Source organism: Lontra canadensis, unplaced genomic scaffold (assembly GCF_010015895.1).
Source record: "Lontra canadensis isolate GAN:19392208 unplaced genomic scaffold, GSC_riverotter_1.0 scaffold1, whole genome shotgun sequence".
In the NCBI taxonomy this organism is placed as follows: domain Eukaryota; kingdom Metazoa; phylum Chordata; class Mammalia; order Carnivora; family Mustelidae; genus Lontra; species Lontra canadensis.
Window position 1 is genome coordinate 8,630,025 of NW_022630995.1, and position 288,358 is coordinate 8,918,382.

The window sequence follows — 288,358 nt, forward strand, 5'->3', positions numbered from 1 at the left end:
CCTTTCCTACCCCCCAAACCCCCCCACATTGCCTCTCAACTTCCTCATATCAGGGAGATCATATGATAATCGTCTTTCTCTGATTGACTTATTTTGCTAAGCATAATACCCTCTAGTTCCATCCAGGTCATCGCAAATGGTTAAGTTTTTATTTCTTTTGATGCCAGCCTAATCTCTTACCCGCCCCCTCACATCCTATCAGTACTTAAGACTTCTTCTCCCCTGACATCTCACCAGTCCACAGGCTTGTCTGGATTCCCTGGCCTGGATTACTAGAAAATCTTTTTTCTTGCCTAAGTCTTATTCCATTGAGTCCACTCTTCCTACTGCAGACAGAAATGATCTTTCTAAAGCACAAAACTAATCATGCTATTTCTAAGTTTAAAAATTCTAGGATGGCTTTTTGATTGCTTAGGATAAAAACCAAATTTAATGTGGCAGTTATAAGGTCCTCCATTAATGAGCCCCTACTATGTTCTTCGTAGTCTTCCCCACACTGCCTGCTTATACCCTAAGACTCAGACACACTGAAATTCTCTCAACTCTTAAAAGTGGCACTTTCTCTGCAGCATTTGACTTCTATATAGGCTTTTCCTTCTTCTGGGAACACCATTCCTTCACCCACAAAGGAAGACTTTATATATAAATTTTTACATATAAAAAATTTTTAGTATTACTTATGTCTCAGTTTTGCAACAGAGGTAGTTTAAGTGTTTTTTTTTTCCTTTTTTGTGATTTTATTCTTAAAATGTTACATAATGAACATGTATTAGATTTAAAACTAAAAACTGAACAATTAATGTATGCATACTTGTGACCCACTAATTCCATTCTGGATATATATGCAACAAAAATGCAAATATACATATTTTTCTTCCCCAAAGATTTGATTACTTATGATAGAATTTTTGCTTTTTCAAATTAAAGACAGATATATTAGACTTTTTTAAGTGACTGTTGTTAGTAGGAGAAAGGTAAGTGGACCCCTCTGTATTATCTTTGTGATTCTTATTAATCTATTCAAAATGAAAAGTTAAAAAATACAATGGTCATTGACATAAATATTATATAGTAATTCTAAATAACATTCCTCTGAAAACTAAAACTCAGTTGGCAACTGAATGTGTGAAACACAATGAATCATTGATAAGATCTGTTCTCAGTGTTACTTTATGGTTTAAAAACATTCCTTTAAATGAATCATTTGAATTACTTATATTTATCAAAATATAAATATCAAAGAGGTAAACGTTGAACCATTGTTCAATAAGATTATGTATTTTCTTTTCCTTATTCCTAGACCTCAGTGAATTCAAAAGTTCACAGATTAGAGAGTCTTAATGTGAAAACTAGAATGAAAAATAAATGAAGAAAAGTGTAGTAGATGGGGCACCTGGGTGGCTCAGTCATTAAATGTCCATGTTTGGCTCAGGTCATGATCCCAGGGTCCTGGGATCAAGCCTCAAATGGGGCTCCCTGTTTGATGGGAAGCCTGCTTCTCCCTCTCACATTCCCCGTTCCTGTGTTCCCTCTTTTGTTGTGTCTCTCTCTGTCAAATAAATAAATAAAATCTTGAAAAAATAAAGAAAAGGAAGGAAGGAAGGAAGGAAGGAAGGAGGGAAGGAAGGAAGGAAGGAAGGAAGGAAGGAAGGAAGGGGCACGTAATACGACTTTGGTTTTTTCTCTTGTTACTCTGTCTCGTGTAAATCTAATTCTTAGTCTAGCTAGAACTGTGGGCAGAGGGAAAATTCTTCTTCCTCTTTAAGATCAAGAAATAACAACATCAAGGGAAATAGAACAGTTCCTCCAGACTGTTCAACACAAAACGAGGAAAAAAAAAGGAAGAGACAAGTATACTGCCAAAGGAGACCTATGCAAACCGTGTACAGGCAGAGTTCAATGAAGTTGTCTCTTGATTTTGGTTAGTGTGACTACTATGCAAATACCTTTGTTTGCTTTTATTTTAGCAAACATTATTTTCCACAAGAGATTTTGGGTGGAGTAACCACTGTGCTTCAAAGATATTAGTACACTATCCTTGATTAAGAAAAAAATGAAATCAAAACATTACTTACTCTGTAAATGACTGCCACATTGCTCAATATCCCCGTTGCCATTAAGTAAGTCTCTTTCCATCCAAGGTATCAAAACTTCTTTTTTATTTTAAAAGAGAGTGAAAGAGAAGGAGAGGTGAAATTTTTATAATCATCCATTGAATTTTGCATATAAAACAGTGAATACACTTTATATATATGTATATGTGACCAAGACACACCTAAGGGCTGGGCGATTTGTCACATTTGCTAAATTATGACCCACAGGCCCAATAAGAACCTACCTGTTATGTACAGGATTCCAGGTTTTCTTGCAGCATATTTTATCTATATTCTTGCTGCTTGAGAAAAGGAAAGATGTTTCCACAATATGAACCAATAATGGGAAACTGTGAAAAGCAGAATGTTGTCATGAAAAAAAAATCCCAGTCTCAGTATTGGAAACCTCATTTCTACCCCTATATGATTTCTCAGGGCCTCATATTCCAGGATTTAAAATAAGCACAGAGATCTTTAAGGTTTGATTAAACTCTTAAAAAATGAAAATAAATTAAAAAGTCATTGTAGAAGAGCTTTTCTTAGGCGGTCAATGATTAAGATTATATCTCACTGAGCTATCAGGAGAAGAATGAAGACATTGTATTATTAAAGTAAACCTCATTAACAAAATCACCCTAAAGAAATTGTTTTTATTGGGAATACTTATTAAGAATGGCACTTGCCAAGGGTGATTTCAACACAAAGAGCAGTAAATCTATCACAAGTTTTCTAAATAAGGTTCTCCCAGTTCAGTTCAATCAATATTTACTGAGGTTCTAATTTTCTAATTTCTAAATCAAACAGAAATCTTTAGCTTGACTTTGGACAACACCACAGAGAGTTATATTTTTCATTACTGAAGATTTGTACTTTGTAGGTTCTCCCCCCCAAGTAGGTAGCAACCAGTTTCCCTCATTGTTGAAGAAGACACATTGAGTTCTTCTTTTTGGGGGGTGGCGGTGGGTAGGAGGAATGGTGAGAAAGGACACTGTCTGTCAATAACCTAAACTTTCCCAGTGGCAATCTTGGAGTCAAGAGCTTTACATTCATCAAATCGTCATTATCCTTAAATGTTTGGAGACAAGGAAGCCTTGGAGCAGCAGAGCTGTTCCGTAGAGAAAGAGACTCTTTTCACCAAGGTCGGAGGAGCGGAAAGAAAAAAAAGAAATGTGGAGAATGGGCATCTCTGAGGAGGCTGCAGCCAGTGACATGGTCAGAGCCCAGAGAACATGTTCAAGTCAGAAAGTCTGAAATCTGGGCTGGCATGGAGACCTCCCAGCAATGAGGTAAGTAGGAGATACAGCAATTTTCTCAGTGTACATGATGCTTGGATATACATACATACTTCTACAAATTCCATCCGGGTTTCCATCTAGTATCCTTTGTTGCTGCCCTCTCTACCAAATCCTGGCTAGTCCAACAATACTGCTACCAGATTCTACTGCATAGGTGGAAATGAGAGCAGTGTTAACAGGTCATTCATTCACATGAAATGGCTGAAGGGCCTTTGCACTTACTGCTTTCCCCACAGATATATGCTTAGTTCATTCCCTCATCTTCTTCAAGTGTCAGCTCAAATATGGCACTATCCAAGAGGCCTCCCTTCTCTTCATTTGAAATGCCATTCCTTTATTAATCTCTATCCACTCATATGTTACATTTTTTTCATTGTCCTGATAGCTCCCTAACATATATTTTCATGTAAATATATTCATTTGATTCTATGCTTTTCTTGTGTCCATGACTAGAGAGTTAAACTCCCTAAGAGTGGAGACTTCCACATACTCACTGCTGAATCCTAGCACCAGCAACAATGTCTGGCTTAGTGTAGGTGCCTAACAGAACTTTGTGGATTGCATTAATTAAAGCCACTCAGTACCTTTGATCACCTTTCAGAACAAGTCAAAGCACTGGGTAGGTGGAGAAAGAAATTGTCAAGGCCGTTTTCTACCACCTGGACTTCCCCATTTTAGCTCTTCTGAAGACTTGATGATGGCTTCCTCTCAGGGGAAGAATTAAGAGATCAGAGACAATGTGGAAGGTCATTTGTTGCTTATGTTCTAGATATGCTTTTAAAGCTGTAGTTTTCCTAGAGGAAATATTCACAGGGCATGTTTTACACAATCACCTGTTCTCATAACAAAGCAGTGGCTAAAGTTTAAGGAAAGAACCCTCATGGGGATGTAGGTAATATATATGGTAACCTATATCTCCCCTCCACCTTTAAAAAATAATATTCCCAGCCTTGGTTTGGTTTATTTGGCTTAAATGGTCAGACTCAGGAATTCTTTGAACTTTAAAAACACTAAAAAAAAAAAATCTACCAATGATTTGGACACTCTTCTCTTTCTCAGTCTTTGCTGGAGGCCACACACACACACACACACAAAATGTGCAGTGTAATTTCTTAGCTTGACAGATCCTCAGGAGAATAAAGAAAGAGGAAGAAGATGTTGATTTTCTCTTTCCCTCTTGGTTTTGGATGGCAAGTCATTAAGATTTTGGGAGCATTTATAATTTTATTGAGTGAATCTGGATAGAGAACATCCTTGAAGGAGGTTTTATGTGATATTTTACTGAGTTCCTGCCTTGTATCAGGAAGTACATTTGATGAGACATGTGGGTGGCTCACTCAACTAAACATTTGCTTTTGGCTCAGGTCATGCTATTGGGGTTCTGGATCAAGTCCCACATTGGGCTCCTTGTTCAGGGGGGATCCTGCTTCTCTCTCTGTCTGCTGCTCCCTCTGTTTATGTGTGCTCTCTCTCTTAAAAGTAAATAAATAAAATCTTGAAAAATATGTTTGATTCAGATGACTCAAAGCCATTCATTATTTCCATTTCCACTCCCAGTTTCTAGACAGCCTGTTAGACTTGTCTGTTTGAATATCCGTGAAGATTTTGAGAACTCCCTGTCCCTGAATTAAATGATGGTGGTACTGCATGTACTTACTGCATCCTTGTGTTAATAATGCTGGTGCCAAGCAAAACAAGTTAGCTTCTTGATCCAGGAAATACTCTTTCCTGAAAGCTAAGACTGTGTGCCCTTTGGACAGCTTATTTATCAAGACTTGTTTCAAGACTTTTGCCTTAGTGTGCCCACTGATCCTTACCTCCCTCCACCTTGCAAAACCCACTTCAAAATTCCCTAGCCAAGGCTATAACTTCCTTGCCTTAACATTTTGAGATATCATAGATCTGTAAAACATCCTAATAAACGTAGCATTGCTTGATCAACAAGTTTTTCTGTAGCCTTTTGGGGAATTGACAGCCAAAAACCTAAGTACAATTGTCTGAATCTGACTTCACTATTTCCTCCCCAAACATAATGTTTCTCTTTTGATGACATTAGAATCTACCCAACATGTCAATTAGAAATAGAATATCTTTAAACAATTTCCCTCACCTCCAATAATTAATCAATTCAAAAGTCAATAATTTTGTCCTTAAATATTTTCCAACATTCCCCTTTCAATTTCTTGCCACTGTCTTCTCACTTTTTTCCTTCCCCGCCCTGAGTATTCTTGGTAATTAATTCCACCTACGTGGTTGGGATGGTTGAAGGCTGGCATCATGTGTGCTGCTTAAATCTCACCAATGCTAAAATTCACATCTCCAAGAGAGGGGTTTGGGGGCCTTCCCACCTCTTCACCTTTCCTCTTTCCTACCTAACGAAAGATCCCCTTTTTTATACAATAGTACCACCTCCTTGCCCTCAATCCCACAGTTACTATTACTGTTGTTATTAACTTGGTTGTAACACAAGGGATGTTGCTTGAGCTATCCTGGAAAAATAAGTTTGATGCAATGAAGATGATTTGGAAGGAAGATAATTTCGAGGGGGTACTCTTTTGTCTGTCCAGAGTCCAACATTCCTTCCAATGAAGGAACAGGTTCCCATCCCACAGATTCCACAGTGGTGACCACAGGAATGAAAAAGAGGTGGTATTATCAATTTATAATTCTGGGTACACCTCATCCTCTCATGGGCCACAAATTTTAATATTTTTTACTGGGCCACAAATTTTAACATTTTTTACCAACACTTTGACATTGTTTGATTGTCTTTTGTTTCCCAAACTGGCCAAATGCCAAGGGGATGGCCCAAAACTGAACTGTCTGGGTCTCAGCTTACAGGGCTCTCAGAGCAACTGAGAAGAAGGTCTTCAGTTGTTTACCTACAGAGGAGCCCTGCCACAGAGCCTTCTCATAGAAGAAAATGTGAGCCCTAAGGACGCAACTACCAGGTCACAAGAACTCGGAATTATAGACTTATAACATGAGCTTCCTGTATGCTGGGTAGGTGCAACATGGACCTCAGTCACCATATAAGGAACTTCTTGCTGCCCTTAATGATTACATGGCTCAGTGTTAGTTATAGCTGCATCAAGAGTTCAGTAACATACTTGGGCATGGCCTACCACAAGGCAATGATCAAGTTTGGGGTTTTCATTTTTGGTTTTTGGACCCCACCCACCTCCCTTCCCCAGGTCAGCAGATGACCATTAAAGGGGAAATAAGATTAAGTTACTTGAGAGTGAGGAAACTAACCCAAAAATTCAAAACTGAATTGACCTTTTTCAAAGATAACAGTTTACACATATTGAATGTTAAGCAAAACCATAGTTATAAAACCTTGTGATGTAGGTATAATTATTAGACTAATTTTACTGATGAAGAACAGAGTAGGTACAGAGAATTTCAATAACTTGTCCACTTACATGGTGGGGCTTAGATTTGACCTGAGCCTATGCACTTCACCATTTTTACCAGGGTTTCTCAAAATGCATTCCATGGGAAAGGAGTCCTATAAGATTCTCCATAAAAATGATAATAGAGGCATTAAATACCTTAATTGATGGCAGTTTGCCACAAACATCATCAAATAAAGGCTCTGAAAACACCTGTTTTATTTAGTATTATACTAACTTTCATAATCTTACTAACTTTCATAATCTCACAGCACACTTTTCTGCATAACTACCACTAACATCCCAGTGAACACAAACAAACACAAAAGGATGGTAGAGGATAGAATCCCAAATTCTCTTCACATCCTTTATGGATCCAGGCATAATGTATCACAAAGAGGTTTGTTCCATATTTCCCAAGTGAGTTAAAAAATAGAAATTCTTTCAAATGAATGTCAACATCTATGACAGATGTGTGGTGTGTGTGTGTGTGTGTGTGGTGTTTAGCTTTGTCTGGTGGATGATCTTCAGGATAGGCCTATCAAAGTCCAGGATATAAGATCACTAATTAAAGTGCAGGACAAGAGTTGTAGCTTCTCTGTGATTTCCTAAAAATGAAAAAATAAAATTACAAGTGTACCAAGCCCAGCTGGTGCCCTATGGGGTCAGCCAGAGTTTCTATAGGTAGGTGACTCTGATAAGTTCAGCTGGTGAGTTCGTAAAAGGAAATGATCACCCAGAAATAAAGAAAAGGGAAAAGTTCAGCAGTTCAGAAGCTAATCTCTCCCCTTCAAAAAAAAATTATATATATATATATGTATATATATATATATATACATATATATATATATATATATGCAGTCTACAGGACTCATAGGGACAACAATTTTCAGACACAAAGTCTGTATATCTGACATTGTATGGTGTTCAGAACATTCCCTGGTTCTGAGCAGATGGCATACCTCTCTTTATGTCAGTTTCCTTATATGAGAATGAGGTAATGAAAGTCCCATTCTAAACAATCCTTATGAAGATTAAGCAAGATGACGCACTTGAAGAGCTTCATTCAGGGCCAGCACGTACAGATGCTCCTTTGAGTTGGATATTATGAAAACAGTAGGAGGAATTCCACAGAAACTTGTCCTCAGGCAAGTCACTTCCTCCTTCCAAGAGTCTGCTTTCCTGTGTTGACAGTTTCTCAATAGTTCGTTGGCCTACCAAAAAAAGCAGTGGGAAAAGGCAGCTCATTGGATGGAAACAGGTGCACCCAGTCTCAATCTGACTCACAAAGACTGACAGAAATAGAGTGAGTATCCAATTCCAGGACCTCTGGTCTTACCAGTATTAAAATCACTTAACAAAAAACAAATTAGAGATCCCTGAATAGAGCAGGACTTGGTACTAATCGGGAAGAACCTTCTTTCCATCATTGTGTTGTTCGATAATGCAGGGTTAAGGTGGGAATTATCTTCAAAGGATAGTAAAAAGTAACTAAAATGTATTAAGCTCTTACCATACAATTTCTGGGCTAAACATTTTGTAAACTTTCTTAAATTTGATGCTTACAGTAAACTAATGATTCAGGCTCTATTTTTATATCAATTCTCTGGACAAGTAAATAGATCCTTGCAGTGGTCAAGAAATCAGCCCGAGATCACACACAAGGTAAGTGCTTTGATCTGACCCCAAGGAGTCTGTTTCCAGTACCAGTCCATTTAATGACTCTGCTGCGGTGCCTACCTGGACCAAACCCACTGCCTACTGAGATTCTGAGTCACTTATAAGAAGCTGTAATGTAGATACAGCTTTTCATTCATCAGAGTGTTGACCAAAATATGATCTTTTAGAGGACACATCACCATGTTTAGCCAAGATTTTACTCATTGCTGCATGGTTTATAATCATCAGAAACCCTTATGTTACTTGAGGAATGCCAGCTGGATATTTCTCCGGTTAAAAATCATCCTAACTGTAAATGACCTGTTCATGAGTCTTCCTAATCTCTAAATAGGGATTGGTCTTCAATACCACAACCACCGTCTTCTGTTAAGCCATTAGCAATCCTAGCATACAATCCTCCTTAAGATGAAAGGCAATGATGAGGCCTAGGTATCCAAAAGTCTTATGGATGTTGAGTGGAGAGATTATGTGAGAAAGATTATTATGTCGTCAGATTATTGCACAAAAAATGAAATCAACCTTGGAATTTAAATCTTCCAAACCTAAAAGCCTCCTGACTGAATTGGTTGGTTATCTGTTTTGATGTTGTGAAGGGCTTGCCTTTCAATAGATGTTTTTGTTTGTTTGTTTGTTTGTTTAAATAGTCTTTTTTTTAAATTTTGGTTTGACATGTATGCAGCACTTCTGCATTGGGTACGTAAAAAGAAATTAATAAAGAAAGCCCTAGGCCTTAAAAATTTTAAGTTTTAACATGAAAATAGTTACAAGAAAGACATTTAAGAAAATTTAAAACAAAAATACTGATGTAAAATGATGATTATAATCTAGTCACTATGCAGATTATCTTGGCACCAATTTTGTGTAACCAAGAAATTTTCTAAAATTGATGCCACTGGTGTATAAGCCACAGCAAACTGCTAATGCTCCTGTACATCTGAATTGGAATGGACACAAATAATGATAATCTTACTTACTTACATTATGTCTTCTCTGTGGCAGACAATGCTCTCATATAATCCTCATTAAATCCCTATAACAAAAGTGAGGAAAGAGAGCCCAAGAGGCCAAGAGAGGTTCAGCAATTCATTTGAGGTCACATAGCTTGCACGTGGCAGAGCCAGGATTAAAACTCAGAAAATATGGTTTCAGAGTCTCAGGTCTTCACCCCCATACTCTGACTCAATGTTATTCCCAAGACGTCAGCTTAAAGGGCAAGACAACTCCTATCATAGGAGCCCTAGGTGAGGAAGGTCATGCTATAGCCTTCCACTCAGAAAAGACTGCAAGAGCAACCCAGACTGAAAATGACTAGAAAATCACAAACTAACTGGCCTTGCCAGGGCCTGCCACAAAGGCCAACCTCACAGGACTGTCTCTTACTGAGAAATGTTAGGTCAGGATGACCACCTAGAGGTGCTGATGGACACATGTGCCCCTCTGGCCTGCTGAGCTTATGTTTCAGAGGAAAGAAGGGTCTCTTAATATATGAATTACCCTGAAGATTTCTCCTACAGAATGTGAAGTGTCACATCAAGTGATGGATAGGGCCTGAGGATAGAGAAGTCATAGGTCCATGCCCTCCAGAAACTCATGTTCTAAAGGTCTTTATTGGCAGCCACTCTTGGTTCTCATTTTCCTCAGACTTTCCTCAGATATCTGTATTTAATTTTCAAGAAATTTTTAGTATCTTTTTAAGATTTTTTTTAAGTAATCTCCATACCCAATGTGGGACTCAAACTCACTACATTGAGATCAAGGATCACACGCTCTCCCAACTGAACAAGCTAGGCACTGTAAGAAAGTTTTAGTATTAAACATAGGTTCGGTCTTTATCAAACTGAGAAATGAATTGACTTCAGAGTTAATCCGTTGACTAATGAAAACAGCCAAACAAGTTAGGGTGAATTCTGCACCCTCATGCCTTGCTCTGATTCAGACATCAGCATTCTTGAGATAGAGGTTGCAATGAGCTGACTGCCAGCACTACTGATGTCCTTCAGCTATGGACTCAGGGACTGAGAGACACAAACAAGCTTGGGACAGAGGACTATATGCTACAGAAACAACTTAATCCCATATCTATTGTGTATCTGTCAAGCAAAGACATTTCATGTGTTAGCTGACAATGCTAATGCCTTTCTGGTGCATTCACAACACACTGGGAGGTCATCGCCAAGCTGCCTGAAGTACGGTAATGTGAAAATTAGAAGTATTCACTAATGCCAAGACAAGAAACTTGTATTATAGCTTTGCCAAATTACTTGTGAGATTATTTTCAACACAACATTTATTTAAAGACTACCATCAGCCAGGAAATGTGTCACCTATTTAGAACACAAAGATACATAAGATATGGTCACATCTAGTGCCAAACTTTCAATGCGTTATCAGTGGAAGCAGTAATATCTATGATATCTTAATACAAGGGAAGCAAAACTTATCTTCTTTCCTCTTTGAGGGAGACTTAATTTGATGCTATCTTAGAGTGTTAGTTATAAATAAATAGTTTATCTTCTTAGTCTTAGATTTTCAGCAGGGGAGCAAAGCAGTTCCCAACTGCTAGGCAAAACTTTTTTAAAGTTTTTGATAGTGACAGGACACCTGGGTGGCTCTGTCAGCTGGGCATCAGCTTTCAGCCCAGGCCATGATCCCAGGGTGCTGGGATCAAGCCCTGCATCAGTCTCCCTGCTCAGTGGGGAGCCTTCTTCCCCTTCTCCTTCTTCAGATCCCCCTACTTGTACTTGCTTGCTCTCTCTCTCTATCAAATAAATAAATAAAATCTTAAAAATAAAGTTTCTGATGGTGACAAAATAAGAATCACTTTTCTTACTTAAAACAGAATTTCATAATGCAAACATTATGTAAGACATTCCTTGTAAAGAAATAAATGAATTTGGCAGTAACAAGCTTGTTGACACACTCCCATGGGCCAATGTCTAAGTGTCTACTTCAGAGACAGTATGAATAGGGAAGAACATTTATCAATAGCATGATAGAGATTAATAATTGTCAATCCAATAGCCAATTCCCTTTTCTCCTGATGAGAAAATTCTGATTTGACTATACATTCTCCACAATGTAACCATGTGGATTCTGTGCCCACCACCGCCACCCCCCAGGGATGAATTATAACTGATCTAAATCCATCGGGACAATCCCATTTTTCTTTGCTAGTGATTGTTTTAGGGGTTGACCCGTGACCTATCTCTGGCCAGTTGGATGATAGAACAATATACTAGAAAGATTCCTGGAAAGAACTTTCTTCTCAACAAAGATAGAAGAATACAATAGATATGCTCTTTCTACTAAAGACATTGTCCTGTGCAAGTATGATGCTTGGAGATATACCCTCAACTTGTAACAATGATGAAAGGCTCATCAATGTGACAATATCTCAAGAGCCTTGATAGCATGGTCTATCTGCTTAGCCATTCTTAAAACCAACCTTTTCATGACTTTCTGTTATGTGAAATCATAACAAAAAATTATTTATGCAAATGAACAAAGTACATTGTCCAGGCTCAAAGATAATGAATAGGAAGGGATAGGTGAGATTTCAAATACAGATATATCTAATTCAAAAACCATTGGCTTGGTCCATTATGCCAGACTAAAGAAGTAAAAAACTAAGAGAGGAAAAAGTGAATATTAAATATCCTGGTTCTTTCCCTGGTACACAATGGCTATCCCAATGTGGATATCCCAGTAGTATATACTGGGCAAGTGGCAGATCTGATCAGGAGTTTTTGCTTCCTTTGCGCTAAGTCAAGGTCAGCTGTAGAGAAGATCATAGCATTCTGACTGGTAAAGTTTAGCTAAATAATTCAGAACAAGACAATTTGTTTTAAAACTTCCTTAGTGATTCAAATCCAAATGTCATAAGTATCAACAACTTTTATAGCTTTCAATCTAGATAATCATTGCCTGAATAAGCCTTCTTCTTGATTTTTAGTTATGCACAAATTATCTTCTTTAAAAGCTTCCCAGAACAATCAAATAAATTCCTGAAAACGTCCACATTAGGTCAAATACTTCAGCAACTTCCTTTTTTCTCATGACATGAAGAGTTATCTTGTACTGAAAACAGAGACTGTCTCTCACAAGTCAACAGTGATATTTAAGAAACCTGGAGAGATTTCAAACACTTCTGGAGAAAGAATAACATTCTGCTGTCATGATAAAGATGACAGCACCCTCAGGAGAAGAAGCAATTCCAGGGAGAAGTGTAAATCAAGGGGAGGAAGCAAATGGTGGAGGAGTAGGAGACTGACATATCATCAGGTCACAGGAGTTCAGCTAGATAGGTATCAAACCATCCTGAACACCTACAAACTCAATAGGAGATCAAAGAGAAGAAGAGCAGCAATTCTAGGAACAGAAAATCGACCACTTCCCAGAAGGTAGGACATGCAGAGAAGTGAATCTGAAGCCACCAGCAGATAGACCACGGGGGGAGTGGCTGGCTCCCAACAAATGAGAGAGCAACAGAGCACAAAATTGGAATTTTAGAAGTCTGCGCCACTGAGGGATGTTGATCCAGAGGCTAAGTGGGGGGTGGAGCCCTCTTGGGGACAGTGTGGTCTCATGACCTGCAGGATCACAGAAAGATCAGGGGTGCCTGAGTGTGGCAGAGCTGCCAGGCATTGGAGCAGGAAAGCTGGCTACAGAGATGGAGCCAAGGAGTGTGCTCTCAGCTCAGGATTACCTTAAACCATGATCCAAGGCACATTTGAGTCACTGCTCTTCAAGAAGAGAGACACCCCCTTGTTCCTCCTCCAGGAGGAACAGCATAGGAGTGAGCAGCAGCTGGGTCTGGAGACTCCAAATGGGTCTGTGCACCAGAGATAAAAATCCTTGGTCACAGGCCAGGTGAGCTCAGAGTGTGGCTGGAGACCAGGGAGATGGGAAGGATTGACTTCTTTTCTCTGAGGGTCCACTGAGTAGTGGGGCCCTGAGCTCTCAGCTCCTATGGGCCAGAGATTTGGAGGCGGCCATCCGCATTCCCATCCTCCAAAGCTGTAAGGAAAGCATTCAGGGAACAAAAGCTACTAAGAGCAAACCCAAGCAGATTACTTAGGCTGGCCCCTGGCAAGGGCAGTACAATTCCACCTTGGGCAAAACTTTTGAGAATCACTGCAACAGGTCCCTCCCCCAAGAAGATTAGCAAGAACATGCATCCAAGACCAAGTTCATTGATCAATGAGAACTGCAGAACTCCAGAGCTAGGGAAAGCAACACATAGCATTCATGGCTTTTTTCCCCATAATCCTTTAGTCTTTCAAAGTTAAATTTTTAAATTTTTACTTTTTCCTCATTCTATTTTTTAAACTTTTCCTCTTTCCTTTTTTTAACATTTTTAAACTATTCTGTCTTATTAATACCTTTTAAAAAATCTTTTTAAATTTTCATTGTTATAGTCATATTTTATCCCTTCACTGTATTTACTTATTTTTTTGTATACATATAGGTTTTTTTTTTTTTCTTTAAAATTTTGGGATACAATTTCTTCTAATAGATCAAAATATACCCTAAACCTAGTACGTGGCTTTATTCTAGTCTCCAACCTGGTTACGTTCTCTCCTTTTTTTTTTTCCTTTTCCAACCAACTTTGACCCAAAGACACCTCCAGATTTAAAGTGGGGGGGGTAGAAAACAATTTATTATGCTAATGGACGTCAAAAGAAAACCTGGGTGGAAATCCTTATATCAGATAAATTAGATTTTAAGCCAAAGACTATAATAAGAGATTAGGAAGGACACTATATCTTATTTAAAGGGTCTGTCCAACAAGATGAGCAAACAATTTTAAACATCTATGCCCCTAACATGGGAACAGCCAATTATATAAACCAAAACCAAGAAACACATCAACAATAATACAATAATAGTAAGGGACTTTAACACCCCCCTTACTGAAATGGACAGATCATCTAAGCAAAAGATCAACAAAAAAAATAAAGGCTTTAAATGACACACTGGACCATATGGACATCTGACATGTATTTTGAAAATTCCATCCCAAAACAACAGAAAACACATTCTTCTCTACTGCACATGGAACATTCTCCAGAATAGATCACATCCTGGGTCACAAATCAGGTCTCAACTGGTACCAAAAGATTGGGATCATTCCCTGCATATTTTCAGACCACAATGCTCTGAAACTAGAACTCAATCACAAGAGGAAAGTTGGAAAGAACTCAAATACACGGAGGCTAAAGAACATCCTACTAAAGAATGAATGGGTCAACCAGGAAATTAAAAAAAGAATTTAAAAAATTTGTGGAAACAAATGAAAATGAAAACACAACTGTTCAAAATCTTTGAGTCACAGCAAAGGTATAAAAACGTATATAGCAATATAATGTATTGCTATAAATGTATATAAAATGTTTATATAAATGTATATAAAAATATATATAGCAATACAATCCTTTCTCAAGAGATAAGAAAATGAAAACACAACTGTTCAAAATCTTTAGGACAGAGCAAAGGTGTATATAAAAACATATATAACAATACAAGCCTTTCTTAAGAAACAAGAAAGTTCTCAAGTACACAACCTAACCCTACACCCAAAAGAGCTGAAGAAAGAACAGCAAAGAAAGCATAAACCCAGCAGGAGAAGAGAAATAATAAAGATCAGAGCAGAAATTAATGAAATAGAAACCAAAAGAACAGTAGAACAAATCAACGAAACTAGGAGCTGGTTCTCTGAAAGAATTAATAAGATTGATAAACCCCTGGACAGACTTAATTAAAAAGAAAAGATAAAGGACCCAACTTAAAAAAACAAAAACAAAACAAACAAACAAACAAAAAACTATGCATGAAAGAGGAGAGATCACAACCAACACCAAAGAAATACAAACAACTATAAGAACATATTGTGAGCAACTATACACCAGCAAATATGACAATCTGGAATAAATGGATGCATTCCTAGAGACATATAAACTACCAAAACTGAAACAGGAAGAAATAGAAAACCTGAACAGACCCATAACCAATAAGGAGATTGAAGCAGTCATCAAAAAATCCCAACAAACAAGAGCCCAGAGCCAGATGGCTTCCCAGGGGAATTCTACCAAACATTTAAAGAAAAATTAATATGTTCTAAAACTGTTCCAAAAAATAGAAATAGAAGGAAAATTTCCAAACTCATTTTATGAGGCCAGCATTACCTTGATCCCAAAACCAGACAAAGATCCCATCAAAAAGGAGAATTACAGACCAATACCTTTGATGCACACAGATGCAAAAATTCTCACCAAAAAGCTAACCAATAGGATCCAACAGTACATTAAAAGGATTATTCACCACAATCAAGTGGGATTTATTCCTGGGCTGTAAGGTTGGTTCAACACTCACAAATCAATCACTGTCATACAATACATTAATAAAAGAAAGAACAAGAACCATGTGATACTCTCACTAGATGCTGAAAAATCATTTGACAAAGTACAGCATCCTTTCTTGATCAAAACTCTTCACAACATAGGCATAGAGGGCACATAGCTCAATATCATCAAAGCCATCTATGAAAAACCCACAGCAAATATCATTCTCAATGGAGAAATCCTGATATCTTTTCCCCTAAGGTCCGGAACACAGCAGGACTGTCCATTATCACCACTGTTATTCAACATAGTACTAGAAGCCCTGGCCTTGGCAATCAGACAACAAAAAGAAATAAAAGGCATCCAAATTGGCAAAGAAGAAGTCAAACTCTCACTCTTTGCTGATGATATGATACTTTATGGGAAAAACCCAAAAGACTCCACTGCAAAACTGCTAGAACTCATACAGGAATTCAGTAAATTGTCAGGATATAAAATCAATGCACAGAAATCAGTTGCATTTCTTTACACCAACAACCAGACAGAAGAGAGAGAAATTAAGGAGTCAATCCCATTTACAATTGCACCCAAAACCATAAGATACCTAGGAATAAACCTAACCAAAGAGGCAAAGAATCTGTATTCAGAAAACTATAAAGTACTCATGAAAGAAATTAAGGAAGACATAAAGAAATGGAAGAACATTCCATGCTTATGGATTGGAAGAACATATATTGTGAAAATGTCTATGCTACCTAAAGCAATCTACACATTTAATGCAATCCCTATCAAAATACCATCATTTTTTTTTTAAAGAACTGGAACAAATAATCCTAAAATTTATATGGAACCGGAAATGACTCCAAATAGCCAGAGGAATGTTGAAAAAGATAACCAAAGTTGGTGGCATCACAATTCCAGACTTCAATCTCTATCACAAAGCTGTAATCATCAAGACAGTATGGTACTGGTGCAAAAACAGACACATAGATCAATGGAACAGAATAGAGAGCCCAGAAATAGACCCTCAATTCTATGGTCAACTAATCTTTGACAAAGAAGGAAAGAACGTCCAATGAAAAAAAGACAGTCTCTTCAACAAATGGTGTTGAGAAAATTGGACAGCCACATGCAGAAGAATGGAACTGGACCATTTTCTTACACCACACACAAAAATAGACTCAAAATGGATGAAAGACCTCAATGTGAGACAGGAATCCATCAAAATCCTTGAGGAAAACACAGGCAGCAACCTCTTCAACTTGAGCTGCAGCAACTTCTTCCTAGAAACATCGCCAAAGGCAAGGGAAGCAAGGGCAAAAATGAACTATTGGGATTTCATCAAGATCAAAAGCTTTTGCATAGCCAAGGAAACAGTCAACAAAACCAAAAAAGACAGCTGACAGAATAGGAGAAGATATTTGCAAATGACATATCAAATAAAGGGCTAGTATCCAAAATCTATAAAGAACTTATCAAACTTAATACCCAAAGAACAAATAATCCAATCAAGAAATGGGCAGAGGACATGAACAGACATTTCTGCAAAGAAGACATCCAGATGGCCAACAGACACATGAAAAAGTGCTCCACATCACTTGGCATCAGGGAAATACAAATCAAAACCACAATGAGATACAACCTCACACCAGTCAGAATGACTAAAATTAATAAGTCAGGAAACAACAGATGTTGGCGAGGATGCAGAGAAAGGGAAACCCCACACACACACACTGGGAATGTGAGCTGGTGCAGCCACTCTGGAAAACAGTATAGAGGTTCCTCAAAAAGTTGAAAATAGAGCTACCCTATGACCCAGCAATTGCACTATGGGGTATTATCCAAAGATACGAATGTAGTGATCTGAAGGGGCACATGCACCCGAATGTTTGCAGTAGCAATGTCCACAATAGCCAAACTATGGAAAGAACCTACATGTGCATCAACAGTTGATTGAATAAAGAAGATGTGGTATATATATATATATATATATGTACAATGGAATACTACGCAGCCATCAAAAGAAATAAAATCTTGCCATTTGCAATGACATGGATGGAGCTAGAGGGTATTATGCTGAGTGAAAGAGTCAATCAGAGAAAGACAATTATCATATGATCTCTCTGATATGAGGAATTTGGGGGGCAGGGTAGGGAGTAGTGGGGGGTAGGGAAGGAAAAATGAAACAAGATGGGATCAGGAGGGAGACAAACCGTAAGAGACTCTTAATCTCATGAAATACACTGAGGGTTGGTGGGGGGAAAGATAGGGTGGCTGGGTTAAGGACATCGGGGAGGGTATGTGCTATGGTGAGTGCTGTGAAATGTATAAGCCTGATGATTCACAGACCTGTACCCCTGGGACAAATAATACATTATATGTTAATAAATAAATAAATAAATATTTTTTAAAAAGAAGTGGAAATCAAAACCACAGTGAGATATCACCTCATGACCATCAGAATGGCCATATCAGAAAGACTAGAGATGAGAATTATTGGCAAGGATGTGGAGAAAAAGGAACACACACTGCTGGTGGGAATATAAATTGGTACAACCACTGTGGAAAACACTATGGAGTTAAATTAAAATAGAACTACCACAGGATCTGTCAATTCCACTTCTTTATCTGAAGGAAACAGAAACACTAACTCAAAAAGCGATATGCACCCCCATGCTCTTTGCAACATGATTTGCAATAGCCAAGATATGGACAACCTAAGTATCTACCAATGGATGAATGAATAAAGAACATGCGGGAGGTTGTGTGTGTGTGTGTGTGTGTAATAGACAGTTATTTATGCAAATGAATAAAGTTTGTGTGTTTATATAAATAAATAAGTACATATATAACACAGAATATTATTCAGCCATAAAAAAGAATGAAATCCTGCCATTTGCAATGACATGATGGACTTTGAGGGTGTTACGCTGAGTGAAGTCAGAGAAAGACAAATACTTCATAATATCACTTATATGGGGAACCCCAAGAGCTCAACTTATAGAAAAAGAGAATAGATTTGTGGTTACCAGAGGCAGGGAGTAGAGGACAGAGGAATTGAGTAAAGGTGGTCAAAAGGTACAAACTTCCAGTTATAAGATAAATATGACCTGGGATATAAGGTACAATATGATGGCTATAGTTAAGAGTGCTGTGTGATATATTTGAAAGTGCTAAGAGTGCAAAGCCTGAAAGTTTTCCTCACAAGGAGAAAGAAATTACAATTATATGAGGTGCCATTAGCTAAACATGGTGGTAACCATTTTGCAATGTATACATATATCTCGAGTCACTATGCTGAACACCTGAAGATTACAGAGTGCTGCCTGTCAATTGCTTCTCAATAAAACTGAAAGGGGAAAAAGTGATTCTTGGGACAGAAAAGGTATCTTTTATAAACGGGCTTTTTTCAGGGCACCCGGGCAGCTCAATGGGTTAAGGTGTGCCTTTGGCTCAGGTCATGATTCCCAGGTCCAGGCTCAGTGGAAGTCTGCTTCTCCCTCTACCCCCACCCCCACTCGTATGCACAAGCTCTCTCTCTAAATAAATAAAATCTTCAAAAAATTTTTTTAAAAATAAACCAGGCATGGCAGAAAGAGAGAAGGAAAGAAGGATCTTAGAGCCTTGCTACTCCAGAAACCAGTAGATCTGCAACACCCAAGAGCATGTTGGAAATGCAGGAGCTCGGGCCCCATCCCAGACCAAGAGGATCAGGGCCTGTGAGCTAATAAGACGCCCAGGTGATTTGTGTGCACCTTACAGTTTAATAAGAAATGGCTTAGAGCAATGGTTTTCCACCTCAGCAGCACCTTGTTTTATCTGCAGAGCTTTAAAAAACTAGGGCTAGGTCCAACCCTAAAAATTCCTGACCTATTGTTCTGGGGTACAGTGGGCACATGGAGGTTTCTTGAAGTTCTCTAGTGATTGCGATGTGCAGCCAAGGCTAAGAACCACTGATTTAGTGAACTGATGGAGGAAGTTCCAGCTTGTCTGTCCTCCTCAGTAACGTGACAGAATATATAAATTTCTCCATGTTAGACCTGAAGGCCTGAGATCCTGAGACAGGAGAACGCTTTGTGATCAGATGAAGGACAGTGACAAGAAGTCGGGAACTCTGAGCACCGTCATGGTTTATGTCATGGAATGGATCTTTCCTTAGGGCTGTACATGTTCAACGAATCTTTATCAAGAAGAACGATTTTGATGCTCTTCATATGTATTGTACACTGTGCAGGGCCATGATGTCAATTCCCCCAATCATCCCATAAACTCTACAAAGAAGGTACTTTTGCCTCTCTCACACAGATTTGGAAACTGAGTCTCCAAGATATTAAGGCATTTTCCAAGGTCACACGTCTGATAAATAGTGCTGTCAAGATTTGGGGACAGATCCTTCTGTCTCCAAAACTGATGTTCTTTCCCTCGATCTAATTGCTTTCATAAGAACACTAACTGTATTTCAGATTCACCAAGTTTATCACTTTATACACAAGATAAATCATTTTGAAAAGCAGAGTCATTCGATGCAATCACTCCTAATTCACCTACTTTATATGTTACAAAGTTTACATAGATTCCCCAAAGGACTATAGTCCAAGCTCTGATTTTTTCCCTCATTCAGGTGAGTTTTAAAACAAATGACTAGAGTTACTTCACCGTCTTCTCCCTGCACTCCACTGTCTCCCACCCACCTCCTAGCTTCAATTAAAATGAAATAAGAGTTGCAGGCCAAAAGAAAATCCCTTTATTATTGCCACGTGAGTAGATTTAGCTTTCTAATTACTTGAGCTAAAGGAAGTAAGAAAGGAATAATCAGAACATTATTGCTCTGGATGGGTTTAGTTGTCTTTGATGTGGTCATTTTCCTAACAAGAAATTATAGAGGCCCAGTAAGATGACAGCCATACCCTATTCTCAACCACCGAAGAATGATATTCAGTCTGTGAAGGAAACTCCCATCAGGAACACCTGCCACATTGTACTACTGCAATGCCATAGCACGCTCTAGTCTCAGGATCAAAGAACTGAGTCTGCCTAAAATGAATTTAGTAACTGACAAAAATGACCTCAGATGGGAAAAGAAGCTTCCAGAATATATTGGACAGCACGCAGATGCCTAAGCAGTTAAACGTGATGTCTTAAAGTGTCCATCAAATAACTACTTTACATGCGAATATATTGTTCCCTGTGCTTAGAAATCAACAAGCACTACGCTAAGCGCTGTATGTCCATCGTCCCATCGAATTCTCACAGCAGCTTTACAAGAACGATTCTACTGATCTCATTTTGCGAATGAAGATGCTGACGCGTGCTGAGGTTAAGTGACTTGCATAAAACCCTGCCTGCTGCTTGTAACTGGTGGACCTAAGAACTGAAATTGCGACCGAAGACTAGAGCCAATTTTTTAGCCCAACACTGCCACCTATAGGTAAGATGAGATATCGCTTCCTACAAGGATAAGGTTTAAAATGGCAAGTCCTGGGTAGACCAGACAGACCAGCGTCTTTTCTCTTTCTCCCCTGTACCCAACAGATTTCTGATTTCTTTTAAGGAGATACCTGTTGTAACCATACAGGAATCATTCATTAACCACGATGTTTAAGTGCACTACCGACTTCAGCTCCAGGTGATGCTCTGTTGGCATATTCTCATACCTCTTGCAACAATGGTCAATGTACCTTGGTTCAGTCTGCATGAAGCACTGGAAATATCATGTAATATTGGGAGAAGTGTCACCTTCTACTCTAGGAATGGACAAGGAAGCAGTTGCTGCTGGTAGGCATCTTTGTGACCATGGGGTCACATCCTGGCTAATAATAGAGCCAGAGTGAAGAGAAGTACCAAGATCTTGACTAAAACATGTCTGATTCTGGATCTTCCTTTGATTTTCAGTTACATGAGCTACTAAATCCACATCATTAAGTCTCATTGACTCATGTGTTCTCCAACTGAAAGCTCTTAACTGATATGTAGACCAAAGCAGTGAACAAAAAATTGTTAACAGTTGGGGCACCTGGGTGGCTCAGTTGTTGGGCGTTAGCCTTTGGCTCAGGTCATGATCCCAGGATCCTGGGATCGAGCCCCGCATCGGGTTCCAACCCCGCTTCACGCACCCTGCTGTGGAAAGGCTGCTTCTCTATCTTCCACTCCCTCTGCTTGTATTCCCTCTCTCACTGTGTCTCTCTCTGTCAAATAATAAATTTTTAAAAATCTTTTAAAAAAAAAGAACATTGTTATAAGCTCATCCACATTTTGTAATTTGAAATTCATCATGATACATTCATAAAAATAAAAGCATTCACACTGAGTCAATCATATTACTATTCACCAACTGTGTAACTGTGTGAAACATAATTTATGTCAAACTCAAGGAAAACAGCCTCGTTTTCTGAGAATTTGGAGAACATTGTTACCAGTCACAGGTGGCTTTTAGTTGAAGAACAGGAAATGATGTTGAGAAATAAAACATGACCAAGCTGATTGTTTCTCATTTTATTCAAAACCATTTCCGTCATGAAGTTTTTTCCTTATGAATTCAAAGAATTATATGTATGGAGCATGACTCAGTCTCTGCACTGACTTCAGTATTGACATTTGCAAAATGTGGCTCCCCTCATTGGATCTAATACCCGACCATAGCCCTTATATGCAAAACAGACCCCTCCCCTAACTCCTAACTATTTGCCTCTCTGCATGTTTCCTGTCTGTGTCTCACTGGTTCATGTCCTTACCCACACGTAGTTGGATCTGTTCTGCTCAAGTTAGGAGGAAACCTCAAAATTTCAACAGGCCATCCAAGAAAATGACACCAGTCAAACACAACTGCATTGTCATCTCCCCATAAGCTGTTCTATGATTCAATTGTTTAAAGGGAGAAATATATATATATATATATATATATATATATATATGCATTTGTATGCACATACACATACATACTGAAATATTTGGGGAGAAGGGAGATTGCCAAACGTTCAAGAAATTGCTGTTGACATATTACTTGTCTGAAGAAAAGTGTACTGAAAGTTGAGGCCATCAAGAAAGAAAATATAACGTAAATTAGAGGAGTTAACCTGGAAGTCTGGATTAAGGTAAATCAACATTTGCTTTCAAAGTTCTACCCAATGTCTAACTTGAAATTACTAATAGGTGACGTGAAGAGGTTCTTCTGCCCCCTGCCCCCCCACCCCTGGACGGCGCTGTAGCTGAACAAGGGGTGTGTGCTACTTCTGGTGTGAGAGAGAAAGCGCACCACAGGCTAGGGTGTCTCACTAAAATGCCACCGGAAGAACTTCTGTTAGAATTTGGGCTCATGTTGGGCAATTAGGGGGAAGGGCTAGGAAGCAGAGCTTTGCTCTGGGTTGCGTGCTGTCAAGAAGTGGGTAATTCTGTGATTGGGTCTGTAAATGAAGTTAATCCAGACACCGGGAAGCCTCGAGCAACACTGAAACTGTAACCAGTAATGAATCAGCAGGCGCTCCAGTTTACCAGGATGGGAGGATAGTTGATCATTTTCGAGGCTTAAACCACATTTGAGCTTTTGTCTCTGTTCAGCCGTGCTTGTGGAGAGCTCTCATTTGTGTCCTGATCCACTGTTTCTCTTTCTCGAAACCATACAAGTTTTTCAGTCTCTAATCGCATAAAGCAAGTCTTCCCAAGAAACCACAAAACAGGTCCCAAAATACAGACAAAAGGATTTGTAATGTGAATGAGTAGGGAATTGTTTTATCAACTTAGCAACATTCATTAGAGCAAGTGGGTAAAATTTCTCATCTTCACCATTCAGATTTGGATACATTTTCTTAGACAGGGTCAACACGAAATTTAAAAATTAGCTGAACAAATTTTTTAAAAAGATTTTATTTATTTATTTGACAAAGAGAGACACAGTGAGAGAGGGAACACAAGCAGGGGGAGTAGGAGAGGGAGAAACAGGCTTCCCTACAAACAAGGAGCTCGATGTGGGGCTCAATCCCAGGACCCCAAGGAGATGCTTAAGGATTGAGCTACCCAGGGACCCCTGAACAAGTTTTTTTATGCTAAGAAAAATTGGGTAGAATTTTTAATAGTCTACAAATACCCAAGGAACATATTGTTTTTCTCCTTTTAAAGAATATTTACATAGAGGGGCACCTGCGTGCCTCAGTTGGTTAGGCGGCTGCCTTCAGCTCAGATCATGATCCCAGGGTCCTGAGTTCGAGTCCCACATTGGGCTCCCTGCTCAGCCGGGAGCCTGTTTCTCCCTCTCCTTCTGCCTGCTGCTCTGCCTACTTGTGCTCTCTATCTGTCTGTCAAATAAATAAATAAAATCTTTTTTAAAAGAATATTTACATAGAATAAAGTCCCATGATCATTATTACTAACTCAAAGTCCATGTATATGTTTCTATCTCCCAACCCCTATGGCCTAATTGCTTTTCAAAAGGATTTGGAGGGTTTGTTGTAGCATGTATCAAAATACATGTCTCCAAATAGCCAGTGCAGTATGTGGAAATGTTTACAAAGCATGGGCTATACAGAAACCTTTTTTAACAGAAACGTATCTTTAAAAAGAATTACATACTTAAGATGTTATCATCAAATAATTTGAGGTAATTAAAATTTAACAGCATCCTAACTTCAAACAATAACAGAGACTCTAAATAAATTTGCATTTAAATCTTTGAGATTGTCTAGTAAGCCATAATTTAAATGATCACCCCTGGAGTTGTCATGCCCCTCAGAGCTGTCCTGCTTTGAGTCAAATGGGTCTTTCTACTTCCAAGTTATCGTTCACTGGATACAGGCAGGGCCCCGGGAGGTGTGACCTTGGGCGAGGTGACTCTACGGAGGAGGCAAATGCTAAAGGATCTGAGATACCCTCGCAGTACTCTAGAGGCTGGGGCAACGAAGGAGAAATCCGGGGACATAGCTCATGTCTCCTGCAGTCTTCCAAGACCAACTTCACATACACACAGGAAGCGGCTCTTCCAGGATTTCTCGTCCTGGGAGAAATGTGGGAGAGGAACTTAAGTGGGAAGAACTGTATTCCCTGCCCTGCCAACGATCTTAGAATTGCAACTGATATTGTCTCCCTTCTCCATTATCCCTGGTAGATTTCCCTTCTCTTCAGCTGGCAGCTCTGCTTGACCTTGAGGCTTCCTGGTGACACGATCCAGAAACTCACTCCTGAAAAGTCTGAAGCCCTGATTCCTGCGACCTTCTCAAGCCAGGATTGCTACACTTGTCTATTTACCATCCAAACAGGGCGAAAGAGTGCCAAGAGCCACCTAAGTGCATCAGCTGAGCTTGGTCCACTGGTATGGGCTCGCACAGCATTTCACGACCAGAGGACACGCTCCCCAGACAAGAAGAATGAGTCAGCCCATGACTGTGAGCTCCGTTAGCTTAACGCAGGGCCTGGCACTGAGAAAGCTGCCATCATCTTCATCAAATGTGCAAGGGAGGAAAAGGAGTTTACTATGCAGTTGAAATGATTTAGTGTGTATGTGTGTGTGTGTGTTTCATTGGAGCCTACAGCATGGCCGTGGCTCCATAAATATGAATTGGATGGACTATAATTATGCATGTACATTTTCTGAAATAAGGAATTGAAGTGACTAACATTCTCCTTGCTATCTCCAAGCATAGGACGGTGCCTCTCCCACCATGGAGAGAAGACGGCCTTATGTCAGAGAATACTGATTCTTCTCTATTATATTCTGTGACTTATTCTATGTCTATATTTCTATTATGTTACTCCCGAGGGTCTCTTACACTGCTGTATTCGCCACTGCAGTCCGCTCCCTGCCGGCTGGAGAAACGTCTCATTACTGCGCTTCCCTTGTTCATTGGAAATCGACAGAACGTGTTAAAAACGACCTGTTGCGCAGAGAGCACGATCAGTTAGCTCAGATGGCAGCTCAGGTAGGTGTCTGAATCCGTGACTTCCGCTGTGGAATAAAGCCGTCAGCGGAACCTCGGCGCGGCTCCCTTCCAGCAGGAGGTCGGCTGACGTTCACTGGGAACGCGCCGCGGTAGCCGCCGCGAGCAGGCGGTTCCGTTCGTGCCACTAGAGGGCGCCGCAGCCCGAGCCCGAGACAGGGTGCGGCGACCTCACCGCACTGCGGCTGCGCCGACACGTCCGTGGACTCTGGGTGCCTAGTCAGACTCAGCAGGAGGAGACGGCGCGGCGCAGGCGAGAGCGCCCGGCCACTTGCTGGCCCCGAGGGAGCGTTTCCGCTGCTGGCGCGCAGGCGGCTTGAGAGCGCAGTTCCGTGGCCGTGGCTCTGCTCCACGTGTACCCTCGTCGGGGCGCGCTGGCGGAAGTCACTTCATTAAATATATCTGAAAGCGGGCCCCCTGATTACCCATAATAGAATCACCTAGGGGGTTATTTAAATGTCTTCTTCTTCTTCTAGATTTATTTGTGGAGCAGGACGTGGGGCTCCATCCCAGCAGCCTGGGCTCACGACCTGAGCCAAAGGCAGGCGCTTAACTGGCTGAGCCACCCAGGCGCCCCTAAATGTTAGCTCTTAAACTACTTTTTTTTTTTTTTTAAGATTTTATTTATTTATTCAACAGAGAAAGAGAGAGATCACAAGCAGGCAGAGAGGCAGGCAGAGAGAGGAGGAAGCGGGCTCCCCGCGGAGCAGAGAGCCTGATGTGGGGCTCGATCCCAGGACCCTGAGACCATGACCTGAGCTCAAGGCAGCGGCTTAACCCACTGAGCCACCCAGGCGCCCCTCTCTTAAACTACTTTTGACCCAAGACGGCAGCACGCCTGTGAGGTGATGGTGGTGTCAGCGGAAAACCTGCAATTTTAGTAAGTGTCCAATGTGTGTATTAAGTTTCAGAACCACCGGTTTAATCTACTCCTAGTCTGGGTTTTCTCCCTTTCTTCACCTGAGGAACTAATAAGCTCACTAAATCAGTGCTTCCGTCCTAGTGCGTCTGTGGTCATCACCGCCTGCAAGGAATGGAAGCGTCGGTCCTCATAGCTGCAGAAGCAAAGCTCAGCTGCGAAGAGTGAGACTGAGCTTACTTCCATCCATCACTTCGAGTCCCTCAGCCACCAGTGGTGGCCCGGGATAGAAGTCAAGGGAGCCCGCACCTGGGCTCAGGGTCCCGCGGCAAGGACAGAGGAGGGGTTTGCACCCAGCCAGGGAATAGAGAAGCAGCAAAGAGCCCTTGAAGCTCTATTTCAAAGTCTGATCCCTGAGCCGGCCACACAGCATCCTCCGGGAACTTGGTAGAAATGCAAGTTCTCAGATTTCACCAAGGACCTGCCGAATGGGAAGCTCTGGGTCTGGGGTGTGGTGGTCCTTGGGAGAGTCCGAGGCTCACTGAAGTCTGAGAACCATTGCCCCGGGAGCAGCAGAAACTGGACAACTTGAGTCACTGTCCTGATGCTCTACCGTCTGTGGCTTTTGGGGGTGCTGTGGCTGCAAGGTTGGGCTCTCCTTCATGACTCAAATGGGCTCTTTAGAAAAAAAAAAAGAAAGAAAGAAAGAAAGAAAGAAAGAAAGAAAGAAAGAAAGAAAGAAAGAAAGGTTTTCCCTCCTGGAAAATATCACAGACCCTTAAATCATTATTAAAAACACCTGTATACACATCAGTGCATGTTTACTCTGATGCCACCTTAAAGCAGCAAAAAAGAAAGATATTATCATCATTTTGCCCATGGCTTCCTTGCAACTAAACAATGAAAAAAGCGCTCAGCTTTGTCAAGATTCAGGGGAAATAGTCCTTTGAAAATTCTCTCCCAGAGAATATTGTCTATTAGGCTAAAAAGCCCCCACCCCTCCACGAATATGGTATTGGCCTGAGATGTTCAAATTCACCGACAGGGACATTTCAGCATAAGGTCACGACTGGCCGCGCTACCTCATCTGGGGAAATGCAGGCCAGGTAGAGGGAACAGCAATTGCAAACACACTGAGTGACCACCAGAGGCCAGTGTCACTAGGAAAAAAAAACTGCGCGGTGTAGAAAGAGGACGGGAAAGTGGCCAGGTGTGTAATGGAGAACCACATGGCACAGAGCCTTGGGCGCCATTGTCAGGACTTTGCTTCTGAGTGAACTAAGGAGCCATATGAGGTTTTTCAAGCAGCATGAATGGAAGGATCTAAAAAACATCCTCTGAAAGGACCACTTTGGCTATGGTGCTCAGAATAGGCTGTGTGGGAGGATCAGAATGGAAGCAAGAGACCACTTACTAGATTTTCCAAAATTCATGAGTGAAACCATGATGCCTCCGACCAGATGGTGAGGAGAGGTGCTAATAACTGAAGCATTCTAGATATACGCTGAAGATAGAACAAATAGGATTGCCCATGGATTGGGCAAGGGAGAGGAGTTGGGGCTGTCTCTGTTTTATGGTCTGAATAACTGGAAGAATCACCATTTAATGGGATGGGAAATTGCAGTTGGGGTGGGTGTTGAGCAAGAGTTTGCTTTCAGACATTAGTTTTGAGATGCCTTTTGGAGATCCAAGAGGAGAGGTTGAGTTGGCAGTTGGATTTAAGAGTCTGGAGTGGAGGGACCGGTTTAGGCTGGAGATACAGCTGTAGAAGTCAGCCACTTATATAAACAATAGAATTCCTGAGGATGAAAAGAACAGTTTTATAAAGCCAGCTGATAACTTACACAAGGCTGTTCAGGGCCACTTTATTCGTAATTGGTAAAGACTGGAGGACGCTCAGGGGTCTCGCACTAGGAGACGAGGTAAACAAGCTGTGGTATGTACAGTGGAATATCACTCAGTCATAAAAAGGAATATACTTCTGAAAATGGCAACCACCTCAATGAAGCTCACAGAAGTGATAATAGGTAAAAGAAGCTGGACACAAAAAATACACACTGTATGACTCCATCTACATGGAATAGGCAAAACTAATGTGAATGGAGAAAAATCAGAAGAGTAGTTGCCTCTGAAGGGTGACCCTTGCAGGAATGAACTGAGAAGGCACATGAGAGAATTTTCTGGTGTGATGCTAACTTCTGTGTCTTGATAAAGGCTGGGGTTGCATTGGTATTTGCATTCATCCAAACTTATCCAATGGAACATGGAAGGTTTATGCATTTCACTGTATGTAAATTATATGTCAAATAGAAAATAAAAGAAGCAAAGTTTTCTCATATATAAATAATGAATTCTAGCTAATAGCCTTAATGATATGCATACAAAGGTGTTTAGGGGTAAAACAAACTGATTTCTGTAATTTACTTTGAAATATATCCAAAAAAGAATAGATGGATGGATGGATGGATAGATGGATGGATACATTGATAAGCAGTTTTATAAAACAAGTATTATAAAGTGTTAATGGCAGAATTCGTGTGGTGACTATATGGGTATTCATTGCAAATTCTTTCTACTCCACACTGAAAATTTTGATATTGAAATAGAAAATCGTGAAACTGCTGGAAAAAAAATCAGTCTACTACAGGTTCGAAGCGTTAGTTACTTTTATACCCTTAAACTTCCACTTATTAGAATTCAAGTCCCATGGGAGCACAGCACCTGTTTTCCTACAGATTGGTGTATGTGGGACACCTGTCACAGCGCATGGGGACCCACCAAATACATGAATTTGACTGTGACTGACTCAGCGGCTCAGTCAGGAGTCTCAATGTATCTACTGAACCGGGAGACAGAGCCTCAGATACCTCAATGTGGGTTTGTACTGGGGCAGAAGAGTTTGTCAATAAACTGGAGGAAGTTCAGGAAAGAGAAAAGGACTTCACTCCTTGGGACATTTTAAATACTTCTCCCCACTCTCTGATGTGTTTGGGCTCTGAGGACAAGTAGGATGTAATTCTCATCTTTGATCCTCTATCGGGAAGGTTTTTTTCCTTTGGCTTCATTTAATAGTTGTAAATATTTTGAATTTTCTGCAGTTTAAATATGAATTTTGGCATTTATCCTGCTTGGTGTGTTCTGGACTTCCTGGCTCTGTGGTTTGGTGTCTGACATGAATTTGGGGGAAATTTTCAATCATTCTTGCCTCAAATATTTCTCCCGATTCTCTCTCTTTCCGCTTCTTCTGGTATTCCCATTAAAAGTACTTGTCCCACAGTTCTTAGATCTCTTATTCTGTATTTTTCAGTCCTTTTTTCCTCTTTTCATTTTTTAAAAGATTTTATTTATTTATTTGACAGAGAGAGAAAGTGTGCACAAGCAGGGGGCCGTGGCAGGCAGAGGAAGAGGGAGAAGCAGGCCCCTCACAGAGCAGGGAACCTAATGCGAGGCTCTGTCCTGGGACCCCAGGATCACAATCCAAGCTGAAGGCAGATGCTTAGCTGACTGAGCCCCCAGGAGCCCCTCTCCTTGCTTTTTAGTTTTGGATGTTTCTGCTGACATACACGAGCTCAGAGGTTCTTTCCTGAGTCACGTACAGTTTATCTATAAGCCAATCAGAGGCTTTGTTCATTTTTTTTATAGTGTGTTTGATCTCTAACATTTCTTTTTTACTCTTTCTCAGATTTCCCACCTCATTGCTTACATGGCCCACCTGTGCCTGCACGTTGTCTACGTGGCATCCTGGGTATGTGAGTTGTACCTCTGGGGACTCTACCAGGTCCTCACAGTAAGTATCCGGTAATGTACTAATCACAGGTCCGATAAAAATTCCTGGTCTGATAATTCCAATATTCCCGCCGTATTTCCAACTCTGGTTCTGATGCTTGTGCCATCTCTTCAAATTCTTTGTTTTGCCTTTTAGTATCTCTTATAACTGCACACCGTGTGCTGACTCAAAGGAAGTGAGGTAAGTAGGCCTTCGGTAAATGTCTTGGTGAGGTAGGAGGAGAGGGAAGCTTTCTCTCTCAGTCTTTTGGTGAGCTTGTGTCCCTGGAGTGTGAACTTTATACAAGCTTCTCAGGTTTTTTTCCCACTTGGGAGGGCCAGGATGACTGGAGGGGTTGGCAGTTGAGTATTTTCCTTCCCCGCGTGGAAAGCTACCAGAGGCTGAAGTGGGGTATTTCCCTTCCTTTAGGTCAATTAGTTAGACTCTAGTTGATGAGTTTCCCCTGAGGGCAGGCCTGGTTAAGAAGAACAGAGTGCTCCAGTGTATTCCAAAGTGGAACCACTCACCACCTCCCACCCCTACTCCCCACCCCTACAACAGAAGTATGAGGGACTTTTTCCTTGCTATTTACCCTGGTAGAGTTCCTGGACAGAAAAACTCAACAAAGTGCCCCCCACACACACCTCCCGCCAGGGACTGGGTCCCCTGGAGTTTCTAACTCTCAGGCTTGTCCACATGAGCCTCCAGCAACTCAGCAACTTCGTTCAGGTTTTTGCTACCCCTGCACTGGTTCCCCCAGAGGTTTTTGCTTTTCGGTTTCGCTTATGGTAAGTTGTGATTCTCTGTAGTGATGTGTAGGTTTCTCCAGTTTTCCGGGAAGCCTTTGGCCCAGCGACCTCCCCTCCCTTATGGATTTGGGGATTTTTGGTTCATTCAGATTTTTACTCATTGTTTAGCAGAGTGGTGACTTCCAAGCTCCTTACATACCAGACAGAAACCAGAAGTCTCTGTCTTGTTCATCAGATTTGCAACTGAGGCCGTGAAGAGGCTGCTTGTGGCTGCTGAGGGCCTGTCTTCGCAGGAAGGATCCTCTGAGGCCTGGACCTCAACAGAACAATTTGGGCCAGTGGCAGGGTGACTGAGGGGAGCAGGAAACCTCTCCTCACAGATGCACATGCCATCCTGGCCCCTGTAGAGGTGACAGTTTTGGAACCCTCAAGACCAAATACTCAGGCTTAGACATCAGCCTTGGCTCCAGCAGAAAACCAGCAGCAGGGAAATCAGTGTGGCTTTGAGTGGTTGCAGGTGGGTGTCAAGGACAAGAACATAGGACAATGGGGCTAAAATCCCTGGGGGAGATCGAGAAGCCTTTATTTGGAAAGGATTTTGCTGGGGCTGATTTTTCTGGTGCCATTTAATTAGACAAATGGCAGCGCAATACAGGGCTTACCATTTACCCCATGTTAAGCCACGTTTCATCCCCTTGTGAGTGTCCACATCTCCTTTTACAGTGTTTCTGGGTTAAGTCAAATGATTGGAACAAAGACAGTCAGGAATATGGCAACTTTTTAGTGGCAGCAAAGAAAACGTGTCCAAATTTGCCATGTAGCGAGCCATAAATAGGTTAGATACAGTTGACCCTTGAACAATGTGGGAGTTACAGGCACCTACCCTCCGTTGTTTGAGAAACTTCGTATCACTTTGACTCCCCCAAAACTTAACTTATAGCCTACTGTTGACCAGAAGCCTTACCAATAATGCAAACAGTTAGCTAACACATTGCATGAGCTATATGTATTATATACTGTATTCTTACAATAAAGTAAGAGAGAAAAGAAAACATTATCCAGAAAATCTTAAGGAAGAAAAAATACATTTCTTTTTTTTAATCTATGCTTTTTTTTAATTATGTTCATTTAGTCAACGTATAGTACCTCATCAGTTTTTGATGGAGTGCTCAGTGACTCATTGGTTGTGTATAACAGCCAGTGCTCATCACGCCATGTGCCTCATACCCATCACCCAGTTACCCCATTCCCCTACCCTTACTCCCCCTCCTTTCTGTAAGCTTCAGTTTGGTTACCAGAGTCCAGAGTTGGGAAAATACATTTCTAGTACTATGCTCTATTTATTGGAAACAACCCACTTGTAAGTGGACCCACATAGTTCAAACTCATGCTGTTTAAGGGTCAACAGTTGTCACATATGGGAAAAGGGGAAACGTGATCTGTGTCTGGGAACCATAGTTTCAACATCAGGAGCTTCACATTGTGAGTTCTTGTGGCCTCAAGTTCCCCGACATTATAAAATAATGGCAACAAAGCCTTACTCAAAGTGAAAGATAGACAGGAACCAGGGAACCCTCTGGCCAGAAAACCGCAATGGAAATGTGAGCCTCTAAGTTTCAGGTTCCAGGAAACTACACCAATGGGAGCCCAAAGCTAAAAAGAGCTGACCCACTGCTTCTGATGACAGCTGATGTGGAGTTCTGTAAGGAGGTGCTGATGTGTTAGTCTCTTCCTATGCACTTGAAGCCCAGACACCCATCTCGAGTTCCCACCTAGTGGAGCTCCACTTTCCATAAGCAAAGCTGGTCACAGGACTTGGTCTGGACGCAGGATGCTCAACTGCCCACAAATGCTATGAGTTTCTTTGCTCCAACCCCCGCCCTCTATCTTCTTTCACTGTTTCCCGGGCCTTAATCTGCCGGGACAGGTGCCAGGGGATGTGCATCTGCTAAGATTGATGGGCTCGGTGCTCACACATGAAATTAGGAAGAGGAAGAAGAGCGGCTCAGACAGTAGCTCCTTTCTACCGCATGCACTGGCTATTGTGAAGCAACACTAGTCCCCAGAAAAATGCTGCAGAGATTAAAACATTCCTCCTTCTGTGTACTGCTTTCGACAGCTACAGTATTTGAACTCTCATTAAACCCAAAGCTCTTTTAATTGTATATGGGACCCTAAGACGATTGTACACATCCTGACATCAAGAGTGTAAGAACCTTGCGTGTGTGTATGCGTGCGTGTGTGTGTGCTTGTATATTTATACGTGTCTTTATGTTGGAAGAGGGAGGGGCAATAACTGACAACTACTTCAGGCATTAAGTTAATAATGAACATTATTTACAATAGCCAAGACATGGAAACAAGTTCATGAATGATTGCATGAACAAGTTGTGGTATATCTACAAATAAGGAAATTCTACTGTTTGTGATAACTTGAATGGAACCTGAGGGTATTAGGCAAGGTCAAATAAGTCAGGGGGAGCAAGGCAAATACTGTATGATCTCACTTGCAGGTGAAATCTAAAAACAAACAAACAAACAAACCAAATTCACAGCAAAAGGGATCAGATTCGTAGTTAACAGAGGTGAGAGATAGGGGGAGGAACAGGAGGAAGGTGGTCACAAGGTACAAACCTCCAGCTATAAGATAAATAACACGACAACCATACCTCACATTGCTGCAGGATAAATAAATAAATAAATAAACATACATATATATATATATATGTACATATGTGTGTGTATATATACATGTAAATAGATATATATATAAAGGAAAAATATATTCTTTTTTTAAGAAAAATACATCCTTGTTTTGCTTTCTCTTTTACTGATTTCTGTAAGAGGTGATGGATATTAACTAATATATGTATACGGCAGTCATCTCACAATATGTGTGAGCGATACATGTCACATATGTAAGCATTAGGCAGTACACCTTAAACATATACAATGACCTATGTCAACTGTATCTCAATAAAACTGGAGGGAAAAGTGTAGCTAACATTTATACATGCTTACTCTGGGCTGGGAGCTCTTCTAAAGGCTTTGCGCATTCTCCCTGTTTACTCATTTTATCCTCAAAACAACTTTAGGAGACGCGTATTACTATTTTCATCATTAGTTCTTTTCTAGGGATGGGGAGGCTAAGTCACAGGCGTGGAGAGGGGTTTGGATCCAGGCTGTTAGTGCTACAGTCCTGGGACTTCAGGGGCTTACTTGCTGGGGTCCATTTCCATTTAAAAGGCACTGTACCTCTAGAAATTTTAGGGTGGTATCTTTCTGGTTTTCTATGTAAAGTATCATGTGGTCTGCAAATAGTGAAAATTTGACTTCTTCTTTGTTGATTTAGATGACTTTATTTCATTTTGTTGTCTGGTTGCTGAGGCTAAGACTTCGAGTATCATGTTGAATAAAAGTGGAAAAAGTGGACATCCCTGTCTCATTCCTGACTTAGGGCAAAAGTTCTCAGGTTTTCCCCATTGAGAATGATATTCACTGTGGGTTTTTCATATACAACCTTTATTATGTTGAGGTATGTCCTCTCTAAACCCTGCCTGTTGAGGGCTTTTATCATGACTGGATGTTGTATTTTGTCAAATGCTTTTTCTGCATCTACTAAAATGATCATATGGGTCTTATCCTTTCTTTTATTAATGTGATATATCATGTTGATTGATTCACAGGTACTGAACCATCCTTGAAACCCAGGAATAAATCCCACTTGATTGTGGTGACTGATTTTTTTTTCTAATGTATTATTGGATTTCGTCTGCTAGTATTTTATGGAGAATTTTTGCACTCATGTTCATCAGAGATATTGGCCTACAGTTCTCTTTTTTAGTGGTGTCTTCATCTGTTGTTGGTACCAGGGTAATGTTGGCCTCATAGAATGAAATTTCAAGTTTGCTTTTCTTTTTGGAATAGTTTGAGGAGAATAAGTATTCAGTCTTTAAATGTTTGGTAAAATTTGCCTGTGAAGCCATTTGGCCCTGGAATTTGCTTGTTAGGAGTGTTTTGGTTTGGTTTTTAAGATTTTATTTATTTATTTATTTATTTATTTATTTATTTGAGAGAGAGAGGGAGTGACTGCTAGCCACGTTGGGGGAGGAGCACAGGGAGAAGCAGAGAATCTCAAGTCAACTCTGTGCTGAGCATGGAGCCCCACTCAGCACCCTCTCTCATGACCCTGAGATCATGACCCGAGCCAAAACCAACCAAGACTTAGATGCTCAATCAACTGAGCCACCCAGGTGCCTCTGTTGGGAGTGTTTTGATTACCAGTTTAATTTCTTTGCTTGTTATCAGTCTGTTCAAGTTTTCTATTTCTTCCTGTTTCAGTTCTAGTAGTTTCTATGTTTCTAGGAAGTTATCTATTTCTACTCTCTGATCCAGTAATCACACTACTGGGTATTTATCCAAAGAATACAAAAATACTAATTCAAAGGGATACATGCACCCCAATGTTTATAGCTGCTTTATCTACAATACCCAAATTATGGAAACAGCCCAAGTGTCCAACGGCTGATGAATGGACAAGGAAGAGGAAGTATATATATACACAGTGGAATATTAGCCATAATAAGGAATAAAATCTTACCATTTTCAATGACATGAATGGAGCTAGAGAGTAGTATGCTAAGTGAGATAAGTCAGCCAGAGGAAGGCAGATACCATATGATTTCACTCATATGTAGAATTTAAGAAATAGATGATCATAGGGGAAAATAGAGAAAGAGAGGTAAACCAAGAAACAGACTCTAGAGAAAAAAACTGATGGTCACCAGAGGGGAGGTGGGTGTGGGATGGGTAAAATAGGTGATGGGGATTAAGGAGTGCACTTGAGGTGAGCACTGGGTGACGTATGGAAGTGTTGAATCACTATATTGTACACCTGAAACTAACATTATACTGTATGTTAACTAACTGTAATTTGAATAAAAACTTAAAAAACAGCAAAAAATTAAAAATGGCACTGTATTCTTGAGACTACCTAATTCTGCAATTCGATTTAATTCCCCTGATACAGCTGGAAGAGCCTTTTCTGCAGTAGCTTCCCCATTCAGATCTTTGCTTGCAGGAACATGTTGGGAAGTTGGAACCTTTGCCTGTAGGGTAGGAAAACAGCAGATTAGGGGAATGGAATGTCACATTTCAAGACATGTCTAGGGAAAAAAATTATTTAGAACATAGAGTTTCTTTGACTCCTTTCTCCTTCCTTTCAACAATGGCTTTCTGACATTCCTTCTCTCATTGACAGGCATCTACATAGTCCAAGACCAAAAGAAAACACCTCACTTCTTCCCTAAACTCTAAGTCTTCTGGGCACTGCAAGGACTGGGATGCATTTGTCTGCCAGTGGTCAGTTGTCGAGGGTGAACACAACTAAAATGTTAGAGAAGGTTTGATCTCACATTATGTAATGAGGAAATGTCTTCACCTCTGCAGCAACTATGTAATCATAACTGTAGCCACCATTTAATAGAATTGTCACCATTGTTTAAGCAGTATCATATTCTCTCAGTAATCCACAAGATAACCTTATTAACCCCAGTTTACAGACGAGAAAACTAGAGCTTCTGATTCCTCCTCTGGCTGTCTTCACTCCAGCCACACCAAATTTTTCTTTTAATTTTCCTTGCTCCTTTCTGTCAAAAGTCTTTAGCCTACACTGTTGCTTTTGATTATATACTATTGACCTCACCCTCTAACTTGTAATTCAGTTTAAAATTGATCTCAGTGAGTAGTCATATATTCATTAGTGTCATTTTTTAATAATGCCTCTCTCTCACCCGATCCTCTGAAGTCCCTAAGAATGGGGATGCAGGTTCTTTGCTTATTATCATATCATAAGAAATTGGTGCAATACCAGGGACATGGCAGGCACTCGATAATATAGGTTGCATTCATTAATTTGCCCAAATCAGCAGGGCTAAGAGCCAAACCAAATTCTGCCTGGCTCCAAACCCTGAACTCTATTGTGCTATGCCACCTCCAACCTATTCATGGCACTTTAGGAAAATAAATAAGTCTTAAATTAATAACCTACATAGAGATGCCAAGAAAATGGAGCCGCAAGACAAGAAAATGGCAGACAACAGGACAATCACAATTGCAAAAGGTAAGCCTTGGTCTGAAAGTCATTGCAAAGTCTTTCAACCTTTGAAGTTGTGGAGACTGATCTACCTGTCTTCTGTCATAGTTATCTGTCCTTGTGTATATCTAGAAATCTGTGACTTCTACCACTCTTCCTACTCTTTGCCCATCCCACACTGAATTTCAGTGTTTGTCATCCACATTTGTCACTTAGACAGGTGGATAGATAAATGTGATAGCTATATGAAGGATAGAGACAATACAGATAAATATACGTATGCATGTCCATCCTTTGGGAAAAGATTAAAATGGATGCTGAGTCACCATGGAAAAATAAAACTTCAAACTATGAATTCTTTTTCTAAATTTTTTTTTCGCTGTTTATAGTCTACTTTCATTTTCCCCTTCGTTCCACCAGTTATAACTCATAACTTCAGTTGGAAATGTCAGTTTCTTGCCTTAGAGATCCTTGCACTCTCCAGCTCACACCTCAGCAAACAACAATACGTTTGCCATTTATTGAGCAACTATCATGCACCTGGCACACAGCACTTCACTTACATGCCCTTGTGCAATAGTCTGCTCATCTAAGGTCTCTATCAAGGTTCTCATTGCACAGGTTAGGAGAGTAGGGCTCCAAAAGGTAGAGTAGTTTCCCAAGGTTACACTTCCAGTGTGGAGCAGAACCAGAATTCCAATCACCCCGATCCCAATGTCTTTGTGTTCTTCCTGCCACACTGAAAAATGGCAAGAACATTTGAACCCAATTTAAAAGAAGTAATAAAGCCAATCATCTCAATGGCAGATGCTGCTTGACCCATACGAATACTGTAAGGGCAGATGACAAGCTACACTTACCTTTTCCTTCATTGTCTCAAACTTTCTCTCCCTACTCACTTCCTCTCTCCACTTGCTCCTGCATGAAGGAAAAGAAGCGTGCTTGACTAGTCGTCTGGATTATGCCAAAAAATTAATTCTGCATTCGAATGAAGAAAGATAAAAGATTCAAGAAGAAAAATAAAAAGTAAGTATCATTTATTGACTGCCTTCTTTATGCCAAGTGCTTTACAAATGATGACCCACTGACAATAATGCGTACAGTGGCGTTTTGTGGATAAGGTACACTTGGACAGGCTAAGAAACTAAGTCTCAGCATTTCATTATGAGTCATATCTTTTCACTTCGGAAACTTCTTCTGGCCAGTGTCACCCGCATGCACGTATAAATCACCAGCCAAATGCTGATTACTCCCAAATTTAATACTCTAGGTCCCATCTGTCTCTTCGTTCCCAATCATCAATTCTCAACTTTTTCAGCTCCTGGAATCTCTACATTTTTCAGAAGTTTTGACAACCTCAAAGAATTTTGCTCATGTAGATTACATCAATCAATGTTTATTGTGTTAGAAATTGAAACTGAGAAAAAACTTAAATTTACCTATTAATTTAAAAATACGGATTCATGGCATGTTAATTACATTTTATGAAAAATAGCTCTGTTTTCCAAAACAAAAAACCATGTGCTGAAGAGAATGTCATTGTTTTGCAGTTTGCAAATCTCTTTAATGTCTGTATTAATAGAAAGCACTTGGGTTCTCATATCTGTCTCTGCCTTTGGTCTGTTATAATATTGACAACAACTGGCATCGTACACATATATAGTTAGAAAGAGGAGTGCCTTAATAGCTCCCCCATTTTTCTCTAACTAATAAATGGACACTACCCAGAAGATACATAATTACATTACTCAAATGTTTAACCTTTCTCCGCAAATATGTTGTGATCTACTTGATGTCACAAGAGTTTACCCCAGGAGGGATCCCTTAGCGCAAACAGGATATACACCAGGAACTTCATGTTGTGGGTGCGACCTACACAAGCCCAACTCTCACCTTTTTCTGAAACTATACAAGCGCCTGTGCCTAGAATAGATCACCTGTATGTAGCTGGAGTTCTTAAGGGTGGGATAGAAAACAGCTGTGATCCTTCTAAGAAAAGCAGTAATTAATAGCTTATAACATTTTAAGTCTGCCATTAGTATAAGAACTTGTGAATGACAAACTAGAAACATACATGCATGCTTAGTTACGTCCACATATGACTACTGAGCCAAGTGTGTGCTGTAAGCAACAGGGTGGTTTGAATAAATGTGAAATGATGGGAGCTGTCAAAACTGTGGTCCTTAAGCAATAACACAGGCAAGGGTCAAGAACACATCACTTACAGTCTGCATTAATGAGAACTGTGTTATATAATTCTCATATGTCCATGATTTCCTAGCAGATTCCTAAGTTCATGTTATATCTGGAAATCGGACCAAATATTGTAGTTTTTATTGAGAAATATAGTCACTATTACAATACTCCATTAAAGAATGTCCAGGCTATGACTTGACTTTCTTTCTTTTTTATTTTTTAAAGAGTTACTTATTTGTTTTAGAGAGAGTGAGTGGCAGGGGGAGGCAGGAAGAGAGGGAGATAGAGAATCTGAAACAGACTCTCTGCCAAGCACGGAGCCTGATGTGGGGCTTGATCTCAAGACCCTGAGATCATGACTTGAGTTAAAATCAAGAGTCTGGCGCTCCACCAACAGACTCCCCCAGGCACCCCATGACTTGACTGTCAGCATTAGTCAACTGCTGACTTTGAGATTTAAGAACATTGACCTTAATTATTTATAAGCTATTGTCACTTGGAATAAAATTTTTTATATGTTATTGTTATTATTATTATTACTAGTGCTATTATTTTATCCACCTTTTTACCAAACTTGAAGAGTGTGAAGTGGACGTATGTGTGAGTTGGAGGAGAAGGAATGAAGGATGGTATAAAAATCAAATTGGATAACTGCTGTATTAGAAAAAAGACATCATTGTCACATTCTGTTGGATTTCTTTATGTTTTGTACACAATTACAATAGTAAAAGGTGGCAGCACTTGGGGTGGGAGAACGATTATTGCTTATTTCATTTGGAAAGGATTCTCCATTCACTTAAAGAGTGTGTTTAACACTCTTTTTTAACTCTAACTTTTTAAACTCTAATTTTAAAATTTTAAACAAAATTTGGAGGCCCCCACCTCCTAAAATCTACCAGAACCCTGGGTTTCCTTCTATCGCTGAAGTTTGAAAGCATGTGTGCTTTTAAGTCTCCTCTCTCCTGTGACAGAGAAGACTGAATGGAGTCCATGTCCATGTTGAAGATTGTAGTTCCTCGAGGGCAGAGACCGTCTGATGCACTTTTACGTCGCTATGCCTACTACCTCTGCCTCGCACACAGCAATTTTTCAATGACTGAGTAAATTGAATTCTCTCCACTGGCCATTGCAGTGTTGAAAAACAGTCTATATTTAAGATCAGAAACTATCTCTTAGAGAGGAAACATGCTTAGAAATAGAAATTATGTTTATCACTTCTCAGTATTATTTTTCATTGTTCAAGTTGTAAAAGCAGTTGTGTGGCTTTGATCCCCATCATTAGGACAAATCGTAGTCTGATTCAAAAGTTACCCTTCAGGGGCACCTGGGTGGCTCAGCGGATTAAGCCTCTGCCTTAAGATCTACCCAGGTCATGATCCCAGGGTCCTGGGATCGCTTGAGCCCCGCATCGGGCTCTCTGCTTCCCCCTCTCTCTCTGCCTGCCTCTCTGCCTGCTTGTGATCTCTGTCTGTCAAATAAATAAAATCTTAAAAAAAAAAAGTTACCCTTCAGCCCTACAATATAACAACAGAAGGTGAACATCTCTCAAAACTCATCAACGAAGAGATGTTTTTAAATGACCTATACATCCATAACAGCATTGCTTTAATGAAAGTTTTGGAGGAATTTTAAGAAGGAATTTCTCCACCCTTATCTTGTTTTTCTCAGCAAGGCAAAATTTTATTTTTTTTTAATCGAAGTTCTAAAGTCTTTGTTTTCATAGGAAACATATTATATATTACATGTTCCTAAATCTAAACAAGAAATGATCGTTTACTCCTCAAATTCAAGATCAAAATCAGGATTTTTCTTAAAGAATTAATGTTACAATCATTGTAATTTACTAAGATCTTGAAAATAAAAATTCCCAATTATAAAATATATTTATTTTAACCTTCATATGTTGGAAAAGTGACTTATCATGTTACATTATGAACGGCTGCCTTCCTTAGTAAGGTGACCCAGTTGGGTTTTTATTGGGCGTTCCCTCAATGTTTAGAGTTCCTCTACTTCCTTTTTTCCTTCACTTAGCACCTCGCACAGGCCCCAAGTACAGCTTCAGATACAAAGTGAGGTGTATGGCCATGCAACAAACTGATAGCATTTTGGGTCACACAGTGTTAGAATCAGGCAATTTCTTGTTCTCCGTGTATTTTCTTCATGTTACATCTCTAAATGTTTTTCAGGGGTGATTTAGTTGTCTGTGCAAATGACCTAACCTAATGATAACCCACAACTTTTTGTCTCCTTCTTTTTTTTTTTTTTTAAGATTTTATTTATTTATTTGAGAGAGAGAGAGAGCGCACAAGCAGGGGGAAGGGCAGCAGGAGAGAGAACCAAAACCCCTCTCAGCAGGAAACCTGATGTGGCGTTTGATCCCATGTGGGCCTTGATCCCCAGACTCCCGGGTCATGACCTGATCTAAGGGCAGATGCCTAACTAACTGAACCACGCAGGCATCCCTTTTTGTCTCCTTCTTTTCTGTTCTATTGCTATGGGTCACGGCATCCCTGCAGCAGAATTGTGGTAGAAATGCATTCCAAGTATTTCTCTCGATTTCCAATGAATGAGATATTGGTGTGCATGCATGTTTGTGTGTGTCTTATGAAAACACACAAGAGGCATTCTTCAGCTTGTGCTCTGAAACATACTACCTCAAAATTTAGTGGCTTAACACAACCACCTCTGGTATAACTCATAGTTCTGTGGGTTGGCAATGTGGGCTGGGCTCCACCAGACAGAGTTCCTGCTGTTTCCAGCTGGACTCATTGGTGAGACTGTAGTCAGCTGCGGATGAGTTTAGCGGCTCTGCCTTTAGGCTGTCAGCTAGAGTATTGGAGCAATTGGGCCAAGGCTCTCTCATCACCCCACCGGCCAGCCCAGCCTTGTTCATATGGTGGCTTCGGGCTTGAAGAGCAATGACGGTGAAGCCTCAGAGCCCACCCTTGGGGCTTGGTTTTCAAGCCTCCATTTTTGTCACTTGGAACTGACCCATTGACCAAAGCAAGGCACATGTCCAAACCCAGAACAGCGTACAGAAAGTCCTTCCAAACAGTATGGGGAGGCATGAACAAACAAACAGCCCTTCTTGCAGTCAGTCTAGAACTCTCTAGAAAACCCTAAGAAAAGGCATTAACCAAGAAAGATATCTCTTTTTAGGAGCCTTTCTCCCCTAAACCTGAAGCCAGTTGCTAACATGGATGAGACTTGCTGGCCTAGGAGGAGTTGCCCATGACAATGGTTGATGGTGAAATTCCTAGATATCATTCTACAGTGAGAAGCTAATTATACTATTATAAGGCTAGAATAATGAAGAAAATTCTGGGAAAAAAGCCTGCTGATCAGATGGCACTGCCAGACATCCAGCTGTACTAGAAACCTATTAATAATGGGAAACTAATGTCTGTTCAGCCACATAGGTCACAGTGGAACACAATATAAATTCTAGAATCATGTTAAAAAATATATATGCCCTTAGTACTTGATGAAAGCATCTCTTCAAGTCAGGACAAAAGTAGATTCATATTTATTTACTCACCACACATTTATGAAGCCACCTTCATGTGTTTCTGAACCAGTGTGTCTTCAACCTCTGACATGGGTCTAGCATTGTTCTAGGCACAGAAGACAAAGCAGTGAACCTAGAAGTCGAGCTCCCTGTTTCCTTAGAGCTAATGGTTTAATGAGAAGAGAGGTAAAATAAAGTCGCCCAAAACAAGAAATACACATTCAATAATAGATAAAACAGTAAAGTGCATTCAGATAGCGATAATTTCCATTAGGACAATAGAATAGGAGATTGTGTTAGAAAAAGATTGGTGGCCTCATTTGGAGGGGATGGCCGTGGAAAGTCTCTCTGAAGTGATTACATTTAAGAAAAACCAGAAAAATTAAAAGAAACCAGCTGTGACAAGAGCAGAGCTTTCTTGGCAAGATAATAACAAGAACAAAGGAAATGAGGCAGGAAACAGCTTGGTCTGTTCCAGGAACAAAAAATTAAGCCACAGGGGCACCTGGGTGGTTTAGTCATTTGAGCAACTGACTCTTGATTTCTGCTCAGGTCATGATCCCGGGGTCCAGGATTGAGCCCTGCACTGGGCTCTGGGCTCTGTGCTCTGTGTGGAGTCTGCTTGAGATTTTTTCTCTCCCTTTGCCCCTCCCCCTCCCTCTTCTCTTGCTCTTAAAGAAAAAAATCAAGCCAGAGCAACAAATGTAGAGTCAGTACCATGGAAGCAGAGAATCGATCAAGTCCAAGAGTTAGGGAAGAAGTGGGCTCTGGAGGCCTCTGGGGCCATGGGAATGAGGTCAGGTTTAGACTTTATCCAGATTTGGGGGCAACTGGCAGAAAGGTTTTCAACAAGGGAAATCAGAGGTGGTATTGTGACTTGATTTTTGTCTGGAGAAGATTATGCAGGTTGCAGGTGGAGAATGGACATAGTGAGACAAGATAATCAATAATATACATATTTAAAATAGGATATGATTTTTTATTTTACCTTTCAAACTGGTAAATTAAAAAAGAAGAAGAATCCAGGAGTTATCCCAGGAGTATAAAACTGACACCTATTTGAGAGAAATTCTTTAAAAATGCACATTGCAATTTCATTTTTTGAACTGTATCTAAAAGGCATTCTTGTAGTTCTATGCAGCTATATATAAACATTTTCTGAAGTCTTATTTACAGTAACACAAATTTCTCACAATAAGAAACTGATTAAACAATACTTTATATGGTATGATACAGTACAACTAATTAAAATCATTGCAGGAAAAAACCTGACTGATATATAGTCAAGTGTTCATAATATGTTTTATGTGATTAAAGCAAGTTATCAAACATCAAGGCAAAGGTAAGAGTATTTTGGTAAATAGTTGTAAAGAAACTATGCCAATGAAGGCATTCACCAAATTGTTCATAGTAATTTTACTTAAGGGCTGGGACTGTAGGTGAATTTTTCTTCTGCATGTCTGTGTTTTTCAAACCTAACGCGTTGCACATATGTAATTAGGTTTTTTTCATATTATGAAATAAAAATCATATATTTATAAAAGGGTAAGTACTCAAAAATAAAAGGAGTCCCTGGGCCTCTGACTAAAGGTAACTAACTGGAAAGCAGAAGTCAGAATAAAGGCTTCAAGGATGCTTGTGATAAAAAGTGCGAAACAAAGTTGTCCTGGTGCTGATAACAAGCACATGATCTGCAGAGAGAGGAGACCGTGGAGACCGAGCGTAAACTTAAAGTTCTGGAACCTGGGGGCCACAGACACTGCAGGTCCTGTTAGTCATCATTCAAAGGTCAGTCCCCGCAGCAGGGGGTCCTGGGGCCAGGTAATCATGTGAACACCCACAAGTAATCCCAAGTTACACTGTCCTCATATATGAGGTTGTAGCAGCTTTGATGGTGATCTAAGAAGCCCATTGGTTCGATTCTGCTCTGTTTATTAAAATAACCTTCAAACATGATAAAGCCAGTCAGTCCTCATCTTTGTGCACAAGTTAAATAGATAAACTCTCTGACCTCCTGAACATACAGAATCTTTAAAACACCGTAGTGATCAAACAAGTAACCTGCAAATCTAAACTAATGCTCAGTCTATGACTTTGACATTTGAACTCAAAAGACACCAGAAAACAATTCTGCCTACCGTACTCATTGTTGAAATTATACTGAATTTCTTTCGAGGGCTTAAGGGTTTTTTGGTTGTTGGTATTTTTTTTTTAAGATTTTTTTATTTCTTTATTTAACAGAGGGAGAAATCACAAGTAGGCAGAGAGGCAGGCAGAGAGAGAGGGGGAAGCAGGCTCCCTGCTGAGCAGAGAGCCTGATGTGGGGCTCCATCCCAGGACCCTGGGATCATGACCGGAGTCGAATGCAGAGGCTTAACCTGAGCCACCCAGGCGTGGGGGCCTAAGGTTTATACTTGTAAAACAACTTACTTTTTTGGAATTGTCAATAGTTGCTTTATATGGGAAACAAATGAACAATGATACTAAAAAGTGTGTTTAAGTGTGTGTGTGTGTGTGTGTGCGCACGCACTTATGCGTGCACTTATGCAAACAAAAGCACTTTGTATGCCCAGAACATCTCTAAGTCTGCGGAGCCCTTTTTGAAACTGGAGGTATTGAGCAAAAGCGAAGTCCCCAAATTCAATTCAGTCAGCTAACGACTTAATTGTTATGTAATTCCTCTTTTGTACTTCAGTGCAATAGTTTTCAAACTTGATGTCTACCACATTCTGGAGCTTACAAAAAATACAGGTGCCCGCAGCCCACCCCACGCCTCCTAGATCAGGGTCTCTTGTGTGCTTAGGCCCCGGGTATGCAGGTTCAGCAAGTCACATAGAGGTTCTGGGGTGCCCTGAGGAGCAAGAAACACTGCTCTGGGTGAAAAGGTGTTGGCTGGGAGAGGAGGCGGCAGTAGGACAAAGGAAAGAAAGCAAGACATTTCTAATTCAAAGAGCAGTTTTAAAGGAAAGACATGTGAATAGTGCCTATTCATTCATTCCTGGGTAGTGTCCCTTCTTACAGACTACTCCTCCGTAATCTGCACAGAGAGTAGAGGTCAGTTTTAGAGTCAGTCCCATTCAGTGGTTAATGTCAATTCAGGTCTCCAGATGTGTGTCAGAGAGCAAAGGAGCGTTCCTATCACGGTTCCTAAGGAGGAAAGTAAACACTCCCAACATGCACTGAGGCACAGGGAGTGGCTCAGGTTTCCAACCCTTCCCTGCTCCGGTGAGTAGGGGTAATGATTAACAGCTCCGGGGGCTTGTTGATCCTGCGGAGGGGCACTGCCAGGCTCAGAGCCAGAGCCGCCCGCGCGCAGAGCCAGAGCCGCCCCTCCTCCGCACTTGGCTCCGACCTCCGCAACAGGTGAGCGAGCCCTGCCTTCCCTGACAGTAGAGCTGGTGAATCTGTGCCTGAGCCGGGAACAGACTCTCCCGCGAGCAAACTCAGCTCAACAACTCAGGTACAAAGGCTTCTCCTGGCCACAGTGTGAATCCCAGGGGGGAAAAAAGGGGGTAGGGAAAAGAACCCCTTGCATCCACCCCCTGAGGTCAGGTTGAGGACAAGGTATTAGAAAACAGAATTCACAGGCAGTCAAGTTAAGTGTGTGCAGCCTGAAATGCGGACACTGTTTTCAGGATACCCATTCCTGACCAAGGTAAGCATATGGGGAGGAGGGAAGAGCTTGGAGGTAGGTGTGGCCACGGAAGCCCTTTTCCCTTTCCTCAAGGGAAATAGCTCAATGACTGCTTTACCTGGAGCTGCACTTACCCTCTGGAAGATACTAGCTCCTGCGTGACATCCCCCTTTTCTTGAATCAGCAGACTTGAAAGTACTTTTAAGTGAGAGTTCCCCTAAACTTTTATTTCCACGGAGCTACAGAGACATAGGCCCCTGAAAATTGAAAAGGATTTCTGATATAATTTAGTAAGACTTCACCAAACAATGAATGACTATAAATAATTAAATGGAAGCCCATGAGTTAAGGATACCAGTTTTGAAGCAGGAGAGTCGTAAGTTCAAATCCTGCCTTTGCCACTTACTAGTGTGTCCCTTACCAAGTTCCTTCACCTAAGCAAGCCTCACTTGGCATCACAAGATATGCCAATGGGGCTTTGGTGGGAATTAAACACTTAGCAAGCATTCTAAAAGTGGTACCTCCAGTTCGCATTAAGAAATAAGCAGGTCTGCCAAAAGGGCCAGATCAGCGAGGGTGAGCTAGCTGTGGAGGTCAGACCGTGTGAAGGTGGTAAGGGTAGAGTGGTTTTCAGAAAGTGGGTCTAGGGTGTGAGCAGATGGCAAATGGGCAAAACATTACCTCTATGAATGGCAGTGAAATAGCTGACTTCTTGCTACTTTTCGAACCGAGTACATGGTGTGACAAATGCAGAATTATGTGTTACTCATTCACCTTTACTTTGGAAAATTCACATTCACATTAACCTGTTATTCCTAATCAGGAAATATAGTTTTGTAGCAAGAGAGTTACACACAACCCCATATTGTGAAACACATGACAGTTAGTTTTATAAGACAGCTTGCCCTTGAACCACTTTGATAAAATAGACCATGTAGTCCATGACTTTATATTGCATTGTTTATGTTCAAGTGTTACAGACTTTCATTTGTGTTTACGGACAAGAAACATACAAGAACGATACCGGTGTTTTGTTGGTCTTTACCTCTGAACTTAAATCATAGGGAAGTGACCTTACTTTATGAAACTTTATTTTAAGGACACTTCCGTTAATGTTGCTGTTAGTTTTATTAAAGTGGGTAACTTTGATGAGGGGACAAATTTGGAAGTTGCGACTAGCAAAGTATTTTCACTAACAACATTTTATCTTTTCATTTCATTAATGTATATTTAAACAGCTTGCAGTTGATCCTAGCTTAATAACATCATTGTTTTAATGAATTCTTGTTTTGAACTACAGATTTGAAATTCTCCAATGTACTGATAACTGGAAATTGACTAGAGAATTAGGGATAGAGTTCTAAAGCCAACGAGACTGAACTTTATTATGTTATTGTCCTATGGGTTTTGATTTTGTCTAGTGTTTACATCTAAAAATTTATAAAATAATCTAATCTACTTAGAATAAATTATACTATCAGTAATCACTAATTTTCAAAGAGGAAATATTCCTTTATACTGAATAGATATGGTTGGAACTTCTTTTTGTTTTTTAAGATTTTATTTATTTATTTGACAGAGAGAGAGAGAGAGAGATCACAAGTAGGCAGAGAGGCAGTCAGAGAGAGGGGGGGAAGCAGGGTCCCTGCTGAGCAGAGAGCCCGATGCAGGGCTCGATCCCAGGACCCTGAGATCAAGACCTGAGACGAAGGCAGAGGCTTAACCCACTGAGCCACCCAGGCGCCCCGGTTGGGACTTCTTAAACCAAGTTATGTAATACTTCTTAATGGTGTACCTCTACACAATAAACAGTAGCCCCAACTGAGATTATACTTAACCATATTTGAGATTAACTTGAGATTAATTTACCTAACCACGTAAATGCATTGTTTTCATATTTAAACTCTCTTTTAGCATACATATATTTCTCTACTATTTCTAATACATATAATAATTTTACGATAAACTATTAAATGCTTTGGTCCATCGAGAAAGAGAGATACCAGCAATGATTAAAAAAATAACTTTCTCAATTATATTAGAAATAGTGTAACACAAATGTAACATGTTTTTAACATGTAATTCAAAGTTTCATATTTGATACTTGTTTTAACTTTTAACTTCCTAAAATAAGAAGCATCCTATACTTTTCATTGAAATAGAAGTCTAATGCGAACCATCAATTTACTTGTACAAAGTCATTGAACATCGGGAATTTAGGATTATTAGAGATACATGGGCTTCCTATAAAAGTTTGATTTTTATCTTTTCATTTGCAATGACCTGAATGGATCTAGAGAGTATTACGCTAAGTAAAATAAGTCAGTGAAAAAAAGACAAATACCATGATTTCACTCCTATGTGGCATTTACGAAACAAACCAAAGTGGGGGTGTGGGGAGGAGAGAGAAAGAAGCAAACCAAGAAAGAGACTCCTAACTGTAGAGAACAAACCAATGGTTACTAGAGGGGAGGTGGGGGGAGATAGGTTAACTAGGTGTTGGGGATTGAGGAGTGCCCTTGCTGTGATGAGCACTGGTAGTTGTATGGAAATGTTCAATCACTACATTGTACACCCAAAACTAATATAATACCATATATTAACCATCCTGGAATTAAATATTTTTTAAAGTTTAGATTTTTTTTTTAAATTTCAAATGTAGGTCAATCAGAAATACAACCTCTGAGAAAGAACTTCTGAGTAGTAGAAAGAACTCTCTGCCCTGAAGTCTAATGTTAGAGAGAGTTTGGTTTTGTTGCAGAAATCCATCCATGTCTTTCAAAGCTGTCAGATATATAGTGATTTTATCACTTCATAACCTCATTTCAGGTAGCAGACTAATGCTACTGCTTTCTGTAGTTGAATGTGAAGGTGTCTCCTTTTAATGTGATGACAGTGGAATCCTAGTCACTGAGATGACTGAAGGACCCATTCTCCATCATCATCCCAGAGTCTAGTAGTCCGTGAGGTTCAAGAGCAGAAAGTGCTCCCTCTTCAGCCACACACGAATGAGAAGGATTCACAGTGCCTGGGAAGTCAAGCTGAGAATCTCCTCTTGGAAACTAGATGAAGCAGAGACTCCTTGAGCTAGACCATAGCAGCAGTTCCAGAAGATGCCTTTGGTGGACTGCGCAGCTCCCTCCCAGACTGAGTGGCGGCAAGATACCTTGAGTCCTGAGGTGGCTGAAGACTTGTGTGCTTCTGCTACAGCTCCTGTCCTCTGAGGATGCTCTGGGGAAAGTCCAGCCATGGCATTAATGCCCTGACAGCACACACCAGAAGAATCAAGGGTGACCTTTCACATGGGATTCCACAGGGACTGGCAGGAATGATATGTTCACACAGAAGTCTGGTGCTTTAGCCATATCCTGTTTAGTCCTGTCTTAAAGTCAAGCACTGTAAGACATTTTTATTTGCATCTCAAAACAAACATTTCCTCATTGCAACACATATCACTTAATAAAGTGATGGTTTTTATATGCCGGCCTCCCACTTTTACCATCTTTGCAAATGAGGTAAATTCTTTAGAAAAACGTGGAGCCAGATGTTTCCCAGAAACCACACTTCTCTGGGTTCTTTTCCTGTTTTACTAAGAATTGGATAATGGTTGGAATTATGGTAGTTTTTTTTTTCCATTTCCTTGAAGTCTTATAATTATATATAGATCTGCTCTTCTCAGCTTCAAGGTTCCTGGTCAGAGCTTAGAAGAAACATCTTTATTTTGGAGCTGAATGCATATAACTTTCCATTAATTCTTCAGGCCAAAACAATATTAAAAAAAAAAACACTCCATGTGTGCAGACCTGAATATAATCTTGCTTCATAATTTAAATACGCATTTGCTCTTCCAATGTGTTACTTTCCATTCTTTCTTTTTTTAAGCAACCTTTATGGTGTGTGTTATGTAAGATATGTTCATCGTGTATGATTTAGAAGGAACGTATGAAATCAAAAAGAAAATAATTGTCACCCGTAATTTCATGGGTCACAATTTGATGGTTATTATTTTAATATACCTCCCTATATGTTAAATACATTCTTTCCTTTCTATATGTTTTTGCCTATATAGTTGCATACATACACTCACCCTAGGAGGTATAAAAATGAAATAAGCAGTAATCCTGTTCTAAAGGAGCAATTAAATTCAGTAAAATAAAATACAGTCAAAAAGAGAAAGCAGCGAGTCATGAGAAAGCTGCATTTCATTCGCTGTGAAAGTTAGCACCTGTATTCTTTCAGTTTGTTGTAGAATTATGACTGGTTTGACGCCTCATGCACCCACAGCAGCCCCAGGAATAAGGGGCTGCAGATACAAAGAGAGGCCGCACTTGGGGGGTTAGCACAGGAGCAGGCCCAGAGAGGGAGCTCATGAAATCTTTGCTGAGGACGCAAAGGAGAGAACCATGTTTCCTCTCTTATACAAGTAGCCATTTAATCCATGATAGGGCACAGGAAGATACTTTAAGTGACTGGCCCATTTAAGTTCATCGGGGCTGGGATTCCCCTCGCATCCTCTGGTCTCCTGACAACTGACCAATCCTGGCAAGCCCCCGTCTAGACAGGATACAAAGCGGGGGGAGGCCAAGCACGGTGCTCTCTGCCACACTCATGTCTCAGTGTGGCTTCGAGCTGGTGCTGTCTGATCCTGCCTTCTCAGGCTCCTGCCTCAGACCAAGTCTACCTTCCTAGTCTCTGCCCTTCCCTGTTGCACCACTGAGGCCCATCTGAGCTTAGACCTACCCAGTACTTCCAGGACTGTTTATTTCTCCGGGACTAGATGGCAGACCTGTCTCATTTCCTATCTTATAAGCTCCATTCTATCTGGACAAAATGAAGACATAAATAACGGAACTTACTGAATAATAATCTTATTTCATACACAGTCTAAGTCAACCAACTCTGGCCTCAGGACCAGAGAGCTTCTATGACTCACCCTTCCAGTTAAGTACATAGATTTGTAATAACTACCTTCCTCCTCAAGGCATAGTTCATAATGTTCTACCAGACTAATTGTGAATGCCCAACATAAGACCTCTAGGCTTCCAGAATTACCGTTTTTCCTTTTTTCATAAATCCTCATCTCTGCTTATCATGACCTCTGTTGTCCTTCTCTTAAGCCTTTTGAGGAAACTAGCTCCAACCCTTAAATCTACCAAATTTCTATAATTTAGAGGATATTCACAAAGAGCCTACCAGGGTTTAAATTGCTAGGAATCAAGGTTAATGGAAGAGGGGAAACTGTATGAATTCACAGACCTATTTCTCACCTTGGCAATTAATAATAAAATGAGACTTTGACCGAATTACATTTTTACCTTGCAGATATTGGGATTGTTTGTACAGTCAATATTATTTCCTATTCAGTTAGCACATATTGCCCATGAACAAGAATTTTATCCAGTTTTTATTTTCTTCCATAAATTCCATTTAACCGTCTTCCTTCTTAAGTTCAGAGAATAAGGTAAGGGCTTCTGAAGTCCTTTATCACATCTGAAATCCTCTGACTTGCTTCATCATAGCTCACAGGTTTGCCACTGTGATTCCACAGCAATGGTTTGGGATCCTTAATGATACTTGAACTATTTTCTTATAAATATAAACAGAGAGCTAACCTGGAAGCTCCAGCAATGGCTCTTTAGCCCATCATGGTCAACCGCACCTTGTGATTGTAAGAACCTTCCACTGGTGATTCTTCAGTTCAGTATACACCTGACTTCTAGTCTCAGCAAAACTGTCATGCTAACTATGAAGTCAAGAAAACTTCATAACTAACAATGAATTCTTCAGACACATCTGCAACTTGACATTTAGTCAGCCAACCAGAAAATATTCATCGAATTCCTTCCAGGTTCCAGGCAAAATTCTAAGAGCTGGATGAACACAGGTAAATAAAAAAGCCCGGGTCCAAAGCAGTTCATTTTGTGCTTGGGGAGGACACACACGTGAATGGATAAGACCCTTTCATACGCTGTTACGTACCAAAACGGAAATCATGTGGTAGTGGCTGGCTGAGACTTGCTAAGGGAAAGTCTCAGAGAGAGAGATACTTGGCCTGATATCAGCATGTGGGGAAACAGATGTGAAAGGCTCAGGGCAGGGTGCTCCAGGGAGGACCAACAAGTATAAATCCCTAAAATGAGAATGAGCTTAGGGAGTGACTGAAAACCAGCAAAAAGTCCAACATAGATGAAATGTAATCAGTGGGGAAAATAAGGGAATGAATACAAAAGAGATGGACAGGATTCTGTGGGCCATCATAAGGAGGCTCTATTTTATTCTAGTTCATTCTTGGAACTCATTGTAAGTTTTTAATCATGGGATGATGACATCTGTTTCAGTCCTTAAAATCATTATGCTAGATGCTGTGTGGACAATAGAATACTTGTCACAGTGCGGATGCTGGGGAACTAGTCATGAGGCAGATGCAGAAATCCAGGAGGAAGATGTGGCAGCATGGGAAATAGAAGCTTTTGAGGTTCTGATATATATTGGAGGTACAATCCATAGGATTTACTTTAGGATGGGAATCTGGTTATAATGAAAGAGTAAAAAATAAAACTGAGTCTTAGTTATGGTGCCTAATTGAGTAGATGGGAAAGAACTGTGGAGGAGGGAATTCTGGAGAAAGAAGGAAGTCTGTGGTCCTGTCTTGGCCATGTTGATTGATATAGAGATGCTTGCTAGACATCCAAGTAGACTAAGTAGATAGTGACACAAGGCTGTGGCTCCCCAAAGTAGCTGGGTTAGAGAGGGATCCAGTTACCTGGGAGAAAGTACAAACACAGAAGAGGACGTGGCTGAGGATGGACTAGAAGAACAAGGCAGCATCCCATGATTGTACAGAGGATTCCAGAGAGGAAACTAAAATGTTGAGACCTGAGAAAGAGCAAAACAACAAAACAAAACAAAAGCAAAGCAAAGTTGTTGTGGTTGCTGCTTTGTCTCAAAAGCTTCAAGAAAAGAAAGGGTTTCAAAAGCAGGAAGCAATCAACCTTGTCAAATGCTGCTAAGAGGCGAGAAAATGAGGAGAGAAAATGATTTTGACAAGTTTTTGACAAGTTCATTTTGACAAATGAAATTTGACAAGACATAGGCCACTGGAATGTGGGAGGGGAGATGCAAGGAGGGGCAAATTTAGAGGATAGATGGTAAATAATTGGGATCCAGGAGAAGGTAATGTTTGGACAATGAGGTTACCACTGGGGGATTCTCAGTAGAGGGCAACAAGGACCCCTTTCATGGGTGATTAGAATGACAACGTCTAAAGGCAAAATTCAGGTCTTAGAAGCAAGAGCCAAGGCTGTAGAACCAAATACCCCAGACCAGATCCTATGAAGGAGTAACTAGGATTGGCTGGACTCATGGGACATGCTAAGTTTTTGTCCTAAGGCAGCCTAAAAGACCCATGTAACTTATGACCTACACAGACTTAATCTACCTGGTTGGCTAAGCTTCTGTCCCTTTCATCATGAATCTTCATGAGATTCCCCCTTCCAATGATGAGCTATCAAAGGGGATATATGCCCAACTAGAGGACCACAAGTCTTTGAGCAAGAAGCTATGAGTAGAAATAGAAGTAAGGTATACATCTAGAATGACAGTACAAGGTAGAAAGGACATCACAGAAAATACAAAGTAGAAAAGGGCATCACAGCAATGAAGATAATAGGCTATGGGGAGACTTACTCAGGTCCCACTTGAGCAGAGATGAGTAAGAAGCAGGAGTCTGGACCTCAGCCTCTGGTGACGAGGGCCCTGTCATGTGAGGAGACTAACCAGTAAGGAGAGAGTCAGTGGTTTGAGATCCATTAAACTATTAGGCCTGGTATTTGAGAAAAGTTTCAGTTTTCAGGTTGGAAAAGTAGGTGTTGGTGGAATTGCAGAAAACCTGAATGTCAGGTTGGGAGACTTGGACATTATTTGCTAAGAATGAGATCCCAGGAAGGTTTATGAACAAGATGATGTGATGGTCAGAATGGTAATAGCATAAAGAGAAATTAGTGAAGCACTGAGCTTAGACACTATTACAATCTGCCTGGTGAGATGTGCTCATAGCTTTCAAATAGATTATATAATTTCAAATAATATGCTATGAGAAGAATATGCACCAAGGATCTTGTGAAAATAGCTTTCCTTTCTTCTTCTTTTTTCCTTCCTTTGGGCAATTGGTGGGGGGATTGCTAGTCTCCTAGAGAAAGAGGACACGAAATGCCTTCTAAACATCTTACTCCAACCAAACCAAGCTGATTTAGAAGTAAGAAGAGGAAGTCCCTTCCCCTCTTATTTTAAATAAAAAATTGAACTTTTCTCTCTAGCCTAACTTTTTATCCTGGCTATATTCACTCTGATTCTCTAAGCTTGAAGTCGTAGTAATTAAATATTTAATTTCAGCAAAATGGGATGACTAGAAAATGTTATACTTAAAATCTCTAGTCACACCCTGATGCCATTTAGATGAAGACATAGAGGAGGATGTTATTCATGTCTGACCACGGTTTCCAGAGCCTGAAGGAGACTTGAAGGATGTTACGTCATACTTAATCAACACTTGCGAGTCAGAGCTTGATTTTAGCTGCCTGGAAACTTAAAATCGTGTCTGCAGGACTGGGGCAGAGTTCAGTTAATTGGGGTTGAATGGCTGGGGTAGAAGAAATGTCTTTCCTTACACAGAATCATATAAGAGAGAACCCGTTCTAGGAATACTGCAAAAACAGACTTACACAGTGGCCAACCCTTCCTTGCCTTGGGCCAGTGATTCTGGAGTTTTTCTATTTACATAGTACATTTTCTTCTTTTCTGAACATCTCCAAACATTGCCCTAGGATTTCTTCTCTACTTTAACTATCCTGTATTCCCATGTTGCCAAAAACATTTCAATTATTATAAAATGTCTTTTTGGGGGGTTATAGAAGCCTTTGGGAATTTAATATCTTCTTAAAGAAAACAACACTGAGCTGCTAAGGAAGCAGAAGTTTAAAACTGAATTTTTTTCACAAGTCTCTGGAATTTTTCTTTAAAAATATGGTAACAGCAAGACATCCATTTTTCCCATAAATTTCTGGAAATTTTACTATAAAATATAAAACCAGCAAGGCTTCAGAAACATTATTCCAGCCAGGCAAAGTTCCTCATGCAGTTTCTTTTTTATTTTTTTTAATACTTCTCAATAAAAAATAAGCCTCGCACCAAGAAACAGCGCTTTCAAACATCCCGAGCACATCTGTGCATTTATAGAAAGATAGAACAGGAAGATAACTTCTGTATCACTAAAACCTGATAGTATCAGAACTGTGGATAAATTGAAAAATGAAAAAAAATTCCTTAGAGTGTATTCCAAATCAAATACTAAAAATTCAGAAATAGGATTTCTAACAGGAGTTATGCCAAATTTAGCCATACTGGGTATATTCATTACCAAAAGCATAGTTAATATGGCCACCAACTGGAAAGTGATTTTCAGCACAATTTTGATCCAGGGTTTCACTTACAAATTTGCAAATCATTTGCATTTATCATGGGACCGCATTGTGGTTTATATTATACTTTCTTAGAAATATCACTCTATTATGTCTGCCTTTCTCTCTCACTATCTTCCTATTGTATAGCTCTCAGTCTCTCAAATTCATTACCAAGGGGAAGACTGTATATCAAGTTATATATTTCTAGTTCATCTAGTATTTTTTCATATGCCCTCTTTATGCCCGTTTTTCTTTAGGGATTGTTTTAATTAAGTTATATGTTCCTCTTCTTTTACTACTTATTTCCCCTAAATTATATGAAGAATGTAATTTTTAATTTTAAATGGGAAGTATATCACAGGAGGTAAAATGGATTTTTCTGTTTGGAAACTCACTCAAAGTGAGTTGTAGTTACAAATCTGAGCTCTGAGCTTAGTTCCTTACCAATGAACATTTTGGAGGGCATCTCACTTATCCTCGATATTAATTCCCATAGGTATAGAAAAAGTCTTTGAAAAGAATCTTAGAACAGACAAACTGGTAGGAAGTCAAAGATTTTAATCTGTATAACCTTTCTGAAATGCAAAAATAATGTTGGCGAAAAGAAGAAAGGAAGGTCTTAAAGACATTCAGACTTTGCTTCGAATGATCTGTCCCACCACTTATAAGTGTCAGAACACAGGTGAGAATGCCCACACCTCGCTGGGACAGTCTGAGGATTAAATACGGTGACATCTATAGACTGGCTCAGATATAGAGTATAGGACCCATGACACATGGTTAAAAAAAAATAATAATAAATCCTTCTCTTTCCTTCCCTCCCCAACCCAACCCTCATGCCCATGTATGAAACACTACTTAAAAATTTCCCAGAATACTTTTACACACAAGGGACATGACAAAGCATTTCAATTTAAGTCAGAAACTCTTTTCTGAGTACATCACAGGAATAGACCATTAATATTATTCCAATGTCTTAGGGTATCCTCAGATGACCACAAAAAGAGGGAAACGAGGATGATGATGGCTCACCAGTATTCTTCATGGATCTTCGTTAATGAGAGGACATTTATCACCGGGTAATTATATGTCTGTATTATGTGTTATGCTGTTCCATGGTCATTCATGAATTCTGCCCTGGCACCGTGTCATTCTAAGCATGACGTATGACCTAAAGATCAATAATATGAATCAACAGTGGGGACATTGAATAGGAATTTGAAAAAATATGGTCCTGAAGACCGCTAACCCAAAACCTCTCACGGAAGAATCCTTCATGCTTCCTAAGTAGTGGTCTAATTCACTTAAATGCTGAATTTCTATTTTCATAGTTGGCAGAATTCTCAGAAACAGCCTCAAGGAAAAGATCCAAGGCTCCTCATAAATGATATAACCAAAGAATTAGTCCAGGGCCTCAAACAGGTTCCCCTGTCCTCTCCTCTCCCTCCCTTGCCCCTCAGGACGCACCTCATTTTCACCATGCCCCCTTGATGTTAAGTTCCGCAACATCTGGGACATCCACAGTTGTTTCCTTGCACACAGCAGATAGCGTCTTCCATGGGTTGGGGAACAACAGAGCAGGGGCTTGAAACCTCTAGAAGTAATGCTGAGGACTGAATTAGCTGAGCTGGAGCAGAAGCAGACGAGGAGAAAGAGGACCCAGTACGAACAAAGAAACCAAGGGGTCCAGAAGCGGACCCACATCTCACAGGGAAGAGGAACAAAGCCAAACAAACAATAGAGGCAAATGGATGTAAATGATGCCGGATCGGGCCATAGAAAGAGAGCGAACAACTATGGTCCAAAACGGAATTAGAGTCATACCTGGAGGACACACGTGACAGATAAGAGGGGGAAAAATATGGGACGTAGAAGACAGTGCATTCTTCTTTTCATTCCTCAGGAACTTACCAACTGCTCCCTGTGGACGGGGATTCTTCTGGGCCCTGAGTGTTCCGCAGTGAGCCCAACAAAGCTCCCAGGCTCATGGGGTGCCTCCTAAAAGGGGGATACAGTGACTGTGTAAGACAAATGAGTAACAATGTATATCATTAGAGACCAAAGGTATGGAGAATAAAAATAAAGCAGAAAGGGAATAATGAGTGCCAGGGGAGGACAGCAGGGATTCATGGTGTCCTACTGGATGGCCCGGGAAGGTCTTAGTGGGGAGGTAGCATTAGAAGAAAAGCCTGGGGGAGGTGAGAAAGCAGTCTGCGCAGATAGCTGGCTGGGAGCAAAGGGGACAGCGGGTCACAGCCCTGAGGCAGGCGCACCCCTCTAAGGGTGGAGGAAGCCAGTGTGGGGAAACCAGCAGAAGCTGAAGTTCCTGACATCATGGGCCAGAGCGTGCGGGATCTCACAGGCCATTGTGAGACCCCAGCTTGCCCACTTATGACAGGAGACGCCTTTGATGGATACTGAGCACATGAGTGAATGAGTCAGTCTGCTGTGATGTTAGGAGGAGGCTGAAAAGGGGCACAAGGATGGAAGCAGAGAAATTATCAAGGAGCTGATAGTTCAGGGTCGAGATGATGGTGCCTTGAGCCAAGGCGGCAGTAGTGGAGATTAAAAAGAAAGGCCAGATTCTGCATATATTTTGACGGAAGAGACAAACCACATTTGGTTGGGGTGGGGGAGGGTTTGAGATTCTAGTGATCCTTATTTTGTGTCATATTTTGAATTGACCAAATAGAGGACTGATTGTTTACCTTCTGTAGCCCAGAGCCCCTTTCAGACACTGGTACCCACGTATTAATTGGAGCTCCGGGTGGTAAAATAAAATACTGCAACATTTGCACAAACACTAGACTGGAAGATAGCGTTTCTCAAAATGCAGTCCATGGGCTGCCCCCCACCCATCAGAAAATTTGGTAACAATGCAGATCCCGGGCTCCACTCCACAGTTAATCAGGTTATTTCTGATGCATACTCAAATCTAGGAACCACTGCTCAGAGGAGGAAGGGATTAAGTTTGAGAACTTCTAATCACCTGAAATGAACAAAAGCTCGTGGAAATCTTTAAAAACAGTTGCCACAAATTATAAGAATACCGCTGACCACCTGTGATATCCAACTTGTCACAAATCTACCAAACACGTCCATTCTTTGATTCACTGGACAGAGAGTCATTCAGCTCCTACTCCGTACTACGTGAACAAGACAGAAATTATAAACTTATGAAGGGATTTTTATTTTCCTGCACAGAAACACATGAAAATAATGGAAAATAGTAGGAAAATAGAACCTGCTTAATGGAAATTTTGGCTTCAGCAAATTTCATGAGAGCTACATATGATCAAGAAAATAAGAGGCCATGATATTAATAGCGTAGCAACAATATAACATTTATGTCTTACTGCTGAATGCGAATTCTCCAAGTTTAGACATTCCCCTGGGTAAAAGGTGTTGGCAGAAGCCAGCTTCATGCTCAAATGAAGTTTCCAGTTGCCATTTCATTGCCTGGGGTCATCACTGCTCTGGTGCAACACATGGTAAATATTCTAAGTGAGCTGAGTTTAAAAAAAAAAAAAAAGGTTCCATCTGGTTGCTTGCAAAGCACGCTCATTTCAGGTCCTAGGCTGAAATCAGGACACTTTAGAGGCGAGTAAATGCCAACCATGTACTTGAAAAATGTTCAAATCCGGTTTGAGAATGCAGATCAGATTTCATTCTCAGAATGGTAACTTTTTCTCCTACTTGAGAACCTAATACAGACCCTTGCAGGCTGCAGCTCTCCCAGGAGCAGCCCACGAGGCCTGTGTGCATTCCCATCCTCAGTAAATAACTTTAATTAGCATGATGTAATAAAGTGTGGCTTGAAGTGCATTATTCCAAACAGTGTCTTTTTCCAAGCATGCTGGCCAGGCCCCTTTGCTGAAACAAAGGAATCAGCCACCTGCACCTCTTAGCACAAATTCAGCACAAAGAGCCAGTGTTCCAGAGGCTGCTCCTACCTGGCCAGTAGAGCCAGAGGGCAACGTTGGCCCAGTTTCCATGGCCAGGGTCTTCTCTCGATCAGAGGCACTGGAGCAAACACTGCGTGACCCAGCGTGATCTGCAGGTAGGCTGAGGAAGAGGACACCATTCTCCTGAAGGCCACTGGACTGTCTTTAACAAAGGATAAGGGAGCCGTCCCTGACGTATTTTTAATAAGGAGTCAGGATATTAAAATAAATCAGGAAAACATGTTCAAGACATGTTTGGGACCATCTCCTTTATTTATTTTTAAAAAGATTTTATTTATTTATTTGACAGAGGGATAGAGAACACAAGTAGGCAGAGCAGGAGGGAGAGGGAGAGAGAGAAGCAGGCTCCCTGCTGAGCAGGGAACCCAATGCAGGGCTCCATCCCAGGACTCTGGGATCGTGACCTGAGCCAAAGGCAGACGCTTAACCAACTGAGCCACCCAGGTGCCCAGAGACCATCTCCTTTAAATGTGAGAATTTTTTTTCTGCGTAAGGATTGTTTTTAAAGATTTATTTTAACATTTCCATTATTAGGTTTGAAATTTTCATAATGAAAACTGGGTATCATGTTAGTTACTAGGTCAAAAAATGGTCAATTATGCCCCCCCAGATATGTGAAAAAGTTCATTTATTTAGCTTTCTTTATGTCAGATATTTTTCAATCAGCATTGACAGAAGTGAGGAATACCAATATGACTGTTATTCCCAATGAAATTTACTTATTATCACTTTGGTCAGCTACAAAATAAGATTATCCATCCCTCCAATACACACTGAAAATATTTCAATAGAAAATCTGATAAAATAAAAATCTGGAGAGGAGAAATACATTAACTTATGGAATTTACTTGAATTTCAGGATATGTAACACTGGTGAAAGATTTTTCCCCCCTCTAAAACTGGGTCAGGGGGCACCTGGGTGGCTCAGTCCATTAAGCGCCTAACTCTTGATTTCAGCTCAGGTTGTGATCTCAGGGTCCTAAGATTGAGCCTCAGGTCAGGCTCTGCACTCAGCACAGAGTCTGCTCCAGATTCTCTCCCTCTCCCTCTGCCCCTTCTCCTGCTTGCTCTCTCTCTCTCTCTCTCAAATAAATAAATAAATAAAATCTTAAAAAGATAGGCCAGGATTTAATTTTCTATATTTTCTTCCCTAAACAATTACTGAGAACATACCATGAACTAGAAGATGTACTAGAATATTCCATAATATAATATTCCATACTAGAGTATAGAATTTTGAGCAAAAATAAAACAAGAGCCACCTGAAGCTTCAGATCTCTTCACCAGCATCATCTGAAGGGCTTGCTACACAAAAGATTGCAGGGCTCCATTCCCAAATTGTGACGCAGTAGGTCTGGACTGGAGTGAGCATTCCCATGTCTGAGTTCCCACGTGCTGCAGGTGCTACTGGTCTGGGAGTCACACTTTGAGAACCACAGGTCTGAAGTCCTGATAATAAAGTGAGCTAAGTGTTCAGAAGGAGAGGGACCCTTTAGAGAAGAGGGACCTCGCTTAAGTAGGGCGCGATCCCTGAGATCTGAACAAGGAGGAGCGAACAAGTTTAAGAGAGTGAGCGGGAGAGCATTCCTGACATGGGGAGATTGCCTGAAATCCTTATGGCCAGAGGGAGCTCAGAGTTCCAGCAAGTGAAAAGTACCCAGGGTGGGGGGTGGGGTACAGGACACAGGGAAAAGCATCTCTTGAAAGTACGTTGGGCAAAGCAGATGCTATGGTATGTTTTCTATGCTCTGTATAGAGACTGAAGTGTAAGGCGGATGCCCGGAAGAGAAACAAGGAGGCTTCTTTTTCTTTCTTTCTTTTTTTTTTTTTAAGATTTTATTTATTTATTTGACACAAAGAGAGAGCACAAGTAGGGGGTGGGTGCGGTAGGCAGAGGGAGAGGTAGAAGCAGGCTCCTCGCTGAGCGGGGAGCCCGATGCGGGCCTTGATCCCTGGACCCTGGGATCATGACCTGAGCTGAAGGCAGACACTTAACTGCCTGAGTCACCCAAGCACCCCGATATATATAGTTTCAAATGTAAGGAGAATCAGTGATCAGAGTCCTGGCAGCATTGCAGAAGTGTGGGGAAAGAGCCTGGTACCCTGGTACCAAGAAAGCTCCTGTCCTTAGCTCCCACTTGGGGGCGTGGTCCCGAGGACCACAGACCATCTGCTGTGCTCCAGACACTCTGGTAACAATCTCCGTGGTCCAAGAGGCTATTGATGAATTAACAGAAGAGACAGTTGGTTTCCCCCTCCCTGGGGAATGGGGGCCTCGGGCTGAGGAGACAGGGTAGCCCTTCTCAGCAAATGCAAATGCCTCTAACTGTTCATACACAAAGGGTGTTATGAACAGGCAACCCACGTCTGCTCCAGTCATGACCAGAGCTGCATGGCATGCTTGTGTTTACTTGTCAACTGGTTTTAAAAATGTGTAAGGCTTGGAGCCACCTGGGTGGATCGGTCGTTGGGCAGCTGCCTTTGGCTGGGGTCGTGGTCCCGGGATCCTGGGATCGAGCCCCACTGAGCGGGGAGAAGTCTGCGTCTCTCCCTCCCTCTCCCTTTGCTCAAACTCCTCTCTCTCTCTTTCTCCCTCAAATAAGTAAATAAAAACTTAAAAAAAAAATGTATAAGGCTTGGATTAGAAAAACCCAAAATGAAAGTTCAACACATGGGAGAATGCAAAGCCAGCCCAGTTGCCCCATCCCCTCATCTCTATACCCAGCCCTGCCCCAAGTCCAGCTGGCTCCACCTCCAAAAGCCAAGCACTTCTCCCCATCCAGTCCGAGCCCCCATTATCTCTTGCCTGGGCAACTGCGGCATCGTCCTCACTGGGCCGCCTGCTTCCATTCCCCGTCCCGGTAGCCACTGCCCCCCACAGCCAGGATGGCCCTTTACAGTATAAGGCGCAACATCCTGCTTGAAGCCAGCAGGTTCCTATTATAGACTCTTTACCATAAGGGGGCTCTAAGGCCCAATGTGACCTGGCCCGAGGACGTTTAGAACCTCATCTTAACCACTCTTCCCTTCTTTCTCTCCTCCAAACACGCTAAGCTTAGTCTTGCACGCAGGCAATGCATCTCTGGTTAAGGATGCTCTGCTTGACTCTTTGCATGGCTGGCTCCTTCCCATGACTGTGGTCTCAGTTGGATATGTCAGTCCTCCCGATGTCCCCCTCTGGCATATCTTCCATGTGATGCATGGCATCACGTGATCCTGTTTTATTGTGCTTCGAGCATTTATCCTGGGTCAAATCAGCAGATTTCTGATTCTACTCTTTTGTTTTCTTCTGTCCTCCTCCTAGAGAAAGGAAGTCCCGTCACTGCAGGGGTGTCATTGGATGTATGCACTGCAGTACCCCCAGCATCTGTTGCATTGTCTGTTCCATAGTGACCCATCAGACTTTCTCCGATCATGCCTGAGTGTGCAAGTACCCGACCTCGGAGACCTAAATCGCAACCTTAGTGTGTTGGCATGCGCTACCCTTCAATACTGTTTCACGTCTAGGGGTAAAGTGACAAAACCAGGGCTTCTCTTTAATGTACATGCATATTTCCGGGGTGTCTTGGTTAAAATACAGATTTTAATTTCTAACGAGATGCCTCCCAGGTGTTCAGACAATCCCGGGAAAGGTGTCATTCTGAAATCTTGCAATGGACAAAATAACAGCCTCCCAGAGATGTTTACAACCTAAGCCCCTGAACCTGTGACTATTTCACGTTGTGTGGCAAAAGAGAATTAAGATTACTAATCAACTGACCTTAGAGAGATTTTTTTATATGGGCCCGATGTAATCCCAAGGATCTTTGAATATGGGAAGGGAGGAGAGCTTTGTGAGGAGAGTCTGTCAGAGTGAGTCTGCTGAGAATGGTCATTGCTGGCTTTGAGATGGAAAGGGGGTTGGAGCCAAAGGATCTCTAAATGAGAAAGCGGGAAAACGGATAAATAGGTCTCCATTCTCGGCCCTAACACCATTCACACATCGGTACTTGTTCTCTCCAAAACACTCAGCCGCAACAAGAAAAGCGACTACTTCATCAAAGTGGAGGTAGTTCCGAGTCCTTACTTTGGATTGGAATAAAAATATAAAACCAGTGCTGATTAGTGAATAATATTAGGGCTGTGAACTAGAGACCATAGCTCCCTGTGTTTCAGGCCAGAGAAGACGATTACGGAGCAGAGACTTCCTTCATTCTCTCTTCCCTGTCCACAAACTGCTCCGGCTGCCTCTAGGAATTGAGCTTTGTGTGATGACAGAAAAGGGGGTCCGATATGGGAGCAACTCATTGCACCTGACAACTGCAATAATAGATTGTGAATTTTTTTAAGCTTTTTCATAAAAGTCTTTAAAAGCCCAATCCTAGAGGAAAAGGGGATGGATAAGTATCTTCCTTCATCTGAAATTGTTAGAAGGTGCACTAGTGTGTTAAAATATCAAATACTGAGATTCACCCTTAGAAAGGAATTCTCTTAAAAATCAGATGTCAGGGGCACCTGGGTGACTCAGTTGGTTAAGCGTCTGCCTTTGGCTTAGGTCATGATCCCAGAGTCCTGAGATCGAACCCTGAATGGGGCTCTCTGCTCAGTGGGGAGCCTCCTTCTCCCTCAGCCTCTCCTCCTGCTTGTACTCTCTCTCAAATGAATAAATAAAATCCTTAAAAAAAATCAGATGTCAGATCTAGAGCACTCATCCATATTCTTCAGAAGCACTGGCATTTTAACGAATGATACTCCTTTGCCTCTCCCTTTTAAACTGTCTTTTAGGTCTTATCCACATCTAGTGACATCGTTCTGTGTAGCTAAGGCCCCTCTCTTCAACTGTACGGTTAGTTCATCATCAAGAAAACACTTTGGGCATTTTTCTTTGTTTCTTATCCACCAGCTAGCCATCATTTCAAGTTTCCCCAAGTCTTTAATCCTTTTGTTCTTATCTGGGTTCTTGGGGTTGAGGACCTGAGAGAAGCTGGCACTTCTATCTACTCACGACTCTGGGCCAGTTTTTACAGGACTCACCAGGAAAAGACGAATCCCCCCCAAAATACAGAAGTCCAAAGTGGCCTAAGCCAGCCCAGGGGTGATCGTGGGGAGGAGAGGCACATCTGGATATAGTACGGTATTGATCAGATTTGTAGTGGAGTTCACACAACCCGCAGGTCCTTTTTATTATGGGTTGTCAGCACTGAAGAGGGAGGGAGTTGGGTCTCGGGATAAAACTGCTTGGATGAGCAAAGGGAACAGACCACAGGCACCCTCATCCTGCTCATCGGCTGTAATTACTGATACTTTAGCAGAATTACTAGAAATATTAGAAACCCTTCCTTTTTGAAAAGGGCAGCCCTTTCGAAGGAAGTCAGGAGAGGTCGACAAATTCGGGGCTCCCCAGTCATTCAGGATTTGCATTTTTACTGCCACCCAGATAGCCCTCCTCTTCCTCTTCCCAATGTCGTTGTTTTCAAACTGTGGAGCCCAATCCCTTCATTTGCAATGGAAATGTGAAGGACCTACTGCCGCTGAGGAAGGTCTCTATGCAAAGACTGAAAGGCAGCCTTCTTTGTTCAGGTGAGCGGGGAGAGGTGGCCAGAGGCAGAAAGATCCGGAGCTGAGGCGGCTGATAGGAGAATGGCTGCAGAAGTTCGCTATTTTCGTTCCAGGCTTCAAGTTGACAGTCACAAGGATCAAGTACGTTAAGAGAATTCTGCTGGTGTTTGCAGGCATCACACAGACGTCAATAATATGAAATGACACGTTGTCTTGGCAAATGGCTTCATGATAAGGTCTTCCTAATTTTTCTGTTGTCCCAGTTTCTGGTTCCACCTCCAAAAACATACAGGAGTTTATGTTATGTTTTTATGAAAGTAAACCTATGACAAGATTATATATGCTTTATGCACTTATTATATAAAGTTTGAGAAGTAGACAGAACTACAACCCATAAAATAGATCCCTGTCCTGATTGCCATCACATGGCCCCAGCCGGGTCACCTTTACATACTTCACTCATAGTTATTTTACTAAAAACAGTAAGTTTTAAATTCAGTTTTTAACCTACCACAAAATTGTTGATCCCATAGCTCAAATTTAACCTTAGGAACAAAATCCATGTGTTTTGGGTGGAGAACCAAATGTATAAGACAGAGAGGTAACATTTTTATTCTCCCTCAATTTTTCATCTCTTTAAAAATACTCTTTCAGATGGGTTAGGTTCTTTCTCCTAAACACGGCAATATCCACAGTAGAACGTTGTTTCTAAGGCTGCGGTCACAACACAGTTTGGGGATGCCTGATTGGGAACCCCGACATTTTCCAGTAAGTCTCCCCGGGGCAGAAGTCTCATAAAGTCAGGAAGCACAGCGGAGGTCAAAGACACCTTCCCTGGCTAAGCTGGGCTGTACTTTTTTCGGGTTTATTTCCTGGGAGCCTCTGAAGTTTGTGTTAGGTTACATCGTGCAACAGTGTTTCTGGTTTGTCTTTACTGGGTCCAAATAGTAAGACTCACTTAGCAAAGAGTGAGACAGGGTTTTTGGTTTCCAGGAAAGGGATTGGATATCCACTTAATTACACTGTATATCATTACTAAAACAAGAGCAAGAACTCTCATTACAACTAACATTTGACATCCATTCTCTCTATGGATGCAAGGCATAACTCCGTTCCATCCATCATGCTGTCCTGTGTCCATGAATATTACAGGTTTATAAGATCAAATAAATATTATTTCTTCCGGCCAGCTAAATAGCATGATAAGATTGAGGAACTCATTTCTTGCAAAGTCCATTACTCACGGCAGACGTCAGTGTGCGGGTAATTCCCATCTGCTGAGCAGCTGCAATTCAGGCCACAAAGTACAAAGTACACCTAAGCATTTTACAGTTAATTCTGGATGCACTATTGCTCGTAAAACCAGGCTGGGAGCCTTAAAGGAACAGGAGCCCTGAGCCCTCTTCTGCATCCTGGTGCTGTACCTGTCTTCCCCGTGTCCAGTCTTGCGGTTAGCACACTTCTCGAACTGCTGTGAATAATTCTGGGTGTCCATCAGCCTCTATCTCAGCACTGCCAGTGCACAGTGCCAGCTTCTCTCTTGAGAAGGTTATCCTTCTATACCTTCCTTTAGTTAGAAGTCCAGTTTATATGGAAGTTTGCCATTCCTCAGTTTTCTTAAAACACTTTCCTTATCAGGGCGCCTGGGTGGCTCAGTCCATTAAGTGACTGCCTTTGGCTCAGTCATGATCTCAAGGTCCTGGGATCAAGCCCTGAGTGGGCTCTCTGCTCGGTGGAGAGCCTGCTTCTCTCTCTGCCCCTTTGCCCTCAGAAACAGAAGCTGAGGGAATAAGATTATATAAAAATTCATTTACCTTAATAACAACCCTCACAGCTCAGCATATCAGGAGTTGCATCCCAAGTGAACCAGAAATTTCTATATGCTTCCCTAGCACTCAATAATGAGAGCCATAAACGTGTTCATACTCCTTACCAGTACAATAATTTTTAGGAAATATCTCACAGTAGTGACTCCAAGGGAACAAGTCCCTTGTGTGTGCAATGATATTTAGAACAAATATTAATTAACACTGAAATTCTAAAGTAACTCGGTTGGAAATGGAACCATAGCGTGGAGGAATTCTGTAGAATCTTTTTACGTGGTGATTGTGTGAAGTGTATAGAACCTTGCAAATGTGCTCATTTAAATTACAGTGTCAGATGGAAAGAGTACATTTACATGGTCTCAAGCATAAAAGTCAATATACGTGAATTCCGTCATTCAATATTTGGTAAGCATGCATTAAGAGCCTACTATGAAAAAGTCTCTGCTCTAGCACTGGGAAGACAATTATGAATAAAATAGACCAAAATCCCCACCCTCATAGAGCCATGTATTCTTAGGGGAGGGAGAAGATATTGAGGATCATAAGAATTTTAACAAATGATATATTTCGAAATTTAATATAAGATTTTCCCCCCATTAAACTGCTTGTATAAAAAAGCTTTCCCTCCTTTATTTGGTATGTTTCATATTTTAGGAATAAGAATTTCTCTGATCATTTCATTCAACTGGTGTTCATAGAGTTCTTACTATGTACCAAACACTTTTCCGGGCACATGGAATATAGTACAAACAAAACATACAAGCACACCGATTCTTGTGGAGCTATGGTGAGAGAGACCGAATATCAGACAAATAAATTAAATGTGTACAAGGTTAGAGGTGATGAAGGGGCAGAGGTAAGAAGGCAGGGTATGAATGTTGGGAGAAGGCAAACCTTTAGATTGAGTGGTTGGAAGCATTCCTTGAGATGGTGCCTTCTGAGTAAAAAGTTAAAGAAAATGTGTAAACAGTGTGACATTGGGTGGGGGTAAGAGGAGAGGTCATTCTGGATAGGGCGATCAGCAAGTGCAAAGGCCCTGAGGTTAGAGTGTGCCTGACATATTCAAGGAACATTAAGGAGGCCAGTGGCTAGAGTGCAGTGAGTAAAGAAATGAATAGTAGGAAACGAGATCAAAGGGAAAGAGAAGTCCAGATCACATCTGGCCTTTTAAGTCATTGGAAGGATGTTGACTTTTATCCCAAATAATGAAAAGATACTGGAGAGTTCTGAGCTGAAGACAGAGATGATCAGGTTTGCATTAAAATAATAGCTGCTGTTACAACAGACTACACGTACAGGAGGCTTTGAGGAGACTATCGCAGTAACCCAGGTGAGAGAAGATGGCTCGGACCAATAGGTTAGTTAAGGAGGGTGAGGATCTTAGGCTGTGGAGACACAGGGGGAAGGTAGAGGAGGGGCAGGAACCAGTATTCCCACTGCCAGAGCCCACCTGCCACGAAGGATTAATAACTTGGGAGCAGTGACCATTTCTGAACTGTTACTATACCCTGTGTAGGAAACATGACATCAGGCACATACTAGGCACTTAATTTAAGCTGATTAAACATTACAAAAGCAAAAAGAAATGTGAAACCATATCTCTATTTTGTGGCTGTCTCCTGTCACAGAACAGTCTCCCCATCACTTTGCCCTGAGTCATTTTCCCTTCTTTGTTTATTTATTTATGAATTAGCCCCTCCAGTGTTTGTTGATGTCCCAAGAAGACTTCATTTTCAATGACCAGCAGTAAGTGAAAATGACAGAGCAGCGAAGATTCCATTGAGTCATTTCTTTCTCATACCTGTATGAACTAAAGGCACTATTATCGCCTTTTACTGTTAAAAAGCCTGATTGTAACCAAATGTAACTTTTTTTTTTTTTTAGAGAACAACTCAATTCTTTATTGAAGACCTATAACATTTTTTATGGGAACCAGAAAAATCTGCATATTGTATATGGACAGGTAAGCCCACAAAGAAATATAATACGGTTTGATCCCCAGAAATTCCATGAAGGTATAAAGGAATCAGGATAAGTTGGAGTCCATAATCTAGCAGCCAAGTGGTCTGGAAAAGCAGGTGAATCTTTGACTTGATCATTATTTTTATTTTTAGACTTTATCACAAGATCCCTGTCCTGGTACCTGTGACTTTTTAAGCAGTTTTAGGGATAGGAAAGCATTTAAAATTATTATAATGAACTATTTACTTTCTATTTTTAAAACAATGTATAAAAATTATTTTGCACAGCAATTCCACTGGAAATCTATCATAATACTTTCTGATAAATGTACCAGAACATATAGAGAAGGTGGTGTCATCCCACGGTGACATAATTTGTAATAGAATTTGGAGATATCTTAAGTCTACACCAGTGGGGGATTGCTCAAATAAATATGATACGGACGGTAACGTAGTTTGATTTGGTCGTTAAGATGCATCAGTTAGATTCCAATGGATGTGTACTATGTTAAAACAAATGTTAAGATGTGAAAAAAACAATTCAGAAAAGTCCTGAAACTAGAAAGCATTTTTAGGAGTGCAAGTGGCAGGCTGTTTTACAAACTGGCCTTAGATTTTTCTTTTTTCCTCTTCTCCTTCTTTGAAGGCTTCATTCTCCATGTCTCTCTGCTCAGTCTTGTAACCTAATGGAGCTCACTTCACATCTTTATGATATCTTCCTGGTCCCAGGGAACCTTAGACTTTTCTACCTCTGATTCAAATCTTCAAATTTGATGGTAAAGCATTAGCTTTAGGCTACTGTGACTTGGCTTAAAATTGCCATTGGGACAGAAGGAAACTTATAAACTACTCTGGCCTTTACTAGAGAAGTTAAGCGATTTAGGTCAATTGAACATTTTAGTTATCTTCCCAAATGTAATAGATAGAAGAAGGAAATAACTAATCCCTTTACAAAGAAATGGGTATAACTTTTATTTCAATACTGTCCTATATCTTAGATCTCTAATATATATAATTGTAAAGATAATTTAGGAAAATTTAATAATAAAAGGTCAAAACTTTAAAAAATGATTGTTTATATTTTACTTGAAGCTTCTACAAAATTCATGATGTTAAGATATTTGTTTCCTTTAGGAAAATGTTTGAATTCTGATGTTACAAACGTGATTTGAGGCATGCTCTTTCCAATTCTATGAACAGTGTTCAACTTACAATACAAAAGTCATTTAATTTTTTAAAATTACATGAAGTGACGTACACAGTGAGACAATCAAGATTGCTTAATCTTTCTATCTTTACTTACTGGTCAATAAAGTTAGAATTCAGAATTTTCTAAATATCCTTGGTTACAAAAACAGACATTGTTCAAAGGGAAAATATGGAGGATAATAGGTAGCTTTCTTCATCTCTGGTTAATTAAGCAAATAATGATTGTCTGCAATGTAACTGACACTGTTCTAGAAGGTGCAGATATAGCAACGAAGAAACAGGACAGAATGTCCTGCCTTTACGCTTCTCACATTATAGAAGACAGACAAGAAACAAAATATGCAATATATCCAATGGTAATAAAGGCTGTGGACGGTAGCAAAGCGGGGATCTAAGTGGGGTGGGGGAAGAGGACCCTTCAACCGAAGACTCTGAAGGTTCTGAATAAGCCAACTTTGCAGAAGTCTGTGGGGCCCACATTCCAAATGGAGACAGCAGCCTGAGTAAGGGGCCAAGCCTGGCTCGTATAATTGAAGTAGAACAGGGAAGTCAGTGGAACAGGAACCTGATGAGAATTGAGCATTAGTGGACAGCACGGCTAGAGACATAATTGTGGAAGGGAAAGCACCAGGGTGTGAGGGTCTTGGAGATCAGTGTGAAGACCTTAGTATGTGCTTGGAATGAGGTGGAAAGCCACAGGGGAGTTTTGCGTAGAACAGTGGCATTATCTAAAAAGACTCATTTTAAAAGGATCTCTCTAGCGAGGGGGAGTGTAGGAAAGGGCAAAGAGAAGAATGAGAAAGAAAACTCTTGCAGTAATCCGAGCAAACAATGACAATGGCGTGGGCCAGTATCACAGTAGTGGATACAGTGAGTGTGGTCACATTAGGGATGTATTGTTAAGGCGGAGCTAATAGGATTTGCTAATGCACTGGATGTTGAGTACAAAAGAAAGATGAAAGGCGACTCCAAAATTCCTGGCCTGAGCAACTGGAAGGTTAAGGGTGCTATTTGCCAAGATGGGGAGGACTTGGAGAGGAAAATATTCGTGGGAGAGAGATCAAGAGTTAATTAGGAAGATATTAACTTTGATGTCAGGTAGGCAATTGGACACCTGGAGTTCAGGGGACAGTTTGGGCTGGGAATACAAAGTTGTAAGCCATTAGTTTAGGCTAATTTAACGTATAGGGATCCTTGAGATCACCAAGGATACTGGTGTACATCTAGAAGAGAAGAGGCCTACAGATTTAGACGAGATTAAATAAGTGTCTGCAAGCCTTCTGTGATAATTTATTTAGTTAATCTCTAAAGAGATGCTCTGTGAAATTAAAAAATATTCTGATACTCCTTGCATGAGAAAACGCAGCATTGTCTGATAGCAGCCTGGGGTATTGCTTTTCGAAAGCAAGAATTAGATCATCTTAGAAGAGCAGTTATTCTGTGAATTTTTGCTGTAAGGGACTCGTTGAAGTATAATTAAACAAAGAAGGGTTGCTCTGCATCAATAGCTAAAATGTAGGACCTGCATCACGCGCTGCCATCTCAGAGACCAAATTATGTTTGGTTGGTTGTTAAAAACAGCTGAGTGCTAACCGAATCTCTCAGTAGTCTGAGCCGTGGACTCAGAAGTGGGAGAGGGAGCCCATTTTTGTTTCAGGAGTGACTCGGAAATAAGTTTATCAGCCAAAGAAATAATAAGTCATAATGTTTATCGAGCACTTATAAAAAAATCGGGTCCTGTGAATCAGGGATTATTATACGTCCCTTCTTCAGAAGCAGCACGTTTAAAGGTACTCAGCATCTCATCCAAGGTCACGCAGATGGGAAGTGGAAGAGCCAGGGTTCGAACACAGGTCTGTCCGATTCCAGAGTCTGGAGTTTTCATTACCCTCTCAAATAAAAAGTCATTTTTATTGAGTCATTTACATTTTCTAATAATTGATTTTTCATGGTAATAGTAGTTATTGGATGTCGTAGTTGTTACTGGATGGTTGGAATAGGACTCCTCTTCATTTCTATATTTTTTGCAATTTCTATAATGACAATATGTTACTTTAATTACAGAAAGGCTTTTACATAGACAAGAGAAAAATTGATTACAAAATAAGTTCTATGGAACTATGCTTTGGTATTAGTATTTACATCTACAGAGTAAGTAAATGCTCACAATCGATTTTTTTTAAGATTTTATTTATTTATTTGACAGAGATGGAGAGAGAGAGCAAAAGCTGGCAGAGCAGCAGGGAGAGGGAGAAGCAAGGCTCTCTTCTGAGCAGGGAGCTTGACCAGAGGCTCGATCCCAGAACCCTGGGATCATGGCGTGAGCTAAAGGCTGATGCTTAACTGACTGAGCCACCCAGGCATCCCTCACAATCCATGTTTGCATAGAATTTCCTTCTTTTGTTATATTTCCAACTTAAAAACTAGGCAAATGATTCTCACTTTTTTTTTCAAATAAATACTTTCTGTTACACATTTAACAATGTTTTCATACATTTTCGCTCATTCTGCATAATTTGTGAGTTAAAATTTCCTATTCAGAAATGAAGAAACAGCCACTAAGTCTTTGAAGAGCAGTTCTTCTGATTCCTAGTTTAGTACAGCATTTAGTTCTGCTATAATTTGAAGATAACAGAATTAATCTTCCAGCATTGAAGAATCATTGAGTTCAGAAAAGCATTTTCCATGTACTGCGCGCTCTGGTGGGTATGTCGTTACCCATCAAGTACACCATGACTTGGGTGGTTATAGCTATTACCAAAAATGAATTATTTTGAGGATGAATTGAAAAACCAAAGAACCCCACTGGAGGATTTATTTTTATTTACTAAGATGTCTTACAGACTTGACTTCTACATTTTCAATTAAAAGATTTATCTTCTATAAATAATACAAAAACCATGTTTGAGCCGATTGGTTTCTTCCCCAGACAGAAGATGGAGAACCAATCGTTGAAGGAATGCTGGACATTTCCTGGGGAGTAAAACGGCCTATACAACTGAAAATCCAAGATGAGAAGCAAATCCCTTCTTTTACTAAAGTGAAGTCGCCCGATGTCTTTTCCAGAAGGTAAGCTGTCTTTCATGTTTTAACGTCTCAGAAGATGACCTTCATATTTACCTGCCCTTATTGTGTGGACTCTTAAAGATGGGAGCCCGAATGCTTATAACACGATCTCATCTGATCCCCAGCAACTCTGTGAAGTAGGTGTTCAGAACCCGGGCTCTGAGAGTTTGGGTAATTTGTGCAAAATCTCCAAACACCGTGTAGCAGACCTCAGGTGTACCACTCCGCTGTGTTGCTTCTCTCCCAGAAGACTGAATTCCTTTATTAGAAAAGACAAAATATAAAGGCAAGATTCCATTAGGCCTGGTCACCAAAAGGGGAGATAAAATGTAAATTTCTCCTCTCCTTGGAACAGAAGGCTCTTCCCGCTTTCTGGAAAGAAGCTTTAATTATGCCCCACCTGATTGTCCTGATCCTGTTCAACAGAGCACAGCAAAGCATCCCTGAAGTTCAGCAACAGCACAAGACCGTCCTCTGTGTGGGCTTATGCAACTGTGCCCTGAATACAGACGTTGGGCTGATTTTTTTTTTTCATTATCCTCTGCAAATTTTAGAAAAATAAATATTCCCAGAAGGAATCATACATACATTTTTTTCTTTTTTCTTCCTAATTCCCTACTTTCCTTCCTTTTTAATCCTCAACTTTCCAACGTATCTCCCTGCGGTATATACATGGAGGTACCGAGCCTTCTCCTTACCCATCCTTCTCCTTACCCATCCTGCCTATTTCCAGATAGGCTGGGGTTCTAGGAAGAGAGGATGAAAAGAGAGCCAGGACTTTTTCCTTACTCTGATCTTCCACCGTAAGCAGGGGGAGCCCAAGTATCATCGTGAGGGGAGACCCACTTCTGTTTGGAAAAACCACTGACACCCACTCTGATTTGCACCTGGCCGATTTGTTCAGATATGATGCTCCAGCAACTCTGAATATTTTGTAATTCCCTATACATACCATGCAGCGTCTTCCTTGCCTGCCTCCTGGAAAGTCTCCCTGCTTTTCAGCATCCATTTGCCTGACTCCCTTCTCTCAGTCTTTTCAAACTCTGGTCTGGGAATAAGGTAGCACATTCCACAGAAAGCCTTTTCTGACCCTTTCATGGGTATGAGGTGCCCTGACAATTTTTCTAGTCACTTTCAAAATACGCCATTAATTGCATTTCATGCACATACCCCGCCCCCCCGGCCTGCAAGCTTTTTCAGGGTATGGAACGTACCTTATTCATCTGTTATCTCGGTACTCCCTAGTGTGCCTGGCACGAAGAAGAAACTCAAAATAGAGTCTTGAATCAAGCCCACAAGCCCGGTAGTGAAGTTAACCTCTGCTCTCTTGTGAAAACTGTCTCCATCTACCACTTCTGACTAGTCTCCCATCCAGGCTAAGGGTTGCCGATGGGCGAAGGGGACAGTGTTCTTGGAAGAGCAGAAGGGAGACCACAGACTTGGGCAGCCTGTTGAAGCCATGCATCCCTCACCCTCAGAGACCAGACGACTGATGGCGCTGATGATTCTAAATGACTAGGAGCATCCTGTAAAAGGAGAAATTAACCCTGGGCTCTGCGTTAAGATTACTGTGCAAGATATGAATTTGGCAAAATTAGCTATCATCGTTCATATGCCTAAAAACTCATTGCAAAGTTCTCTGAGCAGCCGGTTGCTTTTGATGCATTTTCATTATTCAAGTCATGAAAACTTAGTAAGTATGGAACATTAAGGGAAGACGTCAAGGAGATGCAGTGAGGTACTTGAATTATCACGTGAAGTCTTTTTTGAAATGGCTACCCCAAGGTATTTTTAAATTTTCGAATTAAAATTCAAAACACTTGTTCCTAAAAATCCTCAATTTGGGCACAAGTTTCAAGAGACCAGGTGGGCAGAGTAATATTGATGCGTCTCCATACACGGTGGCGGGTTAGAAACGAATATTCTCACGTTGTGCCTTCCATTGACACCAACAGCATTTTTCAGTGTTTATCAGCAAGAACATTGCTGTGAACGAAACAGGAATGATCTTTCATTTCAAGTTGAGAAAGAATTTCCTAAAGAACTTGGCTTGCCCTTTACCACAGCAATGAAACTTCCTGGAACATTCGAAGTGAAGGGCACCCTCGCGGTGTATCAGATCCTTCTGGAGGTCGAGAATGATCAGAAAGAGATGCTGTCCCTCTCACACTCAAGACCAAGATTGGATTCCATTGTGGTCAGGTAGCCAAGAATCTTCCGTGGGAACCAGCTCAACACCCCACAGGAAGGAGCAGCTTGATTTAGAATGGCTGTTCCTTAGCCTCTGGTTCCCTAGCAGAGCACAGGGCTGCCTGAGAACCTATTTTGTGTCAGTCTGGTCCTAGTCACAGTCACTCTGGCTGCCACCCATAAGGTGGCATTCACTTAAATTCTGAGCCTTGAAGGAAATCCTGTGAATAAAGGGGTGATTCCTTCATTCTTACTTCTTTTTATTTTTTAAGATTTTATTTATTTATTTGACAGAGAGAGATCACAAGTAGGCAGAGAGGCAGATGGAGAGAGAGGGGGAAACAGGCTCCTCGCTGAGCAGAGAGCCTGATGCAGGGCTCAATCCCAGGACCCTGAGATCATGATCTGAGTGGAAGGCAGAGGCTTAACCCATTGAGCCACCCAGGCGCCCCTCCCTCATTCTCACTTCTCAGGGCCCTTTCTCATCCTGAGCTCTTGTCTGTGGGCAGAGCTTCTCCCTCTGCTCCCACCGGGTCCCAGATGGGGGGTCTGCAGTGGGTGGACATGGAGGAGAAGCCGTGGAAGTTGTGTACTCAGCAGTGGGAAGGGCCATGGTCTGGTCTTTCCATTGACCCATTGAGAGCATCATCAGTTTGTCAGGCTAACTTGTTTTAATTATCTTTGGAATGAGTCACCCTGAGTCAGCCTAGCGGGAGTGGTAGAAGCTTAAATACAAATCAGTTTGTTTGAACCGTGACCACCTGTGATCCTTTATGGAAAGAATCCTGTGGGCGGTACTTTGATCTTTCCTATCTGGCACAAGTATTTTGTTTAGAAAATCTTCCAAAATTTTTCTCAAAAACAATAACAACAACCCAGCCTTACTGAGTTTATGTTTGCTTGCACCAGTTTTCAGTTCTGATTTTTAATAAAATCAGCTTTGGCTCATTTTGTACAGATTGTGACAGAATGACATAGAGAACAGAAGCCAGACAGGTGTACATTTGAATAACCTTAATAATGTAGTTTTTTTTTTTTTTTTACAGCGCAGGTAGACAAATAACCACATTCCATTTGTTTATCAAATTCTACCTCCTTTTTATTTTGCATCTCATCAGAAAACCTCCCCACAGTTTAAATTTGCCAGCAGTACACCCCCTGAAGCAGTCAGAGCCGCACTAACAGTCGTGTGCTTGGGCAAGTTACACTATGAGATCTGCATCAAGTTCCATCCAATTTTCTTTGAACAGCTCTGGGTAACTGCCCTCAACTATAGTAATGTGCAACCGTTATATGTGGGTGACTTCGAATTACCCAGAGCTCAAAACTGATGCTTTCAGAAGTGGGGCACCTGAGTAGCTCAGTGGGTTAAGTGTCTGCCTTCAGCTCAGGCCTGGGATCAAGTCCCACATTGGGTTCCCTGCTCAGCTGGGAGACTCCTCCCTCTCTCTCTCTGCTTGTGGTCTCTCTCACTTTCTCAAATACATAAAACCTTAAGAACAAAACAAAAGACCCTGGTACTTTCTACTAAGATGAGTTAGGGAGCAAAAAGGGCCAAACACTCATATGCTGAGCCATGTTTGTCCCCCTGAATTTGGAACCTTAAAGATAGGCACCACAACTTACTGAGAACACTCCACCTAAGAATGTTCCGAATACAATAGTAACTCAAAGCATGTTGGCAGAAAGAACAGCTTTACATCTAAACTCTCCTAAGAGCATGGCAAGATATCTGTGGAACAGTGGATTATGATGATCTCTACTAATTCTATTTGCACACACATTTTATAGAATCTCTATAACCTTGCTTTCAGGGTATAACTGAATTATTATATCAGATTTGCTTAAAATCAGTACAGAAAGTATTTAAAACACATACTGACCTTTCTAATAAATACAATTTTAATAATATCATAAAATTGTTATAATTTAGGGTATGCTTACCTATGGAGGGCCTCAATACTATATTGATACTATAAATCTGAAAAACACCATGAGCCTCATATGAATAGAATTGAAGTCATTACAAGATTTTATTACTTGGGGCACCTGGGTGGCTCAGTGGGTTAAAGCCTCTGCCTTCGGCTCAGGTCATGATCCCAGGGTCCTGGGATCAAGCCCCGCATCGGGCTCTCTGCTCAGCAGGGAGCCTGCTTCCTCCTCTCTCTCTGCCTGCCTCTCCGCCTCCTTGTGATCTCTGTCTGTCAAATAAATAAATAAATATTTTTAAAAAAAGATTTTATTACTTTTCAGGGGAATGACACGCTGGGGGGAATTTGATGATCTTTACCACATTAGTGATCTGGACAGGACCCAGATTCCAGCATCTGAAGCAACAAATTACCAAGAAGGTAAGTACCAAATTTTTAACTAATGGAGAGACCTCTTTTTTAATGTAAGGGGTGAATCCTAAATGTTTCTCTGAAATTTTAACATTTTACACACCACTAATTAATAAATCTCTCATATTAAAAACATCTCTTAGGATCATACTAAAGTTCCTGCAGTGCTCATATGATGTTTAAGAACCTTACTTTACTATATAAAAATACAGTGATTTTTTAAAATTACATCATGTCGCTTAGATTTACTAGATTAGCTAATGGTTTGAATAAACTTGTGTACATAAAATTCTTCAATATTTTTCTGAAGGATTAGGATCATTTATTATACTCAATAGCCTTTTATGTTAGACCAATCCCCTCAGGTTGGATTCAACATCTTTTTTAGAAGTTGAATGTTTTAGTTAGTTAATAGATATTTACATAACACTCCTTCCCAGAAAGAGGAGCATTTACTGGGATCACTGTATTTGATAGAATTGTTTCAAGTGCTTATTTTAAAAAGAGAAATCAACTTGAACATCAAGTAAGTTCATATCGAACTTGACAAACAGATGGTAAATCGCAGCTTCTATGACATGGGACCTCGGGAGCCATAATGACGACATAATAGTAGTAATATTAGCAGCTGTCATTTACCGAGACCCTGCTAAGTGTCAGGCCTGATATTGTGTATCTTCCATAGCTTTGGTTTTCACATAATATATGGAGATCCAAGGAGGGAGGAGCTGATGACTGAGGCTGGGAGCAGGCTTCCTCTTTCTGGGTTGGTCCTATTACCGAGCTGATTTTTTTAAAAGATTTTATTTATTTATTTGACACAGAGAGAGAGATTACAAGTAGGCAGAGAGGCAGGCAGAGAGAGAGGAGGAAGCAGGCTTCCCACTGAGCAGAGAGCCGCATGGGGGCTCAATCCCAGGACTCTGAGATCATGACCTGAGCTGAAGGCAGAGGCTTAACCCACTGAGCCACCCAGGCGCCCCTATCAAGCTGATTTTAGACCGAAAAGGGTATCCTGCTGACATTATCCTCATGAATCTATCAACAGCTTCCAGTGTTTATTTATTTTTTCCAAGCTTTTTTCATCACAGTCCTTCCTGCCGTCTCCATAACAACCCATATTTAATAACAAACATGATGCTCCTTCCAAGATTCCCTTATCTTTGTCTAATGGCTCTTGGCATCTTTTATGTAAGGGTCCTTCCTGTCTTCCCTTTAAAAACACTCTTCTAAACCCAGGGGAAATCCAATGTCCTGGCATCAAAGATACCATAGAAACCTATCGATATCTAAGCACCAGTGCTAGAAGAAGATGAAATATCTCATGCCTATTGGATGACATGCTAATTACAACAGGAATTTTTTAAAAAATCCCAAGGTAAAATGGAATACTGTTTCCTACTGTTTGAAAACATTATAGCTCACTGCTTAGCTACATATTTTCTTATCAAATACATATTAAAATCCACCCAAGGAGGTAGGCGGCTAAATGATGTGGCCTTATAACCTTTATCCTTCCCAGATTATTTATCTTATCACAGTAGCACTCTGAAGCCTTACGCAAGAGAAGAGCCAGAATCCCCGTTGCTCTATCGAACCATGAGTGAAGCTACGCTGGTGAGAAAAAGGATGAAGCCTCCAGCGATGGACGGAAAAGAGAGACAGAAGCACAGGGTCTCCATTAACGGGCACTTCTACAACCATGAAGTGAGTGGTAGTTCCATTCATGTCATTTAAAATAATGTCTGTTTTTCTAACAATGCCACTCAATTTGACTTACACTTAAAAATAGTCACAATAAACTAGTAGTCGTCTAATATTTATCAGGCACTCTCTATGTGTTAGGTATTCAACTGTTTTAAATTGGATTTTGATTAATTATCTCAATCTCTAAAACAATCCTATGAAATAGGTACCGTTACTTTCCCTCCCTTACAGGCATCCAGTAAGTAAAGTTCACAGAGGTGAAGTCATTTGTTAGGGCACATTACTTTTAAGTAGCAGCTCTGAGCTTGAATTCAGCTTTGTCTGAGCCCAGAACTCCAGTATTAACCAATGCGATGGGTGAACCCTGTCTCAGGGGCTGGCTGTGTGCCAAGCACCGGCAATAGCAAGATGGCTCAGTCCAGGTCCCTGCCAGCATGGGGCTTGGGTCTCAGGTAGGGAAACCAAGGCATCAACAAATGGCTTTCGAATAATGTAAGTGCTACAATAGAGATGAGTTCAAAGTACACTTAAACACCATGATTTAAATAAAGAAATAAAAGCCAGCCGCAGACCTATTATTCCAATCAATCAAATTTCTCCTTTCTCCACGTTCCCTTCCAAGCCTTGTACATATATACATATTTTTTTATGCAAGCGTAGTTGTACTTTAGACATAATTTGTATTCTGATTTTTCACTTAACATGTTAAATTTATGAGCGCCTTTCCACAGTTTTTGTAAGGCATTTCACTTTGCTGAAGGTAGGAAATATATCATTTTTTTCCTAGAACTCAAATTTTTCATGTCATGTACTTCAGCAATTATTCATCCATTCATTTAATAAATACTTAAAAAGCACTTACTCTGCGCCAGGTACCATTCTAAACCCTTTAATACAAAATGTTAACTCGTTCCTCTGAAGCTTTTCTCCTGGAGGGCTTTTCTGCCTGATTCCTTCTTCTACCCTTGGGAACACAGCTGTAGCATGCCTTTGGAGGCCCTTGTGAATTCTTTGTTCGAATTAGACATTTTTCTGGCTCCAGAATTTCCTCTTAGCCATAAAGTAATATTGATAGTCCCCTATAGTTGCACAACTACCCATTGCCCTGGTTTCTGTGCCTCATAATTACACTGTGTCTTCATCTTCTGGGGCTAGTTTGTGTTAAAGAAGGCTGTGAAAACCACCCTGTTCCAGATGAGCAGCTTCCAGACGGGCCCTCCTCCCCGTGTCAAGAATGACATTGGCCCTAAGTTGGCAACACCGTGTAGTGGCTACATGCTTGGATGCTGCAGCCCAATCACCTGATTTCCAGTTCTTGCTGAGCAAAGTTAAAACATACCTCCATCGCTTAGCTGTCATTCCTTTATCCTTCCTACTTTGCAAGGTGGATGGGACTAAAAGGAATGAGGTAAGCACAATGTCTGGCCCAAAAGAAGAATGTGATTTACATTAGCTTTATTGTTGTTGGTTAAAAGAGATCCAGGTCGAATGACACCGAGGTCCTGCAGATGCCTTTCGCTGCAATTTAATAACTCAAGAAAACAGAACAAACCCCCAAGCCCAAAAAGAACTCTATCAGTAAATGTGCCATGAGCGGCATCTAGGAATTTAAATTGGTAGAGTTGTAAGATGTGTTTTTATGTCACGAAACCCCATGAGAGAGAGAGAGAACACCGGTATCGTTGGGACATGAACAACACCCTTATTAGAGGCTCAGATGATGACATCTGTACATAAGTTAAGACTACTGACTTGACCCGTGGTATATTTCTATGTGTACAATAATAATAAATGCTTTTCTTCTATTGTGTGTTTTGGCCAACAAAACTGATCTAAACCTCTGAAAAACATGATTCCGAATTCATTGTATGTTGGCAGTTTGGAAGGGCTCTTGGAGACCATCTAGTCCTACTCTCTTATTTTATAAATGAAATCCTAAAGAAGACTCTTCAGGTCTTAACGTCTAGTGGGTTGACAAAGTTGAAGTTGTAAGACATTATGATCTAGGTCTCCGAGTCCTGATCTTCTGCTGTTGCCAAACTCCATGAAGATTATTCGTATAAACAAAATCAAATCACATATGTTACCTACCCTCCCCTTGGTGCCAGATGATCATATGGGTCTCCAGGTGCCATAGAGCTCATCAGCACAGGTCATATGTGTCACACACAGTGACTCATCAATGCCTCACAATGTGCACAAACATTGAATTTTCTCATCTTCAGCAAGGATTTATTCCAGACACCCTCCATACATCTACTTTGAAAAATTATTTCCGTCTCCATATTTCTATTCATGGAGATGCCGTGAATATACGCACTTTGACATTTACTTACCGACTTCCCAGTATAAGGCTCATCTGACGTTCCATCGAGCCACCCCAAAACCCACCCATCCCTGTGTCTGCTGAACCCACCTCATTTTTAGAGTCTGGGAACACTATTCATGTTACTTTTCATTTGTGTTTAGGTATAGTTGATTTATTTTAAAATCTTGAACCACAGGGGAGAAAGGTATGATTATCTAGTGAAAATGTTTTGAACATCCTCAAATGATGTTTTACCTAACTCACTCTAGAAACAATGTAAACCTGCTTAAAAAGATACATGATATCCCAACAATAACAAAGAAAGCAAGCACAAGAGAACAAAATTTTTTAACCTGGTGATTTGGGATTTTTTTTCCGTTGCACATAATAAGGCCAGGTTCAACATATTGATTCTTGTTCGTTTGATGTAATTTTAAGAACTTTGTTTTCTTCCCAGACATCGATTTTCACTCCAGCCTTTGGATCAGAAACTAAGGTCAGAATAAACAGTAATATGAGGACTGAAGATGTAATAGAGCAACTTCTCCAAAAATTTAAGGTGAACTTTATTATGAAACTGAGCTATAACTCTCTTGTATGTAATTTAACTGTAGATACATAAATTCACTCTTCTGATAAAGACCTATGAACATGTAAATCTAAGTTGTTCAGTTCTGAAGAATTCTTCTTATGTATCTCACACCTTTTTCTAATTGAGCTTGAGAAATTACACTATTCCCTGGGAGCAGAGAAGTTTTCGTGTCTAAAAGTGCAAAATGAAAGTGAGGAAACAGGTACATAATTGGGTCTGGTTATCTGATAATGACCAGTCTATCAAATATGAAAGAATTCATGTTCATTTATTTTTCTCCATTGACAGATTGAAAATAGTGCCCAAGATTTTGCACTTTACATTGTTTTTGCAACAGGAGGTAAGCTTGATCACTCTTTTTTATAGGATTCCAGGATGTTGTAGTTTTCTGCCTCTGACTGAGATTCAGTGGAAGAAAGAAAAAAGGAAGACAGAAGGAAAAGAGGGAGGGAGTTTTAGGTTATTCATATCTCACAATTTCAGAGGAAGATGACTCAATAATAACGTATCCTAGAAGAGCTTATAATACAAAACAGTTTGCTTGTTGACCAGACGTTAAATTACCTGGGTGGCAGTCAGGGCACAGGAGTGCGAGGTGGGGGTGGGGGATGTCTCTGGAAAGTTCCCAAGAATTGTTCTGAATTGATATTGTTGATTTCTATACCTCTTTCTTTTTGGCTTTCCCTTCTCCTTCTCTTACTGGAGGCATCAATGCATACCACTTCTCTCTGATCTTGTTATTACCGCTTTCTTTGCACAGTTTCTGCCACACTGTAGGAGTGTTCTCTCTCCCTCAGTAGAAGAAAATATGCACAACTCAGTGGTAGGGAACAAAGGTTGGCAGGAAGACATTGAAGACATTGGGAAGAGGCTACATGTGGGGTGCTGAGAGCAGGGATGAAAGAGAGACCAGAGAAAAAGCGAAGGCAATACTGAAATGAGTTTTTTGAAAACTCTAAAACTGAAAAAAATGTATGTTAAATTCTAGAAATATCTCTAGTCATAGGTTGAGTATCAGAATGAGCTGGAAATTGAACGGTATAAAAATAATACGTTTTGATGCCAGGACAACTGAAGAAAATGAAAATTGGGTCTTTGAAAATATACAAAATTAAAGCCCTTACAAATTGAAAGCTTAAAATATAAGAAGTACAACTTTTAAAAAATCTAAGGGTGTGCATGTACAAATATATTCATATTCTACTTGTTTAGGAAAAACTAAAAGGTATAAAATAAAAAGCAGAAATAGACTGTATAAAAATATAAAAGATACAAATAGTAGATTATGAAAACTATCAGGTAAAAGGTTAATGCCTATAATATCAGTGTTCTTGCAAAATGATCACAAAAGACAATTCAATGAAAATAGAACCCACAGTGCAACATTATCTCACATTTAGCTGATTGGCAAAATGTTTCAGAAGGATTCTACCTATGTCTGGTGTGGTAGAGGGTAAAAGGATATTTTCATGCAATTCTGGTGAAATATGACTGTCTTTACTTTCTTGGGACTCATTCTAACATTATTAACATTCACAGGATACATATCCTTTAACCTGGCAATCCCACTGGTGAGAATCTACTCGACAAAAATAAAAGGACTAGTACCTATAAATTTACGTGCAAGGCTATTTTTAATGACCAAAAATTAAAGACAAGGCTATTTTTTATTTACGTGCAAGGCTATTTTTAATGACCAAAAATTAAAGACAAAGTCACCTATCGTAGGAGAATGATTAAACAAGTGGTTATTCAGCAGCCATTAAATGGAGTGTGTTAGATGTATACCAGTTAAATGGAGGGAATTCTGTAATATTGATTACATGAAAAAATGCAACATGCCTATAAATGTATATACTTTGATCCGATTTTTGTAAAAGAAGGACAAATCCCATCTCAATATGTAGTATATAAGATCATATGATCAGGGAAAAAGGTATGAAATAATAAATATCAAATCACAAACATTGATTACCCAGGTAGGGGGTTAGGGTGATGTGGAGAAGAGGGTGGAAAAAAGAGGAACATAAAAGTTAAAAAAAAAAAAAGTAAAACATTTTTAAAAACATGACTACAATAAAAATAGCAAGTTTCACATGACCCCCTTTATGTATTGTGTGTTTATGTGTGTGCATAAAGACGTATTCTAAGGGATGGCCACATGAAGGGTAAGGCTGATTGTCTCAGAGTTCTGGGATTCCAGGTGATTTTTACTTTCTGCCTTGCACTTGTCTCTATAGTTTCAATTTACAATAGCATGTAAAACTGTTTTTTTTTTAAACTTTATTGAGCAATAATGGGGAATAATTGACAGATACAATTTTATATATAATATGATTTGATATACATCAAATGATTGATGTCTATTTACATACATTTTACATTACATTTACAAACATTTACATTATGAGATATTACTAAGATTGAGATAATTAACACATCTGTCACATCACACAGTCAGAGCTTTTCACGTGTGTGTGAGAATGCTTCAGATCTACTCTCAGCAACTTTCGAACATACAATACCATATTATTAACTCTAGTCACCAAGCTGGACTTTGGATCCTCAGAACTTACTCTTCTAATCATTGAGAATTTGTGCCTCTGTCACCCTCTTTTCGCTCCCTGGCAGTAGGAGTTATTTTTATAATTGGGAAAGAAAATGTCTATTTTCACTGCAAAAATGTAGTTCTTTAAAATTTTATCTGTAAAAATCATGTTTTATTTTATTTTTGGTGTCAAAAACTCTTGTACATAAAATCTAGAACAGAATATTATCATAACTAGCACCTTTTAGGGATCAGGAACAGAGACAAGAATGGAACCTCCAGCACCTGTTTGGTATTAATCTGGAAAATAAAGAGGAGGGCATTTTAACACCTTGTATTGACTAAGCCCATGATCTACAACAGTGTTTTTCAAATTCTAGTGCATTTCAGAATTACCTGAGAAGTTCATTAAAAATACAGATTCCTAAGCCATCCAGATCTAGGAATCCCAGTCCGGGAATATATATTTCTAATACTTATCCCAGAAGCAAATTCATGAAGCAAGAAACCTTTCTCTGTGATACTAAGAATGCAACAAACAGGATGCAAAGCCAAGTTAATATAAGATGTAGAGATCAGAAGAGGATTCTAGTGGGTTAATAAGATGAGCTGAATTATCAGGCTTCTCCCTTGCTTCAGAAATGCAGAGGAATTAAAGCGATGAACTCTGTGGAAACAAGAATGGATAATATTACTTTAATTGTGCTCTAGATTTTCTCCAATTCCCACCCAGGGGATGAGAACAGTTCTGATTCTTAGACCTGTTAAGAGCCCAAGGTAACTGATTGCATGAACGACAATGTAGAAAGGTCTACCCTTTTCCCTTACAGTCTATTTCAACATATCAGACAGACTGTAAGTCAGACCATGTCACATCACTTCTCATATCCTCCAGGGGTCTCTCTTCCCACAGGAAGGCCAGAGTTTTATGCTGGTCCCACTACATGTTCTCTTCAACTTCGAATAACCCTTCCCTCATCTTCATGTTACCCACCATGTTCCCTGGCTCTTCTTTGATAGCATTAGGCATGCAGTGACCTATAGGGTGCCTGACTTATTTACTTACTCTCACTGGGACACACTTCCCCCAAATAGCTCCATGGTTCCATACCTCATCTCTTTCAGTCTTTATTCAAATATTACGTCTTCAGTGAGGCCTTTCTCAGCCTCCCTATCCATAATAGTATACTTGTCCCCTGTACACACCTATTTATACATACACATTCTTTCTACCCCTCTCCTTGCTTTATTTTTCTTCTGAATACTTATCACTAATACATGACATGTTTTACTGGTTTATTTTCCTCAGCATCTGTGTCTTCAGAATGTAAGGTCCATGAGGGGAGTGATTTTTATTTTGCTTTGTATTATAAAGTGCCCAGCACAGAAAACAATGCCTGAAACATAGTAGGAACTCAAAAAATATTTGAGAGAAGAGGAAAGGAGATGAATGTAAGGGCACTGTGTTCTGCTCATGTTTTATTCTGATAAAAATGAAGTCGCGGATGTGAAACTATTTTGACAGAAAGTTGGAAGTGCTTAGATGGTTGGAAATTTGAAGTTCTGGGAATATACCAGATTGGAATTTATTTTCTTTCTCATCTCGTTATTATGGCAGAATGAATGAAGCCCTCAGGTGAATGAAACAATAAAAATACCCATGATGTGAAAAACACTATGAATATATTTTTTCTTAGATTTTATTTATTTATTTATTAAAGAGAGAGTGTGTGTATGAGTAGGAGGAGGGGCAGAGAGAGAGGGAGAAGCAGACTCCCTACTGAGGAGAGAGCCCAACGGAGGCTCAACCCCAGGACCTGGGACCATGACCTGAGCTGAAAGCAGATGCTTAACTGACTGAGCCACCCAGGTACCCCTATGAATATATTTTTAAGGAAGATCCAAGGATTGGATTGGGATGAGCAACAAGGGAATCATTGAAGATAATTACAAAGTTTTGGACCTGAACAACTGGGAAGATGAAAATACAGTAACTGAACTAGGAAAGAATCAATAAAAATTTGTTGAATGAATGAATGAAAAATCATAATTTCTGGGGTGTGTTGCTTGATAAAAGCATAAGTGGAACTGGAGATTTGTCTGATTATCTGAACCAAAGGCAAGGCTGAATTATCTGAGATACAAATCAAATTTAAGAGATAGCAAGAAAAAGGAGTCCATTTGTAGGGTTTTTTTTTTTTTAAGGTTTTGATTTTAATTCACTCATTTGAATGAGTGCCTCCTGTTGTATGTTCTTTTTAGGTCTTCTTCCAATGTGAGCTAAAAAAGGAAAATGAATGGATGACCTATCTTTCTTCTCTTTCTCTAGGATGGATTCCTGCCTATCGTTGATTCTTTTTTTTCACTTGCAGAACAGAGACGGCTAAAGAAGACAGATGTCCCGCTACTGCACAGGCTCCTGCAGGGACCTTCCAAAGAGAATGCTCGCATTTTCCTCATGGATAAAGATGCAGAAGAAATTAGCAGTGATGTATGGATACTGTCACCCTGAATCTGTCTTTGCTTCCTCCTGACTCAGCACCTCTCGCAGAATCTGCTTTCTTTTTTGTTTCATTTTGCTGTTGTTGTTGTGTTTTCTTCCCTCCCTTTCCAGGTGGCTCAGTACATTAACTTTCATTTTTCTCTCCTGGAATCCATCCTTCAAAGATTAAATGAAGAAGAGAAGAGAGAGATCCAAAGAACAATAACCAAGTAAGTCAGGAGCATGCATGCCGGGTGCTTACTCCTTTAACAGGTCCAGTTCACAAAATGTGTCCAATTTTTAATAACTCTCTTTCTCCTTCTCGTTTTCAGATTCAGTACAGAAAAGGCGGCTATACTGAAATGTCTTCAAAGTCAACGCGTGGTAAAAACGGAGACAACAGTTTAGCAGTACAAGCGGCAGTTGCCGAAACACGTCAGCTGAATCAGAGGGATATTACTATATGATGAATGCATACATTCGACCCTTGCATTCATACCAATACATATGAACTTGAATCTGTAGGAAACTGAATGTCGAAAAAGCTTGTCTCCCTTTGAAGCGATGAGGTTAACGAGGGTTCACAGTTGCACTGAAAGGGTCTTGAATTTACTTTCAGTAACTGAAACAGGCTTGGATACTGTGTATTCCAAATACTTTAATAGTAAAACACACCAATGAACTCGAATCTAAATGGTGTTTTCAGATGTCATGTCACTTGAACGTCTTTTAGCTCAAAGTATTGAGAGAACTTGAGCCTCATCAACTGATTCTCAGAAATGATTCAGAAGTATAAGTTACCAGCTCTCGAAATACAAAAGGAGCACATTTTCACCCAATCAAGGAATTGGAGGGGGACAGTGTTTCGCAGCTCCCTGAAAACTCGAGCATCTTTACAAGATCCAGGACTGTCTTTATATGGTCAGTGGCTTTGGCTATTTGTAACATCAGAGCTATCTGTCCTTTGGGATGGAAAAAATTATGGGCCCTGTTAAGAAATCCAAATTGCAATTTTCTCAACCTGAGCCCTTTTAGTACCCCCTCTGTTCTATTCATGACTTTCCAAAGTATTCTTAAGCATTTTTAAAGTCAGTTGAACTAGTTTTCTTTATTTTTTCCAAACAAGTTTACCACAGAGACTTAATATATCTAATCTGCTAGAACAAAATTGGGCCCACAGTAACCATTTGTTGCCGAATGAAAAGATCAGAGAATGCAGAATTTGTAGCTGAAGGTAGGCAAGGAATCTGGAGCTCTGTTCTTTTCCTTCAAGACAATTCATTCCAGGAGGTAACTCTCAAGGTACCTCAAAGTCTGCTAAAACCAATTTGAAAACAAACACAGAGAATGCCACAAGCATCCTCTCTGATTTTATTTATGAACTCTATATTAGAATGGAGTTTCAGGCAACACTGCTCTGTTCTCTAAACTATGTCCATTTGCATTCCTCTTAAGCATTATATTAAATTGTTTGGGTACATTACATGTACTAAGGGAGGAGGGTTGTCTGTAGTAAGCCCAAGTTGGAAGATTAATTATCAAAATTAAAATGCGACACCTTTTTAAGACAAAGTGTCACCAAAACCGAAACCTAAACCGGATGAAAGTAAAAGTGTGCTATGACTTTTAAATTCTAGGAAGTCTTTTCTTGAAGAAAACAGAGGCTAGCATCATTATCCTTCCAGCTATCAGTTCGTAAGAAAATGGTCTCATCATGCCAAAATGGGGCAAATGAAGACGTTAAAATTCGGTATACTTATAAAAAAATTTTCAGTCATGTAAAGTGCCTGCCATAAAGGACAGAAGATTAATCATTAATATATTGAAGGTCTACAAGATGTGTAAGAAAAATACCAAGATGTGGGAAGAAAGAAAGAAAGAAAGAAAGAAAGAAAGAAAGAAAGAAAGAAAGAAAAGGAAAGGAAAGGAAAGGAAAGGAAAGGAAAGGAAAGGAAAGGAAAGGAAAGGAGAAAGGAAAGGAAAGGAAAGGGGAAAGGGGAAAGGGGAAAGGAAGGGAAGGGAAGGAAAGGAGGAAGGAAGGAAGGAAGGAAGGAAGGAAGGAAGGAAGGAAGGAAGGAAGGAAGGAAGGGAAAAGCCAAAAAAAAAAGTAAAATCACAGGAGAGGAAACACAAATACCTACTCAGTGTGTGTGAGGGGTGAGGGATCTTAATGGTGATCCACTGTGTCCAATAAGGAGACAGAAACAGTTATTGAAGCAGGAGAAGTTTAATATAAAGAATCAAGCTGTGATGATAGAATAGAAAGACAGAGACCTCCAAAGTTTACCCTAAGGCTGAGGAAGAGGACCCCAAAAAGGGAAAGTTTGGAATCAGGGCTCAGGAATTCGCCCGAGAGAGAGGCTGTGGTTGTCGCCCGTGGTAGAGGGAAGTTTGCTGCCTGCCAGTGCCAAGGTCGTCGTAGGACAAACAGCCCTTTGGGGTGCGGAGCAGCTGGGTAAGTGGGCAGGTGTGCAGAGGGCCTTAGGGATTCTCTTTAGGCCCACGGCCCAGATCGCATAGTGTCTGCGTCTGGAGGTCTGCGGGCAGTTTGGGGGCACAGAGAATCGGGGGCCCTGTTGCAGGTGTGCCTGGACCAGGAGCTAAAGGGGCTTCCTCTGTAGGAACCAGGGCAACGCTGCGCGCGATGTGGGCAGCGGTGCCTTCGAAGCCGTGGGACAGAGGCTGGGCAAGTGGCTTCCTAGATGGCCACCTGGGGCGGAGAGTGCGAGGGGGTGCGTCCCCGTGCGCAGGCGCTGACTGAGGAGGTGGGCAGAGAGCAGTGACCGCTGGAGGCCCGGACCAGCGCTCTGCTCCAGGCCGTGCCACCGCAAGCCAAATCAAAAGCGGGAGAAGGGGCTGGGGACACAAATGGGAAAGAAAGCTGCACCCTCCAGGCAATGAGCCCTGGAGAAGGCCCTCTGGGCAAAGCAGTGGACAAAAAAGCCCACCTCCCAGAAGCCTGGCCAGTAAACGCCCTCCTGCAGCGTTTCTCCAGCGCCCTCTACTGACAAAGCACGACATCGTGCAAAATGCAAAAGGAACCCATCCAAAGGTCCATGGCTATGTCTACATGTGAAAGGAAAGGCGTGCGATTAGGACAAAACCCTCAGCAGCATCCATGTGTCTTCTAAATAAGAAGAGCTAACACCTATTAGATAGAGCTATTTGAAATTGTCAAGATTTAACCTACAAAAGCAGCAATTTCAGATTACTCTAATCACACTAATGGCACCTGCCATTTACCAAGTAGTGTTTTAAGCTTTACATATATTAGCTGATTTAGTGTTTATTATAGTCCCACAAAGAAACGGCCCTTTCAGCCCAATGTCATAGATGAAGTAGAAAGCCAGCCATGGAGAAGTTAGGAAATGTGCTAAGGTCTTTGGGAGAAGAGTTAGGTAGGATTTGACTCACGCTCCAGAATCCACCTTCTTAACGACTGTAATCTATGACCTCACTCTCAACTACACTCCATCCATCTGACAGTGACAGTTGACAGTCTGACAGTTATCAGACAGATCTGATAGTGACAATCTGGTAGTGACAGTCTACTTCCGAAGACAGTTGTGGGAGATATAGGAATCACACATGCAAAGGCCGGCACTTGACGCGTAAACAGGTATGATAAATCTTAGCTGCTGTTGTAATTAAACTACAATGTGCTCCCCTCCCCCCACCACTGTATCCCTATTCTCCACTAGGTCTTACCGCCCACAGCTACTTAATTTTTTTTAAGGATTTTATTTATTTATTTGACAGAGATCACAAGTAGGCAGAGAGGCAGGTGGGGTTGGGGGGAAGCAGACTCCCCGCTGAGCAGGGAGCCTGATGTGGGTCTTGATCCCAGGACCCTGAGATCATGACTTGAGCTGAAGGCAGAGGCTTTAACCCACTGAGCCACCCAGGCGCCCCTATTTAATTTTTGTCTTAAAACCAGCCGAACTGAATCACGCACCATTCCCTGAAACACCTCACCCCCCATCCCACCGGGCCACATCTCTGTATGTTCCAATCCTGCCCAGTTTCTAGTCTTTGGCCAGGGTAATTCCTTCCATGACTTTTCCCAGTCTCTGGAACAATGTGTGATCTTAGACTCTGACGCATCACGTTATCAGTTAGCTCTGCTCTCGTGACACTGGAAGTTTGAAATCTGCCCTTTGTTATATAATTCCTTATGTGTCCGTGTCTTATATAATGCATTAGTTATCTGCTTTTAGTGTATTCATATTGTGCTCTACAACACCAAGCCATGTATGGGATACAATAGAAACTTAACAAACATTTCTTTGAGTCTAATTTGTTAATGTTTATGAATGTGTCAAAATCACTGGAGTGAGGAAAAACTATTTAAAATCAAGTAAATTGGGGGTGCCTGGGTGGCTCAGTCGGTCAAGTGTCTGACTTTGGTTCAGGTCATGATCTCAGCGTCCTGAGATCCAGCCCTGCATTGGGATTCACCCTCAGCAGGGAGTCTGCTTGTCCCTCTCCCTTTCCCCCTCTCTCCTCCCATTTGTATTCCTGTGCACATGCTCTCTCTCTCTCAAATAAAATAAATAACTAATTAAATAAAGTGAACTGTAATGAGGATTAAATTTTTTCTATAATCAAAATAAACTCACTTATGTAGTAAACCCTAAAACATCACTGCTTAGTTTTTATTATACATTTAAAAAATCTGGAAAAATAAAAGTAAGTCCAAATGATAAGTTCATTATGTCATTTATGCCAGGATTTCTGGGGAGAAAACTGTTATTACAAGTCATCACTGAAATCTCGAGTTAATAAATATCAGGACCCCTGGGTTCCAATGTCAGCATCACATATATGGGGTAAAGATAAAAGATGGAAGGATAGAGAAAATGGGTTAAAGAGCTCGGAGGTCAATTTAAAAATTTAAAGAAGGGAGCACACATACAGAAAGTATATATTTCATATATACATAAAATATTAACTGTAGTATTATGTATTAATAAATTATTAATAATTTAATAAAAAATTAATATGTGAATAAATAATATATTGCAATAAATGATATACAAATAAATAAATTAATAATTAATATATTGATATATTTATAATATAGTGCATTACATATGTAGTATATTTTATATATCATATAATATACTGTATATTCAAGAAAAAAAGAGATGAAAGAGAGAATGAAATGGACAGGAAAGAATGAGAAACCGAATGAACAGGGGAGGCATCCTTCCAAGGCCGAGGCTTTAGTTGCAGAGTCCGTGGTTAAAGGACACAGTGCTGGATGTTTGTTTAACTGTTCATGGAAGGAAATAGCCATTATCTCCTCCATACTATGAAGTTGAGTTTTCAGATCATGTTCCTTGACATGCCAGGGGAGCACTAATGCACTAGGGAAGAGCCCAGTTTCTGGAGCTGAATGGTCTAGATTCGCCTCCTGGTTCCAAAGCACCTGTGAATGCCCGGGCAAGTTACGTCTGTAGAATGGGAAGGTTAATGATAGCACCTGCCTCATTAGATTGTGATGAAGATCAAATGAATTTTTCCTGGTAAAAACTTAACAGTAGTACCTGGCACACAGTCCCATGCTGGTTGTTAGTACACAGCCAGTGACAACAAGCCGGAAGTTACGTCTAACTATGTGTCTTTAGGACACCGGTTGTTGCAAAAGCAAACTTAGTTAGCACGTAGGTGACAAGGTACCACCCACAGGACCTATTCCTCACCTCAGTTCTGACCTTTTGGAGCTTTGCTAATAACTCAAAGACTCTTGGCAAACAGAATGTTAAATATTTTCTTGATTTCATAATGTGTTCAATGCCACAGGCATGAGGCAAAGTCCTGATAGTTGTAGTCTAACTGATGGTGAAAGAAAGAGGCAAAAAGAAGGAAACGCATGTTTTCACCACGTTCCACCGGAAGGTAAACCTTCTGAAGACAGGAATTTTTTTCTGTTCTGTTTGGTCACAAGCTCCTAGAACTATGCCTTGTACCCAGCAGATACCCACTAAAAATCTACTGAATGAATGAATGTTGTAAGTGCTTCCAAGTACCTTCCAGTGCTACACCTTCAAAAAAGCAAAACAAACAAACAAACAAACAAAAAAACCAAACCAAGACAATTATAAAGGTAACTTATTATAAAGCACATTCCACTTAGTTCGGCAGGGGAATGGACAGAAACTTCAAAGCTTCACTTGGGTCTTTGACACTCTGGAAACCCAGCAGCCAGTTCCCAGAGAGATGTGGCTGCCCATTACCTCTATCTGAGGTTTTGAAAGGCCCCCAAGATTTCATATTTCTGGTGCAGCTCCTGAGAGGCTGGAAGCTTCTGGGAGAAAGGAAGAATGTCAGCTGGTTGCATGAGGGTTACGGTAAGTAGATTTCTCTGCTAAGCAGGAAAGGAGAGATTTAGTGTAGCCTGGCAAGGATTCTTGAGTAACATTGTGAGTGGCTTAAAAATGATTAACAACATTTGTATTTTGGATATGAGATATGTGTTTTATTACTCATGAAAGTAAAAGGCAGAGCTCAGCAAAGATTTCACTTTGACATTTTCTGGAATCATTTGCTTCCCAAGAGAGACTGGCACTTTTCAATCAGTTTGGACCCCTAGGGGAAAAAAAAAAAAGCAAATAAGTACCTCTGTAACAAAACAAAACATCTGAACATCTATGATCCCCAAAGAGAAAATCTTTAAGACTTGTCTATTATATGCCTGAGAGAGGCTCTAATGTGCCCACAGCTCAAGGTCTTGGAATTTCTTAGAGCCTAGTCTCTGAGCTTAACGGCTTTACTAACTGCAATGCCTCTCCCCCCTCAGGACCCCAGATTTGGAATAAATAAAAATTTGTTTTTTCCTCACAAAAATATGGGACTCTTGCTGCAGGGTTAAAAAAAAAACAGACAATCAACATCAGATTCTCCTTGCATTTTAAAGCTTCCCAAGGCTAATCCCATGCTAAATCATTATACAATCAGGTATAAGAACTTGAGAAGAATAAAATCACCAACATTATCAGAGTGTCTCTACTGCCTTCACACATACTGAAATCAACCTCTATGTTAAGTCCAGAAGTTCTCTTAAATTTTTACCCGGGTAGTCTTTATTCAAATAAAAGTTATTTGTGGAAACCCAGAGAAATCAATAAAAGTTAACTCTTAGTTAACTGTGGGAATGGGACCCCTGGAACTCCACTGCTGAGAGGAACACACACACACACACACACACACACACACACAGCCCCCCAGGTGATAGATGGCTTGCACTCCTAAGAGCTCCTAGCACCCTGTAGGACATGGTTAGAAGTCAATTAATTCAGTCCTTCTTCCTGCCCTCAAACAGACCACACTTAAATCCTCTGGAGACTGGAATCTAAGTTTGTTTTTGAAAATTGCTCCCAGTTTAACGTATCCTCGTTTCTTTGGCAACTCGTGACTTTGGATTTAAGAAGTGCCTTGAAAATGCCTTTTAAACTTAAAAGATTTAAATCCATCTTCATGGGAAATTTTCCCATAAGCTTAACCTCAAGACCCTCATATTTAATCTTGTTCATTGGCTCTGAACCTAACAATAGTGGAGTAAGTCATATTTCTCTATATCTGTCCCTCCCGACTGTATTTATTTCATAGTTCCTCAATAAATTTCTAATTTGTAATGATAACAAATGTTGGGGTAAGGGGGACGTTTCTGATAAAGGTAAGGTAGAAGAAAGGCTTCTGAGAAACTATCGTAATAATGAGAAATGTTCTGCATGAAATAAGGGATGATAGCACTATATCTTGAGGCAAAGTCCAAGGAAGATATTGAAATATAAAACATGGACTCATATGATGGAGGGCAGAGAACAGAGAAAAGAAAGAGGAGACATTTTCCTTACACTGACACCAAATTAGTCACTCTGGTCTCCTATAATCCTAGACAGGTTGGTAGACTGCTATCATATCACCCATCTTAAGACTTTGGAATAAACATTACCAGTCAATTTCTCCATATCCCTGTGACATGCTTTTCAACACTTTTTTTTTTTAATTTTAGATACTCTCTTGACATAACAATTTGCCAATATTCTCTTAAAATGTATTGTCTCTCATCTCTTCCAAAATCCCAGTGCAATAATGGTGAAAATATTATTTTAAATAAAGAAGAAATTGGGGCCCTGCATGGCTCAGTGGGTTAAAGCCTCTGCCTTCAGCTCGGTTCATGATCCCGGAGTCCAGGGATTGAGCCCAGCATTGGGCTCTCTGCTCAGCAGAGAGCCTGCTTCCTCCTCTCTCTCTCTCTGCCTACCTCTCTGCCTACTTGTGATCTCTATCTGTCAAATAAATAAATAAAATCTTTAAAAAATAAAAAAGAAGAAGAAATCTTTATCAATGCTAAAAAGAAAAAAAAAGCAACAAGATATAATGATGAACAGTTGAGGGAAAAAAAAAAAGTCATCAGTATGATATTGACCAGTATTTCAAAGTACAAAAATAGGAGCTCAGGATAATAAAAGGATGATATGTCACAGCAGTAAAAGAACAGAAAGTCATTGACTTCTGAATTGGTTTTAGTTCTTGTCTGCTGTCCAGCCTGTTTTTTAAACTTCTTAAAGATTCCTGTAGCCACCACTACCCTTTCAATAAGCTAATGTCTACTTAGCCAGAATTCAATTCTTTTATTATACCCAAAGAACCCCCATTGACATATCAGCAAAAATACTGTGCAAAAATATAGACAAAATAATGTTTTAAAATGCAAGGACCCAGAAAGTTTATCTCCCAGGTGTTCATTCTGAAATAATCCATACATATGCACATATGTGTTAGGAATGTAGTCCAGCAAAACAAAATAGTTCAAGAAAAAACATAAAATAGTATTTTAGAAATAGTCCAGTTTACCCAGGATTACACTAAAATGAGACCCCATGTGGACAGCCATGAATCAGTCCTAGAAATAATTAGATCCAATTGAAAAATTCAGTCAGAGGACTTTTTGAAATATACTTTTAAGAAGACAGAATAGTCTGTTACAAAAACTCTATTCTTAAGAACCTGAAACATTTTAGTGGTGTCATGAAAGTAGGGGCTTTATTTGCCAACATAGAAAAAGAAAGACAATTCACAACTCTCAAAAACAGAAGGATATACTAGGGAATTGTAGTCCAAATGTGCAAAACTAATAAAAGTGGCATGATTTTCTGCAGCTTATGTAAGAAAAGAGATTTGTTTAATCTCTACACCTTTTAACAGGGTAAGTCATTCCATTGGTCCATCCGTTCATGGTCCTAATGTAAATAGTGTTCCAACTAAACACACAATTAAATATAGAATTTAATGGTTTCCAGTTTTTAGCATCTACTTATGAACAAAGCATATGAACCTTATATTGAATATGCAGATAAATAAACCCAGATAATGTAGACATAATAGTATATATAGCTTTCGGAGGGGGAGACAAACCATGTGGACTCTGAGAAACAAACTGAGGGTTTTGGAGGGGAGGTGGGTGGGGGGTTGGGTGAGCCTGGTGGTGGGTATTATGGAGGGCATGTATTGCATGGAGCACTGGGTGTGGTGCATAAACAATGAATTTGGAACACTGGAAAGAAAGAAAAAACAAAATAAAATGAAATTTAAAAAAGCTGGAAGGAAGTCAAAGGAAGTTTAGACATGGTAACTAGTTTTGGAGAATTACTAGATGCTGACTGGTATTAAAGGGCCAAGAAATAAAATATAACTAATAAAAGAATTAAAAATACTTTTAAATAAATTAAGAAAACATCTAGAGATAGGCTTCTGGAAGTTAGCCTAAGTACACTTAATTCATTATGTGATGTTAATATTTTAAGAAACTACTACAGCATTGATGGTAATCTCTGGAACTAAAAGTGAAAACTTAAACTGGTTACCTTTTGGGAATGGGAAATGCACCCTGGTCTTCTGCTTGAACTTTTACTGTGTTCATGCATTACCTACACAATTTTCAAAGCTTGCGTAACTGTAAGAAACTGTGGTAAGAAACTGAACATAGTAACGGGGAATGACCTGATCCACATAAATTTGGGTTATCACGCCAGTTCATCTGATCCTTGTTTTCTCTTCAGAAACACATCCAAGATTGTGGTAGCTCTAATACTAGACCCATCAAGCTGGTAGGTACAGACGACTTAACCAGCAGATCTTTCCACATGAACCTGGGTTAAGTCACATCTAACAGTAGAACCTTGCCTTTTTTCCATTGTTAAATTTCATATATTATTTTCAAAAACATTGTTTCAACTTGCCCACATTTCTGCTTATTCATGTTTACTTTCTTCTATATTATATTCTGTTGGTTGATAGAGAAATATCTTGGGCTATAATTATTGTTCCCCACTGACCTGGCAGAGAGAATTTCTCTGAGTTGAATTTTCTCTTTGAACCTGCTGATGTCTATAATTTGTTTCATGAAATGTGAGATGCCTTTTCTCTGGATGATCCAAATTCACCCTGTATAGCTAAGTTTCTTTTCTTTTTTTTTTTTTTTCCTTTTATATATTTCAGTTGTACTCTTGCCAACATTCCAACATTGACTTCGGTCCACCCTTTTTCTCCTCAGAATTTGGCTTGCTTCTTAAAATGTCTTCTATCTGTCTAAAAAGGTTTTATCCTCCCAATGGCTATAGCTAGAAAGACAGTCTTCAATCCTGCCTACTTTCTCTTTTAACAGGCAGAACAGGTTCCCATAATCGACTCTTAAAATCTCAAAAGAAAACAAAGAACATGCCTGCAGGTCCTTGGAGCGCTTAGTCTTTTCTAGCTAACTTGGAACAAGCACGGACTGCCCGTTGGCTGAGTCTCTTCACTTCTGGGGTCTTGGTTCCATGGGGCTTCCTAGAGTAGCTAGGTTTTATTCCTTTGCACTAGAGTCAACTTAGACTCCTTTCATAAAAGTAGAAGTACAAAGAAACCAATTCTTGGCAATAAAATTCTTAAGTAGTTTGATCATCTATCCCCACATTTTTTTGCTAAGCCTGTTCATAAACTATAAGGCTATTTTTTAAAAATATTCCAGTCGTAGCTTTATATTTAATATCCCCCAATTCTTTCCCTTTCGTTCATAAATGTTATTTCCAATTGTTTCATTACTTCCCCTCCTGTCCTTGGTTCCAGCTTCTCACTGACAGTTGGGCATATGAAAATATGGGGAGGGGATGGGGAACAGTGTATGATTAACTGCTTGCACCTTAGCGAAGTAATTCTTTTTTTTTTTTTAAAGATTTTATTTATTTATTTGACAGAGAGAGATCACAAGTAGGCAGAGAGGAAGGCAGAGAGAGGAGGAAGCAGGCTCCCCGCTGAGCAGAGAGCCCAATGCAGAGCTGGATCCCAGGACTCTGGGATCATGACGGAAGGCAGAGGCTTTAACCCACTGAGCCACCCAGGTGCCCCAGCAAAATAATTCTTAAAGGGGTTCCCAAATCAGCAGCGTCAGCAGCCCCTGGGAACTTGCTGGAAATGTAAATTATCAGACCCCACCCCAGAACTACTGAATCAGACACCCTGTGGGAGGAAAACGCTGATTTTGTGCTAGCAAGCTCTGGAATTGATTTGATGCACACTAACATTTCAGAATCACTGCCTTGGAATAATCAGACAAGGATAAACTTGACAAAACGTTAGAGATAAGGCATAATTACAGATAATAAGCATTTTTATCTGAAGAAGTAATTCTGGCCAACTTTAATTAACATGATCTATTCTTCAGATAGCTTCTATTTTCTCCTTTAATTTGGGGGAGAGATCCTAAAAGAAAGTAGAGAGGGGAGGGGAGGGAAAAGGAAAATAGTTGGGCTTTTAAACCATTAAGTTAGATCACTATTAGGCGGAAGGCCTGGGAAAAGCCCACAAAACTCTCCCTATCATGCTATTCTCCAATAATGTTTGAGCAAGTCGTATTCTTACGCAGAAGCGAGAATACGTCAAGAAAACTCCCTTGGGCATTTGCAGACACAGGCCCTTCTTCAGAGTGTTGATCTGTGTGGCTGTGGGGTTGTTACCCGGGGGGAAACATGTTCTCTGAATGCTCTACAAAAAGCAAAAAGACTTTAAAATAAATAAATAGACTCTAGCGTAGGTGATTTCTCGGATTTTGTTATTAGCGAGTCTGGGTCAGTACAGTTTCTCTGTGGACAGCCTGATAGTCAGTATTTGGGGCTTCGCAGTGCATACAGTCTCTGTCACAACTAATCAGTCTGCAATTGCTTAATTCAGCCATTGTGGACAGAAACCACCACAGAGAACATGTAAAGAGATGGGCAGGACCAGGTGTCGGACAACCTCATTTATATAAACGGGAAGTGGAGTCCATTAGCCTGAGGGCTGTAGTCTGCCTGCCCTTGACTAGACCGTAGACATTTGATTTTTAACATAAATACTTGTACAGTTTAGCTGAATAGGTAGAAAAGAGCCACTGAAGGTCATTAAGGATTCATAAAAATTGTTACCTGTGAAAACATTTCCCTGGGCCGCTGCTAAACTTAACCCTAGTCTGAACGATCCCAGCCCATTTGCACTATAAAGGCTGCTTTATTTTTTACACCTACACTCTGCATTCCTCTGCTCAGATACTATAATCTACTCCACCTGAGTTTCTGCTCCTCACGTCGCGTCCCTGGGACAGCAGTTTGTCCTGGGTCCCCTCCATGAATTTTCATGAATTTTCTGTGCCGCATCCTACCATGATATTCTTAGAACTTTAAGTCCTACGACTTAGAATGAAAGTCATTTACTTGTTAACTATATGCAATTAGATGAATTCCAGAAAACAGTCTGCTCGTAGTCCGTTTGGTGGGTGTGCACACAGACTCTTTTCTGTCGTCGTTTCTTCCTCTCTATTCTTCAACCTCTCCGATAATGATCTTCTGGCCACTGAGGAAATGAAACCCTTTCCACTGGCTCCTTAGTGAAGCCCCAAACTACATTTGGTGACTATTCTTGACTGTGCCCCCAGAAATTTCTAGAACAAAACTACAGTTTGCCCAGACAGGTTTTTAAACTGTTATTTCTTTAAAATTTCATGACATTCCAAGGACACCCTTTCTCTGCAATTATCCAAATCTTCAGTCCGTCCTCCCTCCTCGCACCCTCAATCCTAAATATCTCCACTCCATCTGGTGTCATGACTGGTACTCGACTCTGTCCCTGTCTAAACCGCTAGTTTTCTCAATCACATATCTTAAAGCCGAATATAATGGATTCCACCAATCCATCTGGACTGCGATTTTCTCTGCATTCACCCACAGTTAGGACGGAGAAAGGTTTTTTGTTTCGTTTAGTCCTGTTTTTTAACTTCAGTACATCCTAGCGCACTGAGAGAACAGACAAACAGATACCTCTTCTCGGAAACACATTTCACTTGTCTCTGCTGGGCAGCACTTCTCCACCACGTGGGCAAAACTGTCCATCACGGATCGGAACTGCATCTCTGCTGCGGATGGCTTCTGCTTCACGAGGTTGCTGAGGAGCCTGAGTCAGAAAGGAGTGGCAAAAACACAAGTACACGCTGAGTTCTAGAAGGCTAGCTTGCACACCCGCCTTACTGATTTAAATCTGGGACCACCCATGCATCTTCGTCACCCGCACTCAGACGCTTAGAAGCCCTGAAAATGCAGTGATGTGTTCACAGAGGTCACACCGCCCATCCCCATCTTCGTGTTTTACCCAACATGCTTTTCTTCCAGGACATCTCTTTTACATAATTCATACATTAAACTTAATTATTTTTATATAATTATTACTAAGGTAGAGATTTTTGTTTTCTATTTTCATGGCATTGGTTGGTAAATAGATGATATAGTAAGTTAAATCATTTTTTCCTGTATTTTGTTAGGAACATTTATGCTGAACAACCAGCTTCCAAATAAATATTGTAAGTATGACACACCTGAAAGCTGAGGGTCTTTCATGCATGATTAATGATAAACCAATAAACTAATTTCGAACTATCATGGCTTGACAATATCTCTGACATCCTTCATCGAAGAGTTCCCCCCACAACGGTAGTTTCAACCACTTTGAATATTCAAAAGTGTAACCTGGTTTTTGTCTCTCTACTTAATAAAATAGTATTCCAAATCTTCCAGTGTTATCTTTTCCCTTTCTCTCTCTTTTTCATTGTTTTAGACCAAGACAGATTTAACCAAAGAGAAAATAAGTCATGAGGGGTCGGGGAAATGTACATTAATTGGTATTTTACTGTTCAACCAAAAACCCTTGCTTATTCTTCATTTTCAAATTCATTGATAATACCCAGTGGCCTTATTTGTGCCTTGAATGGGTATAAAAGAAAATATCTCAAAACTCAAAGCAGCTATTTCTATGACAGTTTAAACCAGGGGTCTAGTAAACAATTGCAGATAGTAATTATTTTAGGCTTAGAAGTATAATGTTATAAATATATCACAAGACAGAAAACTCCAAACTCCCGTTTGCCTGGGGTGGGCTGCCCACGTGACAGGTGGCAGACACAGTTTGTGTCCAACTGCCGTCAGCTGGAGACGATGGAGAGGCGGGACCAGCCAGGGAGAGAGGAGGTACGCACTGTGGTCGGTTTCCCTCTCTGCCCCCGACATACCCTCCTCTTCTCCCAGCTGTCTCAATGTGGCCAGCTAGCCCCAGCTACTCACTGAGTCATTTGACTCCTGGACTAAGAGGCCACCACCTTTTGCTGCCCAATAGTGACCAACAGCAACATCGCCAGCATATAGGGGGCACCAGCTCAGGCACTGTGCAACTGCGAGCATGGTCACCTGAAGGAAGGCAGGCACTGGGAGCAAAGTGGGAGACATGGATCGAGCAAACTTGAACCTTTGCAGGTCTCAAGCTTAGCCCAGTCAAATAGTGCCCTCCGGACCTACAAAATCAGCCGCGCCCACAGGCCCATAGCCTGCTCTCATTAAACAAGAGAACAAGACCTCCAGTTTAATGGTAGCCCACGGGACACTCCTCTTCGAAGTTGCCATTTCAATTCCACCCTCTCCCGCTGCCCCCAACCCTCACACCCCCAGCCTGCCTTGCAGATACACAAAGCTAAAACAACAGCAGAACTAAAAATACTAGAAAAGCACATGCTAATGATTTATTTTATTTTATTTTTTAAGATTTTATTTATTTGTCAGAGAGAGAGGGCACAAGAGCAGTGGGAGCAGCAGGCTGAGGGAGAAGCAAGGAGCCCGATGTGGGACTCAGTCCCAGGACCCTGGGATCATGATCTGATTTGAAGGCAGATGCTTAACCATCTGAGCCACCCAGGCGCCCCACTAATGATTTCTTTTCAGAAACTACCTCAAAAGGAGGCTAGTTTGAAGAACACATCATCGTTGCCCCTAGGATGCCAGACAGAGCTGAAAGAAGCTAAGAGATTTTAACTACCTCCATGTTTGCCTCCTAAGTCCTAGGAATCTAGCAGGGAAAATCAGATACGGGAACAAAGATTTATGTACAAAAATGCTCATTGTCACAATGTATGCTGGTTAGAAATTGAAAACAATTTTCATGTCCAGCAATAAGAAATGGTTAAATTCATTACGGAACCCAGATGGTGGAATATTATAGAGCCATTAAAATGTGGTTTTAAAGAATAATTAGTGACCAAAATGCATACATTATAATTTTTAAAAGCTATACAAAAGAATAGTGGCAACAGCCAACATCTTTTGAGTGTACAGATATCTACTATGATCGAGACCGTGTGCTGAGAATTTATATTATCCCATGTAATACTGTCACTTACCTTTTTAATAAGGCTGTATGTCATCTCCACTTTGCATTAGTATCCGTGATTTCAGACCTCCTGGGAATATTACAGTTTGGGGCATATACAGCAAACCAGTGAGGTCAGCATCCCACCCAGAAAGCAAGAGGATTGGGAACCACTTGGGAGAACTCCTCCTGAGACCAGAAGTCACCCTCGCAGACCTCCATCCAGTAAGAAAGCTTGATCAGTGGAAGATGGGAATGATTTCATGGTTCCCCAACTGGGCCTTCGTTGGTCTCATTTCTGAGTTACACAGGATCCGCACTTTGAAAAAGTGCCGTAAGGGAACTTTCCTTGAAGTCCTGCCGACCATGGGGACACACCCAGCATTGCCCTGGGACCTGCCACAAGTGGATAATCCTGCGGGTCAGGGGGAAGAGGTGATCTTTTTTTCACGACAAAACAGAAAGCAGCTTTGTCATTTCAAGGGATGCATCCTGTAGCTGAGCAGGAGACAGCAGCAGCTGGAGGGCAGGACTGTTCCCAGGGGCCCAGGAGTGGTGCCAGGGAGAGCATGTTTGGAGAATTCCTGGGGGTGAAGGGAGTTTTCCTAAGCTCTCCCCTCAGGATTCTAGGGATAATTGCTGGAGCCAAAATTTTGTATAAGCAGCCAGTCGCAAGATTGTGCAAAACTTGTATTATTAAATATTAGACCACAGACTGATGGGCAAAGGGCAATTGTGGGAGCGTGTGCTTGTATGTGTATGTGACATATATTCTTATACTACATGTATGTTTATACTGGGCAGCTCTGCAGTGTTGGAATAAAAGTATTGTGATTTTCTTCTCTCTTCTGTATTTTCTAAATTTTTTTGCAATGATTATGCATTACTTTAATAGTAACAGAAATCAATATTTTAAAAAGAAAGAATAGTATAAACATTATTTTTTCTCTCCTACTGTTCTGTAGTTAGTCTTCTAATTAGACCTAAACTTGATCCCACTTGAAAGGAAATGCTGTACTTGTTTTTAAGTGTGTCTACGTAATTTAAGTCTGTATGGTTAGATATATCCTCAAACCAGTTTCCACTACCTTTGAATAATCATTATCAGTTTTTAGGAAATTACTTAGTAAAAGTGAGAAATACAGGCTATTTCCCACTGGAATTTGATGGAATTTGTCTTAGAATGCATTTTCCTGCAAAAACAATATTAATCATGATGCTGAAATTCACTGACTCGTCATGAGAGCATAGGCTTGCAGAAGTCCCAGGTAATAGAAACTACCAGTCATGGGTACCTACACTGTGGAAATACCCCATCTCCAAACATGCAGTTAGGGCTTCTATGGTCTGGCTTAGGGCATTCAGCATGAAAAGGGCAGGAGCTGGTGTAGGAAGGAGACAGAGTTTACTACTGGTTCATGCAAAATCTGGACTCCTCTTTCCTTCTGATGTCATAAAAAGGGCACAAACCTTGAAGTCTAACTTTGGTTCAACTAGGTAGTGTATGGTGAGCAAGATACTTAACCTCTCTGACTTTAATCTATAAAAAGAAAATTTGAACACTTACATTGCAAGGCATTTGTAAGGGCCCAAAAATAATGCATTAAAGGGCTGAGTATAGTAAGTGGCTTACTTCAGGCAGTAAATAATGGCAAAGATAATAGTAATGATCAATAACTGTAATAATAATAGCACATCTTGCTTCCATTTCAAATTACCAGTTTCTTCCAACCATGGTCTCCTCTTCCCTGATTCTCACAATAAATAGTACATTGTCATGGCTCCTCTCCTGTTCATTCATTTATTCCATTCAGAAAAAGACTGATGAGCATCTTTACAATTTCCCTGAGGATCCGAGCTATAGATCCAATAGTAATAGAGAAACTTAATGAAAGAGCCAGGAAAGTTCCCTTGTCTATGCCCTCCTCTTCTCTCACTTATAAGCTGTGGGGTCCAAGTGCTGTCATGGTTCCGCCCCTCCCAAACCCTCTAGTCTCACCCCAAAAGTTTATTTTCCTTCTCTCACTTATGCTTTGGTCACACTGGACCACTCTGCTTTCTGCTTTCCCCCGCTGGGTGGGCTGGTTTCCAAATGCACTTCCTCAGAGGGACCAGTAGGGGGAAGACCAGCAAGGCTGCTGGGTTTCCAGAACACCAGCCAGCAGCTGCTGATTTGAAACCAGGAGAAACATCCAAATTGTACTGGAATAAGGATGGGTGAAGAATTTCCCTTTATGAGAAGACAGAAGTTCTGGAAATGAGATTCAGAGCAGGGGTATCAGGAGGTCATGTTATCCCTCCTTGGAACTCCAGACGTAAAGGCAGTCATTTCTACACCTGAGGATTCTCTCTGTGCCTCTTAGAAGCTTGACTCCCTCCCCCTAAAAACTGTGGAACACTTGTGATCTGCTTGCAGTTGATTTCCCTCCCCTGCCCATTTCCTCCTTCTCCCACCCTGATCTCTCTACTTACCAACCTGATAGCTGTTATTCAAAAATAGTTCCCTTAATTCGTTCCCTTAATAGTTCCCTTAATTTTTCAGCTTGGAATTTTTAATTTACCTTTTTAAATCTTAAATCCTATTTTTAATTCAGTACCACCAATTTTTTTTCAGTTTTTCGCTTCTATGATATTAATATTTTATTGTCATTAAATATGCCCACCATTTCATTTAAAGTACATTCTGGTCTTTATATACTCTCTCAAATCTTCACATTTCAATTCAATATTTTTAATTGGATTTTAAGTTTTTTTACTTTGAGCTTCTGTTTCCTTTCGATTGTTTCTATCTTATTACATAATATCAACTTCTACCTTCTCTTCTACCTTGCTCAATTTTTACTTTCCCCTCCAGAAGCCCCTTCACTGTTTTTTTTGTTTGTTTGCTTGTTTTTACATTTATGCTGTGATAGTCAGCCCGAATTATAAAGGGATGAAAGCCATAGAGAGCCCTTGCCACTATCCCAGGAAGTAAGAGGGCTTTTTTCCAATTTGACTCTTGATTCCCAATATACATTCTCCCAGAATAGTCCAGAAATCTCTACATTAAGTGTTTCTATGCTACTGTTTTCTCCATACAGAGAACACAGTGAATTCACTAGAACAGGGATGATTCCTAATATTTCATACTTTTTATTATCTAGCCCTTATCTAAGAGCTCAGTGTTTTGTTTTATTTTATTTTATTTGCTTATTTCACTTTATTTTATTTTTTGAGAGGGAGAGAGAAAGTGCAAGTGTGCATAGGAGGGGAGGAGCAGAGGAAGAGGGAGAGAGCAGGAGACAGGGAATCTTAAGCAGGCTCCACACCCAGCACAGAGCCCGACTGGGGACTTGAACTCATAATCCTGAAATCATGACATGAGCTGAAACACTTAACCAACTGAGCCATCCAGGCACCCCAAGAACTCAGTGTTTTAAAAACCAGTATTATAACCCCTTGATTAGGGTGCACTAAAAGCTATATGTTGGTAAAGGTATGTTCTTTGAGCCAGATAGTTTGGGTGAATTTTTCAGCTCAACAACCTATTTACCTGTTGCTTGATCTCATACCAATCTTCTTGTCCCTTACAGTTAAAATGGCATATAATGTTATCTGCCTCATATATTTGTGGTAAGGATTTGGTGAGATGCCATACAAAATGCAGTGCCTATCTATGCCCGGAGAGCTTCCTCAAGAGAAGACAAGCATGCACGCTAGGAGTGACAGAGACCTCGTTCTCCTACGTTCTCAAGTCCAGCCTGAGCAAACAAAAGAATGGCTAACTGAACATTACAGTGGTCTTCAGGTGTTGACTGGAAGTGTTCAAGTCTTGTTTGAGATTGGCTCACCTTGGCAACTGCAGAAAGGATTCCAAGGGTCAGCTGGCTTAAGAATTGCAAGTGGTGTGATTAAACAGAACAAGCACCAGCTTGTGCTTGCTGCCTGTGAGTATGTGTGCAATCCAGAGACAACAAAAATTTTGCCTCACTTGACAAGATGATATTGCTGGACTCTTACATTTAGACCTTGCAAGTGCCTGTGTTAGAGTAAATCAATGAATTGGAAATACAGTAAGCTACCACTTCTAATGATCTTGGGGGAGAAGGAGCAATGAGGACGAGGGCTCCCTTGTTTGCTCCTGAGGACAGGAACAGGGGCACTAGAAGGAAACTTCCGCCCCACCTCAGGGGGCCCTAGTGCTGCTAATTCAGGGAAACCAGAATTTCACCCTTTGGCTTTTCCTAGAATGGTCACCTTTGGTCATTGCCAAATGGGGCCTTTGACAGCACACTTACCAGAAGCAGAATTTTATTCTAGGGGGAAATGTCTGGGCCATGGGGGTATCTTGGCTCCCGGCTCAGGAATAGAAGGTGGGCAAAGAGATGGATGATTAATACCGCTAAGAAGGCAATTCTTTGTCTACAGCAGCAAACAAGGAGTCTCTTTTCTAAGAGCTGACAGTAAGTGTTCCATTCGATCCGCCTAAGCAAGAGTGGGGAGAATTGGGGAAAATGCCAACCACCTATGAGATCTTAATCAGCTTATGCTCTCAGAGGCAAAGGGAGGGTCGGCTGCTCTGAAGTCATGTGCACTGAAGCGTACTTCCAAAACCAAAGCCATGACCCTCAGTCACCTTAGCAGCGGTCCAGTCAGAAATCTGATCTCCCAGGTCACCCCTCGTCATGCTGAGGTTTCTACACCCCTGATCAGATACATCTCCTGCTTTCCTGGTCCTCTGTCTCCTTTGTCACTTGAGGCTTTCTCAAGAAAACGTCCCTCTCTCCACAGCTTCTCTTTGGAACTTCTCGGTCTTGCTCTATACAAAAACATGAGGCTCTCCAGAGGACACTGCTTCCCCCAAGACCTTTCAAGAGAAGGCTATTTTTGCTTGAACTCCATCTACCTTAGTATCTAGGTCTCTTTTACTTTCAACATATCTCTTCTTCATGCTCTTTGAAAAGCCGTTGCTCCTCTGAAGTACACATTATCAAGCTCTAACATCCCTCATCCCTACTTATTCCTGCCCCATATAGAAAATCTGGTCATTCTCCCTCATTTTTGATGACTTGAGACCCAGCATATCACCTCACTTTCCACCATTATCTTGACATTTATCATTTTCCATAGTTTCAACAACACTAATGATCCACAGGTAGCAGATCGATTACCAAAATAGACCAGTTATCCATCTTTCTCTGTATTCATGTCCTTTGCAATGTGATGTTCCAACTCTTCCCATCAAGAAATGAAGTCTATTTCCATACCCTATTTTCATTTGGGCTGACCCTATGACCTACCTTACAGAAGCAGTGATATTGTGTGGTTCCAAACCTGGGCCTCACGAGGCCTCCATACATCTACCTTCTCCCAGCTACCACAAGCAGAAGCCTGGGTTAACCTGCCAGAGGATGGAAGGCCACATGCAGCAGAGACAAGCCATCCTAGCCAAGGCCAGCCTCAAGCCAGCCAGCTCCCAGCTAACTTAGCAGCTGACCATACGCTTTTGAGCAAGCTCAGCAGAGAATGGCTGGGGCTGGCCCAGGTCAACACTCATCCAGTCAACCCACAGGCTCCATTGCTGACTTCATCCAGAAGCCCTTTTTACATAGAACACATGTTGCATATGTATATACATATACATCTAAATATACGTTTATAGACATTGTATTCTACTGGCAATATTTCTGACCAATAGTCTAAAGTATTAGAAACAGCAACCAAATCAGAATAACACTTTGCAAAGTAATAACTTCTAATCATAAAATTTTCTAAGTTATAAATGTTTTCATAGTTTTCATATGCACTACATATGTATATCTCACACACACAGCCACACACATGCTCCAAATTTCCCTTGTTAGGAAAAATACATTAATGTACTTCTCTGTCAATATTTTCTGATCAGTAGGCTTCAGTCTCACTAACTGAGTTCATTGGGGTAACAACCACGATAGCCATACTGCAAAACTGCAGAATATTTTCAGTTCTAACCGACCTCTAGTGTAACACTGAGCAGATCCATTTATTCTGCAGTATTTTACCTGAGCCCACTTTACTGTTCTCTATACCTGCTCCCTTGCGGGCAGAACAAAGTAAAGAGCAAATTAAACAAGGATTCTTACTTCTGTTTTTCAGTTTGGAACTCCTCCTGAGTTTTGCACAAGTTCTCTTTAAGGCTGATGACTTGGTCACAGGATAAAGGTGGAGAAATGTAAGTCCCATCGACTCGCAGATCATCAAAGCACGGCTTCCTGAAGGCATAGGAGTCATCACAGCAGTGGCCCACACCAGCATTGATAGGCTCTGCCTCATGTCTTCTGCATAAAGCTCCAAGAATTAGTTTTGTCTTTCCCAGAAGAGAATTAAAATAAGAGCCATAAGGTTTTGGTTATATATATATATAAAAAACCATATATATATAAATACATACATATATATATATATGTGTGTATATATACATATATATATATACACACATATATATAATTTTTTTTTTACTCCATAGAAAATAAGACTCATAAATATTCTCAAATTCTGGTTTCTGCTAGTTTGGTCTGGATTTCACTGTTTGGGAAAAAGCAGGAGTGTCAGATGCAGCCTGGTTCCCAGACTTGTCCTCCCTTTCCCCCCATTCTCAAGTTGAGTTCACTTGTACTGCACCTCCAGGTTCCTTCCCATTCTAGTTTGTAGACTAGTGTTGACTTAAGGTAGGAGTTTCTTATGCAGTTTTAAATTAAAATCAAGCCTCAAGTCAACAGCACTGCAACTTTGACTCAGATGTATAACTGATGAGTGGAGCTCTTACTTAAGAAATTCAAGTCCAATTTGTTTCTATTTTTATAACTGGGCAACTGTAACGACCACAGAACTTGGCATATGGTAGATGCTCTATGAATATTTATTGAATGAATAACTGATGATGAGAGAAATTCTTGGATCCTATTTCAGTTACCTCCTTCATTTCCTTGTCCTCTTCTAGAACTGTCACTTTGCCTTGCTCCTTGTGTGTCTGATTCTTATCCTGATGTTGTCTGCATGCCTGCCTTTCCAAGTATGACTCCCCAAACTCCCAATCATTTATGTATTTGGGAATGAAGTAATTGAAGCCAGTAAGCATCAACATTTCATGTATGAGTTTTTCTATTTTAAATGTAACCAAAGAGATCACCTAAAAATAAGGCTTTAGAAACAATGTAAGTCTAATTGAAAGAGTTTCCCAAGGAAGACATCACTAGATAATAAAAACTTATAATAAAATAAAAGTTAGGGTTAGATAATACATTTTTTTTAAATCTGCAATCAAAAAAATTGTATTTTATCAGAAGAAGGACCAATTTAGCATAAACAAGATGTTCTGTCAAGAACAGAGGTTAGAAAAGCTGTCACCAAATAAGAATTCCATAGTGTTAAACTAATATCACTTGAGAGAGACCTAAAGAGTACATCTTGGAGACTTGAGCATATAGGTCCCTAGAGGGATGTTCTTCCTTGTGAGGAAGACATAATTTCTCATCCCACAGGATAGCCTGGAAGAAATATCCCTTAAGACCATCCCTTCCCTTCTTCTGATTCTACTAATACAACTACCCATATTTTCATTCAACTTCCTAAGTATTTTGATTCAAGAAAAAGTGTAGTCCATTTATTAGGACCAATTATTGGGAAGACATTTCTCATTGTAAATGAACATTGGAAAGACATTTCTCATTGTAAATGAACACACAGGTGGTATTCTGTCTAATAAATTTAGAACTTGTGAGTTTGACATGAGATAATAAAAAATATAAATATTTGATCTTTGACCCCAGTTCCTGGCAAAGTTCTTCTGAAACCCTTGTAAATTCTTAAGTGATAAGAGAACTAGGAGCATCTTTTGTTCTAATAAGGAGACTCTAGGTGGACTTCTGGATGGGGGCTGGTTCTCGGAAAGACCAAGCCATGATTAGGAGGTCAAAATTTCAGCCCCACCCCACCACCCATTCTCCAGAGAGGGGAGATGGGCTGGGAATGAGTTAATAATTGATCATGTATACATAAGGAAACTTTTCAAAATCCCAATAGTATGGGGTTTGGAGAGCTCCCAGGTGAGTAAACCCATCCACATACAAAGAGGGTAACACATCCCAGTTCCACAGGAACAGAAGCCTCTGAACTCAGGACACTCCCAGACTTTACCTTATGTATCTCCTCATTTGGAAGTTCACCTATTTCCTTTATCAAATGTTTTACCTATCTGGTAAACTTAGGTAAATGTTCTTCTGTGTTCTGTGAGCTGTTCTAACAAATTAATCAAACCTGAGGAGGAGATCCTGGGAACCTTAGATTTATAGCTGGTCAGTCAGAATCATAGGGGACAACCTGGACTTGCAATTGTTATCTGAAGTGGGATGGGAGCAGTCTTGTAGGACTGGTCCCTTAACCTGTGGGATCTGATGCTATCTCCAGATAGACACTGTCAGAATGAGTTAAGTTATAGGACATCTAGCTGGCATCAAAAGAAATTGCTTCTTCTATGGAAAAACATTTAGTGTTAGAGGTATGGTGACTGTTGTCTTTTTTTCCTACACATTTGATTAGGATGACTTAGTCTAAAATCAGCATTATCTTTGAAGTTGTTGACAAAGTCATTTTTGTTGGCTTGAAAATCCAAGAGTTAGACCCTGGAGTATGATCCAGGTAAAGACTTGTTGAATCTGACATCACCACCCTTAGGGAAGTAACAGTCTTACTTCTGCTGCTAATCAAGACAATTGGCATGAGCTGGCCTAAAAGAAGTTTTCCTGGGGACAGAAATATTAAGCTCCATTGACAGTTCATAGTTGTGTACATGAACCTGAGATTGATTGCTGGAGGCTGGAGATTAGGACCATGAAGGGGCAAACATGAAGTCAAGATGGACTTACCGAGTCCTCCATGCAGGCAAATCGTTGCTCATCTCTTAGTGGGCAACATTTGGTGGCAGCGGCTGCCATGTTCTTTGTGAACATAACCAACTCTTGAGCAGATAGTTGTGGGGCTTTCTTAGTATAAAGGATTATGAGCCTGAAAGAATAATTTCCTCTTACTCCTGGCAATGACCATGTTCCTCAAATGAAGAATTCTAGAGTTTCCTCAATATTTGACAATCTCTAGCTTAGGCTGAACAAAACATTAAACAGGGTTTAATTCCTGTTAGTCCTTGTTCCAATGGCCCAATAACTTTCTCAATAAACCTAGAATTCTTTTCACACCTTCCTCACAAATTACTCCATACTGATCCTTTGTGGGGTGTGGTGGTGGGTGCTTAGCAAGGAAACTATAAGAGCTACACTATAAGAGCTAACAAAATCAGACTTAGTAAACAGCTTCTGAAATAAATGTATACACAGGCCATTACAGCTTATGTTGATTGTCTACAGGTGTAGGAATAGGGGGACAGCAATAATCAGCAAACACACCCCAATATCATAGGGCTCACACCCTAATGAGTGAGATAGTGGGAATACTTAATGTAGTGACAGGAATTCGTAGTGCAGTAGGTGCACAGAAAATGGCATCTAATCCTATCCCAGAGAGGTCAGGCACACCTCCTAAAGGAAATGGTATGTGGGCTGTGAGCTAACAATAACAAAAAAAAAAGCCAGGTGAAGGGGAGTGAAAGTGGGAGGGGAGCCATTGCATGTGATTGTAGTTTTGTTTCGTGGAGTTTTTTTTGGCGTGGGGAGGGTATTGGGGATTGGAGACAGAAAGAGGAAGAAAGCTTAGTTAGAGAATCAGATTTGCTTTGTTTTTAGGATAATTATGGTTGCCATATAAAGAATGAATGAAGGTGGGCAAGAAGCAACATGACGTAAGAAGAAGTTGAGGGCTATTCCAGAAGTCCAGGCAAGAGACAGTGATAGCCTCAACTAGGAGAATAGTGGTGGCAATAGAGGGATATGAGGGAGATTTTAAGGAGAAAGACTACTGGATTTGAAGACAACAAAAAATTAGAATCAATCATTGCTTTTATATTATAATGGAGTTGGGGAAAGAACTTAGCTGTAACATCCAATGAGCAGGCAACCTAATCCAGCGGGTCTAGTATGTGACTCATGGACCAGCAATTATCAGCAGCCTTGGGTACTTGTTAGAAATGCAAATTTTCAGGCCTCATCTCAGACTTAGGGAATGAGAAACTCTGGGGATGACGCTGTGTTTTAATGAGTCCTCCAAGTAATTTTGATATACTATACCCTAAATTTTGAGAACCATGATCTAATCCTTAAACTAGACATTAGCAAATGAACACAATATAGAAATAATAAGCCAAGTATTCTTTTTGAAAAAATATTTTTTTCTGGATCCATTATTTTGGACAGTAATTTAATTTAATTTAATTTAATTAATTAATTTATTTATTGCTTTAAAATATCACTTTAATTCCTGCACAATTTTTGCGTTAGTTTGGATAGATGATATTTTGTAACAATAACAAAAAAAGCAACTTTGTTGCATGGCTTCAAAACACAATGGCTTATTTCTTGTTCAATCCATATGCCCAGTGCAATTTGGCATGGTGGTTCTGTTTATCTGGAACCAAGACAGATAGATCAGCTACCATCTCAAATGTATCTGACTGTTGTGTCTGAAGGAAAAGAGAAAATAGGAAAGCATGCATTGGTTGTTAAAGCTTCTGCCCCCAAAGTTTTCACATTTTATTAGCCAAGTCAAGTCACATGGTGTGACATCCATATAAAATATTTTGCAGATCCTCCAATGAAGAAAGAGATTGAGTCTATTTCTCTACCTCTTGACTCAGCTTGGCCATATGACTTACTTTGCCTAATGGGACAGTAGCAAATGTGATGTAAGTAGAGGCTTAAAACTGGCCATCCATTTCAAGCTGAATTTATGGGACACTATATCAAACTGATTTTTTCCTCAATGCTCTACTTCTAAATAGACAGAAAGACACCAAAGAGCCTAAAAATTGACTTTTGGTTTTTCATATAGTGATCTTTGAAATACCAGTCTCCTTGCACACAAGAGGTTTGCATGTTCTCTCTGGCAGACAGCTATATGCATCTCTACCTTCCCTGGTTAAAAAAAAAAAAAAAAAAAAACTAACTATATGACCTAACTTGACGCTGACAAAGGGACCCGACAATTGCAGGCAAAGCTCCAAACTAAATATCCAGGTGGAGGTGAGAAGATCCCGAAGAGACTGCAGGAAGGCAGCCAGGGTCTGCTTGGTTCACCAGCTTCTGAACATTGGCCAGAATTGGGAAACTGGCCTGGAAAGTCATGTAGAAACACCTAAGGCCATGGGGACATCTGTATTATCAAGACAAAGATAGCTAGGTTAATTCTGTTTCTTCTCTTGCCCTCTGAGGTTTCAAGGTTGGATGTACACTCTTAGTAGCTCTCAGCATCAGGAGTTAACACAAACTCACTAACAAGTATGAATCTGGACAATTGGAAGCCTACCTGTCATGGAAGTCAGCCTCTCCCAATTTCTCATGCAAATCACAGTGATGTTTTACACGCTCATGGCTTTCACGAACCACTCTTTGGAACATCTCTTGCTGGAAAATAAAGATAATCAATGTTAATCACTGTAACAATATATCTTGAGGTAAGATTGCAAAACCCTGATAATTTAATGTAACCGTTTTCCTAAACCCAGGGCTTTATTTACTTAGTGAGCTTGCAAATCTTGAAAAACATGTTCTGGTAAAACAGGAATGGCCATGCACTTTGTGGAGAAAAGAAGTGGTACAACAAGACTGATACTTAGTTTCTGGTGATATAAACTCATTTGTGGGTTGATATGGTGTATTTTATAAGCATAAGGCAAATCATTCATCAAGCCAAAGAGATCTTTAAAGGTAGTTTACAGATCTAAGTTTGATTGGTCAGAGTGTGTTGGCTATATTTAATAATACAGCCTTTTTACATAAGCAGCACAGATACATAGATAAGATATTGGCATAGAAATATAGATATGTATTAAGAAGTCACGGTTTAATAAAAACATGTGGCAGCCTTTAATATAGTAAAGTACTCCACAAATACACATTGAAGCGAAACAAATGGAATTCTCAGAGCTAACTGCTAGTTCAAAGAGTTCTTCAACTGTGTACATAAAATTCCAGTGGGAAAATACAAGTGACCTTTCAGGCTTAGTTTTTCAGTAGGAAGACAGGTTATCATCTTAACTAATCTGACCCAGTGTACTTGATCTTACTGAGCAGTGTTTGTTACAGTGAAAATTTTACCAGATTTGCAAACTGTTTGCCTAGATTTAGCCCTTAGCCTTGTCCTCACTGTCTGTGTGAAGTTGGGCAAGTCTTTTAAACCTTAACTGAATACTCTCACCTATAAGATGCAGTTAATAATTCTGGCATGGCCTATGTTACTGTGCTGGTGTGACAATCAAATAGGACACTAGTTGTAAAGCTGCTTTGTGAACTCGAAACATCCATGCTCCTGTAAGGTGCTATTATCATGATGATTATTGTGGGGGTCTAGTGGGGATGCTGCAAAGGGGTGCTCAGCCACAGGGGAACAAATTACCTTCACTGCTCCTTCTTTCTGGGAACAAAAAGGTGATAGATGTATGTGCTTGAGCCCAGACAGGACTGGGCTCTACCTGTACCACTACCTCACCCTCTGTAAATGTGTAAGCCTTCTAAGAAGCCAGAACCACCTGGTTCCTGGTAATCCATGGATAAGTGATCATCGGGTCAGGGACATAAGGTCACCTGCTTTTTCCATGTCACATGCACCAACAGCTGCTGCCTGTGAACAGTATGACTTCTGGCCTGAGACCCAGACAGTTTCCAGGACTGCTGAGTGGAAATAGTCAACCTTCTCATACCGTAATATGCTGTGTTTGCCTGCCATTTGCTTCGGTGCCCAGTGGACACTCATTAAAAGAGAAGATTGCACAGAGAAGGTTTCATGAAGCATTGAATCTGTAAGACAGTGACTCACATAGAAAGCTGCTGCGGTGTGATGACGTGGCCTTCAGTTTAGATGAAAATCATATTTGTTGTGCCGCATGGTGATTAGCAAGAAGATGCACAATCATTTTATATAAAATATGGCACTACCAACATCTCTGGAATTTTTCCTATGTTGGTAATCACTTACGGATAACAAGTTAAAAAATAAAAAGGCATTTACCCCACGGCGATAGCATTCCAGAGGATTTTCTAGTTTACAGCAATTTGCCAATAAATTTTGATAGACCATATCCACTCTTAAAATCACAGGAACTGCCAATTCTGAGTGTCTTCTTGAATATTCATAAAGAAACCTGTATCCATCCATATGAAACATATTAGAAAGTTAACAGTAAAATTCAGAAGTCATGAATTTTCTTTCAGAACCCACTTATGACTATGAAATTTATTCAATATTTTCACTGATTTTTAGACATTTGGAAACTTGGGGAGGATGGCAGGGAGGTTTAATTGACTACATTTAGAGGTAAGGAAATAGAATCAATAAAATTACTTGATTTTTCCAAAGTCTCACAGGAGTGGGGTCAGATTCAGAACTTGAAACTAAGACAATCTGATTAGCTGATAGTTTCTGGTTCAGGGTCACTAACTTACTTTTATGAGAAATTAATTTCCAGTGTTTAGATGAGAGCACATTTTTCTCAATCACCTTGGAGGCTAGATTTTATAAGTATTGGAATTTTTTTTGATAGAAAGTGCTAGCTAGGTCTTAAATCATCATCTTCCCCTCTTTTCCAGCTAAACGTTGAAGCTTGAGTGGTTCAAGCATAATGTACACATTCTTCTGGGTCACAAGAAAGAGAATTTGGACCCTCGAATGTTTACAAAGGAATCACAGAGTAGCAGGAGGCACCTTCCAAGTGATCTTATCCAACCCCTCAGTTAGTAGCTGGAACACAAGAGCCTAAGGAAATTAAGTGGCTTGACCTACATTCCAAAGTTTATGCATGACAAAGCTAGTCTTTCGAACTCTGGTCTCCCAACTAATAGCTTAATGTGATTTCCACCCGGAAGTTGTGCCTATCAACTTTTCCAGTACCAAATGCAAGTTGAGGAATGAGTGGGTTCAGGCAGTCACATTTACTTTCATAAGCCATATCAAATGTACTTTCAGAATATAGCTCAAGTTATTCTACAAAGAGCTTTGGAGAAAACTCAAATTCTTTTGCTTCGCTGGAGTTTAATTGCTCCAAATAAGGCTTCACAAAGTGACTTTGGAAATACTTCAATCACACAGAAATATTGTTTTAATATTGCATATTGAAATCAGTTTGTCTTGCACAAGTTAATATGCATTTTGGAATGGACACCTGAGGTGTTAATATTCCATCAATCTAATCTTTAAGTGCTACACCACGGTTTGGTAATAGGTATTAAATTAATTAGAATAGAAGCGCTCACCAGGTCTACCAATCTGAAGCCCTCCTTAGGGATGAATACCTTGGAGCAAAGTTTGCAAACACTTGATCCTCACTGTGTTTTTAAAAATTCTGTATTAGTTGTCAACACTTAAAAATCAAGCAGCTTCCAGCTTCTTTCAAAATGCAGTAGAGCCGCGCACGTGGGTGGCTCAGTTGGTTAAGCAACTGCCTTAAGCTCAGGTCATGATCCCGGAGTCCTGGGATCGAGTCCCACATTGGGCTCCCAGCTCTAAGGTGAGTCTGCTTCACCCTCTGACCTCCCCTTTCATGCTCTCTCTTACTGTCTCTCTCTCAAATAAATAAATAAAATCTTAAAAAAAAATGCAGTAGACCCTACGACCCAGTAATTGCACTACTAAGTATTTACTCCAAGCATACAAACATAGTTACCCGAAGGGGAACCTGTACCCCAATGTTTACAGCATCAATGTCCACAATAGCCAAACTGTGGAAAGAGCCCAGCTGTCCATCAACAGATGAATGGATATATATGTGATACACACACACACACACACACACACACACACACAGTCAAATACTACTTGCCATTTGCAACAACATGGATGGAACTAGCGGGTATTATTCTAAGCGAAATAAGTCAATCAGAGAAAGACAATTATCATATGATCTCATTCCTATGTGGAATTTAAGAAAAAAAAACAGAGGATCATAGGAGAAGGGAAAGAAAAATAATCTCTAAGATGAAATCAGAAAGGGAGACAAACCTTAAGAGACTCCTGATCATACGAAACACACTGAGGGTTGCTGGAGGGGAGGGGAGTGGGGGGATGGGTTAGGTGGGTGAGGGACATTAAGGAGGACACATGATGTGATGAGCACTGGGTGTTATAGAAGACTGATGAATCATTGACCTCTACCTCTGAAACTAATAGTACATTTATATGTTAATTAATTGAATTTAAATTTAAAAATAAAATAAAATAAAAACGCAGTAGACCCAACCAGCCCAAGCCTGCATTCCCATATGCTAACCAGCGGCTGGGGCAGTGTAAGTAGGTTCGACTCCACCAAGCATCTCCTCTTGAACAATTTGAGTCACCATTTACATTATGGGCTAGCCTCTGTCATCATTCAAGTCTACAACCCTTCCCCCAAATCCATAAATATAGTATTCCATTGTGAAGACTTTACAAAAATCTGTATTACTCTTGCAGGAAATCATCTGGCTCGTGGGAGAATTGTTCACACACAGATCGGTCTTCTGTAAATCTGCCGAGTGGCAAGGATGCAAGATGAGGCTTCTGCTCGTTTTCTGAGCTGATCACGCACTCCCCTCGGAATGGCGCCGGCTGTGCACAGCACGGACTGATTTTGCTGGAGAGGCTCAGCTGTTTGGAGCAGGTATAGTTCATAAGCTGGCTCTACAAAACATCAAAAAGAGTTTGGTGTTTGATGACTTCATTCTGAACTTGTTTATTTTTCTTGTTACTACCAGAAAACCAGAGAAAAACTTGACATCTTCTATCGCTTTATCTTTGGGAAACTGAGTGAGAGACCAAAAACGTCATGTATCTAGTGACTCGCTCTAATAAAGAAGGCTTCTCTATTTGACCTCACTCAAGGGTCACAAGCTCCTTTCTCATCTCTTAAGGAACTGAAGGGGAGACAGACTATAGTATTGTTTCCATGGTTAGCCCCACAAGATATAATGCAGTTTTATTGCCTGCTATTATTGTTACTGTTTTAGGATTCCAGTGTGGAAAACATTTTTTCTCTGCCATTTACCACATAGATTGCTATGATATTACTATTATGCTTACATATTTAACATATTTACTTATACACACATACACAAATAATTACATGTATGTGAAAAACTTAATCTCTACACTTAAGAAACTCACAATCTAATTGGAGAATAAAATAATTAACGATTGCAATGCAGTATAACAGAAGCTGTAAGAAAAGTTGTAGGAGAAGTGCATATGTAATACTTTGAAAGAAAAAAGATTGGCAATCCAGGGTGGCTGGAGGTCGGAGTGAAGATGTTAAACAGTTTAGTCCTGAAGGACAAATAAAAGTTACTTGGAAACTAATGAAGAAGAACATTCCAAAATTATTCATCTTTATATATAAGAAAATCCTGGAAGTGAGATTATATGATGTATTTGAGGAAATGGTATATAGGATATTTGGGGGTTACTGAGAAACTGTAGTTGAGAAATGATGGATGGGGCTTACTCTGGAAAACAGTGTGGAGCTTCTTCAGAAAGTTAAAAATAGCACCACCCTACCATCTGGCAAGTGCACTTCTATGTATTTACCCAAAGAATACAAATATACTAACTCGAAGGGGCTCATGCACCCCAACATTCACAGTAGCATTATTTACTACAGCCGAACTGTGGAAGCAGCCCAGTGTCCACTGACTGATGAATGGCTAAAAAGGAGGTGGTATATATGCAACAGAATATTACTCAGTCATCAAAAGAATGAAATCTTGTCATTTGTAACGACATGGATGGAGCTAGAGGGTATTATGCTAAAAGAAATTAGTCAGTCAGAGAAAGACAAGGACCACATGATTTCACTCATGTGTGGAATTTAAGAAATGAAACAGATAAACAGAGGCGGGGGAAAGAGAGGCAAACCATAAAACAAACTTCATTTTGAGGGTTGATGGAAGGGAGATGGGTGGAGAATGGGCTAGGAGGGTGATGGGTTATTAAAGAAGGCACTTGTGATGAGCGTAAGTCATGAACCACTGAATTCTACTCCTGAAACCGAAGGCCATTCATCTCAGAGTATATGTGTAAAATAAAAAAGGAAAAGGCCAAGAACAGATCAATTGGGAATATCAATTTTTAAAGGGTAGTAGAAGACGGGAAGAAAGTTGATGAAAGAAATTGTGAGAATACAGATATCCTGGTAAATGAAAAACTTCTCCCACCACTATCGTCTTCTAGACACACCTTTGCCATCATCACTGGAAAAATAAATGAGTGCAGTGGTTGACAGCTTTGGCTCTGAAGTCAGACTTCCTGAGTTCTAATCTTGACTTTGCTACTTCCCACCTTTGTGACCTAGGCAAGATGCTTTGTCTCTTGATGCCTCGATTTTCCTCATCAATAACATGGGGTTAAAGTAATACTTCCTAAGGTTGTGGGAACAAAGCATATTAATAATTATTAGGAACAAAGAAAAGAGCCTGGCCCAGCTTAAGTACTATAAAAGTATTTCTTGAATAAAAGTGAAATGCTTAGAATTAGTGGCTGACATATAGAAATCATTTTCAAGTTTTGTACTATAACAATTATTATACAACCCCAGAATGTTGGTCTAATAGTGTCTTGAAGTAAAAAAAAAGAGAACCCTACAACATAAAATTGAATGATGTTGACTGAGTGATATAACAGACTGATAAGCCCTATTAATTTGCACATTTGGTATTAAAAATTGACATGTATTATAAAGATTGTGTGCTTCTTGAATTGGGTGTGATATTGTGAAGCCTCACATGGAATGATATAAGCACTGATAAGCGTTTAGGAAACTTTCCAGGACACACCATTCAAAGGCATATCATCCATACACCATTCCTAAAAGCATTAGGAGGAATACTCTAATAATAAGAGAATTAAACCAATATGAAAAATAAGCAGTAGAAAGGATGCGCTTCTCATGATGAGCACTGAGCAATGCACAGAACTGCTGCATCAGTACATTGAACAGCTGAAACTGACATAACACTATGTTAACGATACAGGAATTAAAACTTTTTTAATGAATAAATAAATAAATAGTAGGATACAGTGTATTAAAGAAATGATAGTTCAACTGAAACCATTCTGGTTAACAATGTTATTTAAAAAGAGATAGTACGAAAAACTAAGAAGTCAACCCAAACAACTAAAAGAAAACAGCTGAACAGAAAGCATGAACAATAATGGAAATTTACAATTATAATATAAATGACTGGGAATGTTTTAGTCCTTGTGTTGGGTATCAAATTCATGGATGCCCACTAAACAATGATGTTTATAACAACACAAAAAAAAACAGTTAAACAAACCCGAGAGAACTAATAAAATTAAAAGTAGAAACCTAGTATTAATAAATTAATAAATCAATATTAATATTTATTTATTAATAAATTAATAAATAAATCCAAGAACTTTGCCTTGGAGAAGACCAAGACATTAAATAGCATCTTTCCAAGGCTAATTAAATAAAGGAGAATATGCAAATACAAGGAGAAAAAGAAGCATAATTACATACTTTATGTTTTTAATTATCAAATAATAATATTATTATTTAGAACTCAATACCTAAATGAGAAAATGCTGAAAAAGGAGACTTTATTTAAAAAATGTGTATTATAAAATCTGACCAAAAAATGGTGCAGCTGATGCTCATTAGTCACAATAGTTATAAATTCACTGAATTTGTGAATACTGACTCTTCAGCCCTAGGGGAATCCAGGATTAGTTCCTTGCAAGTTTCTGGTCACATTTGTGTCATCAACAGATCAAGACCTAACCTTGTGCTATATGTGTTTCTTTTTAAAGACCCCTTATTTAATATATATTATTGATTTATTAATGTTGAACTAATACGTCTAACACATTATTTTCTCCATAAAGCATATCATGGCTTTTCTGTGTTTAGGAACCCCAGAAAGCACCCTAGGACTATGCTTGGGGGCCATTTCAAACAGCTAACTCAACAACAAAAAAACACAAAAATGTGGAAAACGTGGCACTAGACTGCAGAAAGGATACTTATTTACAGTACGAGAGCTAAAACAAGAAGGCAGAGCCTTGTCATGTTCCCTCCCAGCTGGGAATATGGGTGTCAAGCAACCCAAATTCTCCACTGTTCTGAGCGTGCCCAAGTCGGCGGGCAACCCACAAAGTGCCATGAGGATTGACTTGGGGGTTACGGATAAATGTTGGAAACAGGTGAATTCACACGCACTGAATTAATAAGTAGTGAGGATGGACTGAAAAATGTCAAAATAAATCTATAGCAAAAGAAATGGAAAACTGTCCCACTGGTTTCTATCTCAATCCCTGCTCCAGTTTCATGGACAAGTTCTTTCGAACCTTCACAAAACAGGCCATTCTCAATACTGTTACATTATTTCAGAGATTTTGAAAGGAAAAACAGTGCAATTTTTGGAAGGTAGCATAACTGAAGAGCAAAATCTGAAAGTTCATGTAAACACAAATGCAAAAATTTGAAAATTATGTATATATAAAATCCAGAAATATAGCAAAATGAGATGGGTATAAGCAGTCTAAAGATGGTTAAAAATTAAGAAATCTTTTAATATGATTCACCAATGAATAAGTTATATGGAAGTCAAATGGTGATCCTAAGAAAACAGAAGAACATTTACTAATGTTAAGAATCCATCCTAATAAAAAACAAACCCACCTCAGGATACCTGGGTGGCTCAGTTGGTTAAGTGTGGGACTTGATTTCGGCGCAGCTCATGATCTCAGGGTCATGAGATCCAACCTCTTATTGGGCTCTGTGCTCACCGCAGAGTCTGCTTGAGATTCTCCCTCTATACCCCACTTCATGTGCATGCTCTCTCTCAAATAAATAAATAAATAAATAAATAAATAAATAAATAAAATCTTTCTTTAAAAAACTCTAAAATAAGAATGAAAAATCTCTTAATACATACACAGTATCTTTCTCAAGTCAGCAACTTTAAACCTGTTTCCATGAAAGTCTGGACCAAGACAGGAATGCTAGAATCATTTATAGTTATTTTATATTGTTTGTGAATACTAGTCAACACAATGAAATCATTAATGATTGTTCTGGGGTTCCTGACATGGTTTAGGATTTTAAATGGAGTTGCTGGCATAGGTATTGTTTATGTGCTAAAGGATATTAGAGATTTTGCTTTGTTTTGTTTCAATTATGTTTGAGTCAGTCAGGCCCCCATTTTCTCTTTACTTTTCCCCAAGTTTACCTAATCTTCACACAAATAACATTCTAATAGCCTGTCCTGAAAAGCCAGGACTTCTTCTAAGTATGCAGGGGACTGCTCCTTCCAGCACTAGTTGGGATTCCTGCCATACAGAGAAAAGCTCAAGGACATTATACTGTCCATCTCCAGGTAGGAAGGGGCACTGGCTGTGCCCACCCTACTCAACGGTGGGGCTGAGTGTGTCACTGACTTGACAACCACAAGAGGGACCAAAGAAGAGCTGTGGTCCGACCCCAACTCTGTTCCAGCAAAGTAAATAGTTGGGGACGTAGAATCCGTCTAGACTGAGTATCTGTGTGATGACTTTCCGTTTTCATTCCCATAGTTAGTCATATCCCTTAATCTTTCATGGAATGGGACTAAAATAGCTGAAGGTGGGGGCTTCTGTCCATAAGTCATGGGCATCCCCATGAAATTATGATACTAGTCCTTCTTTGTCCCTGGGTTTTATTTATCATGATGACAATTATTCAATTTTCTAACTTGCAGAATGGGTAGGAACATGACTTGTAACCTGTGATTTACTAAAGCCTCATCAGGTTTTTGACAGTTACTATTTTTCCTTCTCTGGAATTTAGAGAACTTACACTTGGATGAGGGGAAGGTGAATTCTGTGGTGTTCATTACCCCAAACCCCAGGCCCACATCTTTGTCTTCATGCTTCTTTTTTTCTTCCAGGCTGAAGTGGCCTGGGGGTCTGGGTTGCAGTTTTGGGACTTGCTTGGGATTCAAAGGTGAGTGAAATATAAACTTGGAAGGAAATTAGAGGTCAACTCTAAAAATTAAAAAATAACAGAATAAAATGAAGAAAGACAGGATAAGTAAGGAAGAAAGGAAAGAAAGGAGGGATGGAGGGAGAAAAATGGGGAGGGAGGGGAGAAGGAGGAGGAAGAAAATCATTGCCTGAGCTGGGACAAGACAAGAGGGGAGACATTACTGATTATTCTACTGGTAAGTTAAGAAATGCTCATGACTTTATTTTAGATTCATTCCGTACCATGGTCACCTTTCCTTAACAATTGCAAGTTTGGGGACACCTGGGTGGCTCAGCCGGTTAAGCATCTGTCTTTAGCTGAGGTCACGATCCCAGGTTCCTGGAATTGAGCCCCATGTTGGGAACCCCTGCTCAGCGGGGAGCCTGCTTCTCCCTCTTCCCCTCCCCCTGCTTGTGCTGCCCCCCTTTGTCAAATACATAAAATCTTAAAAAAAAAAAAAAAAAAGAATTGCAAGTGTTTTCAAGGCTGAAGTGAGTTTTAAGAAAGGAGAGGCTCTCACCCTGCCGAGTACACATGTGACGACGTCTCCTTCGCAACAGGCCTGATGCAGATTTTGTGTATCCACGGCCAGCCTGGCAATTTCAGAGAAGTTACCTTCTGGTAGTTTTTTAGTCAGCAGAACCAATTCCCTGAAAGGAAAAGTAAGTACTTCTTTAACCATATTTTGAATTCAATCCTTTCTAAAATCAGTTCTAGTTCATTGGGTAACCAAAATAATAGAAACGCATTTGCAGATGTAGGAGAAAGAGAGTATATTTTAAATGCCTCCTATTTCTTCGAGGATAACACTCAGAGCCACACAAAGATCTAAATCACAAAACAAATGCCATTCAATTCATAATTATGCAAAATATTCAAACTTTTCACCATTGAAATGATCACTTAATGAAGCTGAGTTGTTTTAATGGGTAATTTGAAAATTTATCTGACCTGACTCTCCAAGTAAAATTCTTCATCATAAAGACAATAATTCTAAGAGTCTTGGGTCTCCCTCGCTTCTCCCATTGACAACCGAACAACATCCTCCAAATTTCTCCAACAATAGGGAAAATGGGCCTGCCTTATAAACAGTACGAAGCTTCCATCCAGCCCAGTGCTGTCTCAGACTGGGCAAGAAGGTGACAGAAGGAAGGACACATCCCTTCACAGGCAAACTTGGACAGATATACAATCTGGGCCAGGAAAGAGGCACACTGAATAATATCAAATTCTCCTCATTCCACATTCTTCCATCCCTACCCAAAAAACACCACTAGGTTTTTCTGTTCTGCATAACATGGGGAGCCAAAACCTTTCCTACCCTCCCAGAGAAAAGAATACACTTGGTCTGCCAGCCTTTGTCATGTGGAACAATTAAAGTGCTTAAATATTCATGTACAGAATCTTTTGTGCACTAACACAGAGATTAGGGATCTGAGCACATGGAAGAAATGGAGGCAGGAGACATTGGGTAGAGATGAGGATTGTGCGGTTTCAAGCCCAGCGATGTGTGCCCTGTTGAGCAGGCAAGTAGCATTCGTGTGCAGAAAGGAACCAGGTTTGCATTGAGAGATATTATTAAATGAAAGAAAAATGATTTTTCAAATGAATTTGATCAAATGGGGTGACCCAACAGCCACAGGGTTCACGTATCTCAATCAGTAACTTACACTGCTTTTGCTACTTGGTGCTTGAACTTAATCCCAATTTCGCACAAATGGTGATGCCTCAAAGATATTTCTTTAACGTATTTTTTGATGGGTTCTAGCTGTAATTAGAAAAACAACTCATCAAAGAAATGTGGTTGTAACAGAAAAATCACTCTTGTCATTAGTAAACAAGAAAGAAAAATAAAAATTGTTTATCCCCTCAATATTAGAAAATCTTTATTTCTTATTTAAAAGAGACCAAATGCAAAAGCACAATGTGGTTTGTTTTGTTTGTTTCTTTGTTTTATAAAATAGCATCTTACTTCCCAGAGACCACTTCCTCTAAAACCTCAAACTTTTGGAATAAAAATAATACATGAAATCGAGGAAACAAAAGTCCAGAGAGCCACAAGAATAAATTTCAATGATGTCTTACAGTTGTATTTGTTTTTATTCAAGTTACTAACTCTGTCATCTTGGACATGTTTCCTATTGCTTATCTACAATATATGCTCCAGTTTTGCGAAATACATTAATGAAGTCACCCTCCCCCGATATACTCATAGTTTTTAATCCAGGATGTTTACTTTGGAAACTATTGTGAGTAAATTCTTCTACATAAATAAAAACATAATTATGCAAAAAGAAGAACATGCATGTTTTGTTACGAAGGCAAAATTTTGGAGACAAATAAAATGTCTCAACAGAGTGATGGTAAAATAAATAATAGCACATTAATTTTGACAAGTAGTATACTTCCAATAAAAAGTAGGCATGTTTAAATCTCGAATCAAAACTGTATATTCAGTGTGATCACGACAATGTACAAAATAAAATCTGTGAATGGAAAAATGAATAAAAGGAAATACACTAAAATTGGTATCTCTGTGTACTGGGAATATTAGTAATATTTTAAAATCTCGGAACAGCTCTATATTTTGACTTAAAACTCTATAATGACCATAGGTTATTTTTACTTTGGCTAATTGTAACTTACAGTGCTATTTTTAAGAATAAGTCAAAAAATATAAACAAAAGCATTATTCAAACCACAAAACTAGCACAATAATTAAATTTTAATTTAGTAATTATTATTAAATATAACTAATTTATATTTTATAATTAATTAAAATATAATTATTACTTTAATCCTGATTTTGTTATAGTATACTTATTTAAAATCTAGTACAAACAAGTTGTCTACTTCTTCAAGAGCCTCTGAAGACTTAACTCATAAACCATGTTCTATGATCATAGGCACAATTTTTACACACTTGGTTATATTATTTTCTCTGAGAAAGAAGCAAGAACTATTAGGAATAGGCATCCTGGAAGCAGCAATACTGTAGAGATCATAAAGTTGGGTAGGAGAAGGAAGAACTCTTCACTAACTTTATAAGGGCATATTATACATTAAGGGAAATTCTCCACTGAGAATGGTTGAGAATAAGAAAACTTCGTAACTTAAAAGAGTAAGCACAAGTTACTTTAAAAAAAGTTAACTTTCACAAAAAGTTTCATTCTTCAGAAGTGTGAAGTAATGAGATATAAGTCAGCGTGATCATTTGTTTTACTGTTTTTAATTAACACAAACCTAAAAGAAAAAAAAAAAAAAAGACCCTCCTGCTTAGGAATTCAGAATTGACTTCGGAAGCAGTCACCAGGGGACAAAAGGAGAGGGAGGTTATATATCTATATATATACACACACATATATGATAATGATACCTTTAATGATAATAGCTATAATTATTGAGTACTGAGCATATGCCAGAAGCTCTTTAGATACATTAATTTCTTACTCAAAGTAGATGCTGAGGAGCTCAATAGGAAAAATAGGTTTGGAGGAATAGAGAAATAGGGGTTTTGGAGAATATGAGATAAATCTGCACTGAGAAGATCAAAGAAAACAGTAAGAATAAAATGGCTCTGCATTTAGTCTTGAGGGATTCATCAAAATGATCCTCAAACTACTACTCATTTCAGGACAACTTTGGAAAATTCACCTGGTGCCCTCTCTAAAAATGGTCGTTTTATGTTGGTATTTAAAACCTTTAATGAACATGCATGAAAAGTACTTTAATCATAGAACTAATCACTGATTTATGTCTCTTCAGTGAAAGAGAAAAGGCTACATGGTTAAAGTTAAATGTGATAGATTGTATTTTCCAAAGACTGCTGTAGCGATAGCTTCTACCCCGGGCTCTTCTTACAATGAGACTTCGACAATCTTCCCATCAAGAAGCATAGTATATATACTAACCCTTTCCAACCAGTGAGGTTTTATAGTGGTTTTTTTTTTTAAGATTTTATTTATTTATTTGACAGACAGAGATCACAAGGAGGCAGAGAGGCAGGCAGAGAGAGAGAGGAGGAAGCAGGCTCCCTGCTGAGGAGAGAGCCTGATGCGGGGCTCCATCCCAGGACACTGAGATCATGACCTGAGCCGAAGGCAGAGGCTTTAACCCACTGAGCCACCCAGGTGCCCCGTGGTTTTATAGTGTTTCAACCAACAGCCTGTGACAGAAGTAACTTCTGAGGCTAGCTCATAAAAAGGCCATACAACTAGAATATGCATTCTTGAAGACTTTGGCCATATGTAAGCAATCCAGCTGCCCTGAAGCTACCATGCTGTGAGGAAGCCCAAGCTATAGGCAGAGAGACCACATGGAGAGGCCCTGAGATTCTATGAGAAGAAAGCGATGTTGAACTAGCCCCCAGGAGCTTCTGCCCCCCAGAGTCCTAGAGCCAGCCATTATCTGACTGCACCACAAGAAAGAGCATGAGCCAGAACTGCCCAGATGAGCCCTTCCTGAACTCCTGACCCACAGAAATCATGAGAGCTAGTGAAATGATCGTTGTTGGCTTGAATTAATAAATTTTGGGGTGTTTTGATATGCAACAATAATAACTTGAATATTAGATATATATGACGAAGTAATGTCTATGCTAAATCACACTTTTCAAATTATAATAACAATATGAATTGCCTCAGAATCTCATTACAATAACGTCTTATTTAGTGGGTCTGGAGAAAAACTTCAGATTCTGCATTTCCAATGCTCTCCCCATGGCCTGTGCTGTTGGTCCACAGTCCACACTCTGCAGAGCAAGATTCTAAACAACAGTTGACATATGAATATTTTACCTTTATCTGGAAGCATTCAGTTTTATTTCTTTCTCGACAGCATGACTGGATAGCTGTTTCATAGCAAGCAGACATGGTCAGAATTGTGGGTCCGTACAAGAACGGATGCTTTCGAGACGTTTCATAAATGTACCTGTAATTTGGCAAATACATAGTTGTGTAATTTAGAATTCAAGAACATGTGCCAACACTGTTTCTTCATCCAGTTTTGTGGACCTGAACTTCTAGAATCTCACGGTAAAAGAGATGGGGTAGCGTGATACGTAAACACATCACACGTTCACGTCACTCTGAACAGATCACTGTGTAGTCAGACGTTCGCTGAATGCCCATGAAGTGAACAACCCTAACTTCCAGGCTGGTGGGGAAAGAAAAACTAACTAAAACTTGTCCTTTCTACATAAGAAAGGAAGTTCAGTAGTCCAATCTGAATTATAAACACGGGATTGTGCAGCGGGTGCAGGAGGATAAAATTTAGAAGCTATTAGGGGAGAGGATGATTTCCTCTCAAGAACATCCAGAAGTTCTTTCTAGAACTTCTGTCATTGTTCTCCAAGATGTGCCCCTCAATATTTTGGTCTGAGACTAAGTCCTCTGTCTTTTCGTTTCCTCTCTAATTCATTCATTCCTCACACTCGTAGAGCCTAGACATCAGGTCTGCCTTTCACTTATAATACATATCTCCTCCTACTTTTGCAAAGCTTGCTCAAGAGACCCCACAGACCCACATGCAAAAATACTGAACAAGATGACATTACAGGCAAAAACTGGCTCAAGGCTCACAAAAAACCATTTTCTTTTCCTGTGGGCACAGGGACACTCCTTTTCCAGACTCCCTTGCAGTTAGGTTGAGAACATGTTACTGAGTTCTGGATGATAAAATGTCCTGAATGAATGAATGTCCTCCACACCACTTTGAGGTGTGGCTATTAATGTCTCGGCACATTTCCTGCTCTTTTTCTGTTTCTCAGTGACCTGGGAAACACAGGCGTCAGATAATACAGAGATGGGAACATCTTGCAATCTCGAGTTACCCCTTGGAGGAGAATTGTCAGGAGCTGAGGCCAGTTAGAGAGCTATGAGAGGCCAAGTGTCAGAGTAGCCAACGAAAACAAAATGAAAGAAACACTCAAGACTTTAGTCACTTACTAGGATAATATGAGCAAGAGGTTAAACCGGAGAGAGTGTCAACTGCCCACCCTCTCCCCCTGTCCACTTGGCCCCCAGGGTCCTGACCAGTTGAGGACCCAGTAGAGCACTACAGACTTGGGGATGGCTTCCTCCTGAAAGTTCCCAAACAAAAGGCTCCTGTGGTTTCAAGGACCCTGGGGCAGCGGGAAGGAGAGGGGAAAAGGCCAGGAGTGGGAAAGCCCTGAGTGCTGAGCCAAAGTGCATAGAAGTATGTCTAAGTTTCTCCCTCCATTCCCCCAATTAGGAAGTCTCAGCAGAGACCCCTGGGCTAGGAATGAAGCTATGCATGAAAACATGGTGGGTATCGGGGGAGGACTGAGCCCTTGACTGAAACTCCTTAAGAGACTGACATGTGTTTTGCCCCATTCTGCTGTGGGAAGGGCAGCTTGCCCCACGGAGGCCTGTCATCCATAATTGCCTATTGTCAGGTCTGGAAAAAAAAAATCATGCCCAGGATTCAACCAGGAGCCAGACTCTTCAAGAGTCACCAAAGGGAACGACCCGATTTAGACTATGATATGAAAAAGAAATAAATCTTTACTGAATTCAACCAAAATTTAGGATTTTAGGATTTATTCATAAATTTAGGATTTCCTTGCGACCGCAGCATAGCTTAGTCCATCCTAATGATCATAGTACTATCCCTAATGCAAGTTTAATATGTAGTATTTGTAAAGTAGGCCAGTATTACCAGAAAAATGGTGGCCTCAGAAAATCAGGTTTTCAACACTGAAAGGATAATGGAGGAATTGATAGAATAGGGACTTGGTTCATGTTTTAACTTTCCCCCACCCCCCTGTTCCTTGGACAATACATACAATACATATCTGTATGCCTGCTCCTTTGGGACCTAACTCCAAGTCCTTTTGGGATCCCAGAGAAGGATACAGGTGCAGAAACCACTGAATTCAAAAGAAAAATTGTTACCATCACCTTCCCTGGAACTATTAAATTATATCTCATGACGAATAGCCAAGGAAATGTTAAAAATATTTTAATAGAAATCCCTGAGTGCTGCAGAGTCTAAAAGAGAAAATCCCATCCACGAAGGTGACTAGAGTTTCTGCGGTCAATACCCATATGTGACTTCATCAGAAGAGTATTTCTTGCTACTCTCTGACCAGATAGGGAATGGTGGTGCCATAACAAAAAACAAGAGATTTGCAGGAGACCTGAAGCACTAACCAAACATTAACAGAGACTTTATCTAACAACTGGTGTGTAGCAATCCTGTGGTAACATTTCCTTTCGGTTAAAAGTACAAAATATTTTTCTTGTGGGTGGATGACCACTGAGGTGGTGGCCATTAGAGTTGTTTATCAGAGATTTCCAACTCCCCTCCCTTCAGGCAAATGGTAGGATTGCGCATTCACACCCCTCCTCGTGAGGTGAGGTCTGACAGTGTGACTTGCTGGTTAATGATGTATGAGAAGATATGATGAATGTTGTTTCTAAACAAGCTTAAGAAGCAGTGCGTGATTTACTAGTGCCCCCTTCCCTTGCCATAGTAATCAAAGAAGCAAGGGTTGAGATGGTGTCTTTGTCAACCTAAGTCCCTAAGTGATGATGATAAGGAGACCTCCTATACTACAGTCTATGCTGGACAGATAGCATGAGCGGGAGAAGAAAAAAAAAAAAACTTTTGTTATATTGAGCTGCTTAAATTAGAGGTTATTTGCTATCACACTAAAGTTCGCTTATCCTGGGATTATTACTTTTGCTTTTTTAAAAACCTATAAAGGAATAAGATAGAATGGGAAAAAGAAATTTTTAAATTAAAACCTATAAAGGAAAAAATCATCCACAATTGATGGAGGGAAAAGAACAGACCAAATAATGGAACTGAACATCATTCATTCTCACCAAGGGGCCCCAAACCCCTGGAAGTTTAGTCAGTAGGCTTTTATCCGCATAGTTTCTCAAGCCCAACTTGTAGAAACAGAACAGCAGAACTGATACTATCAACATACACCTGCCTCCCAACATAAGGCAAAATTCTTGGTCAATATGAAATTTCACCAAAGCCATTCAATACCTCTGTTCTTTATTGTGTATGCTGAATTAAGAGTTCATTTTTGTGCTACAGTAACAGTTTCCTTAGAAGATATTCAATATGATCTAATCTAATTTCAAATCTCGAAAGTTTACCTTTGTATAAGGAAAAGCTTTCTGATAATTAAAGCCATTTAAAAAATGGACTGTCCCCATTGTAAGGTAACATAGGGTTTTGCTTGATTGAAAGTTGGGTTCTATAGTCAGACATACAATAGAAGCTTACAATAATTAAAACTGCTATTGAAGATTCCTTAGATAATCCAAAGGTACAGTAACTATGTTTTTTTTTTTAAAGATTTCATTTATTTATTTGACAGACAGAGATCACAAGTAGGCAGAGAGGCAGGTAGAGATAAAGGGGGAGGCAGTCTCCCTGCCAAGCAGAGACCCCAATGCAGGGCTTGATCCCAGGACCCCGGGATCATGACCTGAGCCGAAGGCAGAGACCCCAACCCACTGAGCCACCCAGGCACCCCAGTAACTATGGTTTTATGTATTTGTAGACTATGCTTTCTTTTGAAACATCTGAAAGAACTGACCTCTCCTCCCAGCTCTGATATATGTTACTGTTTCCTTGGTGGGGAATTAAATGAAGTTGTTACCTTATAATTATGAGACAAGTAATGAGAAAATATTTATAGTTGACTGCATGTAAATTAAGATTAGCATTTAAAATAACTCCCTAATATTGACTTCATTGTAAATATTCCAGAAGAGATTAGATTCACTGCCTGAGTATTGGTTAGATTTTATAATCTCTGAATGTTCAATCCAAACCTGATTTTACAATTCTCCTTTAGAGCAGCAATGTAGCAAATAGGTAGCTGGGTCCTATTTCCGTTCCCATTTGGTTGCCCCTGATGTCAGGCAAGTTGGAACCTGCCCAATTCCCATCCCTTAGTCCTCTCTTTTCTTTTTCTTTTCTTTTTTTTTTTTTTAAGAATTATTTACTTATTTGAAAGAGAGAGAGAGAGAAAGGGAGAGGGCACGCACATGTGCACACACACACACACACACGTGCATGCATGCACAAGCAGGGGGGAGTGGCAGAGAGTCTTAAGCAGACTCCACTCTGACCACAGAACCCAACACTGGGCTTGATCTCCAGACCCTGAGATCATGACCTGAACTGAAACCAAGAGTTGGACACTTAACCGACTGTGCTAGCAGGTACCCCAGTCCTTTCTACCTGAGTGGCAAGGGCCAATTAATTTCCTCTTGAAGGCTCAGCAATGTCTGGGGCAATTCCGCCCCCACACGGGTGAATGAAAGGAGTTTACGTATTCAGCATGAAGTCACCCTCTCTGTTCACTCACCTCTGGTTTAAAGTTTCATGTCTAAAACCTGAAATCAAATCACTACCATGCTCCTTGCCCTCTAGAACCAGCAATCAGATCTTTGCCTTATTCCCATTGTCTGAGCCTGTCTTGATAAGATGGCTAGAATTGCCTTTCTTGAGAACTGAAGCTTTTTGTTTCTCTTAGCATTTCTACCTCTCTAGCATTGGTTTCCTGCCTCTAAACCTATGCCACTTGCTCGCACCTCTTTACAAGTAAACCTCTGTGCTCCCCAGGAAAACAAAACAGAAGCTTGCCTACCTATTTGCTATAATGCTATCCACTCCGATGGGAATTATAGAATCAGAATTTATGAGCAGAAAACTCATCTCTGTCGAATCTGCAGTTGTTACCTCTTCCTATGTTCTCAATGACAGACTCTCTCTATGCCCTATCAGATACCTTCTCTGCTATCCCTTGATGAGTCTCCCAAATGCCAGCCCTTGTCAGAGCTATTACCTGCTCTCTGTCCCCGATACTCTGTTTATTATGCTCTGCTTACTTGCTGAACCTTTCAGCATCACTTGCTGCTGGTCTGACTAATCTAACCATTAAGGAGATGGGTCCTTAACACTGTCCTGGTCATTTTTTAAGTTTATTTTTTAATTTCTTTTTGTCCTAGTCACTTTTAATGTTTCCTACACATGGACATTTCCATGTCCTGTCAGGTTCACTGAGATTGTAACTGTCATTCTGAGGGAGCAAAATATATATTGTAGCTCAAATTTTTACCTTAATTCATGTAAGAAAGCATTGTGTTCTCAGAGACCCATATATAAAGAAAAGATCTGTCTTCAAAATTGGAAAACACTCTTCTGCAGAGCCTATGGCAAGGAGAAATGACTCACCTCTCCTTCACTGACACTTGATTCTCTTCATTCATCTCACAGATCTGCTCAGGATTTGGAATTTGGAATATATCACTGTAACCTCCATCATCTTTTTTGTATAATAGGAAGCACTTGAGTCTTGCTTTGTTATTTATATTGCAACAGTCAGAAAACTCCTGTTTGTCAGCCTTTCCTTGGTTATTACAAATGTGCTCTAGGAAGGTAGACATCTGCAGGAGGAAATAATACTTTAAAGGGGAAGCATGTGTGATCTACTTTTCTAGGAAAGTTAAAGAATTATTATCAAGATAAGGCCACTGAGGACATGCTCTTACAGTCTGTATTTAATAATCCCTGGACATAGTTCTTTTGAGCACAAGTTTTTTAGGTTTTTAAGTCTAAATTCCCACATGCTAGACATGGACCAAATGGAATTTATCGTTCTCTCCTTTCCAAAATAATTGTGATTTCAAATTCATTTTCATACAGCTGTTGAGAGGCAGTAAACATAAGCCAAAATTCCAGAGCCTAACGAAATCGTGGTCTTTTTGGTAACTATCCTCCAAGAAATAAATGAAGTTGAATTTCCTTGCTTCCTATTTGTTTTTAGTTTGGTTTCCATAGGAAGTTATTTTAAGACCTGAACTCTAAGGCAGTGTATATTCAGTGTCAAATGTTCAAATGAAAATGTAATAACTCAGTTAGTTTTCAAATACCTTGGAGTGGCAGTAAGTGTGTGGGATGTGGTAAACCTCAAATAAAATACATGTCCAGATTTAGGGAATAAGGGCAGGAAAAAGCCCATCATTTGAAGTAGAAATAAAAAGGGGTCACTATAAAACAACTAAGATTAGTGACAGGCAGAAACACTTCATTTCCAATGTGTTTCTAGGAACATCTGGGTGGTGCAGTCAGTTAAAACATCTGACTCTGGATTTTGGCTCAGGTCATGACCTCAGGGTCCTGGGATGGAGCCCCACATAAGACTCCACACTCAGCCAGGGAATCTGCTAGAGGAGTCTGTCTCCCTCTACCTCTGCCCCTACCCCCACTCTCTCTCTCTCAAATAAATATATCTTTAAAAATTAAATAAAATGTGTTTCTAATTAGACTGATGGTTTTTCTATGTCTACTAAGAGTCTAGTAAAAGATAGGTAGGTTTTAGCCTCAAGAAGAGGGAATAGTAAAAATAATAATAAACTTACCAATAAAGAAGAAAACTATTGATTTATAGTTTAAAATATTTGGTATGAGACAAGTGATCCAAAAAATATGTAGATTGCACAAATATGTTAGTGTTCATGAATAATTTGTTCATCGTAAGATACGCATACTTTATGAGACAGAAGTAATCCCCAAGATTTTCTACTAACTAGGGAAAGAGCCCATAATCATATTCACTTCTTTCTTCTGTTTCATATACTCTTAGAAACATTTTTAAATTAGTGTTTTGGTTTCCAGGAACATTTATATGAGGATGTCAGACAGTGGTATTCCAGTGGGAGAGGCGGAGCAACCAACTAAAATGAACAAATTGGCCTCTAGGTTGTAATCCGTTCTCTTGAGCATTTGGTTCTCTGAGTCTGATCTCCCAGAGATGAAATGAAGAATTTGGGCTTATAAACTTACAAAGATTATATTTTGAGTGTGATTGATGTCTGTATTGTTGCCTTAAAGTCCTCTACTTAATTCTTCAACATCTCACTTCATAACAACACCTTTTGGTTGGAATTTTAGTTTAAAAAAAGAGAGAGAAAGACAAAACATGATTCACCTACCAACTGGTGAGAGCATTCTGATGGTGACTCATGTGCCTTGAGGATCTTGCACTTGTCTGCAAGATCTACCACCTCTTCGACTATGGTTTGTACTTCTTCAAAAGTTAATTTCTGGAGAAACTGAGCCACCATGATGCTGGTGCTGAAACATAACACTTGTGAGAGTGTTAAAGGTGAAATCAAACTCTTCCTCCACCATCATTAGATCACTGCCCCCCTACCTTCCAAAATGATTGTGATTTCAAATTTCAGAGAAGAGAATATTGATAACAAAACTCACATGTCTTTTAAGTTCTCCTGCAGGTAATTCTGGCTATTAATGTGGAGCAAGGCTGGAAAAAAAAATGAGATTTTATTTGCATAAGAGGATATTTTCAAATTTGAAATCGCCCTTTATAATTCTGTTATCCATATTTATTCACTTATAAATTTCCAGATTTATTTTATTTACCATCAAGAATTAAAATGAATTGCCAGACTATATCTTCACTTGTGTTTCAACTGCATTCTGTGAATGACTTTCTTCTGTTCAAATATATTGTGTCCTTGAAATCTGGCATTAGCCCACAAATAGTTGCACGTACTTGTGTTGACACACCGGAATTAATTAACATGATTTGGTTATTTGACTCTTTATATTAGAAGTTACTAGCATATCCAAGGAATACTAAAAAAATTAGGGGTAATTCATGTAATAAAGCATTGGAAGCAAACATATAAACATTACACTTTGCCAGGCCTCATTTGACAAAGACAATATCTCACCCATTTTGGATTTACTCATCAACTTTATCTTTCTTATCACCTCCACTCACCACACACACACACACACACACACACACACACACACCAGACACACACACAGAAACACATGTAAGTTCTCTACTGAAAACAGTATCTTCTTATACTAACCTTTTCTGAAGAACTGAGCAGCTTTCTGTTAAATAAAAAAACCATCATCATATCTGTTACAGGGAAAGGCTTTGGAGCCAGTTACTCTGAGTTCAACTTCTAGCTCTGATTCTGAGTGTGGCCTTAGGAAAACAGCTTAAGCTCTCAAAGTTTTAGTTTCTCTACCTAGAAAACATAAATAAACTCTACCACGATGGATAGTTGTTCGGATTAAATGGAAACATACGAGTGTAGCACTGAACACAGCACCTAGCACCGAAGGGTACTGAAGAATGTAGCTCGTAGTATTATTCCTGCTACTATGAACACAGTTGCTTTATCCAAAATCATTTACCCAGTTTCAAACACAAGTTTGAAATGTATCGTTCCCTCACTGGAGTGGAAATAAGGCTAAAGTGAGATCTTCCTGTGTGTGTTGCCCCAATATATTAGCTCTCTTTCTGCATCCCTTCCACAAACCAGTTTCTAGCAATTTCCAATGACTCTGCTGACAGTGATGAGCATTGAGGAAGACAAGCCATTCCCCATATTTTAGTCTACATTTTAGTAGTCATTATGCCTTAGGTCCTGGCACAGGGGATGTGTAGATTATAAACAGGACCCCTACCTGCAGCTAGTAAACTTCCCTGAAGAGTCTGACACTGAACATAGCTGAAGAAGAAAACAAGAAAACAAAAAAAAAAAAAAAAAGAAAACAAGAAAACATATGGGTCTAAGAGTCTTCATCGTTCCAGATGAAACTTTAAAGAAGGTGCTCTATCATCTCAAAGAATTGAAGAATCCTTTTTATACTCTTTTCAAGTAACAACTATTAATAATTAACCTTTTCCTGGTGAATATTTTTTCTGGGCCAGTACGACCCTGATGAAATTGAAAAAATTCATGACAATGGAGAAACATTGTTACTGGATGGCATTCATTAATGAATACTGGGTTTTAAAATGAGTCATGTCAATCTACTTGTTGTTTTTCCAAAATTATACCATGTAGGCCTCGTAGTAATCAATAAGCACCTTTGGTACATATCTCATTTGCTGGGAAGGCCTGTTGACACGGACAAAGTTCTAAAGTGGCAGGAGGGAAGGTAAACAGGTACTACCACAGATTCAAATAAATGGTTAAAGCCCTGGTTCCAGTGCGGGCACATTTTCAAGTCCCTGGAAGGGGTGGGGGAGCATGGGCCTGGGGAGCATGGGCCTGGGGAGCAGACCCAAGGAAATGGAACCTAATTTGCTGAGTGTTTATTGTGGGTCTGGTGCTTTATACGATATATTTAGACAACAGTATTCTTATTTTTTGAATAAGAAATTAAGACTCGGGATCATACTAGGTATGACACTGCCCACCGCACTAGGTAGCCACCTAAAAGGGTCACCTGGAAGACTCGAGTTCTGGAAAAGGCCAGGAGCACCTCGTGCAGTCTGCCTAAAGGCCATAAAGCTACTGACAGCACTGGCAAGGGTGAACCGAGACCAGAGCCCGGGCAGCCTCTTGGCCCAGTAGCTGTTTGAGATTGAGAGCGTCATGGAACTCAAGGGCAGACACAAGGACGACATGGAGCTGCTGGACCAGCGAAGACATCAGGATGCAAGTGTGCAGATGAAGCGTGTCCAGTGAGAAATGGGAATTGGCAATGAATTTGGGCCTTTTCTTCTATTGAGTCAAGGAATGAACTTTTTCAGTGACCCAGGCCAGGCAACCAGAAATCACTTTCGAGTGCATGCAGCTCTTGAGGCTTATTTCTGAGGCAGACCCAGAGGACTTGGATTTGCCCTGCCAGGCCAGGGCCCGTCCATAGAGAACTGAGAAGGCAGCCAAAAGCAACACCTGGGAGCCTCAAGTTCTGGGGAAGCCTGGGAACACACCACGTCGCCTGGTCTGTAGGGTACAGGTGGAGGAGTCTGGACTGCTTTGCAAGGACGCGGCGGCAGGAATATCCTTCACTAAGAGACACCTGGGAGACTTGACCAATCAGCCTTTCAAGGGCTGATTCCAGCATTCTGACTGTGGTATCCTCAGTAAGAGACACTCGGGAGTCATGTTTGTTACAGAAGCCTGGGACTTCAGGAAATAGGCAGACCTGAAGCGCTTGGATTGCCCTGCCATGTTGGAAACAGGAAGAAACCGAAAATTTGAACAGACCAATTACCCCAATGAAATTGAATCAGTAACCACAAACTCCTGAGAAACAGAAGTCCAGGGCCAGATGACGTCACAGGCAACTTCTACCAAATGTTTAAAGAAGAGTTAATATCTATTTGTTTTTGTTTTTCATTTTTTGAGATAATACCTATTTGAAGCAGGAGAGCTAGGTTCTTGTCTCACAGAGTCGAAAAATTAATCGCATGGACAAAGGAGAGTGAGCAAAGCAATCTTATTAAATAAGGATACAGACAAAGCTCTCAAGAGTAGGAGGGTCCCGCCAGGTTTGTCAACGTAGGCCTCCACCGACAGGCTTTTATCTCAAATTGACCAGGGAGCTTGAGGCCTTAACATCCTTGTAAGGTCTTGGCTTGAGTAAGGACTGGCGATAATGTCTTTAATGGCTTACTTCTACTTTCAGGTCTGGTTATTCTTTGTTGTGCACAATATGACTGCCATAAAAAGACCCCACCTCCGACGCCCAGGCCAAGGTGGTCTGATTTGTACCCTTATCTCTGATTTCACTGTGCCTCAGCATTTCTGGGATTTTTGGTGAGCCTGATCATATGGCCCGCTACCTAGCCCTGACTGCCCCTTACTCATATTCTCCTCAAACTATTCCAAAAAATATAAGAAGAAGGGAAACTCTCAAATTCATTCTATGAGGCCAGTATTACACTGATACCAATACCAGATAAAAACACCACAACCATGACAGATTGTGGACTCCAAGAAACAAATAGAGGGTTTCAAAGGGGGAAGGGTGTGGGGAGATGGGTTGGCCCAAGTGATGGGTATTAAGGAGGGCACATATTGCATGGAGCACTGGGTGTTATACGTAAACAATGAATCTTGGAACACTACATCAAAAACTAACAATGTGTTGTATGGTGACTAACACAACATGATAAAATTAAAAAAAAAAAAACATGATAAAAGAGAAGTATAGGCCAATATCTCTGATGAACATGGATGCCAAAATCATCAACAAAATACTAGCAAACTGAATCCAACAACACATTTAAAAAAAAAAAACATACAATCAAGTGGGATTTATTCCTAGGATTCAAGGGCTGTTTAATGTTTACAAATCAATCAACATGATACATCACATTAACAAGAGAAAGGATAAAATCCATGCAATCATTACAACAAATGCAGAAAAATCATTTGGTGAACTACAACATTCAGGATACAATCCCTCAACAAAGTAGGTTTACAGGGAACATACCTCGTTATAGTAAAGGCCTATATCAGGAAAAAGACAAGGATGTCGACTCTCACCACTTTTATTCAACATGGTACTAGAAGTCCCAGCCATGGCAATCAGACAACAACAACAATAAATAAATAAATAAATAAATAAATAAATAAATGCATCCAAATTGGTAAAGAAGCAGTTAAATTTTCACTATTTGCAGATGATATGCTACTATATCTAGAAAACCCTAAAGACTCCACCAAAAAACTATAGAACTGACAAATGAATTCAGTAAAATCACGTGTTACAAAATCAATGTATAGATATCTCCTACATTTCTATACACTAATAATGAAGCAGGAGAAAGAGAAATTTAGAAAACAATCCCATTTACAACTGCACCAAAAATAATAAAATACTTAGAGGAAACCTAACCAAAGAGGTAAAAGACCTGTACTCTGAAAACTATAAAACAGTGATGAAACAAATTGAAGATGACACAAAGAAATGGAAAGACATTCTGTGCTCATGGATTAGAAGAGCAAATATTGCTAAAATGTCTACACTATGCAAAACAATCTATACACTTAATGTAATCCCTATTAAACAGCATTTTTCACAGAATTAGAACAAACCATCCCAGAATTTGGATGGAACCACAAAGGATCCCAAATTGTCAAAGCAATCTTGAAAAAGAAAAACAAAACTGGAGGTATCACAATTCCAGAATTCAAGTTATATTACACAGCTGTAGTAATCAAGACACGATGGGACTGGCACACAAATAAACACATAGATCAATGGAACATAATAGAAAACTCAGAAATGAAAACCACAATTATATGGTCAATTAATCTTCTACAAAGGAGGACAGAATATGCAATGGGAAAAGAGTATCCTTGACAAATGGTGTTGGGAAAATTGGACAGCTGCATGCAAAAGAATGAAACTGGACCACTCTCTTACATCATACACAAAAATGGACTCAAAATGGATTAAAGACCTAAATAGGAGACCTGAAGCCATAAAAATCCTAGAAGGGAGAACAAGCAGTAATTTCTCTAATATCGGCCATCGCAACATTTTTCTAGATATGTCTCCTGGGGCAAGGGAAATAAAAGCAAAAATGAACCATAGGGACTATGTCAAAATAAAAATTTCCTGCATAGTGAAGGAAACAATGAACAAAACTAAAAGGAAACCTACTGAATGGGAGAAGACATTTGCAAATGACATACCTGATGAAGAGTTAGCACCCAAAATATATAAAGAACTGATAAAACTCAACAACCCAAAAAACAAATAGTCCAATTAAAAAATGGGCAGAAGACATAAACAGACATTTCTCTAAAGAATATATCTGAATAACCAACAGACACATGAAAATATGCTGAATATCACTCATTATTAGGGAAACGCAAATCAAAACTACAATGAGATATCACCTCACACCTGTTAGAACAGCTAAAATGAAAAACACAAGAACAACAGGTATTGGCAAAAACGTGGAGGAAAATGAACTCCTGTACACTGCTAGTGGAATACAAACTGGTACAGCCACTGTGGACAACAGTAGGACAACAGAATAGTACTAAACTCTGATCCAGTAATCACACAACTGGGTATTTATCCAAAAAATTCAAAAACACTAATTTGAAGAGATAAATGCATCCCTCTGTTTATTGCAACATTATTTACAATAGCCAAATTATGGAAGCAACCTGAGTGTCCATCAACTAACAAATGGATAAAGAAATATGGTGTACACATATGTGATAGAATATTTTTCAGCCATAAAAGAGAATGAAATCTTGCTGCATGAATGAAGCTGGAGTATAATGTTAAGCAAAATAAGTCAGAGAAATATAAATACTGTATGATTTCACTCATGTGGAATTTAAGAAAGAAAACAAAACAAACAAAAGAAAAGAGAGAGAAACCAAGAAACAGACTCTAGGGAACCAGCAGACAGTTACCAGAGGGTGGTGGGAGGCGGGTGTGAAACAGGTGAAGGGGTTGAAGCTTAAGTTGTCGTGATGAGCACGGAGTACTGTACTGAATTGTTGGATCGCTCTATTGTCTACCGAAACTAGCATAATACTAATATAATAATAAAAACTGATAGAGTACCGTATGTTACCTATACTGGAATTAAAATAAAAAACTTATTTAAAAAATGATCAATAACGACAAGAGACTCGGGGTCACATAATTTGCTCATGGACTTACGGGGAGAAATCCAGGTTTGACTTTGGAGCCCACAGCGCTCAAGAGCTAGTACAGGAAACTGAGGTGTCAGCATTCCTGAGCTAGTGTCACCTTCACCTAACACCCAGTTTGGGGGGTTAGGGGAAGAAACGGGTACTTACTGATTAAATAAAAAGTCTAAGAAAAATGTGAAAGCCAAAGTTTTGGAAATGTTTTGGAGGTCACTGGTTACTACTTGAACAATTCCCATCCTGAGTTTCCTTATTTATATATGGAGGGTATGGACCAGATAATATCTAAGACTGACAGTCCATCGTGTGATTGTGCTAACCATATATTCTTATTTCTGGTTTCTTAGGCAAAAAAAAATAATAATATATATATATTTATATACTTTATATTTATTTTTATTTAATATTAATCAATCAATTAATTAATTACTACATATGTATATCAAGTGGGAAAGATTTATCTGCCTGAAAAATAATGATAAATCTGTTCTTATTTAGCTTTGGGATATGTTGGCTAATGATAAAGAATATAGATCATGTGTGATGGAAAACTAGGGTCAGCAAATGAAAAATTATCTTTGGCAGGTTTTCATTACTTTTTTAGGTCCTCTAAACAGTGCTAATGCTCAGCAGCTCTTCCGTTGCATATTCTTAGAGCTGTGCCCTTGAGCACTTACTCTGAGCCTCCCAGGACAATTAGAACTGGACCTATTACTCTAGGGATGGCCAACATTTTGGATGAGAGATGCCAGACTGTCACCCACTGCAGATATTACTAAGTGATCATTGCTCTCTTTTCATTACTCAGTGCCACAAGAAGGCCACTATTAATTGATTGGAGATGATACTTAAAAAAAAAAAAAAAGAACCATTGCATGTGTGCTGAAATAATTCCTCTTTTTATTAAAATAATGGACAAAATTTACATCCTATTTGAATTCTCATCTCAGAGTAAAAGATTCTTGGAAACATAAAATAATGTTAAGTCCTTTATCAGGGACTGAAGGCAGAATTTCAGACCAGAGGAAAAACAAGTAGTGAGGCAAAGGCAAGGGGAAGGTTTCCTGATAAGCAAAGGCAAGGGGATGGGTTTCCTGATAAGACTAGAAAGACAGCGCAGAACTTGTTCCCTACAAGAGTGAAATCTTTACCCTGACCTTTAAGATGAAAAATGGAAGGTATACAAGACACAGTGATGATGTTTAATGAATATTATTTCACCACAAACCAAATTCTTATCTGAGTCATAGAAACAGAGTTGGAAGGAACCTTAGAAAGATCAGGACTGGATTCCTGGATCCCACAGAAAACCTGGATGGGGATTGCTCATGCCTGTGCAATTTCGACACTCATTACTGTACCATGAGGCCCACCCCACTTAGAATTATCACTAATACTAGAAAATTCTTCTTGCACTGAATTCTGGTATGGTCTAGTCACTGGTTTGAGTTCTAAGCAATACAGTGTGATGTGCCCTCATTCCAAATCCTCTCTTTTGAGGCAAAATACATCTTTTTAATAAACCATTCCTCCCCTTCCTTTTCCCACATCAAGTTGGTTACATGCTTTTTAATAGTATGTTCTCTGGAATATCAGTAGAGAGTTGTAGGGTAAGTTCCTCTGTGATTATAGAGTCTTATAATTAGAGGCTATTAATAAGTATCTAGCATTTACCTGAGTGAGTGTGCAAATTGAGGCCATGGAAAGGGAGGGATGAAGTCACTGGCAGTTCATAAAAGACACTTGAAGAAAGGGTGTTGGGCACCTGGGTGGCACAGTCAGTTAAGCATCTGACTACAGCTCAGGTCATGATCTCAGGGTCCTGAGGTCCTCACATCGGGCTCCCTGCTCAAGCAGGGACTCTGCTTCTCTCTCTCCCTCTGTGCTCTCTCTCTCTCTCGCTCTCTCTTGCTCTCTCTCAAGTAAATAAATAAAATCATTTTTTTAAAAGGTTCTTATTGTCTTCCTGTACAATATGGGACTGATTTCATTTTAACCCAGCAGGCTCCTGGGCCTCTGGTTTCATATCTGTTGTGTCTAGCCCAGTATTGGACACGTAGCTGAATCCACTATTAGGTACCAAACTGAATTACCTAACTGGGAGCTGATTCACTTCTGTTTGTTAAACTTACTATCCAATATCTAAGTGAAACTTTCTTCCTGTTCTCCTCATTAGTAAATGGAAATGTTTGGCAAAATGGCAAAAGGACAAAATAACTTCCCAAAATAAACATCTATTACCTGCTGGCCATGGCACTGGGTACTGTGTGTAGTCATTCAATGCATTTCTCTAAAGCCTTTGTGAAGTGGACATTATTCTCCCACGTTATACAAAGAAATGAAGGTCTTGGATTATAGGGAACTTGTCAGAGGCCGTACAGGAAGTTACCGGCAGCAGGAATTTGATGCCCCACCCCTGCCGGTACTTCCCCTACAACTTCGGCTTAGATTGTAGTGCCTGTGTGCCCCCACAGCAGGGGAATTCTTCTATCCTTATGACATCATATGTGATTGCTTGTTTACTATCCTTCCCCCTGCCATGGGGAGCCATCTCTGATCGCCTCATATTCGTATGTGCAGTGTCTGACACACAGTAGGAGTCTAATAATAAATATTTGTTGATGAAATACATGAAAATCCCAAAGACTACACCATAAATGCTGTGCTAAAAGAACTCTGTAATTATTCCCATGCATTATCCCTTAAATGGTCATCATCTTCCATTCCAGACATTGAAGCACTAAAAACTTTGAAAGTTTAGAAAATATTCAGCATAATCGGGCCACAAGTCCATGACCAACCTTCATTTCCTGGCTTCCCAGTTCCCCCAGCTCCCTCTCTCTAGACATCACCGACAAGCACTTACATCTCGGATATTAACAGCAATCCCGGCTTGGAAGAGTAAGACAAAAGAGCCATTGTCACTGATGCCTTCAGTGCTTCTCCCTCTCTATGAATGACATCCAATATCTACCGTAGGACATAGGGTATACAGAGGTCAAGAATACTGTTCTGGGATTAGAGGAGTCAAATGCAAACCTTGGTTCTGCCACTTACCAGTTGTATGACATGGAACAGATGGCTCTACAAACAGTGCCCTGCTTGTAAAATGGGAATTAAAATGAGATCTACTTCAAGGGCACCTGGGTGGCACAGTCAGTTAAGTATCCAACTCATGGTTTTGGTTCAGGCCGCCATCTCGGGGTCATGGGATCAAGCCCCTCGTTGGGCTCTGTGCTCAGCGGAGTGTCTGCTTGAGGATTCTCTTTCTCCCTCTCCCTCTACCCCTCCCACCTGTGCTCACTCTCTCTCTCTCAAATAAATAAATAAATATTTTTAAGGTAAGATATCTACTTCATACAGTTGTTAGGGTTCCATGCATTAAAAAGTACTTCGAATGATGTTTTGTACATTGAAAACATTCGGTGGCAGTGGGGGATGCTGGGAGCAGCCGCAGCAGGAGGGCTGCCCTGCCTCAGCTTCCAGTGCCCTTTCCAGCAGCAGCACGAACAAGCATCTGTGAGGGGTCTGCCCACACCACTGCTGCTCCCCAGCCCTGCCTTCCCTGGAGCAGTGTACATCTGCCAAGGAACTCATGGTGCTGATGGGACAAATACATGCTGATTGACTGATTTTGTTATCAAGCTGACGCATGACATCAGTCTTTGAGACATAACTTTATGATGTTGTTTATTGCTCGCTACAATAACATGATTTCAGGTAAAGGTTACAGAAGAATCTTTTCACTGCATTCTTCTCAGAAAACAAGATCCACCGCAGGAAAGATAGGAAGCGGGGAAGTCGGCGTTCCTCTCTTTTCCCCACAACCTGGGAAGCAAAAATAGTATTTAATGCAACACACGAATGTGAAATCGTATAACTTGGGTGATGGGAAGTCATGTATATAGAAAAGTGTGAGTGGTCAAGATGTTGTGCTTCTTGTAGACCCAAACCTACTCCCTATGGTGGTCCAGGCCTCTCTTCCCAGACGCTGAACATCATTTGTTCCTAAAGTTTGTGTACATGTCCTACCTAAACTGCAGAGGAGAGAGCATCTTTCACATAGCTTTGTGAAATCACAAACATACCGCTTTTCACTTAGGAACACACTGTTGTGGCAAGACTCTTAGGCCAGCTTACTGATGCCTGTCTGCCCATCATCAGCCCACTTCTCCCTGTCAATATTCGCAGATTTCCATTGCCTCTCTGCTCTGGTCCAGACCGCTGAGTGCGGTAGCTGTGAGTGGAGGTAGAGTGAGAGGACGAGACAGGCGTGTGAGGTACAAGGCACGTGGAATGAGCTAGAAACAGACACTGAAGCACCAGAAGGGAAAAGCCCCAGTGACCACACAAGCCACATGTACTTTTGGCATTTGACTCAGCAGGGATTACCTTTGGTGGGTTTTATTTTGTGTTTCTCAAGCAGCCTGGCTTTTGGCCGCCACCTTGGGCCCCTGAGAGGGGAAAAAAAGAAACAAAAACACATAGAAGAATTTAAGACATGACTATTTAAATTTGGAGACACATGTTGCCTTGAATTTTGGGAAGAAAAATTAAAGCAGTCCCATCTTGTAGAAGGGGAGGATTCAATGAACCCCCTTTCTTCAAGTGCAGTTTATGAACTGCCAGTGACCTCATCCCTCCCTTTTCATGACCTCAATGTACACACACACTCTGGTAAATGCTAGATACTGATTAATAACCTCGAATTACATTAAACATATTTGTAAAAGCTAATAATTTGAACCACATACACACACACACACAATTCCCACAGACCAAGCACTCCCTTGGAAAAAGTAGAGGGCTATCCACCAGAATGAAGACCGGGTGTGAGTGTGCGTGTCTGTGGCCAGGCGGGCAGGATATGAGGGGTCCGAGTGTGCGTGTATGCACGCGCATTGTGAGTCTGGGGTAGAGTGGGAGTTGCTGGGTATGAAAAGGTGAGAAAGGAAGTTGGAAATCAGTGAAGAGCTACTTCCAAGCAGCCTCCCTCTGGGGCTGGCATTCACGCGTACCTGAGAATCCACCGCAAGCTGGCAAGAGACACCAGTCCCTGGAGGGAGAACACTCAGGGAGCGCGTCTCCTCTCTTCCCCCTCACGGCACGCAGCCCCCACCAACGCCTCACTTCACACGTGTTCTCCTGAGGGACACTGCGGCAGGGCCCATGAAGGTGAGCCAGCCACCCCCTGAGAGATTTCGCGAACACCCTTCGTCCTCCCCTCTCTTTGGAGCTGATTACGACTTCCTTTGCACACCAGTCTGGCTATTTGTTTTATTAAACCAATGAGTGATTCAAAGAGAGTAAGGACCAAAGGTCTAATTCAAGGATAATGATCCCCATCCTCATTTACAGGTCGAGTAGTACAGCTCGGTGTAAGCTATGTGACTAAGATGACTGGAATCAGGACCTGGGTTCTCCTGGCATCTTTTTCTTACACCGTGTGGTTACCAAGGAGACAGTGCCGAGGCCCTTCCACAGGGACATCTGCCTGGGACATCAGGCTCACGGTGCTCCCAGAGGCCTCAGACACATTGCAGGGAGGAAGCAGGGTCCTACTGAGAGTTTGGTTGTATTTTGTGTGACCAGGAATACCGGATGAGTTTCAGCGGAAAGGAAACGGAACTACCTCTTCACGAAAGCAGGTTTCAGAGTCCTCGGCTTTGCAACATTTCGCCACCACGTCCGTGAAGTCCGAGAGCAACGACCGCAGTGCCGCCTCTGTAAGTTCAGGCCCCCGTTTCACTACATTAACAAGAAACCTGTGGCCCAGAGATGCCAAACGGAATTAATTCAAGACTCCTTTCTTAAGCTCCTCTTCCCCAAAACTCTTGTCACAATTTCACATGTCTTAGGGGGAACTTGACTTAGGGGGGAGTATAAAAAGTTAAAATAGTCCACTTCGAAGGAGTCTCCTTAAGCTTTCCTGTTCAACTTGTGGGATGGATTTCATGCTAACATTCTTCAGAGGGTGAGGTCATTATAAACAAAAATGATATAAAAAATGTGAGCATAAATTACATTTTCTTATGTGCAGTCCTGTGGGTTATGTGATTACTTTTGGTCTTTCTAGAAAATTCATTTTCAAAACAACCTCTATTCCCTTTTCCTCAGTAGCTGAATGCTGTTTCTACTGCACCTGATACAGATACTACCTAAATCCCCCTTTGAAGTCTTACTCTTTCGCATTTATAACATTGCCTGAGAAGACAAAAGTAAAATTCTTGTCCCTTTTAGGCCTCTCCTTTTTTTTCAAACAGTAAGCAAGATTCTCAGGGAAAATATCTATGACATTCCCTCATGAACTTATGAACTTGCCTATGACCTTTTTGCTGGCTTCCCTCAGTCACCTTTCCAAATCACACTGTACTCGACACTCCATGCCTAGGAAAAGAAAAGACTAGCGAGGTATTGACTTTCAAGCAACAGCCATTAAAAGGCCCTGGTGTTTTTCTGGATTGGAGAGAGTGGGCAATTTGATGGAAGTAACAGGATTAGAACACAAAAATCAGATGTATTACAGTATGCCTTCTCATTAACACATGATGTGCCTTCAGGCTGAAGAAAAAGGTGAATGGAAGAGAATGTTTATACCTGTCCTTCTTCCTTTGGAGCTCCTCATTATGAGACTGACATAAGTCTGTATGAAAGACAAATAAATCTTGAGGTGTAGATGGAGGTCTATACGTTTTATCAGCTTCCAAGCCCTCAAAGCAGGGTCTTCTGAAGGCAAAGTTCGTTTTACAACAGTGGTCCACATCTGGGTTGATGTTCCGATTTTCATTTAGTCCGCATAACTCTCCAAGAACTAAATCCATCTGTCCCAGTGAAAGTTGGAATTTAGACATGAGTTTAAAACTTGAATAGAGTTTTGAAATATGGTTAGAAAAACCATTAGATTGTTGTAAGATGACTATTAACTGTACTCAGAAAAACCCACGCACTTGTAAGCATGATACTACGTACAAAGTAGAAGCTTACGTTACAACACAATTTCAAGCCATTGTAATGTAAGTGCTATAGGTTAATTTCTTGTTAGCACATATACAAATCTGTAATTATGAGCCCTAGAGAGCTTCAAAACAGCCAACTGAAAGTGGCAGCCAAACAGAGTGGCCCTTTGATTTACTCCTTTCCTAGGGTGTTCTAGGTTATCCTCCAAGATAATCTCCACCCCAGCCCTAAAGACATACATCCAAGTTGTGATTGGGCAGAAGTATCCATTCTCTTACTGAGCAGGTGGGACAAGACTGAATTTGTAACATTAAAATTACAAAATTTCTTATATCATTCTGAAACATTTGCCCTAACAATTTACAAATAACAAATTAGTAATAAGAAGTAAGAGGGGTGCCTGGGTGGTTCAGTCGGTTGAGCTTCTGACTCTTGATTTTGACTCAGGTCGTGACCTCTGGGTTTTGAGATCAAGCCATGCATCAGGCTCTATGCTCAGCCTGCTTCTCCCTCTCCTTCTGCTCCTTCCCTTGCTCTCTCTCTCTCCCCCCATCTCTCTCTGTCTCTCAAAAATTAAAAAAAAAAAAAAAAAAAAAAAAACGTAAGAAAGATGATTTGGAGAACCCCCAAGAAAATGTTTAATACATTATCCTTTGCTTTTTAGGATTGTGATGCAGCGAGGCCCTTAAAAATCTTTGACATTCCTTGCTCAACAATGTTGAAAACTGTGAAGAAAAGCATGTAACTCCTAATTGCTATAGATCAATGCGTACTGTACAGCAGATGTCTCTTTTTTTTTTTTTTTTTTTTTTTTTTAAGGAATAGTTAGGTGCATGGGCCATGCTCACCAAATTGTCAACACAGGCAAACTCCTCACTCAGTGTGCAGCAGGTGGCCAGAGCTGTCACCATTTCCTTGCCGAGAAAGGTCAGTTCTTCAGTGGAGAGCTGGGGAGCTATCTTCGTGAGTTTGATAAGGTAGCTGAAAGAACATTTGTCTGTTTGGTTCTAAACAAACACAGATACCCATTCTCCCCTGCCTAACTCCTTGAAACCCTAACTCTTCAAGGCTAGGGACAACCAAGGTAAGGACAACGGGAACCTCGGTTTTCTCATAAAATGGCGGAGAACTGTCTCTTCACTCCCTATTTCCCCACACCCTGTCTCCTAGATTCTGCATTTTTGGTTTTCTCCTAATTTCATGGTAATCTCAGAAATTTTCAAATTTTCTCATCCTGTCTTACCTGGGAGTATAGGAACTCCTGGACTAGGATGTAAAATATCTTGGTTAGTATGTAAAATTCTGCTTGAAATCCCTTGCATAGTAAATAATATTTTAAAGGGAGAATTTAATTAATAGATCCATGTTGGAAAATGATAATCTAAGGTGAAGGGAACATATCTTTAATGGGCTGAGTTTGAGTTCTCAGCCAACAGCCAGATTGCAGAAACAGTTATTTTTTAAGCTCTGTTTTGTTTCAAAGACGTTTGGTTTAAACACACACTGTATTACCCTGTAATTAATTAAGAAAATCCAGAATAAACTGTGTATCACTCATGAATGCTCACAAGAGCACTAAAACAAATATTAAAATGTTAAACAAATCCAAAATTATTTCTATAAGCTCAATAAGGTGGGTCCAAAATCTGGGCAAACCGTCTTTTCCTTGGGAAATTGCAACCACCTGAAGTTTGCGCTTTCCCTGGACTTCCTAAATGGGGCAGAATCCAGGGAGTCTGGCAAGGTATTGACAAAAGCAAGTCCAAGTGAAAACTAAAACATTAGAGAATCAATTTTCTGGAATCTTGTATTTTTTTCATTTCTAGCCTCATTCCTATGACAGCTTGATGCACATTCTTGACTTTTGTGTTTTTATTCTTTTTTTTTTCCCAGTTGATGGATTTGCCCTAACTAAAAGGCTGAACTGAATTTTTGACACTTTGTGGCACTCTTTATCTTACTTATCCTCGTCACAAGTGTTAACCAACTTGAACAAGCAACTTACTAGTATTTCAAGTCATCTTTCCCCAAATTCTGGAAATGTTCACATTCTCGCTGTACTATCTTGAGGCTTTTCTCAGTTGTTTCATTGAATTTGTATTCCTAAAAACAAGAACAATCATATTTATAAACATTTTCTCTAAAATTTAATCATAAGCTTCATGGCAACTTATCAAATAGCTTTTATTTGTATAGTATTTTGAAACTATCATTACCATATATTGCTCACTAAATGGAGAGTGGTTTTCTTTATGAGTTAAGAATTTAAATCTTCTCAACTATAAATGTAGAGATGGTTTTTACTAAAATTTGAAACTCCAAATTTTTCATTATGATCCTGTACATTTTTTAGAGCTTTCCAGCTTGCAAAGTATAACTCAAATCTTATGCTGACAACGATCACATCTGATAATCACTTTCAGGAGGCCAGAGTAGTCTCTCATCTTTACATACAGGAAATCAGCCTTATGAAGTCAAATGTCTTGCCTAGACTGACCCAGCTAGTCGATATTGCTACAGAACCTTTTTAATCATATTTATCTTTATTTCATGTCTTCTTTTCCATCATTTAGAATTGGAACTTAAAACCCCCAATAATTGTCTTCAAATACTTGACAAACTCTATCTCCTCAGCATAAAATTGGGTATCTACTGAGCGGCAACCAGAGAGAAAACTACACACCAGTGAATGGGTGTGTGGGACATACTGCGCCTCCGTATAAAAAGAATTTTCTAGCACTATGATTCATTTAAGGGTCAGGAACAGACAGTGGCAGAGCTAGTCTGAAAGTCAAGTTCTCTTGCTTCATTGCTCAAATATGAATGGGTGTAAACTGGCTTTTATGGTAAGTGGAAGCAATTTTTTAAATAAAGCAAAAGCAATACATATCGAATGAATGGGAAACAAATCAGAAATGTCAAACAATTAATTTATCTAATACATTAGGAATGCTTATGAGTTGACACTAAAACACACTAAATTCAACAGGAAAATGGATAATGGGCATGAACAACTTATTCACAAGAAATTTATAACTACAATAGCTAAAATCACATGGGAAAACCCTATGTTAATTATGGCTATTTCTCAGTGACAGTATCAAAGCTTTCATTTTTATCTTTATAACTTCTGATACTTTCCTAATCATCTTTGACAATCATTCATTACTTTTACAATCATTAAAAAAATCCTATATGGCTTAATAAAATGCAAAGTACATAAATAAAGATCTAAATGTAAAATATTGAATCGGAAGATTTCTTCTTTTTGCATCAACACACAGAATTAGTAGTTCAAGACATTGTGCAGAAACCTAACACATTATCAGTCTTCCCAATGATCAGCCTGCACTGAATTTGAGTATATTCAGATGGGTCAATTACATTTCCTACTCCCTAGACTAGAGTAAAACTTTGATGTCAGTTATGAAGTGTTTGTTGTTAGGCTTTGTTTTGTCCTGTTCTGTGAGCCCGGAACGGTGGAACCTACTGCATGGCGGTAACAGTCGGGAGGGTTTTCTGTGTGGCAACACTCCTTCAGAAGGTTTTCATACACCCCAGCAATTCTTAAAAGCTCCGGTACAGACAGTTCCAGATGTCTCCTTGAGTGTTCATAAAGAAACCTGTGATGTGTACAATGTTTCTAGCATTAGACCTTAGAGAAAGAACAAAATATCAAATCTTGCTATCTCTTAAGCTAGTCTGATCTTATAACACTGAGTCTGCTTTCAAATGCTAATTTCCTCCTCAGATTTGCTCAGGGAGTGATTTCAGAGGATATTTTGACTACAGGACATCATTTTACAAAGGTTCTCTTCTGTAGTATATTTTAAACCAACAGTGCCTATGAGTTATTCTGAATTAATTATTAAGAAGATTTATGTGTAAAACATCAGAAATAGTATATCATGCCACCAATACTTGAGAAAATACATAGCGAGTCTAATTCTGTTGGAAACTGCATTCAAACCTCCAACTTGAGATGGTGGAAATATGGCTTGCTCCCCACTCAGGGCCATCTTGGGGAGAGACTGGGAAACAGTTCTGCCTGTAACTTCATCCCATCACTTCTCAAGTATGGGAGTCACCACCCCTAGAGCTCTAAGTCATTGGCAGTGGTTTCCATGGCCTCAGTGAGATGCTCCAAGGATACAGGCTGTGTGATTTGGGGAGAAATGAGAAATCAAGTGGAAAGAGGCTAACACTTATTAAGCCCTTAGTAGGTGCTAGCACTGGATCGAGCTCTGGGGCATAAGAGATAAAGAAATGCTACCTACACTCTGAAAATACTTTTCTCTTTAACTTCACTTAGTCCTCAAGATCAGTACTAATTTTTAGCTCAAGAAAGGAAGTCTCAGAGCAGGGAAGCACCTTGCTATTAATGGGAAGTGTAATATGTGAACCCAGGTCTAGTAGGATGCTTACTTAATTTTTCTCTAAACCAAGCTGACTCTCTTTGCAGGAGAGGGGTGTCTTCTCTAAGCACCAAGCTGTGCTCTTTACAATAGTCTTCATAATAAAATCTTATGGGGGCTCCTGGGTGGCTCAGTTGGCTAAGCATCAGCCTTTGGTTCCGTGATCCCAGGGTCCTGGGATTGAGCCCCGCATGGGGATCCCTGTTCAGCAGAGAGTCTGCTTCTCCCTCTCCCTCTGCCCCAAGCCCTGCTCACTCTCTTTCTCTCTCTCTCTTTCTCTCAAATAAATAAATAAAATCTTTAAAAAAAATCTTATCTATCCATCCATTCAAAATAAGTTGTAATACCTCACAAAATTTTTCAATTCCAGGGAACTCTGCATCCCTTTTTGGTTCACAAGCTTTGATTCTCTGATTAATCTTGGTGTTTCTGACATTGTCTCTTCTGCTTCCCCACCTGCCATCTCAATCCTATTTGTGTGATATATTCCCAGACCCTAACACAACTGCATTTACCCTTCAGAGAATCAAGGGCTATTCTTAAAATCTGATATAAGCCATGGACCTTTCTACAGGAATAAAAAAAAAAAAAAAACCTGCCAACAAAAATTCCTAGAAGCATACCCTAGCCTGGAAGCACATTGTGACCTTGCATCAAATGCTGCACCTTAAAACTCTATCTCTGGCTCAGCATGCTCAGGGTTGCTCTGTGATTTCTCCTCAAACACTATGTTGTAACATGATGGTGATGATGATGATGACGATGGTGATGATGATTAAAAAAAAAAATTGCTTCCATTCAGTGAGCACACGTGCCAGATAGAAGTGAGACACACTACCTCTAACATTTTGTTCAGTTTGAGTTAATAACCCCAACTCATGAAAAACAATAGGACACAGTGGCTGGGTTCTAAGAGCAAGAGTCTGGAGCCAGGCAGCTCGCGTGGCCCCACCACATATTATCAGTGTCACTTGGGAACAAGTTACTTAACTTCTGTGTTTCCATCTCCTTACCTGTAAAATGAGGACAATAAAAGCATACCAACAACAGAGGGTTGTTTCAAAAATTAAATCGGTTAGTAGATGAAAAGCATTTAACATTTGGTAAATTTTCCCTAATCTCCATCCTCCAGAGCTCCGGGTTCACATACAAAATTGTCTCATGATACTTGGGACCACATGGATGGACCCGGAGGGTATTGTGTCAAATGAAATAAGTCAGACTGAGAAAGACAAATACCATATGATTCCACTCATAAGTGGAATCTAAAAAAAGAAAGAAAAGACTACAAACAAATGAATAAACAAAAAGTGGAATTAGACCTATAAATACACAGGACAAACTGATGGCTGTTGGAGTCAGGAGGGATGGGCAAAATCAGTGAAGGGGAGTGGGAGCTACAGGCTTCCAGTTATAGAATGAATCCGTCATGAGAATAAAAGGCACAGCACAAGGAATCTAGTGAATGGTATTGTAATAACCATTGTGTCATTGTGTGTGGGATCCGAAGATAGCTACACTTGGTGATTACACTTGGTGATGAGCCTAGTATAATGTGTAAACTTGTCAAATCACTATGGTGTACACCTGAAACTAATGTAACATTGTGTGTCAACTATACTCAAGTAAACAGAAATTGTTTCATGGCCTTCCCAGTTAGTTACTTCATGTGTACCTCAAAGTCAGTGTCATCAGATCCAAACATACTCTCTTTCCCACAAAACCTTCAACCCATACTTCCCATCTCATTGAATCTGAAAACTACTTACCCAATCACCTAAGCCCCAAACTGGGATTCATTCCAGATGGTTTCTAAAAGAAAAAAGTGATTTTGCCCTTCCTTATTCTTCAGGGAAAGCCCTTCAATGACATCTCGTTACTTAGCACGCCTGCATGATCTGACCGCATGTACTTCTCACTACCCTCCTCTCTCACTGCAAATACCCTACACAAAGTCACAAACTCACCAAGTGGTTTTATACTTCTATCCGTCATCTCCCCCTTCTGTCTAGATTACCAAAATGTCTTTAAGCACCTCTTCCCTATCAAGCCTTTCCAAGTTTCCCAGGTAGAATTGACCACTTCCTCCTCTGTCTTCACGTTATGGATTACACAGTGCTATCAGAAATAAAAGGACATGTCCTGCACTCATTTATTTATAAGTCTGTCTCTTCCGCCATGGCATTCCCTGTTGATGAAAGCTTACTGTGGATAAAAGCCCTGTCTAACCTCGTATAGTGCCTGGATTAGGTTTCATTACCAATAAGCTTGGAATGAATGAATATTCTTATATGAATTTTATATATGATGATTAACTTGTTCTAGCGACCCAACCAGGTCTCAAATCCTGTCCCTTTGGCTCCAAGTCCACTAGATTTCCTTGAACAGCTGTGGAGTGGCCTATCATGGCAGTTCAGCCCACAAGTTCCTAGACCAGACCTCCTCTGGTCAAATCCTTACTCAGCCAGCTTTTAACTGTGACCCTTCAACAAGTGACTTAGCTGCTCTGTACCTCCATTTACTTATCTGAAACAATGGAGGAACTCATACTGGTGTCACGTGACTGTTGTGAGAATTCAAACAGATCATCTACATCGAGTATTGAGCCCATGGTCTGGCACATATCAAGTACTCAATAAATGTTAGCCGTCCCAGGAATCACACAGTTGCATCTCCTTAAAATCAGGTGAAAATACCATAGTCTGTAACCATCAATTTTTAAAATTATGTGGTACCCAATGATTTGAATGGTTCCCATTCCTTCTACCCAAATTAGCCAAAATAGGTCAAATCATAAGTTTCTGTTTGCCTTAGAAATTTCAGTATAGATTTATGTTACTCAGCCATGAAGATCGTTTGATTAGCATCTCGCTCTTCACACACATTTTCGCTTTCAGTAAATTTCGCTTCTCTTAGAGCTAAGTCCTCTGGTCTATCGTCTTTATTCGAGACAATGATGCACTCGCCACGCTCTGGTATTTTCTTTTCACAGCACTCTTTGATTTTGCTGGAGATGGAATCTTGTTTGGAGCAAATATGGCTCATAACCTTGCTCTGTATGATGGAAGAATGAAAAATTACTTTATTCTCATCATTCCTTCAGGGCTGGATTTTCCTTCATAATGAAATGATTGCATACACAACCAACCATGAGCCTCACATCTGGATTTTCATCAACACACAAAATTATTCATCAGATAATTTGAAAATGATATTTAAATTTTGTCTTAATGTAATACACATGAAGTTTTCACATGAAGGCAAGTTTTATTGCTAAAGATTTTAAATGATATAATTATGAAAATAGACTCTCCTATAAATTCCCATTTTATTGTTAAGTATTAATCTTTTAAATACTTCACTCCTAATACCCTGATATATTGGCATTTTAAATTCTGTGTTATTTCTTTCCTTTTAAATGAATGCTGCCAAAGACATGTGACTAGAACATCTATAATCCTAAATGTCTTTTCTCATGCCCTGGAACTATATGGCCAAGCACATAGCAGAAACTCAATAAGTATTTCCTAAGTGAATAACTACTCATAAGTGAATGACAAAATGATTAACAAATGGACTATCAGAGCAACTACCAGATGGCAACTCTCAAACATAAGAAGCTATCCTACTCACTGTTACCATTTCCCCATGGTTATTATTAATTTGAAGCTGTTCAAATTGCGAAATGATATACAAAACAAAAATCCTTACTGTATCCTCTCTCCATTCTTCAGCCTAATTCTGACCTCCATGGCAAATAGTGGGAATTAGGAAGAAGGTGAAGTTTTCTTATTTACACATTAGTTGGATAATTTTTTAAAAGCTGATCTGCCCCCTCATCTCTTCTCCAGACTCCCCAGTATGGGTCTGCACATTTTCCTCCTTCCTGTTCCACTTTCACATGTACTATGTTGAGTTTCAGAAAACACTAAGCTATTCCAGGCCTCTCTGACTTTGCCTAAGCTGGTCTGCCTCTTCTTCTGGTGAACACTGAGGATGAAGGATGGGATAAAGCTCTGGGTTGAAGCAAAAAACGGGATGTGGTTTGTCGGCACCACGTTTCCAACAGACCAGATAGAACCAGGAAGACAATCCTAGCAAATAGATATTACATTTTACTGAAAGCCATCACTCTTCTGGGAAGCACATCTCTTTAATGTCTGGAATTCACTTCTGTTTTGAATAAACTACAATTTAATAACTCTTATTTCTCCATGAGAGCATTATAAAGAGATATCAAGGTCATCATACGATCTCTTAGTTTCAGCTCCACAGAAAAATCCTCCATTATATTCTAATTCAGTATATAACATTTAATATAATAAAATACACATTTCCAAAACCAAACAATACAAAAATACTGAGTGAGATTGTTTTTAGTTGAAGTCCGATTAAGGACAAAATAATCCTTGGGGACATCTGTTGTCCACTGCTTGAAATAAAATATATATCTCTTCATATTCTAAAAATCAAATTAACATACAGTTTTGCTGTAAATTTTAAAAAGTAAAACTAATTAAAAGTCACCAAGAAAAAGTCTCATTTCAACTAAGAAGGCAAGATTTTTCTCATTTCTGTTTAAAGATTTACTTATTTATTAATTTATTTAACAGCCGCAGGGAGAGAGAGAGAGGGAGAGAGAGAGAGCAGGAGGAGGGAAGAGAGAGAGGGAGATAAGCAGACTCCTTGCTGAGTGGGGAGCCTGGCGCAGGGCTTGATCCCAGGACTCCAAGGTTGTGACCTGAGCTGAAATTAAGAGTTGAAAGCTTAACAGACTGAGCCACCCAGGCACCCCAGAAGGTGAGATATTTTTAATGAAATTGTGTTACTTTTGTGTGCATGAACAACTTAAACTAAGTCGATGATATATTTACCAGTATATGCCCTTAGAAAATCACTTTAAGGAATAATGTAAGAGTTATTTTAAATTAACTTCACTTATTTGACAGGACTGCTCTGAAATCCCTTGGGGAAACTCAAGAGAAAGCAGTTCTTAAAAATATGATGGTAAAAACTGTTCTCTGAGTTTTACAACTTAATGTTGAATATCTCTAAAAGATGTGCAATAGTAAAGAAAACTTCAATCTGCCTTAAGTGATTCTAAATTCCTAAAGTTTTATGGCAAGTACATTTAACCATGTAAAATAGAATCTGTTGAGCAATCTCACAATAATCCCATGTAGAAAAAACCCTCAAAGTTTTATTTGAGCTTATTTGTTAATATTTTATTTTTTATTTTATTTATTTTATGTTATCATTTAACAATGTATTAACATTCTTTCTTAAGATGTATTTATTTATTTGAGAGAGAGAGAAGGGGGAAGGGGCAGTGGGAGAGGGAAAGAGAGACTCCTCAAGCAGAATCTTGCTGATCAGGAAGCCCAAAGCTGGACGGGGGCTGGGTGGGGGTAAATCCCTGGACCCTGAGACTATGACCTGAGCCTCTGAACTAACTGAGCCACCCAAGCATCCCTTATGAGCATTCTTATTTTGTGTGGTAAATGAAGTAACCACATATCAGGGCAACTTCAGAATTAAAAAAAAAAAATGGCTCCCCCAAATCACCATTTGCATTTGGCTCCAGAGAATATTTACCCTGTCACGGATACACTGTACGGCATCCCCTTCACAGCATCCATCGTACTTGGAAGAAACATCTTCTAGGAGGGAGATAAGTTCCTTAAATTCAATCTTGGGAAACTTTTGACTAAGTATAGCAACATTTCTGGAAAAAGAATTGACAAACCACTAAAACAACTTGAACAGCAAGTAAGGCAAGGGGGACTTCTTTGCTGGTAAAATATGAAGAGCTGCAGTGAGAATTGGAACCCTTGTTTTATTCCCAGGTATCTGTACCAAAGAGCTGTTTATGTGTGGCACAGCCTGCAGGATCCCTCAGCAACTCTGAAGCTGATATTTTGAGTCTTGGACCAAGAGCAGGATAAAAAGCCCTGAGATATATATTTGCCTCTGTAATTTTTTATAGCAAAACACACTTTTGTCAGGATCATAGCTTCCTGCTGTGAGCTCATGGCAGAGATAGATAATCCACTCCAGAACTCTTTCCTGTTTATCTATTTGAGATCTCGGAGATTTTCTCAAAGCTTTGCAATAATAGCACCATTGCTAATTGGTCAAGATGAGCACTGGAGATAAAATTTATCCTTTTAAAGTTGTCTCCTGGTCATTAAGGTCAAAGACTGGGGGTACATCCCGTCGAAAGCACTTGGAGGTTTTAAACCCTCGTTGGGAACTTCCAGAGCAACTCAGACTCCCAACTAACCAAAGAATGTCTCAGAAGTAACCCTCCTTCTCTCTAGGGTCTCTCCACCTCCCAGGTCTTCTCTCGTCCTGCTCTAATGTCCTTGTTCTAGCTTATCCGTGAGGACTGAGAACTCCCTCAACACCCGTGGAGAAGAATAAAAATGAAAATCATCAACAATTTTACAAAAATGGAACACAGAGGAGAAAATAGAAGCAAAGACAAGATTCATATTAAAACTCACATCAATCCTAAGACTTGCGGTCCAAACTTCATAAATGCCCCACAAACATTTTTTTGAAAAGAAGATGATGCTTTTAAATATTGTATGACAGGTTCTGCCTGAAGGAGAAAAAGAAAATTCTATTAAAGCAAAAACAAAATCCCACTATTCTCTTATTTCTTAACTATATCTCAACCAAATTTTCAAAATTAGCTCAGAAACAGAAAAATCTATGGGATTTTTATCCTAATACATTTATATATCAAAACACACATGCATTTGTGGCACATTATAAAGTTAGGCCTGCCTTCCTGATGACTGAATTATGCTTGGTAGGAAGGTAAGCGGTACAGTGTGCTGTGAACTTGTCCATCTGTAATGGGATGATTAAATTTTATGGATAGCCAAAAGAGTTTGTCCAGAATAAAAGATAAATGCCATTTTTAGCCTAGATATTCACTCACTAGGGCTCTCTTCCAGTTTACAAGGAAGACAATGCTAGAAGACAGACCCTGGAAATAGGCAGTTGTCTTTCAAGGGTCTCAAGTATTAAGAAATTTAGATCAGCAGTAGGTGGACAAAGGGTTGAAAACACCAGTGAATGTGGCAAGAAAATGGCTGATAAATGGTAAACATCCTTTTGCTATAATTTGAGTTTAACTAAGGATCTACAGTGTGGGGTGACTCCTTATCATTTTAATGAAATAAATATAATACTCACCTTTGTCCGAAAGCAATTAGCTTTGTCTTGTTCTTCACAACAAGTTTTAGTCATCTCCTCAAAACGAGCAGCAACAGTTAGAAGCGTAGGGGCAAAAACAAAGGGGTTCCTTCTGGAAACTTCATAGATGTAACTATAAAAGGAAAAAGAGGGAAGGAGGGAAAGGACTTTAAAGCAGGAAAGAAATTTTTTTAAAAAATGGTAGACAAAGAGTGGGAAGAAAAGGGAAGGGAATGGAAAGAGAGGAAAAGACGAGAAGATCAAGTTAAAAAACGGAAAGAGGAAGGACTTCTCATTATGGAAGCTTTCAATATAAGGCAGCATTATCCACTCTCTAGTAAAAGTTTTGTCAGTTAAGTTGCCAACCCCCAAATCAGAGTGATGATTACAGTTTTCATCCAGAACACTGAACTACGGCTGCTGCTATACAATCAGTAGCTTTCCCTACCACATTCAAAGAATAGCTACCTGTGCACATGCCATCTGAGATTTGGAGATTTTATTGACTTGTGTTCAAATCCACTTGTAATTTAAGTTTCAGTGAGCACATTAGCTTTCCAGAAAAAGTCTCTGCTTCTGTAATTACTGCACCATTGCAAACAGATTTTTTATAAACTCCCATTGATTTAATGTTTACCGTCAGTAAAAGCTGTACCTTCCCTTTGGGAAAAGTAGATCATTCCCTCCAGGAGCAATCTGGCACCATGCACACACTCTGTTCTAGGGCTTACCACATTAGAAAAATATGCATCTTTATTGAAAGGAACTGGAAAGTAGATTTCATATCTTATTCATATTTATATCCTCAACACTGAACACAGAAGGTGACCCACAATGCACACTGAATGAATTAATCCATCAATGAAACTAGCTATGTTCCTTTGGAAAAGATACTGGACTCGGCCTAAGAATAATTCTTCAGTTAGGTAATTCTACTGCTAAAAGAAAACTTACTTGTTTAGAAAAGATTCTCTGTTATTTTTATAAGTCTGGCATTTCTCTTCAGGATCCAGGGTAGGAAGAGGAGGCAGAAATCCTACATCAGCTTTCTTATTATGGAAGAAACAAAGTTTTCTTTCCAAGTCGACCTTACTGCAGCAGTGTGAAAAATTATGTTTTTGTGGCAGACCCTCCAGAGCACATATATTTTCCAATAAAACATCATTCTGGACAATGGAAAAGTAAAAGACATCTTTTATTCATTGTAAAGTTTTTCAGTCTTCTGGGATGACACATGGACTACAATGAGTGATGAGTGTCACCCTTCAGGAAAGAGATTCCAATTTCCCCAGTATTACCAACGAAGCATTGTTACCCACACCTGTGACAACCATCCCAACCTTTGGGGAACTTTTTCTACCCCATCCTGGATCCCTTTAATCTCTTACCCCTTCTTTGCTACTTACATTTCCCTTATATGACAGCTTTTTTCCTTTTCTCTCAAGGTGATAAGGTCAGAGTGTGACTGTGTTGGTAAAGTATTAGCAGTAGTGTTTCATAATAGTCTTCTAGAAATGCAGATAGTGGGGTGCCTGGGTGGCTCAGTCCATGAAGCATCTGCTTTTGGTTCAGGTCATGATCCCAGAGTTCCAGGATCTAGCCCCATGTTGGGCTCCCTGCTCAGCAAAGAGTCCACTTCTCCCTCTACCTACTCCTGCTCTCCCTATCTCTCTCAAATAAATAAATAAAATCTTTAAAAAAAAATAAAAAAGCAGATGGTGACTCTATTTGGTAGTGGCCCAGAAAGGGGGATGTGAAAACTGAGCATATATTGAGACAGGCAGCTAAGGAGGGCACCTCTGTACTTCTGTGCACGTTGTCAGACTATTGGCTCCCTCCCTGCCTGTATACCCATGGCGTGGACTGCAATCTCATAGTCAGTTCCTCCTGTGCACCGTGGTACAGAATTGCATCTTTGCAAGGAAAAGTGTCTTATCTTAAATCCCAAAGTCAGGCAAAAAAAAAAAAAAAAAAAAAAGTGGGGGCATAGAGCATCTCTTTCTTTTAATATTTCAAGCCAAAAATTCTCTGTGTAACAAATAAGCTTATTTGTTTAAGAAATGCAAACAATTTACTTACAGCTGATTTAGAACACATTAGGAGAGTCCTGTCACCCAAGCATTTATCTCGATATTCCGTCATGGCATTTACCAACACTTCTACTTCTTCAAAGGAGGCCTCCTGAATATGTTGAGCGCATACGATGATAGTGCTACAAGAGTCCACACAGAGTACACGATGACCACCTGTAGAATTTCCACTTCAGTCCAACAAAAACTCATAGAAACATTCACTTGCTGACCAGACTCAGGAAATTATCAAAGTGTGAGGGCTACAAATTTTATAATTTCTTGACAATTTAGATGCCTCATCTGAATTTTATGAGTGATACTGTATTTACTTTTTTTTTTTAAGATTTTATTTATTTATTTGACAGAGAGAGATCACAGTAGACAGAGGCAGGCAGAGAGAGAGGGGGAAGCAGGCTCCCTGCTGAGCAGAGAGCCCGATGCGGGACTCGATCCCAGGACCCTGAGATCATGACCTGAGCCGAAGGCAGTGGCTTAACCCACTGAGCCACCCAGTCGCCCCTGTATTTACTTTTTAAATACAGCTTCTATTTAATGGAATTACTTTTGAGAAGCATTAATATTTCTGGAATATATCAGAGAAGATCATGTAAACACCATCATCATCAGAAATAGTTTAAGGAAACTCACATATATCCAACATTCTCCTCTATAAATTTCTGGGTGATACTGACATCATCTGAAAAGCAAAGATATATAGGTTATTATGTATCCTGGTATTTGAGAATTTTCCCACCAAATAACCATACGTGATGTCTACATTTACAAAGTATAAAATAAAAAACTAATTGTAGAAAGTAATTTGGCATACTTAACAAGGAGAGAAGTCCTACGAACCAAATTTGAGATCTTAATCATAGCTTACTTTGTACTCAAGAGATATCATTAAGTTGAATTGGCTTGAATTAGTTTCAAACGGGCCAGACTCCAAATTTGCCATTGATGGCTCCCCAGTACAAATGTCAAGTCCAAGCACCATTTTCATACTAGGTACTTATCATGTATGACTAGGAAAACCGTATGAAGATTAACCGAGACATGATGCACTGTTACTACAGGGCCCAACAAGAGATGCCATCATGTGCTAGTAGTCAGTATAGTTTATAGTGTTAGCTAGACACAGATATTTAGATAATCTCTGGCCTAGGCTAAAATCACTGATTCCCTCCCAAGGAGCATATATTAATCAGAGCACACTTATATTTGTCCACATAGACTACTTTTATGGAGTCCCTACTTTTGCAAGGTATTGTACTGGACAATATGAGGCAATCAGTGATAATTAAGACATCTTCTAAGTACTCTCATAGTGCAAGAGACTTATGAGCAGGACTATAATCCAATTTAGAATGTACATGACATTCTGAAGGAATATGGGTAAGTTTATGGCAGGAATGCTTTATGATGCTTGGATGAGAAAACAGAAAAGGATTATAGCAAGAGCGGCATAGGAGTTGAGTCTGAAAAAATGTACAAGATTTCAGCCAGTAGAGAAATAAGGAGGTTCATCTCTCTGTGTGGAGAGAATAATGTGAGGGAAATTACAAAGGTAAGAAATCTTGGGATGTATTTAGAGAAAGTCAATTAATCCACTTTCATGAGAGAGTGGGTCATAAAAAGAGTGGAAACTAGGATAGAAGGAACTTGGATCCATATTTTGGGGGTCTTTCACATAAAGCCCAGGAGTTTGGGCTTCAATTAGAAGCTATGAAGAGCCACTGAAAATGTTTATATAGAATATTAATATGATTATTTATTTTTTAATTGAAATATCATTAACATACAGTGTTATATTAGTTTCAGGCATATAACATATTGATTTGACAATTCTATATATTACTCAGTGCTCACCACAATAAATAGAGTCACCATCAGTCACCCATACAACATTATTACCATATTATTGACTATATTCTTATGTTGTGCTTTTCATCTCCATGACTTATTTATTTTATGACTGAAGTTTGTACCTCTTAATCCCTTTTATTTATTTCACCCATTCCTTCACCCACGTCTCTTTAGCAACCACCAGTTTGTTCTCTGTATTTATGAGTCTGGGTTTTTTGTTTGTTTATTTTTGTATTTTATATTCTAGATTAAAGTGAAATCATATGGAGTTTGTCTTTCTCAGTCTGACTAATTTCACAAAGCAAAATACCCTCAAGGTCCATCCATGTTGTCACAAATGGCAAGATCTCATTCTTTTTCATGGCTGAGTAATACTCCATGTATAACACCACATCTTTATGCATTCCTCTATTGATGGACACGTGGGTTGCTTTTATATTTTGTCCATTGCAAATAATGTTGCAATAAACATAGAGATACATATATCTCTTCAAATTAGTATTTCATTTTCCTTGGGTAAATACCCAGTAGTAGCATTACTGGATCATATGGTATTTTTAATTTTTCAAGGAACCTCCATACACTGTTTTCCACAGTGGCTGCGCCAATTTACATTCCCACTGGTAGCGTATCAGTGTTTATTTTTCTCCATGTCCTTGCCAACACTTACTACTTCTTATCTAATTCATACGCAACCATGAAAGACCCTGAATAGCCAAAGCAATCTTGAGAAAGAACGACAACTGGACTTATCACAATCCAGATTTCAAGATATACTACAAAGTTGTGGTAATCAAAATAGTGTGGTACTGGCACCAAACAGACATACAGATCAATGGAATAGAATTGAAAGCCCAAAAATAAACCCACATTTATATGGTCACATATAATACGTGACAAAGAAGGCAAGAATATACAATAGGGAAAAGAAAGTCTCTTCAATAAATGGTGTTGGGAAAACTGAACACTACATGCAAAAGAATGAAACTGGACCTCTTTCTAACATCACACACAAAAGTAAACTCAAATGGAATGAAGACCTAAATGTAATACCTGAAGCTATAAAATCCCTAGAAGAAAACATAGGCAGTAATCTCTCTGACATCAGGCTTAGTAACATTTTTCTAGCTATGTCTCTGAAGGCAAGGGAAGCAAAAGCAAAAATAAACTATTGAGACTATATCAAAATAGTAACTTTTATACAGAGAAGTAAACCATGAACAAGATTAAAAGGCAGCCTACTAAACGGGAGAAGCTCCTCGCAAATGACATATTCAGTAAGGAGTTAATATCCAAAATACATAAAGAGCTTATACAACTCAATATCATAAAACTCCCTTGCAGTCCAAGTAAAAAAATGGGCAGTGAATCTGCATACACATTTTTCCAAAGAAGACATACAGATGGCAACAGATGCATGAAAAGATTCCCAACATCATTAGTCATTAGGGAAACACAAATCAAAACCACAATGAGGTATCACCTAATATGATTATTTCTATATGCTAAGAAATACTGGCCAGGTAATGGTATATCTAATATGCAGGGAATTAGACACAGTGCCTGACAAAGAGAAAGTGACAAGAACTATTTGTCAAATAGAGGGGTGGGAGAATGAATGGTTGGATAGGAAAAAAAAAAAAAAAGCTCATTAGGGGACTTTTGCAATTGTTTTCTTAAGAAATCAGCAAGACATGAATTTTGTTAGGAGCAATGGAAATGTAAAGGAAAGCATAGATAAAAAATATATTGAAGAGACAAAAATCTACAGGGTTTTTGAAGAAGTCATTACAAGGGGCAAAGAAGAAGAATTAAAAAATGACCATTCTTTCAGCCCTGTGACTGGTCTCACTAGCAGGCACTGTGGGGGTATGAAATTAAGTCAGACACAGATCACATCTTCAGAGCACTGAGATGCTTAGGGAACTTTTGTGCAAGTTACCAAAAAGTCCTTCATTCATGCCAGAGCGATTACAAAAGGACACCTCCTCTACACAACCGGAGTTCAAAATCTTCTCCCTTTGGGAAGAAAACATATATAAGTTTTCTTCCCCAGGCTGACACTGCCTTGGCCAGATTTATCAGTATGTACAAACTTTAGGATATCTATAAAATATATAAATATTTTGATATTTATATGTAATATAAAAGGGTCTTGCATAGGTTCTTACCACCTAGTTGGGAGATACGTTGGACAACCGAAGAATATAGAAAAATCCCAACTCATATCTTGTGTCCCACTGTTAACGTACACTAAATACATTTGTAAAAAATACTAGTATTTTCAAAGCCAAATTATATATCCCAGCAACACTTTATATACTGCCATAAAGCTGGTAACCATGTGCTGGGTGGGATAACCACTATCTCTGTCCATAGATTGGGTAACATGACCATGAAAATACAAAATTTGGGAAGGTTAGTTCAGGATATGTGACCAGTATATATAAGCTCATGAGAGTGGGGGGAAAGTGAAAAATTAAATGGAAATAAAGCAAGGTTAAAAAATAAGAAATTATCCCAACCTAGACATTCCTTAACTAATACACAAGTAAATTTCTTACCTACATCTTGAGGCTGTGTGGGTAGGGTTAGGGATTCAGGCACAAAGAACAGGAAAATAACAAAACCTGTAAGTTTTAACTGTTTCATTTTTTTTAGAAATCACATTCACAAAAGAAAGTAATGTAACTGAGGAAGATCAAGTTTTTATATTATTCTTTGACACTATTAGTAAAAAAGTAACCTGTTTAACCTATTTCTCATATACCTCAGGTTGGATTTTTATTTGATCACCTGCAGATTATTTTGCTAATAATTAACTAAGAAAAAAATTATCTCTGTGTCTTACTGGAAAAATCTATTGAGTTAGAAAAAAAGTCCACAGGTTAAGTATGCACAATACCTAATCAAATAGACAACCCCCCCAAAAAAATCTTAAAACTTTGCAAATGCTAAAGTAAAAGGGACTAGAACAAATAATTCACCAAAGAGAAAACACAACTAGAAAGATGCTAAGTTTCATTAGAAATCAAATCAAAGGAAGTTAAATTTTAAAAAGTATACTTTTTATATATCTGATAGAATTAGAAAAAAGAAAATAATTAAGAAGTCTAATTCTAGAATATGTATAGTAAAACAAGTCTCATATAATCAAAGCTTTTGGAAAAGCAGATTATGATAAGGACCAATAGTCTTGAAAATATTCATATTATTTGAGCCAATCACTCAAACTAAGAATATAATCCTAAATATGGAAATGTTTGTAAGTACATGATAAACAGGAAGTGGATTGTTTTAGTTATGTCTAGTAAAAGGACCCAAAAACAGTAGCAACCAAGTAGTAAGGAGCATATTTTGTGTCCACATTTTGGGTTCTAAACACTGTTCTCTAAGGATTCTGGGCTTCTCAGAAAAATAAATAATTCCAGAGCTGGGACATGAAAAATAGAAGATGAGCTGAGACATGGTGCCAGAAACTAAGGAAGTACTCAAAAATTGATGGGGTCATATGCCAAAAAGTTAAAAGCCAATGGGACAATTTGACATCATAAATAATGACAGGAGTACATTATAACCCATTATGTTTTTGAAAAAGTTTTTAAGAGTTTTTGGATCTATATCCATCCAAAATTAAAACAAAAGTAGGGAAAGGAAAAAGCTCTTCTCTACAGAAGAATGCCAACTAATAAATGTAGCTAGAAACAAAGCATCATATGTTATGAACTATGTTCATAACTAGTTCATAACACCATCGTGTACAGTCAGCAGTGATATAGGTATGCTGGGGGTTACTATTAGTCTTTGAAACTAACGAATATAAAGAATATTAATAACAAGGGAAATATTTGCTACATAATATTTGGAGAAAGAGTAGAAACTAAAATTGTTTATGTTATGTGTAGACAGTGGTAATGTGAATGGGCCTATAACACCAAAAGAAAGGGAGAGAGAGAGAGGAGACTAGAGAGAGAGAGAGAGAAGACAGAGTATGTTATGGGCAATCAAGAGAGAAAGATACAACCATTTCAAATAGCTATCTATACACTAGGATAATTCCAAATAGATCAGACGTCCAAATGTAAAAAGGAAGAGCAAGCAAACATAAAAGTACTGGAAGAAACACAAGTGAAGTGGGAACATTTTTTCTATGATGCGAAATCCAGAAACAGTAATGAGTTCAACTACATAAAAAGAAATTTCAAGATTTTACATGGAAAAATGCTGTAGACAAAGTCAAGTCAGAGGGAAAACCAACAAATGATGGCTGCGATCTATATCATACCAGGAGCTCTGGAAACTTGAGGAGGCAAAAAAAAAAAAAAGACCAACAATCTGATAGAAAAGTAGTAAAATGATCTGAGCAAATAATACACAAGAAGAAAAAAACTAAAAGGTTTTAAACATAAAAAAAGATTCTCCTAATAAGAGAAATCACATCTGGGGCGCCTGGGAAGCTCAGTGGGTTAAAGCCTCTGCCTTCCGCTCAGGTCATGATCTCAGGGTCCTGGGATCGAGCCCCACATCAGGCTCTCTGCTTAGCCGGGAGCCTGCTTCCCTTCCTCTCTCTCTGCCTGCTTGTGATCTCTGTCTGACAAATCAATCAATCAATCAATCAATATTAAAAAAAAAAGAGAGAGAGAGAAGTCACATCTAAACAACACCATAGCAGTTTTTCTCATTTATACGATTGGCAAGAATCTAAAAGTTAAGTAACATTCTGTGAGGCTAAAACTGGGGATATAGTTCCTGTCATCCATTGCCCATGGGAATGCAAAATGGTGGCAAAGATCTACAGAGAAGAATTTGGCGGTATCTAGAAATACATGCATTTGTCCCCTAACAAATTTTCTAGTAGGTACTTATCCTAAAAATACACTGCTAATATTTCTAAATGACCGAAGCACTAGGTTAGTCATCGTGGTACTCTATGTAATAGCAAAACACTGGAAATAATTCAAATCCCCATCAATAGAAGTTCAGTTAAAAGACTATAACATATCCATACAAAGAAATTCTATGAAACTGTTTAAAAGCACTGAAGAAAAAAGCCTTATGCATCATATGGGGTGATTGCCAAGATTATGTTTTTAAGTGAAAAAAGCAAGGTATAGAACAATATAAGGAGGGGCTCCTGGGTGGCTCCGTGGGTTAATCCTCTGCTTTCAGCTCAGGTCATGGTCTCAAGATCCTGGGATCGAGCCCCGCATCAGCCTCTCTGTGCAGCTGGGAGCCTGCTTCCCTCTCTCTCTCTCTGCCTGTCTCTGTCTACTTGTGATCTCTCTCTCTCTCTCTCTCTGTCAAATAAATAAATAGAATCTTAAAAAAAAAAGAACAATATAAGGAATGTGTTATGTCTCATGTCACAAAGATAGAATGGTGTCATAAGAACATATTTAAATACATACTTGCTTAGATATTAAAAATAAAGAACAGAATGATTAAACTAAGAATTAAGAAAAGCTGTTATCTGTATGAGGAAGGGAAAAAGTGAGACTAGGGTAGAAGGCATGTCTAAGTCAGTTCAGACAACTATAATGAAATGCCATAAACTGGCTTGCTTATACACAACAGAATTATATTTCTCATGCATCTGGAGGCTGTGGCACCGGTGTGGTGCAGTTCTGGTGAGAGCTCTCACAGGCTGCAGACTGCTGACTTCCGCTGGTCTCCTCATGTGACAGAAAGAGGGTTATCAGGGTAACACTGGCCCCATAGACTGAATTGGAAAATATTCTCTTAATTTTCTGGAAGCATTTGTGTAGAATTAGTATTATTTCTTCCTGAAATGTTTAGTAGAATTCACCAGTGAAGCCTGAAGTTTTCCTTGTGGGAATGACCTTATTTTAATTATATTTTCATTGCTTTAATAGCCATGGCAGTAATTAGATTCTCTGGTTTTTCTTGACTAAGCTTTGTTAGTTTGGTAGTTCATGGCATTTTCCCATTTCCTCTAAGTTGTCAAAGTTATTGGCAAAATATTTTTCAAAGTACCCCTTATCATTTTAATTTCTAAGGTGATGTCTCCTCTCTCATTCCTGGTATTGGTAATTTGTCTGTGGTCTTTTTTTCCCCCTGATAAATCTGGTGAGAAGTCTATCAATATTATTAATCTTCTCAAAGAACCAGCATGAGATTTCATTTATTTTTATGTATATTATGTGTTTTCTATTTTGTTGATTTCTGTTTGGATCTTTATCATTTCCTTCCTTCAACTTACTCTTACTTTGTTTTAATTTGGTTCCCTTTTTTTAGTTTCTGAAGGTGGAAGCTGGGTTCACTGTTTGAATCTTCCTTTTTTTGTAGTTAATGTGTTATAAATTTCCTTTAAGCACTGTTCTACTGGCATCCCACAAATTCTGCTATGTTGCTTATTTTCATTCAAAGTATTTTTATTTTTTATTCATTTATTTATTTATTATTTTTATCTATTTGACAGAGAGAGAGAGATCCCAAGTAGGCAGAGAGGCAGGCAGGGGTTGCGGGGGAGCAGGCTCCCCGATGAGCAGATATCCCAATGCTGGGCTCAGTTCCAGGACCCTGAGATCATGACCTGAGCCAAAGGCAGAGGCTTTCACCCACTGGCCACCCAGGCACCCAGTTCAAAGTATTTTTAAATGCCCTTTTTATTTTCCCTTTGATTCGTGAGTTCTTTAGAAATATATTATTTAGTTCATGTACATTTTGGGATTTCCAGAGATCTTACTATTATTCATTACCAATTTAATTCCATACTATCACGCAATTCTCTGGAATCTCTCAACTCTTTGAAAGCAGCATCACAGGGAGAAGACAAATTCATTTTATGGAAATCCACCAGTGCTGGGGGATTGAGGGGTGGAGGAAAGAAGCTGGAAGAGCTAATTCAGGCTGGTCTATATCCACCTCTTTTCAATAGTTTGTCATCCGAACATTTTGGTCCTATCTTGATATTATGCTGTGGACACCAGGCAATCTGGGCTACTACTTCTGATTTATGGCAATGGGGCAAATGACAGTCTTCTTTGCAATTTAGCATACAGACAAGAGCACAAGTTAAAATCTACCCCTTCCCCAAACCCTCTTACAGTGTTGGTGGGAATGCAAACTGGTGAAGCCATTCGGGAAAACAAAATGGAGTTTCCTCAAAAAGTTAAAAATAGAACTACCCTACAACCCAGCAATTTTACTACTGGGCATTTACCTAAAGGATACAAAATAATGATTCAAAGGGGTACATGCACCCCAATGTTTATAGCAGCATTATCAACAATAGCCAAACCATGGAAAGACCCCAAAAGTCACTGACTGACAAATGGAAAAAGAAGCTGTTACATATATATATATATATATATATAAATTCAGTCAGAGAAAGACAAATACCATATGATTTCCCACATATGTGGAATTTAAGAAACAAAACAAATGAACATGGACAGTGCGGGGGATGGTAGGGAGAGAGAAACTGAGTCTTAACTCTAGAGAACAAACTGATGGTCACCAGAGGGGAGGTGGATGGGGAATGAGTGAAATAGATGTTGGGGATGAAGGAGGACACTTGTGATGAGCACTGGGTGTTGTATGGACATGTTCAATCACTAAATTCTACCCCTGAAATTAATATTACACTGTATGTTAACTAACTGGAATGTAAATAAAAACATGAAGAATAAAGAAGGAAAATCTATCCCCCCACCCCGCCATCACCTACACACCCTCTTTAAAGCCAGCTGCCCTCGACTACTACACACACCAGATCTTAAAAGTCTCTAACTTCCTCAGTGGTTTCTCATGTTTTTATATTAATTTCTCAGACCTATGTTTCTCCTTCCCAGTGTGAACTTTAGAAGATGGAGCTAGCAGCCCCTCTAGTTCACCATGTTATTAAAAAAAAAAAAAAGTACAGCCCAAGGCATGTGAGATTCATGCACATACCCAACAAATATTTATACAATGTTTACTATGTTTCCAGCCCTGTTCTGTGTGCTGAGGATAACAGAAGTGAACAAAACAGACTAAAGTCCCTCTCCTCAAGGGATTACACTAGTGGGGACAGACAGAAAATAAACAAGTAAAATCTGGTGCATGTCAGTTGGTGATAAGTGATGTGGAAGTTAGGTAAAGGGGTACAGCTTAACATAGGTCAGTCAAGGCAGACATCATCCAGCAGATGATAACGAGTTGAAGCCCAAGTTGGTGATGGAATGAGCCCCACATATCCGAGGGCAGTTTTCTAAGCAAGAATAATCACAAGGGCAAAGTTCTGACCAGGAAGTGAATTGGTAACTTGAAGAACAGTGAAGAAACAGGTCATAGTGCCTGAGCAAAAAAGACCCAATGGAAAAGGGGAACGAGAAGAGGTCAGAAAGGTATCACCATGTAGGGTCAGTGCACAGACTTTGCATTTTACTCTGAGTGAAATGGGAGAACACTAGAGGTTTTAAGCGGAAAAGTGGTATAATATACTTAGGTGTAAAGGATCATTTCAATTACTATGTTGAGACCAGAGCTGGGAGTGGGTCAAGGGTACTTGAGAGAAGAGCAATTAGGAAGATATTGCAAGAATCCGTGTGTGGTATTATTGTGGCTTATACTAAGGCTCTGGAGGAGTCTAATTCTGGATATACTCTGAAGGTAGAACCAACAGGCTTTGCTACAGGTTTTGCTGTAGGGGTGATATGGAAAAAGAAATCATAGATGACTCTAAGGTTTCTAGCTTGAGCAAAAAGAAGAATGGACAAGATAGAAGGAGACACAAATTTGGGACCAGATAGAGTTCAGTCTAGAATGTGTTATGTTTGAATTGTCTCTTCATTATCATCATGAAGATGCCAGAGAGAAAGTGACACATGAGCCTGGAAAGAAAGGAAGAAATTGGGTGCCTGGGTGGCTCAGTGGGTTAAGCTTCTGCCTTTGGCTCAGGTCATGATCCCAGGGTCCTGGGATCAAGCCCTGTATTGGGCTCTCTGCTCAGCAGGGAGCCTGCTTCCCACCCCCCGCCCCGCCACTCTCTGCCTGCCTCTCTGTCTAGTTATGATTTCTCTCTGTCAAACAAATAAATAAAATCTTTTTTAAAAAAAGAAAGGAAGAAATCCAGGGTGGGGATATAAATATGTGTTGTCAACATCTAGATGGTATTAATGCACTAAGTCCAGATGAGATTGCCCAGAGAGGGAATTTAATCAGGAGAGTTGCTCTGGGGCACTCCAACATTTAGAGGTTGAAGGGTTGCAGAAAATGTAGTGAAAACCAAGGAGACGCAGCCAATAAGACCAGAAGAAAATGCAGATGCCAAGTAGGTAAATGTTTCAAGGATAAAGGAGTGATTAAATGAGTCAAATTGTGCTGGAAGAAACCAGGTGAGCTAAGGGCTGAGAACTGACCTGCTGCATTTTGCAGCATGGAATTCTTTGTAACCTTGACTATGCATGTTTCTACTTTATGGTTTGCCCACCTTGTTTTTCCAATGAAATAGAAATGCTCTAAAATTTCTGTTTGCTATTGTATTTGTGATACTTTGTCCTTGTGTTTCCAATCATTTTTTTCTTTATATATGTCAGTGGAATGTCATTTGGCTCCTAAATTTTCCTAAGAATTTTATCTTCATTGAACTTTCCTCTTAATAATAAAAAAAAAAAATTCCTGTTTAAAGCTTTTCTTTGAATTCTACTTTTCTTTGAATTCTATCTTATTGTGAACTCTGAGTTAATACCTTTTAGAACTACACTAAAATCAGACAAGGTCCACAGATGTTACAACAGAATTGAAAGAAGAGTGTAAAGTACAAAGCAATTGAGTTAGAACTGAAAGCTCATTTTATTGTTCTGGAGTGATTGTTTTTTCTTGGAGAAGAGGTCAAAGCATGAATGTAATTTTTAGATTTCTATTCCGAGCTGCTATGATAAACAGCCTCCCTGCTGATGGGCTAATCTTCTTGCACCACTTACTGATCTTGACCCTCTGCTTCCCACCGCACCGCCCCCACCCCCCGCCAGTACTCCTCATCCTCTGTATCTCATGAGTTATCTTGCTATAAGCTAACATGGTGACTCTTCTCTTCTTAGACATCACTTCAGTTGGACTAAAACTCATGAGAATCTTCTCAGCCCTACAGTTCATGTATCTTGCTTCATCTTCTGTATCTATACCCTTCTTACCCACCCAGTACTGTCCTAAAACCATTCATTGTGTTTCGTCATAGGCTATGTTTTCCTCTCTAAAATATTGGACTTCCTCTTTACATTAACTGATGAATGCTCACTCATCTTCCAAGATGCTTCTTAAAAGTCTGCCTGTCTCAGTGTGAACCTTTCCTCAGGCAGAATTGGCCTCATCTACCCATTGATTTGTCCCACAATTTGTTGCCATCTCTATGGTGACCATAATCTTCTTGCATTGCTATTAGTTGCTTCCTTCTCTGCTGGAGCACCTGGAGGACAGTGATTGCACCTAGAACAGGACCTGGTACCCCATGAGTGCTTAGTATATACTTGTGAACTAAGAAAAATCAACTGCTAAATATATTAATAATATTTAATCAAGACAACTACAATAAACACTTGTATTTTAGTCTGTGAATAGACAACTGAAAGAGATTGAAAAAAAAGTAGAGGTTAAATTTTAAGTAGTATCATTCCTGATGGAACCCATAAAATCATAGTACTTTCTTTTTTCATCTCCAGTGTATCTGTTTAAATACATAAGTGGTCATTTAATGAACAAAGTGCCCTGGCATCACAATGCTTAACTTGAACATTTTTTTTTTTTTAGTGCACCAGGAAATCTAACCTTGAGGGTTGTAAGTCTACCCTTGAGTGGCTTTAATCTCCCACAACAACCAAGACCCAATGCTTATTTATCAGAATCTGCTTCAGATAATGGTATACATAACTATTTTTAAAAGCCATCTACAAATTTCTATAAATAAGCACACTAGGAAAAAGCAAACATTTGGAGATACTTTATTTATATGATAGAGAAATCTCACATTAAAGTTTTGATCATATCGTTAATTCACAAAAAGGACTATCTCAGTTAAAATTAAAGGAAAAGATTCACACCAAACCATAAGGACTTATTTTGTCTCCTTTTCTTCCCCCTGTAATATGAACAAAAATATATTAAATTCTAACTCAATAAATGGGTGCAGAAGGTAACTGGTTCTATTATTTTACATCAGAGAAATACTAAATAGAAGGGAAGGTCTTCTGATGGCATTCTCTGAAAACTTAGAAACAACCCAAGAGAACTTTGAGGTTGTTGAGTCACTGATTTACCATTATGGATGCAACTTTGCTCTGGTGTTTTAATATAAACTTTTTGTTGAATCGCATTTATTTTTAAGAAAAGAATTTAACGGTAGGTCTTAGGACATATTTCACTATGGACCAATATTTTGGGAGAATGCTCACTCTATTTATCCTTGTTTGAACTTTTTGTTACCTGAAGTAATTTAAACTCCCAAAGCAGCACGAGTCTTTGAAATCAGTTTTGGACCCTGAAAATTAAAAACGAATAAAAGTCATCAGACAAAGAAATGAAGGACTGTGTCAGGTATACAGGTAACTCTCCATTATCCAGGGGTGAATTCAAGTACATCTCTGATGCCAACAAGCTGGGACAATGGAAGTCAGAGAAAAAAAATCCACTCATGCTACAGCAGAGAGAGTTTGTTCTAACAATGCCACTCTCCAAATTGTGACCAGTAGTCACCACAGCCCTCACCTTCCTCCACCAGTCAGTCATAGAAATTGGAAGGTTTTCAGACAAAGTACAGTCACCACGGGTTAACGGTCTCTATACCTACACGAATGTCTTCTCTTGTCAAGGGACATTTATCTGAAATGGTTTACATCAAACCTCTTTTGCCAGTTTTGTCTTATCTGATTTAGTTACCTGTGTTCCATCCTCTTCTACTAAAAACACAGTCACACTGGTAAATATACACTTAGCAAAAACGCAGAATCACAGGATAGCTTTTAAAATTATAAAGATGCTGGGCCCCTAGGTGGCTTAGTGGTTTAAGAGTCTGCCTTCAGCTCAGGTCATGACATCAGGGTCCTGGGATCAAGCCCTGATTGGTGGGGGGGAAGGGTGTCCTTGCTCAGCAGAGAGCCTGCTTCTCCCTCTCCCTCTGCAGCTCCCCCCTGCTTGTGGGCTCTTTCTCTAATAAATAAATAAAATCTTTTTTAAAATATAAATAAAATTATAATGATGCTATATTCAAATATATTTAGTAATATAAACTAAATGTAGCCAATTACAAATCCAGTTAAAATTGCTAAATGATAAGCTTAAGATAATTCCTAATCACTAGTCTGTTGGAATACCAAGGCATGCTCCTAAATGAGTTCAAAATGTTTTTTATAAAATATCCCCAATATCTTGTTTGCACAATTATTTTGCTATTAAATCCTTTTAATCCATTTAGCTGACTTGATCAGTTTTAGGCCAGAGACTGTCTAAATTATCATCCGTTAATTATATGTTCACTTTATAGTTTCCTCTACCAGGAAACAAATCAAACTTACTAATTCTCTTAACATATTTGAAAATTACGCTTCTTCCTAATATTTAGTGAGAAAATTGGGATTATTTCTTACATAGCATAAAATCCTTCAATCTATTTCTCAATAAATTAAAATCTCTCCATCATTATTTTCAAGGTCTAGATTAGTGAACTATTCTTTTCATTATGCATTACAGAAAACAACTCCCAAGGATTTCAAGTGTGAAAATGAACTGCACACACCTCGTCCTCAAAGCAGGCGTCCTGCTCTTGGCCTGGGCAGCACTTTTCCAGTAGACCAGAGAAATCTGCAATGACAGCCTCAAGTTGTTCTTCTGTTATTTGTGGCTTTTGCTTCACAAGGTTAATGAGAAATCTATAATTTAAACAAAAGAGAAATCTGTTATGCAAAGGTACTTTTCTAAAACCTTCCCAGTGGAAAATTTTTAGAGCCCTTGTGACCCTCCACCACAAACCCTCATTCCATCAACCCTACCAGACTTACAAGTTATACTATGTCCAATGCCTTCATCAGAAAGACTGAGGCTAGAAATAAGCAGGTGCTCCACTGCTCTGGATTTGTGCAGATTATAGGTGGAACATGATTTTATAGTTGTACCATACTTAAGTGTAGTAAGACATGGTCTTTTTCTTACTTGTCTCCTTTCCAGTTCTCCACTCTAAAGTACATTCTGTCCATACTCAAAAGCCCAGATCTCCAAACTCCTGCCGTCCATAATTATCACACCCTTAACTGAGCATTGGCTCCACCAAACACCTACACTACTCGATTAGCAACACCTTCACGTGGGAATTAATGTTGACCAGGGAATAGGGAAGAGTTGTCAGAGGAGGCAGCGTTCTTACTGTACCTTGGAACATGACATAGGTTGTGACAGTGGAAAAGGGAAGAACGAGATCTCCGAAATGAAGGGAGAGCAAGTGAGTGTTAAAATGCATGGGAATTTGGGGACCATAAGTTGCATCGACTTGGATTACCATCACCATTACAGAATGCCTCCCACAATGAACTGAAATGTGCATTCCATCTCACAACACCCATACTTCATGGTTGAATCAAATATTATGCTTATTCTCTTCAAAAAGTAAACAGAGTGAAAAAAAGAGCCAATGGTGTTTTTCCAGTGTTTTGGAATGGAAGTACCCAAACTTACTGCCAAGACATATCCTAATCTCCAAAATAGATTGCCTGCTTTCCCTCAGTCCCAACACATAGCACAACAGGAGTTACAATGGAGACTATTTTTACAAACAAAAAATTGTCTGCCCCTGTGAATTTTTCCAGATCTATGTTCCAAGGAGGCTGTGAAGACACTGAAACAGAACTATTTTAAAAGCCACCTTCAGTGTTTTGAGGCAGTAATGTTCTCCTAATAAGCCCAAGATTGTCGGGTGTGTAAGATAGAAATCTCAACTACTATTTTGTGTCATTGGTCTTCTCCATGCTAGCAAATGATGATTTCTTACTGTTGCTTCATTGTTTGTAGTGCTACACCCTGAGCTTGGCACAGATCCTTATGGAAGATGAACTTATCAGCAGAGAAGGGTGAAGGGGTGTATGTTTCGTCCACCACTAAGCTGCTGAAACACGGCCTCCTGTTGGCGTATGAAGAAGTGCAGCACTGGCTGACACCAGGGTTTACAGGAGTCTCCTCATGCCTGATGCACAATTGTCCAATAATAAGATCGGCCTGGTTGGGAGAATGAGAAAGAAGACAGCAAGGCGATTCAACATTAGCCACTAAGTGACTCAGGTTTCCAGAGAAGCATTGAGTTTTTAATGCCCAGTAATATATAATTAATATTACAGAAAAATTTGTTATCTATGGAGGGTCATGTGTTGCCACATTGCGGATTCGTTTTTACCTGTCTGTTTGGTATAAACCTCACCATTTAGAGGCAGGTATTCCAAAGGTAATGTTGGAGATAGTCCTTTCAGATGGTTGTCAGCTGTTTGAAATGCATTTCCAATTACGTACCTACTTCCAAAGGGGAAACAATTATCTGCCCTGACCTAAGAAATCAATACATGGCTTAAATTTTTCATGTATATTTAGCTGAGCTTTCCATCTTATTTTTGGGATCCAGAGACTCGCTTTCTGAAGGAAAGAACTGAGCAAGCCTAGCCTGCCCACATACACACATGCACACATGCATGCATATGGCTAATATATAATCTTAACTGAAAAAACGTAAGTCTGGGGTGCTGGATGGCTTAGTCATTTAAGTGTCTGACTCTTGATTTTGGCTCGGGTCATGATCTCAGGGTCATGGGATCATCCTGCCTGGGACTCTCTGATCAGTTGGGAGTCTCTTTTGAAGATTCTGTCTCTCCCTCTCCATCTGCCCCTTTCCTGCCTTCGCAAGCACACTCACTGTCTCTCTCAAATAAATAAATCTTAAAAAAAAAAAAAGAAGAAGAAAAAGAAAAGAAAGAAGGCTAAGGTGTGTTTGTGTGTGTGTGTCTTTTAGGGCTTTCCTAATGTTGACTCCTCCTACCTTCCACACTTCAGAGATATTTCTTAAACACCTAGCAATAACTCGTAATAACGCAAGATGTTTTGTGTGCACACTGTGTATCGGGCCAGTGCTGAATGAGTTACAAGGATTACCTCATTTAAGACAGTCATCCTATGTGGGTGGTACAATTCTTATTCCTAAATGTCAGCTGAAAAAGCTCAAGCCTAGAGATAAAACTCGCTTTCCAGAGTGACACTACTAACAAGTGGTGGAAGTGGGATGCGGGTGTGGGCAGGAGGCTTCCAGAACCGACACTTCTGATCTGTTACAACATCCTGTGTCCCTGCAGCCTCTCAACGTGTGGAATTCAATAAATGATAAAGAAGATGCTGAATCACAGGGATCTTTTTACTCCTAACTTTTGGTGGAAAATTCCGAGACATGATGACTAGCTAGCAAGTAATTCCTCAGCATCAGAAAGAGGAAAAGGGCAACAATAAATGTACAATTGTATTCACAATTGTGATTTTAAGGGAAAAAATAATGAAAGAGAATTCAGCCTATAATCTTATGTATGACACCAGTGACATTAGAAAGTCATGCTACTATTCAGAAGGACTTACCCTGTTCTATACTCTTTACCTTGTTAAAGGGGGAAAAATACCCTAATGTAATAAGATTATATTACAAAAGGCAAACATATAAGTATGGCTGAAAATAAAGTGACTAATTTTCAGCTCTCAGAAGTGAAGCTTTCATTTTTTTAACCCAATTCACATTTTTTTTTCACGGTGTCCATTAGACTGAACTCAGTGCTCATGGGTGCAAAGCGGCGTAACTGAGGTATATGTGTGAACTAGATGTAAGGGGACAATAGCACAGCAGCAGAGGTGTATGAGACCGGCAAGGAAACTCTGAAGAAGGTATGGCCTTGGGTGCTGGAGCTTGAGCTATGGAAAGACGTGCATATGCATCCAAATATCAGACCCACCATTTCCTACCTGGGAGAGCTTGTCCTAACATAACTTCTTTGAGCCTCATTGTCTTTATCTATAAAGTGAAGATGGTAATGGGGCATACCAAAAGGGAGTATTATAATCATTAAATGAGATAATACTTTTTTTTTTAAAAAAGTACAGTATGGGTCTTTAGTGTAATCCTGAAAAATTCCTATGTTGTTATTAGGGTGAAGTGACGGTCTCCAGGTTGGTTTAGGAAAGGTGACAGTGAGATGCAGGGCCTCAAGGTGTAGGGGAGTTTGAAATCTAATAGACTCACTCCTCGGTTTTCCTTTTCTTCTTCTTAGTCGTCTTCTTTTTCTTAACAATATTTAGTGAACCAAAAGAAGAAATCACAAACTGAGTGACGTGTTGGTTATTCTATCTTTCTTGTCCATAAAGCTTGCTTGAACAGTGTTGGATACACTGGCTGCACGCCCACCAGCCATTCTAGAAGGACAGGAAGGCTGGCCACATGCCCGCTGTTCAGAGCTGAGTGCACAGCCTCTCAGCTGAACGAGTTGAACTAGTCTGGTAAAGCCATCTCCACAGCAGTTTTTACCATTTCCTCTAAGTGGGAATCACGAGACTGCTTCAAGCCAAATGGGGCAGAAACACAGCGGGACTAAAGAAAACACTCACCGCTCCTTCACCACAAGCCAACTGTTTGTCCTCACTGAGTTGGCAACAAGTAGCTGCTGCCGTTGCCATTTTCCTGGTAAAGGCCATCAGCTCAGGTGGGGTCAGCTGAGGGGCCTTCTTTGTGTACGCAACGAGAAACCTGGAAGAAGCATTTTTCACCAAATCCTGAGTCATTCGTGAGTTTTGGGGCTCCTCACTCCTCCAACACCTTTTTGGATATCAGAAGCCCTGAAATCAGCTCATTTGTTTTAGGCACATGGTACTAAGACAACCTTTCAAGATGCATTCACTCTAACAACCACCACGGCACTTCTCTTCTATCAACATATCACAATGTGAAAACAGACTCGGGATGGTAGGCTGACTTCTACTGCCAACATCAAAGCTTCAGTGATTTTAATTTTGATCTATTCCTTGTTTCAACGATGACAGACTCCAAAAATCTGCACAACTGGGGGAAGCCAAATCCAGTACCAAAGATCATTCACAAGTCATTCTTCTTCCTCCCTAAAAGAGGGAAATGGGGATGCCCACCTCATAAGGGAAACTGGATGATCAGAGTAGATTGATTTTCAATCTGAAAAGGGGCCTGAAATTAGAGTAGTGTTGGGTGACTAATTTAGGTTGGTATTTCCCTCACTAGATTATCATTTTAAATCATGAAAAATACTGTTTAAAAAAACTTACGCATTTTGTAAGTAGTATTCTCCTAGTTTCTGGAAGAGGCCACAGCTTCGTTTTGCCAATGCTTGGCTTTCTTGGATGTATTTCTCTAATTCTTCTTCCTGAAAATACCAGCATTATTACATACTTTTTTTCTCTTCCTGGACACAAAACTTCGTATGTAAAAATTAATCAATAACATATTATTTTATTATGACACCAATCTTAGAAAAAAGTAATTTTAGACATTTTTTTAAATACTAAAGATAATGAAGTATGAATTGTGAGAATTAAAGCATATAGACTTTGGGCAGATTAAAACTTTGTGAATCACACAGAATTCAATCTTTGGATAAAGGACTACAGCTCTTTCTGTACAAATTCCTGCTTTTCTGGAACTGTTCAACAATGAATATTAGTTTTATTCTGTGTGTCAAGGAAATTTTGATTACCATTTTTACTTCTAAAGTAGACCACTAGTTGTTTACTACTATTTAATAACTACTTAATATCTAGATGACTACTAAATAGATTAGCTAGCTACTAGTTAATACCTAGATGCTTTCAAACAAAAAGCATTTTTGATGGGTAACCTCCATGAAGTTTTTCAGACTCTCCTTAAAGCTACAGCAATTTACCCCTTTATCCTGGCAATCAAGAGGGTTTTCAGACTGGGAGCACTTCTCCAATAATTCCTGGTATCCTTTAGCGACTCTTAGAATAACTGGGACAGCAAGTTTCGTATGTCTTCTCGAATATTCATAAGTAAACCTGAAATATGTGTGAAAAATATCCTGTTACTGGAACTATGAGACAATTTATCCCCATGTTATATGGAATGCAAAAGTGAAAATTCAAATACATAAACCTGGAAATCAAATTATGACTTGTACTATATGCATGGTAAAACCATTAATACAAACAACAATCCCTCCAATTGTTCTAAAATGGTATTTTGTTTTCTTCTGCACTCTTCACCTGTGCAATTATGAACTTCACAGTCATTCATTCAACAAATGTTTTTTCCAGCACCTACTCTATGTAAGCGTTTCTCCAGGCAGTAAGGATTCAATAATGTATAAGATAAAATGTCTGACCTCTCAAAAGCATACCTTATAGGGAGACAAAAGTAGTCTTTTCTTAAACAAGAAATTTCTTAAACAAGAAATAGGTCATCAAATTCAGGTGGTGATAAATCAGTGAAGAGAAATGAAGGAAGATACGATAGAAGGGGAAAAGTGACTCCTGCTTGACAGCATTGTTTAAGAAATGTCACCTTGGGCCTCTGTTTTGGAACAGAACCTAGGTGAGGGAAACCACATAAGGATCTGGGGGAAGATCATTCTCAGCTGAGAAAATTTCTACTGCAAAGAACCTTTCTAAGTGAAGAACAATTTCTGTTAAACAATTAGCATTGGATGTGCAGGTGGGTCAATTTAAAGATAATTCTTGGATTTACTAATTGTATTTCCAAGTTATAGAAGTAAGTCATATTAATTCTGCCACCAATAAATTGTCAATGCAGCTTTCTTCAATCTGGACTTTGCTCTTATGTGCGAAATTTTACTGAGCAGTGCAAACTGTGTGAATGTCCAGTCTGAAAGCAACTATAGTGATATCCTTAGGGAATATTAAAAAAAAATGGGCCTTTTTTCATTATTACATTAGAAGCAGACTCTTAAATTTATAAAGGCCTTTGGTGATCATTAGGCATAATATATTTAGAGCTGCACAAATCCCTCCTCTCATGGTGTCCATAGACGCACACTGTACACTAAAGGACAATGTATTAACTTGACGCTTTGCTTCCCTTAAAGGCAAATAGAATGGGAATATGTCCTATCAGTTACAGTGATACAATTAACTACTATGCTGCAAGTGTCTCAACATATGGTTTGATTTTCTTACAAAAATAAAACATACATTAAATAAATAGCAAATAAATTGTTCTAATGAAAGCCCTTCTTCCTATCACTGGAGTTACGCTTTGAGGGAAAGTTCTTAAAATATGCCCAATGAAAAAGCACATTCACCATGAGCCCTTCTTATCACAAAATATTTATATCATATTTGGAAGCTCAGTGGTGGTCTTCATACGAGTAATCCATACGAAGATGGCACGACAATGCTTCTGATGCCAGAGTATAACTTCAGCTAATAACAGCAACAGTGAAAGTTTCGTCAGTATAGTATAGATCCCATTTCCTTGTTCCCTACTTACCTGATTAAATATATTTTGGCTCAGAACATTCTAGCATCAACCTCACATACTAAGCTCAAAAACCATAGCCATCATTCCCCATTTCAGCCACACAAAGCTGTCAGCTACATCCTAATCTTTACTTATGTGAACATACATTTACAGAGTGTGTTACCTTGCCATGAAAAGATCTTTTTCCCTTGAAGAAAATTGGTTGAAATCTCTCTCTCCTAAAAACCTATTTAGATTTGGAGATAAGCCTTCAGGTTTGTCATCATTTTCTGCATGAATTATGCATTGACCAAGTTCAAGTATGGGCAATTTGCAGCATTCTGCTATTTTGCTTGACAGAATATCTTGTTGAGAACATATGTAGGACATAATTTTTTCCTGTAATAGGAAAAATAAAGTATAAGTTTTAAAGGTTTATTCTTTAATGCAGGACCTCAGGGCCAGTTTTAAGAAAGGAAGGAAAGGAGGGAGGGTGGGAGGGAGGATACAAAGGCTGGAGGGAGAATAGAAAGGAGAGGTGGGAGGGAAAGGAAAGAAAAAAGGAAGGAATAGAAAAAAAAGGCATTCTACCTTGTCTCCCATTTTAGTGCTTTTTCACCCTAGTTTGCCTTTCCTCACTCCTTTTCATCTAACCCTTTTTTTTTTTCCAATTCTTCTTTTCATAGTGGTCAGCTAAAACCTATTTTATTGTATTAGGAAGATTTTTAAAACAAGAGAGAAGTATCCTCTTCAAACTGAATGACATGCACATTGGTGTATATCTTCTACTCCTATTGAAATTTGCTACTGGACAAAGTTTGCGGTCAATGTCCCAATACGGAGAGCAAACTTTCTGCTCCACTGCAACAGAATGATCTGCAGTGACCCGCTGTGACCTCCAGAGGGCAGGCTATAATGAAATGGCAGCTCATCAAGGGGGCCAGAATGAAGCAGAGCGGTCACGTAACTGTCAGGGGACTAAAAATGCTATGTATTCTCAATAAGGACAATTAGAAAGCATTATTCAGTCATCAAAATCAATTTACATGCTGTACTGAAATTAATTTTTCCATCTTAAAGGAAAAGGGTGGTTATGAGCTCCAAAAATGGAAAAATAATTTTTAAGTGCCTATAGAGGTAATAGTAAAACTGTCAACTAAAACCAAGAAAACTCACTTCAAAGAAAAACAAAAGAGTTCTTTTTATGGTGCCTACTATGCAGGTAGAAACTTCTAAAAAGAAAAATAAATGAAATTGGAAATCTGTCTTTGGGACTCTTCCCCCGTTCCTCATACCAGGATCTCTGCCCAGGCTCGGACACTGTCCCCTTGGGGCCTCTCACAGCCTCAGCTTCTGGATGCCTTCCAGGACTCTTTCAGCCAAACTGTGGAAGGACCAGCTGAAATAAGTATTTTATCCTCACATTTGACCTTTTGGAAACCATGTCCAAGCCCAGAATTTCAAGCCATTTGAATATCTAAGAGCAATGATTTTAAACTTTCTTGGAGAAGAAGGTGTCCCACCAGGGACTGGAGGGGGAGTAATCTGGGGATAGACAGGCCTCTGGCACAGTAGGTAAGAAGTCTAAGGTTGGCCCAAAATAGATGAATGACACACTGCTTAATTGGTGACCAACTATGGCATGCTCAAGGGTTCTGTGTTGGAGGGGTTGGGGCTTTGGTTTTTAATTCTCCTAGAGCCCTCTATCCATACTTCTCTTTGGCATGTTTAGCTTTGTACCTTGTAGAACAGTTTCTTGTGTTCTTTTTGTTTCTTGTGCTACTTTGCTGTATTCACAGAATAGATCTATCTATCTGATCGATATAAGAGAGCCCCTTCCATGTGCTTCCATGCTGTCAGCCTGTGGAGATAACAGTAAACAGAAGACAGTCCCTATGTGTCTCATCTCTACCAGACAAGAAATTCCCTGAGCGCGGGAACACTTCCTAACAAGTGTTCTTCACTGTGTCTAGCACACAGAAAGTATTCAGTATATATTTTTCAAGTGAAATAACAAATGGATGGAAAAACAAATTTGTTATGAGGAAAGAGTCTGCCCCTCCCCTACCCCAAGATCCTATGTGGAGTTTACAGTCTACCTCAGAAGGAGGAATGAAGGAGCACTGAGCAGCTCACGGGAGGAAAACATCGCTTAAGTGAAGGTAGAAGATGGTTTCGGTTTCACTACCAAGAAGTCTATAACTTTCCTCAGCCACCTAGTTACCCTACCCTGTGACCAGCTCGGACAGCTTTCTCCCATTTAGAATGACAGTCAAAGAAAGAAAAGGAAGTGCAATTATCTCAGGAGGCAAGACTCTTTACCCCATCCTGCAGACACTCCAGCACGTTTCCTCTGCAACATTCCTCATGTATGTGGGCCACATCCAGAACCAGTTTCTGAATTTCAGTAAAATTAGCTTTGGAAAACTTTTGACTCAGTTTTGTAACCGTTCTAAAGGAGGGAAGGAAATGGAAGTCACTGCTGGTTATCGACCGACATTAAATGATAGAGCATTAGTGTAGTTCCTGCTCCCAAGAACTGAAGTGCTCTTGCTATCTCAAGAGAAGAGGTAAAGTGTTCTAAGTCCTGTCAGCTCCAGCCCAATCTTTCATGGCAATTGCTTTCTAAATTGACCTGTCCGCACAAGTAGTTTGGACATGATTTATTTGTCTTTAACACCTTTTCTGTGAATCTAGAGGAAATCTATCTTTCCACTGTTCATCCACAACGCTGGGTGTTTGGAGTTACCATCGTGAGTTGGCAGGAAAAAATTAAAAGGACAGACAATTAAGAAATAGAAAATTCCATGAGAATAACAATCATTTTTTACTTAGGAGAAAAAAATTTTGTGGGAATACAGGAAAGGGTGTATATGGGCAAATCAATGAAGTGAGACAAGAAAGTACAGCAGACTAAACATCCAGACATGTCAACATGCCAAGCCACGTAGTGTGGCCCAAAAGGGACGTTAGAAGTAAAAAGTCTTGTAACTTCTACATGTTTCCTTAAATTTTAAGAGATCTCTAGACGAAGGAAGCAACTGTAGTGTTGCTGCTTCTGATAAGGGTAGATTTTCTTTATGAATGAATAACATTTAAAGGTAATCACTTATGGATAGTGATTGATAAAAGTCATTATAATAATATTTTAATTTATGTTTTATTAGTAAGATAAACTGAAAGCAATTTATGAATCAATTCATGAATCAATCTAATAGCATTGGAAGGTATTTAAAGCAACATCTGACCTATTCCAAGAAAAAAATTTCAATCTTGGAACTAACTCCATGACTATAAACTTTAACCTAGATCTCCACTGTGTACAGTATGCTTAAATGCGTAATTTACCAAGCAAAGAAATAAATAAACTTTGAATGCATGGACTTAATACTCTTCTGTTGACATCTCAGATATTTTCCCCAACTAGAAATGTCTCATCATAAAAGTTGAAGCACTTGAAGCCAGTTACGTAGTATCAAATTTTCTAGTGGCCACATTAAAAGGTAAAAAAGGAAACAGTTAAATCCATCTTAATAATATTTTTGACCTCACTATGTCAGAAATAATACCAATTCAACCTACGATTTCATTCCTCTGTGGAAGCTAAAAAATAAAACAAATGAATAACAGAATCAGACCTACAAACAAACTGACGGCTGCCAGAGAAACGGGGCATGAGCAGGACAACATGAGTGCGGGGAGTAGGAGACATGGGCTTCCACTTATGGGATGAAAAAGTCGTGGGAATACAAGGTACAGCAGAAGGAGTACAGTCAATGATATTGTGATAGCGTTGTGTGGCAACAGATGGTAGCAACACCTGTTGTGAGCAGACCATAATTTATGGAGAAATTGAATCACTATGCTGTATACCTGAACTAATGTAACATTGTGTGTCAACTACATAGGAATCAAAAAATTCTTTAAAAAAAATTTCAATATGCAATTAACATAAAAACCTATTAAGAAGTTATTATACATTCTCTTTCTCATACTAAGTCTGTAAAATCTGGTATGTCTTTTCCACCTGGAGCACACAGAGTTCCTTTTTCACTGCGTGGGAGCTGCATACAGAGAGCGGCAGCCATGCCGTGTAGCGCAGCCTAGACCATTGGTGATTCTGATTCTGAAACATCTGATGTCAAAGTCTCAACTGTCAGCATACAAACAATCCAAGATCACTGACCTAGCAGACAAATAGGTGTAAGGAAAATAAATCCTGATCAGGATCTAGAAAACTGGGTTCTACTGACAGGCAGTGTGGTCTTGAGTAAAGGGCTCTAATCTCCCTGGGTCCCAGTTTATTCATATGTAAAAATGAAGCAGCTGCACTAGATGATTAACTGTTTGGGATTTTTTTGTATTCCTCTTTATCCTAACAACAGAGATTGAATATGAGATAGAGGTCAATTAAGTAGGCTTTAAAAAGTGTTAAGCAGTAAAGCAGGATTAGGAGATTTATGGAGAAGGACACCTGCTGTGCCCGGAGAGGTGGGTGGGGTTTGGAAGGTAGGTGGGACAGCATGGTAGTGGGGGCTAGAGTAGATGAGTGTCATGTGAAGACATAGGGAAGGGATGCTTGGGCTGGGTTATCATAAGATCTCCTTTTTTTTCTGAGAAAGGGTAATTTTTCAGGTGCCTGGGTGGCTCAGCTCAAGTCATGATCCCAGGGTCTTGAGATCGAGCCCGCATTGGGCTCTCTGCTCAGCAGGGAGCTGCTTCCTCCTCTCTCTGCCTGCCTCTCTGCCTACTTGTGATCTCTCTCTCTGTCAAATAAATAAATAAAATCTTAAAAAAAAAAAAGTGTTAAGCACCAAGTCCGTGGGTTAGCATCCTTCCAATCCTGGAGTTTCATGATCCTAAGCCATGAGCTCTTATCAAAGGAACCTTCATTCTCTATCACGGTGACAATGAGAAAAATGAGCTCAAACAGCAAAATGGTAGTTTTGCAGATCTCACCTTCTTCCCTAGATACTGCTTAAACTTACATGGCTCGGAAGGTTCGGGGTCCAAAATTTTTCATTACTGCACATATATGTTGATTTAACAAACTGCTGTCTCTTAATTCTTTTGTAATCAATGCTGTCTAGATATAGAAGAAACAAGATGTTAGGAAAGGATGTATTTTCCTTTACAGGTGCTGATAATTAGAAAAACAACCCATGTAGGTAAACCATCAAACCATAAAAAATTTTTACTAAAATTTAAATGTGATACATTTTTATGGACCTTTCTTCATTCTTTCTTGTAGACTGGTTTATATACATCGAAGCCAGACAGATGAATTTAGAAGACCTTAAAACAAGAACATTATAACTTTCTTACTTGGGATAATGAGTAAACAACTGTACTTTTAAATGAATTGAAACCTGATAATTGTGGGTGTTCTTCTAACTCTCAAACTTAAGAAAGCTATTCACTTCTCTAAACCTAAGTTTCCTTTGGTTAGATAATGATATTTATACCTTAGATTTGTACTGAGGATCAAAATAATGAGTGATAAAGTATTTGTCATAGTTTTCTTTTTTCCTCTGTCCTTTTGTGTCTCCTTTTCTCTTCCTGCTGATTCTACCCAATCTTTTACCTCCTATTCCTCTCTCTTTCATTTATGTTACCAGCCATACATATCCCTGTCTTCTTTTATCTCCAGCCCCCCAAACCCATGTCTTTTGTCTTGTAATAATTATTGGTCAAAAGAATGAATACAAAACAGCAAGTCCAGCTGTTTTAGCCCAAAGAATATCAGACTGCTGAAATATGCTTGATTCTGAACATGGTATTGTGCATGCAAAGCATATTCCACTTTTAACTTTGTTTGGTTTTAATGAGTCATAGCCAGATTAAAGTATTGGTTCGGATATCTGTACAAATAGAATACCTTTGTTTGGAAGCACTCGACTGCATTTTCAGCTTTGCAGCAAGCTGGAATTATTTTGCCATAGTGGTCAGCCAAAGAAAGAATCGTGGGTGCATACAGAAAGGGGTGCCTTCTTGCTATCTCGTAGATGTACCTATGAAATAAAAAGATGCCGTAAGATTTGCAAACGTATATAAAAAAAACTACTAGAACTGGACTCTGTTTTTTTACTCTTTAAAGAGTCAAAAAACAGTCAAAATTTTTTTCCATGTGCTGACAAAAATTTTACTTACTACAGATCCCCAGGGGGAGAAACACTCTGACCACCAATACTATATTTTATCATGAGAATCAAATAGGCAGAAATGCTGACTATGATTCTTATCAAGGTGTCTACTTCAATAAGCACACTCAGACACGTTTGGGGGTCAGGAAATCCAGACCACCACTAAGTAAAATAGAAAAGTAGAGTCTTTTTTTCCTCATCAGTACAGAATGGAATCATCCACGGTGACAGTCTCCACAGCAGAGATGGTCTAAGGGCAGGCTCTCTAGTTCTCTGGCTCAGATGTACAAGACAGATGTGATGGAGAGTTCGATATAGGATTCCCCAACAGAGAACCTGAGATCAAGTCCCTGCTTGGGAATGTACTAGCACTGTGCCCTCGGCCCTCAGTTCGAATTATCTTAACTTTTTAAACTTCAGTATTCTCATCTGCAAAATGGGAGGAAAAAGAATGACAGGAAAGAGGACAGGAGACTTCAAAGGTCGGTGTGAGCATTAATCTGATCAGACATGCCAAGAACCCATGGTCCTATAACATCTTAACTGCTTGGTAATTGCTAGCCATGCTTCTGTACCTTAAACCTTCCTGGAGCTCTAATTTTTTTTTTTTTATTTCCAGGCAATTTGGTAAACATGAAACACCAAATATTTGACTCCAGAAGGAGTCACTTTGTGTGGTACTAAAATATTCTTGGGTGAGCTAAAATGGAGAGATTAAATGGGTTAAAAAAAAATGTTCATCTCAAGATACTAAGGGAACAACTGGTGGGTCTGGTGTGTGGTCTCTACCACATCTACCAGGGGTGCTGTGGAAACAAAGTTGCACTGAAAATGGCTCACCTAATTTCCCAGGGCCTCAGCAAATGCAACATTATTACCACTTCTCCATGGTTTAGAGTACATCCGTAAATTGCAGAAATATAGATTCTGCTTGATACAGCTCTCCTACAGAAGTTTTAATCTACCTTTAAGTGGGATCCTTACCTGTTCATGAACATATCCCTGCTTTCTTCATATGCTTTACAACTGGTGACAGGTTCTGGAACTTGGAAGGGTGGGATGGATGCTGGAGCAGCCTTTTTGTGTGCTAGTAAACAGTTATGTCTTTCCTCTTCACTTTGGCTGCAGCAATCTGAAAGTCCATATTTTTCAGAAATTTCCTTCTCATGGCAAATTTCTTCCAGAAAGACAGACAGCTAGAAGAAAGATTTGAATTTTTTGTTTGTTTCTTAAATGTATCTATTTTAAAAAGAGAGTGACAGAAAGAGCTCATGAGTGGGGGGTAGGAGCCGAAGGAGGGGGAGAAGCACACTTCCTGGGATATGGGGCTGGATGTGGGGCTGGACATGGGGTTTGACATGGGGTTTAACGTGGAGTTTGAGCCCAGGACTCTGGGATCATGATCTGAGCCAAAGGCAGATGCTTAACTGACTGAGCCACCCAGGCACCCCAAGAAAGTTTTGCTTTTAATGAAGGCAACTGAGTTTACCTTGAAATTCTGTAAAACACATATCTCTAATATCCCAGATCAGAACTACAGACTAAAAAAACAATTGCCTCTACAAATCCCAATATGTTTAATTTCAACCTATGAGAACTTCCTTTCATGCCTTTTGGGAAATGGAATTTTAGTTTCCAGCCTTGAGAAATACATATGACCGTTAGACAAAATTACTTTCTCTTAAAAGGAAAAAGGCCATACAATATTTTATTTTCCAAAAAAAAAATTTGAAATAGTTTTTCCCTTTTATATTACAAGCAGTTTGGTGCCATGATGTCTATAAGCTTTTTAAAAGATACATAAACCACTTTTTTTGTTGCTTTAATTTTACCAAAATCAGATGATGACATCAAGAGTCTAAAGAACGCCTCTGATAGGAAGCCTGGGTGGCTTAGTCTGTTAGGCAACTGCCTTTGACTAAGGTCTTGATTTTGGAGTCCTGGGATCAAGTCCCACATTGGGCTCCCTGCTTGCTGGGGAGTCTGCTTCTCCCTCTGACCCTCTTTTCTCTCTCTCTCAAATAAATAAATACAATCTTTTTAAAAAAAAAAAAAAAAAAGAATGCCTCTGAGAAATACATGTTTCATTCTTCTCAGGAAATTTTTATTTGGCTTTTATTAACTGCTGAAACTGAAGGAACCTTAGAAATTTTAAGTAAGATTTTCAATTCCCAATCCACATAAAAATTATGCCTTTAGGTTTGCAATGATAAATCACCAAGCGGTAACATCACCGTGAACCTCTCATTGGATGTAAAGTTGCAATATGGAATGTATTTTGCTTAATTCATATATATTTTTAGATTAGCAAGACAAGACAAAAAATAGAGATGCAAAACAAGGAGTTTTATTAAGTTATCAATTTCAGAGTTGGAAAGTATTTTGTATCTTTTAAAGGGCATCTCCTCTGCACTATTCCAGATATATTGACTTTTGGCCGTTCATCAACCCCACCATGATAGAAAATTCTTTGGCCTTTTGTTCCATAAGTGGCTAACTCTAATCATTATAAAGTTCCTAGTTTTTTCCACTGAGATAAAATAAACAATCATAACTATGATTTATTGATCTTCTACATTAAGATATACTAAAAAAAAAATCTATTCATTGTTTAACTTAAATTCAAAGTTAAGTGAGTTCCATATTTTGTTATTCTCGTTTGCTAATTCTGGCAACCTTCAGTATGTGCCATGCTGCTCACAGAGCGTAACGAACCCATGAAGCGTGGCTGTTTGGAGCTCGATGACCTAGTTTAAATCCTGGCTCTGGTCTCCCTTAAAAACGTTGCCTGACCTCTCTGTACCTCAGCTTCCTCAACTAGAAGAATAGCATTTACCTGCTGGGATTATTGTAAAGATTTAATGAATTCCTATTTGTAGGTGAAGTGGATACTCGACCAGTGACCCCAGCAAGGGTCTCTCGGCTCACTGGCCTTCCACTGATTCATCCGGGCTATGCTCTCGGTCATAAACTATTTTTATTCTCAACAGGCATGTCACACTCTCTAGAATAATGCCTGTCACGTTGTATGAGTAATAAAAACTAACTTCTGTTACTATTATTACACCTATTTTTATGACAACCCTGAAATGGAAGCTATTATTATTCTTTATTTTGTAGATAAGGCAACTAAATCTCAGAGAAGTCAAGTAACATGTTCATGGTCACCGAGATACTGAAATTTCAGAACCTTAGCTCTTAGTCCCTGTACTTCTATTGTCTCTTTACAACAGGTACCCACTCTTTTCTGTCCCCTTTAGCAATTCACAGTTAATTTGACTCCTCCTTCATGTAACAGCTCCTCAAATATTTAAATGTGTTTCTCATGCCACCCCTGTGTCTGCTCCTCTGCCTGCTAAACTTTGGTCAAATATCACAGTGGGATTTTATTAGTAGTAGTATTAGCAGTAGTATTGGTATTAGTATTAGTATTAGTATTATTAGTATTCACTCACCTGGCCTTCTAAACAACCTACAGGCTGCTCACTGCCAGTGGATTTCTCAATTACAGTCAGTGTATCTTTCACCATTTTGCTTACATCTTTGTAAGTGGCTTCTTGAACAAACTGAGCAAAAAATATGGTAGCTCTGAAACAAAATACATAAGAATACTTAAGAAACGGAAATGTCAAGCTGCTTTTTCTCAAGAGTAGTTTTTGTTTCGGTTTTCTGTTAAGTGACCTGTGTAGGGGGTAACTTTTGGTAAAAATTTATGTGAAATTAGGTTCTAGTCATCCAGAAAGAAAAGTCCATCTTCTGGCTTCCTTGACCCCAAAATATACACATATCTATTAAAAAATCAAAGTGGAATTGCAGGAGCACTGAGTGTTAGATGCAAACAATGAATCATGGGAACACTACATCAAAAACGAGTGATGTACTGTACGATAATTAACGTAATGCAATTTTAAAAAAATCAATGTGGAATTCCCATAATAGTGGTTCCTGCTTTTGTGGTCACCCACTGCAATGTACCTATAACTCAGGGCAACTATATTCTATAGTTCCTTTTAAGTTTAAGCAAAGAATTTGTTATTAGATCTCTGCCTATAACTACTCCCAGTCTGATCAAGATCTGATCCAAGGTGGTGTTCATAAATTGATTCAAAGAATGGCTTTAACAGGTTTCTGGGCGCAAGTAGTAGCAGTAACATACTACTTCAAATTCCTTATTAGAAACTTCAGGAGTGTGGAATAGATAGCAATCAAAAGAAAAACACACTCTCTACAAATAATAGAAAGTAGAATATTTTACCTCCTATTATCTGCTACTAAGATTTACATAGTATTCAGAATAGAGACTATTTTAATATCATCTCATTTGTATGCATTTATATATATATGGTGGTTACCACTGGTATGATACTCATCTTGAGTTGCTAGGATCTGATTTGGTTTTTCCCAGGGAATTTCAAGGAATCAAGGTTACTATCTAAGGTGTGGGCCAATAGCTCAACCTCTTCAAAATAAATTTAATATTCAGTATAAGAAATGTCTTCAATTTGTTTTTATACTTTTTAGAACTCATAGGGCTCTACAGCTTCATTTAATTACCTCACTAAAATTATCATCGGTTCATATTTGAAGTGCATTTATATGAGCAAAACTTACAGGTCGACTAAATTCACCTCTGCCGAACATTGGGAAGAATCCAAGATGGAAGCTGAAAGGCAAGACAAACTCCATGAGAAATGGCGTTTTCAACCGCAACCAGGAAAATGATCGTTATATCGCAGAAATGTGTGTGTTTAAGTTAGAACTATACAATTTTGTATTTCAGTTAAAACTATACAATTTCAGAACAATGCGACTGAGATTACATCAAGGAGCATCTGTCCAAACACCCTCATTTTTAACTTGAGAAAACTAGGAGACTAAGGAATGGCTAAGTTAACAAGAATAATTGATGATAGAGTTACCACTAAAATCCAGTTGTTTGGTTTCCCCCTATACTGTGGTGTTCTAATTGGCTTGGAAATCAAAGGATTAACAATACATTTCAGTCCTCCTTTTGAACATGGTTACACCATAGCTCACTTGCCTATTTATATCGCAGTCACAACATTTCTTCTTTAGTCTAATAATGGTTCATTTTTCTGAAGTGAAGAGTAAAGATATTACTTACTTTACTGGTCTGAGGAGGTTTTATATGTGAAGGAACCAGAATTATAGCCTCATATATAAAGTTAGAGATATAATATAGATACATATATTTCAAAGTTAATGTGTATACCAATTAAATAAATAATATACAAAATATTAATTCCATGTGGACTATAGAAGCCATTCAGAGGTAATGTTAAACACCACTGTGATTTTGTAAACCTCTTGTAAAGTCACAAGTTTATCATTCATTTAAAGATGTTCATCATTAAATATTTTTCCTCCATGTGGAACAATTAATATAAATAAATCATGACAAATGAATAAATGCAAATTTAAGAACTTTGATATAGGGAAAAGACAAAAAAGAAAACACAAAATATCTTACCTATTCCATATGCATTTCTATGCACTGTTCTGGATTCAGAAAAATTTAGTAGGAAAATTAAAGGAATTGATACCACCCACTTCATGGTTGCTATTTTGTTTTGGCAATGATGGGGGGAGTATATTGAAAACCATGCTGTAATTCTTTTATACCCTTCTCAAGCAATGCCTGTTAATTAGTAATCTTTTGTTAGTGTATGGGGATATCTGTTACTTTATTTCCTTAGGTTGCAAATGGGACAACTTGTCGATAATTAACAGCCCAGGGATTATTTGCATTTTATGTTCAAGGACACAGACTTCTTTGGGGAGGGAAAAAAGAGAGGAAAAACTTGCAAATTCATCCTATTTTGCAAATATAACAAGTACTCTTCTCAATCTACAGCATATTTAAAGAAATATTTTTCCTAAATTGCACAATTATTAATTTCTTTCAAATTAAAAAGTTAGCGAAGCCATAAAGACTCCAGACTTCCTATGAAATTCAACTAAATGCATTCCTTCATTTAAAGAATATTCAGTGAATGCCTGTCATATGCCAGGCACAGGACACTGTATTTGACCAATTCAAATTTCATTGAAGAATACATTGCTTGATTATTACGTTTAGCTCAAAAACCCTTTTCACCTGAATTTATGTCAGCAAGGTCCCATTTTTAGTATACTGTGTATGGCTTAACAGAAAACTTTGAGCACACACTCTGATGAACCAAGCCCTGTAATAATTTTGTTACAAAATAGTCTTGAATGTATTCCAAACAGAAGTGGATCAGTTGCCCTGTTCATTCAGCAGCTCAAAATGACGATGTTAAGACTAAGGAGCACTTACAAAAGCCTCCTGATTCTAGGAGTCTTTCCCTCCTGTCTGCTCTCAGGGCTCTTCATCTTAGCGGTACGTTTAGAGAAACTTTTAAAATCTCTGTTGCCTAGACTACACCCCACACCAATTAAATCAGAACGTTTGGAGGTGAGACCTACACATCAGTATTTTCTAAAACTTCACAGATTATTCACTCTTCCAAAATTAAGATGACAAAAAAATAATAATGAACTTCAGGCAAAAATTAATAATAAGGTGCCTTCGTTGAGTGCAGTAATGTGCAGCCATCAAACTTTTGTGGAAGAATATTTAATGATATGGACCTAGGCTCATCGTATATCGCTAAATGAAAAAAACAGGAAAAAGATATCAAATAATCCCATTTTTTGTAATTCTCCTGTCCTTTCCCCTGCTTCAAAAAAAGTGTAGAAGACAGAAATAGTAGATCACAAATTTCAACACTGGGTTTCTCTAAGTGGTAGAATTAAAAGTGAATTTCTCTTTCTCACTCTTTCTTTCGAAACTTGTCCAATAAAAAGTTGATTATATAATTTAAAAATAAAGTTTCAAAAATTGAGTGTATTTCTTAAAAATAAATTATATCGCATAAGTCAAAGAAAGACAAATACCACATGATTTCACTCATACGTGGAATTTAAGAAGCAAAACACACAAGCAAAAGGAAAAAGAAGAAAGAGGCAAACCAAGAAACTGGTTCTTAATTATAGACAACAAACTGATGGCCACCAGTGGGGAATGGAGTGGGAGGATGGATAAAACAGGTGATGGTTGAGAATTAAGGAGGGTACTTGTTCCACTGAGCAGTGGGTGATGTGTGGAAGTGATGCATCACTAATGCACACTGAAACTAGTATTATACTGTGTCTTAACTATCTGACATTTAAATTAAAAACTTTACAAAATAAATTTTACTGCAATTCATTAGGGCAAACATTTAGGCAGAGGTTTATCAATGCCTTTTTATATAAACTTCAGTTCTTCATTGCTGGTTAAGAAAAATTCCCATTTGTTTGATAGTTTTTGTTTATTTTCTGCTATACCTTGCCACCTTAGGTTTTGTCTCCTAAGGAACACGCCGTCGGGAACAAACCATTTTCCTTCCTCCCTAGTGAGAGGCGTGGCTGACCTTGTCTGCCCACTTGAGTATGAATGGGTCACCACTCTCCCATTATCCCATGAAGAGGGCTCTTTACTCAAATATATGAAAGAAACAGCATTAATTATGAGGAACTGAACCCATTTTACGGATCAAACTGTAAAGAGTGTTGCTGGGCTGGGGCAAAACATCCCAAAGCTTTTCACAGTGCCTGGTTCATAATCAACCTTTAGTAACATTTACTGAGTGGATGCTGAACGTGTTTGTTCTAAGACAGGAATTGAAGGTAGAGGAAGAGGTTGCATTTGGCAGATCTCAGATTCTATAAGCTCTGTTATCTTTGTGACCTGATGAACCATATTTCAAGTTTTATGCTAATGTATATATATAATCTGCAAGGCTGGACAATCTAATCTCCTCCTTTCATCAAAAGATTAGAGGGGTCATATGCAAAATGCCTGGCAAGTAGTAGGCATTTACTAAAGCGTGATTACTTCAATATAATAAATCGACACATAGCTACAAATAATATGTACACATCAAGCCAAGACATATTCTGTCAGCCACCCACTCATCAGGACTGACAAGACTAAAGCACGGCTGATAACCTTGCTGTCAGTCCATGACCTATTTGAATCTTTCCTCTGATAATGAGCTGTTTTTGTGCCATCCTTCGATCTCCTTCCACATTTCCTTACGTTGCAGATTGCTGCCATTCCCTGCCCTGGGATCAGAAAGGCAGTAAAGTATCACTGTTAGACAAGCAAGCTCAGGCACCTGGTTTGAATTTTTTCCCTACCCCTTAGCCCAGCATGACTTCAATGAGCTATCAAATTCTTCTGAGCTTTACTTTCATCATCCATAAAATGAGGGTAATGATCATACCTCCTTCATGACTGATGAGAATTAAATAAATTAATGAGTGTACATGGCTCAGAATAGGGTCTTGTACCAAGTAGCACTCAATAAATGGAAATTTTCTGTATTCATTCAAAAAGTTGAAGTCTGTATACCAGACACTGCTCTTTGATGGGAATAATCAGCAGAATTTCTCACTGGGCGTAAAGAGCAAGGACTGTTTCTGTTAGCCTGTTCCTTAGGAGATGAACCTAGGGTGGCCACATGTAGCAGAAAATGAATGGAAACCATCAAATGAATGGGAATTTCACTTGACAAGTAACAGGCAAGTAACACCTAGTAGGAGAGACGGACCATTATGTCAGCAATCACAACGAGGTGATGATACAGTGATGGATGGGGTGAAAAGAGGAACAGCTGACATTTTTCAGGGAGGTTAATGAAGGTTTTGCAGAATAAGTAACCTCTCAGTGGAGACCAGTAGAAAAAAATGGAGGTGGGCCAAATAAAGGGAGGGAAGAATGTCCCGGACAAATGTAGAAAGCAGTGCAAAGGCCCAGAGGTAGGAGCATGGCATATTTAAGGAACTGGAAGAAATGTAATTTCAGTGACACACAAAGGTTTAAAGATAGGGAAACTTAGCCTGTAAAGGGAATTTCTGGCACAATTCGCAAGGTCCCATCTCATCCCAAGAGAATGGCAGACAAAAGAGGGAACTGATAAAAATCACATTTGTGTTTTGCAACCATCTCTCTTGTTATAAAAGGACAAGTTCGTGAAGGAGACCACTTACGAAGCTTTTGCAATAAAGTGGTCCAGGAAGTATCCTGGGCAAGAGTAGTGCTAACAGAGAATGACAGTTGTGGATAGAGTCCAGTGATATGAGTGAGACAAATCCACAGGGACTTACTTATTGAACAAACATTCAGTTTGGGATACACTGAGCTTAAGACAGAGTGGCCAGTTTACTCAAAAAAGTCAGGGTTTTGCCCTGTTGACTTAGTGTAATTATTAAGCAGAACACCTTGGTTTTGCATGTGGAAGTGTCTTTAAGACCTCCAGGTGGAGAAGTTGATGCGCAGGTGAATAGGAGCACTATTGTCCTTGTCCTTTGGGATAAGATCAAGGCTGGAGATGGAGATTCAGGAATCATCAACTTGCAGACGGTCATTACAGCCATGTGACTGGAGGAGAAAGAGAGATCACAGTGAAAAGAGGTACCCTGAGGAACACCAGATTTTAAGAGACAAGAAAGAAGAGCTTTGAATCACAGTTTGCCTACTAACTGCAAACAACCCTTGATCTATATGTGTCATGGCTCAAAGGGTAGCCCTAACTACACATTTCAGGTCAAATGCTTTTCCGTCGCTGACCCTGTTTAGTTTTTCATAAATCTACCAAAATGAAAATGCCCTAAAGTAACATAACATGGTAAAGTCGATTTTGGTATCAGACAGATTCTAATCTCGGCTGTGCCAGTTAATTATTTGTCATATAACAGTAGACAAATAATTTCTGATTCTTAGTTTTCTTATCTATATAATGAAATGATAACGTTTCCCCTGAATTTTTATATATAGATGGAATAATGTATTTAAAGTATCTGATACCTAAAGACATTTTTTCAATAACAATAATTATTATCATGATTACACAATTGTCATCAGTATTAAGTATTAGATGGGCTCTTCATCCAAGCAGTTAAGCTGTACATGTGGTTACTAGAAAAATGCCTTCCCCTCAGACAATACCAGACGTCTTATTCTTCTAGGATCTGTTTTGATCTTTGTTGGTTTGAATGGGTAATTGCTTGAAAGTTTGTTTTTCTTCTTTTTTATCTTTTATGTCACTTCCCCTCCTCACCGATGCCATAAAACCTTTATCCATCCTTTAAGGTCTGTATCAAATAATTTTCCATGAATGTATACCTGATTACTCCCTAACTAGAAAAGAATCCTCTTGGGGCACCTGGGTGGCTCCATCAGTTAAGCTCTGCCTTTGGCTCAGGTCATGATTCCAGGGCCCTGGGATGGAGCCCCTGCGCAGCAGGATGTCTGCTCTTCTCTCTGCCCTTCCCTCCACCCCCACTGGCGCTCTCTCTCACTCTGTCTCTGTCTGAAATAAATAAATAAAATCTTTAGGGGTGCCTGGGTGGCTCAGTCAAGCATCTGCCTTCAGCTCAGGTCATGATCCCGGGGTCCTGGGTTCGAGTCCCGTATCTGGCTCCCTACTCTGTGAGGAGCCTGCTTATCCCTCTCCCACTCCCTCTGCTTGTGTTCCTTTTCTTTCTGTGTGTCTCTCGCTGTCAAATAAATAAAATCTTAAATAAATAAATAAATAAATGATAAAATCTTAAAAAAAAAAAAACCTCTCACCTTTGACAACTTATAACCCCCTTTAGATTGTTTTCACATGGGATATCTTTGACCTACTATCATGTTTGTAAGCTTATGCGATTCTTCCCAGATAGTTGACTTCTTGGATTCAAGGACTCCTCTCTGTCACTCCTACAATGCTTAGCACACTGGCACAAAGCAGAAGCTTTGTAAGTAGGAAATGCATGGCACTGAATTAGATGCTGCAGCCAAGATTTATACACTAAATCAGGGATTTATGCCCTCAGTCATTCATTTGACTCAAATACACTTCTCATGTTGGCATTTGTATTTTCTCTGATACTTAGCGTCCAGAGGTCCTGGGACAGATCTGCGAGGAGGACACTACCTAGGGTCTTGTATGGAAGCTGATGAGTCTTGTTGCAAGTCCTGTAGCTTAAAGCAAACTCCACAAAGCAGAGGTGACCCACATTCCAGTAGGATGAATGTTTTCAAAGACCTCCAGCCCAATTGGGCCCTCCTGTCCCTTCATATTTAATTGCATTTAGCCTCATGCTGATTCCACCTACAGCAGGCCACCAGAATTGCTACCATTACCCGCGCCCCCCCCCGCAGTTTTCTAAGAATCCAAGAGTAGGGGAGGACTGCTTGCATTTATCCTCGGCACCTCTGGTTCTTATTCCCTGGTGCTGTTAAATTTTCTGTACCTGTGCCTTATCTTCTCTCCTATACATGCTGCCCCTTCCCTGTCCTGAACCCCATGTTGCATAACACCCAATTGCTTTTTCACAGAGCCCCCAACACAAGTTCGTATCAAAGAACTTGAAATCAAACATGAAAAGGACTTTTCAGCTGTACCAATACCACCTGACTCCTCACAGATCCCTGGCCAACCTCCTCCTTTTCTTGTGCTCTCCCCCCTCTGCCCTTCTTATCTTTTCTCATCTGGCTCTGCTTCCGATTCCCCTTCTTATTACTGTTTTCGGGCAGAGCATATCATCTCTCCCTCTGTTTAATTTGAGCCTGTCTAAGTCACTCTTTGGAAGGAGGAGGCCACCTTTCACATTTGCTGACTGCCCCGCCCCCGGCCCCCGCATGCCCCAAGAAGCTATCAAAGTATTTTCCTTCATTCCTTCATCAAAGGGATTTTGCCTCTGGTTTTCAGGGAGAAAACATGTTTTTCTTCCCTTCTAGTCCAAGAACAAAGTGCGAGGGATCAGAGTCAGAAAAGGCTGGCAATCTGCCTGCCCAACTTGAAAGGATCACAGTGTCACAAGGGCAGTAAGGTGAAGTAAGACATCAGTATGAGACAAGCAGAGATAGAGCAAAGTCAGTTAAGGGTGAATCGGAAATACATTTCACAAAAACCTATGTTCCATTAACAACATTTCTTCTTATATGGGTCTGCTGCTCCTGCTAAGCTAGTCACGGGTCCTTGAAATAGCTGAACTGACCCACATACTCAAACAGATGAAAAGCAGTTTGAGGGAAACAATTGTGCTTTGAGCCCATCTCCAACAAGTCCTAGAACAATAACTTTTACAGGAAAAGCACTTCCTACATACTTTTTGGCAACGGCATACACTTTCTCTGATGAGGAATTACCTATGACCCCTCTCTCCCAGCTGCTATAGTCATGGCACGTTATGAGAAACAACAAAGGGAGTCTTTGGCCTTCTGCCATCATCGGCATAATTGCTGGATACTCCCTTTCCTTAGCAAGGTTGGGAAATGGCTCATTGTCATAGGAAATGTAGTAGAATCCCCTCTGTGAGCCAGAGATTTCATATAACTGTTATGGACTGAATGTACCCTCTCAAAATTCATGTATTGAAGCCCTCTACCCCAGTGTGGTGGTATTTGGAGATGGGGCCTTTGGGAGGTAATTAGGTTTAGACAAGGCCATGAAGGTAGGACATTCAACATGGGATGAGTGTGTGTATAAGAATACACACAAGAAAGCTTGCTCTCTTTCTCTCTCTCTCTCTCTTTCTCTCTTTATATCTCCTGCCATGTGAGGACATTGCAAGAAGGTGGCCATCTGCAAGCCAGGGAGATAACACTTGCTGGAAACTGAATCTTGGACTTTCCAGAACCACAGGAAAATAAATTTTGGTTTAAGCCACCTGGGCTATGGTATTTTGTGTTACATCCCTGTAAATATACATTCTTTTCATAGGAAATACATGGAATAAAAAAACCTAGAATTCTTTATTATCTACTGTTCTTAAGCAAATTGCGCTGCTTCCCAGAACATAGACTTTGTATTTCTAAACAAGTCCTCTTTATTTAGGGCAATGCTGCTTGCCTTTGATGTTCCTAAAAAAGAAAAAGAACATATGTGTTTCCAGTATTGTGTGGGAGATAAGAAGCCTGTGAGTGGATTGCATTGTGGCCCCACAATTTCTGTCACGAGAAAGGTAATAAAATGGGCTAGAGCATATCTCCATTTCCTTCCTCAATACCTCAAAGTCATCCTTGCATTGAGTCAATTTTATCTCAAGCAATTACTCTGTGGTCCACCCCATCACGAAGTTAGAGAGGCCAGTTCTCTTACCCGAGACTATTCGGAATATAGAAGAGCCAATCCTTCAGCATTGAAAAAAAAGCAGTAGATCTAATATCTGAATATTTTTGGTGGTGATCTACCTTTTTTTTTTTTCTTATTGCAATTTTAAAAAACAGAAATCAAGGGATCGTCTTTCCGGTGATGCAGAGTCATCTTAATTATGGCACATGTTCTGCTTGATAGCCCCTGGAGCTAACTCTGCACACTGCTGCCTCATGGCTTCTGCTCTTGTGCCCAAGTGCCAAGCCCAAAGGCATGGGCTGGCTGTATCTGAAACTTCAGAGTGTTCTTCTGCCTTGTCGATGTTTCCTTCCATTGCTGGAAGCGCTTGTGATACTCACTGTGCGGTTCCTCACATCACTAGGCCAATTACTTTACCCGGGGTGGGTGAGAGCTTTGACCCACCCACACAGGATGGACTTCCTCTCTCCGCCACTTACTACAACCCCGTGATACTGCTCCTTAGTTTCCAGTGACACTGTCTTTAATTCAGTTCCCCCCTTGAAATTCTTGAGACCAGTTCTTTAAGGAAACAGCCCTTAGTGTGCAGGTATCAGGTGACTGAGTCAATAAAGGAAGAAATATGCAACAGACAGAATTGAGTAAGACCTGAGTGGAGACAAAAAGTAAATATGGAAAAAGGATCTGTTCATTTGCGTGTGGTATTTTTCATACGTTGCCCTGGTAACTGTAAATAGTCTAGTGCTAAAGAAATTACATGAGGTTCACATGAATTAAGTGGACAGAATACATCAATCTATATGCCAACCACATATGTAAACATTTTATAAACAAAAATAATTTATTAGTCAGAAAAAATATTCTACTTTTTCTAAAAGACATATCACAAAATGCTAAAACACTTTCTTTGGTGTCATACGACTCTTCATGTACTTATTTGTCAGTTATTCACCTGAGAGATAATTTGAATAATTTTAGATCAATTGAGCTGATGCAAAAGTGACACCGTCATATGGAACATCACTAGGTTGATCAGCTATAAATATTCAGTTCTGGAGTTATTGTAATTTGGGGTAATCTTCATTAATTCACATTTTTAAATAAAAGGTTTCATTGTTATTATCCTAAATCACAAATGCATGATTCGAATTTGCATAAAATTCATTTTACTACATTTACTGTTTTGGAAGTTCAGGAAATTATTGTAAGCCAAGATTCCACGATTTGTAGTTTAGAATTATTATAACACTTAGCATAAATCAATTTATTCTTCTAATTTTTATTGAATATGCATTATGTACCAGGTTATGTTAAGTGCCAGGAGAGATACAGGGACTTCCAATTTGTGTCCCTTCTTGTGAGAAAAACTATCTAGTTGAAGAGAGAGACACAAATAAACTGATAGCATTAAATGAGCTTGCACCTAAGAGTCCGCACCATGTGTGTTCAAATTCCAGGTCTAGGACTCAGAATTTACATGTTTAAAGTAGATATAAAATCTACCATAACTATAATAAAGTATGAATGTTATAATAATTCAAGTTCAAAAAGTGAAGGGGCATCAGGGAAGGAAGTGACTAACTTAATGCAGGGAAGTTTCCTCAAAGAAGGTGGCCTTTGAGTTAGATTAAGCAAATAAAGAAGAGAAAGACAGCTGAGGTAGAAGGAAAAAGCACCCATAAAAAAGCATGGTGTGGGGCGCCTGGGTGGCTCAGTGGGTTAAAGCCTCTGCCTCCAGCTCAGGTCATGATCCCAGGGTCCTGGGATCGAGGACCGCATCAGGCCCTCTGCTCGGCAGGGACCCTGCTCCCCCCTCCCCCACTGCCTACCTCTCTGCCTACTTGTGCTCTCTCTCTCTTTCTGTCAAATAATTAAATAAGATCTTTAAGAAATATATATGGTGTGTTAAGGAATAGTATGAAGTTCAAACTTCTTGGAATCTTGAAGGGAAGGTACAAGAAGAGATGGGAAAAATAATTACTTTAGAAGGTGGCTGAAAAGGAACAAAGAGAGTCTTCAGGTGAGAAGCAAGGGTGGAAAATGTGTGATTCCCTGTGCAATGTCCACATAGCCCACACATCGGTATAAAACAGCGCTCATCACACTGTCAACCACCCCTTCGGAATCCAAATCCCTAAAATGTTAACAACAGTAATGAAAATAACTGGGCCTGTGCTTTTCAACTCCAGGAGGTACTCTTCACATCTTAGTCCATATTAATGATGTCCTCTGGGTTTATGCAACACCAGCATGAGCCCATGTGACATATACTAATTTATTACTTAAGATATAAAATAATGAATAGAGAGAGAAGTGATACATACATCTTGTTTACGGTGCAGTCAGTGTACATGAACGTTCTTCCTCATGTCCAGACAGTGTATTTTCCTGTTCAGGTCCAGATGCCATCTCTTTGTTGGTACTATCTTCTTTATTCAAATGCATCTCATTCCTGGCTAATTTTCTATCTGCCTTCTAGAAAGAAACATAGCAATGCTGTTATTATTCATGAGGTGATGGCTCCTTGGAGTCTATTTGTATTGAAACAAATAAATCTCCCTTCTTGCCTCTGTAGTTCTCAATTATCGCCTATTTAATATAGTACTGATTGAATCATTATTTACAATGATGCACCATTCATCATGTCACCATGAATTCTGGCTTCCAGTGATTCTCCTGAATGCTATCATTGTGCTTCTTTGATGATAACCACGAATGCAAGTCTCTGGTCATCCTAAATTTATCATTATGACTTTCTTGGCATAAACATAGATGAGCATATCTTCCACCCATATTTTCTACTGAATTCTTTAATCATAATTACTGCACTTCTAGAGTGCAATCTCTTTCAATGTTAACTACACTCCTGGTTTCCATACGCAACCACCAACAGGGATGATAGGTGAAACAAGAAGAGTGATTCCATTTCTGCAAGTGGTATGTGGTAGGGTTTAAGAGAGTTGGCAGGGGAACATGACAGGACCAAACTGACAGGTGAGAGAAGACACCAACTAGGGGCCTAGTGGCATTGCAGAGCAATTGTCTCCAAAGTCCTTGAAACAGATAGACATGTCCACCCCTGAAGACTATATGACACTTGATGTGGAGTTTGTGGAGAGATTGGAGTGACAACCTAGGTGCCAGTGGAAGGGAGTACATAAAGGACGCCTGTCACCACCTACCACCTTTGTGTATGGTAGACAGAAGCTATCCTATTGGAACACTTACAGAAAAAAAGCTGATGGATGGGCCCATGCATGCAGGTCAAGCCAAAAGTCAGTCAATCTCCCAGACCCTAAATTCATCTTGCGTCCAATGTAAGTAAGTGATTCAACCAGAACTCAGAAGTCACAACCTCACTGGAGAAGACAGGAGAGAAATGGAACTAAGAACCTTTGAAAAATAGGGTTTTGACTGAAAATTAAAAGGTATAGAGACAGTGTACTCTAGCTGGTAAATTTGCTTCATATGGAGGTATGGGTCAATAATTCTGAAACTTCTTAATATGTATCCCAAGGTTGAACAACTAAGTACATGCATGGTAGGTAATGGGAGCCAAATTTGTCACTTTCAAAAAGGGAAGTAACAAGTATGCAAGAAAGGAAGGCTTGAATGAACCTTGTGTTTCTGGGAGTAGTCAGAGACATCAGTATGAACTCATCTGTAGATAGATAATAAGATAGATAGATAGATAGATAGATAGATAGATGATAGATAATACAGAATAACTACAGGTATACGTGTGTACAGGGGTTAGTACACAAACCCATATTTCTTAGCTCTCTTCCATGAAAAAGTCTAGAAGCAGTGAGACCACGTTAACATGTGCAACCAGTGCTCAGATTATTGTTTAAATACCATTATCTATTCAATAGAACTAATGCTCCTTGAAGAAATGGCTGTTTCCGGGTCTGGGAAAGGGAAAATAACAAGATGAGCCTGAAGCATCTCAAAATGCCAGAAAGTAAAGAAGTGCTCAAAAAACCAAGTTTGGGGGGCAGGTCAGAGGGACACAGAAGCTAAACTGAAAGGACTCACAAAGGCCAAAGCTGAAATAATTTGAGCAACAAAACACATAATGTAGCACTGAATTATAACCTACAGTACAAAGTAAACATACACAAATTCATACTCATATAAAGTGAATTAATAAATAAATGGAGTAAAGAAGAATTCTAGTTAATACATGTCAACAGTCCCCCTTCTAGGAGCTTCATCCTCTCCCTCCCTCAGTTTGAGTGTAGGCCAGATTTAGAGAAGGACTTTCAAAAATAGCGTATGGAAAGGGAAAAATAGTAACTTTAGACTGGAAAAACTTGGCAAACACTACCTTAACAAAGTGCTCAATCCTAACATCCCTGGCAATAAATCATATGAATAGCATGTGCTCCCTCATATGAAAGGAAGAGAATACCATTTCTCTCTCTCTCTCTCATACACACACACACACACACACACATAAACACACACATCAGTGTGTCTGCACCATTCTGGTGGCCCAAATGTTTGCACTGTGCAGCAAAGGCACACTGCAACAGCCACCCAGCCAGAATAATGTGCTTGCCAGGCTGCCTTGTCAGATGTAAGCAGGCCTTGGGCTCCTGGACCACTCAGACTCAAACGTCTGAGCTCCCCAGGGGAATCTGAACCCCCAGGAAGCAGGGAAACTGAATTCCGGGAGTTCCATGTTTTGGAGCAACTTTGTCCAAAAGTTTTAAGTCCTCCTTCGCTTGCTGAGTGACAATAACCCCCAGAGAGGTCATGCAGACTTGGTCCTTGTGGGTCCAGTTCTGGGAAAGCATCTTTTTCAAAATTTTCTAGATCTGTCTCCAGAGTCTTAGACAAGCTAGTGCCTACCATCTCCACTTCTCCCCTTCTGGCCTCTCTCCCCACTTTGTGATGATTGCATCCAATGTGGAAAAGTATTTGATATTGTCAGTGGTGAGGTCAAAGTAGGTAGTGGGTAGAATGGGTAGGGTTAGGAGCTGGAGGGCTGTGGGATACAATATTCCAGAAATGGAAGGAGACTTTTTTTTTCATACTTAAGATGAAACTATAAACATCATTATTAGGGAAAAATAAGGAGGTTGTGGATGGCAAGTACATATGAAACCAGTGCTATAAAAATTTCTGAAGTACATGAATTAATGAGGCTATAAATAACTTTAGGTATGTAAATTCATAGATAATTGTCTGATATCAGTGTTTACCTCTAGGGTCAGGGACAAAAGGCTCAGTTTTGGGTGTAACATCTCATCTCTTACAAGAACATTTTATCTTCCAACTCTTGCACTCCCTCAATCCTAGATATCTTGCTCACTCTTTATTGTACTTTTGTCTAGATCTCCTGATCCCCCCCCAACAATGCTTCTCCAAACTGCTTAAACTTCTTAAACTGTTCAAGTATTGTCATCCTAGACTGATTCACTTTTTTTTGAGGCTCAGTTTTTCTCCCTAGTTCAATTAACCATCCTTATAATCATCTCTATCCTCTTTGTCCCTCACATTTCTTAGTCTTAGTAGTAAAAAAAAAAAAAAGCCTATACGAGTTTACATCCTTTTATTCAGAATGATCATAATGTTAAAATATTCCTTTGAATGCTTATGATCCATAACTCAGAAGATTATTAATGTTTTTTAATCAGCCCCTAAAGAACTAGACAGAAGTGGGAAAAGAAAGAACAGTGGGATATTCACAGAACCTACAAAATTTTCAGGATGGCAATACATCTGTGAAAAATAACAGTCCTAGACAACAACATCAGATTCTTTTCATTTTTTTATTAATTACGGCACAGAGAAGAGGGGCAAAAATGTTTAAAGAAATTTGTGTTCTTTAGTCAAAGGGTTGGTTTTACACCAACAGAAAAGAAAAACAGATGAGTAAGCTCTAGGTCTTCAATTCTCTTTCTTCCTCTTATTCTCAGGGCAGACTGAAAGACAAAAAGACAAATATAAGTACTGTTTGCAAAACAGTATGAGTTTTTGAAATCTATTCAAATGAATGTTGAATTGCTTGGATTGTCTTCCTGCAATTTCCACTAAAGAAAATCATTCAGCCTGTCCTGGACTCTGAATTCTTCTCTTGGGTTAGGGGAGAGGACACACTAATAATATTGTAAAGTCCTCCCTTCATCACTGGTGTCATCATCTCCTCAGGCTTCAAAGTCCCAAGCTTTTCATCATCACTTCTCAGAGTCACTTGATTAACACCTACTTCTTACCTAAATTAATTACCATCAAAACAAGTGTTTTCTCAAAGTTAGACTTTTCAGAAGAAACTCTTGCCATTTAGGATGAAAACAAATTCACGTCTTGAAAAGATCAACTCACAGGACATAGAAAGTTGCTTCCTCACTTGAATGCATGATCTGTAGGTATTACCAGGTGGGCAAAGAGCAAGTGAAAACCTCACAGTGGGGACAGACCTCATGTCAGTTTAGAAAATATGAAAATAATTCATGCTAGAAAATAATTGGACAATCTGCTTTAAAAAAGAGAATTGATACTCTCTTTTTTAATTTCCCCCAAAATATGACAACCAAAATGGGTGAAATATGTTTATATTCAAACATTTAAATTTTAAAGTGGGCCTTAGTAGCAAGTTATTCACTATAAAGTGCAAGTTCACATAAGGTAGGTCTGTTATACTCTTCAATGAATTTAGTCTTCTACTGGACTGTTAGATTGAACCATTCAACTGTTTTTTACCTTAAAAAATGCACTTTCATATGGTCCAGCCTGATACCTAAAATGCCCACTGCAAACCACTGCTCAGTTGAATGGTTCTGTCTACTGTGTCCCATTAGGTCAGAACGGGACACTGGCTAACTCTCAAGCTTTGGTTTGAATTTTGAACTGTGGCTCCACCTCTCAAGAGCTGGGTTGTCCTTGTAAATTATGGAACCCAGGTCTATCTGTGCCTTCATTTTCTCATCTGAAAAATGGGAAAAATAATGACACTTAATTTAGGCAACTATTCTGAGAATTAAATAAGTTAGTATATATAAAGGTCTTAGACATGACTGGTACTGGTCTATGGGGCTCTTGACAAATGGTTGTCAATATTTGCCATTTTAATAGCAACTATTATAATTACTTTTTTTATATAATTACTTTTTTAAAATAAAAATTCAAAGTATAGTTACCTGAGATGTTTGTGATGATGTTCTTTTAGGCTAAGGCAGCTTGAGCGGCAGCAACAAGTTTTGGACCCTGAATACAGAGAAATGACAGATTTGGGGAAAGTGTAAGCATCACTATTATGATAAAAAGTTAACATTTATACAGCCACTTGTGATTACAAACTAATTTTACATAAATCCCATTCTTTAATTCTAGTTTAGTACCAGAATTTCTACAAGGAAGGTTACTGACATCCATTGTTCCCAAAGGAATAAAAACATCACCCTCAAGTCAGAGGGGAAATATTAAATGATTCAGACATTGAAATAAATTTCCTCCATTAAGCTATAACATCAAACTCAGATTAAACCCAATCACAAACCAGCACTTTTCAAGAACCTGTTTCAATACATTAATATTTTGTTTCAAAGACTGGAGCCTTACAAATATTTCTATCTATATTCATGAACATCACAACCTTGGAAAAAGAACAAGTACTGGAACATTTACTGATATGTACCAGTGCAATAGGAGATAAAAAATGAGAGACCTTTAAGTAATTTTGTCAGATAATTGTGTAATTCTCTGCATAACTGGAATAAGATTCTGGTCCTGAATGTACTGTGTCGTTCGGATATATAAACCCCTAAGCTGTGGCCAGATCAAATGCAACAAGAAAGGAAATTAGCCATATTGCCCCCAAGAGAGTCCAGTACCTCCTCAGCAAAGCAGCCTTCTTTGTTTTCAGCTGCACAGCACTTGTCCACAAAGGCTCCAAAATCCCCCATAACAGTTTTCAGTTGTTCATCAGTTGCCTTGGGTTTGTGTTTCAACAGCTCAACAAGTGCACTGTATTTGAATGAAAACAAAACAACAGCAATAAAAATCAGGGAAAAAGTTGACTTACATAAAGAAAGACATGGAATGAGTAAATCGCAGGATTAAAAGGCACAGTGTAGGGAATAGTGTCAATGGTACTGTAGTAACACTGTATGGTGGCAGACAGTATCTACACTTATGGAGGGCACAACATAATGTACAGGCTTGTCAAGTCGCTATGTTGTACACCTGAAAATAATGTAACATTGTGTGTCAAATATGCATCGATTTTTTTAAAAAGGGAAAGAGAAAAATGGAGATGGGAAAGACAGTTGTATTATTAAGTTTATAAGTCTTAGAGCCAGGCAACTCTGAGTTTGAGGTCCAGGCTTACCACTATAAGATTTAATATTCTCATTTGCTTAATGAGGAGAATAAAAGCCATCTTCATAGGGTTGGTGGAAGGATCAAATGAGATAATCAATGTAAACTGTTTGACATATGTAATATCAATAAATCTCAATAAGTCAATAGATCTCTTGTAAGTAAGTCCCTAGGAAGGATTTGTCATTGCATTTATACATTATTCAGATTTTAGAAGTTATACTATATTAAAAAGAAAAAAAATTTATACCATAGTGAATTGAATTTTCTAGTGATTTAAGAGCTAAAGCTGATTCTTAAAAGAAATCGGAGGGGCAGACAAACCATTAGAGACTGTGGACTCTGAGAAACAAACTGAGGGTTTTGGAAGGGAGAAGGTTGAGAGGATGGGTGAGCCTGCTGGTGGGTATTAAGGAGGGCATGTACTGTGTGGAGCACTGGGTGTGGTGCATAAACAATGAATCTTGGAACACTGAAAAAATATAATTAAATTAAGATGTTAAAAAAAAGCGTAATTATCTTGTTAGACTCCATTTAAAAGTTTCTAATCTGAAAGTCTTTATATGTGGTCCATGAAATTTACCCCATTTAGTTAATACTGGGAAGGCCATAGGTAATAAAATCATCTAAACTTATGTGAGCTGGTGGTTCTAGTTCCTTGACATCCACAGAGATAGAATAGTGCTAGAGAGAAAAGGGTTTTGCAATATTACTCATAAGTCTATGGCTATGATTAGAACACCCAAGATGATAACATATGGTGCTAAATTTCATGCACTTCTAACCCCTATTGACAGCAATAGGGTGTACAGCCTCCAAACTCATTTTTCTAGATGTTTTTCATTCAACTTGCATTCTCAAAAGTTATATGTTGAGGATTTGCCTTGTCTGTGGGTTGCCATAGAGCAAACTTAAAATAACTATTCATGCCTAGAAATATATTCTCCTATGACTTCTACTAACTAATTTGACATTTGCACAAATCCATCAGTTAATTGTTCCTCTTTTTCTGTTGGACTTTTCTTAAGACCTTATTCCACTCTAGCTTTTATTCACAAGTCTATTCTGAATGATTTGTAGGGAAGATTCCAATATAGAGGTTTATTGCTAAGAAAACAAAAAGCTATCCATTTTATTCTTGACATTTTTATCAGCTTACTAAGATCAATACTTAAATACTATTTTCCAAAAAATATAATCACTACTTCAGAAAAAGTTACACATTTCAATGTACAATTCTCACTCTCAAGACTCTACATGCTTACAGTAATGAAATACTACTCACGATTGTTTCTTCACTTGTTTCTCAGCCTCGGGAAGTGTGCATAAATCTGCATGGAAGGTGAATGTTTCAGCATTAAAGTCTTTGGGAACATATGTCTCATCGACTGCCAGAGCAGAAAAGCATGGTCGTCTGTTCACCAAGGACTCCGTGCAGCATTTGGTGACTCTCTCGCTCACTGGGGTCTTCTCGTGCAACACGCACAACCGGTTCAGGACCACGGACAGCTAAAGGACAGTGCGGGAGAGCAGACATTCAAAAGAAAAATAGTAATAGTTTTCCTTTTACTTTCCAACGGACCAAAGACGTATTATATTTACCTAGCAACATTGAATCCAAGGTTGATTGGAGGAAGTGATTTTGTTTCACTTTAGAACTACAGATAATGAGGGACTTTTTAAAGAATGTTCTCTTTATGTCTACATTTTAATAATTCACTTGAGAAAATAATTGATTTAAATAATTTGATGTGAGTCCTCAGATATGTACAGGAGTGGGAAGGAAACAGTCTTATACAGACACACATTTTTAAGAGACCCCAAAGAATATGAAAGTTTTTTAAGTTCCAGGATGAAACATTGAAAACTCATGGAATTTTGGTCAATTTATCATTTTGGGGATCCTGTACAAATCTTCATTCAGGACAATAGGGGTGACCAAGTCCTGGGTGCCATTACCAAATACACACACATGCATGTGTACACGCCCACATGTTAGTTCACCCCTGTTTCTGAAAGTTAGCTTTGTCCATATCTAAAGGCAAAAATTCATCATTACTAACTTATTATACTTGAAAGACTTACATAATCTTCAGCACAGGACATTCTTTCCGTTTCGGGTTTGGTACAACACCTGGTGCCCACTTTTCCTAGTTTTCTTGAGACCTCCACAAGAGTTGGAGTTGACACCTGGGGGAGTTTCTTGGTGTAACGAACTAAGAGCCTGGAACAAAATCGCTCACATGTTTTCATGTTTTCTCTAACATAGCAGGTCAAGCAGAGAACACTTAGCCAAAATTAACTAAAATAATTATCCATCCATAAAATCACCTTTGTCTCCAGGTTGGTTGAATAGTATAGGGGAAGACCTTGTCCTGAGTAAGTAGTTAAGCTTATCTTTGTTTCCACCTGTGCTGTATCATTCTAAGAAAGTAACTTATTATAATAATATATTTATTTATTGCTTCTTTCTTTCCATAAAACCTACTGGGGTCTTAATATATATCAGCACCCTGCTAAATTTGAAAGGTAGGTATAAGTTTTCTCATCTATAAAATGGGAAAAGTTATATCTGACTCATAAGGATGGTGCAAGTATTAAATTAAAATAAAGTATGCAATCAACCTGGCATGGGACCCAGCACATAATAATCACTTACTAAGAATTCCAATCACCACCGAAAGTCACGTATGGCTACAATCTCCTCAAGGGAAGAGATGCTATCTGGTTCACTGTTGTTATGCCTAGCACCCATAGTCGGAAGGGTGCTAACATATGTAAACCAAACAGTAAATATCGACTGAATTGATGTGTCTCTTATCTTTACCTCCACAGATAAGGCTCTATGTGGATCAGGACATTAGTCCATCAGCTTATATATTACTTCTTGAGCTACTATTATTTAAAGCCTACCACTTCCTCCTTTGTAAAGCATTGCTACATTTTGTTTGCCCATAAGCTATTCCTTAACCTTCAAGGGGCATCCTCGTTTCCTACATTCCATGATTTGCTATTTTCCTTTTCAATCTCAAGAGGCCAGTGTTTTAAACTGCAGTCAAATATAGGCCTCTCCTTCCCATTAATCATTTTATCTCTCCTTCTCTAATCTTTCTTGATGGAGAGAGATTAGAAGTATATAATGTATTTTTGTGATTAAAATTTCCATGATAGGTGGTATATATATTAAGTCTTAAATAATTACAACTTGATCAAGAAAAAAAAATCAACTGGCAAACAAAAATACTTACGCATTTTGGAAGCCATACTCTCCAACTTTTTCAAAAAGTTCACAGTTTACTTTGACTAAATTCTGAGGCTCTTCCACAAGAGGTTTAAATTCATCAAGCTGAAAGAGAAAAGAATTGTGTCAACAGAATTCCACCTGAGCACCACACAGGTTCTTTTTCACGACTCCAGGCAGAATGAGATCCTTCCTCCTTCTGCCCAAAGCCATGTAATTAGATCTTTGATGTCAAATCTATCACAATATGTCCAAACTGTTTATTTGGCAAGGGTGTATAGTATAAGAGATTAAGACTACTCAGGCTCTGGATTGTGACTGCTGGTGTTCGAGCCGGGCCATCCGACTCACTTTCTAATTGTGTAATTACACCTCCCATATTTCTAAGCTTCAGAACCCTCACTGTTAAAATGAGAATTAACAAAAAAGAAAGGAGAAAAGGGAAAATAAAGAAAGAAAATGGGGATAAATATGGTATTCACCTTTAGAATTGTTCTACAAACCATTTGAGTTAATGAAACTAAAACAGTGCCTGGTAGGTAATAAAAGCTTAGTAAATGATAACTATGGCTATATCATTATAATTAAGCCAGCTCTCCAGTTGGATTCTGAGTTCCCTGAGATAAGAGATTTTACCTTGGTCATAGGCTCCAGTATGGTGCCCGGTGTATAGTAAGTTCTGGATAGAGGAAAGAATAACTTTCCTGTGATTCTAAAGTTTGGAAACCACTATATATGCCGGGAGTGTTAAATAGCTTAAACATGTTAAAATCCTCTTAAAGCATAGCTAAATATGGCAAAATCCTCAAGGTTTCCCTTCCTTGCTTCATATCTTGTAAAGCAATTTCTACACTTTCCCCCCCAGATCTGAAAATATTCTAAATGAATAGATTTCATAATCGTCCTTAAGATGCTAATTCTTGATATTTGATAAATCTTGGGATCTGGTTAACTTTATATTTAAGCTAAGTCTCTTAATTTACAATTCAATTTATCTTATTTTGTCCTCAGGAGCATAAATAAAAGAAAAAGAATGGTCAAGATTCGTGAAATTAGAGATTGCTCCCTTCAGATCTTTCCTTTCTTGGCTCTTCTAGGTCTTACTAACCATTCTATTTAGAGCTATTTTTCCTGTAAGGTTTAAAATCACAGGATTGAAATCATGTCAAGAAAAGATCTAAATTGCACTATGTAGCAATTCACATGCTTGGATTACTTCTCTTTCTCATTATTAAGGATCATGAGCGGGAGCGCTACACTGTTTCCCACTAAGGAACCTACCACTTTGCCATAGCAGCTAGGAGGATCATCGGTGGCACAACACTTCTCCAGAGTGGCTTCATATTCCTTGGCAAGTCTCAACAGCAAAGAGACAGAGTACTCAGGATGCCTTCTTGAATATTCATACAGAAACCTAGTTCAGATGAAAATAAAATAGATTTCATTGGGCAAATGAGCAAGAAAGATCACATAACTCACCTCAAGAGTGACTCCTATCCCAAAGGTCTGAATTTGACTAGACCCCATGCAGGGAAGCTTAGTGGCTAAGGGGTTGAAGTTCAGAATTAAAGCTACCTGCGTTCAAATCCTGCCTGTGCCATTTAGTTTGCCATATCACCTTAAGCAACTTATTAAAACCATCACAGCCTTAGTTGCCTTCTCCGTAGCACGTGGATAATAATAGTACCTATCTCATAAGATGGTTTGCAGGAAATACATGGCATGATCTTTGTAAAGTACACGCTGTGTGGCACAAACTAAATGTTTGATGAGTGACACCTGATATTATTATGTATATTTTTTATAACTTGGACTATACCTCAAAAGGGTTCTGATAAATAGAGATGTATTCTGGAATTTTTTTTCCTCTTTATAGGAGTGAAATCTTGAAGGGTACACGATTTTGTGAAATATATAGCAACATTACACTATTATAATCCAACAATAAGAATGCAAAGTTTACCACCACACTTACTGATTACATATAATCATTTATTTTGTCACTTAATTTCATGCTGCCCTGCCATGCTACTGTACTCATGGTCTGTTCAACCAAATATAAAACACGTGGTAGCAGACCACACAATTCCTCTTATATACTTCCTTATATAGATAGATAAATGGCAGGTAGATAGATAGATACAGAAATACAGTGATGTAAAGATGTACCACATATATTCACACATATCTATTATAGTAAGTTCAAGAAATACTCTTTGAATGATTAAATAAATAAATAATATGTTCATAATTAATGTATATAAAAATGTTTCTAGAGTATTCCCAGAAATATCCCAGAAAATGAATGGGGTCAGAATAAAGATAGAAACTGCTCTATTCTCTTCTCTACTGACTTTTTTCCATAAGCATGTATTAATCTATAATAATTTTTTAAACTAATCAATTTTCCCTCGAAATTTAAAAGCTAGGAGAGGGAAAGATAAAGAAGCATTGTAGACAACATGGAAATTGTAGCAATGTCAAAGAAAAGCCTAGTTTATCTTTCCAAATCCCGAGACCATCTAAAAAGTACGGAAGGATTATTCCTTATCCACTTACGTGCCCAGGAACACATCTTTTGCCTCCTGATAGTTTTTGCAAACCTCCTTATCTTCAACAAAATCAGCAGCTAATGGGGCCAGGTCACCAGGCAACTCATCTCTTTCCACCTCTGCAAGGCACTGGGATTTTTCCAACACAGGCTTATCGCAGCATTCCTTCAGTTTAGTGGAGATTGAATCCTGATTTTCACACATGTACTTGGCCAGATCCGCCTATAAGCAAGTCGATAAAAATTTTTCAATGTAAATGGACAATACTGCACTTTCTCCCCAGATATTTATTATGTTGGCAAAACATGTTTACTGTGTTCTAAGACCATACATATACCAACATGACTTCTATAAATACTTTCAGTTCATGTTCCTAAGACTAGGGACTCAGAACTACTAAAATATTGTCAATTAATTACAAAAGACTGGTCAGTAACAGGGAGCCATCTCAGTTATTATTAGTTTTATATTTTGACTGTCAAGTCATTTAAGGTTCTAAATTAAAACTCAGTACTATTTTTCCAAATAGTCCCCTCACACATTTTGAAACCAAATAACTAAATAAAATGTGAGAGATCTTTGAAAAATTAGTCAAAGGCCCATAGTCACGGGCCCTACTTACGCATGTAACATTTTTGTCTTAAATTTTCCAGAAAGTATTCTGAGAGATTAAGATGCTGGTATTTGGTCATATTTTTAAGTTTGGAAAAAAGTGATATCATGCTAAATATGTGTATAGTTAACACAGATGGTTAACTGAGAGAGAATAAAAAGGAGGGAAACTACATAATTTCCAAAGATCTCTTTAGGTAGTAGCTCTTCTCCAACTCCACCCACCTCCCAAAAATGTCTGCTTAGAAATCTCCCTTAGTAGGTGCTGTCAGTGTAAGCCTGTGTCCTCACAATATGACTGAAAGGGTTACAAATTAGTGAATGTGTTTGTCAGATCATTTAGTGAGTGGGATAGCCAGGTTAAAAAAAAAAAAAAAGTACCACAAGGCAAGGAAAGAATTGAGTAGATTAGACATAGAAAACAATCTCAACCCACTGTCGGCTTCAAGGATAATACTAAGCAAATTCATCCTACCAGCTGAAGTGTGTAAGTTACTAACAGAGCATACTGTGGATTCTTTACCCTGTCATCTGCACATTCAAGAAGGTCACCATGGCAGCATTCCTTGTGGACTTTGGTAAGATCTGTCACCAATTTGGAAACCTCTGCAAACTCAGCTTTGGGGAATTTCTGGCTCAGGCGAGCTACTGACCTAAAAAGAAAATTCCCCTTGTGAAAACATGATTCACATGCAATAGTTTATGTCAAAGCATTAGGAAAATACTACTCAAAACAAGAAAATTCAGGATAAAATAACATATAGGTATAATTTGTAAAATCCATTTGTTCTTATTTTAATGCTAGTTCTGAACCACATGGTTATCTGAGAGCAAAATATCTCCTTAGGTCATAATTAGCTATTGTAAGGGTGTGTGCGGTGGATAAAAGTCCTGCAATTCATGAAAGCGGAAATCAAAGAGAGATTCTAGAAGGAGCAACATGTGGAGAGCCATCCGGTTTGAAGCCCAGACTTGACTTCTAGATGTGATTGTGTCACTCATTAGCAGTGGGACACTAGGCAAGTTACGTAGCCTCTCTGAACCTCAGCCTCTCCACGGTCATGACAGCATGCTACACTGAAGGACTGAGGTGAGGACTAAATCAGTCAATCCATATGAAACCATTTTATAAACTGGAACCAAGACATTGATCCAGTGAGGAATCTAAGCTTCCCGCCAACAGGGAAAAAGCTAATATCCACATGATTTCCCAAGTCATGTCAACATTTCCTCCATCGGATCGAAGTTTCTTCTTCCCCCAAACCAATCACAGCCTGTTCAACTGCATTTCATTTCATGTTGGGGGTGTTTTGTTTACTGATTTAGTTAGTTGATCTTGGTGGCATGGGGGTAGGGATGGCCGGCAAAGATAGGTCAAACAATGGTTTCTAGAGAGCTTGTAGAATGTCTGCTATTTTCATTTTATCTCTTGTTGCTGTTGATTCCTTGTTGACTAGCAAGTGAGGGATGGGGAAGGGGATTTCTCTTGGCTTAGAAATTGAAGGACACTCCTAGAACCAGTGAAGGAATATAAAAACAGAGACCCAGACAAAACCAAGGGATTAACAACAGAGCTAGAGCTATGAGAAAATGAGAACCCTGATGGCTAAATTAATTACCAGAACATAAAAGGAAAAACATTTCCAGATAATTGGTGCTGTTTGGGGGAATAAAATTAAGTAGAAGACCCTGACAACTGCTCTATAGAAAGAGTGGATCATTAGAATAAGGTCCCTAGTCTTTCTAAATAAGTGGAATTTAAATATTGTCTTAGAAGGACAAAAAAAGATACTTCCTAAATTCTGTGACTACCTAGAAAAATGTGATAAAAAATAATGAGGAATTGTCACTGATGCTCTGATTTTCACCACTGTCAAATTTTTACATTTTAAACAACCAGGAAGATGTATGTGAAAGTACCTCCATAAAATGCCATATAAGTGTACATTTTTGTCAACTGAACCATAACCACTTACATCATTATAAAGATTCAAACTAAGTTTAAAATACCATGCTTTGAAGGCTCTATCTCCGAATTTCTGGAGGCTGGCACACTTGAATCTTTCTCTGGCAGATGAAACCAGTACTTTTTCCCTCAAGGCCTCAATCTGCAAAAAGAAATGATTTGGGAAAAATTAGAAAAGGAAAGTTCTATGCAAAGCACTCCTTCATAAGTTCAGATAAGACTGTGCCGAATTAAAATTTAAAGAGATAATTTACACCTAAATTCCCAAGCACCCACTATTAGCAAATAATTATTTTGCTATGCAGGGAGAGCAAAATCAGTCTGGTCCTAGTGGAAAACTCTAGGTGGTTAAGAACCAGAATAGAGACATCACCAAGGAAAAGGGCGCTGACAGGAAATGTGGAAGACAGAGTCCACTAATATCCCAAAAAATATAGCTTTGCTGAGTTCTCAGTTTTGCATATAATTTATCTCAATCCCTCCTCCACCAAATCTCACAACATCACTAAACTCCCTAGAATAGGGAGGAATGCTTTTTTGACCATGTAAAGGAGTTTGTCTCAGAGACACAAATTCCCTAAATCTAGCCACGAGATGCTCAAAGTCTGAGGTTTGATGTGAATTGGTCCTCCCATTCCTCTAGACAATACCTTGGGTGCCAGGCAGGCGGCCTTATCAGCAGCTTGGCAACATTCTGCAAAAACTCCTTTATATTGTTGAGCATAGTAAAGGAGTTCTGGGGCATAAAAGTAAGGATGTCTTCTGGCAACTTCATACAGGTATCTACATTTTCAAAAAAGAAAAATGGGCAGTCATGTTTCTATAGCAAACAGTGGTATGGGGACAACTGTAATCAACATTCTCATCTAATTTACCAGTTAATCTCAATATGTACATGACGACCTTGCCTTTGTCATTCTGAAAGTCAGTGAAAGGTTGAACTTCTATATATAAATTATGTACAGACATATATATGTTTTATATATATGTACACATATATACACACACATCGGTGTAAAATAGTTAAACTTTGGTGATGGAATGTTTTTGACCAAAATGAAATCAATTCTGAGAATAACTAAATATGTATCTTCATAATATTTTATCACAGGCCAATCTGTCCATTTTTTGTTTTGTTTTGTTTTTTACATATCACGTCCTATTTCAATGAACTCTAAAATCTCTTTGATCCCATTTTTTTCATCCTGGATAATTTTGTAGTATCAGATCTTACTGCTTTGAAAATTGTCATTAGAATAAAAGCTTCGAAGCGTTAACGTCAAGAATATTTTTTACGGGGCGCCTGGGTGGTTCAGTGGGTTAAAGCCTCTGCCTTCAGCTCGGGCCATGATCCCAGGATCCTGGGATCGAGCCCCGCATCGGGCTCTCTGCTCAGCAGGGAGCCTGCTTCCTCCTCTCTCTGCCTGCCTCTCTGCCTATTGTGATCTCTGTCTGTCAAATAAATAAATGAAATATTTTTTTAAAAAAGAATATTTTTTACTCTACTAACAGCTATAAGTCATACACTTGTTTCATAATTTTTCATTTTGAAACATAAAAATCAGATGACTTACTTTCCCAGAAACTTCTGTTCATTTTCCTGAAAGGCAGTGCACATGACCTCAGGGTCTGGGGTCACCAGCAGAGGGAAGCCCGGGTTATCATCTTTGTGGGTCAGGAAGCACTCATTTCTCTCAGGCTCCTGTTTCTCACAGCAGTCAGCCAGCTCGCCATACTTTTCCCGAAGAGAAGCAACTGTACACAGTTTGTCTCCAAAGAGAGTGTGCTAGGTGGAAGAGAGCAGGCTTCAGGTCACTGGGAGATATTTTATTTTCTTTGTACCCAAAGAACAGTATAAAAAAATTGAAAGTATGGGTAAACCTTGGTTAGGAAATCATGTACACATATACTTTTTTCTCAGGGTTAGAGAGTTTCCCTTGATTTGACCAGGTATGGGACTTTTGTAAGAATTGACCATCACGGGACTACTTAGTGTGGGTAGGGCAGAAGGGCAACACAAAAGAATGAACATGGCGCTTATTTCTACATAATGCTACAGGTTAGGAGAGCTGATTAAAAAAAAAAAAAAATCAAGGGAAAATAATCCTCTAAGTAACAAGTGAATTCACAGCAGGGAAGAAAGTATTCAGATAGTTTCTCATTTGATCTGCTCCTTTCTGAAAGGTCCAACTTTTAAGTAGATACTATTCAAAAACTGAGGAGTAACACAATTTACTGTATATTATTATGTAAAATGTAGATCTTTTTTATTCTAGAAACATTTGCCTCAAAACACATTCCATTAAATGTATTCTTTCTGTCCCTATTAATTTTTTATTATGAAAGTAATTGGCTCTTCAGGGAAAATATATTGCTGAAGACAGAATTTATTAATTTTCTGAAAAATACATTTTTAAAAATTCATATTTATAGCCATAAATTTGTGTTAAACGTATTGAGTTAAAGTACTGATTCTAACTGGAGAGAAAGATAAATAGAGAGAAAGAAATAAGAGAGGGAGAGATGGGGCACCTGGGTGGCTCAGTGGGTTAAAGCCTCTGCCTTCAGCTCAGGTCATGATCCCAGGGTCCTGGGATTGAGCCCCACATTGGGCCCTCTGTGCAACAGGGAGCCTGCTTCCTCCTCTCTCCCTGCCGCCTCTCTGACTACTTGTGGTCTCTGTCTATCAAATAAATAAATAAAATCTTAAAAAAAAAAAAAAAGAGGGGGAGAGATTTCAGTGATAAACACTGGCCTTGTCCTGGACATGTATACACACGTTGAGTAGTGAGAGAAACGTAAACCTCTCCCTGAATTCAACACCTACATGGAAATACCAAAAGTTCAAAGTCCTTCAAAATGAATAAATGCCTATTTTTTATTCTATGTAAAAATATAACTATCCCTAAAATGAGGACTATATCACTGTATTATTATTTTACCTAAGAAACAAAATCAACACAAAAATCAGATGAGTGTCTCCGGAAGGTAAAAGCCATGCTCTCACTGTTAGCCTCAATGAAAAGAAATCAAACCTGGGATTTTAAAAAGAGACTTTTACAAATCACAAATGTCCATTTAAATACACTGTAACTTGTTGTGCGTGGTCTTCATAAAGAAATGTTTTTAAAACTGTGAGTATAACTGGAACATCTCTGCCATAGAAGAAACAAAGGCTATCCCCACGTCTGAGAGTTGCTTACAAATTAATAATTGAGGAAACAAAAGTGGCATTGTTTTTCCTTTGAAATGATCAGGATTACTTATAAGAAGAAGAAATAATACTCAAAATCAAAATGTACTTACAAGGGATTTGCCGCAATCGGCCCCTGACTGGTCAGCAGCACAACCTTTTGCAAACTCAGTCACTTCTGTTGCTAATTTCACATGGTCTTCAAATGGGCACTGCTGGAGATACTGAGAAAAGGCAACCAGCACCCTGAAACAAAGGACAAATATAAAAATGTAGCATGGGGCACATGGGTGGCTCAGTCAGTTAAGCGTCAGCCTTCAGCTCAGGTCGTGATCCCAAGGTCCTAAGATGGAGCCCAGTGTGGGGCTCTCTACTCAGCGGGAAGCCTGCTTCTCCTTCTCCCTTCACCCCTCCCCCTGCTTGTTCTGGTGTGCGCTTGCTTGCTCTTGCTTGCTCTCTCAAAAAAATAAACAAATAAAATCTTTCAAAAAAAAAAAAGAAAAATCTAACATGGTGAAGTGTTAATATAAAGTATCTTGCTTTATATTATATATATCTATATATTATATATATAACATATATATATATTTTATATATCTTGCTGGACAACAAACTGTGTCTGTATATGTTCTATATTTTATACATCTCACTATTAGCCAGAAAGTCTATTCACATCAACTGTTATCTGAAGCCTAACCAGGCATATGTGGCTTTCTGAGCAAAGCAGATATGTATTTATACCATGTTTTAATACATGTGTGTGCCTGTCAGGGGATGTACAAACATAGAGCAGGCAAGTGAAATGTATTTTAAATAAATCTAATTATTAAGACTAGGGACATTACATAGGTCCTTTGACTATTTAAAACCAAAAAACCAAAGCCACACACACCTCTCACTTAACCAGGCTGTACCATGAGATTGGCCTTTAAAAACTAAACTGTTCTCTCATTTTGTACCAGATCTAAAAATATTAAAATGTTCTCAAGAAACCACATACCTATTTGCTAGGTAAAGGAATTTAGTAAGTGAGCCGCAAAAGGAAACATATATTAAATTATTTCTCACCACACAGGTTATGGAAGAGTTCCGGAGCCACACTGTCCAGTACAGTGGCCAGTAGCCACATGTGGCTGCATAGATTTAAATAAATCAAAATTAAATGCAACTTTAATTTCTGACCCTCAGCTGCACTTGCCACATTTAAAGTGCTCAATAGCCACGTGTGGCCAGTGGCTGCCATATTGAACAGCACTGATGTAGAATATTTCCATCAATGCAGAAAATTCTATTGGATAGGATGGTTCTGGAAGATGGACTCTGATGACAGGGGAATATAAGAACTTCAGAATAATAACCAACACTATTAGGGACATTAAATTTGACTATTGAGTATTTTTTTTAACTTACAGGCCTCTGAAATGTTCTTCTCCCAAATCATTGTACCGATGAGCAATCTCACTCTGTTCTGGAGAGGAAAAAAGAAAAAACAAAACAGACTTACTTACATTCTGAAGAAAACAACTTAGTTATGATATTACTTTTTGTGTTTCTCTCCATGTGACTTAGGTATTCATTTGCTCCAAAGTACCGGCCTCGGATCCCTACAGAAAATCTTGGATTGGTGGTGAACTACTTCTTCTGCATTAAAACAGACGAGTTATTCAATCACCGATGATACTATTTGAAAAATCATTAAAACTGTTAAATACTTATAGCTTTATATTCAAACTTGGATAAGATCTAATGTTCTTGCGTTGTCTATTAACAGCTTCTGAAAGGACAGTCTAAAATGAAAAACGTAAATACAAGTTCTATTTATAAGATTAGCAACACAGGTTTTTGTTTTTTTATAAACCAGGTGCAGCCTTAGGGAATTGGAGCTATGAATTCTAACATCAACTATATTCTGCGAAGTTTGTCACTCTAAGTTCCTTCATGTGCAGAAGGAAGTTACAGCTACTAAACAATTCTCACCATTTTTTTTTTTTTACCTAGGATGTTAAAAATATATAAATAAGATAACTTCCTGGGCACCTGGATGACTCAGTCAGTTAAGTCTCTGCCACCTGCTCAGGTCATGATGGTCCCAGGCTGCTCAGTGGGGAGTCTGTTTCTCCCTCTCCCTCTGTCCCCTCGCTGGTGCTCTCTCTCTCTCTCTCAATCCCTCTGTCCCTCTTAAATAAATCAATAAAATCTTAAAAAAAAAAAAACCTTCCTGAGGGATCACAGATACAAAATATCATCATCTAGAAATGTATGCTAAAGGAAAATGCTTCTTTAAAGACGCAGAGTTTTCTAAAATTTTCTCTTACTAGGAAAATACAGTAAAAGTTGAACAATAGGAAAATAGAATTCTTACGTGCTTCTCGGCGAGTCACGCCCCTGGAATAAGCAGAGCTAAAGAGAAAGAGGAGGGAAATAAAAGTTACCCACTTCATTGTGCCAAAGGCTTGTGGGGTTGATAGAAAAGGTAGGAGGAACAGAGGGAAATTCACACTAATATACTTCTTTAACCAATAATTGTAGATTATTAACCAGACTCATCTTTGTATTTCATTGGTCCCCGACTGATTACAAAATTCATATTATTCTTGCCAAAAAATTTGTTTGACTAAATCCGTTGCGTATGTTTGCCATTTGGAACTGTTTTCTCCACAAGACGACCTTGTCAATTCATTAGTTATGTAAAACATCTTATCAAATTTTACATAAGAGTTTAAACGATTTGTCCCTATTATTCATTACCATGTGTTCTTTAGCTGTGATTTACCATTTGACATTTTAGTTTTTAATATTTGCAAAATTCTAACCAAACCAATGACTTAGCTTGGAAATAAGACTTAATAAAAGAGCTAAGCTCTGAACTGAATCTATTATTACCTCCAGGTATGCTTTTGTCAATAAATAATGAAAAATTCACATACACACATGAGGGCTTCCATGTCTTTTTCACTCTCCTAAAATTGTTCTGTCTAAAAAAAGCTGATGTTTCCTCAAATGCAAACTAAGAGAAAGCCACAAGAACAGTAACAATGAAAATGGATGTTCAGAAGTTCTACACTCCCATCCCGGCTGTGTCCCACATGTGATTCAGGTCCTCTGGTAAGATACTTAGATGTAATGGAGGTATATCTCATGGAATTTTCAGTTAAGGAGATATGGGGGAAAAAATGGATGCAATAACAGTAATGACAATCTTTACCATAAAAATGTATATAGGATAGGAACATCCGGGTGACTCAATTGGTTAAGTGTCCAACCCTTGATCTCAGGTCAGATTTTGATCTCAGGATTGTGAGTTCAAGCACCGTATTGGGCTCCACACGGGACATGGAGCCTACTGGAAAACAAAATATATATATATATACACACACACATATGTATGACAGGTTGAGACTTGATTACACCTCCAGAGGTTATAAGACTCCTAAACCTTTACTGGGTATCATATTCTTTCTAATCCTGATTCCCCTTCCTTTCTCCCTTTCAATAAAAAAACAGTCACATGTTTTTCTTTAATGTTACTTTTTATTTCAAAATAAATTTAACATCATGTCTGAAAACAAAGCAAAGACGATTTTCAAAAAAAATTTTTTTTCAAACTGCTTCCCTTATTCTCCCCACCGAAGATTATGATCTCTACCTATGAAGAGCTACTCTATCTGCTTTAAAGATAAGGAGCCACAAATTTCAACCAGTAGGAAAATTGACTTTCTCTGATACCACAAAACAACAATTACTTTCAAACAGTCGATTCACTTAATTAAGTAACTGAGTCAGTCAGTACTGTCAGTCAAATGTCATATGGCAAATATAGGCAGAGAGACTAACAAATACTGAAGAGAAGCATCACTTTTTTTATTCAGTCACATGATGAAAGGTATGTACTTTCCATGATCATATTTTATTTTATGTCATTTTCAGGTATGGGTGCTAATTAAATAATTCAAACACAGAAGAGACTATAGATACAAAAAAGATAGGAGATAATAGGTGATAGATGATAGATTAGATAGATAGATAGATAGATATAGATGAAGTTTTCTTAAGTAGCACAAGGGAGACCTGCATAATGGAGTCTGACTTATCTTTCATGCCACAGTTGAACAGAAATAAAAGAATGTCTGCCTGTGGAATTGTTCCTGTTGGAAAAAAACTATTTTAACTCTGAAAGCCTATATTAGAAAAGACAAAAAGGATACTATTCTAACTTTTTAGCCTTGTACATAGAAAAAATAATTCCTTTTTTTGTAAATTATATTTAATATATATATATATATATATATATTTTTTTTGCTTCCAAGAATGAGTAAGCATCTTTATTTGAAGTCAATGTCCAACCCTGGGTTTTCTTTATATAAATCCTTGAGGAAGTCTTGATCAAACATGCTATTCATATCATTGAATGTAATTGTATTGCTAATTCACAAAACCAGGCCTTTGTCATGCACATTTATACTTTGTGAATGTTCTTTCATTTAACAAATGAAAATAATATTAGTGTCACCATCTACTTTGCACAGCAATACTATATGGTAATACAATGGTAAATATGGAACACCAAAAAAAAAAAAAATCAAATTCATCATTGTTCTAGAAACCTGAAATTGATTTTCCTATATTTAATGGAGATTCCAAAGTTTTCAGGCCCATAATTTCAAATATAAAATTAAAAACACCTGAATTTTTCCTTATGGTACCAACAAAGTGTTTCCACAGATGTATCCTTATTAGGGATTAGTAGATGGTTGAGAAATAACATACTTAATTCTTAACACTATCTGCATGCTTAAAATCTATCTTAATTAATAAGAAACACCAAAAACTGCATTTTGTGGATTCCCAAAATAAGAGTGCCTATATTTATCTTCTATTAGTTCTGCATGTACATTCTATACTGAAAGAAATAAAACCACATAATTGTTAGTTATTTCTAAGTATTCTGTTCTTCAAGCTTTTAAAATCTTATGTTTAGTTAGTCATCAAGTAAATGTAAATGTTTAAACCAGGAGTTATAAATATGGCCTACAGAATCTAGTTTCTAAGTAAATATGAAACTATCTCCAATGACTTTTAAACATTTTCCCATTTTTGTGGAAGAAGTTTAAAAAGAGAGCGTCGTTAAGAAAATTGCTTCGTATGGAAAGAAGAATAATATTCTGATCATTTAAAAGAGAAAAATAACTCAATTGAAATATAAATATAACTAGAAATTATTAAATCTGAGTTTTAATCCCTTTTGTCCTGTGGTTTGTTTTTTTTGTTTTTGTTTTTGTTTTTTGTTTTTTTTTCTTTTTTTGACAGGATAGAAAAGGCACATATCACAGGCACATATCACAAAAGCACATTGTTTTTTTTTTTTAAGATTTTATTTATTTATTTGATAGAGATCACAGGTGGGCAGAGAGGCAGGCAGAGAGAAGAGGAAGTAGGCTCCCTGCTGAGCAGAGAGTCTGATGTGGGTCTCAATCCCATGACCCTGGGATCATGGCCTGAGCCAAAGGCAGAAGCTTTAACCCACTGAGCCACCCAGATGCCCTGAAAAGACACAGTTTTGAAGCATATGAAGCATCTCCTTGGACTAGTCCCTCATTTCCTTGTCACCTTAATCATATCTTAAACCTATGCCTTTCTACTATTCTGTGGATTCCGGAAGCTTCTCAGCAAGTCATTCCATCCAGGTTTCTCTCTGGCTGGCCAACTTCTTACTCCAGTCCTTAATGCTGTTTCCCTCTGGAATAGAGCACTACCTCAGAATTACCTTCTCTTAGAAATAAAGTGGACCATGCATAAAATGTGAAAAAAAAATGTCTAATAACAGCCTCAGTATTTTAACAGACACTTTACAGAGACAACCACTGAACCCAAATTAGCTCCAAAATACTAGAAATTTGGATCCATTTGGAAAGAAAAGTGGAGACAAGACAATCTTTTCTTAGCCTTCTTCCTACTATCCTATGGACACGTGCAGATCCTCGCTATCATGAAGGGCCTGGACTGCTGTGTAAGGCATACAGAGAAGTATGACAAGTAGAAGTAGACAAGTAGACAAGTAGAAGTAGACAAGTAGAAGACCCCAAAGCATGAACTAACTAGCTGAAACACTTAAGTGGTTTAATTTCTTAATTTCTTATTCACTTGTGAAGGTACATTTCCCATTAAAAACAAGAAAATAAACTGTCCAAAATGTGTAGACTTTCATGGGTGTTTCTAATGCAAATTTAGAAAGTTGTAATGTGATCCCAGTATCAGCTGTCCTCTTATCTCCCTCCATAAGACAATATTCCCCAAAATACCACTGAGATTTCACAGAAGACAACAGGAAGAACATTTACATTATAAAAACCACACCAGATGACCATCTTTGGCTTGTTCCACCTCTAAAGTCCCTCCCTCCAAAACTCTCATGACAGAAGGATTCCTTTTTCTCATGGTACAATGCCTTTCCTCATGGTACAATGGGCCTGTGAAATTTACTTCAAATTTTTACTATGCAGTTTAATTCAGCTCAATGCCAACTTCTAGTTCCAAGCTCAAACACACAGATCCATATAGATCTCCATGCCATATGGGTCAAGTTGGATGAAATTATCTTTAAGAACTCTTCACCTTGAACATTCTCTGATTCCATATTCCCACTGTCTCATTCTTATAGAATGAAAAAATGGCCTGACTGGTAGAAGGTAGAATGAATATATCAAGTTAAGGAATTGGGATCCAAATTTGAGAATTTGTTCATTGCTGCCCATGACCTGCCCAATGGCTCCTCAGGCATAACCCTCTATCTAGTTCAGGTTGACATTTTTAAGAAATAAAAAGATCTTTTAAACTTGCCTTATTACAAGTAAAATGACACTTTCCAACATCTTTTTATCATTTTTCCATTCTGAGAAAAATATAGCTAATCTCTGAAAGCCATGCTTATTCATTCTTCATATACATTAACACCCAACAGAATCTATAACATATAAATTGAAATTGATGCTAGTAATTCTTCTCTCATAACACCACCTATGGATGGAAATCAAATAAATGAATATGCTACTGAGAGTTTAAAAGTGCTTAGTCTATTCATATTCTGTATTTTTTCCAAACATAATTGAAGAGACTTACTACCTAAAAAGAGGTTAATTGAAAGTTACAAAACTGGACTTTTTAAAATCTCTTGCAAAACAACAAAGGTTGAGTAGCTAAAATATTCCTATGCTAAAATTTCAGTGGATTATACACCTAAAACTAATGTAACATTGCATGTCAGCTATACTCAAATTTTAAAAACTAACATGATAGATGAATGGATAAATAATACATGATACATACTTGTGTGTGTGCACATATATGTATATAAGTGGTGGAATATTATTCAGCCATAAAAAAGAGTGAGCTCTTGCCATTTTAAATGACATGGATGGAGCTAGAGGGTATTATACTAAGTGAAATAAGCCAATCAGAGAATCATAAATACAATATGATCTCACTCATATGTAGAATTTAAGAAACAAAGCAAGAAGCAAAGGGAAAAAAGAGAAAGAAACCAAGAAACAAACTCTAAAGAACAAATTCATGGTTACCAGAGGGGAGGTGGGTAGGGGATGGATGAAATAGGTGTTGGGGTTTAAGCAGACACTTGTCTTGATAAGCACTATGTATTGTGTAGAATTGTTGAATCACTGTATCACACACCTGAAACTAATATAACACTGTATGTGAAATATACTGGAATTAAAATAAGAAACTTAATTTATTCTTTATTATGTTATGTTAGTCATATACAGTACATTATTAGTTTTTGATGCAGTGTTCCAAGATTCACTATTTACATACAACACCCAGTGCTTCATGCAATACGCACCCTCCTTAAAAAACTAAAAAAACTAACAACAACAAAAAAAACTTCAGTGGACCAAGTTTAGAAAGTTTTCATTAAAGTGTGATATTTTTTTTTCTTGATGTCTTCTAAAGCTTAGAATTTGTTAGATGTTTTGTAATCTCCCACTGCCAGATTCTAACCAAAACTTCTCTGGCCCACCACCCAGCTAAGCCTTGAAAATTAAGTCTTGAAATTCCCATCAACTTTTCAAGTATCTGTGTATGGGCTAACATTAAAAAGTGAATTATTTGATAAAAAAAAAAACTTGTAACTCTCAAAAAATGTATCTAATAAATAATTGGCCTACTTTTTTTTAAAGAGAAATTCATTTGTAGCATGATTGTAATAAAACAGATAATGTAAATGTCTTCAAAATGATTTTTAAATGTAATTATTGCATATTTTGAATTTTTCAAAATTTGTTTTTCATTATATAGACACTGAAAAGAACAAAACTCTTTTACTAGAATAATATTTACAGGACTAAAGTTTTTGTGTATAAATATAGTTCATTTAATAATAATTTATTGCAACAAAAATATGCATTCAAGTAGCATAAAGAAATAATTTCAGTAACATATGATGTCAATAATGGCACTCTATTCAAAACACTTCTGATTTAGTTATGATACATCCAGTATATTTAACATCAATAGCTTAAATTATAAGATAAAATACATGTAATTGCAATTTTAATTAAACTTTAATTGTATATTCTCACTAAATATTCAATCACTAGAATTATATGAATTAATCTCATGGCATTTAATGTCTTAAAGGCAAATGGCTCTTATTGATGAGTCCAAATTTCTCTTTGTGGTTACATGGAAAACTGGCAAAAAAATGCACATCAAGAAAGATGGTATCTAAAGCAAACATTGTCCTGGCATCAACAAACCCACTATTTATTTAAGAAAACCAGTGTTCCTGCTGACAGGGCACAATCCAGAAAATAATGTTTTATGTCTATTTTAAGTAGCACAATCTATTCTTTCATTCATGCAAAAAAGTTATTGACCACTGATGGTCAGGTATTTGCTAGGTTATGTGGACACAAGAGATTAATAAGATACAGTGGCTGACTTCAAGGAGCCCACAGTCTAATAAGGGAGACACACATAGAAAGGTAATTATAACACAACATTGTAAATCAGTTTATGTGGGGTAAAAGATACTTTATCCTGGGGTGATAAAGTAGTAGCAGAGACGTTCTAAACACAAAGGTCATCTCATGAATAAATAAGATTTGTGGGCCCTTAACCTCTTAACTAGCTGTAACTCAACAGACTGCATTTGCATTCTGTGGGTTCATTTTTGCTTGTGAAGTAAATCTTCCCAAAGGAATGGAGTGAGTAGGTATAGAACTAAAGGAAATAAGGAGGGTAGGAACATATGTAATTTCGTAAATGTTTGATAAAAGACCAAAGAGCAGAAAGCAAAGAGGCCCCAATTTAGAATATGATGAAATTTTTGCAGGAGTAAGAAAGAAAAGAAAGGCAGTCCAGTAGGCAGAAAAGAAAAGCAGAATTTGTAATTATTTGGATTTCCAAGTAAAGCTAAGGATGAGATTGGCCGTTTTAATATTACAAGCATGCACAAAAAAATTGTTCTTATGGAAAATTACAAAATATACATAGGAAAACAGTTTATCTAAGATGATTGACAAAGTTGTAGAACACCTAAATATTTAGTGATGAAAAATTGTTCTTGATTCAAGACCTATTTATTTAACAATACTACGTGCTTAGAAGTCTGAGAGGAATGTTCTAACGATCTAACTGTTAAGCTGAGAATATTTTAAACGGACATGAAGAATGAGGGTAGAAAATAGCCTTCCAGGCACAGAGGACATCATGTGCAAATGCTTGAGGCAAGAAAAAACATGAAAGAAACTGAGAAACTAGGCAGAGTTGGAGGGAAGAACTGTGTGAGATGAGATATGAGATTAGATGTCTAGCTACAGAATTTTTGTTTTACTCTGAAAGTAATGAGAAGAAGTTGAATGATTTTATTAGCTCAATTATAAAATCTAATTTATGCTTCAGAAAGATTACCTTGGCTCCAGCATAGGGAAGAGACAAACATTTATTTGGGAAGACTAGTCAGGGAACTAAATCAATAATCTTAGCAACAGATGGTAAGATCTTGAGTTACATCAATGATGTAGAAAAAAAGACACGTGGACAGACTGAAGAGATGTTTAGGGGCGGTACTGGCCTTGGACCCAAGCAAGTCATCCTCTTCTCTAATCCATGCTTTAGGAGGCCTCCTCTGGCTGTGTTCTGCCTCGGGGGGCATAGAGTCTATAAAACCAAGGGTATGTGCCACCAAAACCTGTCTTCCTCCTTTCCTGAACAGGCACCCAGACCCTAGAACTCCCTGTCTAAAAAGGCTGAAATTTTTTGAGAGTCTAGAGGGTCTCTAACATGAGTACATCTTTTCAAGGGCAAACCAAGTCCCTGATGTATTTACTTCTAGGCCTGAAGTGGCCAAGAGACAATTGTTTGGAGGAGGTATGGATAGAACTGGGACATCTGAGGAGGCATTTCCACATGAACATACGTGAGATCTCTTCATACTATAGAATGAAGCCATGGGTAGGCAGAAAGGAGAGATGGGCCAGATGTTGGGGCTCATTCCTCCCAGTACAAAACTCCAAGAAGATAAAATTAGCAGGATTTGATGGATTGAAAATAAGCTGTGAGAAAAATCAAGGTGTCATAATGATTTCTAGCTTTCTGCCTTGTATAATTCTTTTTTTTTTAAGATTTTATTTATTTATTTGACAGGCAGAGATCACAAGTAGGCAGAGAGGCAGGCAGAGAGAGAGAGAGGAGGAAGCAGACTCCCTGCTGAGCAGAGAGCCCAATGCAGGGCTCAATCCCAGGACCCTGGGATCATGACCTGAGCCGAAGGCAGAGGCTTAACCCACTGAGCCACCCAGGTGCCCCTGCCTTGTATAATTCAATGATTATGGTATGACTACTGGTCTATGGCACATTGGACAAAGATCATTAATACGATTTAGACATGTTTGATTTCAGGCATCCTTGAGACATCTGAGAAGAGATGTCAAGTAGATGGCTACAGAGTTTAGAGGTCAGTGGTGAGGCCTAAGCTTAGAATATAATTTGAGTCATCAAGCCCTGCAGGACTGAGATAGCCTGGGGAGAGAATAACATGAAACAAGGAGACACCCATTATGGAGTCCTGAGAAATACCAAAGATCAAAGAACAGGTAGCCAAAGAAGAGGGGTGAAAAAATCAAAGCAATGTTATACCAAGGAACATAAGGGAAGAAGATATTTAAAGTGGAAAGGAAGAGAGTTACAAATATTACTGACAGGGACAGTAGACAAGAATTGAAAAAAAAAAATCTGTTGCATGGGGGTTTCTAATGTCCTAAATAGAGCTGTGTTTGATCATGAGAATCATGAGACCAAAAACCAGATTGGAGTGGCTAGAGAAGTAAATGGGAGGTGAAGATAAAAACTAAAGTATAGATAAGTCTTCTAAGAAATTTGCATGTGAAGGGGCAAGGGAAGAAGTGGAGAGTCAATGACAAAGATTACTTGTGATCATTTAGAGGCCAGTGAGAAGAGTTCCACTGATTACAACTATTTTCTCTGTAAAAGAGTGATTTTTAAGAATGAAATGTTTGGGTGTCAACTATACTCAAAAAGAAAAAAAAAAGAATAAAGAGCTTGGAATTGAATATTTGGGGGAAATGGAGAAGTCTGTAGTCAGAAGAAATGAGGGTGTGCACTGAGTAGAGACTTGTTGCCTTGGAATAAATTGAAAAGTAAGAAAAGTTCATTATGGAGCTCATCTTCCTTCCTGACCCCTCACTAAGGCCCATGATATTCCCTTTCTCCCATTCCACTGCCCTCTGCAAACCTCAAATACATGGCTTAGACTCACCCAGCACTACTCTTCTTCTAGGTACCCCAAGTCCCCACCGTACCCTGCCTCCAAGTTGCACGTGCCCCTGCTCTAATGGACACCCCATACAGAAACTGTCATTTATGAACTTAACAGACAAATTCATGTAGGTGTTACAGAGCTACAGTCACTTGAAAATAAATCCACAAAATCTAAGAGCCTGTCCATGTCTCAGACTCATGCTCTCAATCTCGTCAACCCTGTGTTCCTTCCACAAAACCACACACAATCTTCCTAGAAATAGAGCCATTGTAGAAGGAACTGCTGTTCTGTCAGTAAATTCTTAGTGGATGGAACCTCAGAGAGCTAACAAGTGAAGGAAAAAACCTGAGGCAGCAGTCCCATGGTTCTTCAAATCTCACCAGGTAGGTTCTAACTTACAGAATATTCACTGACCCTTATAAATTACCATTTGGGCCTGAACTTGGTGCTTGGACTATGGAATCTCTATTTGGTCATTCAGAAACTTCTCTCTTTCTTTTTCTCCCTCTCTCATTTGACCATTAAGACTGTTAGATTAATGTTTCCTTACAGATGAAATGTTGCAATTTGTGTCCTACGTCCCCAACATAATAAGGTCCTTGAAGGCATCAACCATGTCTTATGTTCACCATATCTAACAACAGATCTGAGCATTCCTTGGTTATAGGAACCATTAAAAATTTTCACTCAATGTCAGTTTAATTTGACTAATCAAGAGGCAACTGCACCCATATGGTAAGAGGCCTTGAGTAATCTGATATTCCTACTCAACATCCTCCCACACTCTTCATGCTCATTGAACTTCCCCCTTGGAATTTATTTGGTTAGAGAGAGAAACTCAAGGTAAACAAGCTAGCAGATGTTGACTTACTTTGATCTTGACCAATTTAAGAAACAAAAACATTCTGTCCCATAGGCATACCAGGTCTATTTAAATAGCCCAGTGATATACCCTGTTGGCCTAGGAGCTACATTCATTGTCCAGAATGTTGCTCAATTCTCAGCATGTGCCATACAGCTGGCATTTCTTTGCCCTCTCCATCCATATCCAACCATGTCCAAAGCCAATACTAATTCACATTTATATTCTTCTATTCAGCTTAGCTCAAGCAAACTTCAAATATGGAGTTCAAATACCAAAATCTTTCCAATAATTCAACCATCCTGTGAAGCAAGGCCATCTGTAGAGAAACTGTCAGGGCCATTGACCGCATGGGTGCTGTTGCTTCTTCACTAGCCAAATGAAACTGACAGCTACGTTAATCTAAATTAGTCCACGTATAAATTATTCTTTGGTTCATTCTAACTATAACTTAAAATTGTAAGTACTCTCCCGGGAAATATAACAGATGAAATGTGTCTACCAGGATGAGGAGGGGAGGATAAGAGGATCATTCCTTTACTTGGTAGGAAAAATCTGGCTCAATCAGACATTAATACAGACATCTTTCTTTTTTAAACTCAAACATGTTTTATAGAGAAAGAGTATCATATTGCATACTATTTCTATTATTATTTGTTATCCACACTCTGTGGTATGTCTAACTAACTTATTCATATGTTGGAGTCTATTTGTAGCCATGATCATCTAGGAAGAATTTCTATATCCTGCGAACTTTAACTTATTTCCTGATGCCTAATAGCACAATCCTAAATCTGTATTAGCTTGTTCCTTTTCACCAGTAATCCATCAACTACTATAAGGTACTGGTTTTCAACTATCTTTAGAACAGTTTTTCAAACAAGGTCATGAAATTAATCTACAGTATCATGGCCAATATTTTTTAGTAAAGTAAAACGAATTGAGTGGGTCAGAGTGCATTATATATAGTAGGATAAATATTATTCTGTGAAATTTTTGCTATATACATCCGTATTAGGTCACTGTGTAAAATGTACTTCTTACTGTGGTCACTGTCAAAACACTTAAAGATCCTTTCCTCACCTTAAAATCTACTTCAAATAAGCTCAGTATGTCAGTATGTTCAAAATCAATTTGGCATTTTTCCACCATGACTCCCAATCTAATTCTTTTCCAATTTTTTCCATGTGGCTTATTATACCATAATTCTCCATGTCATGCATTTTATACTCCGATAGTAATTTTAACACCTCTTTCTCGATAATCTCAAGTATCCAGTCTGTCCCTAGATAGCTCTGATCCATCCTCCAAAATCTCACATTTATCCTTATCCCAGGACACTTACACACTTTTGGTTCAAGCTCTCACCAAATCATGCTTGAGTTATTACAATAAACTCTTAACTAATATTCATTCCTCAAGTCCCTATCGACGCTGGTTAATCCTAAAATTTTCCTTTCCCTAAAATCTTGTAAAGTTTATTTTAATAAATTCCAGGCTTCTTTCCCTAGTATTCAAAATATTCAGAAATCTTATTAGTTTATAGTATCCATAAAAGCAGAGTCTCTATCTTTTCCCATCACTGCAATGTTCCCAGTAGATAACACATGATCTGCATATAATATGTGTTCAATAATATTTGTTGAATGGATGAGGAAATAAATGAACAAATAAGTGAAGAAACAGTCTCCAGTAGCATATTTTCTCTTTCTCTGTCACATTTCAGTTCCTCCATTAAGTCAATGATATTCACTGTAACATTTTTGCAAGCCTACAAAGTATCAAAGTATGCAACACTGTATAGGTGAGAAGGCTGTGCAAGGTGCGGAGAAGTCATCCCCTTGATTTCCTGGAATGCAAGCTCATTTTCAGACCAAAGCGTCTGCATGCTAGGTTGTCTCCCACCATGATGGTTGCCCCCTGCTTTCTATTTATAGAAATCCTCCTCCTCTTCAGAACATAACTCAGAACATTCTCTCCCTAGTCTCATTCTTTTCACTCTCTTCTGATAATCTCTATTACTTTTTTAGTTCTTAGTCATATCTTTTATATTTTTATGGTTTTATTAAATGTTAATTATTTTATAAGAATAAGGATTTTCTCAATTCATTGTATTCTCGACAAAATCTCAGTTTAGTATTAGACACTTAATAGATAGTTGTTAAACCCATGAATTAAATCAAATGAGTCAAAATTGTCAAGTTAATATATTGTGGAAAACACTAAGGAAGGTTATTGAATATCCATCTCTAGCAGACTGAAGATTCATGTAAGTAATCACATGCACTCTTGGCATGCCGTAGGTGCTCCACAATTATTTGTTGCATGAATGAATGAACAGTTTCCAGTCTAATGTCCACCAACTCCTTGATATCCATGAAAGCATAATAAAAGTTCATGAGCTTATTGTCAATATTGCAAGTAATAGCAATAGAAAGTTTATGTTTATTCGTGGTAAGGAGACAAATGCAAAAATCTCATGTTACAAAGAGTACGGCGTAAACATGGGGAAGCAAAAGAAAGCAAGGAAGTATGACACTATTGAAGCGATTGCTTAGTCTCCGAGATCAGAGGCTTAAAGAAAAGGATAGATTAAAACCTTAAAAAAAAAAAAAGAAAGAAAGAAAAGAAAGATCCCAGTGCCCTCAAGGAAATAGAAGTCCCCCAACATCCTTATTGGTTATTATTCCAATATAACATACAGCTGGGCCCACCTTACCACATCCTGGTTGATACCAACTTTATCAACTTTTCCATTTCCACTGTCAATTCCATTGACAGTCAATGATGGACTGTCTTTATGCCAAGTGTAAATCCCTTGTATAACTGACTGTGTAATGGCTGAAGTTGAGAAACTGGGGCAGAAGTATTGAGTGGCTCTAAGGATTGCCAAGGATCCAAGATTTGAATGAGTACTGTGCACACACAAGGGGATTTATACAGATGACTGCTTAGTACAGAGAATAACTCAGCAAGTGTTATACTGTGTTATATGGTGGCCACAGTTGACCAGGACCTTGAACGAAGGATCCTGTCGATCCCTGGAGTTCCCATCATGTACATTTCTAACCATAGGTACAACATTGAGCGGATGCCAGATGATTATGGAGCCTCTCTGTTCTAATTCTTTTTTTTTTTAAATTTCTTTTCAGTGTATCAGAATTCATTGTTTATGCACCACACCCAGTGTTCCATGCAATACATGCCCTCCACAATACCCACCACAAGGCTCACCCAACTTCCCACCCCCCGACCCTTCAAAACCCTCAGTTTGTTTCTCAGAGTCCACAGTCTCTCATGGTCCATCTCCCCCTCCAATTTCCCCCAAATCCCTTCTTCTCTCCATCTCCCCATGTCCTCCGTGTTATTCCTTATGCTCCACAAATAAGTGAAACCATACGATAATTGTCTCCTTTCTAATTCTTAAAAGACAGAGTTCCTCTGCCTTCCATTACCAAGTTTTTCTGTTGCCAGTTCACGTTAGCAACATGCTATATATCATGAATTATTCTTCTTCCCTTTTTCCTGTGTTATGAACTGAATAGAACTGAGTAGGATTAAATACACTCACTTTTTATGTTGTTTTAAAATTGATATTTTGTATCATTTTAAATGTTGCTGCACCTTTTTATAAATAAGATGATTGCTCATAAAAAAAATCACAAGTTAATTTACATTAGGTTAAAACTGTATGAACACTGTGGTGCTTGGGTGGTTCAGTTGGTTATAAGCTCTTGATCTCAGCATTGTGAATTCAAGCCCCATGTTGGGCTCCATGCCCAGAGTCTACTTAAACAAGCAAACAAACAAACTGTATGGACTCTGCTAAAGCACTGCTAAATACGTCAGAAGGAAAGTGACAGCCATTTATTCCACATTTACAAAGTGCCTAAGATGTGCCAGTCTCTATCCTCAGCAAAGAACGACCTTAGGAGGGCAGCACCATTGTTACCTCTATTTTGCAAATCAGGAAACTGAAGTTAAAGTAAAGAAACTGAGATTAAGGAGCTTGCCCAAGGTCAAAAGTTAGTGAGCAACAAAGCAAGGATTATGAACTCATGCATTCTTCCTTCAGGAGAGTATAGATCTAATCTATGTATAGATTTAATCTAGATATAGATCTAATCCATGATGTCTTTCAAAAACTAGAGCAGTTATTCTCTACTGATAGTCCCTAAAAACTGTCATTCTTTCCACAAAGCTACATTCCTTGGATTCCTTGGCACTGGCAGCCAAAATGTGTTTTCCTTTGGTCTGAGCAGTAAAAATCTGGTATGAGGATCTATCCTTTTTGTTTTATGCTTTATTCCTCACTCCCCTAAAATAAGGTCTCCAAGTGTCACACAGGCCTTGCTTTTTATAATCCCAGTGACTAGAGCAGCAAGATAGATAATTGGTAGAGGTAACCATGTAAGCCAGAGAGGAAGAGAGACACCAGCTACCATGCTGGTCACCCAGCACTAAAATATCCATGAGTATTTCAAATTTCAGGTAATCTGACAAAACGTTAAAGCTGGATTCCACTATTTCATATTATTTTACTCTACTCTTTTCAAAACAGTCATACAAAGCTTAATTTCAAAAATATCTTAACCAATATTCTCTTCAGTTATTGCTTTCCCACTTCTAGAAGACACGTAGAAAGAACACTCTTTCATAACTCCAAAAGCAAAGTCCTCTAACCCACACAAAGACCTGGTCCTCTAGGAGATTAGGTTTGAGTTTGTTTTCAGTTTAACTGTACTGATGATTGCCTTTCAAGCTGAGTAGGTTAGATGAGACATCTGTGGAATTTGTTTGAAGACAGATGGGTGCTCAGATACGAAAATGCTGGATTAAGCAGAGGCAGAGTGGACTGGAATGATAAATACAAAGTTAAGCCATAGCAAAGGCAGCCACCACAAAAAAAACAAGGTACTCATGGTAATGAGTATCCTTTTCATAATTATCTTGAAGTGTTCTGGATGCGATGTACTCGCACTTCATAGAACTGCTACTGCATATTCTTTGCTCTCTTTCTCATTTTTATTCAGATCATTTGAATGAATATCTGGTGTCTATTAGATTTCTCATAGATTTCTAGTCTCTATGATAGATAGTGTATGAGGCATTATCATACCTTCATAAAGAGCAGTTATTTCACTCTCTGTACCTTGATTTTTCTCTTCCATATTGGGGATAATGTTAATTCATGGATTTCCTATGAGGATTCAGTTAGGTAAAGCATGTCAAGTGTACACAGTGCCTAGCACATATCGGCACTCAATGAATTTTAGCTAGCATTCTTATTATTGCCATGAGAAAAAATAAGCTAAGTCTCTTACTAAAGAGTGTTCAAATGAAATTGTACATACAAGCATACCAGACGAGAGTATGTTAACTAAGAAGACAAAACATCATGCTTCTGACAACAGTCTGGCTGTTAGAGACACTGCAATTGTCCACATAGCAAGGGCTGGAGAGATACTGGTAAGCTGAAGGTCATAAAATCAGGTACTGAGAAAGAATTTGACCAGGGAAGAGCTACAGCTTTACAAAAGGGTATCACACAAGGCCTGCCTGAGGAGGTGACATTTCAGTTGAGTCTAAATGATGAAAAAGATACAGGCATGGTAAGATTGGGGCAGGAGGCAAGGGATGTTCAAAGGAAAAAAATACAGTAAAAGAGAAGGTTCTAGAGGGGCTGGAAAGGAGGCCGGCATGGCTGTAGTGCAGTGAACAAGAGAAGAGTAGGATATGAGGTCCAGAAGGAAGCAGAATGTGGGCTTTCTAGACCACAGTAGAGGCTGAACTTAATTTTGGCTGTTGCACGAAGTCATAGGTCAATCTCTAAGCAACAGAATGGTGAGATCTGATTTAAGCTTTAGAGAGACCTCTGTCTAGATGTCCTAGAACACAGTGGGCAAGCGTGGTTGTGGGGAAACCAGCATGCCATGGCACTAACCCAGGTGAGAGATGGTGGTGGTTTAGACAAGGATTCTAGCAGAGGAAATGGTGATCAGTGGGCAGATTCGGAATATATTTTAGGACTAGAACTGTCAGCTCCTACTGACAAATTGGATGTGAGGTGGGAGGCAAAAGTAGCACTTGGTAATGAATCTTAGATTTTGACCTAAACAAATGAAAGAATGCTGGAGACACTTACGGAGATGGAAAAGGCTTAGGGGAGGGATGAAGACAGGAAGGCAGTAGAAGATACACCAGGTTTAAGGAAGGTAATTGATAGTGCCATTTGGCCCTGTTAAGTTTGAAATACCTGTCAGATATCCTGGTAGAAATATCATTGTTCAATACGTGAATCTGGAACTCAAGGTAGAAGTCCCGGCTATAGGTGAAAATTTGAAAAAATAATACAGAGATGTGTCCAAAGGCATGGATTTAAGTGAGATTATCTGATCACCCAGGAGGAGAGTGTGGACAAAGAAGAGATGGGTGCTAAGGACAGAAACCTCAGTACTATAAGATGTAGAAAGAAGTCTGAGGGTGGAGGAGGAAGCCTCATTAATGGCTATAGAGTAAGGGGAGAACTCAAGAGTGTCTATGATGTAGCAGTCTGGGAAAGAAGACCCAAACATTTATGCAGCTGCTGGTAACTGTCAGTTAGGACAACTATTGTTACTTTATTAGTACTTGAAGGCAGCAGAGGTCTTGAGTCTCTACTTCTCTTATTTCTGCATCAACAGCACTACAGAGCTAAATATATGGTGAAAATACGGTGAGAACTCACTAAGTAATTGTTGATTGATTATACATATATGTGACATGATCAAAACCAAGTTTACCTTGTTAGGAAAGATAATAAATTTCTATTTTTACTTATCTGTAGCTCCACTGAATTGCAAATGGATATCTCTGTATAATCTCATCTGGTTATTTTCATGAACAACTATTAATTATTGATTAGTCACATCACACTCTCTGATAGAGGAAGCAATTGGTATCTTGACCCCAAGATTTAAATAGTCTTATGCAAAAATGAGATTGATTTATAGTTACGCTTGATTTGGACAAATAGTTGATTCAAAAATTTTTCTTGAGAATATACACTATTAAAATCAATTTGGGGCCTTTTTGAAAGGCACAAAAATATAAATATGCACAATTTCTCACAACAATTTTACAAATTAAAAAACTAATATGGGCCAAACAAAATCTATGATACAAAACATTAGTCTATGAATGCTAAATAGAGATGCAAGTAATAGCACTTTCACTCATTCATGGTGCCTTAAAATTTTATTATATAGAAGTATTCAACCCCTTAAGCTTTAGAATCACATCTGAATCTTTTCCTAAATCCTTTTGCATACAATAAAGTATCCTGAAGAAATCCTTCAATGTATTAAACAATAAATTCATTTAAAGAGTTTTAAACTATACTGTCAGACCATCCATTGCATTGAAGGTCAATGACCTGATGTTTACACTTTAATCCTTTACCACAGATAATTTGCAAAACTCAGGCGGACAGCAAATACTTTACAACTCTAATCAACAGAGAGTGAACTATGTTCATTGAAAAGTATACTCTGGGCAAATGAATTACAGAAAGTCCACACGAAAGAATGACCTTCAGGGAGTAGCCTAGCTTTTGGGAGAAAGAGAAATGCTGAGTTCAGTATTTGTATTATCAGTCGGGGAGATCTTATGGGCAGAGATTCAACAATTGAGTCCCAACATTCTATAATGTGGGTGACAGCTAACAGCTCTGAAAAGCACAAGTGGTAAACACAATAAAACAATCACTAACTTAAATATGACAGCGACCTAATTTTCAGAAACACTAAGAAAGATTTGTTATGTCTCAAACGTTTTGCTAAGCCCATTTAAAACATCAGTGGAAAGACATTTTGCAAGAGACAATGTGGTAAGTAAAACTATGGATTCTAACACTAGATTTCTCTGCCTGGGAAGACCACTCTACCTCTTCCAATGTGAAAAAAATTTTTTTTTTTAAATATTGCAAAGGGTGGCCATAGTACACCCAAATTAGAGAAGCAATTCCAGACACATTAAACTTAGCTTATAGAAAATCTTTCTCCCTCTAATCTGCTGTCAAAAACCCAGGGTGTGTTATAAGTAGACCACGTATATCTTACTTTTCCACTTCTATACTCAGCTAGGAAAGTTACTAAGCACAGTGACTGTCTGGATATGATCCTGCCTCTGCCACTCAGTAGCTTTTGACATTGCACAAGTTACTTAACTTCTGTGTGCCTCAGTCTCCTCAATTATAAGTTGGGGATATGCATTAATTTGAAAGGATTCAGTGATTTAATACATGTGAAGTGCCTAGAAAGTATCAGGCACATACCATGTAACCTAAACAAACTCCTTTATTATTTTATCTATTATTATTGTTACACATTGTTACACAAGTACATGTGGATGTGGATATGTTTGTGTCTAAAAAATCCAAGCAAACTGAGAACGAAGAGTCCAAGATGTTTAGCAAGCAGAATAAACTTTAGGTGGCAAGAGGCAGAAAGAGGAGAAAAGACACAGGTCCACTCACATATATCCTGTTCTTCATTACTGGTATGGGCAGAGTAACTCTAGAATATACTTGCAAGGCTAACCTACAAACTTCTTTTTTTTTTTTACAACATTAATTTTTTTTAGTCATTTTTTGATTTATTTTCAACATAACAGTATTCATTGAGTGCTCCATGCAATCTGTGCCCTCTCTAATACCCACCACCTGGTTCCCCCAACCTCCCACCCCCCCCCACCTCTTCAAACCCTTCAGAATGTTTTTCAGAGTCCATAACCTACACACTTCTTGTAAAGAACCTTTACATCTTCCATTTAAAAAATCTTAGAATGATATAATTAAAAGCAGCCAGATAAACAAACAAAAAGCCAGATTCTTAAATATAGAGAATTGGTGGTTATAGAGGGGAGCTGGGTGGTGGGATGAGCAAAATAGATAAAGGGGATTAAGAGGTACAAACTTCCAAATATAAATAAATAAGTCACAGAGATGAAAAAGGACAGCATAGGGAATATAGTAAAAAATCTAATAATGTTGCATGATGAGTACACTTATCATGGTGAACATTGAGTAAGGTATAGAATTGTTGAGTTAATATGTTGTACACCTGAAACTTATATAACACTCTATGTCAACCATACTTCAGTGTAAAGAAGCAGCCAAAATTAATCTGGAATTCCTAAGGGGGGGCGGTAATTGAAAAGAAAAAAAAAAAACACCAAAAAATCTTTTTTTTCATTTTATTTCATTTTATTTCATTTTGTTTTGTTTTGGTTTTCTACATACATGCTAAGTGCCTAGAATAGTGCCAGACACCCAGCAGAATCCTGATATAAGATGAGTGTTAAAACAGTTCTGACTGCCACTAACAGGCTGTGACCTTGGAGTGAATTACTTCTCTGACTCAACCTTACAGCAACAAATGCGAGGGATAATAGTTACTGTGTGTTATTCATAAGTTTCCTCTGGTGTTCAGCATTATTTAATTTTTTTTAAATAAATTGAGGCTCATTGTTAGTCCTACTTTATCATTCTCCCACTCATCACAGGAGAGATCATTTCTCTAACCTTCTATCCTCATGTGACAGTAAAGACAGACTCAGGATCCCCTTATTTTGTATGGAGATTCCCAAAATCTTTGCAGTTGACACTACAATCACCGGGTATTTACCAAACAGAAATAGAAATTGAAAGTGAAGATGACCTCTTTCCCCACAAAATAAAATACCGGTACCTATGCAGTGGAATAACATTTGATCTGGTAAATTTTCTTCCTTTCTCCAAAAAATGTTGATTTTTTTTTTTTCTTTTGTGTGGTCATACATAGGCTAATCTGTTCTGAATGCTTTGGAAGAAGGATATTAAAGGATGAAAAGCATGGACAGAATTCCTTTTGATTCTGGCTTTTAAAAGTTAAGCTTTAAAAAAAATAACTTAAGCTTTTAGAGTTGCTGAGCATGTTCTTGAAGTAGACAAAATGCTGGGGAGAAATACTTGAGGAGAAGCAAAAGCCATGACTAAAAATAAACTCTTGGGGAGAGAAGACGTGGAGGGAAGTGCAAGAATATGGTCCCTGGAGGTTGGAATGAAAGACTTACCTGAGAGATGCTCTTCTTCTTGAAGAGCAGAGGAAAGTTAAAGAAAAAATCAGTGCTTGAGAAAGAGAGGGGGGCCCTGTGTTCTACCCTGGGCAGGGCTTTAGGAGGCTGCAAGAACCTAGAAGAAATAACTTTGTGGTGTGCCTTCATTAACTTTAAATTGATGAAGATGAAACTTTCTCCACTTTAGCAGGTTTGAAATTGAAATGAATTTGACCTACAAAAAATTAAGGAAAGTTACATTCTAACACAGCTAGTTTATTTACAAAACACACACATACACACACAGACATCTACATGTATTTAAGTAAGTTAAAACTAATTGTACTTTGGAAATTGATCTTTGTCACCCCCAATTTTTAGCAAATCCCAAGGCTCTCACAAATGCATACTTGTAAGAACCAAGATGCCACCTACAATGAAAAAAATCACTTAAATAGATTTGTTTTTTCTACTATTTATAAATGATATAATTTTGTGAAAATAAATAATATTCAAACATTTTCAGAAGAAACCAGGTGTAAGTCCCATTTTCAAAAGCCCCTTCATTTTGATTACATTAGTATCTGCAAATCAACCTTTTGAATATGTAGTTACAAAAATTACATATATTTGCACATATTCAATGACTACACAAAAAATTTTTCAAGTTTCTACTAGTTGTTATCTTTAAACAATGAGAGTCAGATTTCTGATTCAATCTGACAACCCGAATTTTGCTACATCTTTGTCTCTATTTTACTAAGTATATTTACAGAATTTAACCATATACTCTTAGTTAAGATTTTAGAGAAATCTTTAGCTCATTTGAAATATAGGAAGCTTTAGTTAATCATCTCCTAAATATTTACTGAGTACCTGCACAGCACCAGGAATTATGCTAAAGATGTAAGTAAAGGGGCACCTGGGTGGCTCAGTGGGTTAGGCCGCTGCCTTCGGCTCAGGTCATGATCTCAGGGTCCTGGGATCGAGTCCCGCATCAGGCTCTCTGCTCAGCAGGGAGCCTGCTTCCCTCTATCTCTCTCTCTCTGCCTGCCTCTCCATCTACTTGTGATCTTTCTCTGTCAAATAAATAAATAAAATCTTTAAAAAAAATAAAAATAAAAAAAATAAAGATGTAAGTAAAATGCTTTATTCCCAACACATACTTGTTGAATTAATAAAGTTAAGAGCAAATATTTTCAACGTGAAGTTTTTAACATGTTTTCATAAAATCTAGTGTGTAAGTAAATTTTATAGCTACGTGAGATTAACTACCAGAGTTCTGTAATTTGCTAAACCTGTGGGAAATTGGAAATGTTAATAAAATATCATTTATTTGAAAAATTCAGAGAAATAACTGCTCAACTTGTCTTTTGAACTACATATATTTCATGAAGTTAAAATGAAATGAAAACTGATCATCTCATATCCCACTTGATTTATGTTATTCTTCCATTTTAATATGATATCAGTTATAGATTTAATTTAATAATTAAATAATAATTTACTTTAATAGTAGCTTTTGAGAGGAGGGAAAGAAGAGAAAAGGAAAGCACTAAAAAACACAAATTCAAAAAAATAAAATTAAAAACACAAATCAATTGATACCTCCAAATTTTAGAAACGTTACAACAATAAAACAAATGCACGTCTTAGATTAGGGAACTATGGTATTTTAAAGGCCATCTTTTGAAGTTAGTATTTTACTTGCATCCAGAAGGATTATTTGTACTGTTCAGTTGAGTGCAGAGAATATAAATCTAAATGATCCTGTTCCTTAAAAATCAATAGACTTAACTTTCCTCAGGGAAAAATCTAGCAAAACAGGAAGCTTCAGTGCTTCAAGTAACAAATCCTTTTGAACCTATCCATTGCCATCAGAGTTGTTCAACTGATTCTAATACCTAAGAGATCACACGTACCCTCTCATAAACTCTAACAACTTTGAGTATATATCAAATTCATAGATCTTTGTAGTGTCTGATATTCTGGTCTCAAGTTCAAAAATATTTGAAAGATTTTATTTATTCACTTGAGGGAGAGTGAGAGGGAGAATGCTAGCAGGAAGGAGAAGAGGAGGAGGAAGAGGAGGAGAGAGAGGGGATCTGAAGCAGAGTCTGCACCCAGTGTCCCTGGGGGGACTCCAAACCAAGAGCCAGAGGCTTAACCAATTGAATCACCCAGGAGCCCCATAATTTTTTTAAAATTTTAGAAAGAATAAATTGCAGCAAACCTTGTGTTTATAAGCACACCCCATAAAAAACTTGCTATGCCAACAGAGAAACTATAGAGCTAATGAATTCAGGACATTTTGACAATTTAATTCAGTTTGATTCACATTAAAACAAAAGATTCTGGGTGCTATGAAAAAGTAAACCAAGAGATGTGTGATGCCACTCACATAATTAAGAGAATCAGGCAACAGAAAGAGTGTATCAGATCCCATTCATCAGATCTAGTCACAAGGACCATTCCATATTAAATATCTTTTTAAAGACTGAAATATATTAGGGAATGCACAATAGATCTTAATTCCTTCCCCATCTCTGAATTTACTAATACCACACTAATGAGTCACTGCACGGACCCATGAAAACTGGAAACCTACAAAGCAATACTGAAGTGTATGTGGGGCTGGCTAGACCTTCTCCGTGATTGATTGGCATATAGTAAATGCACAACAAGTTCTTGCTCAATAACAAGAAAGTGAGTGATTCATTCCGCATACCAACATCATTAATTAAAATGTATGCCTTGCGGCGATGATAAACTTGTATGGACAAAGGTCCTTTGGAGTTGTCTGAAAATAGTTAAAACTGTGAATCTTAAATCTACAATTTCTAGAGATCTACCATCTCAGATACGTATGGAACTCCAGAGAATGGCATAAAAGTAAGATTGAGGGTCAAGAGACTCAACTGACTCCAACAAAGAACTAATAGCTATCAAAATTTTAGGGATAAAATACTTTTTGAGAAACACTCCTTATAAATAATAGCTATCCTTTACTACCACCCACTGTCACTGCCTCTATCTCACTCCATGGCTGCTTCAGCCAGGACGGCATGCAATATCTCACATGGTCAGTTGAATCAAATTGAATTTAGTTCATTCACACTTGAGAGAGTTTTCATGCTGACATGAGCATTGCAATACAGTTACTTTTCCTATTTTACCTAATACAATGAGGGTATTTTTTACTATAGATTTTTCTTGATCTTGCTATAAATTAACACATTGATAAAGTGAATTCCTTATATGAGACGTCTTAGATTACTATTGCTCTATCCTCAATGGTCTGTGATTTCCATAATCCACCAATCCCTCTTGGTTTTTTTGTTTGTTTTTTGTTTTGTTTAGTTTTTTTTTTATCAAAGAGAGTAGAAGTATTTCATTTAGCTGATCTGTCTTCAGCATTTGTAGCTCTACATTGCTCCCTCTAAACAAAGGTTCTGGTCTCAGGGCTCACATAACCCACCAGAAATACCAGAAGGCCAAAGTCAGAGTTAACCTAGGGAAGCACTACAAAGTAGGAGGTTTTAAAATCTGAAATTTTGAAATAGCATATAGAGAAGGTTCTCCTCATACTTAAAATCGAAATGCACAAAAAGAGTTTCTTGAATCAGAGAAGGATGATAAATGGATATCGGGAATCCTGAACTTGGCTTAGGTTTTCTTAGCTCCTTTGTCGCCTTGGGTAAATTGAAGCTCTTAGATTTCAGTTCAACTTTGTAGGTTTTTGTAATCCAGTGGACTGCAAGTCATTTGGATATTTTGTAAGCCCAGCTACATGACTATCAGTAACAAAGCTATATTGGGTTTACCTGCTTAACAGGAGTTTATTTAGTGGTGTTGACAAGTAATTCACTTTTTTGAGTCACTATTTCCTCATCTATGAAACAATGAGGTGGAGCTGGATGATTCAGAAGGTTCTTTCCACAATTTTAATTCCCCTGAAACTACTAAAAAGTGAAGATTTTTCCTCTCTGTGTCTAAAACCTAGTAAGTCCCTTAGAGTCAAAACTGGGTAGCGGTGGACAAGGGAAATGAGGTTTTACTCCTAAGAAGAAATAATTAAAAAGCACTTACAACAGACCAGACTCTGTACTAAGCACTTTCCACATATGCATGAATTTAGTCTTGACAATGGAGATGGGTACTATTTTTATGCCCATTTAACAGATGAAGAACTTGAAGTATCAGATTAAGTAGTTTAGCTTATTCAAGGGTGTACACTGGTAACTAAAGGGGCCAGGATGCAAATCCAGGCAGTTTGGCTTCAGGAATCAGTTCTCTCAATCACTCCACTTTGCTGGATGCCTAAGATTTACAGAAACGACAGGTTAATTGGTTAATTAAGATGCACAGAATTCTTCCAGATTCCCTACATTTTAACCAACATCAAGGGGCAAGGCTGATTTTGTATGGGTTGTCAGAACTCTAGAAGGAAATATCTCAAAACTCCTGATGTTACAAATTTGATGTAACTATTGTTAAAAGTATCATATCCTTGTAAAAATATCATAACCCTGAAATTCCATTCAACATTATAATGATATTTGCTATTATATTTTGAAAATGAAAGTCCCATGAGGAATTCAGCTCTTGGCTGTTCTTCTTATTACAGCCTGAATTTCATCTGAATTTCCACCCTGCCTTTTAAAGGCACTCTTTTTTTTTTTAATTTTATTTTTTATAAACATATAATATATGTTTTTCCCCAGGGGTACAGGTCTGTGAATCGCCAGGTTTACACACTTCACAGCACTCACCATAGCACATACCCTCCCCAATGTCCATAATAACCCCACCCCCCTCTCCCAACCCCCCTCCCCCCAGCAACGCTCAGTTTGTTTTGTGAGATTAAGAGTCACTTATGGTTTATCTCCCTCCCAATCCCATCTTGCTTCATTTACTCTTCTCCTACCCCCTTAACCCCCCATGTTGCATCTCCTCTCCCTCATATCAGGGAGATCATATGATAGTTGTCTTTCTCCAATTGACTTATTTCGCTAAGCATGATACCCTCTAGTTCCATCCACGTCGTCGCAAATGGCAAGATTTCATTTCTTTTGATGGCTGCATAGTATTCCATTGTGTATATATACCACATCAACAGACGAATGGATAAAGAAGATGTGGTATAAAGGCACTCTTAATTATAAAACAACTCTCACTCTTGACTGTAGGATCTTTGAGAATTAAAACTTTATCTGTCTTGATTCTTACTCTATCCCTAGTGTGTATGGTACCAGGGACATTTAATAAATACTTGTTAAATAAATGAGCAGATATTCAATAAGTGTTTGTTGAATTAATAATATAAAACATGTAAAATTATTTTTAGACAAGTAAGCAGTTTATTCTGCTCCCTCTTCTTATGACAAAATAACTACATTTAATGGAGATCAATATTACCTTCAGTATTTTATTTATCAGTTCACTCCTTTTGGAACAAATGATTTGATCCCTATGTATGGCAAATAACTACTTGAATTTTCTGAGACAAATTCTGTTCAATATTGTCTTCACTTAAAAGAATAATTGAATATGACTTAATACATTTTATTTTATTTATTTTTTCAGTGTTCCAAGGTTCATTGTTTATGTACCACACACCCAGTGCTCCATGCGATATGTTTCCTCCTTAATACCCACCACCAGGCTCACCCATCCCTCCACCTTTCTCCCCTCCAAAACCCTCAATTTGTTTCTCAGGATCCACAGTCTCTCATGGTTCATCTCCCCTTCCAATTTACCCCAATTCACTTTTCCTTTCCTTCTCCTAATGTCCTCCATGTTATTCCTTATGCTCCACAAGTAAGTGAAACCATATGATAATTAACTTTCTCTGCTCACCTTAAAGCTTGCTATTTATACTCACAAATAAAAATGAAATTGTTATACCATGAGTATTTATTTTTGGTTCAAAATATGATCCATATAACTTAATTAAATATGTACTAGTCCTATATTCCAGCACCTTTTAATGATTCTTATAATGCTATATATCAATGCAACATAATTTCTTATATAATTTTAAATATAATTCTTTCAACAACACTGGAGACAATGAGAATAGCCCAGAGAGTAAAAGAAACTTGTTTAAAATGAAAACTCTAATAGGTGGTAGAGCCCAGACAAAACACTAGGTTCTTCTAGTTGGGGTCTAGTAGTTTTCCATTATCCCAGTTTTCATTTAAAATACCTAAAATAGATAATCTATGAAAGAAGAGATTGGGGATAGCCATTTGTATGTCTTCATTGGAGAAGTGTCTGTTCCTATCTTCTGCCCATTTTTTGATATGATTATCTGCTTTGTGTGTGTTGAGTTTGAGGAGTTCTTTATAGACCCTGGATATCAATCTTTTGTCTGTACTGTCATTTGCAAATATCTTCTCCCATTCGGTGGGTTGCCTCTTTGTTTTCTTGACTGTTTCCTTTGCTGTGCAGAAGCTTTTGATTTTGATGAAGTCCCAAAAGTTTATTTTTGCTTTTGTTTCCTTTGCCTTTGGAGACATATCTTGAAATAAGTTGCTGTGGCTGATATCGAAGAGATTACTGCCTATGTTCTCCTCTAGGATTCTGATGGATTCCTGTCTCACATTGAGGTCTTTTATCCATTCTGAGTTTATCTTTGTGTACGGTGTAAGAGAATGGTCGAGTCTCATTCTACATATAGATGTCCAGTTTTCCCAGCACCATTTATTGAAGAGACTGTCTTTTTTCCACTGTATATTTTTTCCTGTTTTGTCGAAGATTATTTGATCATAGAGTTGAGGGTCAGACACATGAAAAAATGTTCATCATCACTAGCCATCAGGGAGATTCAAATTAAAACCACATTGAGATATCACCTTACACCAGTTAGAATGGCCAAAATTAGCAAGACAGGAAACAACATGTGTTGGAGGGGATGTGGAGAAAGGGGAACCCTCTTACACTGTTCGTGGGAATGAAAGTTGGTGCAGACACTTTGGAGAATAGTCTGGAGATTCCTCAAAAAATTAAAAATAAAGCTTCCCTATGAGCCTGCAATTGCACTACTGGGTATTTACCCCAAAGATACAGATGTAGTGAAAAGAAGGGCCATCTGTACCCCAATGTTTATAGCAGCAATGGCCACGGTCGTCAAACTGTGGAAAGAACCAAGATGCCCTTCAACGAACAAATGGATAAGGAAGATGTGGTCCATATACCCTATGGAGTATTATGCCTCCATCAGAAAGGATGAATACCCAACTTTTGTAGCAACATGGACGGGACTGGAAGAGATTATGCTGAGTGAAATAAGTCAAGCAGAGAGAGTCAATTATCACATGGTTTCACTTATTTGTGGAGCATAACAAATAGAATGGAGGACAGGGGGAGTTAGAGAGGAGAAGGGAGTTGGGGGAAATTGGAAGGGGAGGTGAACCATGAGAGACTATGGACTCTGAAAAACAATTTGAGGGGTTTGAAGGGGCGGGGGTATGGGACGTTGGGGGAACCAGGTCGTGGGTATTAGAGAGGGCACCCATTACATGGAGCACTGGGTGTGGTGCAAAAACAATGAATACTGTTATGCTGAAAATAAATTTTAAAAAAAAGATTGGGGAGGAAAATTTTTTCTCTACCTTTTAAAGATTATTCTGGCTCATCTCAGAATTAAACTAACATGAAACAGACTAACAAGAGAAAATAAAGTTTAACTTCTATTGTATGGAACCTCACATACATGAAAAAGATAAGAGAGGTAAAATGAGGTATATATGCATCCTGAACTAAGGAATGGAGTAGTGGCCTGGGCCTTCAAACGGGAAGAGGGCAATTCATAGGGTAATAAGTAGAGATGTTTGGTTGTTAGATGTTTGTCTTGCCAAACCCTGAGATGGGCCTCTCAGATAAAATTTCTCTGGTAATAACTCTTATTCTCTGAAAGATCCCCAGTTTAGATCCTTCTAGGTAGTTAGCTAGATAAGCAAAATTTTCTCTTGGCCCCACAATGTCTCTCAATGCCTTCAGCTCAAAATGGTTCACATGCCAGAGTCATACATTTGGGGATTCTTGCTATGAATCCCTTCAATAGGAAGATTAACCAACTTCTATTCAAATATCCAAGAAAAATACATTTTAAATATATATGTCAAATGAAATATTTTAAGAGCAACACTTTAAAAAAAAAAGATTTACTTTTGTGTCATGTGAAAGGATGAAATCAGAAGATAACTGTGGTTTGGTTATACACTGTAGAGTAGAAAGGCAAATTTGTTCTTTTGGGAACTTTAAAGAAAACACAGAACCTATCACATTAAAACTGGGAAAAGGGAAAACTGAATGAGCTTTAGGAGGTACTCACAGAGTAACTAAGTGTGCTTGCATACTAAGCATCTATTAAATGATTTTTGTTGGCAAATTCAACCCAAACCAATTACTGTGGGTATGTTTTCATTGAAAGATTAGTCTTTTTTAACCAATGCCCAAAAAATCTCTTCATTTAAAACTGAGATTTCTGATTTACAGAATAAAATCAAGTTCAATTTCTCTTTCAGCAACTTAGAAACTTAACACCAGAAAGCCTAAACTTGAGTTCAGCAATTCAGTTGCAAGCCTAATCCTATGGTTTGTACAGAGACTATCTAAGACCCCTAAAAGCTGTTTAAGGCCACCTGACATTGAGTTGAATAAATCGCATTAAAATTAAACTCTAAAAAGATTCATCTAACATGGTAGGCATGAAACAATGCAAACGCAAAATAAAGGCACCCAGCTCTAAGAAACCAAATAATCCTTAGCAGAGTAGGATTACCAGACTCTTGAGGTGAACATTAATGATTAAATTGTGGATGATGGGTCTCAGAGGAATAAATTTGTACTTTCACTGAAAGAGAGTCAAGGTTATCGCTGCTTCTCTGAACAAATTCTAAAGCCCACGCATGGTAACCTTTGAAATTTTAACAGAACATCACCAGTCTTTCCCTGATTGCTTCAGCTTACATGCCACTGGTCATAGAACTTTGAACTGGCCATTTTTGTTTGGAAAACTTGTAGATACTGTATCTCTTTAAGTTAAACAAACCCTTGGACGTACACACATGCTGTTTAATGAGGTTGTCCCCTACAAATGGAAAATTTCACTGGTAAAGAATTGAATGAAATAGTACAAACCAAACCAAAGAGTCCTAAACTGAAAAAAAAAAAAAGGAAAAGAAAATACATTTCCTGTCTTTTCTCTCACCTACACTTTATTTGAAAAGACTGACACCTCTATATTTTTGCTGTCCTTCAAGAGAATTATCTTGTATGATCTGGACTCACACCTGTTTAAAATTAATCTTAAAATGCCTTTCTACAATATCATAAATATCATAAAACTCCATCATTTTTGCTTTGCAATATCTTTTATTCAAATACAGAGATGTTTCCTAAGCAAACTTCTGGCAGTGTAATTCCATTTTTCAGTTGGATTTCATGAAAAAACATAGGCACATTTTTTTTAAAGATTTTATTTATTTATTTGACAGACAGATGGCAAGTAGGCAGAGAGGCAGGCAGAGAGAAAGGGGGAAGCAGGCCCCCCACTGAGCAGAGAACCCAATGCGGGGCTCGATCCTAGGACTCTGAGATCATGACCAGAGCCGAAGGCAGAGGCTTTAACCCACTGAGCCACCCAGGCGCCCCTCACAGGCAAAATTTTATAGAGAAAAATATAACCCCTTGACAAACTAAAGCCACATTTAATTCTATAACAAATAAAACCTGAATTATTTAATTAAATAAAAGAAATTGGTTTCCCATAAACATTGACAATAATGTTCAGAATATTAATAACATTATTGGCCTATAATTACAACTGCTTTGAATAAAAATACTAAAGAGAAAATAAACAGCCATGTTAAACTGTAATGGTATTCATTTATATTTTTGTCTTTCATTGAGGTTTTAAATACATTTGCTTTTACTTTTTGTGTAGGTTTTTCTACTGCTTCAGACTAGGCTAGAAGAAGATGGAGGTTAGAATAAATTCCAGTATTAAGAATGTAAAAATTAACATATTCCAAGCCCTAGCATAACAATGTGGCTAATTATAATGACAATTCAATGAACTATTTTTATTGTCTTTTCATTTCCTAAGCTTCTAACTCAATCACAAGCTAAGATGTGATATAAAAGCTGAAGCCTCAGGGAGCCTGTGTGGCTCAGTCAGTTAAGCATCTGGACTCTTCATTTCCACTTAGGTCATGATCTCGGGGTCCTGGGTTGGGTTCTGTGCTCAGTGGGGAGTCTGCTTGAGATTTGTCTTCCTTTCCCTCTGCCCCTTCCCCCTGCTCATTCTCTCTCTATCTCTCTCTTTCTTAAATACATACATACATACATACATAAATCTTAAAAAAACAAAAACAAAACAAAACAAAAAAACCCTGAGGTCCAACCTATATATCCATTTGCTGTAGGGCAAGTTGTATGAGTAGCCATAATGTCACAGTAGCAGAAATTCAGCGGGAAGTCCTTTCCTCTACATTTCAATCCAACACAAGCATTATTAAAACATGTTGTTCAAATGCATATATTTTCATGTTGTTTACTCTATAGTAAAGAGCATTTTAAAAATATTTTAATTCATACACCATTGGGTGAGGCTCCCCTTATCCAGTTTGCTGGATAGCCAATACCAATAATCTTACTTCTGTTCTAATTCAGACATTTGGGTCGCATCTGCCTACTTGATTTTCTAACTCTGTGTTAAACTCACTGGTATTCCATCAAAGCAAAGACAACTTCAGGAAGATTCTCCTTCATCATGACAAGTAAGAAGAAATTGTTTAAAAATCTAGAAACATTCATAATTTTTTAATTGCTCCAATTAAATATATATATATATATATGTGTGTGTGTGTGTGTGTGTGTGTGTGTGTGTCTGTGTGTGTGTATAGCCACAACCAATAAGGGGAGTCTCAGAGAGCCTGGAGCTCTACAAAGCTCACTACTTTTCTGGAAAAGGAATCCTGAGAGTACAGGATGTCTGGACAGCGGCAGAGGCAGAGTTCTCTGAAGGTGACAGATTACCAAAATGGGAAGTCTTTCAGGCACATGAGTCAACACATGGTGCTCAGTTCTTAACAGGAATTTTCAGCTCAACTTGAAGTAAGGTCTGACCAAAAGAAACGTGTGTCATAGCCAGGATTCCTGCATGCACAATTACCTGCTAATGACCACTATATGACAACTATTCATTTCCTCTTTAATTCCCCCCTCGTGGTTTCCGTCGCCACGACTGCTCTGAAATTGCATCTTATGCCAAGTGGTCACCTCCAGTAGGAAAGTTTTGCTATGTATTTCATGTCAATGGAAGGATTCGGGCAGTGGCATTTGATTTGCCTCTTTTATGTTGACCCGCATAATACACCATTTATTCTAGTTCTGTATCTTCTTGAACCAACTGTTTTCTTCCTTGTATGGTAACAGCTCTCCTTTTTATTTTCCAACAAAGGGCTTCTTTGCCTTCTGTTGAATCAGTCAGAAGTCATTTAGCTCTTTCTGCTTTCAGTCTCTTGTTCGCGCTCATTTCGGTTTTACTGTTGTAATGCATTAATGGGTGTACATACTTCAAACCACGAGGAATTCTCCACACTGTCCCCACAAATATCTTCCCAGAATGTCATGTGTTATCATTACTCTTCTTTGGATCAAAAATTTGTACTGAATTTCTATTGCCTATAAAACAAAATCTAAACTAATAATGCGCTGAGCCCTGTGTGTGGTGCACAAAGAAAAGCTGCTTCTCTTTGGCCTAGTAATGAGACTCTTTCATGAGTGATCTGAATCACTCAACCAATTTGGGATAAAATTGTAGGCTTTTTTAAGGCAGTGAAAGCCAATGGATTGGTGACATACAACATGCCGAAAAGAGAAGACGGTACATAATTGGTGTTCAATGAATCCTCATCCATGAACTGGAGAGCCAGGATTCAATTAGGGGAAGAAAGTACATAGAAGAGATAAGAAATAGGCTTGGGATAGAAAAGCTGAGGATCCAAATGTGCCAAATAGATTTTAAAAGGGTGTGGGAGTAGATAAGAGGAAGTAGTGGACTTAGAAATGGCATGAGCTAAATGACAGTAAAAGAAGTAATATCCATAAAGATCTGGATATCAGCAGTAATCCACAAGTATCTCACAAGACAGGGAGAGGAAAACCTTGAAGTGAGAGCATACAATTATTTGTGAAGCAAATGTTAGGGAATTTACAGAAGGCAAGAAAGCAGAGACAAGACACATAGACATAAACATGAATATATATACATATTTAAAAAGATGATTTTTTAATGCTTTTATTTTTTGCTTCCTTGTATATGATATCCCTATTCAATGCCTTGGGGAGAATTAAAACTGTGATAGCAGGAATGCAAAGAGAAAGAAGTGTTAATATGCATCTGTCATTATTACATTCTCAAGAGACACAATAACCTTGAGAGATTTTTGTTCGGAGAAAAGATTTACTTTAATCTTGTTCATCCATCTATTAAAAGCAAAACCTGAATGGTCTCAACCTACATTGTCTTTTTTCCTTCTTCTTCTTTGTTTACAGGCTTTAGATAGAGAGAACTCTTGAGTGTGAATAAGGGACGTTCCATTCTATCCAACAATAAAATGTGGAGCAGCTTTCCAGCAGGAGAATAGAAGGAGCAGAGGGAAAATTTGAAAGGAATGAAATTAGGATTAATACATGACTAATGACACTCAGAGAACTTTTTCCCCATCAAGGGTAATAAGATGAAGGTAGAAACACAAATAATTGGAGGAGAAACCCCAAAACAGCTTCTCCTGTCTCCCATTTGGAACTCTCAGAAAGAAGATAGTGTTCGCCTGGGCCAACCATGAAGCCCTTGTGAGCAGAAATTAACACAATAGCACAGTCACAGAGAGATATTTGCCGTGATCTACAGCATTGTTTTGTTCATTATTACATTTTACATGCCTATTTCGTGGGTTTGAAGTTGGGGTAGGACAATCCTATTTGGCGAATTCATCTGTTACTATACCTGAGTGTAGCCAAATATGGCCTTCACAGAGCTTTATCCTAAGTACATAGGTTGAATTTAGCATTTTTTTGCCCTGTGTGGATAGCACACTGTAGAATCTCGTGGAATAGCACAATTTAATTCAGGAATACTAGAGAAAAGACTAAAAAAAAAAAAAAAAAAAAAAAAATCTGCAGAAAAAACATTTGGGAAGCTAAGTCCTAATCACTCCTTTAAGTTAGTTCCAAAAAAGAAATGGAGTTCTGAACAGTCACCATCATTTTGATCATCGATACTGACCTTCTTGAACTGCCTTGTGATAAGAACATGTTGTTCTGGGCAGGTCTCAAGCAGAGTATCCCAGACTATTAGAGAGTAATAGTCCCTTTGGCAACAGTTTAGTCACTAAGTCCAATGTCACAAAAATAACCGAGAACATTCACAATGTTTCTTACTGCAGAGAACTCACCCACACATGTTTGTCTATGTGTTCCATCACAAAATTTTACTACTTCTACAGATAGCCTGTTGACTCTGGTCGTGAAATACTAACCCCAGGGTTAAAGGTCACATAGTACCTCCAGGTAGAGCTCACTCATTCACCTCCACCCTCCACCACCTGATTCTGAACACCAAAAAAAAAAAAAAAAAGGAAGGAAGGAAGGAAGAAGAAAACCACCTTGGACAGACATCCCTTTCTTCTGCTTTTCCTACTCTTATTCCCAATATTTTTTCTCTTCACTCTGAACAAAATGCCGTATCTCCTTTATTTCAAACAGACTTTTGGTATTTACTTCTAGGCAAGAAGATTGCCTACAAGAATTACTGACTTTCTTTTTTGTATGATTATAATATACTAAACCAAAAATTAACTTTTCCTATTTTCACTTGCATGGAGAGAATTTTCTCTCTCTGACCCTTTATTTACTTCTAAGTTGATATTCAATGGGATTTTTAAAAATCTGGCCATGCAGGAGAATATAAATGGAAATAACCAACAGCATTTGCCATTCTGAAGCCGCTAGATAAATGTGAACTAAAGTAACACATGTATGATCCCAGTACCATTTTAAGGAATAGGTCTCAATTTTTCATGTGCTTAAAGTCATCAATGGGTGATAAGACATCTCTTGGTAAATCATATTTCCCAACAATATTCTACACTAATAATGATTTATTCCTGATTTTAAAATGATTGTCCATATCTAAAGGTAACAGTGTATCCGTTCAATGGAATATTATGCCCTGTAAAAGAAGAAGAAAATCCTTATAAAAATATATGAAGTAATATCTAAGGTATATAATTCAGAAAAAAATATGTGTGATAAAATAAAATAAGGACAGATATTAAAAAGGGGAGATATATATAAAATAAAAGCAGTGTATAACATTCTACATCCACTTAAAAGAGGAGGCATATTGGGAGGGACATACTTATAAATACTGACTAGTTCAAGATAAAACAATTTGTGGAAGGATATGCAACAAAATGGTAACACTGACTCCTTAGGGAGGAACTGGATGACTATGGAACAGCTATGGAATGGGCACTTTTTATTGAACACTCATTTATGACGTTCTAAAAACTTGAATTGTATTAATGTATTCTCCATTCAAAAAATCTGAAACTAAAATTGACCAAATATTTAAGACAAAAAGAAGATTGAAATTAAAATTAAATCAATATTTGTCATAAAGTAGTTTTTTACGAATCTAAGAACAGGCAAATTTTCTTCCACCATCACATTAATCCTAGGGAAGTATGGGTTATGTCTGAAATCACATATTTTGGATATCTCCTCATATGATTAACAGAAAAAAAATTCTGGTCTCCTACTTTTGACAAAAGCTGCTGGTGGGCTTGGTCTACACATTGCCATTTAATAACCCTGGTTATAGTAACTGGGGGGTATGAGAAATTTCGGGAACAGCTTTCAGAAATTATTTCTGTCTTTGAAGTCTTCAAACTCAACATTAAATCTCAATCATGGCACATATATTTTTTTTAATTTTGTAAGCACTGTAGGATGGTAAAAATGATGTTTTAAGAGAGAGGAAAAACAAAACAGAAACTGTACCTTTTCACTCTAGTTGGAAACTAACCATCAAACTATACGGATGGGCATTTTATTGAGCAGCTCTCTAGAACTGTGTCATTTTCTCAAGCAGATACCACCTCTGATTCAACCCTGTAGAACCAGTACCCAGAACTTTAATTTTCAAATTCTTCTCTGTGGAACACTAGGGTGTTTCATTTTGCAAATACTTGATTTGGCTTACTTCTTTTAAACTATATACAGTTTTACACATATAGAAATTCATATATAAGCATATATATGTAAACATGTTTTATGTCCAAATTGGAGACTTTGGAGACGATGATCAATTAACTTTTATGGCAAGAAAGCTCATTTTTATACAAGTCAAGGAAAAATCTTCTCTTTGCATCTATTTGAACTTCTTGAAAACATCAGTGCTTAGGAAGGTTAAAACTTTGTAATAGTATTTTTGTAAAATTCAGAATTGAACATATCGTTGTATATAAAATTCTACGTAAAGGATTTGTTCTCTCTTCTGCTCTCCCAGCTAAGCAGGCAATTTCAAACTGATTCTACCTAGTCCCTCCTGGGTCAAGAAGATATGGCTTCAAGCCATCATCACTCCCAAAGATGGCTAAAATTTTCACCTTTTTTGAGGCTGTGTGTACTGTAAGTGTTCTGGGCCACTTTCAGGCAGAAGATTATCTGATTGGAGGCTGAATGGAACCTTAAGGTACAGAGGATGTCATTCCAAACTGGACAAATGGGGAGAACAGAGCTTGTGATTTTAATAAGAACAAGATAGAGCTCACCCAAGTTGTGTGCAGCTTCCTGATGCTGGAATGTGTAGTCAAGGATATTGTTTTGGCTGGTGGATGGGAGTGAGTAGTGTATATGATTCCTTTTCTTTCCTCTTCTCTGGCTGTATTTCTTCTCTTAAAGATAAGGAAATTTACTCTTTAATAACCCAGATTTTTCTATATTCTGCACCTCACTCCCCTCCCCCCCAATAATAGTGCACTGGCAGAAAGGAAAATATCCTTAGGTTATGAGCAAAAAAATTTTGTGAGCCTTGGTTCACATATCTGAGAGAAAAGTAGACAAAAATTAATACTTAGAGATGCGCATGCCATGCTCAAGTAAATGTCAATCAACCTTTGGGTATATTGGCCCGTTGCATACTTGTCTCAGATCGTAATAATCACATGTGCAAAGACCAGTGAATGATTAGCAGGTAGCATTTTGAGGGTTTCATAGTTTTATCACTCACTGTAAACTTGGTTGATTCTTGTATAGCATTTATTATAAATAATGTAAACAGCTATTAAATATTGTTGGTGATATAGCTACAAAATAAAATTATTGCTATTTTTATGGAAGATATTTACTTTAAAACTGAAAACTATTTTATTTTTCCTTTTGCTTTTTGTTTTATTTATTTATTTATTTTCTTTTACAGAAAAAGAGAGAGATGGGGGGGTTGGGCAGAGGGAGAGGGAGAGATCAAATCTTAAACCTACATGATCTGAGCCTAAATCAAGTGGCTTAAGTGACCAAGCTACCCAGGCACCCCCCATTTTGTTTTACTTTCAATTATTGCCATTTGCAACTACTTTTCTTTTTCTCCAACTTTATCAAGGTATAATTAACAAAATGAGGATATACTTTAAAGGTATAATATGATGATTTGATATGTGTATACATTGCAAAAGATTCCTGCAAAAGTTAATATGTCCATCACCTCATATAGTTATCTTTTTTCTTTTATTGGTGAGAATGCCTAAGATTTATTCTCTTAGCCAATTTAAATTATACAATATAATATTATCAACTGTCATCAGTATTACAGTCATCATGCTATACAGTAGATCCTCTAAATTTATTCACCTTAAAACTCAAAGTTTGTACTCTTTTACCAGTCTTTCCTCATTTTCCCCCCACACACCCCCATATGCCAGTAGCAACCACTATTTTACTGTTTCTATGAAGTCCATTTTTGGTGGGGGGGGTTGTTTGTTTCTTTGTGTTTTTGTTTTTAAGATTCCACTTAGAAGTGATACCAGGCAGTGTTTGTCTTTCTCTGCCTGTCTTATTTCACTTAACACAATGCCCTCCAGGTTTATCCATTTTACAGAAAATGGCAGGAATTTCTTCCTTTTTAAGGTTGAATAAGAGTATGCATATATTTTATATTATTATATTTCTGTTTACATTTTTATATATCACATTTTCTTTACCCATTCATCCACCAGTGGCTACTTATCTATGTCTTTGCTATTGTAAATAATAATGCAATGAATATTGAAATCTAGATAGCTCTTCAAGATATCTATTGTTTAATGTGTCTTTGTTGTTGTTTCAAATTTTTATTTAAATTCTAATTAGTTAACATATAGTGTAATATTGGTTTCAGAAGTAGAATTCAGTGATTCATCATACAACATACAACACCCAGTGCTTATCACGAGTGCCCTCTTTAACACAGATCACACATTTAGCCCATCCCCTATTCACCTCCCCTCCAGCAACCCTCAGTTTGTTCTCTATTATTAAGAGTCTTTCGTGGTTTGCTTCCCTCTCTCTCTCTCTCTCTTTTTTAAATTCCCATATGTTCATCTGTTTTGTTTCTTAAATTCCACATATGAGTCAGATCGTATGGTATTTGACTGTCTCTGCCTTATTTTGCTGAGCATAATACCCTCTAGCTCCATCCATGTCATTTCAAATGGCAAGATTTCATTCTTTTCAATGGCTGAGTAATATTCCATTGTGTATCTATACCACATCTTCTTTATGTGCTTGTCAGTCAATGGACATTTGGGCTTTTTCCATAGTTTGGTTATTGTTGATATGAGATAATGATTTCATTTCCTTTGGGCATATACCCAGAAGTGGGATTGCTGGATCATGCAGCTTTTCTTTCTTTAATTTCTTGAAAAACATCTACACTTTAGTGGCTGCACCAGTTTATATTTCCACCAACAGTATACAATGGTTCCCTTTTTGCCACATCCTTGTCAGTACTTATCTCACCTTTTTCAATAATAGCTGTTCTAACACATGTGAAGTGATATCTCCCTATGGTTTTTAATTGCTTTTCCCTCATGATTAGTGATTTTGAGCACATTTTCATGCATCTTTAGTCATCTGTATGTCTTCTTGGAAAAATGTATATCCAGGTCCTTTGCCCATTTTAAACTGAGTTATTTGGGGTCTTTTTTGTTTTCTTTTGGTTTGTTTTGATTTGGTCTTTGCTGTTTAGTTCAATGGGTTCCTTCTGTATTTTGGATATTAACCTCTTATAGGATATGTGTTTTGCAAGAATTTCGTCTCATTCCACAGGTTGCCTTTCCTTTACTGTACAGAAGCTTTTTAGTTTGATTTAGTCTACTTGTTTGTTTTTGCTTTTGTTGCCTTTGCTTTTGTTGTCAAATCCAAAAACTCATTGCCAAAACCAATATCAAGAGACTTATCCTCTGTGTTTTCTTCTGAGAATTCTATAGTTTTGGGTCTTATATTCAAGTCTTTAATCCATTCTGAGTTCATTTTTGTGTATGGTGTAAGACAGGGTTCTAATCTCTTTCCTAGAAGTTGCTATCCAATTTTCCCAGCATCATTTATTGAAGAGGCTGTCCTTTCCCCCATCGTATAGCCTTAGCTCTTTTACTGTAAATTAATTAACGATACATGTGTGGGTTTATTTCTGGGCTGTCTATTCTGTTCCATTGATCTCTGTGTCTCTTCTAATGCCAATATCATACTGTTTTGATAACTACAGCTTTGTAATATAGTTAAAATCAGGAAGTGTGATGCCTCTAGGTTTGTTCTTGTTCCAGATTGCTTTAGTTATTCGGGATCTTTTGTGGTTCCATACAAGTTTTAGGATTTTTTTTTCTATTTCTGTGAAAAGTGCCATTGAAATTTGGTTAGGAATTGCACTGAATCTGTAAATTACTTTAGGTAATATGGACATTTTTAACAATACTAATTCTTCCCTTTCGTGAACATACTTTAACAGAAAATGCTTGCATGCCCACTGAGAAACTGCTTATTTGATTCTTATGGTCCTGTGGGACTTGTGAGTGTAAAGCTGCATTGGCTATCAGAGCTAAATTATTCTGCAACCCTTTCCTCTGATGGCAACCAAAGAGTTGGGGCAGTAGGTATGTGGACAGACTCCTTCCACAAAGAAGTTGGTGAGTTGGTTTAATCGCTGGAGTGAGCCAAGGGAGAAGGCAGGAGAAGTGCCCACCTGCTCTTTCAGGATCATAGGAGGATCTCATCGAGCAACTAGATACAGGCTAATTAGAGGTCAAACTCTCATGCAGCAGCTAAGAAAGTATGGGTCAAACCTCTTCCAGGGAAAAACTGGGAGGCAGTTAATTTGCCTCTTTCCTCTGTGCTGACAGGTAGCAGAGGAGAAGAAGACCAAGAACTGAGCTCTGGATTTATACGACTATGTCAAGCCCAGACATAAGGGAGGAGTCCAAATAAAAAAGAAGTGGCCAGTGAAGTAGGGTGAAAATTAGAAAAGTGTGATATCCAACAAAAGCTTAAGGATAAAGAAATGATCAGGGGCGCCTGGGTGGCTCAGTGGGTTAAAGCCTCTGCCTTTGGCTCAGGTCATGATCTCAGGGTCCTGGGATCGAGCCCCACATGGGGCTCTCTGCTCAGCAGGGAGCCTGCTTCCTCCTCTCTCTCTCTGCCTGCCTCTCTGCCTACCTGCGATCTCTATCTGTCAAATAAATAATAAATAAAATCTTTAAAAAAAAAAAAGAAATGATCAACCATGTCATACTCTCTCCAGAGTTTGAGGAAAATGAGGTCTGAGATTTGGCCATTGGTTTTGATGAGATGAGTATCATTGTTGACATTGACAACGATGGTTTCAGTGGAGTCCTGTAGCTGTCAGCCTGACTGAAGAGAGAAGTGAGAGCAGGGCTGAGGAAGTAGGCGTGGAATAGTAAGTAAAAACAACTTTTTTTTTGTGGATGTTGCAATAAAGGGGAAAGGATAAATGAGGCTGTAGCTGGAAGAGGTCTTGGGCCAACAGCCAAGGTCACTTTCAAAGATGGTGGTGACATTTATATTTTGATGGGAATAATCCAAAAGAAAAGCAAATCTGTTGATGCCAGAGAAAAGAGCTAAATAAAGAAGAAAATTCTTGAATAGGCCAGTTGACATGGGATCCAACATGCAAGTTGAAGAATTGGCTTCAGACTGGAGCCAGAATAGTTCAGTCACTGAAAAGAGAAAATAAAGTTTAAGGGCATGTGGGCTGGTAGTTCCTGAGTTGGAAAGATGAGGTAATTCTCTGATTGTGTCTATATACCCAGTGAAATAAGAATTGCAGTCATAGCTTAGAATGATAGAGAGGGGAGAGATATTTCTTTTGCTTTCCTGACCTTTTTTTTTTTTTTTCCTGGGAGGCTGAGACAATTCATAAGCATGTGAACTGTGCAATCACACAGGACCCCACATCCAGAAGGGATTCACACTTGGTTTAATGGCCTGCTGTCACAGTCTTGAAATTCTTAATAATTTTGGAACAAGGTGCCCAACATTTTGGTTTTTCAGTAGGCTGCACAAATTATGTATCTATCCCTACTGGGAGCTCTTGAAACTTTGTCACCAATGTTCGAGAATTTCATAAAGTATCTTGATATGGGTCTTTTTCAACCATTATATTGGGTCACAGTTGTGATCAGAATAGTAATTAATGTCCTCCACGTCTAAGAAACTTCCTTAAATTGCTTCATTGACAACTTCCTCTTTTTCTTTTTCTCTTTCTACAATTTTTGTAATGTGAATATTAAACTTCTTGTACAAATCTTCCGGCTTTCTTCTCACTTCTCTCCCATTTTTCATGTCTTTGTAGTTTTTGTTTTAATTTCTAGGCAATTTCCTCAACTTTGTTTTCCAATCCAAATTCAGTTGAGTTTTTTTCTCTCCTATCATATTTTTAATTTATTTTTAGTTCTTACATTCATGTTTCTGTGGCCACCTGTTCTTATTCCATAGATTTTGTGATATCCTCTCTTTTTTTTTTTCTGGCTTTTTAAGTTCTTATTTTAATCCCAGTGTAGTTAACATACAGTGTTATATTAGTTTCAGGTGTATAATATAGTGATTCCGCACTTCCACACATCACCTGGTGCTCATCATGACAAGTGCAACCCTTAATCCTCATCCCCTGTTTAACCCATCCCCCACCCCACCCCACCCCAGCCATCAGTTTGTTCTCTATAATTAAGAGTCTGTTGCTTGATTTACCTCATGTGATATCCTCTCTTATCTCTGTAAGATTAACTATAGTTTGTTTTTCTTCTGCTACTAGTATTTTCTATATCCTCTGAATTATGTTTGTTTGTTTTTCTCATCTCCCATGTAAGAGGTTCCTCTCAAATGCATAGTGATTCTTTGATTTTTCATACATGTTTTAAAATAAGACAGAAGATATTACTTGGAATTTTTATAGGATTTGTGGGACTTATTGACTATGGCTTTTGCTGCAGTGTGATCACAGGTCCAGATATTTTGCTGGTCTTTCCTCTTAGGTCTACTGATTTCCTCAAAGAGGAATATCTTAGTTTCCCATTTAGGTATAGAAGTTTGGCAGCCAATGCTCTGGAAATCATTGGACAAAGGGGGGGTGCAGTGGGATTTCACTAATTAAAGTACTGACTTTCATTTGTTTTCCCTACTTTCAGTATGGTGTCTCATCCTTACTTTTTCCTGAGTCCAGAGATTTTCTGGTTCAACAATTCTACTAAGTCTTCAGTCTCCTGCTCTCTGAAGGTAAAGGTAGTAATCTGAATGCATAGAAACGAAGAGGGACCTGAAGAGGTAAGTGTCCTTTTAATTTCATTTAATCCTGCAGTTAGAGCTACCATCTTTCACACCCACCTTTGAAATGATCAGTTTCTCCGATTTATAATGATAGCCTAAATTCTGTGGCATGCATGTATTAACTTGATTTTCATTGACCTTCACATTAGTTCACTAGGGCTGCCATAAAAATTATCAAAAACTAGGTGGCTTGAAACTACTGAAATGTATTGTCTCAAGAATAAAGCCAGAAGTCTAAAATCAATACATCAGTAGGGCCAGCTTCTCTACAAAGACAGTAGGGAAAGAACTGTTCTCTCCTAGCTTCTGGTAGCCTCAGGCATATTTGGCTTGCAGATGTATCATTCCATTTCTTCACATGGCACTCTCCCTGTATGTTCTTCCAACTCTTTCCTTTGTGTGTGTCTGCCTCTGTGTCCAAATTTCTCCTTTTTATAAGGACACGAGTCATGTTGGATTAGGGTCTATACCAATGACCTCTTTCACCTTAATTTGGTTAAATCTGCAAAGACCCTATTTCCAAATAAGATCATAGTCCGAGGTGATAGAGGTTTGCACTTCAATATGTCTTCTTCTGCAAAACACAATTCAACCTATAACAGCTTTTCTCCCTATGTCTCTTAGGTTTCTGCTTTCTCTAGTTAAATGTTACACCTTTTCTGTTCACTTTCCAGATCTCAGAATTTTGTTACATATTTCTTCAGTGATGTTACTTACTTTCCAGTTCTCTTTGTCCTTGTAAGTTTATGTTTTTGTTATTTTTTTACTATTTTGATGGGGAATATAGATAAGTGTGTGCTCAATGTTACATATAACAAGAATATCCAGAATAATCTTCTGGAAACATAAATCATATTACATCATTACCCAGCTCACACTATCCAAAGACTTTCCATTACACATATAACAAAATCCTAAACCCTTATCACAGTCCACAAAGATTAGCACCAGGCTAGCCCTCTAAAAACATCACCTACCTCTCTCCCCTCAAATGCCCCACTCCAGCCAGACCATCTCCTCGCTATTCTTCAAAATTTCCAAGCAGGTTTCTCCCTCTGGCCCTTTAGATCTCTCATTCCTCTTCCTTCAGATACTTACAAGGATTGCTCCCTTATAATACAAAAGTCTCCTCCTGAGAAATAAACTCTCCTGGACAACTGTCTGACTTTGATTTACCCCCAAACAGACTCAGAGACCAGGACTGGGTGCAAAATGTTTATTTGGAAGGTGATCTCTGAAGGCAGAGTGAGAAAACTGGAAAGTAAGACCAGAAAGAAAGGAAAGCTAATGAAGAATTTGGATGGGTAGGTTTGCTCCTGTGGGGACCGCAGGCTGTCTCACTGGAGACTCCTTGAGAGACTGAATGGAAAACACTTCAGAATTGTCATCTCTGTCCCTCATTGAATGAAGATTGTTTCTGGGGACATGAATGACTGGATGGCTCTCGTATGCACTCACAGCAAGTACTTAAGGAAGCAACACACAATGGGCTCCAAATAAACACTTATTAGATGAATAAATGGGATGTGTAGAATTTTCCAGAGACACTGGATATGATAATAGAAAAGAAATATGAAAAGATTTTTAAAAGGTTTTTAATAATATAAAAACTCAAACAAGATATAGAATAGTGTTAGAGTATGCTTCTTTTTTTTTCTTTTTTTTTAATAGGTACGTATAATATTATTTGGAGTACTAATCTTCTATAACAAAAGGACCTCAAAATACAGTGGCTTAAATGACATATTAACTTTATCTATCTGTAAGAAAGCTTACAGATAAATCTGTAAGATATAAGCAGTCTGGGAGTGATAGGGTAGCCCTCCTTGACATGAACTCAAGATAATTGTTCCACTCTCTCCATCCTACAGCTGTAGGAAGAGGGGGGAAAAAAGCTAAAGGGAAGTAGCCCCTTTCCTTTTAAAGGCATACCTAGAAAAAGCATAGGTCATATTTTATATACATCCCATTGGCCAGAATGTAGTTACATAGACAAACCCAGTCCCAAGATTGGCTGGAAATGTAGTTGTTACCTAGGCCTAACCTCCATACTTGGGAGTCTATTATTAAGGGAAAGAGGTATTGGTGAACTACTGGCAGGGTCCCTCCCATAGATTATTTATCTTCTGTATGAAAGGGGATCCTAGAAGGTAATTTAGGGTCTAGTGTAGTTGTTTGGTAAGCCATTTCACATGACTTGGAATAATTGCCATATATGTATATCACTGTAGCAGTATTAAAATAAATGCATCATCCGGGTTCAGAAATTATCAACATTTTGTGCTGATGTTTCATCTGTAATTCACGTTTTTCTTCTGGGCTATTTAAAACAAATTCCAGATATAATGTTAATTTTCTTTTCCTTTACACCCTTTCCATAAGTCCAAATTCTACTAAAAGTCCTCAAAAAATAATAGGTGCCCTAGGCTAGGATGAAAATTTTGAGCATGGAAATGCAAGAGAGAAAACTTTCCTGGCAAATTGGAGAGTCACCCAAAGACCCATGGTTTTCATTGTTAAGTACTTTACATTGAAAAAAATACTTTTTATTTCATTTTTACTAGTAAATGCTGTTTTGTAATAATTTTCTTGGGCCTAACAAGTGTCACTTACAAATCTTTCATATTTAAAGCTTTGTCATCCTCTCAGTGACCAATTTGCAATTGACTCACAGTTAAACAAAAATTTTCTGAAAATGCAATTTTCCCCTTTGAATTTTCTCATTTGAAAGTATAATGCTCATTATGTTATAATATTAAATAAAGGAAATTCAGAATGGAAATTTTGTGTGTCCTGTGAGTATAAGTGTATTTTTTAAAAAATAGATATATAGAAGAAATGTGTGCGTAAACTAGAAGACAAAATAGTGATATGATAACATTTCTTGAATTGAGGCAAAATTTTTCTCCCATTGAAGTTTCCATACATTCTATAATGTAGCTATAGTACTTCCATAGAGAAATATTATTTTTTTAAATAGAAAAAAACTATAGATTCTAAGGACTTTCTTGATGAAATTCCCTAGTCTCTTTGTTTTTCACTTCATCTGATGTCTCGCCAAATTAGAAATTATTTCTAATGTTTACCCAGTTATGCAATGTATACTGAGAGCTCCAGGTGGCTTTTTACAACAAAGCTAAGGCAATCTTGTTTCTGTTAAAGACACTCCATGAAAAATTTCAAAAGATAAATGATGCAAATATATTTTGACAGGGAGACCAAACACTTTAGAATACTTAAATCTCTTATTTGCACTCGAGGGTATGTGGAAAGGCTCTGTACAACTATTCATGTGGTGAGAAAATTCTGTTGAGTATACAAAGGAGACAGAACAGGGAGTTAGGGAACCTGAGTTCCGATCTCTGATCTGCTCCAATTGCTCTGCAATTTGATGAGTTTCCTAACCCATTTGGGCCTCAGTCCTCATGTGTAAAGCCTAAAGCTTATCAGCCTCTCCCACATCAGAGTACTAGCAGGCAGACAAAGTTAGAGAACATTATCGTTATTTTGACATTATTGGTTGGGAATCACAATCCAAAGGCAACTGAAAAGATTATTGGGGAAAGTGTCTGATTAGCAGCCATCCTCAACAGGTTTAATTGAATTCTACAAGCTTAATGTAAATCAAAGTTGTGAGAGAAAAAAACAGCAAGTTTAGTGGCGAAGGGATAAGAAGGAGAAAGTTGGAAAATACCACAGAGTACTCAAAAGAAAAGCATGGAATTTTTCAAAAACATTAGCTTTAATTAACCAAAAATGTGTATATTAGTTATTTATAAATTGTGTTTGCTCAGAATGTCTCCCCTTCACTAGACTGATTTCCCTGATGTGGCTTAGACTGGTATGCTCTGCTGTCTTTGTCCATCAATGCATGCACATGGGTGCTAGGCCTGTCCGCAAGGCTCTTTGGCCTGTTTCAAGTGCTCAGATCACATTTGTGGAAAAAAATTGAACTAATTATACATGTCTTTGTAGTGTAGTATGTAGGCTTGTACAAAGAAAGCTACCCAGTTCCAACAGGAGATTAGGGTCCAGGAGAATTACATTTTAAGTGGCACATAAGTCAAAAGGCAAGAAATTTACAAGTAACATAACTCACATAAAAGAAAAAGAAATAACACTGCACCAAAAATTCTTTCTCTTGGGTTTCTAGGAATCAAAAAACTCTCAAGGCAAGCAAAACCCATACACTTAAAATATAAAAATATCTTATTTCCCTAATCATTAGGTACTTTAGAAAGAACCTAAGGGTAAAGATATCACATCTCTAAAAAGAGTGTTTTGCACTGCTATTGTACACCATTAAGCAATTCGAATTATGTTGTCAGCCAGTGAATATTTCAACCACCTCTGGCTTTCTTGGTGTTTATCCAAATATTTGTTTTTTCACATAAAGTTCACTCCATGGCTGTGATAGCTTTTAAACATTAAGTTCCTCTACCTTTGGACTTCAGGGCATGAATAGATGATAGTCATTTGTACAGTATATTATATGAGAGGAAAAATATTCCATAGTGGTTGAAAATGTATAATTATAATAAAAAACTAGCATTTACTGAGCACTCATCATGGTCCAAGCACTGATGTTTTACAGATATTATTTCATTTAAGCCCTCACAGCAAATAAGGACATAAGGCTTGGAGAACGTAGGTAACTTACCCAAGGCCATAGACCTAGTTAGTAAGCAAGTCAGGATTCAGACCCAGATCTGACTTAAGCACCTGGCTCATAGCACTCACCATGCTGTTAGTGCAGGAGCATTTAATTAAATTTTACCCAAACGCAGTGTTACAAGAATGCCAGGTATGCTGAGAAAGACTTGGATGGCATAACCTTTCCAATCCTTCTCTATGAAACTATTATTTCACCTGTGTCTAGAGCTAGAACAAAGGAAGAAACGGGAAGACAGGAGGGAGGTGGGGATAGAGGATGGGAAGAGAATAAAGAGGGGGTGGGGGGGGATTCTGTATTTTCCTCCCCTGGAAAAGAAAAGTTAAACTCCAAAAATACATCATTTGGATCGTATTCATTGGCTCTTACGGGATTTCTCTCAGATCCAAACCCATTCTTCTGTTCCCCATTTTGTAAAGCTGGGACCATGACTCTGAAAATTTCATTTCCCCTTTGCAAGCAAATTCCTCTGTCAGAAGGGGCTGCAGAAGGAGTTTAAAAGGCAGGAAGCAGACTAATACATAGAAGAAAGGGACAACATGGATGAAGAAGAAACTGATGGAATAGAAAACAAAATGAAACAGAGAAATTCAGTAAACACACAAAAAAATGGTTATTTGAAAATATAAATAAGATTTTCCAACCTCTGACACAACCAATCAAGAAAAAAGAGAGGAAAATACACACACAGAGTGAACAGAAATGAAATGATGATAATAATAGGGGCTTCTGCCTCCAGGCACGATGCACAGGTGAGTTAACTCTTACAAATCATCAAAATTCCAACACCCAGTGGAAAACGGACCAGAAATAAAGGGAAAATGTGAGATCATCCGGACATGGCATAGGAAAATTCAAACATATACAAAGTAGAAGAATAGTATAATGAATCTGGGACCCACGCATCTAAGGAGAGAGCACCACCGTGGCTGCTCCTGCTTCTGCAGCAGCACAGAAGGGCTGGTCCTGGAAATAAGCAAAGATGGACTCCCATCGAAGTACAAACCAGGCCCGACTCTGCTTAGCTTCTGAGATCAGATAAGATCTGGCACTTTCAGGGTGCTATGGGCATAGACACAAAATAAGACAAAACCAGAGAAGGAGACAAACCATAAGAGACTCTTAATCATAGGAAACAAACTGAGGGTTGCTGGAGAAGAGAGAGTGGAAGGATGGGGTAACTTGGTGATGGGCATTAAGGAGGGCACGTGATGGAATAAGCACTGGATATCATATAAGACTGATGAATCACAGACCTGTACCTCTGAGACCAATAATACATTGTATGCTAATTAATTGAATTTAAATTTTTTTTAAAAACAGGGGAAAAAGAAAAGGTGGAAACTGGAATCAATTGTTGTTGTCCATGTAAAATGGCTATAGTGAAACTGACCTGAACAGTCAGCCTAACAGGAAGGAGCAAACAAAAATTGGAAAGTATCAAAAATATGTTATTCACAGTAATAGTGAAAGCATGTGACATTTGTGTACAATAATGTACAACGTTTCTGAAGGCAGTGTGGCAATATGTCTCAAGAACCATAAGAATGTTCATACCATTTGACATAGTAATCCAGACTTTGTATTTTATCCAAAGACAGATTCAGAAATGTGCCCCCAAATTTATTCACAGTGAGTGGTTTATGAGAGTATTAAAATTTAGCTACATGCACAAACATGTCCAGTGAAGATAGAGTACTCCCTTTTACCCTAGTTCCCTGATTACTTGCATAAGTAGGTTCCACCTACATAGAATGTCTTTAGCCCAGCTCCTAATTAAGCAATTCTAAAATGACTAAAATTTTCCCCAGTAAAATTAGTCAAATAAAATAAGATCACAGTGGTCATTCCAAGTGAAAGATGACAAAAATGGTGCCAGAGATTTGTATTGTATAAATTGCTGATCTCCATTTCAAGCAACTAGTAAAGCATAATTAAGAACTAAGAGGCTAAAATTGGAAAAGAAGCAAGAAAAAAAACCCTCATAGCCAAATAACTGTGTATAGCTCTTTGAAGGGTTAAACAAGAGTTAAATTAATATGGCGAAAAAAAGAGAACCTAAATAATTAAACTTGACCAAGGAGTTTGCCCAAATAACCTCCTCCAGGAAGTCTTCCTAGATAACCTGTAATCTGGGATAGTCACCATGTCTGTGAGCTCATACTCCCTCCGTGCTTTCCTCTAGTTCATTATTGCTTACAGTGCTCTATAAGATAAAGGTTTGTTTATTCTCTTATCCTCCACCTGATGGTGACCTTTGAGATTGAACACTGTGTTTATTTCTGGGCCCCCAAAACCTGCTCAAAGAAGGATTGATGAATGTTGATGGAATGAATTATGGATGGAAGAAGTAGGGAAGAGAGGCTTTTCTTTCGTGAAAGCGGGGACAGACTTATAGACAAGGCAACAAAGTGCAAGGATAAATTCATATTTCTTTCAGTTTCAAAAATATGAATCGCAGCATTTCCCCTTCTCCTCCAGGTCTGTGTGACACCCTTCTCCACCCTGATCTCTGGCAGAGGAGGCTGGTCTGTGTGAACTGCATCAATGGAGTCTCTGATCCTCTAGCTGCCAGGGGTTTCTGTCAATAGGAAACCCTGGGGGCAGACTGGGATCGGTAGGAGAATGCAGTGAGGTTATAAATTTCCCGGGCTCCCTCCCCACTGGTCACCATAGACTAGCTGCATCTCCCCACTGGAAGTTCAGCTCTAAAAAAAAAAAAAAAAGAAAAGAAAAAGAAAGTTCAGCTCTGGTAAGACAGCACTCCCCCCCCATAGCTCACCTTTTTGGGTCCCAGTATGTGCTCCCTTCTTTAACTTCTTGAGGCCTTAGAGGAGTATTGTCCCCCGCATGTTGCTAACCTGGGAAGAGTGTGTTTTCTAAACTCTGCCCACACCCTTCCAGCGGTCCTCCTCTCCAACTGCCTACTTTGAGGTGCCTTCTGATTCTTCCTGGCAAGAGTCCTAACTATTCAAGGGTCTTGGTTCATAATCTTGCACAAAATCTTGAAAAGAGGACAGATTTTATGGTTGACATTAGGGTCCTCTAATGGGTTTTGGGAGGTTTTTTTAATCAAAAGATATAATAATGACTATGAAGAGTCTATTCTGAGCCAGCATTAATTAGCAGGAAAGTGTTAAGAGAATCACTGTGACCAAAGGTTAATGCATTTGGGTGTTATTAACAAGAGCTATTAGAAACTATAACTGTAATTAGAAAATACTGGGAAAAAACCTGTAAGTTATAATCCAGGAAAAAAAATCATTATTATAAGTATACCATCATAATAATGATGCAATTTAATTTTGAAATCTTAAAGAACAATAAAATATTAAAGATCACTATGCAATAAGCTTCTCTATTATGCTATCCATTTTTAAATCTTATAGTCTCAGTGTTTAGAACAACACCTTGTACATAGGAACTGAGAAAGCATGTATTAAATGAACTAATCAGGAAGAACACTGAAAACAAAGTAGAAAATGCCATATTACACTTGCATATTGCATTTTGCTCATTATCTAACAATAAAAACATAACAGACCTAAACACAAACCCAGAAAGTAGTAAACATTTATGAATAAATAAATAAAAATTATTGGTATGTGAATAAAATTAAATTATTGGACCTGTAACAGAACAACAGATACCATTTATTAGGTATCTGTACTCTGTTAGGTACTTTAGGTATGTTAACTTCATCCTCACATTCCTGTTCACTTGAGGTGACCAAGGAAGTCTTCCAGGAGGAAGTGATACCTTTGTTGAGATAGGAGCAGGAATCATCCATGAAGATGAAAAAGCAAAAACAGGTTTAGGTAGAATAATAACAAAATCACAGAGATAAGAGAGCAGAAACTTAAGACATTTCAGTAATGAAGAAAGAGTAAAGATTGGAAACAAAGTGGAATTTTATCCCAAATACCATGAGGAACCATTACTTCTACCTAGGAATGTCATTATCTAATATTTGTTTTAAGTATGCATATGGAGTAGCAGTGAAAAAATGATTGTTAAAAGGATGAAATTGCGTAATAAAGGTAACTAATAAGTATATTATAAAGCACTGTCCAGACACTAGGTCTCATATTACTTAACCTGTCACCATACTAAATGACCCCCTGCCCTACTTTATTAGTCTACTTTTTCAAGCCCACCTATGGCTTTATGTTGGTTGACTGTTCAATCAGGCAGACTTCCAAACACACTCAGGCCAACCGCATCTTTGGAAGTTGTGTGTCCTTTGTCTAATGCACTGCTTTACAGAACTCGATGGGACAAGAGTGCCACCTCGTGTTGCATTCATTGACCGTTCACAATCCCCAACATGCTTTCTTTTCGCTTGAGCTACTTGTGGATGAGGCTATTGAAGTGTCTCGTAACTTGTAAAAGAAAATTGTTAACAAATGTCCTCACAAGGACAACAGAGCCCAGGACCTTTTCAATACAGTGATGACGCTAATGCTTGAATTTAGTAGATTAGTTGCTACATGCAAGAAAATCCTTAGCCTTTGTGCTTTAAACTCCTGCTATTGTTTTCTACAGATTTATGGGTCTTTAAAAACTTATGTTTAAAACATGATGGGAATTATAATGTAGGAACTGAAGTAGGTTGAGTAAAATCCTGCCCTGCTTTCTTTCGTAAAGGCCCATATTCAATAATAAGTTCTGAAAAGGGATTCCAAGAGATTGTTTGAAAGTACATTCCTTGATGTCTGCAAAAGAGGCTGCAAGCCCTTGCAGGCAGACCAACTATTTAAACTATTTTAAGAGAATTATTGGAGAAAGAGTTTCCTTAAATTCCTGGAGAAGGAATGCATGGATTCAATTTGCCTCCTCCTCTCCACACTTCTCCACAGGCCATTTTACTTTATTTTTCTCCTATTCTAGCTTCATTTTTTTCTCATATTTATTAAAAGAGTTCCCAAAACCTGGGAGTTTATTGCCATTGCTTAATCAAAAGATAAGCCAATATATTGCTGCTGTGCACGCATGATGAACATGTAATGCAAATTAACATCTGTCCAAGAAAATAAAAACTATCTTTACTGAGTACTTTCCATACATTAATTCATTTAGTCTTCACAGAAGTCCATGAATGTATTACTGTTCTCATTTTAATGTGAAAAATTGAAACCAAGAGAGGTTTATGCAAGTTCACACATCTAGGATATACTATAGTCAGTTCAAATCCAGGTTTCTCTGACTCTAAATACCTATGCCCATAACCATTATGATTTATTGACTCTAACCATAAATGCCCAAATCACAAGCATAAACAACCCTTTAATTACAAAAGATAATCAAATTATGTATAAATGTCAACACTTACAAAAATTTGGAAGTTAGATGATCATTCAAAACTTATTGCAAAACTACAGTAATCAGGATAATGTGGTACTGGCATAAAGATAGACATATAAATTAACATAACATATTAACATAATAGAATTGAGAATTCAGAAATAAACCCACATATCTATGGTTAACACATTTTAGGCAAGAGTCCTGTGACCACTCAGCGGGGTCTGCTAAATAGCCACATGCAAAATAATAAGATAGAACCCTCACCTCACACCGTACACAAAAATTGACTCAAAATGTATCAAAGACGTTGATGGAAGAGTAAAAGTTGTTAAACTTTTAGGAGAAAACTTAGGCATAAATCTTCGTGATCGTGTATTAGGCAATGATTGCTTAGATATGACAACAAAATTGTCACAAAGGACCACATATTGCAGATTACATTTATAAGAGTCGCCAGGAATGGATAAATTGAGAGAAACATAGAGTACATTAATGGCTGTCTAGGGCTGGGGAAGATGAAAAGATTGAGGGGTGACAGCTAAAGGGATGCAGAATATACTAAAGGCCAGTGAAAAGCATAGTTGAAATGGCATATTCATAGAGCATGTGAATTGATCTCAATAAAACCATACAAACCAAGTTAGTTGTACGTGATCATCATTAAGGAATGTCTTGCCTGGAACACAGAAGCAGAAAATCACTGGCTCTGAGAGAATGTCATAAGTTAAACATGAATGTAAAATATTGCAAGTCTCTCAGTTTCATGAAGCTGCCATACAGAAGCGTACTAAAGACATATCGGGGGGCACCTGGGTGGCTCAGTCGGTTGGGCGGCTGCCTTCTGCTCAGGTCATGATCTCAGGGTGCTGGGATCGAGCCCCACATGGGGCTCTCTGCTTGGTGGGGAGCCTGCTTCCCCTCCCCCTCTAACTGCCTCTCTGCCTGCCTGTGCTCCCTCTCTCTCTGTCAAATAAATAAATTTCTTTAAAAAAGACATTATTGGTTTCCAAAATAGAGTTAATGAGCACACAAAGGAAAGGTACATAAGGTAGTGAAACTGCTGGAAAACATTACCTTGGTGGTATTGAAGATACAAGTTCATGCAGATAACTCATTGCCGTAGACATTTAAGAGTTTGCTTTCAGGTTCCCTTTGCTATGGGAGTAAAGAGGAAAATGAGTCAACATTTTTATGCCACAAATGAAGCATTGGTAAGCTTGGAGAGTTTTCGGCTTCTTTAATCAACTTTAAAACTACAACAAATAGAGAATCAAGAAATCACGTTACTTCAGGAGAACTCTTGCCCTTGAATTAATATTTGGAAATGATGAATTGCTAAGGAACACTGTAATTTAAGGTAGATGAGTAATGCCTTAATGATGAAGAATTGCTTTTGAAAAATATCATTTTTACTTGGAAGAACCATTCAAGGATTCAAGGTAGAAATTGCAAGGACTATTCTGAGTAGATTTATAGAATATTTATATATAATAACATATTCAGTAATATAGTATCTATAGTAGAATTCAATGTAAACTCCTTATGTAATTTTTAAGTTGTTTATATATATATATATATATATATATATATATATATATATTTTTTTTTTTTAATGAAGGTAGGAGATCCTGAAGGGAAGAGAAGGACTGGGGGAGATGAGATTGAAGGGTGATGGCTGAGGATGCATATATGTACTAAGACATAAATATATGCATATATTTATTACCTTTTTTCATTTATATTAAATTTTAATTGGAAGTTATTTTAATTATGAACTGACATTCAATTATTGATGAGTTTATAAACTATCTCTTGATAGATAATGCTACAAGAACAAAAATATCAGTCTCAGGGGCTTACAACAAAGACATTATTTTACATGTCAGTTGGTGGTCGACTGTGTGCTCCTCATTCTCTCTCCTTCAATATCCAGGGAGAGATGCAGCCTTTATGTGGAGCTTTGTAATTGTTGTGGGAGAGGGAAAAGGGAGAGAGCAGAACCTAGGATGGCTCTTAGAACTTCTGATCAGCAACGGTACACATAACTTCTATTTATGTCCCACTGACCAGCTCATGTTGCCTAGTGATGCTTGGTATCACTGAGCTGAATGTAATCTTTCCACAGGAAGGGTACTACTAGTCATATGGTTGAGCTTGACATCACAGGATAGTGAGTTGTCAACTTTTCACAGGAAGAAGCAGCCTTTACCAGCATGTAAAAACAATAATCTACCATCAACAAGAATCACAGAATCTGCAGGAAACCCTAGCGATCATCAGTTTCATCTCATTCAATCTCATCTGTGCTTGAGAAGTCAGAGGCCCAAAAAGGGAAAAGTGATTTCCTAAGTTCTGCAACTAACTCAGAGCCAAATCTCTGATTATCTCTCCCTCTAGAAAGATTCACCTTTTGTTTACATGAACGGCCTATAAACAAAAAAGGAGTGGTTGGGTAAACCGACTATGAACCTACACAATAAAAAAAGATGCCAAGATTAACTACTTTGAAGAAGCAAAGTCAAAGTTATGCTACTACTGATGAGTATCATTTATCTCCAACAGGGGACCTAAGAAGAAGAGATATTATTTCTATTTATTTTTAGAAACACTAGAAATCAAGTCTTGATTTGTTGTTTTAATGACAGATCTTTAATGTTGATTTAATGACATAATGACATTATGGAATTAATGTTAATAATGCAGATTCAACTTAGAAGTGCATCGTGTCATACCATGTTGTGAATAGCACAAAAAAATGGAGAAATATTTTTTCAGCATTTGTAAATTACTATCTGATTCAGTAAAGAAGTCACACTATTGAAAAACAAGTGAAGTTCTGACATTGGTCTTTAGGGATTTTTCTGTCTTACTTGTTAAGGTATATGAACAGATCAACTGACATCATGTTGTAACCACACCTGTTCATTAATGGCAACCAGAGAGCAGCTATGGTTGTAAGAGTTTGGTAAAAGTAAATGAAAGAATTCTGAGAATCAATTGGCTATATGTAATGCAAAGTAAAGAATAGTATTTTATTACTATTTATAAATTGTGTGCTATACATCCTTCATGTCAATAAACTTTATAGTAAACATATATATGTATACACATATATATATATATATCCTTTTTTTCAGAGAGCTTGTTGTTAAACATTTATCAGCAAACACTAGGAATATAGAAAGCTTCTGATATTTATCAAGTACTTTTTCTGTCCATACATTTAAGTACTTGTAAAGTGGTAAAGATCTGTTTCTAATTGTTGTGTCAGATACAAAAATGTAGTTTTCTTAAGGAGTTAAAAATACAGCAGAAGAAACAAGTGGCATAAATATAACTATAATGCAAATCAGTATGAGCAGCAAAAGAGAGCAACCAAAGTTGTAATGAAGCAATGTTCTAATGCACTTTTATCAGAAACTTCAAATCTAGAATTAGAAATGATGTTTATACACATTACTAGTCATGAGGACAGTTTCACTGCAAATTAATCATTAAAATTGGTGCTTATCACAATGTCTTGTGCATAGTCAATAATCAACATATGTCCCTCAAATTGTGCTAAAGGTAAATGTGCCAGAAAAATAAATAAATAAAAATAAATCTGTAGAGTGAGCGACTGGCAAAGACTGGGTGTGAGAAGAGGCCCACTGATGATTAGACAAAAAAGGAGCAAGAGGCAAGGTAGGGAGATGATATTCAAATAGGCACACCTGTGGTAAGATAGATGGTAGAACCAACTAATCCAGAAGGGAGTAGGTAGTTGGCATCCTCTGACGTTCTGGAACTGGGCTCTAGCTTGAACAGTTTCTTCGAAAGAGCAGGCTTGAGGGGAGAAGGGAGATAAAAAAAAGAGAATGATCAATTTGTCAGGCCTCCCATTTCAAGTTACACTGAAAAAGAAGCCTGGGACTTCTTTTCAGAGCTTTCAGTTTTATTTGCTTCATGAGATTTCAAGGGTCTCACAGACTCTCCCCTTAACAGAGTCTCACCTACGGATACTTTTAAAACCCACAAATAAAGAATAGGATTTAAATGCATGTGGATGGTTGAAATTCAAATTAGCCTCAGAATGAACATACCCAGACAGCAAATAAGCATCAGTGACAGGTTGTCAGATTTTTCCTGGTTTTGATGGGATGAATAGATAAAGAGAAGAAAGTTGGAAGAATCTGAAGAAGGGAAAAGACAGCAAAAAGAAAAATCTAGGAAGAAAAAACTCTGAGACTTCACATTTTGACCTCAAAAAAAATTGTGAGCACTGCCCATTGTACCTTAGTGATGAATCACTAAATTCTACACCTGAAACCAATATTGCACTGTATGTTAACTAGCCAGAATTTAAATAAAAACTTGGAAAAAATATGAGTGAACTAAAAAAAATTGTGGACTAGGTTATTTTATCACATAATCACAATGATATTATACTATAGGTTTCATAAATATTTTTTGGTTTTTATCATTTTTAAGCTGAGAAGACCCCATGGGCATTTAACTAAGGTATTAAGATGAGTAGATTGGTTTTATTTCCTTGATTTCCACATCAGAACAATGTATCTATCATTCTATTTTATAATGTGATACACAGCAATAAGAGACCATAATATGTAGAGTCTAGTGCATTTAAAGGATTAACTTACATAAACAACAGAATTTGTTAAAATGAATAATAAAAATGGCTATGACAGTTTAAAAGACAAAGAAGTCAAGTACTAAATTTTAAAACACATAGGTTGTACCCAGAGTGCATCTAAATGGAAGGTTAAAACTTTAACTGCATTCATGGGGAGTGGGAGAAAGGGAGGAAGGGGAATTAAATTTGTTGAATGAGTATTTAAATTAGAAAGAAAGAGAGAGAAAACACAACAAACTAGCTCCGGGAAGGAAATAATAAAGCTATACCCCAAAACTGAAGAAATGGCAAAGAGACAAAAAGAATATCTAAAAGAATATTTTCTTTTCTAAAGAAAATATAAAAGCTAGTTGTGAAAAAGCTAATAAAATAATCAATTTTCAGCAATCAAGGAGAAAAAGATAAAAGAAAATCACAAAAACTGTATTAGGAATAAGTGAAGAGGAAATCCTTGAAATCATAAAGAACATGCCAATGCTTGTTACATATTTTATATTTCAATAGATATTGTTCACATGATTCTAAACTTAAAATACTCCAAGTACATACAGTAAAAATTCTCTCCCCCACCATATCCTCCAACTACCCTGTATCTTTCCCGAAAGCATCTTAACATTTGTCATTTATTCCTGAACACTTCCAAGGACATTTCACTCATTTCCAAATTAATATAACTATGACTCCTCTTAACAATTTTCTCACACATAAAATAAATTAAACTGGTGGGTTTACACTTTATTTTTTTAAGATTTTGTTTATTTGATAGGAAGAGAGGAAGAGCACAGGAGAGAGTGAGGGAGAAGCAGACTCCTCGCTGAGCAGAGAGCCCAACATGGGACTCGATCCCAGGACCCTGAGATTATAACCTGAGGTGAAGGCAGATGCTTAACCGACTGAGCCACTTAGGTACCCTAAACTGGTGGGTTTAAAAGATTCTTCAGGACAAAATTTACGAGTGTATTTCATAAAACCTTACAGAAACAGATCATTCCTATCCTCTCCAAGCAGTTTTAGATCACAGAAACTAAGGGAGAGTTACACACCTCTCCCTTACACACCAAGGCAAATTGGTTCATTTAATACCTATTCTCCTTAGAGCAGGCAGAAACCATATAACACATTGCATTTCCAGAATCTCTCTTGCTTAAATTCCAGATATGATTCAGTCTCTGCTCTGCAACTTAACTTAAATAAAACTTCAATTTGGGAGTGAATTAAATGGGGAGGGAGGCAGGGTATAGGGCATCCCCTGTGCTGCAAGTGGACTGTGACAAGCTTGGGGTGGTTCCTGAGCCAGTAGCTAGCAGTGCCCGAATTGTAGATGACTTCATGATTAGCAGAAGTAATGTGATTTTGGAGCTGGCAAAAGAGAAGTCTCTAGAGCCCAGCTGACAGGTAATTTCGAGTCAGTAGCTTCCTGATCATGGCAGGGATGTCAGCTTCTTAATTTTTCTTTCCTTTTTCTTTTTCTTTTCTTTTTCTTTTTTTTAGATTTTGAAATAATGTTTTTATTTTTTCAAATGCTAAAAAAATCTAATTAAGTGGGTATACATTTCTTATATTTATTCATTATAATCTCTCAAACTCTTGGATTGCATCTTTAGCATGATCTATCATGATGACCCAGTTCTGCAATAGAGATTTGGGTGTAATTCCTGGAAATTCAGATAAAAGTCTCTTTCCACTACAGTGATGTATCTCTAAGTAAGCCATTTAACATCCTACAGGATAAATCCCTTTTTGTATAATAGAGAATTGGTTGCTTTAAACTGAACTCTAACTAATATACTATGCAATTTACCTAAAAGCTAGAGAACAATATGAGAATGGAATACTGTATGAGAATGCCATTTATAAATACAGGTGCAAAATCCTAAATAAAAAATTAACAAATCACATTCAGCGGTGAATAGATAGACATAGAGGTGGCTAAGTGGGGTTTATCCCAAGAACTCCAAAATAACCTCAGAAAACCAACTGATGTGATTCACCACATTAATAGACAAAAGGAATAACTTATGATTATTTCAATTAATGAAAGAATGCATTAGAAAAAGTCAATACACTTTCATGATTTTTTAAAGTAGCAAACCAAAAATAGAAGAAAATGTACTTAACTAAAAGTCCTTTTGGGGGGTGCCTGGGTGGCTTAGTCATTAAACATCTGCCTTGGGTTCAGGTCATGATCCCAGGGTCCTTGGATCAAGCCCCCCATCTGGCTCCCCGCTTGGAGAAGCCTGCTTCTCCCTTTCCCTCTGCTTGTGTTCCCTCTCTCACTGTGACTCTCTGTCAAATAAATAAATAAAATCTTTAAAAAAAAAGAAAGAAACTATATTTTTTAAAAGTCACTTTTTAAAAAAACCTTCCATAAACATCATACTTAGTGACAAAAAACTAGAAATATTTAGTTATAATACACAGATGTCAACTAAAGCCCCAGCTTTTTAACAATGTGCTGGAACTCTCAGAAAATGAAATTTAAAAGGAAAAAATTTTTTAATTATAAAAATTATAAAGAAAGGATTTTATCCATCTTCTTCTTTGCCCTCATTGTGTAGCAATAAGCTATTACCCTTTATAGCGTCAATCACCTCTGCCAGTACTCAAACCTCCTTTTTTTCTTGTTTTCCCAGTGGCATGAATTGCCCAAATGGCCAGTGGCTCTGTGCACTTTCAATTCAATTCAACTTTACTTATGTTACCTGATGAAACCACTTATTTTAGATATTAAGATCTCTAGGCTAGTAAAAACTAGTATACTGAAGACAAGATGCAAAAAAAAAAAAAAAGTGTAAGTAGAGCATTGAATATAATTTTGTAAACCACCACTTAAAAACATTGCATCAGGGAAATACAAATCAAAACCACAATGAGATACCACCTCACACCAGTCAGAAAGGCTAAAATTAACAAGTCAGGAAACAACAGATGCTGGCGAGGATTCAGAGAAAGGGGAACCCTCCTACACTGTTGGTGGGAATGCAAGCTGGTGCAACCACTCTGGAAAACAGTATGGAGCTTCCTCAAAAAGTTGGAAATAGAGCTACCCTATGACCCAGCAATTGCACTATGGAGTATTTACACAAAGATAAAAAGGTAGTGATCCAAAGGGGCATGTGCTCCCCAATATTTATAGCAGCAATGTCCACAATAGCCAAACTATGGAAAGAGCCTAAATACCCATCGACAGATGAATGGATAAAGAAGATGTGTGTGTGTATATATATGTATATAAATATATATACATATATATATACACAATGGAATATTATGTACCCATCAAAAATGAAATCTTGCCATTTGCAATGACATGGACGGAACTAGAGGGTATTATGCAAAGCAAAATAAGTCAATCAGAGGAAGACAATTACTATATGATCTCACTGATATGTGGAATTTGAGAAATAAGACAGAGGATCATAGGGCAAGAGAGGAAAAAATGAAACAATACAAAACCAGAGAGGAAGACAAATCATAAGAGAGTCTCAATCTCGGGAAACAAATTGAGGGTTTGTGGAGTGGAGGGGATTGGAGGGACAAAGTAACTGGGTGATGGACTCTGGGGAGGTTATATGCTGTAATGAGCACTGGCTGTTGTATAAGACTGTTGAATCACAGACCTGTACCCCTGAGACAAATAATACATTATATGTTAATTAATTGATTTTTTAAAATGCCATGTGACACTGGGGGAACAAAAAAACAAACATTGCTTCTCCATCATGCATTCTGGTTGTGAGAAAAACAGCACCACATACTGGTTGCTGGTTCCAACCACAGAATGCATCATACAAGACAACATCCTGACCTCTCAAGGGACGGCATTCCTACCTAGCACTGTAAGTACATTTTGACAACCTATGAGGCAAGTGTAAGGGATAAACTATTAACTATAAAATCAATTCCTCAGAGGCAATGCTGTGTGGGATACATGACTGTAAATAAAACAGTCAGAAACTTGATGCAAGAAGAACATGGCAAGCAGAGAAATCTGATCTACATTCTTTCTAGTGACCTGTCCTCCACCTACTGTAGTCTTGTTTTGGTATTGTAAGAGAAAGACTCTAGGTGTGGCCCTCATGATCCCCACTTCCTGTATTCATGCCTTTTTGTAATTCCCACCCCTTGAGTGTGGGCAGGACTTGTGAACTGGTTCTAACCCACATACTATAACAAAGGCAATGGGATGTTGTTCCTGTGATTACATTATACAACAGATGATGGATATCATTTTTGTGATTACATCATGTTACAAAAGACTACATCTTAGCACCTAAAAGTGCTTACAGGTAGAACTGACTACATAATTTGTGAGGCTCAGTGCATAAGCAAAATGTGGGGCTCTTTATTGAAAAACTGTTAGAATTTCAAAACAGCTACAGAAGAACATTAAACCAAGTGTGGGGCATTTTAAGCACAGGATCTGTGTTATAACATAGAATATATGTCCATAAAGCCAGCTCTGCTTGTGTTTTGATGAAATAAGTGCCCCTGTTCATGAAGACTGTATGTCAAAGAAATGGGGACAGCTACCAGACAACAGTCAGCAAAAAGCCGGGCCCTCAGGCATATAGCCAACAACAGGAATGAGCTTAGAACTGGATTCTTCCCAGGGTGCCTGGGTGGCTCAGGTCATGATCTCAAGATCCTGGGGTTGATCCCTGTGTCAGGCTCCCTGCTCAATGGGGTGTCTGCTTCTCCCTCTGCCAGTTCCCTTTATCTCCACTGTCCACTCCTCCATTCATGCTCTCTCTCTCTCTCGCTTCCAAATAAATAAATAAAATCTTTAAAAAAATAGAGAGAAAGTGAGAGTGAGAATTGGATTCTTCCCTAGTAAAGCCTCCAAATGAGACTGAAATCTGTTCAACATCTTGCCTGCAACCTCAGGAGACCCTGAGCAAAGGACCCAGCCACACCATGTGCAAACTTATGACCCATGGAAACTGTGAAATAATA

At 38.7% G+C, this 288,358-nt stretch overlaps 5 protein-coding genes, 1 long non-coding RNA gene and 1 pseudogene across 9 annotated transcripts; 2 read left to right on the top strand and 5 right to left on the bottom strand.

Annotated features, from left to right (window-relative positions):
- Nucleotides 1-36,105: 36,105 nt before the first annotated feature.
- Nucleotides 36,106-43,230, bottom strand: LOC116870547. The gene is made up of 3 exons (XR_004383246.1): nucleotides 42,929-43,230; nucleotides 38,055-38,172; nucleotides 36,106-36,208 (listed from the first exon to the last, which is right to left on the bottom strand). It is a non-coding gene; the product is annotated as an uncharacterized LOC116870547 (long non-coding RNA).
- A 2,973-nt stretch (nucleotides 43,231-46,203) lies between these two features.
- Nucleotides 46,204-88,418, top strand: RASSF6 (Ras association domain family member 6). Of its 4 annotated transcripts, none has more exons than XM_032841534.1 (11): nucleotides 46,204-46,261; nucleotides 56,971-57,069; nucleotides 69,204-69,282; nucleotides 73,419-73,558; nucleotides 77,999-78,096; nucleotides 79,610-79,794; nucleotides 82,560-82,661; nucleotides 82,983-83,034; nucleotides 87,615-87,733; nucleotides 87,857-87,954; nucleotides 88,057-88,418. In XM_032841534.1, the coding sequence occupies exons 2-11, from the start codon at nucleotides 57,008-57,010 to the stop codon at nucleotides 88,130-88,132; spliced, it is 1,011 nt and encodes a 336-aa protein (XP_032697425.1). In that variant the 5' UTR covers nucleotides 46,204-46,261; nucleotides 56,971-57,007; the 3' UTR covers nucleotides 88,133-88,418. The 4 variants fall into 4 exon arrangements, with proteins under 4 accessions (XP_032697425.1, XP_032697682.1, XP_032697508.1 ...); XM_032841791.1 differs by lacking the exon at nucleotides 46,204-46,261 and adding an exon at nucleotides 46,305-46,358; XM_032841617.1 differs by lacking the exon at nucleotides 46,204-46,261 and adding an exon at nucleotides 46,466-46,553.
- A 5,790-nt stretch (nucleotides 88,419-94,208) lies between these two features.
- On the bottom strand, nucleotides 94,209-145,924 carry LOC116876457 (alpha-fetoprotein-like). The gene is made up of 18 exons (XM_032876419.1): nucleotides 145,872-145,924; nucleotides 139,309-139,542; nucleotides 138,790-139,006; nucleotides 138,427-138,507; nucleotides 138,051-138,111; nucleotides 136,812-136,863; nucleotides 136,532-136,673; nucleotides 134,772-134,983; nucleotides 129,341-129,473; nucleotides 126,215-126,312; nucleotides 125,065-125,194; nucleotides 118,989-119,203; nucleotides 116,561-116,693; nucleotides 114,860-114,957; nucleotides 112,315-112,453; nucleotides 109,534-109,757; nucleotides 101,062-101,194; nucleotides 94,209-94,315 (listed from the first exon to the last, which is right to left on the bottom strand). Exons 1-18 carry the CDS (start codon nucleotides 145,922-145,924, stop codon nucleotides 94,268-94,270), a joined length of 2,403 nt encoding a protein of 800 aa, XP_032732310.1. The 3' UTR covers nucleotides 94,209-94,267.
- Nucleotides 145,925-146,663: 739 nt separating this feature from the next.
- AFM (afamin) lies at nucleotides 146,664-168,234 on the bottom strand. Its single transcript, XM_032841908.1, has 15 exons — nucleotides 168,086-168,234; nucleotides 164,304-164,352; nucleotides 163,663-163,795; nucleotides 162,538-162,749; nucleotides 161,584-161,716; nucleotides 160,884-160,981; nucleotides 159,973-160,102; nucleotides 157,217-157,431; nucleotides 153,453-153,585; nucleotides 151,968-152,065; nucleotides 150,811-150,943; nucleotides 149,603-149,826; nucleotides 148,638-148,770; nucleotides 147,398-147,459; nucleotides 146,664-146,833 (listed from the first exon to the last, which is right to left on the bottom strand). Exons 1-14 carry the CDS (start codon nucleotides 168,171-168,173, stop codon nucleotides 147,424-147,426), a joined length of 1,815 nt encoding a protein of 604 aa, XP_032697799.1. The 5' UTR covers nucleotides 168,174-168,234; the 3' UTR covers nucleotides 146,664-146,833; nucleotides 147,398-147,423.
- An 8,211-nt stretch (nucleotides 168,235-176,445) lies between these two features.
- AFP (alpha fetoprotein) lies at nucleotides 176,446-196,789 on the bottom strand. Its single transcript, XM_032842037.1, has 15 exons — nucleotides 196,618-196,789; nucleotides 195,738-195,789; nucleotides 194,582-194,714; nucleotides 192,111-192,322; nucleotides 190,862-190,994; nucleotides 189,972-190,069; nucleotides 187,306-187,435; nucleotides 185,168-185,382; nucleotides 183,431-183,563; nucleotides 182,817-182,914; nucleotides 182,130-182,268; nucleotides 179,497-179,720; nucleotides 178,252-178,384; nucleotides 176,943-176,997; nucleotides 176,446-176,598 (listed from the first exon to the last, which is right to left on the bottom strand). The coding sequence occupies exons 1-14, from the start codon at nucleotides 196,700-196,702 to the stop codon at nucleotides 176,953-176,955; spliced, it is 1,830 nt and encodes a 609-aa protein (XP_032697928.1). The 5' UTR covers nucleotides 196,703-196,789; the 3' UTR covers nucleotides 176,446-176,598; nucleotides 176,943-176,952.
- Nucleotides 196,790-210,191: 13,402 nt separating this feature from the next.
- On the bottom strand, nucleotides 210,192-226,730 carry ALB (albumin). The gene is made up of 15 exons (XM_032842167.1): nucleotides 226,532-226,730; nucleotides 225,580-225,637; nucleotides 224,283-224,415; nucleotides 222,551-222,762; nucleotides 221,627-221,759; nucleotides 221,021-221,118; nucleotides 219,534-219,663; nucleotides 218,406-218,620; nucleotides 217,128-217,260; nucleotides 215,854-215,951; nucleotides 214,691-214,829; nucleotides 213,891-214,114; nucleotides 212,119-212,251; nucleotides 211,426-211,492; nucleotides 210,192-210,210 (listed from the first exon to the last, which is right to left on the bottom strand). Exons 1-14 carry the CDS (start codon nucleotides 226,608-226,610, stop codon nucleotides 211,451-211,453), a joined length of 1,827 nt encoding a protein of 608 aa, XP_032698058.1. The 5' UTR covers nucleotides 226,611-226,730; the 3' UTR covers nucleotides 210,192-210,210; nucleotides 211,426-211,450.
- Nucleotides 226,731-239,332: 12,602 nt separating this feature from the next.
- LOC116870576 lies at nucleotides 239,333-239,952 on the top strand (annotated as a pseudogene).
- The last annotated feature ends 48,406 nt before the right edge of the window (nucleotides 239,953-288,358 follow it).

Excerpts from the sequence above, each read along its gene's own strand:
- RASSF6 (XM_032841534.1), top strand. The coding sequence starts at position 57,008 with ATGATGATGGCTCACCAGTATTCTTCATGGATCTTCGTTAATGAGAGG. Across the intron at positions 57,070-69,203 it reads GAGAGGACATTTATCACCGG|AGAACAACTCAATTCTTTAT; the intron begins GTAATTATATGT and ends TTTTTTTTTTAG. Across the intron at positions 69,283-73,418 it reads TGCATATTGTATATGGACAG|ACAGAAGATGGAGAACCAAT; the intron begins GTAAGCCCACAA and ends TTTCTTCCCCAG.
- LOC116876457 (XM_032876419.1), bottom strand. The coding sequence starts at position 145,924 with ATGGCTCTTTTGTCTTACTCTTCCAAGCCGGGATTGCTGTTAATATCC. Across the intron at positions 138,112-138,426 it reads ATTACTACGAGGCCTACATG|CTTGTTTTCTTCTTCAGCTA; the intron begins GTATAATTTTGG and ends TTTTTTTGTTTT. Across the intron at positions 109,758-112,314 it reads TTGCCTGCATGGAGGACTCG|ACAAAACTAATTCTTGGAGC; the intron begins GTAAGTCCATCT and ends CTTCTGGGAAAG.
- AFM (XM_032841908.1), bottom strand. The coding sequence starts at position 168,173 with ATGAAACAGTTAAAACTTACAGGTTTTGTTATTTTCCTGTTCTTTGTG. Across the intron at positions 150,944-151,967 it reads AAAGATGACTTGAAATACTA|CTACCTTATCAAACTCACGA; the intron begins GTAAGTTGCTTG and ends ATGTTCTTTCAG. Across the intron at positions 147,460-148,637 it reads AAACCTGCTTTCGTGAAGAG|GGGCCCAAGGTGGCGGCCAA; the intron begins GTAGTTCCGTTT and ends TTCCCCTCTCAG.
- AFP (XM_032842037.1), bottom strand. The coding sequence starts at position 196,702 with ATGAAGTGGGTGGTATCAATTCCTTTAATTTTCCTACTAAATTTTTCT. Across the intron at positions 183,564-185,167 it reads AAAGATCTTTTCATGGCAAG|GTTTACTTATGAATATTCGA; the intron begins GTAACACACTCT and ends CACATATTTCAG. Across the intron at positions 179,721-182,129 it reads TGGCTTGTGGTGAAGGAGCG|GCCGATCTTATTATTGGACA; the intron begins GTGAGTGTTTTC and ends TCTCCCAACCAG.
- ALB (XM_032842167.1), bottom strand. The coding sequence starts at position 226,610 with ATGAAGTGGGTAACTTTTATTTCCCTCCTCTTTCTCTTTAGCTCTGCT. Across the intron at positions 218,621-219,533 it reads TTGAATGTGCAGATGACAGG|GCGGATCTGGCCAAGTACAT; the intron begins GTAAAGAATCCA and ends ACTTGCTTATAG. Across the intron at positions 214,830-215,853 it reads GAGTATGGCTTCCAAAATGC|GCTCTTAGTTCGTTACACCA; the intron begins GTAAGTATTTTT and ends ATTTTGTTCCAG.